Source organism: Centroberyx affinis, unplaced genomic scaffold (genome assembly GCF_046629955.1).
Source record: "Centroberyx affinis isolate AG114_WGS23_722 - 3 ecotype Tasmania unplaced genomic scaffold, CSIRO-AGI_Caff_v1 ptg002853l_1, whole genome shotgun sequence".
NCBI classification, from domain to species: domain Eukaryota; kingdom Metazoa; phylum Chordata; class Actinopteri; order Beryciformes; family Berycidae; genus Centroberyx; species Centroberyx affinis.
In genome coordinates, this window is record NW_027280989.1 from 1 (window position 1) to 285,059 (window position 285,059).

The window sequence follows — 285,059 nt, forward strand, 5'->3', positions numbered from 1 at the left end:
CTTTTGTTTATTGCAAATATGCTTTTTCAGATTCAATGAGTCATCTTGCATCCTTCCCCAAATTCATCTTGCAACCCCCTGAGAGGTCCCAGGCCCAAGATTAACAACCACTCTTCTACAGTATATGGCAATAAGGATGGTGAACACTTTATAAGACACAGGTGCTGTGCAATGTAAATTAAATTCAGCCATAAGTATGCCTGCTAATTCACAATTTAAACTGCAGGCATAGTTTTGAAAAAGTGCGGAATGAAGCATGTGATGAAATCATCTTAATTGCGTGTTGAACAGCATCGACTTATATCTTATCACATTTCTCATGAGACAAAACATTATCTCATGAAAACAGGGAAGCAGCATGGATGTGTAAGTTTGGTAGCTATTCACTGATATATCAATGGTGTTATTATGGACTGAACAACAGGGTTCTGCATAATAGAGACATGAGAATATCTGATCAGGCCATGCAAAATAATTTTCATCTAACATCCTATGTTTTTTTACCGCCAGTGAAGCCAAGTAATGTCACTAATAATGTTTGGCAGGGTTGCTTTGTGAACCTGGAGAGTGGCAGAATGTAAGGAGTGCAAATTCACCTTGAGTTCACCCTACAGTCACACCTCACCTCTGTAGCAGCAGAGCGGCCAGGCATTAGCCGCCCATTTGGAGTTGCATTACAGGACAGTTCACATAAAGAGTCAGAGCTCAGAAAAAGTTCCATCCAGAAAAGATCACTCTCTTTAATAGAGATGTGGTTTCATAGTGGGTAACACATGTCCTCGGCCCTGCCCCAGGTGTGAGGTTTCTACTTCCCTCACCAATAGGAACAGAAGAGCAGAAACGTGGGCTTTATGTAATTTTTTTTTTTTTTTTTTTATTGGGCTGCCGCGCTCATACACTTGCATAACATTGGGAGGCCCACATTAGGACTATAATTCTTTGTTTGGAAATCATCCCAACCTTTAGAAGTGAAAAAGTACCTGGCACCACTCCAACAGCTCTCTTCTGAGGAGCAGCGCTGGGACTCAGGGGGGCAGTGAGGGCCGTGGCAGAGTTCGTCCCCCCCCTCACCACACCACCCCACCCCACCCCACCATCACCTCCTTTGAAATAGAAATACGAAGATGCCACTTTAAATGAGTGACTAAGCGAACCCTATACTTAGCCATAGGGTGCACACTGGAGCTGCTCTTACACACGGGCTCAAATGAGGCAGTACATGTGTAATGGCTTTTAAATGTCAACACACATTTACAGTAAAGCCTTCCTGGCGAAAGAGCATGCGCGCAGAGATTAATGTCTGTATAGGGATCATTCAGAATCCTCTTCTTTCACAGGAGGAAACATCCTGGTACTGGAGCGGGAATAGGAGTAAATGATTACAACAATGTGGTTCTGACGAGGTGGGCGATGCTCAAGAGAGAGCTGGGGACAGAAAGACAGAGAGACACAGAGAAAGAGAAAGAGAAAGAGAAAGAGAAAGAGAGAGAGAGAGAGAGAACCTGCCTGGGGGGCATGGTTAGATAAGGCGAGGGGGAGGACAGGTGTCAGAGCTTTGTGTGATTGCTAGAGAAAGTACATGTGGAAGGAACATGAGGGACCTGAGGGACGTGAGGGTCTGTGCTGCTGCTGCTGCTGCTGCTGCTGTGTCCAGAGATTGCCCTAGTGCAGCTCTGTGCTTATTCTGGGATACACGTGACACTCTCTCACTACCCTGCCCCCCCCCCCCCCCCCTCTCTCTCTCTCTCTCTCTCTCTGACACACACACACTTCCTGTCTCTCTATATGTCCTATTCTTGTTCCTGCTCCCTCTCTGCCCTCTCTCACTTTCTCACACACCCTTTCCCTCCTCCTTTTCAATCAGTGCCCCCCCCCCCCCCCCTCCTCTCCATACACACACACACACACACATTCTTGTATCATGCTCCCCACCCACCCCCATCTCTCTCTCACATTATCCCATCTTGCCCACGGAGTACACACGTGCAAACACCAGCATCCTTCCCCTGTGTGATCTTCAGCATGATGGAGTTCAAGAAATACAGCTTGTGCTCTTTTACCATAGTTTTAAACAATAATTCAAAAACGGGTTCATGCAAAGTCCTACATAATAATACATAATTCACAGTGTTTCTTACTTTTTGGTACTTTGGATTTTTGGATTCTTTGGATACACTTTGGATCACTTGTACAGTGTGAATCTTCTGCTGTTATCAAATGTACACAGACACCATGGGGCCCATGAAGAGAATGAATACAAAGCGAACTGCAGTGTGCCGCAGCAGGGTGTTTTCTGTCGCCCATGGAGTATGTGCTTCAGGAAATAGCCATAGACAAAACAAAAAAGGCCGGATGACTCAAACAGCGATTTTGCAATTTGTACTTCCACAGGCATTACCTGAAGCCGATACAGCAATAAGACTATACTTGTCTGATTTTATTTTATGTTTGGAATATGATCTAAAAAACAAACAAACAAACAAACAGGATTTTAGGTGTCTATTTATCTATGTCATAATGTCATTGTTGGAGGACTACACATTGAAAGTGCAACATACTATTTAGAGCTGTTGCAGAAAATGATGCAATTTGATTAATGATCATAATGATTCCAGCATTTATGTTTATTAATACTGAACAACTAAACAACGCTTAACTAATCATGGAATTGAAAATGTTCCTGTCTCATGATAATGTAAATATTTGAGCAAATATGAGTTATTATATTCATAATACACAGCATACCCCATTCATAAACATCTCAAAATTATAAACAAGAGAGAGAAAGAGACAGAGAGAGAGATAAAGAGAAAGGATTATTCTAAAGAGTTTCCAATTCAATTTAGTCTTATTTGTATAAGACTTCACAAACCACTTAATAGGTACTTTTAAAAGAGAGGGTAAGAGTAAGAGGGCACTTTTAAAGATATAAAAGCTGCTGCTGTTGATGTTTTGCGTCCATTAACTGCCCTCAATATGTTAATTGAAAGACTATTTGCTGATATAAAGCACTTTAAACTATTAATCTGGGTATATTTTATTTGCAGTCAGTACTCTACACTGAGTGGCTTATAGTACCATTACACTGTACATGCTCACATGTGCATTGGAAGCAGGACCAAAGGGAAGGACATGCCCACTTGTCATTCATGAAGAGGAATCTTAAATTTGATTTCACCCCATAGTATGTTAAGCCGCAGAACATGGAGGCTCTAAACAGCAAACACTGTACAGGAGGCCACAGGGGATAAACCTAACATTTGGATAAATCCTTCTCTCAAATGTCTCCAGAACTGAACATTTCAAACCTGTTTCTCAACAAATGTCTTCCTTATTTTCATTTCATAAAGGTCACAAACCTATAGGCTGGCTTGTTACAATGTCAGTGTTGCACTGTAAAGCTATAGGGATTTTCCCCAACAGAGATCACATGCCAAAAATGCTCCTCCCATTCACCTTAGTGTGGACACTAGCCTGGCCTGTGAGCTGGGCGTTTAACGTGTGGAAAATTCCAGGTTTTCTGGAGAGGAGCAGTTGCGTGTGTTTACTTCTCCATCTCTCCAGAGACACTAACTAGGTCAAGCACAAATGAATCTGCCAACAGTCAAGACTAGTGGTGACAGAGGGGGGAGGGGGGAATTCTGAGGACTTTGGGTACAAATCTCATAGTCAGGATGAAGCTCCTTTTCCTAATTTTAGCTCAAGTCTCCCCCATGGCCCATTAACTTTCCAAGGAGGTCTGAATTCCAGCAGCATCCAGTGGAGCCCAGCTCAGCAGGATCCTGGTTAAACAGTTTAGTGGTCACACAGCTAATTACGTAGCCACAAACTAAGCCAGTCAAGGACACACAATATTACAGCCATTTATCCGGCACTAAATCTTGCTTTGCTGTAAGCTCCCGAGCTTTTGAATGATATGTTTTTCCGCTCCCATAAAGGTCCGGATCTGTGATTTTCTCTGTTTAAGCATGTGGATCCCATTCTACTTCTCCGTATGATTTCATAGCGAGTTGGACGGAACTCACCCCAGTTAAACCCATCCTCTCTGTGGTATTTTCATTTAGTCAATAAAACGTGACCATCTAGCGAGGTCGTGGGTTATTTTTCCAGAGACTGGTTCTCAATTTCCTCCTTGATAAATAGTCGTTATCTGCGTTCGTGACTGTATTTCCCCTCTGTTAATTGCAGTTCACTACAAAACTGCAAAACACATTTTAACACAAATGAAAAGCAGCCTTGTGTTTTACATTATAGTGTAATTTTGACAATGGACAGCAGCAGTATGTTACATGCTTAATAATGCAACAAAATATTAGTAACAGCAGGTAAAAGCAACCATGTGATTATGTAAGCAAGATGCATGGAGCAGTGGGATCTTAAAGATATTTTGCCTCTGAGCAGTGGAATGACCTTCTCAAACACACGTGCCTAAGCCAGCCAGGTACGGCGAGAATGTGTGAATGCAAAGAGAAATAGTCTCACAACACAGCTAAGCCCAGTGACTGTGACAATCCTCTGGGGGACAGGCTTCAGGCAAATGTTTTAGGCTAATTGAGGGGGTCTGCTTCTCCACAGGGTCAGTAGGTTCAGAGTGTCACAGATGGCTGAGCCCAGGAGCTGAATAGCCTGCATTTCTTAGCAAAGAGAGAGAAGGGGGATGGGCCTTCAGAAGGTCAATGAGTTTGCGTACCTTTTGTGTGTGTGTGTCTTTCCATGTGAACATATGTGTCGGGCCACGTGCATTAGTGTGTTTGTGTGTACATCCCAAAGTTTTAAGAGTAACCAGTTTTAGTCTATATTTTTAAGGGAAAATTTGGATTTGAAAGTTACTTTTGTAACACAAAAATTGACAAATTATTGAAATTGAGATGGCACAATCTCAATTTAAAGGCATTCTTAATTACAGTGGTGGATTTACAGTAAATCCACTGGTTGTAATATGGTGAGAGTACGAGGTTCAACACCCCAAAGAGCAAAATGCAGGAAATACTGTCAGCCCACACTTCTGTGCCGTTGTGCATTTTGACTGTTTCTCTCTGGCATTTGACGCTGAAACACTAAAGTACCAAAGATAAGTGATTATCCACTAAAGTGACCTCTCGTTGTCCTTGGCCTCAGCAGAGCTTTTCTTCTTCAGCAGAGCTCCAGTCCTCTTGTCCATGGAAAAATTTACATTCCTTAAATTACCTCCTTGTACCTACTCAAAAAAAACTCATAGTGCAATTAAGTGAAATCGACTGACCTTTAATCATTAGCCTAACTCAATAGATGTTTCATGTTTGTCAATTTCAATGTGCAATTGCTTGTTATCATCTTCAGAACTTATAATCATGAGTTAATGTCTCTTGATTTGAGTTTGAGAAAAGAACATCTTACCAAGCATTCACTAAACTGATCATATTAATTGGATAAAGTTACAGGACAGAGACTTTTTTCAGTCTAAGGTGAATCATTAGTACATTTCTGATTAAAATGAAAATTGTGATAACCATGATGAAAATTAGTATCCAGTTCAATGCTTACACCCATTAATCTTTTCTCAGTTTTACTTGACATGGCAAATAGTGTCCACCTCTTGCACTTGCATTAGTGCAGAGTCAGCTGCTTGCTTGTTGCCACAATTGTGACACATGGACAACTGACCCTAAAACCTCACTAGTCAAAGAGTAAGTAACACTGGGGTGCAATTCATCAGTTAGTGGATTCAACTAACAACTTGTCAACACGACTAGACACTTACTGATTGAACTTACTGTCTCAAGTTTACTCAGTGGGTTTTACTAGATTAGAGCAACTCATGATTTTTGATCCAACTTTTTTATATTTTGCAGTGTATACCCTTGAGCATGTGACTTTGTTTTTGTCATTGGCCCACAAATATAGAATCTTGCAATACAATAGGATAACACAGAAATAGGGCGAAAGTGGGTCCCCATTCATTCTCTTGAGTTTCTATAGGAAGCTTTTGACACGAACAGCTCACAGCTATTCTTACCGCACCTGACCCGACCTTTGGCATTGCCTTTTGAGTAGAATGTAACAAGACACAATGTGAAATGTGAGGTCTGGCCTGACCTCTCCGGGAGTTCATTTTCTAAAACATTCATGGACAGTCAGCTAAAATGTCACGGCTGAACCATATATCAACCAGGAAGTCATTTGAATGAGGTCAGAGTTCGGAAGGTTCACGACGAAATGTGTCAGGTTGCGGCGGCGTACAGTGAGCATGACCAGAATAATGATGCTGCACACAGAGAAGATAATGATGGAGGCTGTCCGATGACATGATCTGGCATAGCGGCCAAGTGGGGCTAAACCTAAGTTATCTAGAACAGCTGATTCCTCAGACCGTCAGCTCTACATGTGCACAGCCGGGGCAGCGGATCTGCACATTAATCATGGTCAGACTGGAGGGTTAAGCACGCGTGCAGGCACCGTTCACATACTGCATGGCGGATCACCATACTGGGACAGAGATTTATGTGGACACTCTCCCAGCTATGTCTGTAATTCTAAAAGCTGGCTTGCTGTCTTAAATACTTAAGCCGGTCAAACAGTGTGCATGCGTCTGGATCATTGTTTCTTGCGTTTTCTGACACCCGGTGGTCTGTCTTGTGCTAAAGCAAGTGGGGTGAATGATCTTCCCCACTTAACACTGAGCACAGATGTTGAAATGTGGCCTGTCCCAGAACATATGAGAGAGGATCAAGTTTTTTAGATATAGCTGCTTTTGCTGCTATATCTGCTTTTTCCCTGTTCACCAAGGTCAGAGACCTAGCCTCACTCAGTTCATAATCCATTAAAATCAAGTAGAAGCTGAGCCAAACATTCATTTTACAAGAGAAATTATTTGTACTTCCTTGAAGGAATTCTCCCATACAATCTGAGTACCACCAACAATACAGTGAATGCCGTCTGAACTCACGATGAAAGCCTGTCATTATAAGTAGGGCTCCCATGTGCCCATGCTGTGACTAACTAGCATGCTTCATTCAGCCTCCCACTCCTATTTGCACATGTCATCTGCTGCTCTGTCCTCTATCCATGCTAACGTCAGAAGAGGCTGGCTGTCCTCCTCCATCCCCTGCAGAGTGCGACCAGTTGGATAGGCAGTCTGGTCCAAGTATCCAGCCTCTCTGTGGAAGCTCTGACTGACAGCAGAAACAGAGGGCCCTCATACTGCCTGTCTAATTACCAGGCCACATGGGAGCCATGCAAACAGCACAGGGTGTACAATATCAGCTCTGTGCCTGCTTCACATCCTGCATGGCGTAAACATTGATTGATTTTGTCCTTGCCTGAAGCCAGGCCAAGGAGCATTGTCAGTGTCCATCCAACCTCTTCGCTTTTCTTCCCCTTAGTGCTCCAGTTACTCCCTCACATGCGCTCTGGCCGAAGCTCAGCCTTTATGGATGCTCTGACAGACGGAAACAGAAATAGCTCCACAAATAGACCCATCCTCCAGCCCACAGGGGAGCAGTAGCCCCACTTCTGTGCGCTCTTGCCTCCTATTTCGTGTGTGCCTCGGGCCAAAACAAGTTAGCTAAGAACCACAGGGAAATCAAATTTGGAATTATTAGATCATACCCAAAGTATCCAGGGAGAAAGAGAAATGCGTGCATAAATACGTATTGTTATGAAAATAGGTTGGTCTGGAGCTTTCTGCAGTCTGTCAATAACAGAGTACAATCTAGAGCAGTTCAGTGTGAAATTGCAGGACAAAATAACAGTGAAACTAGGCAGCTGCATTTACTTCACATGAAACTTCTTAACAAAGTTGTAATAACCTGTAGGTCTGCTTCAGTCTGTAGTGCTCCAAGCCTATGAGAGACTGGCTGAATATAGACAATGGAGAGATAAAAGGAGCCTTCTATCTCTATCTGCAGGGTGCCACTAGTGTGGCGATTGGATTACTCAAGCTCACGACCTTCTGTCTGTCAGTCAGTTGCATGTTACATGATGCTCTGCAGGCGATGAGAAGGCAGTGGCACTCAACCTGGGGGTCGGGACCCCCCAGGGGGTTGCAAAATAATTTGGGGAGGTCAGGAGATGATTTATGGGATAGGAAAAAAACATTTTTGCTACACAAATTTGTTCTATTTGTGATTTTTCTCTTTTGCTTTTTGCTTGTAAAATAGTTTTCAACCTCTAGGCCAAATGAAACAACCTGAAAAGAGAAAATAATTCTGTGGTTGAACTGTTCACCGCTGTGCATATGCAGCCTGTGGCGGGAGGTTGCAAGTAGGCATTGTTTAATTTAAGCGGTCACAAGCCAAAAAGGTTGATAACCTCTGCTCTAAGGCTGTGTGGTACAGAAGTCTGGAGAGAGGCAGTAGTGTGCTGAACTAGCACAATGCCAGTGTAAGATGGAAGAAAACATTAGAATCCATTAGAATCCAATTGGGCGAAAAAGATTCATGATTGAAATTAAGTATGCACGTTTCAGTCTTTCACTCGTTCCAAATTTAACTTTAGGATAGAATGTACAAAGGCTCAATCTGAGGAAGTATTACTGGAGTTTCCTGTGCAAAAAAAAGTCTACATATAAAGTCAGGGTGACATCTTGATGCGTTTTCACAGAGTGTGAAAGTGGGAGGTGAGAGACTGCCAACGAGTGAGTCAAACCTCCGTCTGTGTTGCCCATGGAAGTATTATATTATGTTGCCCCTTCTGCTCCATTTTTTGGCTGCCATGTTGTAGCAGACAGACATCGTCTCTGCGCTGGATGCCACCGCTGCCCCGTCCTTGAGCCGGCCTTCCACTGACCCCTGCATCTTTCCCCTCCCTCTTTCTCCTACACCGCTATGTGAGCTGTTTCATTTCAACACCTTATATTCAATATCTGTATCATGGTTATGGTTATGGTCCAGGAAAATACATGCCACAGCTGCTGGATAAACAATTCTTAGCCAATTCTTGGTTTAGTTACGATTGCCACCAATTTCGCTCCAGATTTAGGGTCTTTGAAAGTAAAGTATGGCTGGAAAGGTATTGATTTTAATTTCAATATTATTGTCATTTCCAAGTTTGTACACTACCAGTCAGAAGTTTGGACACACCTGATTGAATGTACTATGTTTTTCATTATCTTAAAGCCATTTTGATCTAAAGGCTTATGCTTAAATGTTTGAAATTTGTTTCTTAGACAAATATAAACAGTGAAGTTGATGCCTATGTATGAATTTCTTTACAAAGCCTTTGCCTTTCCATCAAGGCAAAGGGTGGCTACTTTAAAGAATCTAAAATATAAGATAGTTTTGATTTGTTTAACACCTTTTTAGTCACTGCATAATACCATTTGTGTTATTTCATAGTTTTGATGTCTTTACTATTATTCTTAATGTGAAAAATAGTAAAAATAAAGAAAAATGTGTGTGTCCAAACTTTTGACTGGTAGTGTATATCTTAGATTTGAATTATTGTGAATACAGGGATTACAGCTGTCTACACATTGCTACCACAGACTACAACTCTGTAAATAATTCACAGCTACGGCCTCTGCTACGGGGCTCACTCCAGAGTGCTATCCAAGGAGCTTGGCCTCAGGCAAGGAGCCTATGAGTTACTCCAGTGGGAAATATGGTGAATAAAGTATACTAAGACAAGAAAGGGGCTTCAAAGCACTGCTACATTATTAAAACGGTCTCTCCATCTGCAGACTGGGCCCTGAGGACACACTCACACCTACCTGAGCAGGTGTAAGGTATGGCACATATAAGCAGTGAAGAACAAAGATGCAACACGCACAGCACTGGAATGTCAATTCAAATGAGACTTGGGAGGCGGTTTTTATAATGAAAGTCTGATAAAGAGCTCTGAACAGGCTTTTCAGAGTAGACACATCGCTTGCATGCGTATTTACTCAAGATAATAGAGGGGGGAATTGTGCGTCTATACAAAGGATGTTGACACATGTTCCCACTGTCTAGACTGTATTAAACATCACATTGTAGAATGTACAATCTGGAAGAGAGGGTTTTAGGTAACAGCCTGCCCCAGACTCTTATGACATAAAGCTAAGGGTTGTGAAAAGTAGCACAGTTATTGATGTGTTAGTTAGTCCCTGAAGCCAACTGGCTCCGCATCTGATATCACACTGAGGCTCAGATGTCCTCTGTAGTGAATAAGATGGAGATCAACGGAGCCCCTCCCTGCCTTGGGCCCTGATCCATACATGGAGACACACACACACACACACACACACTCAATCACAGACTTGCAGACACAAAGTACAAAGTAAAAAAGAAAAGAAAAAAAAAAGCCAACCCCTCCCCCATTCCTTTTCCCTCCTTCCGCTCAAACCTCTAACACCCCCCCCACACACACACACACACAAGCACACCCCGACCCATGGCTGAGTAATCAGTGGGTGGATACTGATATACTGGAAATGCCTCCCATGGCCGGCCTTATAAGGCTGTCAGGAAACTGCTGATTTCAGGTTTCAGGGCTCGAATGGCTGCCCCCTTCCCATATACCTCCGCGGCTTCAGCTTCCCCTCCCTCTATTACCACCAACATCCTGCCTTTATCATCTCATATTTCACATGGGGGAAAGGCCCGTGCTGCCAGCTCCACAAAGACTTTCTGGCAGCATAAATCCTTGAGATAATGCATCTGATTCTTTCTCTGCTCCCATTCAATGAATATCCACATATTATTTGTAGAAACAACGCTCTCTGCTCTGCTAATGGCAGGATGCAGACTAGCGCTTTTTCCCCATCAAAAACCAAATGTTTCCCACAGTGTGTATAGCATTTGTAGTGGTATTTTATCACATTTATTGATTTAGGGTCAATCCTAACAACACTGACTCTGAGTGGCACTGAGTTGATTAATGAGACAAAATTTTTCTGAATCTGTTGAAAACCGCATCTCATTGAATGGGATCATTTCCACCAGCTTAACATTCCAGTCCTGTCTAAAGTATGGCTTTTAGAAGTCATTTGGAGAAAGTTGAGGAACCAAAATAAACAGTGCAATTGCATGGCAAAGGAATCAAGAGAGCAAACTTTCCATAATGGATTCATAGAATTACAAAATAGACCATCTTACTTATCTGGAAGGCTGCACATCAATGGTCTTGACTGAATTTTGAACTGTTGCTTTCAGTATAATTCTGCTAGTAGTGAGGCAGCTTGTTTACTATAACCTATTATAAAGTACAAATTGAAATAGACAAACAACAAAAGGACAAACAAAGGATACAAGCATATTATTCAAATCTAGTCTCCTTATCTTTTCACTTTTTGTGATTCATAAAAATATAATCTATACATGCGTCTTCCTTACTAAATACACAATGCCACATTGCTGGTCTCACATAGTCCACATCTCTGTGTGGCACCACTTGAAGAGAGCAGAGCAGCTAATTAAAATGATTACAGTTAATCGTTTCCTTTGGTTGGAAATTTTTAATGAAATTTGTTATTCTAATGGGGCAGGGGAAACAAATTGAATCAATCCCTTGGAATGAGCCTTTTGTATTATTTTCTGTCAGGACTACAAAATTTAAATCAAATCATTTTGATCAGTGGTGTCCAATCATGTGCCATGGAGGACCGGGAGTATGCAGATTTCCTTCCAACCCATCATGACAAAAGGGGATTTCACTAATTGCTTCCTCCTCTCTTGTTGAAAGTGTGCTAATCAGTGAAATCAGCTGCTGTAGTGTTTGGTTGGAAGGGAAATCTGCAGACCCTGAAGCTGATCCAATTTCTACTTAAAAGGCTCTTACAAGCTTTCTCCCATAAGACACACCACTTCCACAGTCCTGTACCTGTTTTAGGTGGATTATTTGACTGAAGCTTTGTGGAAAGCATATCAGCAAACAACCAGATGCGAAATCTAAACAACAATGTGTCCCCAATGGAAGAGTAACATTGGGAACTAAAAAGGAAAAGCTGGCAATACAACATCCACTAATGTTCCAACTGAAACACCATTCAGGGAATGCCAGCTTCTGGGGCAAACAAAGCTGCTGTTTGCTTTTTTAGCTGCAACCAGCAGGTAGTATAAATATAATATATATCATTGTCGGCCGGTTCCAACATTTAAAAAAAACTTTTCTGTGCATGTGCCATTGAGGGACAGAGGTATGAGTATTAGCCTGACTGCCGTATCACTTTGAGTTTAGCTAGGTTGGTAAAGCATATGTATGCCAAAAAGATAATCTTTGCACAACTGAATGTATGTGTCAGAACTAAGGGTGCGTCGGAGGGGAAAGATAAAATCAAAATCAGTGATACCTGACGAAGGTCACTTGACCAGAACTTTGTGTCTTGAAATAAAACCCTTGTAAGTGAAGACGTGTGCGGGAATCTACAGATTTTGAAAGCTATGCCCAAGGGTGGAAGTAACTCATTTAACTAACATTTACTCACGTAACTGTTGAGTAGCATTTTTGTGTAATTGTACTTTGAGTATTTGTTAAAGTCAGTAATTTTACTTTTACTGAAGTATATTTTTTATCATCTAACAAACTTCTCTTTTCTAAAAAGTAACTCTTACTTTTACTGTTAGTATGTTAAATTAGCTGCTTTTTTACTTTTACTTACGTAGATTTTACCACCAGTACTTTTAGTTCTACTAAAATATCAGCAAAGTCACAGTACTTCTACATGGGTAGGATATTCTAGTAGTCTTTCCACCACTGAGTGAGTCAATTTAGCGCCAAACTGGTCACAGTTTATCACGAATTACATGCTTGTTTTAGAAACAGCCAGGATAACATATCCTGTCTTCTAGGTAGTGAAGATGAAATGGTTAATCTTGATAACAGCTATAACTAGTAATCTGTTGGCATAAAATTCCACACAGGCGCTTTTGAACATGAACTTTTTAGCAGACTGTTCTCATAAAGAAAGTCTAATTGCAAAGCGTGGTCTGTTTGAAGACGCAGTTAGCCCCAACCCCCAAAGCCACACGTTGTGTCTCTCCCACCCCTGGCTGGGTTCCTTTAACCAGTTTTAGCTCCCTCACACTCCCTTGTGGAGCCAGGCACACATGTGGGGGTCCTCATTTGATCTTGGTGGTTTATATTACACTGCAGACTGAACTGAACACTATCATAATAAAGTGAACAGTCCTTTGAACAGCGAAATAAAACCAACTAAGGCCAAGAATACAGAAATGAAACCAACCAACACAAGAACACAACTCTACTGAATCTTCCACTAGAAATCCATGAAAAAAGGACATTCATGCTAATAGAAATGTGGAAGGCCTGAATAACAGATACTAACAGATCTTTAGTGTGTATATTAGGGTTCTGGGCAATCATTCAATTTTTGAATCACACACACAGAAAGATAGTTGTTCAGCTCACAATGTGACTTCCTCCCACAGTTTAATGGAATGAGATTCCACATGGTATTCGCTCCTCCTTCCAGACACAAACTGCCTATTTGTCCATCGTTACAAATCATTACATTTTAACAAATTGTACGAGAGTGCAGGCTGGGCTGGGATACCTTATTCACAATTAAGAAGGGATTGAAAGAGCTGCGGAGTCAGACAATACATTGTCTACTGTTAACAGTATCAGCAAGTACGACAGTATTAGCAAGGTGACAGGTTTCAGCAGCCTCAGAGTGGAAAGCTCACAGCAAAGTTCAGTGCTTTTAAGGACAAACATCTGGGCAACAGGTCTTTCCAGACTGTCGTCTTTTGAAATCATACAGCTATAAAAAAAAAAAGATAAATTAAATAAATTATATATGTGCCCCATGGGGAAACTACAGAGGAGTGATGCTTTGATACAGTCACGCTGTTACATGTCTATGGCTCATTCCTGTTATTGTGCTGGAGTGCTGCAGGCGGGCGGATGTGCCTCAGGAGTCTCCCCACCTGGAACTCATAACTCCAAACGATCTCTCCTGGCAAGCACAGTACTATTGAGGCCAAATTCTAATCTAGATGGTGAATAATATGTTATTTGTTGTCTGGCCTCTAAACAGTGAGCCCCTGTATCAGTGCTATAACACAGCTATATTTATCTAGTTGTTGGTTTGGGGCTGTTTGTTGGAAAACAACCCAACGTTCACATTATTATTAAGAGTACATGCTATGCTATCATCACCCTCCCGTGGGGGCTCTCTTGCATCACCATGATATGTGGTATTCACACTTCTTAGTTCAACTGCCAGAGTGTTACATCAGTGTAGCTATGGAGAAGATGCAAGATCAGTGGTAAAGGTCATGGCAAGAAATAAACTTCAGGCATTTTAAATGTGTCAGCAGCTGCCATGGAGGCCATCCATCCACAGAGAGCCAAAATGGGAAAAATGGATCTTGTAAATATTGTGAGTCTATCTGATTTTACATAGATGTTTATATTTCTGAAATGCACCTGATTTGACATCATTGGAAAGATAAACTTCTAATTGCATTTGAATATAATTGCATGCTTGTTCAATGAATACCCAGCCAATGGGACTCTTGAAATTGATCCTCACAGACAATATACCCACTCTAACAACATTTCTCAGCTCATTCTGCCCTCTGGAAATATCACAGCTGAAAAAATTAGAGCTGTCAAATAATTCCAAGACCATGTTGGCCAAAGAGTAATACCACCAAACAATCAACATGTTAGGGAGTGTTAGGGGCCTTCAAGAATGATTTCAAATATAAATTCTGACCATTTTTGTCATTAAATATCACAAATCAAATCATGTTGAATAAATTAGTGTTGGGATACAACCTATTCCTTGTCTAAGTAGCCTACAGTGTTATTAAATACAATTTAAATTGCTTGCCAAAGGCAAGAAACATTTCATGGTGATGCTGATAACAAATGCCTCTACTTTATATGCAGGAAATATCGCTCTTTGCAACCACTGGTGCTATAATTCTGCAATACTGGATCAATATAAAACTGTTAATGGCTCTTTTTGGCTCTGCAGGGGTTCTGCACAGAATCATATTTATATGTATCAATTTGTTTTTGAGTTGGTGCATTATAGCGCCATGTGAAAAGTGATTTTTATGGCACTTTAAAAAAAAAAAACACTTGTTAGGCAACTGTTAAACACCTTCTTAGAATATCAGTCTTTAATAGTTTCACAGATCATACAAATTTAAACAATGTAACAGCTCTTATTTCCATTGGGTCATCATTATAAAATAGTAGCCTAACCCTTCTTGAGCAAGAAAAGGAAACAGTTGTGTAATTTTGCAACATAACCTTCAGAACAGTGTCTGAAAAGCATGTCCTTCTGAGAACAGGAGTGGCGAAAAAAAAAGAAGCTATTTTTTCATTAAGTTGACCTTCTGTAAGAAAATATGGCCACGCTTCAGAGACGCAGTCACAGGACAGGGAGCGCCCCACCGCAGTAGCAGCAGCCTACAATAAATTTGTCACATGGATTTTACAGACAGACACACTTGCCTAATCAACCTACTTTCATGTGTCTCACAGTCTTATATAACATGCTTCCAATCACAGCTCAGGCGGACTGCCACTTTGCCCTCGGAGAACCCTTCCTATAACGCTGAGATGGCTTACAGTGACAGAGAATAAACACACAGTTGAACCTCACTTCTCTTATAGTCTGGGCAATTGTGTTTTGTAGGTGTGCATGGCTCCTCTGGAGGAGGTGTGTGTGTGTGTGTGTGTGTGTGTGTGTGTGTGTGTGTGTGTGTATGTGTGTGTGTGTAGTTGTTGTTTTAATCACAGAATCAATGCAACCATTTCAATAAAATGTATTGTTTGAAACATATTGATAAGGCCATCTGTCTTGATAAGACTTAATTGCAATGAATGTGCATGGCATTCTATCTGATTAGGACAACATGGAATATAAATATAGACGAAGCAACATATAAAAAGAGTCTATGTATCAAAAAGTGTTTGTAAAAACAGTTCTATTAAATTAAATACAAAAGCGAAACCAATCCAGGCAATCCAGTGGTCCTGAAATATTTAGTTCAGAAGGTGAAGCGCTGAGCTGGCCCTGTAGTGCTCCTCCTTGTGGTCCCTTGTTGAATTGTGGTCCATGAGAGAGGACAGACATCAGGAGAACTGCAGGACCTTCTGCAGGGTCCTCCTGAGCTGCAGCCTCTCATCAGGCATGCTGTCTGGGATCATCCCGGCGCTCCTCTCTGCGCTCAGCCGAACGGCCGGCCTCCTCTCCCTGACCAGTTGCAGCCCCGCCTGGGTGACGTTCCGGCAGAAGTCCACCTGGAGCTCCACCAGGCTGCCGCCGTGGGCTGCCACAGCCTCCAGGACACAGTCGGTGATGCGGACGCAGTTCTCCAGCCGGAGGCAGTGCAGCCTCCTGCAGCCCTGCAGCACGGCCGTCACATCCTGGTCAGTGATGTGGGCACAGCCAGAGAGAGTCAGGGAGAGCAGGTTGGGGCACCTGTGAGAGAGACAGCAGTCAGTCAGGTTTGAACATCAACTGTGGCGACAGGTTTAGACACACGTGAGGGAGTACAAGGAGTCCTGTTCTGCGTCATCTTTACTCATCGTGCCTTAGGGCATACAGTAGAGTAACAAGGGATTAGTTTGTTTGGAGAAGGACTTGTCTAAAGTAAGCAATGCTGTTTGGCGTGTGTGCTGATTTTAAGATGAATACACTTCAAGTCCTTTGAATGGAATCAGATAACAGAAGACACCGTATAGATCGGGGCCTGATCCGAGCCATATGTCAACAGGCTGTAAACAACACCATTGAGAGGCAGCAACCTGATCTGTCTGACAATAGAGCAGTTTAATGCCTAAACCAAGCTATCTTTTCTTTATGCACTGTCCCAGTGGGAATATATGTTTCTGTCCTCCAAAAATCGAGCTTTTGTGAAAAAACTGTGTCTGTGCTACAGGACAATTGCAGGATGTCTGACTGGAAATTGGAACACGGCATACAATGACAGTTTTTCATGCTTAATTTTTACCAATATCTGAAATGAGACTGAGTTGTTGCAGTAAATGGTGTTTATGTTGCCTCCCAGTATCAGGAGAGCGCTGCAGCCTACTGGCAGGCCCACAGCACAGAGCTGGCAGACAGACACACTGATGGCAGTGGCTCGGGGATGTCATTCACGTTCACTGATGCAGATTACATAAAGACTTACATAATCTTACCACTTTACCACATGTGAGGCAAACACATTCCAGTTGCCTGTGAGTGTTGTGGGTACTGTCCCAATAACCTCTGTACATGGCATAGCACAGTGAATACACGTGCCCCACTGCATTGTTGCATGGGGCCAATGCGGGGCTTTATCAGCGGATGTGATTGCACGGTATTGACATTAACAGAAAGGGGGGTTTTGGAATGACGGGAGCTCAAAGCCGGTGGCATTTAGAGAGATTCAGTCGCTCTGTGTTGACTGCAGTTAGTTATAACGCAGGAGAGACGTGTATCAGAGCAGTGAATGGAGGTAAACACGACGGGAATAAAAACTTCATCAGCCCTCGTTACATAATCCGCCCTGCTCTCATGGTACCTCCCCTGCCTTTGTGCAGATGTTTTTTTTGTTTTTTTTTTGCGAAAGCATAACTGTCTACACAACAGACTGTCTCTCATGCTTTAATCACTCCTCCTCCCCAAATTCCTCTCTCTCTCTCTCTTTCTCTCTCTCTCTCACTTTCTCTCTCTATCATACACACACACACGTTAACTAATATTTTACTCTTTAAGACATAATTTGCAAGTGCCTCATTGCACCTCCTGTGGTGCCACACTCACCCTACTGATTCCTTTGTTTGTGTGTTCTGATGTAAAACAGTTTTCACTTGACACAAGGACTGCACCTATATTGTTTTCCCAGCTTTCAAGACTGTATGTATGCACATTTTTTCAAAGCAATAAAAGTATTTTTTGAGTTTTTTTAAGTTGTTAGCTATCAGTATATAAGATATTCTCTGGCAGTATCAGTGTGTGGCAAAGGCACCTCGGACTTTGGGAATCATCAAACTAATCCTACTAGAGACTAATACTAGAATCCCACCACCACCGTTGTCAATCACATCTACAGTATGTGCACTCAGTTTCAAACTGATCCGGAGGGAGAGACGAGGGAAGAAGAGGTAGGTATCTGTGTTTTTGTTAGTGTATTATCTTGTATTGTATAATCTTGCCCTGTGGCAGGTTTATTCCACTGATGCCTTTTTTGGTTTTGTGCCTTCTTTGCATGGGAATATGTGAATTATAGTTTAATCTCTTGGGAATGCAAGATGAAATACAGCAAATCATGATGTGGGCTTTGCGAAGGCATCTGTTTTCTAGTCTACTATTATAAAAAAAAAAAAGTGAAGAAAAACAAGTTACATCATCCAGTGTGTCTTCAAGGTACTTAAAATAATCAGTCTCATCTTTGACCATGGTATATCTGTGAACAGCTTGTATTTTTTTCAATCATATGCTGCAAAATGTCAACAGCATTTCCCCTTCTCATTTATGTTTGAGGCATTTCTTGTGATATGGTTTACACTAAAACAAACTACAGGGAGGGCAGTTTAGTTTGAGCTGAAGACAGCTCACTGCAAAGGCCACAGCAGAACTCCACACCACCTTTTAAAGCTGTAATCATCTCTCTAATGACTTGTTTGGTTTCCTAACAGTTATTTTGCCTGGTCAAGTCGTCCAGTGAACTCCAGAGGGAACTAAGACATACATTTAGTGTTCAAATCCTCTGGCCTCTTCAGTTGAAGGGTTTGTTTTGGAAACACTAAATCGATTTTGGAAATCTTTTACTATCTAAATTCAGCAGTGAATATTTCAAAAACACAGCTGCCCTTATGCTTGAAGTGTAAATACTTTGTAAGCAAAGTTCATGACTCATAAACAGTAACACATAATGTGTTTGCTTTCATGCCAGCACTCATATTGTAAGAGAAGATAGAAGCTTTTCAACTACAGGAATATGTGTCATTTTCACCTCATGCCAAGGCTTATTGTTTCACCCACTGTACCCTCCACCCACAAAACATTGCGCTTTGAGTACATGTCATTTTATGTTGTAAAATTCTGCCACTGTGACTCACTTGCAAAATCTAAATAACTGAGTCCTTGATGCCCAAAATTGATGCTCTGTAGTCAACTGGCATTAGAATAGCATTAAATTGGAAACTACATGAAATTACACCATGTAAAGAGACCCAAAGACATTGTGTTTTATAGTTTTTCCGTTAGAGAGAGAGAGAGAGAGAAAAAAAACGGATCTGAGCTTGGCGTCAGAGTGTGTGTGGAGCCTTATCCAGGAAGAGGCAGGCAGAGGCAGACGCACATGTTCATTCCTCTGACAGCAACAAAGAGCCAATTGTAGGCTCCACCTGCCTGTGTAAATCTCCAGTCTGCAGCAGACTGGGAGGGTCTGCGGCCAAATCACTCTTTATCTCCCCCACAGCCTCTCTCCTCCTCCTCCCACTTTGTCACGTGCCCTTGTTTTCTTTTCCTTTAACAATTTTGGAGGGTTTATCAGTACGGCATTTCATGGCGGCTCGAGGGGATGAGATAGGGAACTCAGACAAAGTCGGCGGTTCTAGTTTTGACTGGTCTTATAGCTGTGGCTTGTGTCTCAAGTTTCACAATACAGGAAATCCTCACAAGGTTACACACTGAGCTCTTTGCAAATGAGCCAGCCCCTTTCCCCTCCTCTTGTCCCAGACAGCTGTGGTGGCCAGGCTCCCTCGCGTCAACGGTTATTACTGGCTGCCTTGAAGAAATTGTCCAGAGACCTCATTATGCCTCTCAAGGCTGATTCTTCTGTGCAGCCGGCTATGCAGAAGGCCAAAAGTCAATAGAATTGGCAAGTTCTACGTTTCAGTATCCTATCAAATTCAACTGTCGCATAATTCACTTAGCTAAATATTATCTGACATCTGACCATAGTTATATAGTATTAGTTAATAGATCTATCATAGCTTTATGCCTTACAGCTGTGTCATTTTTCTGTCTCTGTAGCCAATCTGGATAGACTGTCTCTAATGAGAACACAGTGGAAAGCAATGCAGGATGTTAAATGAATGTGTTCTTATCTGCCCTTTCCCTGTGCTATCACAGTGACATGTTAGTCCAAGAGCAGCTGATTGATTGAGGTAAACACTATTTTCCCTCAACATTATCTCCCCTTAGAGGCAGGTGATGTTGACACACTGGCGTTTGTTTGAAACCATTTTAGGTTAGAGCAGGTTTGTGTCTCCTAGTGCTTACAGCTGAACATAATGGATTTTTAGTAAGTCGTATGCTACTGAATGACAACAGCTTTGTGTCCTGTGGTGGGTCTGAATGACAAAGTGCCTGGCAGACCAAGTCACTGGAGTTTCTTCTTTCATATATGGTTATGCAAATCACAAAACTGAAACTAAGGCTCCGGTGAATTCCCTACTACATTCTAGCACAATGTTGTGACAAGCAGCTATGTCTAATGTTTGTATTTCATCATTGATTGTTAAGATTAGTAATCTTCAGCAGAATCCCAGTACAATTCAAATTACATGTGGCAGAGCAGGGGAAAATCACACAAACACTCACATATGGCAGACATGGGCCAGGAAAGTGCTGACCAGACTTTCGTGTTTACTGCAGATGTCCCTCTGAAACGAGGTCTTCAGCCAGTCCTCGATGTTGCACACTTGCTGGACCCTGCTGGAGTACCAGCAGATTGTCAAGAAGCGCAGTGAGGGTCCCAGCACAAAGTTGTCCCATCTTAGCTGGCATGGGGAGCTGAAGTGGAGCAGCGACCAGAGGCAGGGATCCAGGAAGACCTCGCGGAGCCGCTGACAGGTCAGAGACAGACTCCTCCGGCTGTCCTTGTCCAAGAAGGAGAAGAGGTGGAGCAGACACTCGCGGTTGAGCTGGGTGAGATGCATGGTGAGCCGTCCGAGAGAGAGAGAAAGAAAGGCCTCGTCCCCGGGGCAGTGAAAGGCCCGCTGACACACAGCAACAATGAGCCTGCAGTCCGTATTGTGTGGCCTAGATACATGATGCCTCCTTAGGCGCACGCTGGAGGCCTGCACATATAAGGCCGTGGAGTGAAGGCTATTTTGGGAAGACAACTGCCGGTGCAGTCAAAGATGGAAATGTGTGAGCCATACACTCCCTTTCCATCTGTCATATGGCTCTCAACAGGCGGCAAGCAGCCCGCTGGACTGAGCCAGATGTTTACACTGTCCTGGCCTAATTCTCAAACAGAAATGTATCCGAGGCCTTACATATACAACTTTAATGACCCATTTTAGGACCAGAACTTTCCTCCATTCTATCTGCTACTCACTTAAGATAATAAATTAATTACGAAACCTATTCCAATTACACAACTTAAACCTAACACGCCCTCCATGTGAATGAAAGTGACAGCCGCAATAGTGTTGCATAGCTTTTGCCTGAAGGAACACAGTGAACTATGACTCAGTGCATGTGCGTTTGAAATTGCACATGTGCAGCGCTGAGAGGACATACTGAGACGACAGGAATGAACAGGAGAATGCCGCTGTATCCATTTCATCAGTCCACTCTACACAAAGTGTACCCATCACCAGCCATTTCCTGTTCTACTTAATATCACCAGTCTATTAAACCCACAGGACATTGGGAAATGCCACTGTAGGGAAGGTGGTTACAGCCTGTATCGTGACTCACTGCGAGTCATGATGAGCTCTCATCTAAAGCATTACAAACACCAGGCAACGTGAGCTCATTAGCAGCTGCGACCTAAACTCCAAAAGGAAAGATTAAAAAAAAAAAAAAAAGGCTACTTGTGCCTTTAATGGGGACAGAGTAGCGAGCCCACAGACAGCCACCTGTGAGAGGGCTAGGAAGAGCAGCTGTTCCTTTTTAACATACAGGAGTGCTTGTTCCTGCCTAAGCGAGAAGGCTGACTGGCTGGCACGTGTCCTGAGGGGAGCTCCTATGTGTGTTTGTGTGGGCGGAGATGTTCGCTAGAGGGAAAAGAAAAACAACACAAAGCCTTGCTGAAACATTTGCGCTCGCTCCTCTGAGGTTGTTGGACATATCAAAGGCTCTTTTCTATTACAAGCCATAATAAGAGGGTTGGATAATTACACAGGGCATATCAGCAGAATGTAGAATGGTGAGTGTGTATCCAGCTTACGTAATCACATGACACCCTAGGTGCAAGAACATTTCCTCACTTATAGAGTCAGGAAATTTAAAGCCCTGTCTACATACTTTTGATGTCAGTATTTTTTTCTTTGTAAGTGCCTCAAAGAACATTACGAAACAGTATAAAAACACAGCTAGCTGCAGAGAGAAGTTCAGTTTATAAAGACATTTTTTGGATCTAGTAGTCCTGCTGCACTTTAACTATGTCCTTCCCTTTGTCCTTAAAAGGTTTCATCTCATCTTACTTCCGGCAAATTAAAATCCTACTAAAATACGAATCAATTGTGCAACAGTTTCCAAAGTGCCAGTGTTTTTCAACTACACTTCATGACTATGTATCCTACTGACGGAATAAAAGAAACGGAGTCACTAATAAACTTCATCTGTATCTCTTTATTTGAGGGTGGATTTTGCCTTATTATGAGACCTATGGGCCCTATTCATTTCAACTCAAGTACTTCAATAACGGGTGCTTCTGCCATTTAAAACATCACTAAAATAATCATTAGAACCTGCTAAATGAACAAGATTTCAACTGCTTAAAAAGACTATTGTAGAATGTAATAAATTGTCTATGTCCTGCCCCAACTGCTACAGGTTCTCTGGGTGTGGTGCGGCAGATGGAAGGTTGGGCTCAATGAAAGAGGGGGCCACAGTTTTGGGTTTGAGCAGTGGATGGGTTAGGGTTTCAAATTTGCTTAACTGCAAAATATCATAAACATTTGAAGAAAAGGTTGTTTCTCCCACCTAATTTGTCATTTTCACACCTGCCTGATACATGTTTGAAAAAGACAAGGTGTTTCTTTAGGTCTATTTTTCCAGCCCAATTCAGATTAACTTAAGATGTTACAGTGAAGACTAGCAAGCCAATACAGACAAATATAATAAAACAAAATTTCAGAATGATCATTTTTGTTCACATTGGTTCTGGTCAAGAGGTTATAACAACTTTCAGCAGTTGTCAATCAATAAATCTGTTGCATTCTAATGCCTACAATCTCCCCTACTAATTGGAAAAGAGTACTACTAGAGGTTGTTTAGAGGTGGTAAATATAAAAGTCAACTAGGAACTTTATAAACAATAGACAATCAAAAATATTATCACAATGACACAAAGTGTCTTGACACAATGTGAATCTCTTCAGTCTAGACTTAACATTGGACCAACTGAGGTTTTCCAAGGCTAAAGCTTTCTTCATTATTTTAAACGATCACCTTTGGAATCTATTACATTAGGAGAAGTCTACCTCAATCGAGGAATGTGACATCAAGGAAACAAATGCAACAAATTCATACTAAACAAAAAAAATCAAGCAGCAAGTTATACACGACGCTGTCATACACAAAACGTCATAAAAACAAAATACTTGCACATACATCAAATGTGAAATGAACTAGTTAAAATCAAGCACTGTGAGAAATGTGATTCAGGTGAGGCAGAAGTGGAGTGAGGAGCTGGTCTGAGGCTGTGACAGTCTCAAGGCATCATTGTGCAGCAGCTTGTATAGCTGGGCTAGCATTCTCTGCGGCAGCCCGGTCCGAGGCACCCTGATCTGAGGTATCCCTATCTGTTTGGACTTTCTGTGGAGCCATCTCCTCCAAGTCAGCTTCATCCAACGCAGCCACGTCGTCACCCACCTTTTCCAGTGCAGCCTCATCTGGGGCTACCGTGCTCAGAGTGCCCATGTGAGAGGCTGGCACGTCCGGCAAAGCCCTGTCTGTAGCTACCGTATCCACCGCAACCTTGTCCTGAGCAACTATTTCTCGGGTAGCCCTGTCCGCGGCTGCCGTGTCCAGAGCCTCCCTGTCTGTGGCTGTCTTGTCAGGCCTTGCCACATAGAAGAGGATGTAGGCCTTGGCCTTCCTCACTGTGTCCTCGTTCGTCAGAGTCACCGTGCTGTCGTTGAAGTGGTACCAGCGGCCCTCGTGGCTGCCATATGCCGTATAATGCCCTGATCCAACCCTGCGAACACAGACGGATATATCACATTATGCTGCCTGGCTTCATGCAACACGTCGCTCGCAGCAATGCAAGTGAGAGGAACACGTTTAGCTTGACAACGCTGTGGCAGCGCAATATCACCACTTAGTGGCCACAGGGAGAATAGCAGCAGATTAATGGATAACAGCTCTTCTTAGCATGTTTAAACACATTTTCAGTACCTTTCAGTCTGATGCCTTTCAATATCTAGCGGCTACACAAGGTTTTAATATGCAGCTGTCCACAAGGCTTTCCTACAAAACTGGATCCAAATTATTGAGCAGAGATTGGGTGAGATTTACTCATTATGCCTTTGTGATTGACAGCCAACTGTAGTAGGCAGAGCTGGCAGGCAGATGACAATTTAGAGATTCATCACCAAGTTTTGTTTTGGCAATGTAGGTGACCAGCTGTTCATTTTGTTACCATGGTGACAGAAACTGTTCTCGCCTGCTCCAGAGCACATGAACATGTGTCAGCTAGAACAAACTCATGGAGTGAGCGACAGATTGACCTAAAACAAGGCTGAGATAAGCAATATGCTGCTGTAAGAGATTGTAAAACCACTAAATCATCGTTCATCAATGATTATACAAATCGTAAATTCTAATTTAAGATGTGATACTTTATCACAAAAACCAGGCATGAATATCAAGTATTATTCATGGCTCAGGTGATAAAACAGCACTTTCTAGTCCATTTGAATGCTTAAACCATGGGATACTTCTTGGGTAAGCAAATTCCTTAATTAAGTGAATATTTCCTGTCATTCTCCACTATAAACATTCAAATACACCCATACACATTAATGCCCGAAAGATGCTCCAACAGTTACCTACTCACCCAGATCCATGATGCACTACCACAGCAACAAGGTCATACAGGCAGCTCCCTGGTAAGGAATTCTCTGGCTGTAAACACAAAACAGCAGGATGACAATTCCTCCTCTGGAGTCAGCACTATTACTGCCAAAATCACAGTCTTTCAAACTGTCTGACCATGCATGAGCCTGTAACTAATCAAGTGTCAGATTAAGTATAAAACTAAACAAGAATCAAACTAAACAAGTCGGGGTGTGTCGCAGCCGCGGGACATGTAGACGTCCTCAGGCCTGGACTCTCGTCCCTCATGTGAAATCCGGTGCAGATCGGACAACGTACGCTCAAGTTCACACAACTTCCTGTCGCCAGTAGGCGGCGCTATGGCTATAACCGAATATCGGCACGTAGACGCGTTCAGGCCGGGACTCTCATCCGACATGTGAAGTTTGGGCCAGATTTGACCACGTAGAGTGGTGTTACAACCCACTTCCTGTTTGGTGTCGCCAGTAGGTGGCGCAATGACTATAACTGAATATCGGCATGTAGATGTCCTCAGGCCTGGACTCTATTCAAACGTGTGAAGTTTGGGCCAGATTTGACCATGTAGAGTCACGTTACAACCCACTTCCTGTTTTGTGTCACCAGTAGGTGGCGCAAAACCTATGTGTCGTAATTGCTGTGTAGATGTCCTCAGGCCTGGACTCTTGTCCAACATGTGAAATCTGGTGCAGATCGGACGACGTAAACTCAAGTTATCGCAGCTTCCTGTTTCACGGCGAAACATCGAAATGCGCCGCGCCGCCATGGCAACGCCGTGCGACGAACGCTCCCGATCTTCACCACTGAGCGTCATCAAGGTCCTATGGCTTTTCTGACCACATTTGAGGTGGATCTGGTCAACCCCCTAGTAGTAGCACACCCCAGTATAAAACATGTCATTTCCTCTCGCCAGTAGGTGGCGCTATGACTATAACCGAATATCGGCACGTAGACGTGTTCAGGCCGGGACTCTCATCCAACGTGTGAAGTTTCGGCCAGATGTGACCATGTACAGTGGCGTTACAACCCACTTCCTGTTTCGTGGCGAAACGCGGAAATTCGCCGCCTCACCACGCCCACGCCGTGTGACGAAAACTCAAGCTTTTGATAACTTTTCATCGTCCAGGTCTTTTATACACGCTGACCGAGTTTGACGCGGATCCGATCATTCGCCTAGGACGAGTTCGTTAAAGTACGACCCCTGCAAACGCCCCAAAACGCCCCAAAATGTAGCAATCAATACAAAATGGCCGACTTCCTGTCGGGTTTAGGCGCATGCTACCTATGGACTTTTTTTTAAGTCTGGACATGATACACGTGCCTACCAAGTTTCGTACGTCTAGGACAAACGTACGGCCGTGAGTATTTTTTTGAAATTTTGTAGGGGGCGCTATCGAGCCGTTTTGCCACACCCATGCGCGGGACCCATAAAATATATAATTTTTCGCCACTTCTGATGCGTGTGCAAAGTTTGGTGAGTTTTTGAGCACGTTTAGCCCCTCAAAAGTCCGATTTTTTTGTCCGAGTAAGAAGAAGAAGAAAAATAATAATAATTAAAACTGCAAGCAGTGATGAGCGGGCCCTCGCCTCCGTGTGCAAGTCGGGGTGTGTCGCAGCCGCGGGACATGTAGACGTCCTCAGGCCTGGACTCTTGTCCCTCATGTGAAATCCGGTGCAGATCGGACAACGTACGCTGAAGTTCACACAACTTCCTGTCGCCAGTAGGCGGCGCTATGGCTGTAACCGAATATCGGCACGTAGACGCGTTCAGGCCGGGACTCTCATCCGACATGTGAAGTTTGGGCCAGATTTGACCACGTAGAGTCGCGTTACAACCCACTTCCTGTTTGGTGTCGCCAGTAGGTGGCGCAATGCCTATGACTCCCAATCGGCCTGTAGATGTCCTCAGGCCTGGACTGTGGACCAGCATGTGAAATCCGGTGCCGATCGGACGACGTAAACTGAAGTTAACGCAGCTTCCTGTTTCTAGGCGAAACATCGAAATTCGCCGCGCCGCCATGGCAACGCCGTTCGACGAACGCTCCCGATCTTCACCACGAGGCGTCATCAAGGTCCTATGGCTTTTCTGACCACATTTGAGGTGGATCTGGTCAACCCGCTAGTAGTAGCACACCCCAGTATCAAACATGTCATTTCCCGTCGCCAGTAGGTGGCGCTATGACTATGACAGAATATCGACACGTAGACGTGTTCAGGCCGGGACTCTCATGCAGCGTGTGAAGTTTGGGCCAGATTGGACCATGTACAGGCCAGTTACAAGCCACTTCCTGTTTCGTGGCGAAACGTGGAAATTCGTCGCCTCACCACGCCCACGCCGTGTGACGAAAACTCAAGCTTTTGATAACTTTTCATCGTCCAGCTCTTTTATACACGCTGACCGAGTTTGACGCGGATCCGATCATTCGCCTAGGACGAGTTCGTTAAAGTACGACCCCTGCAAACGGCCAAAAACGCCCCAAAATGTCGCACTCAATTCAAAATGGCGGACTTGCTGTCGGGTTTAGGTGCATGGTACCTACGGACTTTTTTTTAAGTCTGGACACGATACACGTGCCTACCAAGTGTTGTACATCTAGGACAAACGTACGGCCGTGAGTATTTTTTTGAAATTTTGTAGGTGGCGCTATCGAGCCATTTTGCCACACCCATGCGCGAGACCCATAAAATATATAATTTTTCACCACTTCTGACACGTGTGCAAAGTTTCGCAACTTTCCGAGCACGTTTAGGCCCTCAAAAGTCCGATTTTTTTGTCCGTGTAAGAAAAATAATAATAATAATAATAATTCCTTCAATTTCAATAGGGCTTCGCACGAAGTCGTGCTCGGGCCCTAATTAAAACTGCAAGCAGTGATGAGCGGGCCCTCGCCTCCGTGTGCAAGTCGGGGCGTGTCGCAGCCGCGGGACATGTAGACGTCCTCAGGCCTGGACTCTCGTCCCTCATGTGAAATCCGGTGCAGATCGGACAACGTACGCTCAAGTTCACACAACTTCCTGTCGCCAGTAGGCGGCGCTATGGCTATAACCGAATATCGGTACGTAGACGCGTTCAGGCCGGGACTGTCATCCGACATGTGAAGTTTGGGCCAGATATGACCACGTAGAGTCGCGTTACAACCCACTTCCTGTTTGGTGTCGCCAGTAGGTGGCGCAATGCCTATGACTCCCAATCGGCCTGTAGACGTCCTCAGGCCTGGACTCTTGTCCAGCATGTGAAATCCGGTGCTGATCGGACGACGTAAACTCAAGTTAACGCAGCTTCCTGTTTGACAGCGAAACATGGAAATTTGCCGCGCCGCCATGGCAACGCCGTGCGACGAACGCTCCCGATCTTCACCACGAAGCGTCATCATGGTCCTACGGCTTTTCTGAGCACATTTGAGGTGGATCTGGTTAACCCGCTAGTAGTAGCACACCCCAGTATAAAACATGTCATTTCCTGTCGCCAGTAGGTGGCGCTATGACTATAACCGAATATCGGCACGTAGACGTGTTCAGGCCGGGACTCTCATGCAGCGTGTGAAGTTTGGTCCAGATGTGACCATGTACAGTGGTGTTACAACCCACTTCCTGTTTCGTGGCGAAACGTGGAAATTCGCCGCCTCACCACGCCCACGCCGTGTGACGAAAACGCAAGCTTTTGATAACTTTTCATCGTCCAGCTCTTTTATACACGCTGACCGAGTTTGACGCGGATCCGATCATTCGCCTAGGACGAGTTCGTTAAAGTACGACCCCTGCAAACGGCCAAAAACGCCCCAAAATGTCGCACTCAATTCAAAATGGCGGACTTCCTGTCGGGTTTAGGCGCATGGTACCTATGGACTTTTTTTTAAGTCTGGACACGATACACGTGCCTACCAAGTTTTGTACGTGTAGGACAAACGTACGGCCGTGAGTATTTTTTTGAAATTTTGTAGGGGGCGCTATCGAGCCATTTTGCCACACCCATGCGCGAGACCCATAAAATATCAAATTTTTCGCCACTTCTGATTCGTGTGCAAAGTTGCGCAACTTTTTGAGTACGTTTAGGCCCTCAAAAGTCCGATTTTCATTAGCGACTAAGAAAAAGAATAATAATAATAATAATAATAATAATAATTCCTTCAATTTCAATAGGGCTTCGCACGAAGTCGTGCTCGGGCCCTAATTAAAACTGCAAGCAGTGATGAGCGGGCCCTCGCCTCCGTGTGCAAGTCGGGGCGTGTTGCAGCCGCGGGACGTGTAGACGTCCTCAGGCTTGGACTCTCGTCCCTAATGTGAAATCCGGTGCAGATCGGACAACGTACGCTCAAGTTCACACAACTTCCTGTCGCCAGTAGGCGGCGCGATGGCTATAACCGAATATCGGCACGTAGACGCGTTCAGGCCGGGACTCTCATCCGACATGTAAAGTTTGGGCCAGATTTGACCACGTAGAGTCGCGTTACAACCCACTTCCTGTTTGGTGTCGCCAGTAGGTGGCGCAATGCCTATGACTCCCAATCGGCCTGTAGATGTCCTCAGGCCTGGACTCTGGACCAGCATGTGAAATCCGGTGCTGATCGGACGACGTAAACTCAAGTTAATGCAGCTTCCTGTGTCACGGCGAAGCATCGAAATTCGCCGCGCCGCCATGGCAACGCCGTGCGACGAACGCTCCCGATCTTCATCATGAAGCGTCATCAAGGTCCTACGGCTTTTCTGACCACATTTGAGGTGGATCTGGTCAACCTGCTAGTAGTAGCACACCCCAGTATTAAACATGTCATTTCCTCTCGCCAGTAGGTGGCGCTATGACTATGACCGAATATCAGCACGTAGATGTGTTCAGGCCGGGACTGTCATGCAGCGTGTGAAGTTTGGTCCAGATGTGACCATGTACAGTTGCGTTACAAGCCACTTCCTGTTTCGTGGCGAAACGTGGAAATTCGCCGCCTCACCACGCCCACGCCGTGTGACGAAAACTCAAGCTTTTGATAACTTTTCATCGGCCAGGTCTTTTATACACGCTGACCGAGTTTGACGTGGATCCGATCATTCGCCTAGGACGAGTTCGTTAAAGTACGACCCCTGCAAACGGCCAAAAACGCCCCAAAATGTCGCACTCAATTCAAAATGGCGGACTTCCTGTCGGGTTTAGGCGCATGGTACCTATGGACTTTTTTTTAAGTCTGGACACGATACACATGCCTACCAAGTTTCGTACATCTAGGACAAACGTACGGCCGTGAGTATTTTTTTGAAATTTGTAGGGGGCGCTATCGAGCCGTTTTGCCACACCCATGCGCGAGACCCATAAAATATATAATTTTTCACCAGTTCTGACGCGTGTGCAAAGTTTGGTCCGTTTTCGAGCACGTTTAGCCCCTCAAAAGCCCGATTTATTTGTCCGAGTAAGAAGAAGAAGAAGAAAAATAATAATAATTAAAACTGCAAGCAGTGATGAGCGGGCCCTCGCCTCCGTGTGCAAGTCGGGGCGTGTTGCAGCCGCGGGACATGTAGACGTCCTCAGGCCTGGACTCTCGTCCCTCATGTGAAATCCGGTGCAGATCGGACAACGTACGCTCAAGTTCACACATCTTCCTGTCGCCAGTAGGCGGCGCTATGGCTATAACCGAATATCGGCACGTAGACGCGTTCAGGCCGGGACTCTCGTCCAACATGTGAATTTTGGGCCATATTTGACCACGTACAGTGCAGTTACAACCCACTTCCTGTTTCGTGTCGACAGTAGGTGGCGCTATGACTATAACCGAATATTGACATGTAGATGTGTTCAGGCCTGGACTCTGGTCCAGCATGTGAAATCCGGTGCAGATCGGACGATGTAAACTCAAGTTATCGCAGCTTCCTGTTTCACGGCGAAACATCGAAATTCGCCGCGCCGCCAGGGCAACGCCGTGTGACGAAAACTCAAGCTTTTGATAACTTTTCATCGTCGAGGGCTTTTATACACGCTGACGAAGTTTGACGTGGATCCAATCAACCGCCTAGGAGGAGTTCGTTAAAGTACGACCCCTGCAAATTCACACAGCTTCCTGTCGCCAGTAGGTGGCGCTATGACTATAACCGAATAACGGCACATAGATGTGTTCAGGCCGGGACTCTTATCAAACGTGTGAAGTTTCGGCCAGATGTGACCTGTACAGTGGTGTTACAACCCACTTCCTGTTTTGTGGCGAAACATGGAAATTCGACGCCACGCCACGCCCACGCCGTGTGACGAAAACTCAAGCTTTTGATAACTTTTCATCGTCCAGCTCTTTTATACACACTGACCGAGTTTGACGCGGATCCGATGAACCGCCTAGGAGGAGTTCGTTAAAGTACGACCCCTGCAAACGCCCAAAAACGCCCAAAAATGTCGCAATCAATTCAAAATGGTCGACTTCCTGTCGGGTTTAGGGTATGGCACCAAGAGACTTTTTTTTAAGTCTGGACATGATACATTAGCATACCAAGTTTCGTACGTCTAGCTGAAACCGAAAGGTGGGGGCTTTGGTTTTGAAATATTGTAGGGGGCGCTATCGAGCCATTTTGCCACTCCCATTTCCGAGACCCATAAAATGTCAAATTTTTCACCAGTTCTGACGCGTGTGCAAAGTTCGGTGAGTTTTCGAGCACCTTTAGGCCCTCAAAAATGCCATGAAACAATAAGAATAAATATCATAATAATAATAATAATAATTCCTTCAGTTTCAATAGGGCTTCGCACGAAGTCGTGCTCGGGCCCTAATAATAATAATTCCTTCAGTTTCAATAGGGCTTCGCACGAAGTCGTGCTCGGGCCCTAATAATAATTCCTTCAGTTTCAATAGGGCTTCGCACGAAGTCGTGCTCGGGCCCTAAAAAGAAAAAGAATTAAAACTGCAAGCAGTGATGAGCGGGCCCTCGCCTCCGTGTGCAAGTCGGGGTGTGTTGCAGCCGCGGGACATGTACATGTCCTCAGGCATGGAGTCTTGTCCAGCATGTGAAATCTGGTGCAGATCGGACAATGTACGCTCAAGTTCACACAACTTCCTGTCTCCAGTAGGTGGCGCTATGACTATAACCGAGTATGGGCACGTAGACGCGTTCAGGCCGGGACTGTTATCAAACCTGTGAAGTTTGGGGCAGATTTGACCATGTACAGTGGCGTTACAACCCACTTCCTGTTTCCTCTCGCCAGTAGGTGGCGCAATGACTATAACGGAATATCGGCAGGTAGATGTCGTCAGGCCTGGACACTAGTCAAACGTGTGAAGTTTGGGCCAGATTTGACCACGTACAGCCACATTACAACCCACTTCCTGTTTCATGTCACCAGTAGGTGGCGCAATGCCTATGACTCCTAATCGGCCTGTAGATGTCCTCAGGCCTGGACTCTTGTCCAGCATGTGAAATCTGGTGCAGATCGGACGACGTAAACTCAAGTTAACGCAGCTTCCTGTGTCACGGCGAAACATCGAAATTCGCCGCGTTGCCAGGGCAACGCCGTGTGACGAAAACTCAAGCTTTTGATAACTTTTCATCGTCGAAGGCTTTTATACACGCTGACTAAGTTTGACATGGATCCGATCAACCGCCTAGGAGGAGTTCGTTAAAGTACAACCCCTGCAAATTCACACAGCTTCCTGTCGCCAGTAGGTGGCGCTATGACTATAACCGAATATCGGCACGTAGATGTGTTCAGGCCGGGACTCTCATCAAACGTGTGAAGTTTGGTCCAGATGTGACCATGTACAGGCCAGTTACAAGCCACTTCCTGTTTCGTGGCGAAACGTGGAAATTCGCCGCCTCACCACGCCCACGCCGTGTGACGAAAACTCAAGCTTTTGATAACTTTTCATCGTCGAGGTCTTTTAAACACGCTGACTAAGTTTGACGTGGATCCGATCATTCGCCTAGGAGGAGTTCGTTAAAGTACGACCCCTGCAAACGGCCTGAAACGCCCAAAAATGACACAATCAATTCAAAATGGCGGACTTCCTGTCGGGTTTAGGCGCATGGAACCAACAGACTTTTTTTTAAGTCTGGACATGATACACGTGCCTACCGAGTTTCGTACGTCTAGGACAAACGTACGGCGTGGAGTATTTCGTTGAAATTTTGTAGGGGGCGCTATCGAGCCGTTTTGCCACACCAATGCGCGAGACCCATAAAATATATAATTTTTCGCCACTTCTGACGCGTGTGCAAAGTTTGGTGAGTTTTGGAGCACGTTTAGCCCCTCAAAAGTCCGATTTATTTGGCCGGCGAAAAATAATAATAATAATTAAAACTGCAAGCAGTGATGAGCGGGCCCTCGCCTCCGTGTGCAAGTCGGGGTGTGTTGCAGCCGCGGGACATGTAGACGTCCTCAGGCTTGGACTCTCGTCCCTAATGTGAAATCCGGTGCAGATCGGACAACGTACGCTCAAGTTCACACAACTTCCTGTCGCCAGTAGGCGGCGCTATGGCTATAACCGAATATCGGCACGTAGACGTGTTCAGGCCGGGACTCTCATCCGACATGTGAAGTTTGGGCCAGATTTGACCACGTAGAGTCGCGTTACAACCCACTTCCTGTTTGGTGTCGCCAGTAGGTGGCGCAATGCCTATGACTCCCAATCGGCCTGTAGACGTCCTCAGGCCTGGACTCTGGACCAGCATGTGAAATCCGGTGCCGATCGGACGACGTAAACTCAAGTTAACGCAGCTTCCTGTGTCACGGCGAAGCATCAAAATTCGCCGCGCCGCCATGGCATCGCCGTGCGACGAACGCTCCCGATCTTCATCACGAAGCGTCATCAAGGTCCTACGGCTTTTCTGACCACATTTGAGGTGGCTCTGGTCAACCCGCTCGGAGTAGTACACCACAGTATAAAACATGTCATTTCCTGTCGCCAGTAGGTGGCGCTATGACTATAACTGAATATCGGCACGTAGACGTGTTCAGGCCGGGACTCTCATCAAACGTGTGAAGTTTCGGCCAGATGTGACCATGTACAGTTGCGTTACAAGCCACTTCCTGTTTCGTGGCGAAACGTGGAAATTCGTCGCCTCTCCACGCCCACGCCGTGTGACGAAAACTCAAGCTTTTGATAACTTTTCATCGTCCAGGTCTTTTATACACGCTGACCGAGTTTGACGCGGATCCGATCATTCGCCTAGGACGAGTTCGTTAAAGTACGACCCCTGCAAACGGCCAAAAACGTCCAAAAATGTCAAAATGGCCGACTTCCTGTTGGGTTTAGGCGCATGGTACCAATAGACTTTTTTTTAAGTCTGGACATGATACACGTGCCTACCAAATTTCGTACGTCTAGGGGAAACGTACGGCGAGGTATCGTCTGTAGGGGGCGCTATCGAGCCATTTTGCCACACCCATGCGCGAGACCCATAAAATATATAATTTTTCGCCACTTCTGACGCGTGTGCAAAGTTTCGCAACTTTCCGAGCACGTTTAGGCCCTCAAAAGTCCGATTTTTTTTAGCGAAGGAGAAAAATAATAATAATAATAATAATAATAATAATAATTCCTTCAGTTTCAATAGGGCTTCGCACGAAGTCGTGCTCGGGCCCTAATTAAAACTGCAAGCAGTGATGAGCGGGCCCTCGCCTCCGTGTGCAAGTCGGGGTGTGTCGCAGCCGCGGGACATGTACATGTCCTCAGGCATGGAGTCTTGTCCAGCATGTGAAATCCGGTGCATATCGGACAATGTAAGCTCAAATTCACACAACTTGCTGTCGCCAGTAGGTGGCGCTATGACTATAACCGAATATCGGCACGTAGACTCGTTCAGGCCGGGACCGTTATCAAACCTGTGAAGTTTGGGGCAGATTTGACCATGTACAGTGGCATTACAACCCACTTCCTGTTTCCTCTCGCCAGTAGGTGGCGCAATGACCATAATTGAATATCGGCATGTAGATGTCCTCAGGCCTGGACACTAGTCAAATGTGTGAAGTTTGGGCCAGATTTGACCACGTACAGTCACGTTACAACCCACTTCCTGTTTCATGTCACCAGTAGGTGGCGCAATGCCTATGACTCCTAAGCGGCCTGTAGATGTCCTCAGGCCTGGACTCTGGTCCAGCATGTGAAATCTGGTGCAAATCGGACGATGTACACTCAAGTTATGGCAGCTTCCTGTTTCACGGCGAAACATCGACATTCGCCGCGCCGCCAGGGCAACGCCGTGTGACGAAAACTCAAGCTTTTGATAACTTTTCATCGTCGAGGGCTTTTATACACGCTGACTAAGTTTGACGTGGATCCGATCAACCTCCTAGGAGGAGTTTGTTAAAGTACGACCCCTGCAAATTCACACAGCTTCCTGTCGCCAGTAGGTGGCGCTATGACTATAACCGAATATCGGCATATAGATGTGTTCAGGCCGGGACTCTCATCAAACGTGTGAAGTTTCGGCCAGATGTGACCATGTACAGTGGTGTTACAACCCACTTCCTGTTTCGTGGCGAAACACGGAAATTCGACGCCACGCCACGCCCACGGCGTGTGACGAAAACTCAAGCTTTTGATAACTTTTCATCGTCCAGGTCTTTTATACACGCTGACCGAGTTTGACGCGGATCAGATGAACCGCCTAGGAGGAGTTCGTTAAAGTACGACCCCTGCAAACGCCCAAAAACGCCCAAAAATGTCGCAATCAATTCAAAATGGCCCACTTCCTGTTGGGTTTAGGGCATGGCACCAAGAGACTTTTTTTTAAGTCTGGACATTATACATGAGCATACCAAGTTTCGTACGTCTAGCTGAAACCGAAAGGTGGGGGCTTTTGTTTTGAAATATTGTAGGGGGCGCTATTGAGCCATTTTGCCACTCCCATGTCCGAGACCCATAAAAGACTTCAATTTTCACCAGTTCTGACGCGTTTGCAAAGTTTGGTCCGTTTTCGAGCACCTTTAGCCCCTCAAAAATGCAATCAAACACGCGGAATAAAAATCATAATAATAATAATAATAATAATTCCTTCAGTTTCAATAGGGCTTCGCACGAAGTCGTGCTCGGGCCCTAATAATAATAATTCCTTCAGTTTCAATAGGGCTTCGCACGAAGTCGTGCTCGGGCCCTAATTAAAACTGCAAGCAGTGATGAGCGGGCCCTCGCCTCCGTGTGCAAGTCGGGGCGTGTTGCAGCCGCGGGGCATGTAGACGTCGTCAGGCCTGGACTCTCGTCCCTCATGTGAAATCCGGTGCAGATCGGACAACGTACGCTCAAGTTCACACAACTTCCTGTCGCCAGTAGGCGGCGCTATGGCTATAATCGAATATCGGCACGTAGATGCGTTCAGGCCGGGTCTCTCGTCCAACATGTGAATTTTGGGCCATATTTGACCATGTACAGTCCAGTTACAACCCACTTCCTGTTTTGTGTCGACAGTAGGTGGCGCTATGACTATAATTGAATATCGACATGTAGATGTGTTCAGGCCTGGACTCTCGTCCAGCATGTGAAATCTGGTGCAAATCGGACGATGTACACTCAAGTTATCGCAGCTTCCTGTTTCACGGCGAAACATCGAAATTCGCCGCGCCGCCAGGGCAACGCCGTGTGACGAAAACTCAAGCTTTTGATAACTTTTCATCGTCGAGGGCTTTTATACACGCTGACTAAGTTTGACGCGGATCCGATCAACCGCCTAGGAGGAGTTCGTTAAAGTACGACCCCTGCAAATTCACACAGCTTCCTGTCGCCAGTAGGTGGCGCTATGACTATAACTAAATATTGGCATATAGACGTGTTCAGGCCGGGACTCTCATCCAACGTGTGAAGTTTGGTCCAGATTTGACCATGTACAGGCCAGTTACAAGTCACTTCCTGTTTCGTGGCGAAACACGGAAATTCGACGCCTCACCACGCCCACGCCGTGTGACGAAAACTCAAGGTGTTGATAACTTTTCATCGTTGAGGTCTGCTATACACGCGGACCAAGTTTGACGTGGATCAGATGAACCGCCTAGGAGGAGTTCGTTAAAGTACGACCCCTGCAAACGCCCAAAAACGCCCAAAAATGTCGCAATCAATTCAAAATGGCCGACTTCCTGTCGGGTTTAGGCGCATGGTACCTATGGACTTTTTTTTAAGTCTGGACACGATACACGTGCCTACCAAGTTTCGTACGTCTAGGGGAAACGTACGGCGAGGAGTATTTTTTTGAAATTTTGTAGGGGGCGCTATCGAGCCATTTTGCCACACCCATGCGCGAGACCCATAAAATATATAATTTTTCGCCACTTCTGACGCGTGTGCAAAGTTGCGCAACTTTCCGAGCATGTTTAGGCCCTCAAAAGTCCGATTTTTTTGTCCAAGTAAGGAGAAGAAAAATAATAATTCCTTCAGTTTCAATAGGGCTTCGCACGAGATCGTGCTCGGGCCCTAACAAGCAGTGATGAGCGGGCCCTCGCCTCCGTGTGCAAGTCGGGGCGTGTTGCAGCCGCGGGACATGTAGACGTCCTCAGGCCTGGACTCTTGTCCAGCATGTCAAATCCGGTGCGGATCGGACAATGTACACTCAAGTTCACACAACTTCCTGTCGCCAGTAGGCGGCGCTATGACTATAACCGAATATCGGCACGTAGACGTGTTCAGGCCGGGACTGTCATCCAACGTGTGAAGTTTGGGGCAGATTTGACCACGTACAGTCGCGTTACAACCCACTTCCTGTTTCGTGTCGCCAGTAGGTGGCGCAATGACAATTACTCCCAATCGGCCTGTAGATGTCCTCAGGCCTGGACTCTTGTCCAGCATGTGAAATCTGGTGCAGATCGGACGACGTAAACTCAAGTTAACGCAGCTTCCTGTTTCACGGCGAAACATCGAAATTCGCCGCGCCGCCAGGGCAACGCCGTGTGACGAAAACTCAAGCTTTTGATAACTTTTCATCATCGAGGGCTTTTATACACGCTGACTAAGTTTGACGTGGATCCGATCAACCGCCTAGGAGGAGTTCGTTAAAGTACGACCCCTGCAAATTCACACAGCTTCCTGTCGCCAGTAGGTGGCGCTATGACTATAACTGAATATCGGCACGTAGACGTGTTCAGGCCGGGACTCTCATCAAACGTGTGAAGTTTGGTCCAGATTTGACCATGTACAGGCCAGTTACAAGCCACTTCCTGTTTCGTGGCGAAACACGGAAATTCGACGCCACGCCACGCCCACGCCGTGTGACGAAAACTCAAGCTTTTGATAACTTTTCATCGTCCAGGTCTTTTATACACGCTGACCGAGTTTGACGTGGATCCGATGAACCGCCTAGGAGGAGTTCGTTAAAGTACGACACCTGCAAACGCCCAAAAACGCCCAAAAATGTCACAATCAATTCAAAATGGCCGACTTCCTGTCGGGTTTAGGCGCATGGTACCTATGGACTTTTTTTTAAGTCTGGACACGATACACGTGCCTACCAAGTTTCGTACGTCTGGGGGAAACGTACGGCGAGGAGTATTTTTTTTAAATTTTGTAGGGGGCGCTATCGAGCCATTTTGCCACACCCTTGCGCGAGACCCTTAAAATATATAATTTTTCACCACTTCTGATGGGTGTGCAAAGTTTCGCAACTTTTCGAGCACGTTTAGGCCCTCAAAAGTCCGATTTATTTGGCCTAAGAAAAATAATAATAATTCCTTCAGTTTCAATAGGGCTTCGCACGAGATCGTGCTCGGGCCCTAATTAAAACTGCAAGCAGTGATGAGCGGGCCCTCGCCTCTGTGTGCAAGTCGGGGTGTGCTGCAGCCGCGGGGCATGTAGACGTCCTCAGGCATGGAGTCTTGTCCAGCATGTGAAATCCGGTGCAGATCGGACAATGTACGCTTAAGTTCACACAACTTCCTGTCTCCAGTAGATGGCACTATGACTATAACCGAATATCGGCACGTAGACGTGTTCAGGCCGGGACCGTTATCAAACCTGTGAAGTTTGGGGCAGATTTGACCATGTACAGTGGCGTTACAACCCACTTCCTGTTTCCTCTCGCCAGTAGGTGGCGCAATGACTATAACGGAATATCGGCACGTAGATGTCGTCAGGCCTGGACACTAGTCAAACATGTGAAGTTTGGGCCAGATTTGACCACGTACAGCCACGTTACAACCCACTTCCTGTTTCATGTCACCAGTAGATGGCGCAATGCCTATGACTCCTAATCGGCCTGTAGATGTCCTCAGGCCTGGACTCTGGACCAGCATGTGAAATCTGGTGCAGATCGGACGACGTAAACTCAACTTAACGCAGCTTCCTGTTTCACGGCGAAACATCGAAATTCGCTGCACCGCCAGGGCAAGGCCGTGTGAGGAAAACTCAAGCTTTTGATAACTTTTCATCGTTGAGGGCTTTTATACACGCTGACTAAGTTTGACGTGGATCCGATCAACCGCCTAGGAGGAGTTCGTTAAAGTACGACCCCTGCAAATTCACACAGCTTCCTGTCGCCAGTAGGTGGCGCTATGACTATAACCGAATATCGGCACGTAGACGCGTTCAGGCCGGGACTCTCATCAAACGTGTGAAGTTTCGGCCAGATGTGACCACGTACAGTGGTGTTACAACCCACTTCCTGTTTCGTGGCGAAACGTGGAAATTCGCCGCCTCACCACGCCCACGCCGTGTGACGAAAACTCAAGCTTTTGATAACTTTTCATCGTCCAGGTCTTTTATACACGCTGACCGAGTTTGACGTGGATCCGATCATTCGCCTAGGACGAGTTCGTTAAAGTACGACCCCTGCAAACGGCCAAAAACGCCCCAAAATGTGGCACTCAATTCAAAATGGCGGACTTCCTGTCGGGTTTAGGCGCATGGTACCTACGGACTTTTTTTTAAGTCTGGACACGATACACGTGCCTACCAAGTTTCGTACGTCTAGGACAAACGTACGGCCGTGAGTATTTTTTTGAAATTTTATAGGGGGCGCTATTGAGCCATTTTGCCACACCCATGCGCGAGACCCTTAAAATATATAATTTTTCGCCACTTCTGACGCGTGTGCAAAGTTTGGTCCGTTTTCGAGCACGTTTAGCCCCTGAAAAGTCCGATTTTTTTGTCCGACTAAGAATAAGAAAAATAAAAAAAAAATTAAAACTGCAAGCAGTGATGAGCGGGCCCTCGCCTCCGTGCGCAAGTCGGGGCGTGTTGCAGCTGCGGGACATGTAGATGTCCTTAGGCATGGAGTCTTGTCCAGCATGTGAAATCAGGTGCAGATCGGACAATGCACGCTCAAGTTCACACAACTTCCTGTCGCCAGTAGGTGGCGCTGTGACTATAACCGAATATCGGCACGTAGACGCGTTCAGGCCGGGACCGTTATCGAACCTGTGAAGTTTGGGGCAGATTTGACCATGTACAGCGGCGTTACAACCCACTTCCTGTTTCCTCTCGCCAGTAGGTGGCGCAATGACTATAACCGAATATCGGCATGTAGATGTCGTCAGGCCTGGACACTAGTCAAACGTGTGAAGTTTGGGCCAGATTTGACCATGTACAGTCACGTTACAACCCACTTCCTGTTTCATGTCACCAATAGGTGGCGCTATGAGTATGACTCCCAATCGGCCTGTAGATGTCCTCAGGCCTGGACTCTTGTCCAGCATGTGAAGTCTGGTGCAGATCGGACGACGTACACTCAAGTTATTGCAGCTTCCTGTTTCACGGCGAAACATGGAAATTCGCCGCGCCGCCAGGGCAACGCCGTGTGACGAAAACTCAAGCTTTTGATAACTTTTCATCGTCGAGGGCTTTTATACACGCTGACTAAGTTTGACGTGGATCCGATCAACCGCCTAGGAGGAGTTCGTTAAAGTACGACCCCTGCAAATGCACACAGCTTCCTGTCGCCAGTAGGTGGCGCTATGACTATAACGGAATATCGGCATATAGATGTGTTCAGGCCGGGACTCTCATCAAACGTGTGAAGTTTGGTCCAGATTTGACCATGTACAGGCCAGTTACAAGCCACTTCCTGTTTCGTGGCGAAACACGGAAATTCGACGCCACGCCACGCCCACGCCGTGTGACGAAAACTCAAGCTTTTGATAACTTTTCATCGTCCAGGTCTTTTATACACGCTGACCGAGTTTGACGCGGATCCGATGAACCGCCTAGGACGAGTTCGTTAAAGTACGACCCCTGCAAACGCCCAAAAACGGCCAAAAATGTCGCAATCATTTCAAAATGGCCGACTTCCTGTCGGGTTTAGGCGCATGGTACCTATGGACTTTTTTTTAAGTCTGGACACGATACACGTGCCTACCAAGTTTCGTACGTCTAGGGGAAACGTACGGCCGTGAGTATTTTTTTGAAATTTTGTAGGGGGCGCTATCGAGCCATTTTACCACACCCATGCGCGAGACCCATAAAATATCAAATTTTTCGCCACTTCTGATGCGTGTGCAAAGTTGTGCAACTTTCCGAGCACGTTTAGGCCCTCAAAAGTCCGATTTTCATTAGCGAAGAAGAAAAAGAATAATAATTCCTTCAGTTTCAATAGGGCTTCGCACGAAGTCGTGCTCGGGCCCTAAATAATAATAATTAAAACTGCAAGCAGTGATGAGCGGGCCCTCGCCTCCGTGCGCAAGTCGGGGCGTGTTGCAGCCGCGGGACATGTAGATGTCCTCAGGCCTGGACTCTCGTCCCTCATGTGAAATCCGGTGCAGATCGGACAACGTACGCTCAAGTTCACACAACTTCCTGTCGCCAGTAGGCGGCGCTATGGCTATAACCGAATATCGGCACGTAGACGCGTTCAGGCCGGGACTCTCATTCGACATGTGAAGTTTGGGCCAGATTTGACCACGTAGAGTCGCGTTACAACCCACTTCCTGTTTGGTGTCGCCAGTAGGTGGCGCAATGCCTGTGACTCCCAATCGGCCTGTAGATGTCCTCAGGCCTGGACTCTGGACCAGCATGTGAAATCCGGTGCTGATCGGACGACGTAAACTCAAGTTAACGCAGCTTCCTGTGTCACAGCGAAGCATCGAAATTCGCCGCGCCGCCATGGCAACGCCGTGCGACGAACGCTCCCGATCTTCATCACGAAGCGTCATCAAGGTCCTACGGCTTTTCTGACCACATTTGAGGTGGATCTGGTCAACCCGCTAGTAGTAGCACACCCCAGTATAAAACATGTCATTTCCTCTCGCCAGTAGGTGGCGCTATGACTATAACCGAATATCAGCACGTAGATGTGTTCAGGCCGGGACTCTCATGCAGCGTGTGAAGTTTCGGCCAGATGTGACCATGTACAGTGGTGTTACAAGCCACTTCCTGTTTCGTGGCGAAACGTGGAAATTCAGCGCCACGCCACGCCCACGCCGTGTGACGAAAACTCAAGCTTTTGATAACTTTTCATCGTCCAGGTCTTTTATACACGCTGACCGAGTTTGACGCGGATCCGATGAACCGCCTAGGAGGAGTTCGTTAAAGTACGACCCCTGCAAACGGCCAAAAACGCCCCAAAATGTCGCACTCAATTCAAAATGGCCGACTTCCTGTCGGGTTTAGGTGCATGGTACCTACGGACTTTTTTTTAAGTCTGGACACGATACACGTGCCTACCAAGTTTCGTACGTCTAGGACAAACGTACGGCCGTGAGTATTTTTTTGAAATTTGTAGGGGGCGCTATCGAGCCACTTTGCCACACCCATGCGCGAGACCCTTAAAATATATAATTTTTCACCAGTTCTGACGCGTGTGCAAAGTTTCGCAACTTTTCGAGCACGTTTAGGCCCTCAAAAGTGCGATTTATTTGGCCTAAGAAAAAGAATAATAATTAAAACTGCAAGCAGTGATGAGCGGGCCCTCGCCTCCGTGTGCAAGTCGGGGCGTGTCGCAGCCGCGGGACATGTAGATGTCCTCAGGCCTGGACTCTTGTCCCTCATGTGAAATCCGGTGCAGATCGGACAACGTTCGCTCAAGTTCACACAACTTCCTGTCGCCAGTAGGCGGCGCTATGGCTATAACCGAATATCGGCACGTAGACGCGTTCAGGCCGGGACTCTCATCCGACATGTGAAGTTTGGGCCAGATTTGACCACGTAGAGTGGTGTTACAACCCACTTCCTGTTTGGTGTCGCCAGTAGGTGGCGCAATGCCTATGACTCCCAATCGGCCTGTAGATGTCCTCAGGCCTGGACTCTGGACCAGCATGTGAAATCCGGTGCTGATCGGACGACGTACGCTCAAGTTAACGCAGCTTCCTGTGTCACGGCGAAGCATCGAAATTCGCCGCGCCGCCATGGCAACGCCGTGCGACGAACGCTCCCAATCTTCATCATGAAGCGTCATCAAGGTCCTACGGCTTTTCTGACCACATTTGAGGTGGCTTTGGTCAATCCGCTCGGAGTAGTACACCACAGTATAAAACATGTCATTTCCTGTCGCCAGGAGGTGGCGCTATGACTAGAACTGACTATGGGCATATAGATGTGTTCAGGCCGGGACTCTCATCAAACGTGTGAAGTTTGGTCAAGATTTGACCATGTATAGGTCAGTTACAAGCCACTTCCTGTTTCGTGGCGAAACATGGAAATTCGCCGCCTCACCACGCCCACGCCCTGTGACGAAAACTCAAGCTTTTGATAACTTTTCATCGTCGAGGTCTTTTATACACGCTGACCGAGTTTGACGCGGATCCGATCATTCGCCTAGGACGAGTTCGTTAAAGTACGACCCCTGCAAACGGCCAAAAACGCCCCAAAATGTGGCACTCAATTCAAAATGGCGGACTTCCTGTCGGGTTTAGGTGCATGGTACCTACGGACTTTTTTTTAAGTCTGGACACGATACACGTGCCTACCAAGTTTCGTACGTCTAGGACAAACGTACGGCCGTGAGTATTTTTTTGAAATTTGTAGGGGGCGCTATCGAGCCATTTTGCCACACCCATGCGCGAGACCCATATAATATATAAATTTTCGCCACTTCTGACGCGTGTGCAAAGTTTGGTGAGTTTTCGAGCACGTTTAGGCCCTCAAAAGCCCGATTTTTTTGAGCGAAGAAAAATAATAATAATTAAAACTGCAAGCAGTGATGAGCGGGCCCTCGCCTCCGTGTGCAAGTCGGGGTGTGCTGCGGTCGGGGTGTGTCGCGGCCGCGGCGTCGTTACCGCACACCGACCGGTCGACATGGCCCACACCATGAAAATCCCATTTAAATCCAATGATGATTGTCATGCAAGGCTTACTTCCTGTCGCCAGTAGGTGGCGCAATGTCTGTGACTGAATATTGTCCCGTATATGTGCTCAAGCCTGGACTGTGGTCCAGCATGTGAAATCCGGTGCAGATCGGACAATGTACGCTCAAGTTCACACAACTTCCTGTCGCCAGTAGGTGGCGCTATGACTAACCCACTTCCTGTTTCATGTCGCCAGTAGGTGGCGCAATGCCTATGACTCCCAATCGGCCTGTAGATGTCCTCAGGGCTGTACTCTGGACCAGCATGCGAAATTTGGTGCTGATCGGACGACGTAAACTCAAGTTAACGCAGCTTCCTGTTTCACGGCGAAACATCGAAATTCGCCGCACCACCATGGCAACGCCGTTCGACGAACGCTCCCGATCTTCACCACGAAGCGTCATCAAGGTCCTATGGCTTTTCTGACCACATTTGAGGTGGATCTGGTCAACCCGCTAGTAGTAGCACACCCCAGTATAAAACATGTCATTTCCCGTCGCCAGTAGGTGGCGCTATGACTATGACAGAATATCGGCACGTAGACGCGTTCAGGCCGGGACTCTCATCAAACGTGTGAAGTTTGGTCCAGATATGACCATGTACAGGCCAGTTACAAGCCACTTCCTGTTTCGTGGCGAAACGTGGAAATTCGCCGCCTCACCACGCCCACGCCGTGTGACGAAAACTCAAGCTTTTGATAACTTTTCATCGTCCAGCTCTTTTATACACGCTGACCAAGTTTGACGCGGATCCGATCATTCGCCTAGGACGAGTTCGTTAAAGTACGACCCCTGCAAACGGCCAAAAACGCCCCAAAATGTCGCACTCAATTAAAAATGGCGGACTTCCTGTTGGGTTTAGGCCAGGGCTCCAAGAGACTTTTTTTTAAGTGTGGACATGGTACATGTGCCTACCAAGTTTCGTACGTCTAGGGCAAACAGAAAGGTGGGGGCTTTGGTATTGAAAATTTGTAGGGGGCGCTATCGAGCCATTTTGCCACGCCCATGTCCAAGACCCATAAAATACTTGAATTTTCACCAGTTCTGATGCGTGTGCAAAGTTTTGTCCGTTTTCGAGCACCTTTAGCCCCTCAAAAATGCGATCAAACAATAAGAATAAGAATCATAATAATAATAATAATAATAATTCCTTCAGTTTCAATAGGGCTTCGCACGAAGTCGTGCTCGGGCCCTAATTAAAACTGCAAGCAGTGATGAGCGGGCCCTCGCCTCCGTGTGCAAGTCGGGGCGTGTTGCAGCCGCGGGGCATGTAGACGTCTTCAGGCCTGGACTCTCGTCCAGCATGTGAAATCCGGTGCAGATCGGACAACGTACGCTCAAGTTCACACAACTTCCTGTCGCCAGTAGGTGGCGCTATGACTATGACTCCTAATCGGCCTGTAGATGTCCTCAGACCTGGACTCTGGTCCAGCACGTGAAATCCGGTGCAGATCGGACAATGTACGCTTAAGTTCTCACAACTTCCTGTTGCCAGTAGGTGGCGCTATGACTATAACTGAATATCGGCCTGTAGATGTATTCAGGCCTGGACTCTAGTCAAACGTGTCAAATTTGGGCCAGATGTGAGTACGTACAGTCGCGTTACAACCCACTTCCTGTTTCGTGTCGCCAGTAGGTGGCGCATTGACTATTGCTCCTAATCGGCCTGTAGATGTCCTCAGGCCCGGTCTCTTGTCCAGCATTTGAAATCCGGTGCTGATCGGACGACGTAAACTCAAGGTAACGCAGCTTCCTGTTTCATGGCGAAACATCGAAATTCCACGCCACGCCACGCCCACGCCGTGTGATGAAAACTCAAGCTTTTGATAAATTCTCATCGTCAAACTCTTTTATACACGCTGACCAAGTTTGACGTGAATCCGATCAAATGCCTAGGAGGAGTTCGTTAAAGTACGACCCCTGCAAATTCACACAGCTTCCTGTCGCCAGTAGGTGGCGCTATGACTATAACCGAATATCGGCACGTAGACGCGTTCAGGCCGGGACTCTCATCAAACGTGTGAAGTTTCGGCCAGATGTGACCATGTACAGTGGCGTTACAACCCACTTCCTGTTTCGTGGCGAAACGCGGAAATTCGCCGCCTCACCACGCCCACGCCGTGTGACGAAAACTCAAGCTTTTGATAACTTTTCATCGTCCAGCTCTTTTATACACGCTGACCGAGTTTGACGCGGATCCGATCATTCCCCTAGGACGAGTTCGTTAAAGTACGACCCCTGCAAACGCCCCAAAACGCCCCAAAATGTCGCACTCAATTCAAAATGGCCGACTTCCTGTCGGGTTTAGGCCAGGGCACCAAGAGGCTTTTTTTTAAGTCTGGACATGATGCACGTGCCTACCAAGTTTCGTACGTCTAGGGGAAACAGAAAGGTGGGGGCTTTTGTTTTGAAATTTTGTAGGGGGCGCTATTGAGCCATTTTTCCACACCCATGTCCAAGACCCATAAAATACCAAATTTTTCACCACTTCTGACGCATGTGCAAAGTTGCGCAACTTTTTGAGCACCTTTAGCCCCTCAAAAATGTGAGCAAACACGCGGAATAAAAATCATAATAATAATAATAATTCCTTCAGTTTCAATAGGGCTTCGCACGAAGTCGTGCTCGGGCCCTAATTAAAACTGCAAGCAGTGATGAGCGGGCCCTCGCCTCCGTGTGCAAGTCGGGGCGTGTTGCAGCCGCGGGACATGTAGATGTCCTCAGGCCTGGACTCTCGTCCAGCATGTGAAATCCGGTGCAGATCGGACAACGTACGCTCAAGTTCACACAACTTCCTCTCGCCAGTAGGTGGCGCTATGACTATAACCGAATATCGGCACGTAGATGTGTTCAGGCCGGGACTGTCATCCAACGTGTGAAGTTTCGGCCAGATGTGACCATGTACAGTGGTGTTACAACCCACTTCCTGTTTCGTGGCGAAACACGGAAATTCGACGCCACGCCACGCCCACGCCGTGTGACGAAAACTCAAGCTTTTGATAACTTTTCATCGTCCAGGTCTTTTATACACGCTGACCGAGTTTGACGCGGATCCGATCATTCGCCTAGGACGAGTTCGTTAAAGTACGACCGCTGCAAACGGCCAAAAACGCCCCAAAATGTCACACTCAATTCAAAATGGCGGACTTCCTGTCGGGTTTAGGTGCATGGTACTTATGGACTTTTTTTTAAGTCTGGACACGATACACGTGCCTACCAAGTTTCGTATGTCTAGGACAAACGTACCGCCGTGAGTATTTTTTTTAAATTTGTAGGGGGCGCTATCGAGCCATTTTGCCACACCCATGCGCGAGACCCATAAAATATCAAATTTTTCGCCAGTTCTGACGCGTGTGCAAAGTTTGGTCCGTTTTCGAGCACCTTTAGCCCCTCAAAAATGCAATCAAACACGCGGAATAATAATAATAATAATAATAATAATAATAATAATAATAATAATTCCTTCAGTTTCAATAGGGCTTCGCACGAAGTCGTGCTCGGGCCCTAATAATAATTCCTTCAGTTTCAATAGGGCTTCGCACGAAGTCGTGCTCGGGCCCTAATTAAAACTGCAAGCAGTGATGAGCGGGCCCTCGCCTCTGTGTGCAAGTCGGGGTGTGCCGCAGTCGGGGTGTGCCGCAGCCGCGGCGTCGTTACCGGACACCGACCGGTCGACGTGGCCCACACCATGAAAATTCCATGTAAATCATGTGGCGATTGTCACACAAGGCTTACTTCCTGTCGCCAGTAGGTGGCGCAATGACTGTGGCTCCCAATTGGCTTGTATATGTCCTCAGGCCTGGACTGTTGTCCAGCATGTGAAATCTGGTGCAGATCGGACAATGTACGCTCAAGTTCACACAACTTCCTGTCGCCAGTAGGTGGCGCTATGACTATAACCGAATATCGGAATGTAGATGTGTTCAGGCCAGGACCGTTATCAAACCTGTGAAGTTTGGGGCAGATTTGACCATGTACAGTGGCGTTACAACCCACTTCCTGTTTCCTCTTGCCAGTAGGTGGCGCAATGACTATAACCGAATATCGGAATGTAGATGTGTTCAGGCCAGGACCGTTATCAAACGTGTGAAGTTTGGGCCAGATTTGACCATGTACAGTCACGTTACAGCCCACTTCCTGTTTCATGTCACCAGTAGGTGGCGCAATGCCTATGACTCCTAATTGGCCTGTAGATGTCCTCAGGCCTGGACTCTTGTCCAGCATGTGAAATCTGGTGCAAATCGGACGATGTACACTCAAGTTATGGTAGCTTCCTGTTTAACGGCGAAACATCGAAATTCACCGTGCCGCCAGGGCAACGCCGTGTGACGAAAACTCAAGCTTTTGATAACTTTTCATCGTCGAGGGCTTTTATACACGCTGACTAAGTTTCACGTGGATCCGATCAACCGCCTAGGAGGAGTTCGTTAAAGTACGACCCCTGCAAATTCACACAGCTTCCTGTCGCCAGTAGGTGGCGCTATGACTATAACTGAATATCGGCATATAGATGTGTTCAGGCCGGGACTCTTATCCAACGTGTGAAGTTTGGTCCAGATTTGACCATGTACAGGCCAGTTACAAGTCACTTCCTGTTTCCTGGCGAAACACGGAAATTCAACGCCACGCCACGCCCACGCCGTGTGACGAAAACTCAAGCTTTTGATAACTTTTCATCGTCAAACTCTTTTATACACGCTGACCAAGTTTGACGTGGATCCGATCAACCGCCTAGGAGGAGTTCGTTAAAGTACGACCCCTGCAAACGCCCAAAAACGCCCAAAAATGTCGCAATCAATTCAAAATGGCCGACTTCCTGTTGGTTTTAGGTGCATGGTACCACCAGACTTTTTTTTAAGTCTGGACATGATACACGTGCCTACCAAGTTTCGTAAGTCTAGGACAAACGTACGGCGAGGGATACTCCGTTGAAATTTTGTAGGGGGCGCTATCGAGCCGTTTTGCCACGCCCATGCGCAAGACCCATAAAATATAGAATTTTTCACCACTTCTGACGCGTGTGCAAAGTTTGGTCCGTTTTCGAGCACCTTTAGCCCCTCAAAAGTGCGTTTTTTTTGTCCAGCGAAAAATAATACCAAGAACGAAATACAATAGGGCTTCGCACGAGGTCGTGCTCGGGCCCTAATAATTCCTTCAGTTTCAATAGGGCTTCGCACGAAGTCGTGCTCGGGCCCTAATAATTCCTTCAGTTTCAATAGGGCTTCGCACGAGATCGTGCTCGGGCCCTAATAATTCCTTCAGTTTCAATAGGGCTTCGCACGAAGTCGTGCTCGGGCCCTAACAAGAATCAAATCGGTTCCCCACAAGCTGTGAGGTTCCCGACACCTCGAAGTGTGCAAAAGTCACTTATGTAACAGGAATATAACATGATACCTGAGGTCATCATAAATGGTGCAAGATGTCTGCAAGATTCATCACGATAAATCTAAGACTTTTTAAAGACCATTTTAATGTAACATGAAATGAAATATTAGACCGATTTTGCCACTGGAATGACTGTGAAAATTAAAAAATAAAACCTTATCCTTTCAGTATAAAGGTCTGTGTGACTGGGCTGATTTCTGGATAGAAACCTCTAAGAACTCTAAACGGAATTTTAGACTTACAAGGCTGTACATTTCAGTATGAATTTAGATAAATCATATTCAAGACATTTTAAGGCTTGTTCAGGACCTGCAGACACCATGATAAATTTTGTTAAATATCATCACTACTGTTGCACTGTTCCAGTTCTCAAAAAATAGCATTGCACCTTATTTTGACAATAATTCTATAGCAGAATTTCCCCCCCAAAAAATTCATAAAAATTTCATAAAGCTTTAATGAACATTTATTTAAATGTAGGTGTTTTTCACCTGTAAGGATGCATAAGGGCAATGAGCAGATTACTACAATCAAAATAGCTCTGACAACACATGGGTATGCTTTACACTATGTGGAAAGAGAATGAAAAAAGTCTAACTTATCAGTAACCCAGCGGGGAAAACCAAAACTGGTATTTCAATGTGAGCAAATGATAGTCAAGTCCACCCACACTATTTTTAAGTTTTGCAGTCGGTGATAGACGATTTTAAGTCCCAGTCGAACGGCATTTTGAGAGAAACTTGCTTCTTAAATTTGATGCATTTAGTATAAACCAATGGGATATCAGTTAGGGAGAGAAAAGCAGATTTATTTGATGGGAAGGGTGGAGGGGCAGGATTGTTAAAAAATCTGTGATGGTAGTATCGGTTGGAATTTTTATTTATGCCTACTGGTACACCATGAGGTAAACATAAAAAAATGGCAAATAAAAATCTATTTTTATTTGCCATATTTATTATTTATTGTTAAATAGGTGTATATTATGACATGAAGAATTTGCTAACAAGGTGAAAAAGTCTAACTTTGAGTGAGACATATCCAAAGCATCCATCTGCACATGTTTGCATGTCAGAGGTATGACTTTCAAACTGTCTGGCAGACACATAAAAATGGGAAATGGTTTGCATGAAACATTATGGTTTGAGATTTCAAAGACCTGGGTGATTATGGCTGTTAAAGGCAGCATATTACAGGACTCATAGGCCCTTTTATACAAGCATTAGAACACATGCCAATTCAAACACTGAGTAAAAAGAGTGTGAAAATACATATTACTTTGTGTTCCAGCCTGCAAACTGTCAAGTGTTGCTGATAGACTCAACTATAGTATAATAATAATAATAATAATTTTCCAGAAAATTCTGGAAGTTCTCCCAGTCAAATGCAGTCCAAGATATACAGTGCATGTACAGATGGTAACAAGTTATTATTAAGACTGAAAAGTATGTGCCATGTGTATGTACTAACGTACCAACTTTATAAAAATAAATAAATAAAACTAAGTAAATAAGTGGAGAAAACAGCTTTCCTAAACACAATCTGGCCTGGATACAGCTTTATGTGCCGAGCTACAAAAGATTGAACTAAAAAAAAGTGATAATAGAGTGCAGTGAAATCCTCTTTTTGCTTGTGCCCCCCTTCAGGAAGGCAGAGGACAGTCAGCTAGAGAACAGCGCCCCCTGGAGCTAGAAGACATTCAGACACTTCAGAGAGTGAGAGGATTATTGGCACAAGGGCTTGAACCTTGATCCTCTGGTTGAAGAATGATCTTTCTAACCACTACATTACGTTATATTTCAGGCATTTAGCTGACACTCTAATCCAGAGCGACTTGCATTGAATGCAGGCCACTGCCGTCCAAAACATATGTTCCATGACCGGCAGAAATCAAACGCAGCGCTGCATCGGCTACAGCGATGAGAACGTACTGCATTGGCTGGGAATCAAACCCAGTCTCCCCACATGGCAGGCAGGAGATCTGCAACTGAGCCACTACTGCAGGCATCACCCAATGATACAAATACCTATCAATATTTAATTCAATCCAAGTATTCTGCCAATGCCTGCCAGTTACAGTTTATCATGAATTTAACATTTATGTTTTTTTTTGTTCCTTTACAAACATCAAAAGTAATTTGTGTGTGTAGGACAAGACACTGCAATTTTAAAACTATCATTTAAATTTCCACATTTAGCTTATCTTCGGTCAGGCAGAGGCCATCTGCTGTGGTTGCAGACGAACCAAAAAAAAATGTCCCTCACTGGCTATGAAGCTATCATCGGCTATAATAATGGTAATTTTCTGCATATAAACAGACCTCCTACCATAACATATACATTTCAAATTGTCTCTTTTTCATGCTGTCTGTCTTTGCCCTGCTTGAGTCCAACTCGCAATGTAGTCCTTATCGTTCACCATCATATTTCATGTGCTTGACCATGTCAAATGTCACTCTGCGTACTATCATTCCATGTTGAGAGATCTCTTGCTTAAAAATACACTGTATAAGAAATCAATTCAATTAAGTAAAACTGAGACATTCCTCATCGCAAACTATATTTGTATGACAAAACTTAAAAGCTTTGTAAAAGAATTAAGACTATTCAGTTTAAGAGTGGATACCCTGGCCTGAATGTAAAATATGGCAGTTTTTTTTATAGCATTTGGTTCCCAAGTCAAAATTTTAGCATTGCGGCGAGCAACACACTTTTGCCATTGGGTTTCTTACAACACCGTTTTCAGCTCACCTCCAGTAAGTAGCCCCTCATGTCGAGGCTGCGCAGTGGGAACTCCACATAGGTATCCACCTTATTTCTCAGAAAGGCTGTCCAGTGGAACCTTTTCAGGTGCAGACACAAAACCTACCATTGGAAACAAAACCTCCCATCATACAAAAGAAAAAAAAAAATATTTTTTCTACTATATACTGTATATCTTTAATAAATTAAAAAGTTAAATTTAATGCATTTCCAAATGAGTAAATTGTGTTTAGATTCATAGCAAAATAATGAGAATGATTATTCTCCAACCTTTGGCAGCTTCTGGATCCAGAACTTCTTGGTGGATTTCTGTCGCTTTTTACACTTATGACACAAGTAGAGCTCGGTTTCATCAAGCTCTTCCAGGTCCGTGAAGCTACGCAAGCAGTCTAAAAAGAGACAAACCGCACATAGAATGCTCATGCTGAACACTGGCACACATTTAGAGGGTAACACTGCCAAAAAAAAATCTACCAAGTCATTATCCCAACCACTGGGCAACAGAACCTACCACGTAAGGTGCAAGTAGGTCCAGGCTCCTGGTCCTTACTTCTCTTCTGTCTGAACTGGCTGGGAATGTCCAAAGACAGGTCTAGATGGGAAAAGAAAGGAGATGAATCCTCCTCCTCGGTACCACATCACCCAGTGGGCTCTGTCTAAGAGGAACAGCAGTGCATCTTACCAAGGAATGGGTCAAACTTCCGAGATTCTGTCCCACATATCAGGCAGTTGACTTCATTCTGAAGTATGCCGCCAAATATAGATGTGACAACAGTGGCGGTCCCATTTCTGAAAAGAACCAAAGGTAAACACGGTTTTACAACACAATCAATTAATGTACTCAACCGAAAAAGTTTCAGTTACACCACTCACAAGCAAAAGAATCTTTAAAGAACGCAATATATTCTGTGTGTGTGGTAGTTGTGGACCAGTGAACGCTTACTGACTCGTAACTGGCACACTCACACCATTTCACCAGCCTGACCCAGTAGCAGTCTATTTATTTCCTGATGTTCCCAGCAGGTTTTGCTACTGCTATCCCTGCCACACAAACCACCAAACCAGTCTCAACAGAGCCAGTATTGCAGTCTCAACAAAGAGGCATCACTGCATTTTCCCACCAAACACACTTAGTGAGAAGGCTGCCTATCAAACAAATATGAGCTTCCTTTGCCGAGCCAAACGCACGGAGATCTTATGTAACCACAATGGGGCGGCACTTCATATCGCACCAAGGCTCTGCTACGACACAGTCCAAGAACATACACTGAGATCCCATAGGGTTATTAGAACAGCAAAATGGAAACAGCCACTGGTGTGAGCAATGTCAAGGAGTGGTGACAACATGACTCGTACAATGCTATTGCTAACGTTGTCTAATGTGTTTTTCCCTTCTAAATCATCTGTACACCTTCGCATACGTGTACAGTATAAAGACACTTAAAATACGAAAACGCATACTGACCAAAAAAAAATCATATTGTGATTATTTGACAGAATATTGCAATTGCGATTTTAAGGAATAGTTCACGCAAAAATGAAAATTCTGTCATCATCTCTTCACCCTCATGCCAGTTGAAACACAGGTGAAGTTTGTCCATATAACACACAGGGAGGTTGCCAGCACAACTCCATAGCAGCCTTCTCCAAAACAACTGAAGTCAGTGGGGACCAGTTCTTCAGAGTTCCAAAAAGACCTACAGTATATTTACACCATAATTTACTGCAAATCTTAACTACAGCTGATTGATTTGCAACAAATAATGGTGTATAGATCTTGCCATTCACAGTGTGATTGTTTGGCTGTTTTTGTTTTGGAACTCTAAAGAACAGGTCCCCATTGACTTCAGTTGTTTTGGAGAAGGCTGCTACCAAGTTGTGCTGGCAACCTCCCTGTGTGTTATATGGACTAACAAATTTCACCTGTGTTTCATTTGGCATGAGGGTGAGTAGATGATGACAGAATTTTCATTTTTGGGTGAACTATTCCTTTAAACTGTGATTCATATCATCACAAGTTTTTCCTTGACATAAAATTTTTTAGAACTTAAAAATTGTTTAAAGAAAAGTGATTTTGTAAAAAAAAAAAATAGATGTCATTGTGCAGGATTTACTTTGGTAAGCTTTGAAATTCAGCAATACTGTACAGTATTGGTGAAAACCTTTCATCATACTCAAACTCAGTAAATTTCAAAGCTTACCAAAGGTTACCCAGAGCTCTAAATCACCTTGTTCAGAAATCCATTTTGGACACCCCTCTCTCTTAAGCAATTAATTGCATTAGTTCATATTGCGATTTTGATTTTTTTTTTTGATTAATTGTTCAGCTCTAACGTGCACACACAAACTGGCACAAATAACAGAAACATTAGTAAGGTTAGGGTGTCGTACATGCAGCATTTGCCCCCTGAGGTGGAGAGTCTGACCCCATCCTGAGGTGAGACTGGGTGGGCTGCCCCGTTGCAGCTGCCCTGGAGCTCCCTGTGGAGGTGGTCCAGCAGGTAACGCATGAACTCATGGGCATCCTGCTGCTGGTAGCCCCTGGACACACAAAACACAGGTTTCACAGGTCAGCAAGGGTGAAACAATATGCTCAGCTCAGAGTTAGCTTTGCAGTCAGCTGGGCGGTAGTTACTCAAATGACATCAAATAGAGATGCACTGATGCCGGCGCCGATTCTGAGCATTAAACTTTGAGTCAGCTGATACAGAGTACCGATGTGTTCCATTACGTTTACTGAAAACAATATACTTTGGGGTTATTGGACAAAAATTATGGCACATAATTCACTTTTCAAGCAAGATCTAACATTCCTCTGTGTAAGAAATAGCGAGAAAAGTAATTTTGCTTTGGTTTCCAAGATTTTCAATGTGGATGTTGATTTTAGGATTGGGGAACTTCTTTGATACCACTTCATATTTTAGCCTGGTTTTGGCTTAAAACAGGGAAAAACAGGATTTCAGCTCAATATAATATGGTAATCTAATTCAAAGGAGACAGCATCAAACCACAATTACAGACTCTATACAATGTTGATGTACCTGAAACTTGGCATGATTTTCCATATGGCATAAAATAAGGAGTCCGGACTGAAGGCGGTCTGGCTCCCTTGCCACAGGGAGCATAACGTTTTCCTGAACTCCTCCACCAAAGACCTGTTCAACACAGAGCAACACAATCCACATCAACAGCACATCTCATCATCACAGTCTACTGAGCAAGGGTAAAAAAAAATTACAAAACACTCAGACAAACTGACATTGATGAACCCTCTCACATTTACTAGTATCTAAAAGTCAAACTCAACTTCCCGAGACATTCTTAAAATGCTGCAAAGTGTGCACATCCAACAAGGTCAAAATAAGAGAATAACAGAATTAGAGCAATGAACAGAATAGGAGAGTGCATTGTACTGAAATGATCGATAAGAGAGCATTTTCCCACTGAGCTTCTCATCTTTGTTTGTGCTCCCACTCCACTTTTGACCCCAACTGCACTGAACATTGAATCCCAAGCCTTGGGGATATGTAATCTCCCATACACAGCAGAGCCTCCTGTCATCAGCACACAGGTCAGTTAAAAGTCATTATCTGTGTGAAGTGTAACTGCTCTTCACACTCACTGTGCAAATTGCAGGTAAAGTTTTGTCTTATGTTTGCCTCTTAATTTGAGGAAATCAATCAGGAGTGGATTGGATGCCCATAAAACTATTTCTACTCTCCAGCGTGTCATATATACATAATACATACATTCTCTTCATTTTATGCTTGCTGTAAAGTAGCAATTCATTTCAGACCAATGCACTCAGCCCCATAACTCCTCCCTCCTCCGGAAGAGGACCTTACACACTGGTGTCCCCTTGGCTGCGGGTGTGGTACATCCTCCTTCCTGCCGTCTTACCACTGCGCAGCGCCACCGCAGGCAACTCCTTGAAATAACAGCTGAACTGCTCAATATTGCTGTCAAAGAAAAACACATTTTTTTCTGGTGACATATATGGCAACTGAGAACAAAATGATCAAAACATGTAGTAACAGTAATAATGTAATAATAATAATAATAAAAGTAATAATGACTGCCCTCATGACTATGCTGAAGGTTAGTTGGTGGAGTTAGCTTGTGTTTGCGATGGACGGGTTGAAATTTAAATACACCAATTTCATCTCATTAGGGTGGAGTTAACTGTAAAAGCCTCAGTTGCCCTCTTCTTAATATCCTTAAAATCTGGCCTTTGACTGCCTCTGGTTTCCAAGCAGCCTGCGTAATCCCCCTGGCTTTGCCCCAGACTGTATTACTGAAGGATGACTGGCCATGGGGCCCTCTGTCTGCAAGGCCACAGCTACTGAACCACGACGCAAACCCAGCAGGCCACCCACATACCTCATCGTCAGCGCAGAGCCTTACCTGAGCGACTGCAGAATGGCATTCATGAAGCATGTGTTGCCCAGGTTGCGCAGGCCTGTGGCGCACAGAGCCATCCCATCCTGTCAGAGACAAATGAAAAGCACAACAACATATTCTTAAAAACTCCAAAGGACTACTGAAATAAGATTAAATTATTGACAGTATATATAACTGATGAACTATTCAAAACATGAAATGCATGTTACCAATTGTTACCAACACGTGTATAAAAGCTACAGCTTGTCTGATTACTTGACATAAGTGCTAATGCATCCTTTTATTCTACCTCCTTCGACTGAGAATACTGCCCCGAGTCATGATAGTGTGTGGAAAGACACACAATCATGGACAGTAGGACAGTAAGTCAAGTGCTCCACTCATCAGTATGGACTCCATAAAGACTGCTATTACTTGAAGACACTTTCAGACATGCCCTGCAGGGTGGATTTTGAATTGTAAAAGGAAAATTTGTGGTAGAATGTGAGCATTGGTCCTTTGATTGTACTGAAGGATGTAACTAAAGTGATAGCACTTTTCTTGCTGTTACAATGAAAAAATAATCATGTTTGGGCACACTTACATTGTCTTTTAACATCTTGCTGTTTAGAGATGGACTTTCCTGCAGTTTCCTTTTCCTTTGTCTGTCACCAATCAATGCTGAGCTGTAAGAGGGAAAATTGTTTTATCTGAACACTTTTATCCAGCCTTAGCATGCTGTGAAGAATTTTGTTACTTATAACTCCCAGAGTATGTAGATTTTCTTTGGCAGAGATTATCTTGGCTTTTTAGAATGATTTAGGTCAAGAACTGTGAAACTGTCAAAAAATAATGCTACTTTTGAATGACTGTTATTCACATTTGATATAGCTAATTATGAGAGATTAAAAATCAAAGAAGTAATTATTAAAACAAACACGATATGTGATATTGTTAAAGACTATTGTAAAGTACTTACTTTTCCAAACTCTGAAGATGTTCCCTCACCTTCTGCACCTGCCCAAGTTTGGTGTCATTGACAACAAAGTCATCACATCTGTAACTATAAATCCACATCAAATCAACTTCAAGACATATTTAGCATTTCTTAAAACATAATGAACTTGAGACTTTGACCCCATTTACACCTGGCTTTATAGCCACAGTAATTGTTTAAAAAAGCATCTGCATTTTCTCTCAACGGAGTAGCAAGCCACATTTAAACACAGGTGTGAATGCACCCAAGAGGGACTGATAGTTTGGAAAAATCCCAGTGATTCTTGTGTGTAGTTTACACCTGTGTTCAAATGTGGCGTGTTGCCTTACAGAGACAAAATCTTGAGGCAAAGGGAGAGAAAAACGTAGGATCACTAGCAAAGTAATGGATTTCAGCTAACAAAAAACATTTGGTTCCTATGACCACAGTAGAACAAGCCTCTGACTGTTGCATTTTTATGACTGTACCTTTTGCAGTGCCCCAAGCTGAGTGACAGATCATAGACTGAGATAAGTTAGTTAGGAAAGACACTCACCAAAATATGCTGTAGTTGCTGCAGTCCATGCAGACACAATGATGAGCTTTCTCCTTCTCCTGTTTCTCACCCTTCTTCTGGTTATTGCCATGGACTTGGCTCTCTTCAAAGTGTTTCTTTGCATGTCCATTGACGTATCTGTACAGAAAGAGATTACTTTAAAACACACTACATCTGGATTTTTTTGTAATAGAATTTATAAAAGGTAAAGGGCAAAAGGCCTGAATAATGGTAATAAATGTTATCAAAGAGTTGGGCAGCAGAGTGAGAGACACTGCCCCATAAGTGAGAGGTTGCAGTTTTGATCTCCACAGAAATTTGTCCATCAACTGCCAGAGGTCCTGTCTATGTGTCTTTGAGCAAAACAAGGATGCTTGGATAAGCACATCAGCCAAATACCCAATTTGTAGTTTCTCAAACTCAGGTTTGAGGGCCAGTGCTCAGCAGTCACCTTGTTGGTTATGTATACAGTATACTAATCTCCATCTGACTCAATGTGAAAATGTTTTATCACAATGGCAGCAACTCCTGAACATGCCGCTGGCATTGACTTGCTGTTTCCTGAGTCAAAAGGGCCTCTGTCTCCCAATCCCCAAAATCAAAAAGTTTGAGAAACACTTTAGTGTATTATTTCAATTACTAGCATGGTATGTTTGAGTATAACTTTAGTTACAAACAAAAAACAACAGTCAGTACTTACCTTCCACAATGCACAATCAGACAGGTAAGGCAAACCCATGGACTTTTGTTAGATCTGCAAACTGGACATGAAAGTAGAAGGTAGACATTACCTGCTGTTTCAATCGTGTACTCCATTAACAGTAGACTGTTCATGTTCTAATGAGTTAGGTGTATTATGATCCCTGCGAGCAACAGCCGTGGGTTTGACTTGTAACCATCTAGCAACCCCAGACAACAACAATCAATGTAAATCGCCTGACCTGAAGCTGGGATCCAAAACATGTATTAGATAACAAATATTTTTCACTTTTAAATTAATTTCAGCAAACCCTAGGCAGAGAGCCATTTCTCTCACCGTTGCAGCACCAGGAGGACGGAGTACCATTGGGGAACCTGGAGGAATCGACGGCGAAGCACACGTTTGAGTTCAGATGAGGGCACTCCATCAATTTCTAATTGGTAGCTAAGTTAGCTAGCCAGGACAACAGCATCAACGGTAACACAAAACAAGATCGCTAACAATAGTTAGCTAATTAACCTAAAATAGCTAGCTAGCTGACCAACTACCTAGCACGTTTACCCAACTTAGCTAACGCTAACACGCTAACATAACTTCAAAGTATAGCTGTTTATAGAAAATACAAGTGATAGTATTTCCTCCTTGTCATTTTGTAAAATAGGAGGAAATGCCTGCGCTCACGTTATCTATGCTGTATAAGGAAACAAATAACTGTTGGCGTTAGCTACAAACAAATGGAAATAACTTGAGGAAATGACGTAGCGTCTGCCGGCTTGGCCGTTCTCCAACCAGAGAGCAAAGAAGCAAACATAATGGAGAAAGTCTCCAGCAAGGAGGTTGAACCTCCTTGGGAGGTTGGCGGAGCGATTATTTTCGCCTACTTCCTTGTTCGCTTAACTCCCGCAGACCGCTTCATCTTTGTCTGATAAGTGTCTCTCATTCGGGCCACCATCGTTTTCCTGCGAGATGCTTATTTGATTAGCCAAACAGCGTGTACATTAAATGTCTTATTACGCCATTGGTGTTGTTGTGAGACCCGGGCATGTCTTTTAATTCTTAGAGAAAAACATGTTTGTTAGCAGGTGCTCCTGTGTTACGCATGCGTAGTATGTCGATGCCCCCCTACACCCTTCTTGTGTGTAGGGTTAGGGGGTGGAACTATTGTTGGAACTAGCTGAACTATCTTGATAGTTGAAGGATTATTAATTATTGTGTTAATATCAAGTAATATTAAAGCTAGGCTATGTGATTTTATTAAATGTAATGTTTTGCTTGATATTAATATTGATTATAATAATGTTAAGAAAAATATTAAGCAATCCATCAGCTGTATCGGTGACTAGTAGGAACTGCAACATCGACATAACTTTTCTTCAAGGTAGGTAATTAGAGCAGAAATCCAGCAGAAATTTCTAGTTAAGAAGTATTTGTTTAATCCCAATGTGGAACCATATGTTTTGTTTGTTCCCTATGGTAGTTATGAAGACATTCATACATTTGTCAGGCTGTTTTTGCCAATTTGACACAAAATAGGCCATCTCATTTGTAATGTAGCATATTTCAACCCAGCCAAAAGCAACAGCATTGATTCATTTTGTTATGATTCTATGATGCTGAAAATCGTCATTTGTAGTCGCAATGAATAATCCTTTGAAAAGAAGCATCCAGTTTGTAGTTTCCAGTTCTTTCCACTCTCATCACACGTGGAATTCGATAGCATTAGAATCAGCCAATAACTTATTTATAACTAAGGATACACTACAAATTAGGACACAGAAACTTTCCTTAGGGTCTTGGCAAGCTAGGTGAACCATTCTTGAGTGTATATGACAAAACTGAGCCTCGGATTGGGCTATTTTTCCAATGCAGGTGTTTACTCATGTAGATATGCAGACATTACTAAGGAGATAACTATCAAAGTGGTGACATATTCTAATGCGTAAACACATTAACATGTACACAATAAATAAAATGTAGGTGTAGCCCATACATTTACGCTACATGTTTAATACCTGTGTCTCCATTGTTAGTTTTCTATCACATATGATGTTTGGTCAGACCTTACAAATCTTGAAGGACACAGTCTCTTGCTCTCACCTCTCACTTCATTGCAGCACAACTTGCTGATGTGAAGACTCAAGCACTTCTTATCAATCCAGACCGCTATAGTGAGTGATGAATGTAGGAGTGGATCTCCTCTCTACTGTGGGAAATGAATGCCTCTCACACAGGTGCTGTCCCGTACACAGGGAGACATGATCGAGGTGCAGCCCTTTTCTCCGAGTCGTTACAGTATGATGATGGTATATTCTCTTTCCCATACACTGTGTCCAACTGAGCCAACTGAAAGGAAACTTAAAGTTGTATAACTCCCTACTCTAAAGGATGGAAAGGAGGCAAAGGCAGCTGCCCTCTGACACCAAAGACTCAGTGAAGTGCAGGATGAATTAAGGGAATAAGCACCTTATAGCCTGATGTGTGTATACACTCCCCTTTTTATACACTGTGTCTTGCTTCCCTCCTTCAGGGAACAAGGAGTTACAGTGATAAGCTAACATTTTTGATTATTGGTACATTTAAACTTAGCATTGATGTGCTTTTGTTGGCTTGTCTTTGCAGTGTTGACGAAAGCATAACTGAATACCAACTGCAAAATACAAGAAATCAGTCATTTAAAACTACTGGCTGCATGGCATGTTTTGCTTATCTTTAAAAAAATAATGTGACTAAATAACTACTACTACTAATCATACTGTGTTTTTCCACGGTATTTCCACAGTGATAGCCACATAATGTTTGTGTTGACAAATATATTTAATAAAATCAATGGTGCAAGTTTCACTAACAGTGCAAAACCTCTCATATTCCCTATTATATTCCTTTTATTTCATTGTGTTTATGAGCAGGCTGCAACAGGTACCCAGGTTAGGTCTGGTAGATGTGATTTTTTTTTTGTTTTGTTCGTATGAACACACAGGCATAGAGGCTGTCTTGTATCTTATTCTTATTAAAAGAGATGTTATTACTTATTGTCAAACGCTTCACCTGGCCAGGCCTATTGTTCATATCTTAGACTGAGGACGTAACCTTTAATCCAAATACTGAAAGCTAAACCTTTTCCAGAAAGTCAAACACAGCTTTGGAAACATTCCTTTAATTAGCAAATCAATCCTCTGAACACTGCAAGTACTGTGGCTGTATGTGATAACTGAACATGTGTTTTAAATGCGTTTCAGAGCTCTAAAATAATTGTTTACATTCATGTTGTTTGTAAATATTATACTTATGTAGATAGTATGATTAAATAGATGTAAAATCCTATTTTCCATCAAGCCTATAGACTTACTACATTCAATTAAAGTTAAACTTAGCACCTTCATGGGTTCTCGTAGCACCTTTCTAAGTTTCTTCAAGGGAGCCGTGTTTTAGAGTCTCATATGCAAGGTGAGACCAGGCATGGTTCTTCCTGAAACCCTTCTTGGATGCTTTATTATGGCTTTGAACCCAGGATCTTCCTGTCACATTTGTATTTGACAACAGAGGAAGTTGACCGACAAGTTGACCATTGGATCAGTGATGGTGGTAGACTTAATCAAATCAAATCGACTTAATTAATCAAACCACCTAACTTAGAAAAACCCTTTTGCAACTCAAACAGCACAGAGACAGCTATAACACAAAGCCTTGTGATGATTAGTTTGCTAATCAACACTGTCTCACATCAGAATGCTTTTAGACCACAAGTACTAAAACATATTAAACAATAATCAAAATATTTTAAGGATAATGATACCACCTAAATAATAAAAAAAAAACCTTTTGGAACTCAAACAGCACATTCTCTATAAAACAAGGCGTTTTGATGATTAGTCTGCAAAACATCACACATCAAACATAATACATTTAAATCACAAAAAACAAAGTATGAACATGGTATCACCTCTCGGTCATGAATTTAAAAAAGAATGTGGAAAAAGAACGGAAAAGCTTGCGTTTTGAAACTTTACACCAGAATCTTCAAAACCTAAAACAAAAGATTCACAAATTCTGAGCAGGATGCTGACATTTTCTGTTATACTGTGTCCATCATACCAGTTATTATAGTGGGGACTGAATATATGCACTATATGCATTTACCTAAATTCATGTGTTGGGTTTTAAATTGATACTTACATTCAAAAGACTTCAGATGGTGTTCAACAAATCACTGGGCCAGGTAATGTATAATAATGCAGTTGCATTTTGAAAACTGAAATAATTCTAAGGTTCCTGACATCAAGGTTAAAACAATTTTAGACAATTGCACCTATCTCTGCACACAGCGGATAGTAATTGGTCGACTAAATTCGGCAGACTAAATTAAAGAGCCATCAATTGCCCATCACTGATGGAATCTTATTTAAGCAACAATAATCGTAGTGTTTTGATGAAGTATTTCTTGTTAAGTGTTGACTGATAATCTCTGTCACTAAACGTCATGCTTTCAAATTTATCACAATAACACGTGTTTCATGAAGGAGAGTGTTGCAGAAACCTTCACTGATGAGTCTCTGAAGGTTTAAGGATGCACTTCTGCTCCTATATTGTTTGAGCATGAACATTCTTCTAAATCAATGAATGCTTCTACAAGTGGTATGTGGTAGTTTGTCTTTTTAGGCTACACTGTGACAGATCTGAATAATTTTGAATTACTAAATTAAAATAAAGGACAGCTAAGAAAAACACTTTTGGATCTCATATTTTTTAGTCTCTGATAGTCATCTAGACCAAAGCACATGTAATAGAGATGGACAAACCCTGATACTCTTTTGGATGTTTAGTATCAAGACTAGTGGTGTTACTACACACAGCCCAGCCCATAGAAACCCCAGATGTGGCCACAGAAGTCTCTGTTCAATCTTCTATGCCAGTTCGATCCCCTTATCCTGAAGAGGAGATTCAGCCTGGGCTTCCTTAGTTTTCCTCGGTGCATTTTTTGGTTTATCCCTAGGAAATACAATTAGTAATATAAAAAATTAAATAAACATTATCTAACATATATATATACTCATATTCTTGAGAAATAAAATGAGGAGAAAATTCTTTTGTCCACCAAGACTAAAACGAAGAGAGGAAAAACAAATATTGCCTTACTTTGACTTGACAGTCAAGACGACTACAACTATGATGATGATGGCACCAATGATCCCAAGCAAAACTCCACAGATGATTGCTGTGACGATAAAGAGGACAATATTTTTACAACAGAGAAGGGATTCACATACGTCCACTGAGTAGATTATTCACCACATAATATACATCTATTTGTTATGCAGGGAGTTGGAACCTGTTACAATGTGTCAGAACCAGGTAACAGGCAACAAAGATAAATGTTTGATGAAAGTGAAGATTTATGATGGGCAAAACCAAACATGTTTACTCTAGAACTCAACATTAGAATAGCCTTTAATGCATTGCACATGGCAGAAGGCTCTGTGTAAATAGGTACTGAAAACATGGATCTGTATCAGTGTCATTTTTTATTTGTAATATGTAAAAAGAAAATGCCATATGAAAAAAATACAAAATTAAACTGAAATGCATTCTGACCCGAGTCTGTTTAGCTTGTCATTTCAGCTAAATATGAATTCAATGTGAAACAATGCATTATATACTGTATACACACTGCTTTATGTCTGTCTACTCACCAACTGGAGTGTCTGGCTCATCCTCCTCCGCTTCGTCACGATCGTCTTAGAAACAAAATAATTGATCCGTCCATGTTACAAAACAAGATCACTTGTATTATCTTGCAACAGTGTTGTCATCAACTATTTATGTCAGTTATAAAATTATACAGTATTTTGAAAGAATATATATACGTATGTAGAGATGTGTGCTCACCATGGATACCAGCACATGTAGCGTTGCAGCTTGCTTGGTCAACAAATCTGTTTCCATTTCCACCGCAGCCAGTCCAAAGCAATTTTTTGCATTTGTCATGAACAGAATCATAGTAGTACATCAAATGATTACCACCACATTTACCGATATCCTTACGCAAGTGGCAAGCTTTGGTTTCTGTGAGGGAGAACAAGCAGTACATTAGTATTGGTAGTAAAAACAACAAATGCATTATGTGTAAACGACTCATTTGTTATACTCAGTTGTTATGCTTTTTCACCACTTGGTGGCATATTGCTATTAGGTCTACTTGATGCTGAGAACTGTCCTTACAACAGCCTCTAAAGAAGTAATGACATGTCAAAGTAATTCATGAAAAAAGTAAATTTGAAAGTGATTTGATTCTATTATATAGCTGTTAATGAGACACATTTACTTTTTATGAAATAGCACAGCCACTGATAAAGTAGGCTTTGCAGTCAGATAATGAACATGCTCCTCTCCAGACATAACAGCTCAAGGATCCCTGCCTGAAATTTGGCTGAGATAGACCTCAAGAAACCCAGCATTAGATGACAATCTCTCTCTCTTCCTCTGTCTCTCCCCCCCCCCCCCCCCCCCCCCCCCCCCCCCCCTCTTCCTCTCTCTCTCTCTCTCTCTCTCTAATATCATTATTGTTATTAATATATTGGCTGACTCATGTTTTTCCTTTGATGTGATAACGATCTGATTTTATCTGCGTGTTATTGTTTTTACCTGGACTTGTAGATATAAAGGTGTTTTAGAATTCAAATTCTCTCTCTCTCTCTCTCTTTCTCTTTCTCTCTCTCTCTCTCTCTCTCTCTCTCTCTCTTTCACTTAATAATGAGTTGGGATCAGGGAGGCTTGGTGCTGTAGTGTTTCCTTTCATATTCCTTAAAGGCCATAAAACTCTACCTCAGTAGTCAGTTCATATTCCAAAGTCCTCACTTTACAGCCAGAATGGAGGACAGGTGCCAAACTATTTGGACTAAGTTCATCCTCATTTAAGCAGTCTTTGAAGATACATTGAACATTTTGCATATTCAAAACTGACAGTGTCATGGTTAATAAAGATGAATTAATTAATTAACTTTTTTTCACTTCAGCTGTATAAGGTCATCTCACCATCCATGGGGTAGATGTCCTCTGCCCTGGCAGAGCAATTCCTCATGCACTGTCTTTCATTCTCAAAACGATTGGCATTTCCTCCTGCTCCTTTGTATAGGAAAGGATTGCACTTATCCTCAGTGGCGTCATAATATACAGAGAATGTGAAGGTTGTGCCTTCGCCTTCGTCAAGGGGCAAGTTACAGAATGCTGTTGGATGACAAAGATATAAATAAGTTATTTGCAGAAGGATGAAGGCAATGCTCTGGTCTGCAAACTATTAATTCTGGTCAGAAAGCAGAGGAAAATGTTTGAATTTTAAAGTCAAAGTTGGTTTCAATTACAGAATAAGATGGCAAGATGAACACAGTTAGTACACTATGATTTGGTGCAAATCACCAGGCGCTATCTCTGTTCACATAAGTAATGTTTAACTAACCCCATCACCCGAGATCCACTCCTTCTTTTTATGGCTGCAATAAAATGTGTCATTTATGGTAAATTTTCAGCACTCCCGCCCTTCATAGATTTCACAGCAGGGAAGTAGTTTCAGACTCTCCCTCTAACAGTGAAAGATTACAAACTCTTAAACCAATATACACTTTAGTTTTGGAGGGAATCTAACGGAGAACTCCTGGCTATTCCTGGATTGTCACAATTTGGTGTGTTTCCAGTCATCTACACAGTAGTGAGATGAGATGAAGTTGCAGGCTGACATAGTCTCAAAACAATCAAGCCCAGACAGCAATGATCTCAGTGCTCAGAAGACTGGAATTAAAGAGGAAGGAATTATCGAGTCAGTTTAACACAATCATTACCACTGTGTAAATAGCATTTCCAGGACAGTAGACCTATATATACCATCTTATTTCTTTGGTCAAGCCTACACTGTCTAGAGGCAGTCATTTTCTGCCCCAGGTGCAAGTCACAACATAAAAATAAAGTAAGTGAAAAAGTAAAATACAATAATTACTTCCCTCTCAGAGATGCAGCCTGGATTTGCATAATGGACCAAAACCCCCCAAAAAAATTTTTTTCCACCAAGTCTAACTTAAATAATGGATTCTGCATAAATTGAATGGATTTTGTAAATTTGCCACATAAAAATATGCTGACATCATTCCTATTTATGATTCAGTCTACAGTTTATTAAGTCCACAGTATGTTACAGAAAAAGTGAAGCCTAACTGCCAGTGTAACTGCCGTTTAGCCACGAGTAACAACGACTCATAAAGGACCGAAGGTGAAGCTTTGTCTCACTGCTGTAGTTTCAGTGAAACTGAAATGTTACATACTGTATATGGTTGTTTAAATGAATGAAAGATGGTCAAAATGCTAGAAAACATATGAAAAACAATAGTTTTGTGTTATGCTCAAAACAGCAGTAATACACAAGGCTATACACCTGATCACACCCGACTCATTTTTCAGTAAAGATGAGGCCATGTCTTGATAGCGAAGCGTATTCTGAAAGTTATTATTAACTGACCCATGGCTGTGGTTTTAAATTAACTGTAATTTAAGAAGAAAACTGTTTCACGTACCTGGAACGGCAGAATAGCTGATGCCGACTGTTGCGAAAGCAATCCCCAAAACTAGAAGGTGTTTCATGTTGCTGCTTCTCTTTGTGCTCTCTTTCCTGGAGTGAGCGAGGGTTGTAAACTACAGTGGGAGTGGGTCATCATTGTCATTATTGACCTTTGGACCGATGTTTCACTAAAACGTCTCTCTGGCTAGGTGACACCCTCATTGAAACTTAAGTTTATGGCAGGGAATGACATCTTCCTCTCAGTGTTGATCACATTACTCTATATTGGTTTGATATTCACCAATAGTGTTGGAAAATATTATGATTATCTTGAATCCTATATTTAATATTGCTTTGCTTGATCACCCAGATTGAAGTCTCACTTCAATCTTATTCACTCTAACCCTGGCAGTGAATTGACCAAGGCCTATCAACCTAGCTTGTGCTCTCAAGCCTAATGTGGGGGAGTCACCCCTATTTCAACTTGGTTCTTGTCCTGCAACTAGACACGGTAAATAAGAACCTTTATAAAACTCATTCTACCTCATTCTAATTAGTCAGCTACTTCACTCTTCTTATTTCCAAGCCCCCCTAAAATCTGTTGATTGTTTTACACACAAGTAAGTTTGGTCTGGGAATTAGCACCCAGACTCGGGATGACTTGATCAGACTCAGAGGTTGTAAATGAGATATTCTGCCCCCCTTTTTGTCATGTAAGGCAAAAACCATTTCACTTGAATTATAGGAAAAAGTATTTTGAGTGCTCCGCTGCAAAAAGGACCCAAACTGCCATTTCTAACCCTTCTTATACTGTCCTGACTCTGAATGTTACACACAAAAGTTCACCTCAAACTGTCTTCACACATACAAACCACAAGATTCATGTGCGTCACACTCACACATTACCTTACATTGACCTTTTGTTTTTCAGCTACAAGTGTGTTTCCTCCCACAGCGTGTTCTTTCAGTTCATGTTTATTACAGTTCAGACTAATGTTGATTTTCCCTTATTCTCACTTTGTCAGCTGTATTGAAGAGGGGTATTGCACATGGCAGAAGGCTATGTATAAACTATACAGAAAATATGGATCTGTACCAGGATGTGTCTTTTTTTTTTTGTAATATGTAAAAAAAAAAAATGCAATATGAAAAAAATGCAAAATTAAACTGAAAGGCATTCTAACTCAAGACTGTTTAGCTTGTCATTTCAGCTAAACTGAATTCAATGTGAAACAATGCATTATACAGACACTGCTTTATTGTTTATTGTTTATTGTTTATTAAGAACCCCATTAGCTGATGACAGAGCCACCGCTAGTCTTCCTGGGGTCCATACAACAGGAGGACAAAAAGAAAAACAAAGTCAAATACAAGAGTACAATAATAAAAAGAATATCAGTCAAACACACATACAAATGCACCAACATACAACCAGAAATCAACAATTATTCACCCTTTTATCACCAGAAAATTAATTTTTCAAACTCTTTTTAAAAGACAATTTACCATTTGCAGAGCGTATACATAAACTGGCAGCTTATTCCATTGAGCTACAGCCCTGTATAACACAGTTCTTTTCAAGAAGTTTAATCTCGGTCTATAGGGGCAACTAATAGATTCATACTTACACTTCTTGTATAGTAACCATGTAAATCAACACTGTATTCTAACTGATAATAAAAATTGACAGGATTCCTGGTGATAGTGGCATTTCTAATTAGAAGAAGTAGGCTAGATAATAGCCGCTCCTTTACTGGGAGCCATGAAAGGCTTGAGTGCAACTGGTTTACACTAGTCCATATAGGGCAGCCAAGAGCCAGTCTAGCAGCCCTATTTTGCTCAAGCTGTCATTTTTTAATTTCTCTTTTAGACATCTGAGACCCAAATATCCAAATATCATCTGAGACCCAAATATCATGGTCTTAGATTTCAAAATATTCAGAGCAAGTTTGTTCCTACACACCCAGGCATTCACTCTGGTCAACTCCAAGGACAGGACTTTGTTTAAATCTTGACAACTAGATGCACCATAATACAGGGTAGCATCATCAGCATATAAAGCTATATTTGCATCTTTGATTGCATAAGGAAGATCATTTGTAAAAATAGGAAAAAGGGAGTGGTCCCAGGCAGCTTCCATGGGGAACCCCAGATCCTGCCCATTAAAATAAACTTTTTGAGATCTCATGTGTAAATAACTTTCCATCCATGAAGCTGCAGATGGCATAAACCCGTAGCATTTAAATTTTTCTATCAAAAGTACATGATCAATTAGGTCAAAAGCAGCACTAAAATCTAACATTACTGCTCCAACCAAATTAGAGTTATCCAATTCCTTAAGCCAATCATCTGTCATTTGAACCATGGCTGTACTTGTAGAACAATATTTACATGGTACTCAAATCATTAATTATAATTTTGAATTTGCAGAAACACAAGTTTTTCCAGCACCTTCCTAAGGACCGGGAGTATACTTATAGGCCTGCTGTTAGGGCCATTAAAAATTGATTTGGAATGCTTAGGTATTGGAATGACTTTAGCTTGTTTCCACATTTTGGGACATATCCCACTTATCAAGCATCTATTAAATATATGACAAATTTGAGTAGAAACAACGCTAGCACTAATTTTCAGTAGCCTATTATCAAGTGTATCTAACCCCAAGGATGAATCATCAGGTAGAGATTTCAACAACCTCTCAACATCTTCAACTCTCACATGTTGAAATTCAAATTTACAACTCTTTTCCTTCATAATATCATCCATAATGAATGCACACAAATTTGAGACATCAACAGAGAGCATCTCTTGCCGTAGTGTATTGACCTCACCAGTAAAAAACTCATTGAAATAATTAGAAATATCACATGGCTTAGTTAAAAAAACAACAACAACATCAGCCTCAACAAAGGAGGCACCACCATCTGATTTCGTATCCATGATTTCATTGAAAACCCTCCAAAGTTTTTTCTATAATGTTTGGCAACACATATTCTTTGTCTATAAAAAATCTTCTTTTTGCTCTTATTCAAATTTGTCACTCTATTTCTTAATTTACAATACAATTCTCCATCATTTAAAAGACCAAACTTGTCAGACAATTTCTTAGCATTATCTCTCTCTGTATCTAAAGGATCTCAGGATCATTCAAAGAACAAACAACATACCATTTAACATTATTATGTCTGTCTACCAACCAACTGGAGTGTTTGTCTCATCCTCCTCCTCTTGGTCACCATCATCTTAGAAACAAAATAATTGATCCGTCCATGTTACAAAACAAGATCATTTGTATCATAGATACATTTGTACATTTGCTGTCACTGACTTATTATGTCAGTTATAAAATGATATATTGAAAGAATATATGCAATATGAAAAAATGCAATATACATATACGTATATATATATATACTGTACATAATGTAGAGATGTCTGCTCACCATGGATACCAGCACATGTAGCGTTGCAGCTTTCTTGGTCAAAAAATCTGTTTCCATTCCCAAGGCAGCCAGTCCAAAGGAATTTTTTGCATTTGGCATCAACAGGATCATAGTAGTACCTCAAACACTGACCATTGCATTCTCCACTATTCTTACGAAAGTGGCAAGCTTTGGTTTCTGTGAGGGAGAAAAAGCAGTACATTATTAGTGGTATTAGTTGTATTAGTACTAGCAGTAAAAACAACTAATGCATTATGTGTAATTGTGTGTAAATGACTCATCTTTAGACAGCTACGTATAATGACATGATCAAAACTTTAACCAGCTGTTTGTAAAAGTTGACCTTGAGTGTTTTCTCTCACCAGTGCCGGTTTTAGCCTGCTATATTTAGGTGGGCTGGTAGAAATAATAGGTGGGCAACTTGGGCGGTAGGTAGCCCAGAGGTTAGAGAAGCAGACTAGTAGTCCGAAGGTTGCCCGTTCGAATCCCTGGCCAGAAGGCACAAAAATCTAGCAAAATGACAGCTGGCAGGGTTGTCAGAGTCAAGATCAGATGCAAGCTCCTGCCATTGTGCCCTCAGGCCTCTCCTATATGGAGGACCGTAACTGCCAAAATCAAAAATAAATAAATAAATAAATGACTCAATAAATAAATTAAAATGCCATTAAATGCACCAAAAATAATATTAAAAATAAATGTAGGCATTAATTAATTGATAAAATGTGACATAAATTGATATTTCTGTTTTAATTTGCTTCTGTATATATTTACCTTTGTACCTTTGTTCTATTTATTTAGTTTCACATTTAATTTTCCATTTTATTTATTAATTTTTTCATTTTTAAATGTATTTATTTATTTATGTATTTATTTATGTATTATTTTCCCTTTGAATTTTTCCCCTATTTATTTCCACAAACTTATTTATTTCTGTATTTTCTTTTTACATTTACATTTGTTTATGCATTTCTGCTTCATTATGCAAATGAGGGGGCTGTCATTCAAAGTGTGTCATGGGGTGAACTTTTAGCCTATTGGTTGATCGGCATCAGAGTGCTTAGATCGACTATACATGCCTTGCTCCCACACCGGTGCCCAGGCTAGGAAGGAGAAGTGTTTGGTTTGAAAAGGAGCGGTCTGTTCTGAGTGGGCGGGGATGCCAGGATAATGAGGCGCTGCTCTGATTGGCCGCCTGATTGGCTGGGTGAGGGGGGAGGGTGCTTCGGAAAAACTCCAAAACCAACATGGCAGCTCCTTCTAGAAGAAAACTCTGTGACACAACATGTAAAACAGTACATTTTTGAGGCGGAATCTGTCAACCGAACAAGAGGAGGCAGCTGCCGAAGTTTTACAGACACGGTTACAGCAGGATGTCTCTGACTGGTAGGTTGAAATTTCAGTGTGTTGTTCATACTTTCTCACCGTGAGTGTGTATGTGGTTGTGGCGGCTATGTTGTCTTTCTGGATAGCCATAGCGGACAAATTTTTATCCCATAAAAACGATATCTAACGTTACCTGCCGGAGTGTTTCGCACAGGGTTAGGCAAGTTATGCAAGTATGTAAACACAAATGTGGTATGTTTTGTCCTGCAACTGATACTGTCTAAAGAAAAATGGCATCCACCAGAGAACAAAGTCTTCAGTTTTCCTTTACCCTTTCTTTAATTTCCACAGCATCAGTTAACCGCAGCATCAAGTAGAGTAAAACACATTAGACAAACATTAAAGAAAAAAATAGTAATTTAAAACAAATGTCCTGCATTTCTACACCACCTAACCTCTTGGATTAAGTCAAGAAACAGCAACCCTGTATAATGTTAACCAAAAATGTAAAATTATGTTATATTACTAGATTTCAGCATTGAGGTGCTTATATTCATGATTTTGCATAGGCATACTAACCTAAAAACCTATTATTGGGAATCGCGAGAAAGTTTCAGAGCGACAGACACAGAGCGTCCCCGTAACCATAGCAACTCACTCTCACTACTGCCTGCGTGCGCATGGCGCGAGAGGAGAGGGAGAGACGCAGAAGAGCCACTGACTGAGATTACTCTGAGCAGCATGCATGGGAATAAATTACAATATAACAGATTTGTGTATATTTCTCGCTATTCAGATGGTCTGAATAACTCGCTGCTGCACGGTGCTGCTCTGTCTTGTCTGGCTGTGCGCTGTCAGTGTCCTTTTTTTCGCGTCGCTACGTTATCAGTTATGAATTTGTTTTTCACTGCATGAGAAAATGGACTTGTGAAGGCGCCGGAACGCCGTTCCGGATCGTTCCGGCCCACTTTAACCCCTGTTTGTAAGTAAAATGTTCTTTATATTTCTATGTCAAAAATGCATTCCTGAGAGTGTCCTGGCTGTGTGTCTCCTCCGACATTGCCATTGTCTTGTGGTGTGTGGCAGGTGCACCGTGCGCGCACAAATTGTTGCATATTTTTTAAATCTGTTTATGGGAAATGCGTGCCTCATATGAATTTTAGAGCAAATAAAACAAAACAAACATAAAGTAATCCCTTCAAGTAATCTATTTTTAAAGACAGTAACTGTATTCAGAATACCACCAATTTAAACTGTAACTGTAACGGAATACAGTTACTCATATTTTGTATTTTAAATACGTAACGACGTTACATGTATTCCGTTACTCGCCAACCCTGCGTATGATTTGTTTGATTCATTTTTAGCCTGAAGTTCACCGGTGCCGGTGTTTTGAGGTTGTCTAGTAAGCTCGTCAACACAGTAGGTGTCGGTAGCTTTTCGCTGGCTACTTGGATAGCTGCTGTCATGTTATTCCATGAAGTGTCTTACAATTGCCGTTGTACTGGCTAGCGATAGGAAACAAATCCACACCAGACATAGTTATTACGTTCAAATACATCAAATTGATGTGTGATGTGTGCAAAAGAAGAACTCATCTTCAGGGGATACAAATATAGTCACAACACCGGCAAACATATGGTTATGTCCCATGCTGTCTACCATTTGGACATACAACTGTCTATATCCAGCCGATTACAAGACAAGAGTTGCCAGACTAACGTTAGGTGCAAAGACAGAACATGAAATGTTACATCTCATCAGCCAGTAACTCCCTTCCATTCATTTGGCGTTAGAAGTGAAATGTCCGCGGTGACCAGAGTCCCCGATATACAAAGTACTGTTCGAGTTTTGCCATGTTACAGGTGCAGCTGTCTAGTAAGGAGATGTATCCGCAAAGTGAGCCAGAGTAGCTCCTCTGGCTCACATAACCTTAGCTAACGCTAACGCTAGATTAGCATGCCACTAACGGCACTAGCCCCTAACCTCGATCATAGTAGGTTTGTCCTTTCGGGACCTGGTTAACTAGACGATTGCTAACTGTTGTCGTTCAACAGGCTTCCTCGTATTCACAGGCCCGCATCAAACTCCGCCTCATTGGGACTGGAGCTAAATCGATACCCGATGCTAATCGGACTGAAATACCATAAACTACCGTATCCATTTCTCATTCTCATGCTACGTTAGCGGACACATCTCTCCAGACAAGGCAACTAATTTAGCAACAAAGCACCATGGAGTGTATTAAAAATAAACATCATACTATAAAGCAAGGAATGTCTGTCTGTATGTGTGTCCTTCGCATATCTCGAACCGTTTGTCCAATCTACTTCACACTTGGCAGGTGTATTGCTGGGGACCCAAGGACGTGTAGTGTCGGATTGGACACGCGACACATTCAATATTAATAAACTTTGAATAAACAAGTGAACAGTGCTCTGTGCAGCAGCGGGGCTCAAAGCAAGCGACTGGAAGCGCAGTATCGAGTGTGAAGTTGTTTGGATGAGTGGTTCGAAAACTGCAAGCAGCAATACCGGAGGCCAAGCAATCGGCCTATTCTGAACAGGCATGTTTTGAACGGGCACTGCACTAGTATCGTTAAACACAAAAGTTGGTAAAATATCCAGTGCACTACCAAACTATGACAGACAGAAGTACATTCTAAACAATCCCTGATAGCTGTAGATAAATATTCAACAATCATAACAATATAGCTACATTGGCTTACGTTTTGACGGCACACAGATTTCAGTGTAACACCACCAGTGTTGGGAATAACGCATTACAAAGTTACACATTACTGTAATTCCACTACTTTTAGCAGTAACTAGTAATGTAATTAATTACTTTTTCAAATTAATAATGCAATTACAATTACTGAAATTTAAATGGACTCGTTACTCGTTACTGGATTATCCGGTTTATGATCATCCAACTTTACAGTGGTGCAAGTGAATCAAAAGACTACCAACCTCCCTGGCGACTTTATTTCTCAAAAGCGACTAGCGACAAATCTGGCGACTTTTTCTGACCATGGGAAGCAATGTTAATGTGTTGAATCCCAAAGCATTTGGCAATAAATTGGTATGGCTGATGCCGGTTTTCTCTGCTTGCTTGTCTAATCCAGAGAGGTCTGATGATCACAGCGCGTAGCTCCCTCCCCCTGCTGAAAGCAGCGACTATAGCATAGGGTCCACTTGTAATTGTTACCAGCGTACGCCGAAACTGGCCCGGGTGGGCGGAGTCAGTACTTATATTAAAACGGGCTACGCCGCGGCATGCATAACAAGTGCAGCATTATATATTGATATGCAAATTAACGTATGACATCATCTGGCGACTTCTAGCAACTTTCTGAGCAGCCAATAGCTACTTTCCTTGGAAAAGAGTTGGCAACACTACCGGTCCGATAACTTAGACCACACAGTGTACTAATGCTTGATTTGAAGGCCTGTCGAGGCTACAATAAATACGCCTATCAAAACATATCTATTGTGTTTTCTTGTTCCACTACTTACTTTTCATCATAGTGATAATGGGTACAATGATAGATAAAATTTGACAGTTGTCTTGTCCCACAGCAAAACTAAAATAATATAGCTATGTGTAATAAGAGAATTGAAGCAGACATTTAAAAGTAACGCAAAAGTTTCTTTCCCTAGTAACTAATTACTTTTATTATGCAGTAATTGGTAAAGTAATTCAATTACTTTTTGAGAGAAGTAACTAGTAACTGTAACTACAATATTTACTAATTTTTAGTAACTTGCCCAACACTGAACACCACTTGCTATATTTTTTAATTCTTACAGACAAATACATAAAATTCTGTAACTTACCGCAACAGCAACCCACCCCGAGACCTCTTCACACTTCACCGTCATCCGACGGTGAATTGTTCTTTCACCAACCCCAAAAAACCTTGCAATGTCACCGATAGACAAACCCGCAACCAAAAAACTTTCCAGAGCTTCCGCAGGCAGCATATGAGGAGGGCACCCAACTGTCCCAGCATTATTTGTGTGGTATACAGACATGTTCAGGCGATGAGCCACACCTCTAAATTATTGAAAACAAAAGGGTCAACCTCTGTGTCCATGTATGCAGCTAATTGAAACACACTGTCAGTCAGAGTGTCCACATGAAAGTAAGAAGTAAATAGTCCTGTAGTAGTCCTTAATAAATAAAATGGAAAATTAAATGGGAAAGTAAATAAATAGGGGAATTAAAACAAAGGTAAATAAATACAGAAGGAAATTAAAACAGAAATATCAATTTATGTCACATTTTCTTTCATTTCTTTTCATTGGATGAGTTTAGTTCTCAAATAAAATTAAAACCTAATCCAGTGAGACTTCTCACCATAGCCAATATTTACAAAACTAAAAGGCAGTCTTATTCAAACTCAAACTGAAAAGTGACAAAGAAAACAACTAAATCAACTATCTTCAATGTAACTATACTGTATTAGATAGATAGATAGATAGATAGATAGATAGATAGATAGATAGATAGATAGATAGATAGTCCAACAGGGCAAAATCAGAACAACATTTATAAGACTTTTGTTTTCTCTTTTTTTCACTTAGGTACATCCAACAGCAACCTGAAAATCCATATGTACAGTAGATCAGTCATATATCCATTTCTTTAATTATTTTTATCTATCTATCTATCTATCTATCTATCTATCTATCTATCTATCTATCTTCCTATCTTTCTATCAATCCATCTATCCATCTATCCATCCATCCATCCATCCATCTACAACATCAGTCTCCTGTTTCACTTGGCAAAAATTCTCACATGATGCTGAAGACACACCAATTACCAGGGCTGTTACATACAATTTATGCAACTCAGGAAAAGCTTCCTTATACTCCTGCAGGTGTTTACACACAGTGGACAGGTCTGTTTCATTTGGACATTTCTTGACCAACATTGGTTTTGCAACAAGAATTTCATTTTTCAGAGTCAGACTCACATCGTCTGCCGCAGTGCCAGCAAGCACATGCAGAGGGCGCAACAAGGTGGAATCTAGAAATGCACTAAATTTGGGTGCAAGACTGGATATGGCTGTCATTAGGTCTACATTCTTCTTGGAAAATCTGTTTTCCATTTCTGAAATGGCCCTGTCAAGGATGTTGAGCAGGGATCTTTTCAGAGACTGACAGGGGGTGATGGTGGGATCATCAGAATCTGTATGACCCACAGTTGAGAGCACAACACTTTCACCAAGGTGTTTACTCAATGTTCTCCTTCTCTTTGGAGGATGTGAATCATCCCCAGCACGTGCCTGAGAAAGCTCCGTCCAGCAATCATCTTTACGGATGTCTTTTAAAGGACCACTTTGTCGACTTTCAACCTTATCTCTATCTATCCGAATTAGGGATACAGTGTGAACAACAACAATGTTCTCTGTGTCTTTGGGGCGCAGCTTCAGAATCTGTTGTTCTGTCGAAAAAAAGATGATAATCATAATAACCATCGTAACAATAATAATAAAATAATAAAGTCAAAGTTTTTTTTTTTTCTTCCCTCCTCCCCTTCCCCTATATTCTGTTTCCTTTTTTTGTTTTTTCCCCCTTTTCTCCCTCCTCCCTTTATGTGTGTATGTATGTAGGTTTAGGTGAGAGTGTAGGTGTAGATTTCGATACAGATGCAAACGTGTTATGGTTGGTAGTCAGGCAAGAAGAGTAATGGAATCAGGATTGTAGGAAATTAATGAAAGATGACCAGGTGGAGTGTGGATCTCTTGTAGTGCTTTTGATGGTGATGGATACATTTTCCATAGAGATGTAATCTATAAGTACATTTTTCCAATGTGTAATATATATGGTGTTCCTTGATTTCCAGTTCATGAGGATAGTTTTCTTGGCGATACTCCTAGTAAGCAAAGGGAGGGGATAGTGGGATGTGGCAGCCCAGGAAGAGGGATAAAGATTTAGTGATGTCTTTCCAAAATTGTTTAATTGGTGTGCAGTGCCAGGTGCCGTGAACAGCTGTCGAGGTTATTTTGTGTGCAATGTGAACAGGTTTCTGATGCAAATCCCATTTTAAACATTTTTTGCCCAGTGAGGTGAATTCTGTGGAGTACCTTATACTGTATGAGTTGTAGGTTGGCATTTTTAGTCATGAAATAGATGTTTTTGCAGATTTGGTTCCAGAAGTCGGCATCAGGAGTGATGGATAGGTCTCGTTCCCATTTTATTGATGGTATGGATAGCGTTTTGTCAGATTGTGATATTATTCTATATATTTTCGAGAGGAGTTTTTTTGAGGAAGGGATGTTAATTAGCTCTGAAGTTGAAGGGGGGAGATCCAGGTTAATGGTCATAATGTTAAGTTTTGTTTGGATGGATGATTTAAGTTGCAGATATTCCAAAAATTGTTTATTCCCGATGCCGTACTTCTGGACCAAGTGGGAGAATGAGACCAGGGTGTTATTATGAAAGATATGTTGAAGCTGTGTGATGCCTTTTTCAATCCATGTGTGGAAGTTAAGTGATTTCTTGTTAATTGTAAAGTCAGGGTTATTCCAGATGGGAGTAAATTTGGATGGTGCAAAGGTGGTATTTGTGATTTTGTGGAATTTCCACCAGGCTGTCAGAGCTGCTGCTATTGTTAATGTTTTGAAACAAGGATGGTGTTTGATTGTCTGGCTAAGGAATGGTAGGTCTGAAATCGGAATGTCTTTACAAACTGTGTGTTCTATATCTAACCATGTGTTTTCTGATGTGTTAGGGTGAATCCATTTGAATATATATTGAAGCTGATTTGCCAGAGAGTAATGGTAAAAATTCAGAGCTTCAAAGCCTCCTTGTGCTTTTGGTTTTTGTAAAGTGGTCAATTTAATTCTCGGTGTCTTGTTTACCCAGTAGAATTTGGAAATGATTGAGTCTAGAGATTTGAACCAGGTGACGGTGGGTTGAGTTGGCATCATTGAAAATAGATAATTTATTTTAGGAAGTATTGTCATTTTAATGGTGGATATTCTGCCCATAATGGATAATGGTAGGTTCTTCCAGCGCTGGAGGTCTAACTTGGAGGCTAACTTGCTATTACAATGACCACTGTGTTTTGTGTTTACAATAGCTGCTAACATTACACTATATGATCAGTACTAGTAGCTTCCTGATGAATAACCACATTCTTTCCTGTCTTTGCTCTCAGCAGACAATATCGTCTGGCTGCTTATCGTTTCTTTGTTGAGTGGGTGCTACAAGGGGAGAGACTTGGCAAAGGGAACCGCATCGTATTTTCTGCCTGTGTCGTACATCGCGTCAGAGCTAAATATCCTTCCCCCAATGGTCAGTACAGAGGGCATGCTGAAGTGGACGATGCTACGGACGAGCTTTGACCATGTGATATGCAAGTCTTTGTGGAATAATGCTGCTAAACTTCGATGCTGCTAACAATGGACACTTTTACCTAAGCTTGCTGGGACTGATCTGGACTTTGTCTTGTCAAAGTATGATGTATAATGTGCTAAACATTTATTTGAAAATCAAATAACACGTTGTAACGTGTTGGTTTGAATAAAGTTGTTTTCTATATATATACAAACTTGAATTGTTTATGTCGTTTTTTCTGGTGTTCTAGTCGAACAGTGAAGTAACATTATTTCAGACGCCTTTACTTTTTGTACACAGCTGAAACGCCCACCTCCATTGAAGTGAATTGAATTGAGAGAGAGAGAGAGAGCAGCGGTGGTCGAGCGAGCTAGAGAGTGAATGAAGAGAGGGAGCGGTGGTAGTGAGAAAGCCGGTGAATCAGAGAAATATGATATAATAATAATATTTTCAATAATATTCAATAATATTTTCAATAAAATAATAAATATTTTCTGATTGCTTCACAGCGGTTACGTTCTAAAGCACAAATAAACACGCCCACACCCCGGCACACCTCCGCACAACCCTGTGGGAAGTGCCGCAACGCCTGATTTGGTATGAATACGGCCACACTCTGTGCAGCGGACGGGTCTGCTTTAGAGCTCTGGGGGGGTGGGCAGTGGGTGACTTTGGAGGCAGGCTGTAGGCTGCCCACCCGATCAGAAGTTAGAAATGGTACTGGTATTTTCTTTGCTATTTTTCCATTGGCTGAACAAAACAAAATTTTTTTTTTACTTTTGATTGGGTGGGCAAGACGCACGTTTGGGTGGGCTGAGCCCACCCCTGCCCATAACTAACGCCACCGGCCTTGTCTCTCACACGCTCTTCTGTGTCTTGAGTTGTTATGCTTTTTCACCACTTGGTGGCATATTGCTATTAGGCCTACTTGATGCTGAGAACTGTCCTTACAACAGCCTCTAATGCAGTAATGACATGTCAAAGTACTTCAGGAAAAAAGTACATTTGAAAGTCATTTGATTCTATTACATAGTTGTTAATGAGACACATTTACTTTTTATGAAATAGCACAGCCACTGATAAAGTAGGCTTTGCGGTCAGATAATGGACATGCTCCTCTCCAGACATAACAACGCTAGAATCCCTGCCTGAAATTTGGCTGAGATAGACCTCAAGAAACCCAGCATTAGATGACAATCTCTCTCTCTCTCTTCCTCTCTCTCTCTCTCTCTCTCTCTCTCTCTCTCTCTTTCTCTCTCTCTCTCTTCCTCTCTCTCTCTCTCACTCTTTCACTTAATGAGTTGGGATCAGGGAGGCTTGGTGCTGTAGTGTTTCCTTTCATATTCCTTAAAGGCCATAAAACTCTACCTCAGTAGTCAGTTCATATTCCAATGTCCTCACTTTACAGCCAGAATGGAGGACAGGTGCCAAACTATTTGGTCTAATGCATCCTCATTTAAACAGCCTTTGAAGATACATTGGACATTTTGCACATTCAAAGCTGACAGTGTCATGGTTAATAAAGATGAATCAATACATTAATCTTTTTTTCACTTCAGCTGTATAAGGTCATCTCACCATCCATGGGGTAGACGTCCTCTGCCCTGGCAGAGCAATTCCTCATGCACTGTCTTTCATCCTCAAAACGATTGGCATTTCCTCCTGCTCCTTTGTATATGAAAGGTTTGCACTTATCCTCAGTGGCGTCATAATATACAGAGAATATGAAGCTTGTGCCTTCGCCTTCGTCAAGGGGCAAATTACAGAATGCTGTTGGATGACAAAGATATAAATAAGTTATTTGCTGAAGGATCAAGGCAATGCTCTGGTCTGCAAACGATTAATTCTGGTCAGAAAGCAGAGGAAAATGTTTTAATTTAAAAGTCAAAGGAGGCTAGATTTCCACTGTTGTGTACTATTGGTTTCAATTACAGAATAAGATGGCAAGATGAACACATACTACACTATGATTTGGTGCAAATCACCAGGCGCTATCTCTGTTCGCATAAGTAATGTTTAACTAACCCCATTATATAATACATATATACATATATACATATATTTATACTGTACATAATATAGAGATGTGTGCTCACCATGGATACCAGCACATGTAGCGTCACAGCTTGCATGGTCAACAAATCTGTTTCCATTCCCACTGCAGCCAGTCCAAAGGAATTTTTTGCATTTTGCATTAACAGGATCATAGTAGTACCTCAAATAGTGACCATGGCATTCTCCACTATTCTGATGAAAGTGGCAAGCTTTGGTTTCTGTGAGGGAGGAAAAGCAGTACATTATTAGTGGTATTAGTTGTATTAGTACTAGCAGTAAAAACAACTAATGCATTATGTGTAATGGTGTGTAAACAACTCATCTTCAGACAGCTACATATAATGACATGATCAAAACTTTATCCAGCTGTTTGTAAAAGTTGACCTTGAGTGTTTTCTCTCACACGTTCTTCTGTGTCTTGAGTTGTTATGCTTTTTCACCACTTGGTGGCATATTGCTATTAGGCCTACTTGATGCTGAGAACTGTCCTTACAACAGCCTCTAAAGAAGTAATGACATGTCAAAGTAATTCAGAAAAAAAATACATTTGAAAGTGATTTGAGTCTAACTACTACATAGTTGTTAATGAGACATTTACTTTTTATAAAATAGCACAGCCCCTGATAAAGTAGGCTTTGCAGTCAGATAATGAACATGCTCCTCTCCAGACATAACGCAAGGATCCCTGCCTGAAATTTGGCTGAGGTAGACCTCATGAAACCCAGCATTAGATGACAACCTCTCACTCTCTCTCTTCCTCTGTCTCCCCCTCGGTCTTTTTCTCTCTCCCTCTCTCTCTGTGTGTCTCTCTCTCTCTCTCTCTTTCACTTAATAATGAGTTGGGATCAGGGAGGCTTGGTGCTGTAGTGTTTCTTTTCATATTCCTTAAGGCCATAAAACTCTACCTCAGTAGTCAGTTCATATTCCAAAGTCCTCACTTTACAGCCAGAATGGAGGACAGGTGCCAAACTCTTTGGACTAAGTTCATCCTCATTTAAGCAGTCTTTGAAGATACATTGAACATTTTGCATATTCAAAGCTGACAGTGTCATGGTTAATAAAGATGAATCAATACATTAATCTTTTTTTCACTTCAGCTGTATAAGGTCATCTCACCATCCATGGGGTAGACGTCCTCTGCCCTGGCAGAGCAATTCCTCATGCACTGTCTTTCATCCTCAAAACGATTGGCATTTCCTCCTGCTCCTTTGTATATGAAAGGCTTGCACTTATCCTCAGTGGCGTCATAATATACAGAGAATATGAAGCTTGTGCCTTCGCCTTCGTCAAGGGGCAAATTACAGAATGCTGTTGGATGACAAAGATATAAATAAGTTATTTGCTGAAGGATGAAGGCAATGCTCTGGTCTGCAAACGATTAATTCTGGTCAGAAAGCAGAGGAAAATGTTTGAATTTAACAGTCAAAGTAGGCTAGATTTCCACTGTTGTGTACTATTGGTTTCAATTACAGAATAAGATGGCAAGATGAACACATACTACACTATGATTTGGTGCAAATCACCAGGCGCTATCTCTGTTCGCATAAGTAATGTTTAACTAACCCCATTATATAATACATATATACATATATACATATATTTATACTGTACATAATATAGAGATGTGTGCTCACCATGGATACCAGCACATGTAGCGTCACAGCTTGCATGGTCAACAAATCTGTTTCCATTCCCACTGCAGCCAGTCCAAAGGAATTTTTTGCATTTTGCATTAACAGGATCATAGTAGTACCTCAAATAGTGACCATGGCATTCTCCACTATTCTGATGAAAGTGGCAAGCTTTGGTTTCTGTGAGGGAGGAAAAGCAGTACATTATTAGTGGTATTAGTTGTATTAGTACTAGCAGTAAAAACAACTAATGCATTATGTGTAATTGTGTGTAAACAACTCATCTTCAGACAGCTACGTATAATGACATGATCAAAACTTTATCCAGCTGTTTGTAAAAGTTGACCTTGAGTGTTTTCTCTCACACGCTCTTCTGTGTCTTGAGTTGTTATGCTTTTTCACCACTTGGTGGCATATTGCTATTAGGCCTACTTGATGCTGAGAACTGTCCTTACAACAGCCTCTAAAGAAGTAATGACATGTCAAAGTAATTCATAAAAAAAAGTAAATTTGAAAGTGATTTGAGTCTAACTACTACATAGTTGTTAATGAGACATTTACTTTTTATAAAATAGCACAGCCACTGATAAAGTAGGCTTTGCAGTCAGATAATGAACATGCTCCTCTCCAGATGTAACAACACAAGGATCCCTGCCTGAAATTTGGCTGAGATAGACCTCAAGAAACCCAGCATTAGAATCTCTCTCTTCCTCTGCCCCCCCCCCCCCCCCCCTTCACTTAATAATGAGTTGGGATCAGGGAGGCTTGGTGCTGTAATGTTTCTTTTCATATTCCTTAAGGCCATAAAACTCTACCTCAGTAGTCAGTTCATATTCCAAAGTCCTCACTTTACAGCCAGAATGGAGGACAGGTGCCAAACTATTTGGACTAAATGCATCCTCATTTAAGGAGTCTTTGAAGATACATTGGACATTTTGCATATTCAAAGCTGACAGTGTCATGGTTAATAAAGATGAATCAATATATTAATCTTTTTTTCACTTCAGCTGTATAAGGTCATCTCACCATCCATGGGGTAGACGTCCTCTGCCCTGGCAGAACAATTCCTCACACACTGTCTTTCATTCTCAAAACGATTGGCATTTCCTCCTGCTCCTTTGTATATGAAAGGTTTGCACTTATCCTCAGTGGCGTCATAATATACAGAGAATGTGAAGGTTGTGCCTTCGCCTTCGTCAAGGGGCAAATTACAGAATGCTGTTGGATGACAAAGATATAAATAAGTTATTTGCAGAAGGATGAAGGCAATGCTCTGGTCTGCAAACTATTAATTCTGGTCAGAAAGCAGAGGAAAATGTTTTAATTTAAAAGTCAAAGTAGGCTAGATTTCCACTGTCATGTACTATTGGTTTCAATTACCGAATAAGATGGCAAGATGAACACAGTTACGATTTGGTGCAAATCACCAGGCACTATCTCTGTTCACATAAGTAATGTTTAGCTAACCCAATCACCAGAGATCTACTCCTTCTTTTCATTGCTGCAATAAAATGTGTCATTTATGGTCAATTTTCAGTATTCCCGCCCTTCATAGATTTCACAGCAGGGAAGTAGTTTCAAACACTTCACTAACAAGAATACAAACGTTTAAACCAATATATATATACTTTCGTTTTAGAGGGAATATAACAGAATCTAACTCCTGGCTATTCCTGGATTGCCACAATTTGGTGTGTTTCCAGCCATCTACACAGTAGTGAGGTGAGATGAAGTTGCAGGCTGACATAGTCTCAAAACAATCAGGCTCAAACAGCACAGTGGCATGTCCAGGACATTTTGACTGGGGTGGCCAAGATGGGGCACAGAGCTAGTGTGGGGTGGCCATGGCATAGCGAGCCTTAATGAAGTTCAATGCATTGCATTGCTTCAACCTATGCTCAGATAAATCAAAAATGAATTCCAAAACTCATGTTAGTATCCATTGTAATGTTTGTACTCAAGGCCAGGTTGTTGTTTTTACATTTGTATATTTATGAATGTAATATACTATATATAATACTTGACTATATGTAATATACTATATATATTTACATAATACAGCACTAAATTAAACTAAAGGTGCCATGCTGACCACCCACAACAACTAAAGTTGATTACAGCCTAGAACAGTATCAATATGCAGCTATCATTCTATTCTGTTTTCTATTCCATGTACATTAGGTTTTCTATTTCCACCCATCACAGTCTCTGGGAAGCAATGGTTTAAACATGTCTATTTTCTATCAAGGATAGGCTACACCTTTTTAAAGAGCCATTTCCCTGTAGTGGAGTAAAGCCCTCATCTCTTTACAAGTTAGTTAGATTAAGGTAGCAACATCCATCTGTTTTTAACATGAGGTATACTGTATAATCATTAGAAAAAATGATAAATGTCAAACTAATGATTCATGTGACTGTTTATTAAACAAAATATATAAGGCCATTACAATATGAACATAAATTACATTCATGAACATAATGATAATAATAAGATTAACCTTAACAAGGTTAGTGCTTTAAGATACTCATACAGTCACATAGCCCATAATTTAAAATTGTAAACAAACAATTGGAACATAAACCAAACCCTAACTTCAAAGAAAGTATGTAGCCTAATGTAAAGTAATATATGTTCTGTGAACTTTTAAACTCTCATGAAGTACAATAGAGGTATCTTAACTCAACTGTATGTGGCAATGCTGCCTGCAAGCTCTTGCTTTCATCTTACACTAGGATTAATGACTGCACCTTTTAATCTTTATGAGCCTTTATGAGCAAAAGTGGACCATCCTTTTTAAATGAAATCATATGTCAGAGTACATGGCAACTTCAGGTAGAGACATCTGGAAGTAGCAGAACTTGACATATGATGGTCAGGTGGAGCTGCAGACACTGCTGGATCACGCTCATCACAACTAACCTCCTCTTCTGGGTGTGTGGCTGGTCAGCCCTGGGTGAAGTATCTGAAGACACAGATCAAATCTGTCACGGAGACATCAGTAGGCTGGACTCAAATATTTTGCTTTGTGTTATGCTATGCTTTGTTGTGCTGTTTTGAATAGGGGAAAACAGGTTGGTGATCTGCTATATGTTTGTCTACTCACCAACTGGAGTGTCTGGCTCGTCCTCCTCCTCTTCGTCACCATCGTCTTAGAAACAAAATAATTGATCCATGTTACAAAACAAGATCATTTGTATCATAGATACATTTGTACATTTGCTGTGACTGACTTATTATGTCAGTTGATATAATGATATATTGAAAGAATATATGCAATATGAAAAAATGCAATATACATATACACAAAATCTGTTACTGAGACATCAGTAGGCTGGACTCAAATCTTTTGCTTTGTGTTATGCTTTGTTGTGCTGTTTTGAATAGGGGAAAACAGGTTAGTGATCTATCCCTTCTTATTAACATTAAATATGAGAGTACATGGCAAATTCAAACATGTTCATGGAGGACACATCTGGAACTGCCAGAACTTGACCTACCATGCTGTGCAGGTGGAGCTGACTGCTCTTCATCACTACTACTGTGCCTAATCCTAGGCTGCTGACTTGACTGGGCTTCTCTCTCACTGCTGGCAGTGGCCGTGGCTGGCTCTGAATCTTTTTTTTTTCTTTTTAACGAAGAAGCTCTGTATATCTCGGCTTCTTTTCATTCTGACTATTCTCTTAATATCTTAATATCCCTGACGGAAATGTAATGCAATTCCTTTAATCGATCAATTCACTATAAAGCAATAGTTATAGCTAGCTAGCTATAATGCCCAGGAGGATCATTGTCATAATGGGTTAGAATAGGCTAGCTCTATTGAACACACACACATCTGCAAAAAGCTTTTAGACACCCTCAGTCTTCAATTAAGAAAACACTTTCATATTTCATGGCAGTGTCCAGATAACGGTAGCAAACAAAATACAACTGCTGGTTGGTTTGCAGTCCGGCTAGCAAGCTAGTACCGTGTAGGTCGCCGACATTTAGCTGGCTGCTAAGTGCTAGATAAAGTTTTCACTAGTGTTGTAGTACTCGAGATCGGTCTTGGTCTTGAGACCAGTCTTAAGACCACATTTTGAAGGTCTAGGTCTCGTCTTGGAATCGACTGCATTTTTACTCGGTCTTGACTCCACGGAGCCCCTAATGTCCTGAAAGCTGATATTTTTTTTATCTTGTGCGCACAAGTTAATTATCTTGTGGGAACAAGTTATTAACTTGTGCGCACAAGATATAAAAATATCACCTTGTGAACAAGATAATTAACTTGTGCGTACAAGGTGATATTAATAATATATAATATAATATAAAAATATAATAATCTCAGAATTCTGACTTTATTCTCAGAATTCTAACTTTAAAGTCAGATAACTAATAACTGTGCTGCAATGTACGGAAGAGGATTAGGGCCACGTGAAAAATGTATTTGAGTTTGAGTTTAAAGTCAGAATTCTGACTTTAATCTCAGAATTTGGACTTTATTCTCAGAATTCGGACTTTAAACTCAGAACTCAAATTTTTCACGTGGCCCTAATCCTCTTCCGTACATTGCAGCATGGTTATCAGTTAAATTATAATTTCACTAAAGTTACTTAAATTCCACAAGGTAATAACGTTACCTTCCGTTAAAGTCTGCAGAGCAGCAGAAGGCGTGTTATCAGGTTAGCTGTTTATACCGTTACTAACACAGGCGAGCAAATTGTGGAATTTTAAGTGACACTTTTGTGTGCACAGTGCTCTGGCAGATTGAGTAGGGGAGAGCGGGGCAAGTTGTCACATTGGTAAGTTGTCTCAGTGGCTTCATTTCTGGACCTAAATATTTTACAGCCAAAAGTCCAATTGATTAAAATGTTCACTAATGTTTATGAGGTTAACTGTTGTTGATTACAACAATCTAAGTCAAAATACTATAACATAAAAACAATTTGTAGCCTATACATGAAAGTAAATAATGAAAATCTTAGTGTTTTTCTTCTCATTTCAGGAATCACAATAATTATACATTGTGACACATAAAAGCAAGGGTCAGTTATAACCTGATAATAATTTTGAATGTTTTAGTGAAGGGTGTTTTATTTTAGCAGAGAAATGGTGTAAATGTTGAGCCATCACTATAATTACAATCATGGTCTTGAAAATGGACTCGCATTCTCTCTCGTCTGGTCTCAGTCTTGACTCGGTCTCGCCCATCTTGACTCGGACTTGATTCACTCTAGTCTTGGTCTTGACTCGGTCTCAGTTTAGGTGGTCTCGACTACAACACTAGTTTTCACACATTCAGATGGAAAGTCGACATAAAAAGCTAAACATGAAATGACCATACCTCTTATTCTGGTTTCACCTTCAATCGATTAGATGTCAGCTTTTGGCCATGATTCATCGTCACCGGAGTCCGGGGTCCTGAGGGCCAGCAGGTACAGCTGCAACTTGTGTGTCTCAGTCAGGTTCCAGTACTTTAATTTTCAGCGTTTTAGACCTGCTTTTTTCTGGCTCATGGTCAAAGGTACGCTGACTAGGGATCAGCTCTCACTGCCCCAGTTCTGGCATTACTGTTGTTGGAAATGGCAAACTGGCCCTATATCAGCTGATCAGCTGTCATCATTGATTGACCAGCGCTTGTCCCGATTTATTGAGTTGATGAACTTTACCAACAACCTATCAGATCTGGCCACTGAGATTTCAGGGTTGGCCGTGGCCACCCCAGGCCACCCCCTAAAATCGCCATTGAGACAGCAATGATCTCAGTGCTCAGAAGACTGGAATTATAGAGGAAGGAATTATCGAGTCAGTTTAACACAATCATTACCACTGTGTAAATAGCATTTCCAGGACAGTAGACCTATATATACCATCTTATTTCTTTGGTCAAGCCTACACTGTCTAGAGGCAGTCATTTTCTGCCTCAGGTGCAAGTCACAACATGAAAATAAAGTAAGTGAAAAAGTAAAATACAATAATTACTTCCCTCTCAGAGATGCAGCCTGGATTTGCATAATGGACCAAAACCAAGTCTAACTTAAATAATGGATTCTTTATAAATTGAATGGATTTTGTAAATCTGCCACATAAAAATATGCTGACATCATTCCTATTTATGATTCAGTCTACAGTTTATTAAGTCCACAGTATGTTACAGAAAAAGTGAAGCCTAACTGCCAGTGTAACTGCCGTTTAGCCACGAGTAACGACGACTCATAAAGGACCGAAGGTGAAGCTTTGTCTCACTGCTGTAGTTTCAGTGAAACTGAAATGTTACATACTGTATATGGTTGTTTAAATGAGTGAAAGATGGTCAAAATGCTAGAAAACATATGAAAAACAATAGTTTTGTGTTATGCTCAAAACAGCAGTAATACACAAGGCTATACACCTGATCACACCTGACTCATTTTTCAGTAAAGATGAGGCCATGTCTTGATAGCGAAGTGTATTCTGAAAGTTATTATTAACTGACCCATGGCTGTGGTTTTAAATTAACTGTAATTTAAGAAGAAAACTGTTTCACATACCTGGAATGGCAGAATAGCTGATGCTGACTGATGCGAAAGCAATCCCCAAAACTAGAAGGTGTTTCATGTTGCTGCTTCTCTTTGTGCTCTCTTTCCTGGAGTGAGCGAGGGTTGTAAACTACAGTGGGAGTCGGTCATCATTGTCATTATTGACCTTTGGACCGATGTTTCACTAAAACGTCTCTCTGGCTAGGTGACACCCTCATTGAAACTAAAGTTTATGGCAGGGAATGACATCTTCCTCTCAGTGTTGGCGGCAACAGTAGTAGTCATTGATCACATTACTCTATATTAGTTCGATATTCACCAATAGTGTGGGAAAATATTGTGATTATTTGAATCCTACATGTAGCCTAATAGCCATCCAAGGAAGTGTCATTTGTGGGTTCAGCAGTTTTTTATGGCATATATTAGTCTATGTATTCATTACCACTAAGTATAGTTTTGAAAGGGAACATTCAGGGAACATTCAGGGCCCCAGCTGCACATAATCCCAGCTACACAGCAGCACAGATACACAGCTAGACTGAGGCACAGGTCAGCATATTGCAGAACTGGTTTCTGTGCCACTTCATGAAGCACATTGAGACCTGATGCAACAAAATGTTAATTACCTGAAGCGATTTAAATGACTGCAACTGTAGCTTAACCTTTTTTGCAGAGGGCTTGATTAAAGAACAGTTTCAGAAAGTTCAAATCCCCTGTCATGGAGTAGGTAACCTCATGGAGTTCATATGGGAAGCTATCTGCCATGTCAGCTTTCCATTTGCACAGCATGAGAGATTCATCTTTTAATATGTGATAATCCTCATCACGAGGCAAGGTAAAAAAAAAAAAAATCCTAAAAATTTACAAGTTATGTCTTCATCCTGCAAGGAGTAGAAAGCAAGATGACAGACAGACAGACAGACAGATAGATAGATAGATAGATAGATAGATGGTTTATACAGTTTCCCTGCACAGTATCTATAGTGTCTCCGGGCGCACTTGAGGACACGGCCATCGGGAGGTTGGCGTGGCGTCACCCTCAGAAGCCCTCCAGCTCTCCGGTACCGGTACTTGCTCGGTGCTCACTGCTCAACATTTCCCGTATCCTGCAGCGGCAGGTTTGAGGCTGCGCCCTAAAATGAGTAACTTCGCATGGATGCGGTCGACGCTGTTGAGCTGTCACTCTCCGGTGACCAGATGACTGTGGAGGCTGGTTTTGTTATTGCTCTGACGTCAGTGCGAGCTACAATGGAGCTGGCAACATTTCTATAAAAGCCGGTTGGCAGGCTGGTGCTCCGCTCCAAGCTCCTGCTCTCCACTCATTTACAGTATTACACAGAGAGCTGAAGGGACCAAGATGCAGAGTTTCACACCCACAGTTTTCCTCCAAGTGACTTTCTTCGCCGTCTTGCATGGTAAGAACATAAGAACATTCTTACTGGAGGAGGAAGAAAGTATTTGGATGGACTTAAGATTGTAGCCTACTTGTAGATCAGTGGCAAGTGCTCAGTAAGTGCTCAAAGTGAGAAGTGACTCTTGGAGACAACGAGTATTAAATAGATGGTAGGCTAATACATCTAAGCGTGGAAAAATAGATTTTTGAACGTCGTGAAGAAGAAGAAGAAGAAGAAGAAGAAGAAAGTAGGATTAAATTGACAATAGGCTATTTGTTTAGCAGTTGGTCCAGAGCAGAGAGGATGCTTCGTGGCAGGTGTTTCATCCAGCTCCATCCACCCACAGTCTATTTCTGACACTGAAAAAGACTGAGAGAGGAGAGGGTGACACGAGACATGACCACTTGGCACTGAGATTACTGCTGATGACTGTTCAAATTAAATTGTTGCCACTTTGTCTTTTTTTTTTTTTTTCATATAGAAAGCAATTGTCCTGTATCCCTTTTGCAAAGTTGATAGTTTAATAATATGAGGTGGAAGTAGATGAAGATGATCATTGCTTAAGTGTAACATAAAATCTTGATCTTTCCCCTTTGGGACATCTTTCAAAAGTGTGAAAATGAACTGTTATGAGCTGAATTTATACTCCATAAAGTCGTCTTTTAAAAAAAAAAAAAAAAATTTGCTCAATGTTGATATGTTATGATAGTGTGGTATGAAAGTATATACTGTATGTGTGGGGTAGTTGTTAGTGTTATGTATGTATGAATATAAGGAACAGGAGCTGGGTCTTTAACCAAAGTCAAATTCCTTGTATGTGTTCTGATTCTAAAGCCTGGTTCAAATTGTATTTTGGGGACAAACAGATTTTTCTTGTATCTCTTTCAGGCGCCAAATGGACATACAATGGTAAGTCTGATAATATATTTTTGTTATTATTTTCTTATGGCTGACACAAATGGGTTTTTTTTTCATCTATTTTCTCCCCATGGCTGCATGTGTAATCCCAGTCAATATGCATTTATTTGGCTGACCTGTCCCAATAGTATTCTACCCTTAACCCAGCATTAACTAATTGAGTGTTAAATTTCATTTTGATGTAGCCTAATCCTCTAATAGGCCATAACTGAGTCAGAGTCTATTTTTTTCTTGTGCAAAATCATAACATGTTTCCCTCCCGTAGCAACGCTTTATACTAGCATACAGCATGGCAAATATGATAACAGTTTCAAATACAATGCTTCTGGATCAAAAGGAAACCATTACGTGACCTTTCTTTGACTCCTGATGCAAACCAGTACTGAAAACCCTTCTGTCACATCTCTTTTTCACTGCACTGCAACGAACTCTGCAATTACCACATTTCATAAGTGGCTGGCTGCCTTTGGCTCAAGCCTTCAGGTCCATGTGAAGCAGCTTCTTGAACCATGACTATCTCTTACATAAACTCAGCTCACAGAGTGACCTTGTTGTCAATGTGTCACTGCTTTTCAATAGTCTGTTGCATTCAGGGACTGAATGTTAAACCAACAAGTAGGCAGGTGGATGAAATCATTTTTCTGCATTTTTCTTAATGAAGTATCTGCATTTTTCTTAATGAAGTATTTAAACAAATATTAATCTTAATTTTGACTACCAAATGCACTGGACTAAATGATTATTTTTAAGATGAGTTTATAGCCTACGCATTCTTTTGTGCAAGCACATCTGGTGTGAATAAGAAAGATTTTCTTTTTTGAGGATGATCTCATGTTTCTGCACAGTAATTTATGGTCAAATGGTTATAGTTAGAGCAAATGATACTTGCTTAATTTAGAGCACTGAGAAAAGATGATTCACCATGTTATTAATATTATTATAGCCATAGCTTGGCATTAATGAGAGCAAATACCTTTGATTCTATTTGTAAAGCTGTTGGTCCCCTACCCCATGGGTATTCAGAAAAAAAAAGAAAACAAGAAAAAAATGTAGGAAAAAAAAAATGCAATTTCTGAGTCAATACTGGGAATATCATAACAGTTTGGCTATATGAAATATCTTGGTGATTCACCCAGCGCTGATTACTTTGCTTGGCCAAAAGCGTGTACAAAAAAGATAGGATTAAGATAGGTATTAACAAAAGAAACCATTATCCACACTACTTCCAAAATGGATACGTCAAAAAATGCATAACTTGTATTACACTTAAATAAAACAAATAACCATCAACTGTTGTTGTTTTAATTCGAACAAACTAACTAGCAGCCAAAGTGGAAGAGTTTGTGATGACCTCTGTAAAAAGAGATGTTCAAAATAAATAAATAAATAAATAAATAAACCTCAGGCTTATTCCTAAGTGCAGCGTGGTGGATTTCATCCTCAGTTACAGTCAAACCCTGGAGAAGCCTTGTCACAGTAGTCAGTAGTCTGGAGGCTGGTAGCGCTTTCTGTTGATGGGGGCATCGCTGAGTCATGTGGTGCATCTTCACCTCAACACTTCAACCTCTGGCTGGGTGGTGGAGCAGGGAATCTTAAAACCTGGGGTTACATAAATGATGATGATGATGATGACTGTTGTAGTTTTCTCACCCTACTCCATTATTCTGGTTTTGTTTTTATTTACTCTGACCAGTGATATCATGCAGTTCAAGGCTTTCCTCTAAAGCCCTATAGAAATCTTAAGGAATTGTTCCAATTTACATAACAGAAGGCCAAGATTTTAAATAATTACAAGCAGTCATGTTCTGCTAAGGAACACTGGAGGGTCACCACAGGCCACTAATGTGATTATGAGAGGGCAAGCCGGCTCTAATTAAAACAGCAAATGAACTGGACACTGAGTAATTATAGCCATAAGAGTAACTTTCTTTCTTATTATAGCAATACTTTGCCTTGCCTGAACTTTGAGTTTTCCCTCAAACAAGTATTCAGTGATTTCACAGATTTCTCTTGATGCCTTTTGGCATGTCATGTAGCATCAATTCACATTTCTCTGAGTGACAGTTGTTGGGGTCAGGCTTCACGCTGCATCATTCATGTTTAATGACGGTCATCTGGCATATGTTGAATGGCAAACTCTCTAAATGAATTCTGAATGGATAATGAATGGGTGTAAAAATGTGACAGTGATGTTGGCGCTGCTACATTCTGGGCCTTGCACCACGTTGTGTGTTCAGCTACCAGTGAGTTTTGTCACTGTTTTGAAAGAGTCATTCATAGTAAATTATGAATGAATTTTATACTGAGCATCACAGTCAAAAAGCTCAGCGTGGAGCCTTAATCTTCGGTGAACAAACTGAATGAAAATATCACAGGAATCAAGAATTTCTCAATTTTTTTTTCTTCAACATCAATTTGTGATTAACATTTCTCTCTCTCATGTGTCTCAATCTCTGTGTTATTTCCAAGGCCAGTGTGCTTCCAGTGCTTCCTCACACACACTCTTGAGAGACACCCTCAGCTAAGGTCACATAGTAAACTGCATGACTTGAACTGCAAGAGTGGCCATTTTTGGTGTTCTGTGCTTTACAGTAACCTCTCATTTGGAAAGAGACAGCATTCTCACTGCGTTCTCCCAGCTAACAACAGCCTGGTTCTCACTCTCATTGCCTTCAATAGGGCCAAGAGCGAGCAGGGAATAAGCCACAGGCCGCTCCCACGCCGCTCTCTGCGTAGATAATAGTACTTCACTTTGATTACAGATAAAATGTTCAGTAGGCCAGGACAAGCCCTGGCACTGTTTGAAGTCATCCTCTCTTGCACTTCACACTGGGGCATGCTGAGCTTGTTTGCCCTTTAAGATTGAACACTTTAACATTTGAAAAGCCATGTAATGTATGCCAACCACTGTGGTCCTTATTTGAAAAAAAAAAAATCAGGGTTTAAAGTGATGCCATTATCTTTTCATTGGAGAAACACACTTTTTTGAAGGTTTACAATAAGTGGTGGAAAAAGCATTCATGGACTGCATGTTAAAGCCAGTAAGTAGGCAGGTGGATGAAATCCTTTAAGTAAACGTAGCAACCTTTCAGAGTGTTAAATTAAAGTATTTTAATGTTGTAGGTCTGACTACTCCATATACTGTTTACTGGAGTTTAAAGTCTATTTTATGAGCTTATTGTATGTTCTGCATGTAAAACCTTATTCTTGAAAATAACTAGTAACCACAGCTGTAAATGTAGTGGAATAAAAAGTACAATATTTACCTCTGGAATATAGTGTGAGTATAGTATAGTTTTTTATATAGAGTAAAAGTATAAAGTCTCACAAAATGGAAATACTCAAGTACAGTGCCAGTACCCCAAAAACTACAGTACTTGAGTAATGTACTTTCCACCTCTGCTTACAATGTAATAGTACTGTATATAGTAACAATTACATTTTGGCTGCAACAAGTACAGTCTTGTCCAGTAGGTGTTTTATTGCTAATGATTATATTGATGCTGTTGCAGGACCGGAGGGACAGCACCACTGGCATAAGAATTATCCTTATTGCGGTGGGGCTTTCCAGTCTCCAATAGACATCAAGCCAGACCTGCTAAGGTTCGACCCTACTTTACATCCAATTGAGGTTCAAAACTACAACCTGTCAGCCAATGAGCAGCTTACTCTTGGAAACAATGGGCATTCTGGTGAGTATAAATCATCATTGTTAACCATGAAATGCATGATAATGTAGAATAGGTATATCAAGCTGTTTTTTGTTATTTATTTTAAACTCAACCCATCACAATTAGCAAAACTATTTAACAAAGATAACAAAGATTTAACAAAGATAGAGTTAATGTTACTGTACGATGAGCCATCTTGAAACTAAAGAGATGTACTTTTCCATGCATTCATTAGAAATTGTCCCAGATAAATGTGGAATATTGTCTTCTTGCCTTAAAGAGCTAATTTCTTGGCAAACTTTAAAGAAAATGATAGGAGGATCTTCTTTCTATAGCAACCACGGCAATTTCCCATAATCACTCTCTTATTATCTTAGCTGTCCTTTCACCCAAAGAAAGCGCTCCACGTTTAGTCTGGGAAAATATGAGTGGAGATTAGTCATCTGGCCTACTGGGTCTGGTGCATCATAACAAAAGAAACCAGCATCAGTTTTATTTCCTACAATTATGTTCGCTATCTATTCATAACACTCTCTTAAATTGAATTGCTGGATCTCAATATAGCATTCAGAAAGTAGACAACAATACTCATGTGCCACAGAGACACAAATTATTTTGATTACTTGAGCAGATGATTGTGATTATTCCACAAAATTACAGTTTTTTGTTGTATGATTCCGCTTTGTTTGAAGAGAAGATATACAGTTTCAGTCAAGGAGAAGTGGGGTAAGCTGTGGCACTGAACAGCAAGCTGCAGAACTGGTCAGATTAGTTTCTTACATGTTTCTTGAAGCATGATGTAGAAAATTGTTACATCTTAGAAATTACAATGACAGCATCTACTACACATGTAATGTCTGCTCTGTGTTGGCCACAACATTACAATGGCTGTTATGTCGGCATAAATAAATTGGTACCCAGCAGCCACTGCTTCACCACCTGCCATCAAGTGGTAGGATGCAAAGACCAGACAAATGCTTATGTGTGCATGCCTGATGGGCTACAATGCCACTAGCTAAGAGCATCATCGGCATGACGTGTGTCTGAAATATGCTGACAGAGGTCTTCCACTTTTAAGTATCCATTCGTCACACAGTGGCTAAATGATAAACATCCGGACAGTGGCAGGTGACTGCGTCACTCCACCGACTCTCAAACACAGTTACAAAGAGAGGAACTCTGACTACACAGAGCCATGTTGGATTCTGCAGTTTAGGTCTTGGACAGTTCAAGATGATGTTGATGTTACTGGTACTTAACATTCATATATTATATTACAATATTTTCTATAGATATTGTCTTTTTTGATTAGATACTGTATGTACAGTAAATTGATGTCAGCATGCTTATTCCTGACCACAATTCCATTTGGTTATTATGCAGGTCAAAGTGGAACCAAACAGAAATTAGTATATATGCAAATCAATTACAAATCACAAAATGTATTAAATAAGTGATTAACTGAAGTAACCCCCTGCCCTGCTCTGCTATGTGTGTGTCTTTTTGTCCACAGTGCAACTATCACTGCCCTCCAAGATGCACATCTCCAGCCTGCCTCATCGCTACACTGCCGCTCAGCTCCACTTCCACTGGGGCTCCTCCAGCAAGCCCACCGGCTCTGAACATGTGGTGAACAGCAAGCAGTATGCAGCAGAGGTAAACAGAGCAAAGAGCACTTCTGTCTCTATTGATGCTTCTATTGTTTGGGCCTGTGTGCAAAAAGTAAATTAAGTTATGAAGTTATCATTGTTTGAGGGCAGCTTAGTCCAAGGCTTGAATACGTCTTTCACTGGTCTTAGCATCATGCGACAGCATCTCTGAGTCCAGACAAATGATTTAATACTGTATGACTTAGACGTGTGACATTTGACTGGCAGAGGAGCCAGTGCCGCTGACACCCTTCAAGGCTTGCAGACGCTGCTGCTCAAGCTGAAGAAAGTCTTAAGAGCTGCCTATCTGCATATTCCTGTCCCAGTTCCTCAGCACTGTGGCAGACATGCAGTTTGTAGCATCCACCCTTGAGACAGTTTCAGAAGCAGCTTATTGTGCATCTTTATCATATAATTGACTTTAATGTATAATTGAATGCTTGTATAAAAAGAAACCATGCTTTATTCTAATTAAAGAGGCTTACATCATTGTAACATTAAACAAGCAGTTGTGAGGCAGGCCACTGTAAGAAAGACATGATAAACTGCATGTGTTTTGTTTAATGTTTATGACTTTTAAGTCTAGCCAGCCAATGAGATTAGAAAGAGCTCACTGTTGTGCTCACTAGTCTTTTTTAAATGACTGCATCAAATTGCCAAATTGCAGTGTACACAATAAATAGAAATGAGACATTCTGTGCGAGATTAGTAGGCCTAACTTCAGATCAAAATATACAGTATGTAACGTTTGTAACGTTTGTAAATTTGCACATTTTGTCACATAGCAAATACCAGAAGGTGAAGATAGTTCTAATTAGAACCGTCGTCCTCTACCATTTATCATCTTCTGGTACACATACCAAATGGCAATGACATAATTTCAGTCAACCTCAGTACGATGCTAGCCCCTCTTATTTCTCCAGGGTTTTAGGGGATTAGAGTACTAGACTATTATGTGCTTTGGTTTTCAACCACCTCTGGAAAGTGTCTGTCTGCGGCATTTAATGTCAAGTCCAGTAAGCAGTTTTTGCACATTAGGAAGAGTCAAGCAGTTTGCTCTAGTTTCTTTTCTTTTTTTTTGATACTTGGAAGTAGGATAGAAAATACAGATCTGACTGCAGAGTTTAGAAGGAACATTCGACTATATAACAGACAAAAAATAGGTGACTTTTTATGTCATTTGGCATTAGCTTGAAAGACTGTGGGTAGAAGCTGAAATGCAAGTTACAACCTGTGTCCTTTTATTGGACCATTCCCCTGCTGCAACAGAACCACATTTAAGGTGCTGTGGTTTGACCTGAGTTTGTGAGCGGACACATCGAGAGCATGCATCTTTTCAAGTGTCTCCAGACTCCAGAACCACAGTCTCTTACTTTAACTTGGTGACGTGTTGTTTTGGAAGGATGCAATGATGGAAAATTGAACATTTCCCAGAAATAGAGGAATTTTCCCCCTTTTTTCCCAGGACAGACTATAGTCCATAAATACAGTTCCAACATATTTTGCTTGCATGACTCGCATGCTTTTGTAGTACACAGAAAACAGAATACATGAAAAAACGGACTACTCCTGTGCTGTAATAGGCCACACACTGTAATACATCTCCACTGTTTCTTGTATGCTTTTCTTGTAATACAGATGTCCCGCCAGTATGCCATCAGCTGAACATTACAAGCTATTTCCAATCCAATTAATACCTATGTGGAAAAACGGTCTGTGTTTAGTGACTATAGTTTGAAAAAAAAAAAAAAATGACACACTAGTCTTTTTTTTTTTTTTCAAACAGTCTGTCCTTCTAAAATGATGTAACTCAAGTGTCAGATGATGTTAGTTGCTCCCGCATTCCCCTCAACATTTCATTGTGTTTACAGAAAGAAACTTCAAACATGTTAAACAAAAGATAGAGATCGAGCAGAAGACAGACGGGTCAACATATTTTGCAATAAGGCTTTGACTGATTAGATATATCTTTATGGAGCACAGGATCTTGACTTGTTTCTCTTTACTTTCACAGATGCATGTTGTGCACTACAATTCAGACAAATACCCCAACCTTTCCACAGCTATCGACAAATCTGACGGCCTGGCTGTGCTGGGTGTGCTGATTGAGGTGAGGCACTGTGGAGAGGCTCTGTGGATGGGAAAGATGACCTGTTAATGTGAGCAGACTCTTCTAACTATTCTTCTCATACAGGTTGGGGAGTTCAATCCAGCCTTCGAACAGTTTCTGAAATTCATCAATGGCATCAAATACAGGGGTGAGTTTAAAGTGATATTTCACTTTAGCAGGAGATTTTATCACACTATATATATATTAAATTCTTTTGTCTGACACTTCGTCCACTTGCATTCATTTTGACAACCTAGTCCTAAAGCTAGACTTGTAACACATAAACAAACTGTGACAACAAGAGCTCTGGTATCATCATTTTTTCTGTGTCCAGGGTCCTAATTTCCAAGCTTTTCATTAGCTCTTTAACATAGAGTTTACGGCCAGTTACATTGGTGTTTAATGGTGAAATTAACTGTGTTGCGCATCTCAACTGGCAGATCAGAGAGTGCAGATTCCAGGTTTCAACATGAGAGCGCTGCTGCCTGCACGCTTGGATGAGTATTACCGCTACGATGGCTCACTGACGACTCCTCCATGCTATCCTAGTGTGCTGTGGACAGTGTTCAGGAATCATGTCACAATTTCTCGCAAACAGGTGCTTCATCACTGTTAACCTCTCCAAGTAGGTTCGCAATCACACTAAAATAGACCTGTAGGCCTTTAGTTCGGACTTAAAGCAATATTCCACTTAGTTTCAACACGGGGGTTATTTGGCACTTGACCGCCATGAAAACCAGAATATAAACTACTCACCAAGATCGGACGCAGCTGGGATGAGTTTGTAGCGTTTGGATTTTTACTTCCTTCCTTACTTATTTTTACCTGAAAACTTACATTTAACATGTTAGTGAACAGATTCAACAACAGATCCTGCTATTGTGACTTTCAATTGACTTTGGGGCCAACGTTTTAGAACATAATTTCCAATGTAAGTTTTCAGGCTGTTTCTGTGGCCTCATTCAAATGAATTGGAAGTAAAAATGCGAACGCTACAAACTCGTCCCAGCTGTGTCTGATCTTGATGAGTAGTTTATATTCTGGTTTTCATGGCGGTCAAGTGCCAAATAACCCCCATGTTAAAACTAAGTGGAACATTGCTTTGACATCAATGTTCCAGACATTTTCATATTGGCTGCAGAGTTTAACCTTAATATCAACCTAATTTAATACTCAAATTAGTCTGCAAATGAAATGATCATGGCCTTTAGGGTATGGAAAATCTCTATATCTAACATGTATTGTTTTGTTGTGTCTCCCCAGTTTCTGGCCTTAGCAACTTCCATCTACTCCTCCCATGCCCAGGAGTCAGCCCCTGTGCCTATGAATGGCAACTACAGGAAACCACAGCTCACTGACAACCGAGTAGTCCTGGTATCTTTTAAGGAGGGTAAGTATGGTCTTCAAAATGGGCTTTCGTTATTGCATGAGGGCAAAGTTCACGATAAGTGTTTAAACGGCATAGCCACTGCGCTGCTTTAAAAATGGCTTGAGGACTGGTTTGAGTGAAGTGTGGGTGTTTTTTCTCTTCTGAGAGGTACGAGGCTGTCAAGCTGGCTTTTGCTCGTATGGTATCACCTGCTTGTGGTTAAGCTGTTACCTTGATGCTATTCATAATCGTCTTTAAAGTTGATTGAGAGGAATGAGCTTCTTGGAAAATAGGTCATCCTTCAAGTCACTACAAATTAACCATTCCTTTTACATAATGAGACACTCCACAACCCATAAATCTGTCTTCAAAGACATACTTTTAGTGGCGGTTTACCGCACCGCATGGAGCTAAATACCATACAGTGCGGTATGATAAGAATCTGCATGTTTACCTCATTTTCAGAACTTCTCTCTTAGGCTGTGCTTTTCTAATGGCAGATCTGTTTTGACATGGCAGTGTGGCATCCCCTGTTGTTCGTTTTCATAGCGGCACTCAGCAGAGGATGGCTTGTGCTTTCAGTTAATCACTACAGGCAACGCTGGTGCATGCTGAGCCTGTAGGCCAAAGTCGTTCCAAGGGATATCCTTGAGTTGGTTTGTTTAACAAGTTATGATTGGCTCTGTGTCTGATGCAGGCAGAGGACTGCAAGGTACTCTTACAGTCACTTCTCCACTCATGAGGAAGCAAATCATTCAGCAGCTGCTGGTTGGAGACCTAGCGGACCTGGCTGATGAAGGGCTCTACCAGCTCCTACCAAGTGGCTCAGAGAATCCCCATGCTGGCAAGAAGTGGAAAGACCTCAAGAATGAGTACAGCGGGACTCTGGCCAACCCCAAACAACAACGGCTGAAACCCTCGCTGTGGAAGAAGAGCCAGACCAACCGCTCTGTGGGAAAGTCAGGGCTGACCGAGGGCACGTTGTGCTACGTCTCAATGGAGCAAAGAGTTATTCACCAGCTCAAACAGTCCCACACTGAGAGCCAGCTGGTTCAGGCTCTTAGAGACGTAGTTTTCCCCGAGCTCAACCTCAGGAGCTACCTGGACTGTAAGTCGGACCTAGCCCTCCCCACCATCAGACATATCCTCCGCGGACGGCCGACCGATGAGGCTTTTGAGTTGGATCGCTCTCTGACCAAAGCCTCCATGACTCAGAAGAAGATTTCCACAGCAATGAAGCAAAGCACGCCTCCGACTAAGTACGGAGGTCTCTCCCCTGCCACTGTACCCAGGAAACCCCAGACCCAGGGTCATCCACATCCTTGGCTTATGCCAATGGAGTGGGAAGACTAGCGAGATTCTGGACAAGATACTGTAGATAGTTGAGACTCAGCTTATGTCACTTTCCCTAGCAGACATCAGTTGTGTGTCCCAGAATTAAAGACTAATTTTTCAACACATTATAGCCACAAGTTCTCCTAACCACTAAACTGTCATCTCCTGATGACTTCTTCACAAAAGTATTTAATATTAAATTATTCTTTCTAGTATGTGCACATAATAATTATATAATCTTTGCTAGAAAAAGATTGTAGTTTTACTTTATTTACTGTAGCTACTGTTACCTTATAATAAGCACTCTGGCTGAATAATTTGAAGAGGTATGGTCATCACCAATGACTTTGCTTAGTATAGTAAAATATGATGGATAGATACTATGCAAATTAGAATTCCAAAAGCATTATGCACATTTGTGTCAGGGAGATTCTTTTTGTCAAAATGCTGAATGAGGCTACTATCTCACAATGGATATTTGTTCTCCTTGGAGAGTTTTGCCCAGCTGAAAACTGCTTTCCTATAAACTTACCATGATGCCTATGACAAAGGCAGAATTCTTTTAAGCATTAGCATCTTGTGCCTGGAAATTTATATGCGTAGCGCTACATGTAACACACACAAAGACAAGAGACTGCCTGGCAAGGAAATATTTAGAGTTTTATTTGGAAAGCTTAGGCCTATAGTATGGTAATTGTAGTCCTATGCTGTAGCAATTGTGGTTATTGTCTTGCACAGTGGAGAAAGACAGCTAAACCAGAAGAATTTGTGAGAGCTTAAGCATTTAAACATCCCTGGTGCTGTTTCAATTTGTGCTGCTTTTCTAAATGGCATTTGAAATAAGTCAGGAAACTGCTAGACATGGCACTGTTTTGAATAAAAGCATTATACATGAAGCATACATGGCAGATTTTTTTCAATCCTCGATCTATACCTTTTACTCTGAACTTGTATAATCATTATTATTATTAATTCAATAATTTCCTTTCCCCATTTAATCCTTTTCATGGTCACAGTGGGCTGGAGCCTATCCCAGCATGCATTGGGAAACACCCTGGACAGGTTGCCAGTCCATCACAGGACTAAAACAAATAGACAGACACTCACTCGTTCATTCAAGTATTATCTAAGTATAAGTAATTATTATATGTGTAGAAGCAGTGGGGTGTTGAGCTTGAAGTTTTGAAAATAAAGGGGAGGATTTTGATGGTTAACTTCTAAAAAAGCATCAGGTGAAGAGCTTGGAGGTGCTTGGTGGTGATGTGCCGGCAAGAGGTGGTGAATACCAGGAACATAATTGAAAATGACAGTAACCTGCTCCATAATTGTAAGGAACCGTGGAGCATGAAGCTCCAATTATCTAGACAAAAGGTAATTAATAGGTGGATAAGGCATTTGGCATCAGAAATGATGAAGAAAAGACAAATGAAAACAATGTTCTTGAGGTGAAAGGAGGGCGGTTGAAGACATGGTGCTGATGGGGAGTAATCCCAAGTTTGGAGCATGAAGGGAGGCAGCTACCAATACTGCATCATCAGATTTGTTTCACACTACAGAGGACAAATTCTGGTTTGGTAGGGATGATGGGAGCTTTGGACTGTGGCTTTTATATGGCCATAAGGGAGCAGATACAGATCAGAAGGGAGCAAAGGACCAAGCCTTGGGGGAAACCAAAGGCAGCAGTTGATGTGGTGGATATGATCCTGTTTATGGTTTCCACTTGGTGAAAATTGGCTTTGAAAGTTGGACTCTGGGGTAAATAGATGAAAATACTCATGTAATGAGAGACACCAACCATCAGGAGGTTATTTATCACACCAGCTGGCACGTGCTCTGTGCCGTGTTGTTTCTTAAACCTAAGCTGAAAACGGTGCAGGAGTGAGAAGGAGCAATTTGAGGAGGAAGTGGAGGTTTGTTTGGGTGTCTGGAGGTATGGAGTTAGTTAGGACTTCGTGACAAGCGGTGATGTACTGGTAAATAAAACACAGGAAAAGCAGTGACCTTCAGCTGGTGATCATCATAAGGAAACAACGACAATTATACGCAAAAAGTACTATATTTTAAGATTGTTTTTTTCTGGAAAGTCTGTCTCCCTGTCACTTACATCAGTTTGATACTATATTGCATGATGTGTACTACAAATGTGTGTCATGAAGATCTATTTCAGCCTAACAAGGTGGGTAAACTCCATTAAAAGGTGGGTGGTGAACTGAGTTGAGGTGGGTTTTCCCTTCTCTACATCACTGGTGAAAAGTGTTTTTTTGAGAACAGGTGTGATGGTTTCTGTGTAATAGTAAACATGAGCAGGTCCAGGGATGACTGGACAACTCTCTCTGTGAGGAGGCAGTTTGGGATGAGGATGCTGTTTGGATTCATACAGGGAGCAGAAACTGCACCACCAAATACAGCTGTGTAACCATTCATACAATATTGGTTCTAACTTCATGATGAGAGTGTTAACTGTGAAATCAGACAGCTGGTGTTATTTAAAGAACTGTCTGTCGTAAAGAAGACCTTGCAGTTATTAACGGCAATTTATTTTTTTGTCTTTTTTTTTGCCTGTGATGATCCTTTTCCTTTTCACTCTTCCTCCTATGATGGAACCTCTATGACTTTCATTTTCACTTTGCTTTTCCTCTCTTTTTCTTCTTTACTTAGCTGACCAATCTTGGATGAACCTTGGTATGTTGCTTTTGAGTATTTTGTACATTTACAGTTTACCTGTTGTTGCATGTTGTCCTCTCCATGACAGCTTCATCTCATATTTATCCAGCATCATGTGACTCTCACTTTCTGCATAGTAGTCTGTAGGCTACTAACACTTTGTTTACCTTTGTGGGGTTTTAACAAGTTAAAATGACCTTTTCTTGACTCAGAAAACTAGATTGTAAATGTAAAGGAAAAGAAAAATAGGTACAATGTCTAAAATCATTGGCCTCAAAATATCAAGCCTATCAATTAGCAAACTAAACTATCAATGGATACATTTGTATATCTAATGGAGTATGTTGGTAAATATTTTAGAATATAAAATGAGTTCAGATATTAGTGTAAAACGTTCACACTGGGAAGACCCAGCAAGTATTTCTAAAACCACTGAAATATTTTAAACATGTGGCTTAACATTTGGACTCTTTCTGGGTTTGTGTCAGTGTTTTGTTGATTGTTCTTCTCTCTAATCAACTGACATAATTGTTCCCACACTCAAAATTTGACACCACACACGCACACTCACACACACACACACACAACCACACACACACAGTCTTACTTATGTCACTTTTGGGGTATTTACATAGACTTACATTCATTTCCTGGAGACTTACCCTAACCATAACCATAACCACTACCTGCCTAAACCTAACCCTTACCCTAACCTTAACCTAACCCTAACCTTAACCACTGACCCAAAAATCAGCTTTTTACCAATTGGGGACACGGCTTTTGTCCCCAATTGCACAAGCCGTCCCCAATCAACTGGTCTTAAGTTTGGTGTGTGTGTCCTGAAAGTGACTTAAGTCATACCCACACACACACACACACACACACACACACACACACACATACACACACACATGCAGACAGGCATATGTACATGCACTACACTATAACTTTATATATTATGCTTCTATTGCTCCCATGCTTTGCAGGTGTACTGGTTTCCATAGTGGCGGCCTCTGCACTGGGACTTGTTCTCATTGTCTCTTTAATATGCTGTCTATTAAAGCAAAAAAGGTAGGTAAAGGGAAAAAACAACACAAGTCCACATTGTGCTTGTTGAATCACACTGTGCCCATAATATTGAAATGATTGTTAAAATAAGTAGAATTGTTAAAAAAAAAAATAAACAAAACCTCACAGCTGATAAACCAGATGGATTTCATCATCAAGACTTAAGTTAAAAGTTAAATGACTGAAACCTACCATTTGTAAACTTTGGTTATTATTTTGTAGCTATGTGTGGGGATTTCCCAGAAGTGAAGTCATTGAAGTTTAGAGGGCAACACTGATGAAGCCATATGTTTCAGTGGCAGCGCGAACTGAGAGCTGTCCATGATGTATTTTGGGGGGCAAGATATATATAAAGTGGACAATTGCAGAGGGTATTTCAAGAAAATGTCCAGACTTAAGTGAACCATAAATCTGACGTTCAGACTGTTGGAAAAAGAATGATGAAGTTTATGGGGATGCTGTCCTCATTAGTTGGGCTTGGTGGGAGTGTACAGTCACTCGTCCCACTCTCAGTCGCACTAGACAGTGTGACATCGTTTAAATCAAAAGCACATCTTGTGTAATTGTGGTTTTCTATAAAAGAGCAGCTCTATTTTCTGTGGTTTGGATTGTTGTGTGACTAACACAGATTTTATATAGTATACAGTTGAGAATAGATTTAGAGAATTTACTTTTTGAGGGAACAAACTTTCAAGGACGGTGTAATAGATAATGATCATAATCATAATTTTGTTTGTGTATTTTCAAACAAAGTAACAGTGCGTTAGCCTTTTTAAACCAAAGCAATGTAAATCAGCAGGCATGAACTATTGATGAAAAGGGATGACTGATCATGCTGGGCTCCATTCAGGCCTGCTAAGCAGCTCAGCTCAGAAATCAATCAAGAAAATTATGCACAACATACATAACACATGCTATATGGTGGACACTTTTATCCAAACTACACAGCTACATTTTTGTACAGTTTTTAGTATGGGTGGCAGTAGGAATCAAACACATAAAGGAATCTCCAGTGGTAGTTCTATGCTCTACCAACTAAATTACTTCTAAATTCAACTGGAAGCCAATGTGGAGAGGATGAAAATGTATGTACAGTATATAATCTCCATGTATAGTGTGTTGGTATGTGTAGTTATGATTCTAAAGGTCTAACTATAGTTAGAATGCCTTAACTAAAATAGTTAAGGCAAGATAAAAGAAAGACATGACTGACATTCTCTAAATGGGGAAAATAATAATTTTAAAAAATCTAATAGTTATTTAAAAAAAAAAAAAGTAAAAAAAAAAACAGTTTAACAAATGATCAAAGAGGCCTTTTAAAATATTTTTCATGGAACAAAAAAAAACAACACCCACATTTCCACCAGTAGGTTTTACATTTTCAGGTTACAAAATGACCAAAGGCCCAATCTCAGATTTACTGTCATTAAGTTTAAGACATTTTCAGACATCCAACATTCAGTTTCTGCCATACAATGTTTAGGAATGCAAAGGCTTCATAAATGGCTGCATTCAACAAATAAATGCAGCTAAATGTCATCTGATGAAAAGAAAAATAATGTCTATGAGATACAATCTATGAATAAGAGGGAGCATATAAACAGAGACCACAGCCACAAGGGTCAGACCTGGATGCGCTCCACTGGTAAAATGTGCTGAAGCTCTCTTCTTAACAGAGAGCGCCCACTGAGGACATCACTTCCCCTCTCATGTCCTCATGGTAATGATGCACAAACCACTTTCAGAGGTGAGAGGCTGAGCTGCTGTCTCATCTTCTCTTCTTCCCAACCTCCTAAACAATGATATTTTATCAAGTTTTTTTTTTTTGAAAATTATATCAAATATTATATGCTACAATTTCAGGGAGAAGACTTCATTTCAGATTGAAAATTGTAAGAATAACTGAAAGAATTAAATTATGAATGCATATGCAAACATTTTACTCCTTAGATCTGGTGCCAACCAGGACAAGAGTAAAGGTGTTGGATACAGCATTGGGGAGAGAGACGAGTATGGCTCAAGAGTATAGCTCATCATGCTGCACCTCGTTTCAAAGGAACTCCAACAGGAGAGAGACTGTATAATGAACCTTCAACACCCTACTGAGACCAGTGTCTTTAGGCATCACTCATCCTGTATTTGTGTTTCTGAACTTGTCATATACTGTAGGTCAGTTTGGACATCTATGGAGGCATAGGGATTAACTAGATCACAAGATAAAGTTTGCATGCAGCTCTGATGTTTTGGGAAGCCGGCTATTTTTCTCCGGCCACAATACGGTTGGACTTCCTTTTCATTTTGCTGTTGTGGCAGGCAGAACATGCTAGGCCTCCCTGTTGGATGTTGAAAAGGGTGTTTTCATGCTGTGTGACTATTTCCTTTGAGCAAGAGGAGCAGCTATCCTCTCTTAAGTCCCCCTCATTTATCTGACATGGTGTGTTGAGTTTCACATGGACAGCAGCTCCACGCAGAAGCTTCTAGGCATGCACAGTAGGCCAAAGCTGAGCTGGTGAGACGCTCAGGTCAAGTCTGACCGTGGCATCTGTTCCCTCAGGCTGTCCAGACATGGTGGAAAGCACAACCGCAGTCCAAACAATAGGGGGATAGGAGTCGACAGACATCCACTGATGGTAGGGTGGCCTGAGAGGGATGGGCTATACCACAACTTTGCCAACCCTGTACTTAGAGCTGCTCTATGGATTTTATAATAAAAGGGCGCTTAGCTCCATTCAAACACAGAACCACACAGTTCCTTCCCTGTGAATAATGCTGAGAAAAAGGCTTTTGTTTCTCCGGGCTGCACGTGGGCTGACCCCTAACCCCTCGGCCACTCTGATCACAAGACTAACTCCCCAGCACTCCTGTCAGCCGCTCAGATAGACTCTAGCCTATACAGTCGACCACAGGACCGCTGTGCAGTGAACATATCATCTCATCCTCATGGGGTTCACCATGAGGATGGACATTAATAACTATTTCTTCTGTTGTCGATGTATTCATACAGACTTCTTGGATCACATTTTGATGTTACTTGATTCATTTTACATGTGATTGCATGCACATGGTGTAGCAGAGGATAACACCTTTAAGATCTCGCTTATAGACACTCTAAAGTGATTAAACCGGCTATCTAGCAAAATGAGGAAATGCCAATGTTGTTTTTTTTTATGAGAGCAGAACTGGTCAGGAGAAGTACAGGCTGAGTGTTTCCCTACAATTAATTTGTGGCTGTAGCTCTCAGTATTCCTCCACAAAGAGTTATGTACCGTATCCCCCAACATTAAGACCAGTTTGCCTGCTCATTGCTGCTTGTGGCCTCAATTTACTGCTAATATCACATTGCCATATGTAGTGTCACAATAAAAAAAAACAAAATCCCAGTAGGCATGTGTTACAATATGATGGCCTTGAGAACTGTATTTGTGTGGACTGACTTTTTGCTTTGTAAATACAGTTATTTGTGAGATTGTAGACCCATTGTACTGTTTCTCAAACGTCACTTTGTGTAAAATGACTGTAAATAACTGCTTTCATGCAGAATCGAACATTAAAGTACTGAGGTGTTATAAAAATAATCTCTGTTTTGATTGCATTTTTTTTCTAATTCTAAGAGCATCTGTGAAAAGTAAACACTTCTAAATGGCTTCACCTTTTTGTCCAGCACATAACAGAATTGCTTAACAGCCCAGTTGGAATAACTGGTAGTCATACTTTAGCAGACCTTTTGGTTATCACAGCTTCTTCTCTTTATTGAACAATAATAATAAATATAATAAAAGGAATGTATCACCTATTGTTACATTGTTACATTTTCAGTCCTACCCATTGAACAGCATCTTCTCTCTTCTCTTCTCTGCTGGGGATGGTTGCCATTTAGCAACACTGACATCTAGCGGCCATTTTCTGTAAGTACAATAATAGTAAGTTCTGCTTCCGGGTCTCTCTGCAGGGTCGTGTAGGTTTGAGTGTCCCCGGTATAAAAACAAGTCTTGCAGACCGCCAGGTGTTGTTTGTCAGGTGTAGCGTTGAGTTGTCATGTATCACCAGCCCGTGCTGAAGAACAGGCGGACTCTTCTGGAGAGAGCAGAGAAATTCATATCAGATATTTATTTTACAGACTGCAATCTCAGAGGACGGTAAGGCTTCTGTCATTCACAAAACTAGATGGTGATGCAGGCCTTGAAAAGATGTATTTCTGGTGCAGTCCGCCTGTTTAAGTTACTATATAATACTGTATCACGCTTGAACATCATGCTGTTCACATAGATTCTCTGTAGAGTTGAGAGTTGGACACCAATCTGCTATCAAGGAAGTGTGAATGAAAACCCCAACAAAAATCACTGTAACATTCCTATAGGGAGTTGTAGTGTCTCTATGGGTAGATAATGGTATATTTTATCTCCTGTGGTATCACTATATTCTATTCCTATAGGGATTTATAGGTTTATTTGTGTAGTATCCTTCTAAAATTGATTATAGGATAGTTCTTTTTCATAAGGGCTAAGAGACTGTTCATATCACACTCATGAGCAGATGAGTATTTGCTCATCTGCTCATATAGTTTATTTGCAGACACTTTGTGACTTGGACATTGGTCTGCTCTGAGTGTAGGCAGTGTGAGTGGTACTTTGCAGTGTGAAGACAGTTTTTGGGTGATTATTTCTTGCAGACTGTATGGAGACTCTTATCCACTTGAATCCGTCACCTCATTCCTGTCCTCTAAACGGATCCCATTCGCCGAGGCTGCCGAGCAGAACTTTGCGCCTTATAAAGTCGGGGATACCTTTGGACCGACGTAAGTAATAACATCATATTTTATAGCCCTCTCTTTGAAAAAACATTCCCTCAGATCTGGCCAATAACCTAACTAAGGGCTTGTTGCTTATTCAGATGGTGGACTTCCTGGTTCAAAGTGACCCTGGAAATCCCTGAGTCCTGGAAAGGGAAGGAAGTTCATCTTCTGTGGGAGAGCGATGGGGAAGCAATGGTTTGGCGAGACGAACAGCCGGTGCAGGTAACATCTGCTGACATGGCCTTAGTTTCAGCTCCTACTGCGTCATGCTAACTTTTTCCCCCCCTCATGCTAGATTGAAATCACTTGCATTCTATGCTGCTGCGAAGTGTTTTCCATCTCTAGATTTCACCTGGATGTATAAAATATTCACTTGTAGGGGCTGACTAAAGAGGGTGAAAAGACCAGTTACATCCTGACCGACTGTCTGAAAGATGAGGAGCCACATAGGTCAGTCAACTATGAGCATGAGTACTTTGTTGCTATGCTGTAACCATCTTAGCTTATCAAACTTTTGGCCCAGCTTGCAACTGCTCAAATATGCATTTCATATTGTCCCTTGGTCTTCAGTGTCACCCTTTATGTGGAGCTGGCCTGTAATGGACTTTTTGGAGCTGGTCAAGGGTCCATGATTGCAGCCCCAGATCCTAGCAGGAAGTATTCTGTGCAGAAGGCTGAGCTGGTGGTGTTCAACCGGGACGTAAGGGAGCTGCTGACTGATTTCGAGATGCTGATTGACATTGTAAAGGTACACTCATAAGAGAATGATTTATGTTGATACATTATTTTACTGTGCAAATGGAAAGCTGCTAAAGGCGAACGTTCAGCTTATGTTAATTCTATCTTCCTTCTTCACAGCAACTGGGAGAGGAAGAGCAGCGAGGCTATCAGGCTCTCTTCACTGTTAATGAGATGGTGAACCTCTGTGACCCAGCCAATCCCAGCTCTTTTCCCAAAGCGCGCAGTCTGGCACACAAGTTCTTCAGCCAGCGGAATGGACAAAGCCAGCACATCGTCCACGCCATGGGCCACTGCCACATAGACTCAGGTCTCAGGTTTATCATTGAAATGGGAAACCAACAGACAGTGCACATACAGTCTTGTGATATTCCCATGTTTGACAAATGAGTAAATAATTCTGATCCTGTATCTCCAGCCTGGCTGTGGCCCTATGAAGAGACCATTCGCAAATGTGGTCGAAGCTGGGTGACAGTGATCCGTCTGATGGAGAAGAACCCAGAGTTTGTGTTCACTTGCTCTCAGGTAATTCCCCACAAATACAGTTCATCTGATCAGTGTAGGTTATTATTTTTATTTCTGCAGATCAGAAGAGTCCAGTTAAGATTTGACCCCTTTGGTCTTTGTGCAGGCCCAACAGTTCCAGTGGGTAAAAAGCTGGTACCCAGGACTTTTCTCCCAGATTCAGCATTACGTCAAGAAGGGCCAGTTCATACCAGTTGGAGGCACATGGGTGGAAATGGCAAGCATGATCTGTCTTATTTCTTGTACCTCATGATTTGAGGTACATATTTTGCCCTATAATGGGCCTGTTGCCATACAATCCTTTTTAGAAACATGTGATGTGCCAATTTTGTGCACGTTAAGATGAACTAACTTAATGTTTGCCTATCAGGATGGAAATCTGCCTTCAGGTGAGTCCATGGTCAGGCAGTTTCTGGAAGGCCAGCGCTTCTTTCACAAAGAGTTCGGAATCTATTGCAAAGAGGTAGGGATTCATAAAACACTAGACCTCCCTAATGTGCTTTGACTTCCATATGGTATGTCTGCTACATTTGTAGCAACTTTGTTTTTATGAATGTATTGTGTAAGGATCTTTTCTCTGTGCTCATTAGTTCTGGCTGCCAGATACCTTTGGCTACTCTGCCCAACTTCCTCAAATAATGCAGGGCAGTGGTATTTCCCAATTCCTGACACAAAAACTCAGCTGGAACCTGGTGAACACATTCCCTGTAAGTAACTGCCCCCACACCAGCCACAGTAGATCTACGTAAAAGTAACAATTTTGATTTTCTATTGACTATTTCTCTTTTCTGAAGCACAACAGAGAGAGTCTGCACACTGTTTAATGCTTTGGGAGCTTTTGTACAGTGTGCAGACTCTCTGTTGTGCTTCATTATTTGGATTTCATCCAGCACCTGTTTTTTGAGGATTGAGATGTGCTTGTTTTTGTTCTTTTCACTCCTGAAGCACAACACATTTTTCTGGGAGGGTCTGGACGGCTCCCAGGTCCTAACTCATTTCCCGCCTGGAAATTCATACGAGATGAAGGGCAAGGTTGAAGATGTGAGTTTGCTTTCTAATACGCAATATTATTATGTAAAGGATTACGTAAATGTAAAGTCTGCGAGGGAATCGTTTACGACGCTCCCATTCCTCTGGCTTTTTCCTCTGCCCCCAGCTGGTCAACACTGTGAAGAACAACAAAGACAAAGGCAGAGCCAATCACAGTGCAGCTTTGTTTGGTTTCGGTGATGGCGGCGGTGGACCCACACAGCTGATGCTTGACAGACTTCAGAGAGTCCAGGACACAGATGGACTTCCCAAGTCAGTTCCTGTCTCACAGTTTGAATCAGCAACCATCAGTAAAACTGACCGTGCCCAATCTAAACATAAAAACTATACCGGAAAGACTTCCCTGCAATAAATTAGTCAAGACTGTTATTTTTACTTTGTCCTACACAGTGTGATTCTCCTATGACGCACGTTTCAAACAAGCATAGTAGCACGTATGTTGTAGATTACTCTGCATTTGGTAAATACAAGAGGATATGAGTGATGTCTAGACAGTCATTGTGGCATTGTTTTATTACGCCACTTATTACAATCATATTGAAGTCATACAGTCAAACTGAAGGACGTCATTGGTCACTTCCCTTCCATCTTTGTCCATGTTTCCTAGGGTCCAGATGTCTGTTCCTGACAGGCTTTTCTCTCAGCTTCACACTGACTCAGCTTTGCTGTGTACCTGGACTGGAGAGCTCTTCCTAGAGCTGCACAACGGCACGTACACCACACAGGCACAGGTGGGCTTCAGTTCTCTAAATATAAGATAAGATTAAACTGATCCCTGTGCTGAAATTAGGCCTTTGCAGCAGAACAAAATGTATAATAGGATTCAGCAGGAAAATGAAAAAAAAGAATATAAGCACACACAGAGAATATAAACTAGGCAATAAATACAGTAGAAAAGATAGGAATAGTACAAATAATAAGACAATAACAGCAATAAAACAATGTAAACAATTGTAGGGTTATGTAAACATATACTGCTGCCAATTTCAACACAAATAAACACTTACTGCTCAGATAAATGGGTTTCATTTGAATTTTTCATTTGAATTTTTCAGTGGCCTAAGTACTGTAAATATAAATTAGTATAAACACACATGACAGGAAAAATCTCATATATGTTGACTCATGCAGACATATGTCCACAGAAAAAACAGTGCAGAAAATAGATATGAAATATGCGCAGTATATATAGAGATATAGTTATATATAGATATATATAAAAATATGAGTATAACCACTCACCCATAATCACTCAAACTGAATGATGAAGAACTTTTGATGCCAGAAGTAGAAGTTGACTGTTAAAACGAAAATGTGTGTACTTGTTTCTGTTAAAACTATGTTCACATTTGGTCTGTTTGCAGATAAAGCGTGGGAACCGCGAGTGTGAGGCACTGCTTCATGACATTGAGATAGCCTGCAGCCTGGCACTGTGGCAGGACAAGTCCTTTCAGTATCCTGTGAAACAGCTGCAGGAGCTCTGGAGGTACCCACTAATCAACTTAGATAAGATACAGGAGGGATGGATGGTCTTTGTGTTGCAGTTGGAGGTTTATTTGTTTTTTCCCTTGCAGGCTGCTTCTTCTGAACCAGTTCCATGATGTGATCCCTGGGAGCTGTATAGAGATGGTTGTGGAGGATGCACTCCGGTATTATGAAGGTACGTTATGAAGAAAGATTTGTATTCACTACAGCAGCTGTCCATTAAATCACAGCCATATTGAGGGGTTCAAAATAAAAGCGTATCACTCTGTGTCTTAGACATCCGCAGTGCTGGTGGCAGGCTGCTGCATGATGCCTGTAAAGCTGTGTGGTCCAAGGGGCAGAAGGGCGATGCCACTGCTGTCTTCAATTCCCTGCCGTGGGAGCGCAATGAAGTCATCCAGCTCCAAGATGGCGCTGGTCAACCTGGTCTAGGTATATTAGACATTTACATTAGTGATTTGCTTTGTTGTCTTCCGAAGTACATCTCAATGTCTGATGTTCTGTATCTGTGGTGTTTCAGCTCTGGTGAGAGTTCCCAGCATTGGATTGGCTACTGTCAAAGACACACAGCCTGTGACTCCAGTCTCTGTCACTGTTCAGGTACGCTGCATGAAGAGGGCATTCTACATTATTACATTACATCATGTCAATTAGCAGACCCTTTTGTCCAAAGCGATTTACAATAAGTACATTTTATCAACAATAGTCAAAACGACCGTATATCACAGTCTTCATCAGCAAAGCCTTCAATAGGAATATAAGTAGCATTCGTAGAATCAGAGAGGTTTTCCTTTTGTTTGTTTTTTTATTAAGAGTAGAAGGGGAAGAAGATTGTTACATGATAGGCTAATTCTACTATAATTAGTTGTAGTGTAAAGCTCTAGTATAATTTCATTGGACTGACCGAGGCTTTGTCTACGGAAGAGGATTAGGGCCACATGTGAAAAATGTATTTGAGTTCTGAGTTTAAAGTCAGAATTCTGAGAATAAAAATTGAGTTTAAAGTCAGAATTCTGACTTTATTCTCAGAATTCTGACTTTAAAGTCAGAATGATGTAAGGACACATGGCATCCAGAATGTTGAGATTAAAGTCAGAATTCTGAGTTTTTTCTCAGAATTCTGACTTTAATCTCAGAATTCTGACTTTAATCTCAGAATTCTGACATTCTGGATGCCATGTGTCCTTACATCATTCTGACTTTAAAGTCAGAATTCTGAGATTAAAGTCAGAACTCAAATACATTTTTCACATGTGGCCCTAATCCTCTTCCGTACTTTGTCTAACATTACAGGCCGACGGTACTGTCCTCATGGAGAATGGGATTTTACGAACTATCATAAACAAGGATGGCAGATTGGCATCGCTGTATCTGGTCGACACAAGCAGGTAGGACCACATGAAGAAACACCTGTGCATTGTGTGCTACAGCATTATCAGCACTGAATTAACATGTGTCTCGCCACTCTGTTGGTTTCAGAGAAGCCATCTCTGATGGCTGCCATGGAAACCAGTTTGTCATGTTTGATGATGTCCCGCTGTACTGGGATGCTTGGGATGTAATGGACTACCATCTTCAGACAAGGTGTCAGTCATTACTGTTGCATCCATCTTGTGGCAAATATTTAACTTTATCTCCTTGAAATCCATTGCAGTATTTTTAGCCGATTTAGATAGGAATACCATGAACTCAGCCTGACGTTCTGACCCCATAGGAAGCCAGTGCTGGAGGTGGTGCAGCCTGTTCAGGTGGTGTCGTCAGGTGGGCTGCGGGGCAGCGTCAGCTTCACACTCAGGATCAGTGGCAAGAGCACCATCACACAGGAGATTGTGGTAGATGCCATGTGTCCTTACATCAAGTTCAACACACAGGTACACTATATTGCTGTTATTGTTTCTACATCTTGATTTATTTGCCACAAATGGTTTACAGAACAAAGGACATAAATACAGATAAAAAACAAGAAACAGACATTTGAAGTCCAAATGTTGCGATAAATATTGAGATTTTTCGAATTCCAGGTGGAGTGGGCCGAGTCACATAAGTTCCTCAAGGTGGAATTCCCAGTGCAAGTGCGCAGCCCCAACGCTACGTTTGAGATCCAGTTCGGCCACCTGCAGAGACCCACACACAGGAATACCTCCTGGGACTGGGCCAGATTTGAGGTATGGCACATTGTAATCCACTGTATATATGTATGTACGTATGTATCTACTGACCTTGCTACACAATGACTTTCCTGAGGTTAATCCACTTTCCTGACTTTTTGGTCAGTGACACCTTGTTTGATGTTTTGGCCCTGTACACTGAATACTTGTCATCACCCAACCAATGTCAGTCGTACTGTTATAACAAAACACCACACGTATTGCTGTCCAAATACCTGTACAGCTCACTGCACACACATACTGTGTATCTTTTTTGCCATTTTTCATCATGTTGTTTTAATTCTCAGGTTTGGGGTCACAAATGGGCCGACTTGTCAGAGCACAACTTTGGAGTTGCACTGCTGAATGACTGCAAATACGGCTATTCAGTTCACAGGAACACCATGACATTATCTCTGTAAGCTTTCCCAATGTCCATGCACAACACCACCACAAATAATAATACAATCCGATAACACTGAATAATATAAATAATCCTAACAGTAGATGTCTCTGTCTCAGACTTAGAGCACCCAAGGCCCCAGATGCCAATGCTGACATGGGAACTCATCATTTCACCTATGCAATCATGCCACACACAGGTGGGTTTGAATTGTCTTTTTGACTTTCCAAAATATCAAACTGTATTTTCTGAGAACTTGTGGAACTTTGTGCAGCATAAACAGTGAAACCAAGATTCAACATGTAATAGCATTGTTTGTGTGTGCTGTAATGCAGGATCCTTCCAAGATGCGTCTGTCATCCAGTCCGCATACAACCTCAACTTCCCTCTGAGGCTAATCCAGTGCTGCCCTGACACCGTGCCATGGAGTGCCTTTACTGTCAGCACCGCAGCAGTTATCCTAGAGACAGTCAAACAGGTATCCCATCAAACGCTCAGCCTGAACTCACTCAACTTAATCCGCTCAGCCCATTAATGAGGCTTTAACCCCTATCGTCGTCGTTTTACCATCACAGGCCGAGGACAGGAAGGGTGCACTTGTTGTCCGCCTGTATGAGTCACACGGGAGCAGCGTGACCACAACTCTCTGCACCACCCTCCCAGTCCGAGAAGCGTGGCAGTAAGTATATATTTAGACTTTATACCAGTAACTATGGATTGACATCTTTATGTTGCATTGCGTGCTGAGAATAAAACTTGTTTTTTTCCGCCTCCCAGTTGTGATCTTCTGGAGCGGCCAGACTCGACTCAGCCAGCTCAAATTACATCCGATGGAATTACTTTAAACTTCAGTCCCTTTCAAATTGTGTCGCTCCTCCTCTTCCTGTAATCAGTATACATCTTGCCAAGTCTCAGGGTAATCACATTCAGAATACTGATTACATGTATATTGTCTGGATCAAATTAAATGGAGTACAATTCAGTTCAAGAATTCACACATTATTATGGTCAATCCAATAAATATTTCAACATGAACTGGGCTAAGACTAAAAGCTAGTTAACCCTAGACTATATTTTGTATTGTTCTACCAAATGTACAGCAGTGTATCCTGGAGCTGCTCTTTTGATAATTAATGGGGAGACTTGCAATGTAGATTCAAGTGTTTTTTTTAACTTTTGCATCTATATGACCTTTATATTTTACTACTGCCAGAAGGTCCATTATACCTGATGTTTTCAAATAAAACATGACACTTTGCCATAATTATATGTACTACTTATAGCTGACAAGTTGAATGAGTGTGATGTAATGTTATTAGTTGACCTGCTTTTTATCAGTCCAATGAACAGTTCCAGATCTTTTGTAAAAACATTTTATTTGTTTTTTAAAAAATAGTTAATTGTATAAAAGCATAAAATGGTCCCATACAGTAGTGTCAATCCCTTTGTCATGAGCTTGTGTCTATTTGCTGCTCAGTCTGGTCACTCTCCCACTCCGCCTCTGTGGAACTGCAGCAGAAAGGACTCATTACACATCTACAAATTAATTACAGTACACACACACACACACACACCTGAATCTGAAAAATGCTGTTTTTGGACATTTTCTACCAAGAAAGAAAGGCTAAGAACGTGGCCCCATCAAGAAAAAAAAAATACATATGCTTCCACTTAAGTATTTGGCTAATTTGATTTCCGGTGAAATTGTAAATGTCATGCGATCAGATTCTCACCTGCGGCTGCCTCTGCAGTACTGCCCTTCCTCCCACGTGTAGTCGGTCTTTTGTTATCCTCAGGTGTGTTCACTTCCCGGCCTTTTTGTTCAGACTTCCGTCTCTTGGATCCCGTCTCCTTCTGAAGTCCGTCCTTTTCTTTCTTTGGCTTTTTTGTCACTGTTTCCCGTCTGACCATCTTTTCCTTTGTCGTGCTTTCAGGGCGACTCCTGGCCACCTAATGAAATCAAATCATCGGGCGTTAACTGTCTGTAGAGTTTATCATGAGTAAAGGGAGAAAAGTGCTGGTTTATACCTTTTTCTTGCCGGTGTAATCATGATCACCCTCTTTCTTTGCTCTCTTTTTTGCCTTGGGTGATTTTGAATCTATGGGGTGAGAAGACACCAGACATTTGTTCAGTCTGATGCATTATAATATTCTCAGATACATTTCAGCAGAAGTGAGCTAGGTTTAATTTATCCAAAGTTTTCCATACCTTTAGGAGCCATGGGGCCTGGATCTCCCTGAAATGAGAACAGTAGTTACTGGTACCAATGACGCATAAAACCTACCAGAGAAAAAAGGGCTTATATTTTTTCCACAACTCACTCTGAACCATATTGTTCTGCCGTTGTGGTCCCTGACGGATTTCATTCCATCCACATAGTAACACTGCAGCCAAGCCTCAAAGTCGGAGTAGTCAGCCTTCTCAGGGTCGTAGCCCTTTCCGCCTTAAGGTTGAAAGGAACCACAAAATTGAATGCGTCAGAAACAAATATGCATTTTATGGGAAACAAAACCGTATCTGCCCTAAATTTCAGGAGAAACAAAACTACCAGTGTCATCATGTTTGCGTTGTGGAATTTATAAATAGACAAGACAGCAAACACACAGTGGCCTACCTAGGTTCACCACCTCCAGAGGAACTGTGTGACACAATCTTAGAAGGTCAGCAGTCTCCACTTTCTCTTTCTTCTTTGTAGTTCTGTCTAAGATCTTTTACAAACAAAACAGAGCGCGTTAGAAAATGAAAAGTGAAGGGAGTGAGCATTTTATGATGTGTGAACTGTGTCCTTTGTTCTTTCACCTTTGTGTCTGAGCTCTCCTCTTTCACTGGCTTCTCATTCTCACATAAATCTTCAGACTCAAGGCCTTCCAACACGGTCCTTGCCTGCACAAATGGTGGGATGTTCAACCTGAAATGAAAGAGACTTTGTCTGATAAGAAAAGGCTCTTGTGTTCTCAAAATGCGCCTGAATCATTGTGACTCCCACAGGATGTAAGAATTAATGAAAGTGGAAGAAAGAAACAAAGCCATTCATTTCGGAAACAGTTCTTGTAACTTGTGAGGTCTTATTGTTTTTGGTTCATAATCTAGACAATGCAACACTTTTAGTCACTCCGCCTTTTCAACCAGAGCCTCACGAGAATGAAACTCTGTGCCAGTAGATATCAGGGATCATAACACACACTAGTCTTTTTCAAGTCAGTTCAGATCTTGGCTCATTAATGATCAAAATATACCAACACTAAATTAGGGTTGCTCTGCCATTTTGCCAATCTATCACCTTTCACCTACTCATTATGCGCTGTTTGTTTACTGATGCGCTTCTGAAGCTTTAATAAATCGTTGATGTTGCACATGTAAGATGCTTCCAATCCTTCTACTTTGCCAATCTATCACTGTCTTTTAACTTGTGTCCATGTTTTTGCTAACTGCTTGTGTTCATAGTATTCTGTCACATCACCACGCGGCCATCTTGGTAGGAAAATAACAGGTGATTGTAATAAATTAACGAGTGATTACAATCAAATGACAAACACAGCCAATGAGCTGTGTGTGTTGTAAAGCGACAGATTGGTAGGAAATGCATGTGACATCATGGGAATACTATGAATATACTGCTTGTATCTTGCTAATCAAGGTCTGTGTGCTTTGTAAATGTTGTCCTGCGTCTTTGTCAGTACTGTTCATCATGGACTTTGTGCTCGCTCTGTTTGAGCCTGCCTTTATGTATTTTTAACATCTGCTTAAATGTTGTCCTGTCGCCAGTGGTCTCCTATACTCATCAGTTTTGTGTATAAGCTGATAGGTTTAGCCCTGTGTATGCATGTCTGTGTTTGTTTGTGCTTTTAATTCTAGGCAGCCACTGATGACTTCTGGCCTGGGACTGCAGACGGAAACTAGCCTTTTGGGCCAACTGTGGCACATCTGCAGAAATATTTACTAATGTGCACTATCCCTGTCAAATAAACAGATTAAAATAAATAATACCAATATAATAATATACAAAATTATTCCTGAGGGTTGTGTATGTTTACCAAAATCACCTGAAAAGAATTTCAGCTCTCAGGTAGTTCCCGATGCCATTGAAGTACTTCTGATTCAGCAGAACTTCACAGATGGGCCGGTCGAAGGCGCGATCGGACAGGTGAGACAAGACTTTCTCTCTGCAAAATGACAAACTGGTCAGTGCAACAATCACATGGGTAAACCTTTTGGTTGAGCAAGTGACTGAAGTAACACAATCGTTGCACCAATCATTACTCCCTAACCTGAAGCTCTGGTAGTCAAACATGATGCAGGGCCCTCTGTCAGGCTGCCAGGTCCCGCCGGGCTGCCAGCTGCCGAACCTGCGTGCGTCCACGAAGCTCAGCACTCTGCACGGCGTCTCAGCAGAATAGAAACGCAGATGGGCATGCTTGGGCAGCTCATCCTGTGTGGTGAAGCGGAAAAAGCCTGACATCCCAAAGCGGAAAACAATGTCCATGGGCTGGTCTGCCTGCCCTGCCGTGACTCGCCGTTTTTTCTCATCATCGCGCTTCATGGGCGTCAGTGTGAGCTTCACTTCCTTCCCTCTGGAGGCAGCCGTGATGCGGTAGGCCTCGCAGGTGAAGGGCACATCAGGACTCTTGCTGACCTCCGACTTTCTGACTGCTCCTGTGAACACTACGCCGGCACACATCCTGTTCACAAAAAGACTGGCCAGGTGGAGCTCTGGCCCTTCAGGCATTTTGTCTTAACAGATGAGTCCGTGCTGCAACTGCAGAGAACACAGAGCTGTAAAAGTTGAACAAAGATTATATCACTCAAAGTATCAGTTCAAGCACCAATGCACAGCTTCAGACTGAAAGAATAAAAACACATGCCTGCTTCTTGAGTAACATGTTAATTTTCACTGTTTTGTTTTATTTTTTGCAAAAGCCAGCTTCTTAGAAAACACAATTTCCTAGGCAATGATTCACTCAGGGTGCATTATTAGCTAATTTTCCTCAAACTTAAGTTTTGAAGCATTATGTTTCTGCATTACACCATAGGGAAATAAGCAACATCAGTAAGAACACTGATTACTCTCAGGCCTGAAATGGTAAAGGCTGACGCTTTAATGTAGTTGCGTACTAGAATAAGTGAGTTGCAAAGGTAATCAGTTCAGGCAACTTACCCAGACAAGGAAATGGACCAGATACTTGCTAAATAAGGAGATAATGATACAGCGTTAAATTGTAGATAACTTGTCACGTTGCTCTCTGCAAGGCTGTTACAAAGAGGAAATGGCATGAACCAGAGGGCTTTAACAGCATGCAAGTGTGAGTGTTACCAAACGAGTTGTGTAACATCAGCGTGCGCGTGAAGCGACTAGTACTCATTCATTCGCAAATGTCGCGAGACAAACGCCAAGCTTTTGACTCTCATTACTTGAAAATAGATGTTTGCGCTGAGTAGATGTTACATTTTCTGTAATAATTCATAGAAAAACGGACTGATTAACCGTGGCTTTTTCAGCAACTGCACTGTAGAGAACGCAAGCAGCAGATAGGAACGAGCAAACACAACCAAATGCATGATGGGATTTGTAGGCATTGCGAAAATTGTAGGCAAAGAAGAAAGGATCTCAGTATTTTAAAATTGATTTATTTTTAGCATATGACGTTGGTAAAAATGAAAGCCTATCAACATAATTCAACTTAAAATGTGTGAAATAATATATTTTACAATATTTTACAAAAATGGACCATTCAACATTTTTGCTTCAGTTCTGTTACTTTGTGTGACAAATCACGAAGTCCAGAATAGAAGTCATAACCATGAATTAATATTAGTTTGGTAGCCATTTCAGAGGAAAATCAATCAAAAAGAGATGGGTACTGCCATTCACTCATGGCCATCCTTAAAGATTAACAGTACATACAAAAAAACTATACTATTCATGATGTCAGTATGGCACTTCTGGCAGTCTGTCAGCTTCACTGGTTGTGTCCATCAAACGCTGCTGTTTATCAGACATCATCAAGGACCGAATGTCTAACTCTAGATAGCTGAAGTTCATGTTTCATTGTAGTGCATTCATCATAGCCTGGGCTTGTTTTAGCTCTGTAGAAATACACAGAGAAAAGAATGATCAGAAACGTAAAATTGGTTAGAAAAAAATAACTTAAGAGAAAAGGATTGTTATTCGACAGCATGCAGAACTAACCTGTGAGCAAAACTCTGAACTTGTCAGCAGAAACAGAGACGACTGTAGTCTCTGTGGAGCCTGACTCTGCTCCTTGTGCCTGCAGTTTAAGCTGAATCGTTGGTTCATTGACCTCCCTCAGCTCACTGGAGCTAAGAGTGTAATCTACTCGCCAGGACACAGCCTCCAGGCGCCCCACTGAAACACATTATGCAGTATAATTGACACCTAACCCTTACATACTGTCTGCACACCTCACAGAGGACATCACTCATCATCTGTTATTTTTGTCTTCCTCCATGAAATGACATGGCAAATGGGAATACTTACATCTCAGGCTTGTCTCTCTTAGCTTGTCTTGCAGTGTGGAGTGCTTGTCCTCATATGATTTACACAGCCCTGTTGTATGTTCTAAAAGAATAGGTGCATGTCATTAATAACCACACAGTAGGTGATTAGGAGTTATATCTAATAATCAAACTGGATCATCTATACAACATAATTTTAGAGAATATACAGTCTCAAGCTGGCAGAAAGTCAACTGTGAGTGTTTTATATATGTCAATTCACTGTTCTCATAATGTGTTCCTTGCATATTGTCCACTTTGATTTCTATGTCCCACCTGGGCACGACAGCAAACTAGCTCTAACAAAGTATTGTGAGTGGTTGAAGAAATACACTCTAGGGTTGTGTTTTTCAGCCTTTATGCCACTTTGACAAATGGCTGAGCCTGGCCTTTCTCCTGGCACCGGCACAGTGATAAACCCAATTAACTGACCTTTAGGGAGACCAAGTTGCTGCAGTTCGCTCGACAGGGATTCACTGTCAACGTCGTGCTTTGCTGCGCTGGAGAAAATGAAGCTCAGTACTGCAACACTAGCTTTGATGTCTCCACTCTCTGCAAGATGGATTGACAACATTAAAGAAAGTTATGGAACACAAAGATGCATTGGTAGCATGACAGTGTTTAGTGATGATACTGTAGGTTTGCGTGTAAAGCAATTAAACAAGTCAGTTTCAAATGTGGTAGCATTGGTGAGCATTGGTGACTTACCAAACTTTGCATCTGCAGTAAGTTTTGCAACTTTGTCATACTGAAAGAGACAAGACAGCACTGATCAATGTGAATGCAGTGTGTATATTAATGATACTTAACTATTTGCAACTCTCACTTGCAACACTTACATCAATGCCCTCCCCAAGCAAATCTTTCAGCACTTGAGCACAGAGGAGTTTCATCTTGACACTTGACTGTTATGTTAGTAAGGAGAAGGGAAATGTTAGTTTTTCATCCAATCAACTGTAATTGAAATTGAGGAAAGTAGCTGTTATCATTAATGTTTAACGTCTATACGTCAACGTTACTACTCACAATTTTCGCCAGTGTGCTGATTTCGGCAAGTACCCAGTCTGGGCAGTCCAGATCCCCACAGAAACGGAACCGCTAAGACAGACAAGACATAATTTAAGTGGTGTGTGCTGTACAACAGCCTGAGTACTGTAACGCTAGCATTAACGTTATTCATCACTGGACATTGCTAGCTTAGTCCGCTAGCTAGAGGCAGAATGAATACCTCTATCAAGTGATGAGGTAAATTAACACTTAATTTACATTACGCGGCTGAAATGTCTACTGTATCAAATTTACTCTGAATAAGCTAAATAATCAGATTAATAAATTAATGTGTTGTTTACCATAGCTGTGACTTGTCAGCTGAGCAGTGGCAGAAGGGAGTGCGGAAGTTGGTAGCTTATATAGAACCTCCTTGCTTATTAGCCTTTTTGTGTGCGATTTCTAAACGGCTGCTCCGTGGTGGCTCAAACCTTCATCATTCCTTCTGGGTCTTAGTATCATGTAGAAGGTGCCATCAAAGTCACAATAAAACCTTTCGTTTTCCAAAAAAACCCCGCAGCTTTCGGGAGCTGGGAGCTAAAGCCAACGCTATCTCGCTGATGACGTTGAATCTACGCTGCTGCACGCACAGTTCACGTATCCCTTCAGAATAAAAGCCCCTCGGCAATATACCAAAACCTGCGAGAGGGAAGGAATGTGCACGACACTTTGCGGAGTAAGAAGTCGTAGCCTATGTGTCGTTTGGAAACCGCACACTTATGAAGGAGTTGGCGGGTCGTTTTTTGTATAGACGTGTTTGGGCGCTTGTAATGGCACGTGCAATTCAGCGTCCCTTTTGGACCATGTGGAAAAGGGGACTGGGGCGTCTTAATACACCATATACATTTGACAAAAATTAGTAGAACACAGAAAAAGCAACCGCAGAAAATGAATGTATATTTCTTGATTTGCTCATAGAAACTGAACAGGCTTTCGCACTTGTACCGCACTGTGGGCGTGGTCTTACCGCGTCATTGCCATTCTTATCAACAGTGCGTCCCCCGCATCCCGCAGACAGGCTTGGAAGTCCACAGAGATTCTATGGACATTTGCCGTCATGGCAACACTTATGGAACTGGCGTTAGCACAACATGCTCATTAGCAAAAAAAAACAGCAAAATGTTTCTTTTAATTTATCTTTGGCTTGCTTGGGATTTTCAATTAGTGCTTAGTCTTGGATTGAGAGACATACCACATCTTGGATTGAAAGATATACCTAGACTTATCCTGAGCCAAGGTAAGATTTTGGCTTGTCATTTCTCTATTCATCTAACGTTAACCTATCTTGCAATGGGTTGTAAGTTATTTAAAAATCATCAGTGAATCAAATAACTAATATGTGAGCAAACATAGCAAAGGTAATCTAGCAAAGAGCAATAAGACTATTACAGTGTTAAAATCCTCTGCTTAAATCCTCCTGAGTCCTCTGAGATCCAGTTCACGCTAAATGACCCAGGAGAATCAGAATCTAATATTCTCTATATAACACTACTTTCCAAAGTAAATTACCAGCTCACACTGACAATACAGTAGATCTGCAATATTTGCTGTTCACACACACTACACTTATTGCCACCGTTCAGTTTATCCTTGACTATCATCATGTTTTAGACTTTTATGCGTCTGGAAATATGTCACTGTCCCATTTACTACTTTGCTATTCACTTCACTTCATCTTGTAACCTTGGTGACTGTTGGTACTGATAGCCTGACCCTTCCTTTTTCCAGACATCATCAGTGGTCGACTAGAATACGCTGTCCATCAGAACCACACAGTCTTCTTTCATCCTGAGGACTCTAATGAACTGTATGTTGGAGGGACTGACTTTGTGATAAAAGTTGATGTGGATAACAATCGCATTATAGAGGTAGGTCTTTTGGGAGAACTGTGTTAGATTTTGAACACCTGTTTTTATTCTCTTTATATTATTTATGTTATCAACTGCAGTGCTTTGTCATGCACTTGATATTCCTTTTAGTATACCTCTTAGCTTGGGGTTATTGATGTGCTTTTGGCTTGATTTTTGTGTGGTTCATGTGTCTGCCAATGCAGTTTGTAATTCAGCCGCTCTGACAATAAGTAGCTGTACTGTAGCAGATGGCGGTCACACTATTGTGTTAAATACAATGAGTTGTCTGGGGTAAAGCTACTGTGGCAGTGGCACTTAAATACCCACTGACAGGCACAGTCTTTCAATGCCAGCTGATGACTTTCATGTCTGGAACTGCTGATGAACAACTGGTGAACAAAAGACACACACAGACGATGGAGACACATAATATACTAGAGTTTCCATATTTTAATATTCCAGAAAATTAGCAGAAGTCATCCATTTTCATCAGTAATAAATTCCAAATGTTTCTATTTAGAAATAATGAGTAAAGGCCCCCTGAGCTGCATCTGGATTGTTTTCCAAGAAGTTATGGACAAACTTTACCCTCTTGCTTCTGACAACATGACAGTCGTGGATTTTCACTAACACAAATCAGGCTGTGCTAGAGACAGCTAAAGCTATTTGAGCAGAATACATTATCTTGATTGACCAAAGAATTTTGTTGAAAACCTGAAAAATGTTTTTCTGCTTCTTCATTTTGATCCAACTATTTCAAAAATGTCATGCAATGCCCAAAAACTCTGGGGTTTTGGGCAGAGATGAAGTGCAACATTCCACGTTGGTTAGCAAATAATATGGACTCTAGAAGATATTCACTCTTTTATTCCAAATTGCTAATTTAAAACTATCCATCAGATTATCCTGATTTGGGTGAAAACTGTAAATGTGGTTGATTTCTTCAATTATGTCTTCTGCAGGAGTTCCCACTGAAAACAACGGGCAGTCAGGAGTGCCTAGAGGTTGGTGAATGGAAAATGATAATGTGTGTGATTAGAAACGACCGGTCCGCAAGTTTGCTCATTAATGGGATTTCTAAATGACAAACTATAGAAGCAGGATAACAGAATCTGTGTTGCAGGGCCCCTGTGAAAATGTCATCACTGCCATTGAGAAGTTCCAGGACAGCGTGTTTGTCTGTGGAACAAACAGACACAAGCCACAGTGTTGGAAGCTGGTGAGTTTTCCCAAATGTCTTGCACACATTATCAAATATGTGTTACACTTAATGTGACATCTGTCTTACATATGACTGCCATTTTCCTCCACACTGACTTGTGGTGGCATATTCATCATACTGGCAGTAACAGCTAAGGGCTCATTACAGCATGTGGTTGTTTAGTCGCGTAACTGTGGTCTGATTAAACTGCACTAGCTGCAGCTTGGGTGTTGAAGTTTTTTGAGACTGTGGTTGTGCTTTTTCTTTTCTACCATCAAATACTGTATGTCTAGACTCTCTCTGTCACAGTATGCTTCCCGTATGATTCATTATTGTTTTCCTCATCAAACCTTTCATGTTTTCCCTTTGATCTTCAGTGTAATAAGTGTTTACTGTTCATTCTATAGTATTCTCAGGTGAACAATCAATCACGTGAGATAGTGGAGAGTTACGAAGGGATTGGCATATCTCCGCATGTTTACACACAGAACTCACTGTCTCTCACAGTAGGTATGTAAAATATAGCTGCTCGCATAACCACAGACTATGTTGTCTAGTTTTTAAAAAAAATGTATTCAGGGTTGTGCTGGCACACTTATGTAACCAAATCAAGTCATGTAGCAGAGCCAGCAAGCCAGTGCATTTTCACAGAAATATGCTAAATAATTGAACATCTGTGCTTCTTTTCATGTGATGTCTCTCTGTTCTCTCTATTTTTAGAGGGGGACTTATATGCAGCTGCCCCTTTGGATAGTGTTGGAAATTCATTACAATTCAGGAGGAAAGTCGGCAGTAGAACCAGTGTCTGGATGTACGACAAGTGGGTTTCAGGTCAGTAAACCTCACTGGAGTTTGTTAATGAAGAATGCATATTGCTGTTTAAATGGCCTGCACATGATGCACACGGTCTGTATTATTGGATCCGTATCTGGGCAGTTTGTCTTGAAGCTGTCTCACCCTTCTTCCAGACTGTTATGTCTGTGCCACAGTACAGATTGATTGCCCAATTTGGCTTTTTTTCCCATGCCAAGGTTGCTGCGTCACGTATCGTTTGCAGACACCATGCTGTACTGTAAATAGAGGAACAGTTTGTAAACATCTCCCTCTCCCCCCCCTGCTCTTCCCACAGAGCCCACATTCATCTCTGCATCCTGGGTGAGGCGGAAGGAAGACCCCGATAATGAGAAGATCTACGTCTTTTTTCGCGAGAAGAACTCTGACAACAGTCCTGAGGCCGAGCCTTGGATTTCCCGTGTGGCCAGAGTTTGCAAGGTAAATACTGAAACTGGAGTGGAATCATTGACGTCAGGAGGAAGTTCTCACCTTACTGGAGTGTGAAATCCCCTAACAAAAGATTTGTCTCCTTAGGTCAGCTTAAGTAGTCTGGCTAATAGTCCAAATCTTGTTAAAGTAACGTGGAAGGTCAGTTCTTCTCATATGAAGTAGGTAAATCATATAAAAAAAAAGAGCATTTGTAGTTATTAAGAAGTTAATGTGAAATGTCAACATTTCATACATTTGTGTGTAAAAGGCCATAAATTTTCATTGTATTAAACAGGCAATCCTTTTTAAATTTAACACAAATCTGTTTTTTTTAATGAAATAGAAAAAAATCTGAAAGCCATGAAATATACCATTCAATAGATCTTGAACTAATATAGGATTTGGTAGTATACTATTATCCTGAGGGTGTTACACAGGTATGAAAAAAGGAAAAATCCAACGAAAGAAGAATGTACTTCACAGCTCAAAAAAATCTTTTGATTAAAAACATTACAATCTACTTAGTATTTATTTAATTTCACATTTAGGACACGTACAAATATACATCAGGTCAGTGAAATGCAATAGTGCAGCTTTGCATGATATTTTCACACACCATTACTTTTCATTCCTGCTGTCCACTTGACAAAACTGAAACTGAGGCCGGTTTTCCTGCTGTCAGCGGAGTCAGTGTCTGTCTGATGTGTCCTCTGTGCGTGTTTCTCCTATTGTAACATTTCCTGGATTTACAAGACAAGGGAAGTCAAGAGATGAGTTGTCATCCTTTTTCTGTCAAACTGGTGTTAAATATAACCTCCTACAACAGTCTTTGAGGTCAGCCATCATTCATCTGTGCTTTTATGTCTTGTAGACAGTAGACTTTATTATTTACTGCATGTGTTTTTGATATGCTCATACTGAGGGTTCAGTTTGTCATCATGGGTTAAAATAACATGACTACCTAGTTGGAAATGAATTATTTATTAGCTTGTGCTGAAAAATAAAAGGAGACGGGAAATGAAGCAGGTACATTGATATCCTCAGGTGATGTGAACCTAATACCAGGCTGCAAGGTAACATGCAACTCTAGCATTTATCCAGGCCAAGTTCAATTTAGCTGCTCAGCCTTGCAGTGTGGTTCCACTCCTACCACCTGTACTAACAGAGCAGACCTCCCATAGTCCTTTGAACAGCTACCATAGCAAATTACCTATTTATTTAGTTGAAATAACATTTCTTCCGAAAGGCGTTTTAACAGACTTGCTATGTTTGTTATTTGACATCATCTGGTAATAATACTCCGAGCCGTCTGTGCATACCAAGAGAAGTGGTTAAAAGTGGTTAGATGTTTTGTTCCATATTTCACATCCGATGTAATGTTGATCCTATCCAATTGCTCAGATTTGTTGACTGTCAGTTTGTATGAGAAGTGGAAGATTGACCTTTCACAGCTTTCTCAAGTTTCATTTATTAATATCACTGTGCAGGTGGATGAGGGCGGGTCAAAAAGGTTCTTCCAGAACATATGGACGTCTTTCCTCAAGGCCCGGCTTGTGTGTGGGTTTCCTGAGGAGTCGCTCTATTTTAACCGTCTTCAAGACATCTATGTGCTGCACGCTGAGGACTGGCATGACACCAGAGTCTACGCTCTTTTCACAAGCAGCTGGTTAGACACTTTTGTCAGCAGCCAAACATCAACATGAGCAACACACTTACAGAGTTTACTTTACATTCCACTTGGCAGTTTCAAAGAAATTATGTAGTCAGTGGCTAAAGCTCTTGCCTCTGGAAACACAAGTACCACTGGTCTAGGATTAGGTTCCACCAGTTTACTGTAAACTTAATGCCCATATTGCCTTAGTAAATAACAAACAAATGCCAAAGGGAGTGGATTGGCCACTTGGCCAATCTGAATTGGTAAAAAAAACTTCCTGAGGAAGTAGTTCAACTTGTGAACATTCAATTTTCCCCCTTATCCATGGGTCCAGTTTTTCGTGCTTCATACCAGGTAGCCTGCATTCCTAGCTGAAGTAATAAAGAGATAATAACTAATAAACAGAGATAAACACTGTAGTTGTGATGGCAGTTATGGAAAATGCTGTGCTGACCTGTTATCTCACTCCTCTTCTAGGAACTCCACAGCAGTTTGCGTCTATTCTATTGCAAAGATTGATGAAATATTTGAGAATTCAACCTTCAAGGGCTACAATAAAGACATTCCCAACCCGAGGCCAGGAACTGTAAGGATTTTTTACTTTGTTGTTGTATATCTTTACATAGCATCTGACAAAGAACTTCCTCTTTGGGTTTTTATTTTAATACTTACCGTACTTTAGTTCAGCGAGATTTATTGTGGAGAATCTGTATCACATGTGACAGAGTTAGAAGGGTGGTCCAAAATAACAACTGGAAAAGAATTGTAAATATGGGTGGAAACGTGGAAAATGTGTCTCTGCTTGATGAGAACATCTGTATCCCAGCGACTGCATAAAACCCATCAATTTTGGCTCAGTGTTTCCATCTCTACTCTGACATACTGTGGTTTTCTACACAATGTTTATTCAAGGTCAGTCCATAGTTGAGGAACTTAAGGGGTACAAAAAGGTAGAATGTGTGTAAAAATATTTCTCTTCACAGAGGCTTAGGCTTTATTCCTGCTGACAAATGTTGCAGTCATTACAAGTTCTTCAGCTCTTCCTTTAAGGAGCTGGACTGCAGATCATCATGCTGCTCTGTTGCCATGTCTTGTTGAAAGCATTGCCTTTCACAGATTCAGCTTTTATGGCTTGAGGAAACATTTGTAGTTTGTTTTTATACAACTTAAAGATCTTTCGGCTTTGTATACCAGTACTGAAAGAGTAGGCTAATAGTATACAGTTTATGTTCCCACTTTAGTGTTAAACTGTAATATTTACATTCCTGCACTGTTTGAGTAACTGGATACCTACAGTACCTTTTGAGTGAAAACCATTCTGTGTTCATGTGTCTTCCAGTGTATGAAAAACAGCAGAAGTGTGCCATTGGCCACTGTGAACATAGTGAAGGACCACCCAGAAATGAGTGAGTGGGCCCGCTCAGTTCACCATCTCGCTCCATTCTATGTAAGCAACAGCAACTACACCAAGATCGCTGTGGACAGAGTGCAGGCTGCAGACCAGCACATGTACAACATCCTGCTCCTCGCTACTGGTATGTTATGGTTAGGGAAATTACAAACCCGCCACAATGTGCTATTTTGGTCTGAAAGCCCATTGTTGTTGATGTTTTTTTGCACATTTCCCTGTTAATTTGGCTTGTAAACATCTATTGTCTATAATCACCACTAAACAATGGGTGCTAAAAATATTTAGCCCATCAGTTCTATCAAACAAAAAACATTTTGGCTCTCAGATGCAACCTTGATTTGCTCTTTGTGTACTCTTCTAACAGACTCTGGAATGATCCATAAAGTCTTGGAGGCTGGCTCTGACCCTTTCATCATCTCTGAGACTCAACTCTCCAACAGTTCAGCCATACAATCAATGACTCTTGACTCCAAAAAGGTACTGCTCATCCAAAGTCATTGCCATTTATAAAGGTTATACACTGAACACTGAAGCATCATCAGTGGTGTTTTGTCAGCTACTGCTTAGAAGTAAAAAAACATGTAAAAAATAGTGACGTTTTGACGTGAAATCATAGTAAGTACTTGAATTGTGATTGTTAAATTTGATCTTTTTTTATTTTCCTTCCTCCTCTTGTGGTCAGAGAAAGTTAATAGTGGGTTTCTCGGAGCAAATCTCCAGCGTGGACCTCCAGAGGTGTCAAGATTATAACAAGTCCTGTGCAGACTGTGTTCTGGCCCGTGACCCGTACTGTGCCTGGACCCAGTTTGGATGCACCCCGACTGTCCCGTAAGTTACACAGTGTCTGTTTGGACTGTGTTCATACAAAGAAGGATATGTGCCTTTTAAAAATTCTATCCATAGGCTGTTCACTAAATCTATCACAGGTTCTGTAGCTCCTATGAATTTATGCTGTTGTTCACTTTTACCTTTAGAGTATCACCTACCTGCCTAACTGACTGATTAACAAAGAAATGTTGAGTAACTCAGTAAACTCCAAAGCTTTTCCAAATTAAAGCAGATCACTGGGGCTGTTTGTAGCATCAAAAGTCATCCTTTTCTTATCATTAGCATGTGACACAGTGATAAATCTGAAACCTTACTTGTGGGTTTTAAAAACTGTTGTTTTTGTTCACAGAGGGGGCATTCAAAATATCATTGGAGGACAAACAACTGTGTGCCCTAGAGCAGTAGAAGGTAAATTATGATGACCCTATAGTGTATCAGCATATTCATATTACACACAAGCAAAACATTCAGATCACTTTGTCACATCTCCATTTCATTCTCTTCTTTCCCCCTAGAACCAAAGAAACTGAACAGGACCAAACGGGAGACCCATTCAGCCTCACCTGTGGACTTGAGGACAGTTCACTCTGTCCCCCTGGAAGTCCCTTTCTATCTGTCCTGTCCTATAGACTCTTACCACGCCGTCTACACATGGGTCCACCGAGGCCAGAGCAAGCCTTGTCTGCAAATGCAGTCCAACTGTCTGCACCTGATCCCTGCCATGGCAGAGGAGAGCTATGGGGACTACAAGTGTGTATCCAAGGAGAGAGACTACACCAAAGTGCTGAAAGAATATCATCTCACTAAGCAAACTATCCTGGATACAAACAGAGACATTAACAGGAACGTCGACATTGACAGCAGTCACAATGCAGCAGTGTGTCTGATGCAGATGGTGTGGGTCAGGAGTGTAGCTGCTGTAGCTATTGTGTTGGGGCTTTTCAAATAGAATCTGACCGAAACCTGAATCGAAACCATGGCGCTTTCCATTCCTTTCTCGCTGTAAAGTGTCTCTGTTGCATTTCACCTCATTAACTGCATTACTCCTGAGGGCCTGAGGCAAAACAAAAGTTTGAGGGAAACCAAAAGTCACGTTTTTCAGGCCCTTTGTCCTTGCAAGTGCTATTCAGGAACAGGACATGGGCAGCAGCAGAGGAAGTCCACTCTGAGATCAGAGAAGCCTGCAGCTCAAGCAGTTCAGTCAGGAACACTCTTGTTATGAAGTTCAAACCATTAATTGTAGGAATGGTTATACAGTTGTATTTGGCGGGACAGGTTCTGCTGTCTAAGCTGCTCCCCGTACGAATCCAAGCAGCATGCTAAAGATTCAGCAGGGAGAGAAAATCAAACCCCCCCAGGGATATACAGAACAGAACCCAGCTGACACTTATCATCGAGATATGGAATAAACATAATTTCAAAGAGACAAGCCTACAGAAACATGTCATCGCAAGTGTAGTTGATTAATAAGGACCAAGAACAGGAGGAGGAGGCTGGGGCAGTGGAGCGAGAGAGCAGTACAGCCAGTCAGCAGCAGCGTGAGGCAGAAAGGAAGCGCAGGGAGGAAGGAGGAACTGACCGCTTAACTAGACAGCCTCGTTTGATTGGTCTTCATTTGGATCAGCTGACGATTAGCTGATGTGGCGCTTGTGACTTTACGTGTCCTGCCTGACTTCCTTTAGAGACAAGGAGAGAAAGTTAGAATTATTAATCATCGCAAAAAGAGCTTTTACCAACAAGGCCGGTCTGTATTTGAGTCCTCAAACCAGGTCAAAACTGTGAGATTGTGAATGAGATCGCTTCCGGACAGAGAACCACCAACATATAGTAAGTAAGTTTGAGAGTTTTGAGTTTGAGTGTTTTGAAGTTATACAGCATGAATATAGTATGTTGAAGCCAGCTCTTGGTCATTTGGAAACTGGGGGTGTTTGGTCCATAGAGGTTAGGAGAGTGTGGACCCACCCCAGTCTCCAAATGACATAGATGGTATCAGAGTGTTTAGGGAAGGGTGCAGTAAAAAAACAAGGAAGGAGTGAACACTTATGTAATTTCCATGTTCTGTTATACCTGGCCTAGTGCCATAACAGTCAGTACCCAGAAAGGAGTTTGGAAAACGTGCAAATGAAAAATGTTTTGCTGCAAAGTAGACAACATTTCAGTGTAACAAATCACATAAACATGTTTGATCATGTTGACCCAAATGAAGGAAATTGAAGTCAACAAAACACATCTGCAATAACAATATTTCTCAGGAATGATGCTTGCCGATGGTTAGTAAAGATGAAAAATGCTGACTTTGTGTTTAAATTTGAAATGTGTGCACACTTTTGCCCTGCAAGCCTTGAAGTAGCCTGTTTTTGTGAGTGATAGAGTTTACTACAGTTAACTGTCAAAAGTTAATCTCTGCTGGCTATACAATATCTTATTTAATAATAATAATAACTTTATTTGTATAGCACTTTTCTAAAAACAATGTTAACAAAGTGCTTTACATGCAATAAAATCCAATAGCAGCAATAAAAGAAAATAGGCATAAAAGGTAATATATGAGGTAGACAGGTACAACTAAAAACACACAAACAAACAGAGATACAATTAAAAACAGATCGAACTTTACATAAAAGTGTGTGCCGAAAAGAAATTATAAAAAAATAGGAATAACAGGTAATACAAGAGATAAACAGGTGCAACTAAAAATAAACAAACAAACAGAGATACACCATCAATGCGCCGGCTGCACCCCCCGACCAGTTCAATGCCACCCCAGCGAACAGAAGCACCGGCCTCCCCCAGGAAACACAAAGACCCCTCAGTGACTCCAAACTCCCGAACGGCAGTGCATAGGGAGTGAATCACATAAAAGCCTGTTTATACAAGTGTGTTTTTAGAAGGGATTTAAAAGATGCAACTGATTTAGCTAGCCTAATTTCCTCAGGCAGGTCATTCCAAAGTCTAGGCGCCCTAACAGAGAAAGCGCAGTCACCTTTGGTCTTGAGCCTAAACTGTGGAACAACCAAAAGGGCCTTGCCTGAGGATCGAAGGCAGTATTCCGGCTCATAAAGAGTTAAAAGGTCAGCTAGGGGCTAGACCTTTCTGTGCTTTAAATGTAATCAGTAAAATCTTAAAATCAATTCTAAATCTTACTGGTAGCCAGTGCAGATGTGCTAAGACTGGGGTAATATGGTCTCTACGTTTAGTGCCAGTTAAAATTCCAGCTGCAGCGTTTTGAACGAGCGTTGTGAGATAGATTTTTGACTGAGGCAGGTATAGAAAGGGTTGCAATAGTCTAGACGAGATGAAATAAAATCATGAATTACCTTCTCCAAGTCAGCATGAGATAAAAATGACTTGATTTTTGATACATTTTTTAAGTTGAAGGAAGCAAGACTGCACAACTCTCTTTACCTGCTCCTCGAAAGTCAGTTCACTGTCAAAAATCACTCCTAAGTTTCTGGGGGTTAACTGGTCTAATGGCGGCTTTGTGGTTTGACCTAAAATACCCCTAAATATTAACCTAAATATTTATTTGCATTAAACAAGCACTGAGCTTTTCAAACGTTTTAAAAACTACTAAATTAAAGATATTTATATGATGATCTTGTATTGTTGGTACGATCCTATCTTATTTAATCAACTTGTGTAAAGTCCTGAGGTTTCACTGTTAATCACCTGTTTTTTCTTACTCAAGTATTTATTTTCCAAACTGGAAATGTATTTTGATATTCCTACAGTATGATTTGTTATCTATTGCATATACGTATATTTTTGCTTGACCAATGCTTTACCAAATTGAAAGAGATTTTCGAAGGCAGAGATGAATTAAACAGTTCTTTTATTGATACACTGACTCAACGCTCTTCATGATCTCTCTTTACACCAACTACAGTAAGTGACAACATCTTATTCTGGAGAAAACTTCAGAGTACAGGAATCAAATTTGCCGTAGCTTCAGTATCAGTTGGGTGGAAATATTGGATTCTTGGGAGATTTTCAATACAGGACAACTTTCCTTCAGATGAACTAGTTGTGATTTTGAAGCTCCAAGTAATTCCTGAATATTCAATTTACACCACTAATGTGAAAGCACTGGCATCTGAACAACACAGCAGAATCTGAGCCCCTTTCTTCAGATATTGAACACTACTAAACTCAGCAACCTGTCACAAAATGCAGTGGTGCATCATGGTCTGTGTTAGTGAAGTATAAGTCCACCATCTAGCTTTGTTAGCTCTCACATGTCTGTGGCAAAAACATCCTGTTGCTATGTCTGTCGTTTGTTTATTTCGAGTTGGGTCGTTTTTAGTGGTACTTCATTGACCAAACCTTAAGGGCAGTGGAAAAAAGCAGCAAAATACAACATTACAATGATTTATCTAAGAAGTGCAACATGTCCACCCACCCATACCCCACCCAACACCACACATCCTTCCTTTTTTTTTTTTTTTATTTTTTTTTATTGCAGATAGAAAACAGACTTTGCTTGTGCAACACTATGGCTCCATTACAGTAAAGGGCGAGTAGATTCTGCATGCTGTTTTAAACAGTCTGTGCCCGTCCCGTCAGTCTCCCAGCAGGGTCATGACCGCCGGAGGCCCTCCCACATGTCTTGTCCTCAGGTCACTTTAATGCAGATCATGGTGTCTCAGCCTTAAGCCGGAGCTGACACGACACAGCACCCGACGACTCGCTTCCTACCTCTAAGTGACCTGATTCTGTGGTCTGCCAAGAAGGTTAATAGCAGCCTACAGTTCAGATGGTGATTAAAAAAAAAGTGGATGATGATTCTATGTGTGGTTAGCCTGTGTGTATCTTCCATGACTCATTTGCCCCCGTCACCCTGCTTAGTCATGTTGGAGTTACATTACATCAAAGCCCTGGCTGCTCGGCAAGTGAAATGAGTGTTGAAGGATAAAACCAAAAACGTGTTAACTGGTCTCATGGCGGCTTTGTGGTTTAACCTAAAATACCCCCGTCCATTATGCTCGGCAATATCAATAGCTTTTTCTTCAGGCCTAATTTAAGAAGCGCTTTTGGTGTTTCAGGAACCCGACCTCCTCACTATCAACAGCACCGAGGGCCAAGTCTGGACGGCGCCACTGTGAGTCAGCTTACATGCAGTTTAGTCTCCGCTGTCTGATACGGTGACCATGAGCTTCTTACCGCCCCACTGGGCTCAGATACCGGCGCATCAGACCTTGAGCCCCGAAGGTTTTTAGATAGGAGTCTGCAGCACTAACTTTAGCATTGCTTTTCCTGTTATGTTTCTTTGAAAGGAAAGATCATTGGAAGGAAGCCAAAATAAAATGTGCTATTAAAAAAACAAAAAAACTCAAACCATTATTATATTATGAAACTATTAGTATATGGGTTCTTGGCTGGGGTCACATTTCCCTCTGGATTGAAAAAAAACCCTACTCTAATCTCTATGTAGTTATTTTTTGTTATGTTTAAATCAAATATTTAGAATAGTAAACCAAAAATATCAAAGTCTATATGATACATTGGCACCTTATTTAATGTAGCACAACAACACAACACAGGATTTTTTTTAATTTTTTTTTTATAATTTGTCTACAAGCCTGTGTCAAAACAGTTACAGACTATGTCTGTAATTACAGTCTCTGGACAGCAGGGGTCACTCTCATCTAAGAGGACTTCTAAGATTTTCTACTTTTAAAGCGCTTAGCCTACATGAATCAGGAATCATCCCTTTAAAAACAAATAGCCTACGTGAAGACGGAGACAGAGAGAGAGAGAGAGAGAGAGAGACGCTCAGCAGGCCTACCAGAGGATGGCAGTATTTGAATAGAAAATCAAGCATTATGAAATACAAGTCTATCTCAAAGCACCCCGGTTCTAACACTAATATTAATATTATAAGACAAATACCAATTCTAATCCATATGTCCATCCATAACAAGAATGATTACTGATGTTCATTGGAAAGATATAAAGCCTATTGTGATTCATTAAATGACTGAATAATTAACGGTAGGCCTATATATATATATTTATTACAGACAACCAGGGAAACAAAAACAAAAAAAATCAAATTAATTGTGCGTCTTGTTAAGAATAACACATTTGCCGTCCTTTGTTCATCACGGTTCAATCTTCAGCTGTTTCCCTCAGCTGTCTCTGCCACTTGTAGCTATAACATATTCTTATAGGCTAAGCCACCAAATTAATTAATTCGGTGTCTTTGGTGTAAAGCAGTATATTCAGATTCACACAATCCTGATGTGTTGTAATCAAATGTCGAGACTCGGGATGACGCTGCATTGAACTGAAACCTGATATCCGAAATGTTAAGCCTATGGCTCAAGGATTTGGAGATTTTCTCTCGTTGACTTCTATTTAATTCAGCCTTTAATTTCTTTCATTTTGGATCAAATGCAAATAATGAAGCACTGCTGGACACTGTGCCCGACTGCCTGTCTGGCCTGACTGATGCTACTCAGACATCTAAACTTAAAATCTGTTTCACCGCGTTTGAAAACTCTCGGCTGAGTCCCTTCGGCATTAAAGACAATGGGCTACCAGACCGAATGAGGTCAAAGATTAGGCTTGGGTCGACGGAGTAATAAATTAAACATCAGATTCTAAATTATGAATTGTCTTTGAGGGTGGAGGACCCGGAGCTTCTGTATCTTTAATACTGAGGAGCGAGATGGGAGAGGCTGCGCGTTCACAATCCCCCCCTCTTGCTCCGCGGCTGCGGGAGCGCGCAGCGGATCTCACACTCGCTGGAGAGGAAAAGCGCCGTCGGACTGCTCAGCATCTCACCGGGAGAAAAATGTTCCCTCCACCGCCCATCATCAGTGCCGCCGCGGTCTCCAAAAGTCATGTAAAAGGATCCACAACATACGAGGACACTAGTTTTTTCGACCATTAAACTTGTTTTAGAAGATTTTGAACTCCAAGAGTGATTTATACCGGAATTGGAAGTTAACATTGGACAGGTAAGACGATGCAGTAGGTAGTTAATTAAGCAGTTACTATGAAAAACAGACCTCAAAGACCATCCAGATCAGATTTAGGGGGGGGGGGGGAACAGCCTATAGGTCAGTTGCAACTCTGAAGAATCTACAAAAGGGGATCTTGTCATGAGTGCCGACTTGCACTGAAATTTGTATATGGGAATATCACAAAACCCTCGCTGAAGTGAAATGTTTTTGATTACCAGCAAAGTCAACGAATTCAGCACCACGGACAGCGTCGCTGTGTTTTTCATAACGCGCTCAGAGCAGGAGAGACCACCTGGCCCTGAATTTACTATAAATGCTGACATATGGGTGCACATGTAATATAAAGAGCATAGTCGTCCAAAAATCCTAAAAACTTTCTAAACTAAACGTTGTTTTTGTGCCGTGCTTTGGACGAAACGGCCAGTGAAAAAGAGGAAAACTTTGCGAATATGGCAGTGAAAATGAGAATCTGATGTCTCCAATCAACAATGCCAGCAGCAGCAGCAGTAGTATTGACCCACCGTTTTTAATTTTTCTGTTTTATTTTAATGCAGTGTTGCATTGTGTTGTACACCCATGCTACCTAGTCCTACTTTCTACTCAAACTGCCAGAAATATGAAGTGCATCAAGGTGTCACATTACATTACTGCTGGTGTATTCACCATGTTGGTCGTTATTTAAACCCCTTGATTGAGTATATGGCCATAACAACTTAGCTAACATCTGGTAATTGAATTCTTGCAGGTGCTGAAAATGGCGACAAGGCTCCTGCAGCTCCTTGCCTTGTGGACGACTGTGATTGGCATTGTCCAGTGCTGCCCAGAGTCCTGCAGCTGCCTGGACAAATATGCCCATCAGTTTGCTGACTGTGCTTACAAAGACCTGCTACTGGTACCTGTGGGTCTGCCCTCCAATGTCACCACCCTAAGTCTTTCTGCCAATAAGATCAAATTGCTGAAAAGTAAAAGCTTCATCAATGTCACTCAGGTGACCTCTCTCTGGCTGGCCCACAATGAGATAGTCACCATAGAGACGGACACCTTGGCCCCGCTGATCCAGCTCCGCAACCTGGACATCAGCTACAACAAAATTGTTAATTTTCCATGGGAGGACCTGCAAAACCTCACAGCCCTGCAGCTTCTGAAAATGAATAACAATGAAATGGTTAACCTTCCCAAGGATGCCTTCTCCACTCTCAAAGAACTGAGGTCACTGCGCATCAACAACAATAAGTTCACCACCATTGTGCAGGGAACGTTCAGCGCCCTCTCCTCCATGTCCCACCTCCAGATCTTTAACAACCCCTTCACCTGCTCCTGTAGCCTGGAGTGGCTGAGGGATTGGATCGCAACGACCAAGATTTCTGTCCCCGAGCAGAACTCCATTTCATGTGAAGCTCCTGAACACCTGAAAGGTACAATGGTTACAAAGATTCCCAAACTGGACTGTAAGGCCCCTGTTGTCACTATCACCTACCAGCCCAACATTGAGAACACAGAGCTCTATGAGGGCTTCATGGTTATCTTAAACTGTGAGACCAAAGGGAGCCCAAAACCAGAAGTCACCTGGGAGGTGAACGCAGGAAATCAACAGTTTCAGTTCACCTTGCCTTCCACTGGTGAGATAAATGATTTGCCCATCAATGATAAAACAACCAACAATCAATTCCTCCTTTTTCAAAACGGCACCCTCATTATTCCTCGTATGAGTAAAAAGGAAGATGGAAATTATAGCTGCTCTGCAGTTAATGATTTAGGTAAGGCAGAGAGCAGTGTTAAAGTGGCGCTGGCAGGCACCCAAAAACATGCCACCAACTCAATGCTCGATACAGTGGGCAAGATCCGTCCATCTGTCAACAAACCTGTAGGGCCTAAGACCTCCAACAACAATGTGATCAACAGGCCCAAGTCTGAAGGAACATCCAAGAGCATTTCACCTGGTTCGTCAGTCAAACCCGATGCCACAAAGCAGGCTGGCGATGTTTCAGAGGACCCGCCATTTGCGAGCAAGTGTGGCGTAAGTGATGGCAATGAATACATCTCCAACCATGCCTTCAACCTGAGCCTGGATGACCTCAAGCAATATACATTTGATTTCGGTGTCATTGCATTGGAAGTGTCAGAGACGGAGGCCAAAGTACAGCTCAATCCACTTCAGCTTCCCAGCAGCAAGTCTAACCTTCACCTCAGTCACACTCAAAACCTGGAAACAGTGGACAAAGAGCTTTTCAGTCTATACCAGTCCGCAACCAAAAAAGCCCCTCTGGACATGCTATACCTTTGTGTAAATACTGGCAATGGACACTCTATGGTTCAGTGGTCCAAGATAGAGGAGGGGGTTAATGCCTATCGCTTCCATGGTTTACTGCCTGGCACCAATTACACACTCTGTCTCACCTATGGGGGGCAGGACTGCCAGGTTCAAGTTGTCTTCACAACCAGGAAGAAAATCCCCTCTCTCCTGATCATCGTGGTTGTCAGCACTTTCCTTCTGGCTCTGGCCACCGTTCCCTTGCTGGGGGCCACTTGCTGCCATTTGTTATACAAGTATCAAGGAAAGACCTACAAGCTGATTATGAAGGCTCAGAATCCGGATCAGATGGAGAAACAAATGGCTGGAGATTTTGATCCCAGGGCGTCTTTTGTGGAATCAGAGAAAACCTTCAACCCCAGTGAGTTAGGTGAGGGAGAGGGAGAGGGGGAGGGGGAGGCCGACGGAGAAGACGCAGACGGAGAGGGAGAGGCTGAGGGCAGCGTGGCCACAGAGTCCATCCCCGGATCTTCATCCAAAACCAACCAGGAGGAATTTGAAGTGGGCTCGGAGTACAGTGACAGGTTACCGCTGGGAGCCGAGGCAGTCAACATCTCTGAGGAAATCAACGGCAACTACAAGCAGCCGAGTCGCTGAGCGCCCTTTGATTCCAGCGAGTATATTGTAAAATATTTACTTTAAAGTAGCCTACATTTAAGCAGGTAACTCACCTATCATTACCACACGTGAAAATGATGGCCCCTGAAAAAAGGTGGATCGTTTATTTTACCTCAGAAAGTACTCCGTCAATCACTGGGATTGTGAAATGATTCATGTGACATTAGTAGTCTGTTTCAACATTAAAACAAGAAACCACTCCTCAAAATGCGTTTACAATGCAAGCACAAATTTCTACAATTTATCAGACCTCAAAACTGACAGTAAAGCATCGAAATGTCCCCTTTACGCAGGACGTATAGGCACGGGCGTCAACTGGGCATGTGGCGAGATATGGACACTCGCCACATAAGTGAATCCAAAATTGATGCTGTAGTTTTTAATCATCATATTGGAGAGCAAAGATCAAGCAAAAAAAAAAAAAAAAACTGCCAGAAATGTATCTGGAAGCCATATCTAACAAACAAAACAAAAAAATCACACCAGGGACCAATGCTCTAAGCTGTGTGCGTCTGTGCAAGATAGTTGGTGAGCGGCGTCTATAAATCTTTCACACTGACCAAACAACATCTTCTCAGGAATCAGTGATCCACCTCCACTTGTCGCTATAAGCGGGCGTGGAAGTTTTTGTGGAAATGAAATTAGACGCGCAGGTTTAGTGAGTCGTGCTGGACAGCGCCCACAGCGATGCCCTGCTGCCTATTGTCCTGTGAGACCAAAAGGGAAATTCACTTTAACTGCTGTAAAGGCGTGTGCTGTGCTTGGCGGGGAATCCCAGGTTATTTACCAACACATGTTGTTAAATGTAATGTAGGGCTTTAAGATGTGTGACTTTAACCTCTTACTTAACGGGTGCTTGCTATACTATCGCTTTTTACAATGGTTCTTAAACGTGTCCATGGCATGTCACACGTATTTCCTTGTGTGGTTTTTATTAGTGTAGTCTATAGGACTTTAGATATTACTGTCAATCTGTGATGTAAGCCATGTGGATTGAAATTATTCTCTTTTTTACCGAGGTAAATACGTTTCTATGAAGTAGCCATATCAACAAAAGGACGCAGGTGAGCGTCCGGCGGCTTCACTGTCTTGTAATTTTATGCATAGTGAGTTTTTGTGAACTGTTGTAAAAAAAAAAAAAAAATCCCGTGATCTTTCAAGATTTTTTTTATATAATTTTATGTAAGTGGCATTAATAAAACATCTGAAACCATTTTCTGTATTTCTCTTTGACCACCGGTCACATATTAATTATCACATATTAAGAAAAATACGCGCCGGCTGTTGAAAAAATTATTTAAAAGAAAAATAAATGTATCATAAAAAAAACCCTTAAAAATTGAAATTCACTACGTTTGAAATAGCACTCTTTTTTTTCTTTTTTCTTTTTTTATTATTTTTGAAATATTGTCCATAATGGGTAGTCCTACTTCTTTCCTTTTGTTTATTATATATTCTGATAAAAGATGAGGAAAAAAATGAATACGCTCTTTTTATTACTTTGTTATTGATAAACGGTAGGACGATTTCGTAGCTTGTTTACGGGCAAGGTAAAAAACAACAAAAACCTCAAGACGACGGACGCTACGTCTGAAAGCTTTGATCAACACAAAGCCTCCTTTTGTCTTCATGTTCTTTTCGATCAAATCCAATTAATTTCGCTCAAACCAACAGAGCTAACATTATGCATTAAGAGACCAAAATGAACCAGAATGAGGAAGGATAATTTATATTTCGTTTCAGTTTTATTTTCACAGTAATCACAAAGAAAAATTAAGGTATTCATATTTAACTTAAAGCAGGCACTTTTTAAATGTAATGCAGAAACAAAAGATGTGATGGTGGTGGATAACAAAATTAAGAAACCAGAACACTCAAGGATCTTGAAGAGTTTGAGAGTAAAAATTTCCACAACTACAAAATAAAAAGAAACTGCCTTTATGCCCAAAAACACATCAAAGTGTTTTTGGACGTGAAGGCCTACAGCTGAAACAGGTCGACGATACAAACATTTCCATGTGTCTGGTATTTGGATAAGATGGGTGTTAATTACACTGAACAAGTGTAAAATTGAACAAATTGAAAATTATTTACTCTATGAAAACTGTTCATTCTGTAAATTCATAAATAGTCACACATTCTAACCTTATATAAATACACTCTTCCAAACAATGTGTCCTTTCAGCACATCCATGTGTCTGGTTTGGGAGACCACAGATATGTTTAACTCTTTAACCTTATACGTTAATAACATCATATTGGCAAAACATATGTTATTAACATGCAGTATATTGTGTTGAAAAGTAACACAAATGTTTGTTGTCTCAAAACACACACACACAAATGTGTTGAAAATGACACATCCTATAGGAGTGTGGTTAGACAGCAGTTCAGTGCCACACAGCTTTCCTGCCAGACTCGAGACTCTGGCCCTCACACACAAAACAACAAACAGTGAAACATGGACAGAACGAACTGGATACAGAATCTCCAGACAAACAGAAAATGCTTAGTGAATAGCTCCACCTGACGCACTGAGCTATAAGTGCACTTATTTCAGAGTTAGGTGCAGGCACATCTATGCATGGACAAATAACACTATATAATTTGCCCAAAAACCAAGAGAGACTTTGCAGCCAATCCTCAACGGGGGTCACATTCACTCTCAGTTGCCGTCAGCAGCCTCTGCCTCCTTGGTTCCTGCCTTCTTGTTGCTGCCGTCCTTGGCGGTGCGGTTGAGGCTCCCGTTCAGAAAGCTCTCTGCAGTCTGACGCTGGAAGTGCTTCCTGGTGCCCACCAGGGAGGGGTTGTTGACCAGGGTGTAGAGGAGCTGCCAGTGCCCGCGAGCCCTTTTGGCACTGGACACTTTGTGCTGTTTCTTCTCCTGTTGGACCAGCTGGATCCCTGAGAACATTCAGACACCACATTAGCACCAAGGCTATGTCCGCGCTGCTAGCAGACACAGCTACACACCAGTCCTTCTCACAGGCCTAGACAGCCTTTCCTAATCTAAATTGGAATGGGAAAAGAGTCTTTTGAAATGCACTGTTTGGAGGATAGCCACCCAGGACCAGCTAGATACTACAGAAAGAGTAATAATAGAAGTAATCATATTCTAATCCTCTGAGCATGGTTGGAGCATATTGAGCTTGCCATTAACACATTGAAAGCTTAAGCCCCTTGGGCTGCATGAATATGAAACAGGCAATTAGAGTAGCTCATCTGTGTAATCAGCTACTCAAGAATTAATCTTTGTAAAACAATAGATTATTACTGATAATGCATTGTTCTCTGGATGCAAACAAGCAACATCGCCACCATTCATTTGTAATAGGACCCAGCCAGGCCCAGATACCACAGAGTTGGACGACAATGGATGAATCCTGATGCATTTGCCTGCTAATTGCTCACTATAATGTGCATCCTCTAGTGACCACATGTAGCATATTATCACTCACCTCCTATTTGAATACATAATATCACTGTCACTGCTAATGATCAACCACCAGCCTCGAATTACCTGTTAATATTTTTGGATAAAATACACAAAGAATAAATATGTGTGATGGTGAACTACAGAGCTGTCTCTTTGTCTCTACACTGTCAGAGGCTGAGAGCTCAGGCGAGCGTGGGCACACCATAAGGATGACCGATTAGTTTATGACAGATCTGATGGAGACCAGCACCAGGACTGTAAATTATTCCACATTGAGACTCAATTTGCTCTTGACATATTAAATCAGAACCGCTAATCTTTCATTCCTCCTGTACGTGCAAGACAGTGTTATGATCCAATTATGTTTTAGAGTGACCTGCCAGAGTCTGCGCCTGAATTCTAAATATCTCTGGAGAAATTAAACATGCCACACTCCTTTTATTGTGGAGCTGAGTCTGAATCTTTAAATGTATAAACATGTTGAAGAGAAACACACGGCAGCTGTTTTGTGGACTACCAAGTCTGACTGCGCTTGCAAAATGGTGCAGTGTGAATTGCACCATAAGTATTCTGTATCATATAATAAATGAACAATGAGCATGTAGTCTCTCATGGTATCGCGTTTTGTGCTACAGACCTTCCTCGGCATCCCGCGCCCTCTGTGCAGCATTTCCCTCCTGACCCACAGACTGGAGCAGCATCCCACAGAAGGCCTTCATCACAGGGTGAGACTGGCTCACCTCAATCTTCAGATAATGAGCATAGCAGCGGTAGGCTGCAGAAAGACAGAGGGAGGGGTGTCACTCTGACTGGGCAAAAGCAATAAACACATAGGATTGCACCCCGGGTTGGCTCTGAGGCAATCACACATAATGGCCATACAATCACAGTTTTTTTACCCGCCCGCTTTTCCTCACAACAGATGTCTCATGTCTGCAGCCATTTCTGAGATCGGTGCGCAATTAGATTCCCTTGCGTTGCACAGAATACAGATATCATACGAGCTGCACTGAGCTTCTAGCATGGCAAAGTGGAGAGGATACGCATTTCTGGCCTCTAAGTGGGATCACTAGAAGTGCATTTGCTCATGGGAAAATTGGTTCTCTTTATCTTATACTGTGGAAGCATCAAGCACAAGAGTGGAAAAAAGCCCGCTGGCAACTACAAAGGTAAAAGACTTTGCATGTTGTTAATACTAATGAATATGTTAACATTGTGTGTCTGAAATTCAGCAGTGTACTCTCCATAGCACAGCAGGACTTGAAGAAAATATGTAAAATATAATAAAGCAATGAAATCTAAGAGATGGAATTAGCAAGCACTGCCTTGTTGATTTTATTGTTCATTGAATGCAAGTATAATGCACCAAGCACTTTATTTTTCATGTGTATCCGCACTATTTTTAAGGGGAGAGAGCCAGGGCACAAGCTTTGCATTGAAACATGCTGTATTTCTTTTAATGCACAGGGCAGCTGACTTGAACTCGGGGGTCGGCATAATGGCCACTGACCGTATGGCTGCACTGATCATCATCTGTGCATCATCGGTAGAGAATGTCTGGCTCACCTGGGTCAAACGCCTCCACATTGCGGTTAAGAAGACTGATATCCATGCGTCCCAAATGGACAATGTTGAACAGGGCTGTGATGACCAGGCGCCACAGTCCCAGCAGTACCCCAATCAAAACATTGACTGGAAACAGCAGGTAGGTCAGCAGGAACAGACTACCCCTGTAAAATAGATTAGATTGTATTAACCATACAGTACTATGCTGCAGGTCTAATGCAGTAAAAAGCTTACAAAACGGCAAATAACTGAATACATACACAATACATGGCAATAAATACAGTGAATCAGTGTGCGAAATGTAGTTCTACCTGTTGTCAAGGTCTCGTGTGCCTGCCGTTTTTTTGATAAAGCAAAACCTGGCGGTAATATGTTGAATCAACACAGCCAAGAGAAGCATCAACCAGAAGGGCCTGAAAGGACAAATCAACAATCATACATCTCCTGTAGTGATACGAGGAAGACAGATGGCAAATACCATTTCATGACTGACAGGACAATATGGAGGACAGAGATATTACTGTACAGCATACATGGAGCATGCCGTCGCTGCCGAGTGAAAACCTTGTATCTCTCAAATGTCCACTTTTCAGAAACTAAGAAAAACAGCCTTACTTTCAGATCGACCACAATGCATTTTTGAGTTTATCCAGTGGGTTTTGAAAAGGCTTCATAAGGCCAAGGGGTTGCAGAATTTTCTCAGCCAAAAGAAGTCATCCAATTGAAGTTAAAACACAAAAAATCACCTGAATTCGAGTTACAAGGTTTTCACATGACAACAGCGATGTTATGGCAGGGAATGATGTCTTAGTCAAACAGCCCATGGACAGAGGTAGAGTGTAATGTGTGAGATGAGATGTGAGGACTCTCACCACATGCTCCACAGGATTTTAAAGAGTATCAGATTCTCTCCATGCAAGACAGGCATGATAATGAGGAAGACAGCAATCAGAAGGCAGAGGAAGAACACCATGGTTTGGATGATCATGCCTGGAGGGGAGAAATCAGAGCTTCAGGGCTACAGCAGGCACCTTGTCTAGCATGTTGCTTTATAGACTGACAACAGCTTTAGACTACACACCCACTCTACTCTCATGTAATGGTGAAAGGAAATTGTGATCCAGCTATCTCAAGAGCACGACTTGAAAGACATCCATTAGTGAACCGCATCTATAGCCACACTGCACATCATACTATAAAGCGAGGAATCTCTGTCTGTATGTGTGTCCTTCGCATATCTCGAGAACCGTTCGTCCGATCTACTTCACACTTGGCGGGTGTATTGCTGGGGACCCAAGGACGTGCAGTGTCGGATTGGACACACGACACGTTCAATATTAATAAACTTTGAATAAACAAGCAAACAGCGCTCTGTGCAGCAGCGGGGCTCAAAGCAAGCGACTGATAGCCTACACCTATCTTGAACGGGCACTGCACTAGTTTATTCTAATGGAGAGCCCACTTGATGCTCTAAAATTTCATTTGGACACATAAGGGAAGTGAAATTAGATTTCCTAGCAACAAAGGTAAAGTTAGAGTAGAATATATCTTCAAAATTAAATACTACTTCTACAGAAGCAGTATTAATAACATCTTATATCTCTTATACAAACTATTTTGCCACTTTATAAAATTTGATGGCAAACACTTCCCTCTATTCTAACAGATGGAATAGCATTTCATTGTTTCAAACTCAATGTTGTGATAATCAAAGGCTTAACAACAGTTTGTAAGAAAGACAACAAAATGTTTTCGGAAATCAAAACTCCTCTCTTTGCCTATTGCCATTATCTCCCATCAAACCCAGAGGGCATGTGCAGCTATACCAAAGCAGAGGTGGGCTGCGGTGAAGCTGGTGTATCCCATCCAGCAGACCAGCGCCGGACGGGACGGCCTGATGCTTCTCTGGCAGTTGTACACATTATAGATATCTCCTCTGTACAGCCCCTTCAGGTTTGACCTATGGAAGGAAAAACACAATCCAGACATTAAGACAATGGAGCCCTATGCAATATATAAACCAATTCATTATTAGATGCACAAATTACATAGGAAATTAAAGAGGTAATTTAGCATGGGATACAGTTGAATTGCAATTCGATATTCGACTCGGAAACTAATTTCTTTTAATACGGCATAATTTACGGTAATAGCGAAGTATTTCATTTCTTATCTTAATAGCCGTTTTCAATTCTGCCAGCAGAGTGAATGCTATTCTGTCTGGATGATTAGTACTCCATTATGTTATAATAACTCCAGTGTCAACCATTACTGTATAATGAAGGAACCAGAATGTGCGGCACGTTTGTGGTGCAGACAACAAACTTTGGGCTGCACTGTTTTGTTCTCAAACTTACCGATGCAGAACCATGGACCTCATGAGCATAGCCAGGTTGACCAAGCAGGACAGGGTCATCGCACAGATATAGCACACTGCCAAAACACACACAGCACATGACACCCAGGTTGTTTATTGTGGCAGGGTCTCATTCATAGACACTCAGCACTTTCTGACATCACTTCTGCTGATACAGAGTTAGTCCTATGTGAAAAACATGCAGCGAATAAGATATTGCACAGCATAGCTATTCCAGCTTGTATTTGGTGTGTTATAGTGTGATTTAAGAAGTATGAGCAACTAAGCCAGCATAAGAGGAGGACCACGTTAACTCTAAGTGTTACTGTGAATTGCCTGCAGCCACATTGTCTCACTTAGACTCCAATATGATATAACCAAAGAAACACATTATGAATCCTACTCTATTCAGTAAGTGGTTATAATGCGTTCTGCATATTTCATATCACTAAATGGCAGCATGAATCTCTGCATCCGCTCACCTTCTACACACCACATGTAATAGACCACTATCCTGACCACTTCTGCTTTGTCTGGAGACAGATTTATCCTGAAGCCAGAGAGCATGTAGGCGATCTCTTCATTGACTCCCATGCGGGCGGTCTGGAGAGTTGGCACCACTGCCAAGACCAGCAGCAGCGACATCTAAGGAAGAGGAAGTTTATTCAACAAAACAAGAAAACAACCTCTTACCTCAGCATGGTGCTACAATGGGTTTGGGAGCATAAAACTGCTTTTAAGGGGTGCACATAATACATTCAATAGGTACTTAACACAGTGTATACATGAATAAACAATTCACTTTCGTGACTGCTTCACTACATGTTTATGTATTATGTTATAGTTTGACATAATATTGGATTACATAATACATAACATGGATTAAGTCTACAGTAATAGATTAGGTAATTACCTGGTATAGGGAAATGAATGACACTACGCCAGATACCGCCAACTTCAGTGGAAAACGGAAAACTGATAAAACAAAAAACAACAAAAGTGTTATAAAACTTAAGAGGAGACAAACAACACACCAAGACATGACCAGACACAAAACAAGACACAGATGTCATATTTACCATCCTCTGGTGTATAAATGTATGACTTGACAGCATCAATTATCCTTTGAGTGATTTTGGGTTTCTCTGTGCTCGATGTACTGAGGAGAAAGGTGCACAGAGTTAAAATCATTTGTTTTACCTCACACTGACATTGGAAATCATCATTCCAATTGAGCCATTCTACAGAAGGCAATTCAGCTTTACCATTCTCCTTATCTTTGAATACATCAAATTATAGACAATTTGTTTCCATGTATACTCATGCAATATCTGTGAAATCAGATCCAGATAAAGCCGAAGCTGGAGGAAATACTTTCTTCCCTGGCACTCATTCACCATGATGACCTCAGGAAAACTATTTTCAATGACCTTTGCATCTCCCATGGGTAATTTGCATTGATCATCTGCAGTGTGTGAGGAGCCATTTACAAGCCTTTGTCCAGTGCCAGGACAGTAACCCAGGCCCTCTAGACCGTCTCCCTGCTCACTCTGCCACCCTACCGCTGAACATTTTATTGTAATGACTATACCTTACTCCCTCTCTCCATTAGGATTTCCCCAGATAAAATCAGCTTCCTCTTTCCAGTGGAATAAAGAGTGGAAGCAAAGTGGATGTTTTATATTTGCATGATATTCACACCATCAATTGAGGCCATCTGTTGAATATATCTGGCAGGAACAGAGGATACTTTCCAGACTGGGAAGCCCCTACTCCCACTGATGTGATGTACTAGAAATGCCCTCTTCCTGTAACTTAGTGATGAAGCTACACTGCAAAGATATTCATCCACAGAACAAGTTTCATTACGTAAGTTCATTTTGGAAATAGAACTCCCTCATCAGTTGCATTAACACTCAGAAATTGTGATGATAGAAGGCACAGACCAAGTTGTTTTGTATTTCTCAACATTACACTACATTATAACTTCTGCAAACCAGAGAGAAGCCAAACACATTATTATGTAACACAACACAATATTATATGTTAATGTCACTGAAATCTGCATACTGATTTGACATTAAACGCCCAATACAAATGGATTACTCTGTGATCACTGTTTAAGTTGAACAATGATTTTTTTTTTTCAGCGTAAAGTTTTTCATTTAATCATAGGATTATGCAAACTCTGTAAATCCGCACTGCAAAACTATGATAACTTGGTAGCACTGAGTCGGAGGTGTGGCAGCTCATCCTCACCTGACTTTGGTGGGCTTCTTCTTCTTGAGGATTCTCTTTACATAGTCTCTATAGTAGCTGCTGTTTAAATCCTAAAATCAAAAGAATAGCAAGAATAGCACACCGTGTGAGAGACAGTTGAAAGGAAAACAAAAATAGCAAATAGGCTTAACATATTTCAAAATTTAACATCATTAGCAAAAAGTCTGAAAGCTGTATAAATTGATTTGATTTTTGGGGGTGACAGATGGCATCTCAGTCTGAGCCTTCAAATTCCAAGATTCTCGACCTCCTCTGGAAACGAAGGGCAGGTTATAGATCCCAGCATGGCTTTCTGGGTACAACGGCACATTTTATCTTTGCAAACTAATACCAATATAACTGAACAATGCAAAAATAAAAGTGTTAAGTATGTAACGCACATATCTTTACAGATTTGTGGCATCAGGTGCAGTGGTGTGGGGTGCAGGAGGGGCGGATGAGTCAAACCCCAGGCAATCGCCTCACCCCGGCTTTGTCACAACCATGCAGAGATTAGCATCAAATAAACACAGCATTGTGTCTCCCGAGTGAGAAAACAACGCAACCTTTTCATAATCTGATCAAGAACATAACGTAAACCAATTACGTCAAATCTACTTAAAATGATTAGGCCACCGGCACGCTGCGTTGGACTCCACATTTCCCTCTGCCTACTTTGTATGAGCACGATAAGCCCCTTGATTAGAGAGTGGCTTATGATGGTTTTTCACGTGCACAGAATCAGAAGAAATGTGCTTCTTAGCGAGTTTTTTTCTCCTTTTTATAGTTTAGGCTTACTTGAACTTACACAAGAAAGCAACACACACAGTTCTATCCATTTTATTAAGCAAGCAGGTCGCATAATTAGTGCCAGGCCTGTACAACTGGACTATGTTTATTCTCAGACCAATCTTGAGAATGACTGTCAGAGGAATTGCTCTCGGATCAAAAACTTACCTCAGTAGCATTGTTTTTTTCAGTGCCCTTTAAGCCCTTGAATAGGAGAAGGGGATACTGGAAACTAAGGAATGCCAAACAAGCTATTTGGGGCAGGCTGGAGAAAAGAGAGTAGTGCTTGTGGATCTGCAAAGAAAAAAGAATCTAAATCAGCAAGTGACTTGTTGTTGGAGTTAGTCACACACTAGAAATGCATCTTAAAACTAGTGTGTTGTGATGGGGTCCCATCTGGCCATATTTTCCCCAGACTGAAATAGTATGATATAGTGCTTGGGAGACAATGCAGAAATATTTTCAATCTTCATGCTTAGTTATACACCAAGTATACGGTGACTCATTATTTTCTTTTTCTTTCATTTGACTCCAGTAAAAAGATGGAATAATCCCTTACCCCTGGGTTTAAGTCAGTAAAATGTAAATTAAATGCACTTGTATATAAAAAGCCAATAAAGGCCTTTCAGATTTTCTGTTTAGTGAACTTTATTTGCTAGATTATCATCATTGGGTGTTTTTTGTTCTATAGCCCTGAAATGTAGCTAAAAACATACTGAGATTTTGCATCAAAACATTGATATAATCTGTTGGAGGAAAGCATCACAATATCATTGATGGATTTCTCTCCTGCATGAGTTGAGCCACAGCTCATGCCACATTGTTGCATCTCCTCACTCGGGGATCCCAAAATGCATATTGATTCATATTATTAAATGGTGTATACCAGAATATAAGCTTTTGCCTTTATGGTGATTATTAAGAGAACAAAGAGCTCAAACTATGCAGATCAGCTCCATGCTGTCTGCAGCTTTTGGTGTGTGCCAACTCACTGATGGGATAAGCAGTGTGGCCACGGCATTATTATTAGGAGATGACTGTTACACAATGTGAAGCTTGGGTGTCTCTCTTTTACTGACAAAGACTAAAATGATTAACTGTGACAAAGCCTCTTGATTAAGAGCAACAAACACTGGAACCAATTGTTTTGACTCCTGGCTATTCATCGCCCAGAATATCCACACAATATGGCATCTGCACAAAATCTAGGGACAGCTAAGCAGGAGGGGGTGAGGACTAAAGCTCAAACCATGTATCCATGAATCCAACTTACACTCATCTATTCAAATCACATCTCCCACTATAATACAGACAAGCTTTGTTCTGTTACCAATGGCTTTCCAGACTAGAACAAATCAGCAGTTGTCTTTGCAATAAACCCCTAAAGCTTGGACAGATGAGACACTACAGAGAACACAACACATTTAAGAAATACTGGGACAATCAGAGAAATATCAGCTATATCTAACTCTGTATCTGTTACAGATGCATGCACTGGAAAGCACTGGGGTATTCAGTGGGATGTTTGCTTACCTGAGGTGTTTTGGGGCAGTCGATTTTCTGCCAGACCAGAACACCGAAGTGTGTCCATGACAACAGGCTACCAAGTACATAGCCAACTTTGTTATGTAAGGTGCCACATGCCAGGAGAGGGTAGTATAGAGCGGGGTAATAGAACAGGGCCAGAATCATCCAGTTCTCTGCAAATACAACAAAGGAAAGTGTGAAGACCCAAAACATCAAAAGAATACCATGGAGAGATCCAATATCAAATGGTTGGACAAGTGCTGCTTAGCGTCTGTCCATTCATGATTTACTGTACCACGTGACTGTCCAAACAAGACTGTTACTCTGACAACTAATTCCACTTTTTTCCACACTAAAAGACAACTTGTTTTCTCAAAATAGCTTGTGACTGACTTTAGATCATGCAGTGTCGAATAGCCACTATATTTCCTACTCTGCTGAACCTTGTACTGTTTAGGGATTGTGTAGAGTAGCAGGGGACTGACTCCTTAAATTCTTATGTAATTTAATTTCAGAAAAAAAGATTATAAAAAAAGCTTCTTGCAAAGCTTACCATCCAACCCCTAAGTCGAAAATAATAGAGAAACATGGAAACAAAATAATCCAATTACATAACATAAGTATTTTACAAATAGACAATGTCTATTTGTGGAGGCACATCAATCAGTGTTTAGTGTGTGGATCCTATCTACTCCCATCAACCAAGCCTTACTTTTGGACACATGTCCTAACCCTTGTTCAAAAGGGGGGCAGTGAATCACTTTCATACAATGCATTTTGAAGAGAAGAGTCTCAGAAAATGACCAATGCCTCCCAAACTAGGAAAGACACTACAGACACAAGGCTTCAAAACAACTATATCATAAAATCAAAATATAGTTACTGTTTACATTGTCAAAACTAACTACCAAAGTGTGAGCTAAAAGCAAAAATACAAGCTAAAGGGAAAAAATTGAGGCAAAACACTGCATCTATTGAAGATTTCCCAGCCCGGGACAAATTGACTGCGGCAAGAGTGATGTTAGTGGCTTCCTCACGTTTGTTCCCTAAGTCGGTGGAGAAGGGGAGGGGGTTTGGCGAGATCACCAGGCCACACAGTTTGCAGAAGAGCACTCCAAACACAGCTACTGCCAGGCCCTTGTGCTGGGTATGGTCCAGGAAGTTGACCGGACTGTGGAATCAAGCAGCAGGTATTTAGAGCCCCCATGTTACCAGCTCCACATCTGACAGAAACTGTTATTCAGCACAAATGATCACACTAAAGAGGAAGCAGCTATTTAATCACATATTTAAACCCGAGATCAAACAGGGCCTCACCTGAGCAAACCTGGGAGTCCTTTCTGTCCATCTCCCAGCTTCGTGCGCCTGGCTAAAATTGCGAGGATCAGCATGACAACAAGCTGGAAGAGGAGACAGCTCAGTTAGCCCCATCTGCCCCCTCCTGACCCACAACAGTGTGCCCTGTGCAGCTATGAACCCTGGTTTGGACTATAAACAAGGGGAGTCCATGCCACAAAAGGCCAAACCCTAGTCTCTCATTAGTGCTCCCCATAGATCTGATCTGAATGAATCTCCATTAGTCAGGATCACTGGCCAGTGTGAGTTCAGTGACCTTACATGACACATTTAGGAAACACAAAGGCTGGAAAAACGGCCTTGCTATGATTTGGGCAAACAAGGACTAATTACTAGGAGTCTTTTTAAACAGACATCAAAGGTTGAGAAGGTAAAGTCCCAGTAAAACCACTATTTAAGCATTTGACATCTTAACAAATTAAGATTATGTGTAACACATAGTGTAATGTTAATGATAGTGGATCAAATATTGGCTGAGTAGCACATGGTTGACTACTATGCCTCAGAGGGCCAATTTGCTCAGAAATAGATCTTCTGCACTCAACGATTACACATTTATTTTCTACATTACTTTAATTGCATGACTTAATTAAAACAGAGCTGAGTGTGGCAGCCATGCACTGCAAAAGCCTATCAATGGAAAGGAAAGCATGATATCTGGGTGTATCATAAAACATGCTTTTCTTCTGACACCTAGGTGTGATATCATACACCCAATGAATGAATGACAGTGAATGACAGGATGGTGTGAACTGGTGTCACATTAATCCAACAGGAGAGGGGACTTACAGATATTGCAGTGATGCATATATGGTAGAGCCTGTCATCAGCAGTGGGGTCACATGGAGGGATTATTCTGAAAGAAAGGGGGAAAAAATCACACAGCAAAACAATCAATCTGTTAGAGTCTTATAACTCGAGGCACTTGAGTCATACCTATACATCACTAAACCTCTCACACGTCGGTGTCAAGACCATTTGTGGCTGGGAGCTTGTGTGGCCCGCTGAAATCGCATAGCAGAGATTTGCATTTAAACGGATTGCTATCAGCGTGACACAGGAAAACAACAAATGTCTATGTTCACGTTCCCGTACACTTGAGGAGCAGGAATGCTTGCTCATGGGGTAGTAATTACAAGTGTGAAGTAAATATTCAGAGAAGCCCACAGATATTGTATGACATACTCCAACTATTCCAGGGTGGGACACTTGTACCGTGGTGCCTCATTACAAAAAAACACTACATATATGGCTTGCGGGCATGGAGTTGGCAGCTTCCTGGATGGATGTCATTACATTTTTCAAAAGCGTCTCTTACCTGTCCAAACAACGTGAGAATTTGTAACTTGGCACTCAGGGAGCATACCCTGGCACCAAACCAGACCATTTGTAAATTTAAGGCACTGTCAAAATTCACGTTTCCAGAGAGCCATAATCTCAGACCTTTACAACAGGAGCCAAATAATATCAAACTAACCTGCTAAGCTTGTTTGCAAGTTAGAGCAGTGGTCGGTCCACACAGTGAAAAAACCTTTTCCTCAGACCACAACTCACCACAGCCTGTTAATTTACATGACAGCCAGAGGGTTTATTAGCTAAACATGCAGCCGGTGATAAATGGACACTTGTTCTTCTTGTTCATCTTCCTTTTGTTATACTGTCCACCTGAACCCCTTATTTAAGCTCTCAATGTTTTATCTATTAGTCACTCTGTAACAATGAAAATGGGATAGTAATTTTTTTATACAGAGAAGCAACAAAAAGAACTAACTGGAAATACTGCATGTTTCCTGTTGCATTGTGGGATGGGTCAGGAGCACAGAATGATGTTATCCAAGGGACTGATATGTAATCTGAAATGGCTCACTGGCCTGTTTTGACTCTCTGTTTTGAGTCCAACCTTGTTTGGCACTACTTACTACATCTGATCTTCTATTGACTGAGACATTTGAGGAGTTTTCATTCTGACACATAAAAGCATTTCAGCTGTGGATTAGTTTGAATTGTGTGCACATACTTGTTTCATACTTTTCATACTCAACATTTCAGTTTTCCAAAACAACAGTCATTCCCAAAACATTAAGATAAAACAGGCTCTACTGTAGTATGACAAATGAACTGAAACCGATGCTAGGAGTGAACAGAACCAACAGTATGCACTGGCAAAAGATTGTACCAGTGTGCCAAGTGTCACCTAATACCTCTGTGAGACCATTATCTCACTGCAAAATTGTTCAGACGTAACAGAAGGTTGAACAACCACTGTTACACGTTAAAATAAACCATATACAGATTCAGCACATTATTTACCTGGTCGTGTTTCTTTACATAAACAACAGTATTTTTTAGAATTTTACAGATCTGTTGAAAACTTTTCGGACTGAACTAAGTGGATGTCATTTAGGAAGTTCAGAAGGGAGGGAGAGAGAGAGAGAGGGGGGGAGAGAGAGAGAGGGAGAGAGAGAGAGCAGCAAGTATAACAACCTAAAAGCACTGCCTTTTAATCCCACCAAAGGAACACTATAAGATATATACTTACTCAGGTTGGGCTTTGGGTGGCAAAGGATCTAGGACTGGGTACTCATAGTCCTGTAGAGCATCCTCATCCATTGTGCTGTCTCTTTTTCAAACAGATCCAATGTCTTATAAAAAGGGGCTAGAGCACTGTTCACCGTCCTGCCAATCTCTGGCGAGGTGCCGCTGTGATCCCCTCGCCTGAAGAGGAAAAAGTGTCTCCCAAGTTGGGCTGTGCTGCTGCAGCTGAGTCCTGGTTCCCCTGTGTTTGGTCTCCTCTCTCTCTCTCTCACTCGGTTACCCTCCTTCTCAGCCTGTGTTCAGGTGCCCTGGTCCCACTGTGGAGCTGAGAGTAATGTGACAGTTCCTGGCTGCAGCGTGCCGCCTCCACACTTCAGGCCCTTTTTCAGATGAGGGTTACCACCACACTGGGAGACTGGGGAGAGAGAGAGAGGAAGAGAGTGAGTGAGAGAGAGGGGGAGTGTGTGAAAGGAGGCAGAAATGTTCAGATCTGGGCAGCCAATCTGTAAGGCCACCTGCAGCTTACTGGGATTATATCTACTTCCGGGGTTGTGTTATTGGACCTGTGGCTGGTGGTGAGACGGGTGAGGAGTGCCGACTTACAAAACTCAAGCTAGGGCTGTGTGGGTAGCTGGAAGAGATGAGGCTCTCCTATCAGAGTAGAATTCCATCTGAGATAACAGGGAAATTCAACAGTTGTTCCCTTCAGTCATGTTGCAATTATCTTTGTGAAAGGTTACCAGCAGTAAATCAGTCCGAGTAAATGTGTCCACTGTCCGGCAACACAACCTGGAACCAAACACAGCGAGGCGGGAGGAAACGCACATGTGCAACACAGCCGGACTATACCTATCCTCACCACATAACTCTGCACCTTCATCTTGATAAGGGTCAGGGAAGGGTTCATTCACCCCAGTACTTTGTCTTCAGCAGATAAAGCAATTAAGATAAAGGTTTTCCAAGGGCAGATGCATCTAGATATATTTTTTAAAACCTGGTACCTGCATCTTAATTCTGGCCTGTTGGTGTCCAGTTAGTTTTACATCTTGTTTAGACTCAAACTACTTCAAGATGAAAGCTGAGATTACATCAGCATGGTGTCCCAAACTGCTGTCTTTGTTAAAGTTGAACCACTATATTGTACAGGGATGGCATGGGAAAACAATGACAGCAACAGAAAACAATTACTTCTGAACAATTACTAAATCAGAAAGCAGTGTTGATCAGAAATGGACAAGTAATTTCCAAATAGTCACAACAGTTGTCCTGTCAAGCTATTAATAAAGTTCCTACAGTTGTATTGGGGGAAAGGACGGTTGCTATATTTTCAATTGGGTACACAAGATATGAATGACATGGATTTAACAATGGGTAGATTCACACTGAGGCATAATATTAAACTCAAGGCAATTAATGAATGTGACAACAGTTTTTGAGAGAGAAAATCTAGACATTCACAAGAAGCCCCCAATTAAAGGGAAACACAGACAGGCCAAGGTCAAGGGTCAGGCCAACACCCCAGCTCCAATTAGATTATTTTGGCAACAAGTTGAGTAAAACCAAATGCACTTATATTTCTGTCTGAATAGTCTTTTTGCACTACTACAAGCTGAGCACGGCAAAAAGGATCTACACTAGGGTGGAAGGTAGTGCAGCCTGTGCAACACAGAGACTTGTTTCTGCCTTCAGCTTCAGTGTGCTGAGACTAAGGCCGTTTTGCAATCCTACCTCCATGTCAGCGTACACTCATTATGCTGGGATTACAGTCACACAATGTTAAAAAGGAAACAAAAATAAATTCCTAACACTCCTGAGAAAACATGGTTTCCCGAGGATAGCAAGCCACCAAATCAAATGCACTCCCAAAGAAGAAGTGGCCCAGCAAATAAAGGGGTCAATGAACAAAGAATGCTTTGAACAGTTATAATTACATCAGAGAGATGGAAGTTTGATTGTGCCAGACAGTTCACTTGTATCAGGTTTAGCTATGGTTGTTAGTTAGATGAGTTGTCTCAAAAGCTCTTTGATAGGAAGTATATCAAGCATGAGCCTTGTCAAAACAAACATAATTGGATTACTGATGGACCTACTTTTCTAATCCATTTTTAACAATCTAAACACTAACATCATCAACAATGAATTGGAAAGCCAACCATCCACACAATAATTAAATGTGAATCGTGTGCACAAGGACAGACAAATTTCCTCTTTAGCTAACACATACCAGTGCAAAAAAGATAATTGATACAACCCTTCACCAACACAAAAGGCTTACATGAGTAGAATAAAAATGCTACTTATTTCCATATTTTGCATGTATTTACTTTGTTGCCTTAAAATGGTTTTGATTTCCCCTGAAGCCAGCTGAATACAATTCAACACAGTGGGATCAAGTGTTCCTGTGGACCAGCACTCTTCATTAGAAACACTTTGTCCGTGTAGGAAAGACTGATGCTCTTCCTAATGACTTTCATATCCACCATCATAACTCAGGGACATGGGGAGCCCAATAGTTTCCACGCTGTTATATCAAATTGATACAATAACTGAGCAGAAATTCATCTTTTGTATGAGACACTTGTGGCATTAATCATCTGGATGTCCGGATTAAACACACCCATCTGACACTTTCTTTCTTTTCTTTTTTTTTTTTAAACCTCTTCCATTGTTTAAGACAATGGATTTTGGGCAGGGAAGTAAACAGATTATTACTGTAGGCTACTAGAAAGCTTTAGCCAACATAAAATAAAAAGCAAGTGTAAACTGTCGTGATATCCAGACAAATTCCCACAACTGAGCATGCTCCCGATTTTCTATGAAAGGCGCTCTTGGTTGAGATATTCCTGGATTGGATTTCATAGAGACATCATGTAGCCTACAAATTTCATCCCTTTGAAGTGGAGCTTGATCTTTTTCTCTTCTGGCGACAACAATGAAGCTTTCAGCCAGTGAACCCCAACATGTAACTCAGTCACCTGTCTGTGCCCCTGCTCTCTATGTGTTGGACTTCAGGAATGGTATCTAAAGTAGCCCTATTTTTTCCACTTCTAGCTAGGCTACTATGCCGATTTACAGCATTATTTGGTAGAAGTGTAGTCGCACGTGCAACTACAACGAGGCTCATTTACCCCCCCAGCCTACAAGGGCAACGTTTTATCCTGGACTGGCACGGTTACTTTATTAGAGAAGATATTTTTTGTTAAGAATACTGGCACGGTTATTTATATCAGTGAAATATAGGCTATAGCTAACACGTTTTAAAACGTGTAGATAAAGCTACTTACCGACCGCCTGCACGTGTGCAGTATCGCTAGGTAGGCGTGGATGATCAATTAATGTCAATGTAGGCCTACTGTCGACTAGGCTACATTTTGGAAAAGCGCAAAAAATATGACTACTATAGTTTTTAAATTGGCTGCACGGTTTAATATGATTTGAGTAGTTGTTGGCATTTAAAAGTTAATTTCCCCTATACAATTACAGCGTTGTTGACCAGAAACATACACTAGCCTATAAAATCCGTTGAATTTCCCGTGACAGCAGAAATGTATAGATATCCTACCTTCTATAAGCCTCTTCAGCTGTCTTTCTCTTGGTTTAACTTTAAATAATTGCCCCTTGATCTTACGTGGTAATTCTGTCATGCATGGTGAACACCCACTTTGGAAAGGGTCAATAATTACATAAACAAAACAAAAATCTCATGAACAACTTTCCTTAGGTATTATCTGACCTGAACACCTCATGCAGTATGGTGGGGACTTTGAACTGCCTCTATCTTCTTATTCAGCAGCATATCATAAAACTGCTGCTGCATGCAAATTGAGAAAAGTAGTTGTGAAACACTGAGGGAACATGGCAATGAAGACAAGCTCAAGTCAGTGGCCATAGTGTGCAAATTTTGCAATATTTTGATTTATAAAATAACAAACAAATGTTATTACAAAAATGAATAATATTTTTTTTAAATCCCTCATCCCAAGGTAGAATTAAATCAAAATCCATATGTGTTTTCTATATATTGATGACCTTTGACAGCCTGAGAAGTTTTGTTGACATTTCCTGGGAAAGAGGGATTGGCCCTGCGGTAGCTCCAGCAACATAACAAACCCAGTGTGGCAGAAAACCTAAGCCTAACACCTGAAGTCATATTATCAGCCCTTTCTGATACATTTCACATCACAAATTCGACAACGGTTTTTGTGATGATGCAGAGGAGTCCCATCAGGGTGGAGGAGAAGGAGCTTGACTTTGAGTTTGAGGTGGTGAATGTGCAGTTCACCCAGCTGGGACAGTATGTTCTGGCCCTCACTGTGGAGAATCCTCTGCTGCTCGACTCCGCAGAAGGTGTGCAGCTCCGCCTCAGTGATGGAGACATCCTTCGGACCAATTCTGGATGCACTGATGCCATTGAGCAGACCGGCCTGGAAGAGGTCTGCACCTGCAAGAAAAATAGATTTGTCTTCACTTTACCCAAAGGTACAGCAGATTCTTCAATGTGGTACACTTGTTATTGCAGTGTGAGTTGATCTGATCATGTTTTGTTCTGTGTCTCTCATGGCCAGGTTTTTGTAAGAATGACAAGAACCATGATGTTCGCCTAAAGGTCGAGGTTGTGAGGGGGGATCGTACCAAAGCCGGTGAAGGTTTCTTTGCCATCTACCCGCGCACCGACGCCCCTCGTATCAACTTGTTTGCAGGTCGGGGCGAAGATCTCTATCAATACAGTGGCATTATGGCCTTGCTGCGAGCGCACGACGACTACCTCTCCATGCACTGCGGTCGGCTGGTGTACGCCGTGTCCTTCCATGAAGCCAGACCCTACTTGAAGAACATGAGCAGTTCCTCTCACATGCTCCCCCTTTCTGGAGGCGACCCTGTGGTGACCCCGGAGGGAGAGGACAGCAGTGTCCCGGAGCCTCAGGAGTTTTCCACACCAAGAAGCACTGAAGCTACTAGCCAAATCCCATCCCCTCAATCCCAGCCCCACACAAAACTGGAGCAGGTATGATCTTTATCATCATGCTGTATCCAAAAACCCACGACTAAAATTTGCTTGTTATTCTTACGGTTTTGGAGTCATTAGATCAGGATTGTGTGCATGAAGACGCAGTTCCCAAATGTAGACTAGCCAAGACTCTTATTCATCATTCAAATTATAGTTTCTGGAGCTCAGAAAGAAAGAGCTCAGACAATGAATAGGTAACCGACATCCAGGTTGATTTTCTGAGGATGTAAGTACATTTACTTGTTCAGAACTGATCACACTATAAAATAAAGCTCATTTGGGTTCAAAAGCTCAAACACTCATTGTCAATGGCAGTGGAACCAGAGAGTCTTTTTGACCTTACAGATTACACACTAGATACTTGATTCTAGCCTTGGGAGAGACCTGTTTATGTTCACAAATATTGATGGGACAGTCCAAGTTCATAGGAATAACATTTTAGGGTGGATTTCTTTAGGTGGCTCTCTGGTGAGGTAGCCCCATAATTGCTAAAGATATGGCGATTAGTTTGAATTCAAGAAAATGTTCTTACTCTTCCCTTGTCTAGCGTGCTGCTGCTGACACAAGGATGGAGAGCTCAAGTGAAAGCCTCTCCACTCCACCGGGTGAAGGATCCTCAAGTCCAGACCTGTACTGCCGGACACCAGGCCAAGATAACCTCCTGTCTTCTGAAATCCTTCTTACCCACACAACTCCTGAGCCGCTTCCATACAAGCAAGTGAGTGAATCCTCTACTGACTGGTTGCTGGAAGTACGTTTATTTTGCCAAAGTAGCACATTGACTCTGAGACAAAATAATCAAACCAATAGGCAAATCACACCATCATAAGTATTAACTTAGTAAGTATTAACAAGCTGACTCCAGCTGTTTTCAACCACTGTAGTGTTTGGTTTTGAAATATATGGGACTGAGTTAGTGATCTGTTAACTCTTTTGCATTCATACAAAAGCAAGATAACAACAGTGCCAAAAAGATATGAAAAGGATTTCCACCTGTTGTTTTAATCATTTTGATTCTCAAATAGATATATTTGAATTAAACTCCCAAACCGTCATAGCAGGGGACATAACACAATACTTATACTGGGCATTTCCCAGTTTTCCCACCTCAGTCTGGTTTCAGTGCAACATCAATTAATCATGCCTCAGATGAATAAAGCGAAATTAAATTGAATCTGTCTTGGAAATTCCGAATTGTCTATTCACACCTTTTAAACGTAATTTTCCTGCTGCATTGTTCACATGTACATTCAAATTGAGTATTATTACCATAATTTTAAATCCTGCCACCTGAAGGCCTCCTGGGTCTTGGGACTAATTGCTGGGGTTATTTTTTCTGTGTCAGTCTGCTGCAGTGGCTCTGTCATAATCAATGAGCCTTGTAACACTCAATTAGAACATAATTGGATTTGTGTGTGTGTTTGTGGTGGAAAAACATGTACGTTGGAGCTGACATGAAAGAACTGCTTATCTCTGTCGACAGCTGTAATGAAGCTATATTGGACTGGCCAATTGTAAATTTCATAAAAATTCAGTCAATGTATTCATATTCCCACACACCTCTCCCACTTTACCCCCAGATGCCTCACACTTTGCTTGATAAACACAGCTTGGATTTATATTGGAAAATTAAATTAATAATTCACACTCTGGCGCAGAGACCAGACTAAATAATAATAGTCCATATGTATTTTTCACACTGTTGTATACAGTGTGATCGATGTTAAATAATATGACAAGAAGGACAGTTGACTTTCTTAATGGTAAAATGGCACAGAAAATCACAATCATGCTGTTATTTTAATGCAGGCCATTAATGAGATTTAATATTGTCTGAAAAGCTGTTCCAAAACACTTTCCAATAATATAATGGATCTTAATAATCTAGTATTGTGGTAGACCGGCGTTCAAATAGCTCTTCTGACATCAAAAGTTGAAGGGATCCTCAAAATGGCCACTGGAAAAAAAAAAAATCAATTTCAGTCATACAGATCATTTCTGTTGTGATTTACCTCTGTTATTCCGGTAGGCTAGGTGTCAAAGATTTATTTCCCCAGTTATGAGCACTGAGAGTGGGATGTTATAGCTAAGGAGCCTGTGACATGTACAAATCTTCCTGATGGTTATTAAAGTGGCGATGATCACCTTGCTGCAGACGCGCGGCTGTACGGCACTCAGCCCGTCACGTTCCTGCTGCGACTGCCTGACAAGCGCTCTGAATTTATGGCGGGGAGACAGGGTCGCGTCTGAGCCGCTGTATAATGGACTGCTTTATATAAATGCCAGAACCGTTCGCCTGGAGAACACTGTCAACGGCAAATAACACCGCACATCCTTAAGCATTTTATTTGATGTTAGTATCTGTTTATCTCTAATGGCAGTTTTCCCTTTCTTATTTTAAAAATGTTACCGAGGCTACTAGTTTCCATGACTATAGCCATGTAGCATTTCCACTTAGGTCATGTTATAGGAGCTAAGCCTGTGAGATAAAAAGATGAAGCACACACCCGTTCTTTGAAAATAAACACAGCAACGATTGATTCTGTAATTGATAACAGGTATTTATCACTCTTTCAGAATTTGTTTGTGTGTGTGTGTGTGTGTGTGTGTGTGTGTGTGTGTGTGTTTTGGTTGGAATGTTTTACATGTCAGTGTGATAGATTATGTCCTTGCCATGGCCTCTGTTCTGTCATCAAGTGTGTGTGTGTGTGTGTGTGTCGGGGAGATGTGGGTGTTGTTTGGGTGGTTTGTGTGTAGCAGCATAAATTGAAAGGCTTTTGTGTGTGTGTGTGTGTCCATGTGCTGATAGAGGTCATGCTGTGCAACCAAATTGTTGGTTTGTTGTTGAATTTCACACTTTATCGTCTTATTTTATGACCTATACAATTTCAGAGTACAAAGTTCTATCATATTGATATGTTTTCATAACCTTTTGGTTTTTCCTGTAATCAGTAGTGTGGTTTCTAGTATTGTTTGTTTTTCTGAAAGGAAAAGGAGATCGACTAAACCTGAGTTCTAAAAACACAGCAAACGTCTCATATCAATAAAAGACAATGAATAATAACAGTTATTCACATACACAGAATTCCTACCAGAAGCCGTGCTATGAATATGGATTTCCCCATTTGAGCAATCTGTGCTGTCTAACGCTGTTGGGGGATTTGCATTTCTCGAGCCTCAGAGTTTTTAATTGTGAAATGAAATCTCACCCCAGCATGCCTAACATAATTGCTATCAAAATGAGAGATTTGCCAAAATGTCCCATAAGTGCTAATTGAGGGCAGAAAATAATGATTAGCTTCTAATTCCTTCTATTTAAATCTCTGTGGACATTTTGTGTGTATGTCTATTATTTCAGAGACAAATAAAATGTAATAAAATGCTTGCAAATCTTTTTTTTTTTTTTTAGGTTTTTTATTCATTTCTATACATATTTAAATTAATTCCAGTGCCTTAGCCTAAACAGAAATTAGGTCTGTGTCTGACTTCAGAGGACCTTGGTTGCTCTAGTCACTACTGGGTTAGAAAGTATAAATGTTGCATGTAATATTGGATAAGATAGTGCCAATATAATCTATTTTTAAAGGTATATGTTTTTATTGTTTGAATCAAAGTGAATGTGACTTATTCTTGGGATCTGTAAGTGCAATATCTGGTTATTTTGCATGTCTTTCATCAGAGCATTGTTTTTGCCACAGAGCCTGAGTTTGACCGAGCTTCACAGAGAGGCCATCTCCCAGTTTGTATCTGTTAGATTTTTCTGATGAATAATGTATTCATAGTCTGAAGCTCCAGACGCGTCTCACTGTGTGTTCAGAGCTGCTTGGGTTTCACACATCTCTGCAGGAATGAACGTGAAAGCTGAATCAAGAGCCTGTCTCGGTTATCGACAGCTGTGGGGAATATCCTCTTGTGCACAAAGAGAGAAAAACTGTGGACTTTTGTTGTGTCCTCATTAATTAAGATAATTCCCTGGATACATGCTTTGCTTACGAGGCACTATATGAACACATTTCCACCTTGGCTACTGTATGAACACCCATTTATCCGAGTTATTACTGGCCACACAGGTGGGACGCTGGCTGATTCTTTGGTCACCATCTTTTAGTGTTTCCATTCTGAAGGTGATATTTGTTTATATTCCCTTCCTCTAATGGATGTCATGAATTTGAGTCAATAAGAGCAAATAGAGTGTAAATTCCTCTTGAGAATGTTAATATCACGAAAGCAGTAGTATTTATCAGTCAGGCCACAAACAAATTGGAGTTGTTTCCATCTTGCATCCGCTCTGGTGAAACTGCAGAGGTATTTTTTTTATATTTGAAAGTAAAGTAGAGGCAGTCTTTTGTTATTATTTTTATTACAACTGCATTCCAACTGGGTTGCAATCTGACACTACTGTTATAGCTGAATTGGATCAATATTAAGGATCACATTGCTGCCACCTGGGACAAATGTAATCAGATCTGTCTTTCATAACAAAAGTTATTGTAGCCTAGGAAAGATGGTTTTATATCATCATAGGTATTGGTTTCTACCTGGGCTCCTGTCAACTGAAGGATTTTGACCCGCAGTCATAAAATGTTCCCATTATGAACCAACGTTTTCTAAGAACAGAGATAAACACTTGGTTACTTCTTCACAGGTCAATCCAATTATCGCACCAGAGATAATGGAATATGACGCTGTTTATGTAAATAACCTTTATTACAATTTGATCCAACAACAGATAACACTGCTGCGTATGTTTATGGCCTCCTATTGATGTCACATGTGACCTGGGTTGTAAACAGTTACTGAAGAAAGTAGAGAAGGTTTAGATTATATATTGATAATTTTTTTATGTATTGTGCAGACTTTCTCCTTTGTGCTTAAAGAGTATCCCAAAACAGTCAAACTGCCCCTGTCAATGAGGGTAAATGGATTATAGTGGTTCCTTTGAAGGCAGGGAAACGGTCAGCATGATGATTTGTAAAAGTCAGCTCAGTACAAATGACCAGACTGTGTATCTGGGTGTTCTCCGACGCTGATGGTGAATCCCGTTGACACTGTAGTGCCGTCCCACCGTGTGGATCCCCTGCTAAGATCACTCATGCCAGACTCCATTAGCAAAAGGCTGCTCTCCACATGTCACTGCACGAACAAAGACACACGTATCCATCTGACACTAAAGGTGGAATGCTAACAGCCATAAATTAGGTGTTGGTAAACATGGTCTGACATAGGAAAAAGCTTGTGTAACTTATAAATGACCATGTTGTGAAATACTTAAATAGGACTTTTATGTTATAAGCTGTTGTCCGCCGTCCCCTGTGCTGTATTTACAGGCACTCGGCTGAGGCATTGGACATGAAATCAGTGTTTAATGAAATGACAATGAGCATAATCCGAACTGATGTGGCTCAGAGTAAGGATCCCGTGATAAAAGAGAGTTGTGATTCTTTCAGACGGGAGCCGATTGTAACGCCGGCATTTGTGTCACCTCCTGCTCCTTTGCTTGTATTTGCTGTTTCTCCAAGGAAACATGTTCTCCAATTTGGTGTAGGTGACAATACATGAGGTTATTTATGCAGCTGAACAGTGAAAACAAGATTGTGCTATTGAATTGTGGATATAGGCGACAACGTTGCTGCCACATTGTGCAGAGTTCAGTCACCCATTTAGCAACACTGTTTTTATGTATAATTGACACTTCTTCTGAAAACATCTGCCAAGTATTAGGTTACTGCATTTGTGATTGTCATTATGACTCCCTTGATGTATTTTGTCATTGGTTTTGATATTCCCCGGCTCACAGTGACATCATGGTATTGATTCCTCAGATGACTCTTCCATGGAAAACTGAGTCATGTTTCCCGGAGAGGATCCACACTACGCCAGTAAGGAACCCCCCTGTGGGCATGGCAGGGGCAGGGCAGTATGCATCGAGTCATTCCTAATTTTTCCACTTTATTCAAAGCCTGGCTCTGAAAGGCTGCATCAAAGTTGCCTTCTGACACACCTCTTCAGCGCAACTCATTGTTCACCAACCAATGTCGCAGTATTTTCCTCAGTAGGCTGCTCACATTCTGATTAGATCATAAAAACGCCTCTTTGAGCTCAAGGAGTCACACAGCCCTCTTTCATGTGACCTAGCCCTTAATTAGTGCTGTAACAGATTGTCATTTGCATGTGCGGGCCCCACTGAGTACATGGGAGGTGGCGTGCATATGGGGGGGAAGGATAGTGGCACTTCAGGGAAGGTTTGCTTAACAGACCCTAAAGGCACATGCAATTAAGAAGTGTTGTTATCGTAGCTAATTATAATAGTGGATACAGTTATTGTGTTTTTGGTGCCTAATGTGCATTCAAAATGATAATGTGTGTCTTTTTTGCTATGTGATTAATTGTCCTCTGCTCCATGATATTATAATATGAGTCCAGTAACGTGGGAATTTTTACACTTGATGAACCTCCCATGTTTGAAGATTAGATGTTAGTCTTTCATTATGACTCTATTAGGAACAGTAGAAAATCATACAAAGAAACCTCAGCTTATCATTTGAATTTTCTCATTGAAGTCCATTCTCTGGCAAACATTTCTTAAAAGTTATTTTAATTTCCATATCACAATATCTCTAAATTATTTTGCAGTATGTCTTTGTGTATTTGCATTATTTAAGAGATCATGGAAATAGTTTGGATTTCCCCCTATGTGCCATGAGAATGGCATTTGATATGTACAATAGATAAGGGAAGCTCTGCAGAGAGTCATTATTTTTCAAAGTGTACCCTGAGTAACGCCTGACAGAGGATCCCCCTTAGACCGACTGGGAATTTCTGCCTCTGGAGAATTGAGCTGCACAGCGCTGCGAGACTCCTCCTTTTATTTAGCAGGGAGCAACATTCAGGAGTTACATGCCTTTGGCTGTTTGCTTTAGTTTAAAGTAAAAACCTTGTCTGCCACATGCAGAAACGGTGCTTTGTTCTAACATTGATATAACATCTATTCTGTCTTATCATGTTGTGATTTTATATTCATACCGATTTGTGAAATGTTTGCACCGTGCTTTAGTGTTTCATTTAAAAGAACTTGCGAAGATTTTGCGAAAGGAGGCTCAGTTGAACACCAGACTGTTGAGATTGCAACATATCCTACCTTATATCCTCCCTTATTTCCTATAGAGCTGTGAATTACAGTTTCAAAGGGAAAAAAGTGATGAGGACAGACCTTACAGATCAAATGAAGCAGGGTAAATATTAATTACAACAAGTAATTGCCCATTTGACAGATGTAATATATAACAACATCATAGCCAGGACAGAAAACTGAACTCTTGACTGGTCTGGAATCCTTCTCTCTACTTTTGTTCAGCGAATGTTCTTTTACTTTTAATTATTCAACATGTCTTAAATCTTTAATTTGTCAGAACCCATATCACTTTCCTTAACAGAAGATTGAACCTGTTCTGGTATGATATTTTTTATTTGCCTGTGGTTTCAATATTTATGTCTCTTTAGACATCCATGGTGCTAACCATTGCTAACAATCTTTTCTCTGTACTTGCATTTGTATTTGCCAGTCCCAATCTGTGTCATTTGTCAGGGTCGTTGTCAGCTCTACACATGCTACTTGGCTGTGTTTTAATATCACACATCATCACTCATGCTGTTATTAAGGCTCTCACCATTTATAATGCAAATATATCAGTGCAGATACAAATCACTGCAGACACTGACCAGAGCTCTCATGCTCTATTATCTGCTGTTTTTATTTTGTTTATATATTTAACAGGTTTATTCCTTCACATATCTTATAAATCATATATTCCTGTGATAAAACACACAGAAAATGGAGGGAAAACGTTGCTTTTCCCGCACTCCATATTGATCGTTCCCCTATATGAAATGTCTAGTTGATTGACAGGTAGAATCCCTGAAAGCCTCTGTTGACATGTTATTGCTCTGGGTCATAGGCAAGCAAACCGAAGTAAGCCTCTGCTCTCCCCCATATTCCCTACTCTTCACCCTTCCTCCCTGTTTTTTTTTTACTGTCCACTATCTTTCTGTCTCCTTATAAAATTTCTTGCTCAGCACTGAATTATTGACTAGTCTGGAGTCCTGTGAGACTGAGCTAGTGGTGGGTTGTTGTCCATCTTCAGCAGCACAGAGCTTTTTTTCCTCAATCCCCCAACCAAAAAGAAAACATGCCTGGGCTTATCGTGTTCAGAGTCAGAGAAAATGGTGAGGATGGCATTTCACTGCCTGTCATCTAACGAGGGCGACAGGCAGTGCTATACTGATGGGCAGAAAATAGCTCATATTTATGAATTTGACAGCTTTAGGTGATCTAAACACTGTAGAAAATAAACTATATGTGAAGAAATGTGTTCATATAAAATTATGTTAAATGTTTTGAATGATGTTTTAATTTCCTCTTTTTGGTGAGATCGTTTGAGACAGATTTTATCCTTAACATTTCACCTGTATGTTAAAAAAAAACAGTGTAAACAATACTGGATCATTTTTATCTGTGGTTCAAGAATGTATTGATTGGCTTGTTTGCCTTTTAACATTCACACTCTGTCAAGGTCAGTCAGTTTGCTGAAGGAAATAGATTTTTGAGATTATCAGCTCTTAGTTCTGCCAGACAAATATTGAAAAAAAGTTTTTGGAGGACTAATAGTAGAGGTAATAGTATTGTCTGCCCACCATGGCCCTTATTAATGTGGAAGACACTTGCCCATAATTTGTAAATACTAATAGCCGGGTGCTGTTGTTAATTAATGAAAATGTGTCGTAAAATAATGAGTACATGGACTGAGTCTCATCAATTTGTCTCCATTCGACTGTCAAGGCTTTACTGCCATGAAAACATTATTATAGCAAATGCAAATGTCATCCAGTGTAATTTATATTTTCACCTCATTTAGACATCGTCCTCTGTTGCATGCAACTAATTTTGAATAGTCTGTGCAGCCAGTGTGATGTCATCAGACAGTCTTGCTTTATCATTTGTACCTGAACATAATCGTTTAACTAGAAGCAGTGCACTGAATATTTGTATATGCTTTTATCCTAACAGCTGATGGGAGCTTGTGGGGAGCGGCCTGAACAGAGTTGGTTTTCATCATAACCATGTGCTGGGAAGGCAGAGACTGTGCCTGGAAACCGCAGGTTGTGTAGGGGAATGTCGATTCATGTGGCGCTGGAGGAGACCTTGTGCTGAAGATGGATGCTGCTTCATTGTCCTGAAATAATTATTCCAGTGACAAGTGTGGCGTCGCCCCCGAGCTTTGAACAATATCGAGTGGCTCAAGGTTGCCATCTGATGTGACTTTCGGTTGGCTTGTAGAGAATGCCTTGAAACCCCACTATGAAAAGCTATTGCGTGTACAACAGTGTGTGTTGTGAGATTACCTGTTGCTTAGGAACCAGTGTGACTTGATGCACTAGAGGAGGCTTTGCCAAGGTCGTTACAAAGACAAATTCTTCCACAATCCTGAGGTTAAGTGTGATCTAAATTATTGCTATTTTCTATTTCTACATATTTGCTTGATGGACTCTAGCTATAGGAACTGTAGGAATTAAGAGGGGAACCTAAACTCCTCCCATCCCACCTTCCTCTCATCCTGCTGTGTAGTTCATATTTTGACCATTTTGAAAAGACTCATCATATTTTGAATTTGCATTATAGCACAACCTAATTTCTGTGTTCTGCACCCTTCAGGAAATGATCAGTTTCTTGTTTAAATAATAGGAACATGGCTGTGAATGATAATGCCATAATCAGTGTGTCTGGTGTTACTCATTCGCTCCTTAGCATTAAAGAAACATTGACATAGCGTGCTGTTTTTGTCGTTCCCTCTAATTTGCACATTTGAAAACCCTCCAACAGAATGTGTGAAAACATCTTTTTCAGGTCATTGAGGATCCAAGGGATGGAAAGGCGTTGGTAGATGACATCCATGTGTCCCGTCCTGGAACAGAGGTTGTCATCATCACCCTGCATGGCGCTTGTGACCTTCCCCCACTGAATGACGGAGAGGTTCCACAGCCATTTGCAATAGTGTGAGTCACACATTTCTTACACTTTGAAGGACAAAACAACCCAGATAAATAACAAGGTACCGCTATCAAAAGAGTGATTATCATAAGGTTGCTCCATTGACAGTGAACTGGAGATTGCTTTGTGTTCTCAATAGATTGTGTGTTTTTCCATCCAGAGAGGCTTTAACTAATTTTAAAGATTGTAAAATGTAGAAATATCCCCGGAAAATCATCCATGGTAGTAGAATCTTCAAGCTGGTCTTTTTTTTTATTTTACTGTTTATAACAGTGTTTTGAATTTGCTATACAAATAAAGATGATTATTTTTAGTAGTAGTAGTAGTAGGAGGAGTCACAGTGAGTGTGATTTCTTCCACAATTTCTCTCTGTATCACTCAATCAAGAGTGTCTTGATTGGAGAGATACTTAATCACAAATCTTGACTCAAGTGTCCTAGCAGTGAAGTTTCTTTTAGGATGGATTTTCCCAATTTGGCCGCATCCATAAGTCTATTGATTGGAAAAATAATGCATGTTGACATCCCATATATCAATACCTAAATAAAAAAAAACAATTATAGTAGAGAATGAAAACATTTTAAGAAAACGATCAATCCTTGAGGGGAACATCTGCCAGAGTTAAAGATGATTACTGGATATTTTACCTCAAACTGAACTTACTTTATCCACAACAGGTTTGTGTAAACAATGAAATTATGAAAAATCTGGATTTAAAAAAAATCAAAATATCTTAGCTGTTTTATCACATCATCTTTGAGAATAAAAATGTGTTAAAGTTTACTTAGAATTGAGTTCTAATTGTATTAATATATAGAAGTTATAATTAATTGCATTGACTCTTTAATACATTGTATGCTATTATTTACTGTTGGGCTGCCTTGGCAATGTGCCAACAGTATGTTATGTATATGGAAAAGCACTTTTACAATGATAGATTTTTAAGTGAGAGAGAAAAATGGATGTAATTCAAGTAAAATGGCAGTGTTTACCAGAGGAGGTCCTAAATTTACCGGTACTTTAACTCCCAATGACCACATGTAATTGAGTGTGTAGGCAGAGGAAGGTAATCCTCTGATAATTTATCTCTCCCACTGAAATGAAAGGGGATCCTGCAAGTCACCATTTGGGCCGTCATGTGGAACAACATAGGCTTTGCCAGAGAAAGACAGGGTGCTAATATTTCTCTGGCTTTGGCTCTGATCTTTTGGCCAAATAATGAGATCCCTTTCAATAATAAATACAGTTGTTCAGTGTGACGTTGTGGGGAAATGAGACAAAGAACTGAAAAATACAGACACACTGGGCTAGAATGAGAGAAATGAGAAGTGTTTGCGTGTGTGTGTGTCTGTGTCGGGTGGGGGGGGGCTTTGCGGGCAGTGGCTGTCAAAAGTATCTAATCAATTTCTGATTATTGCACACAGTCAAGAAAAAAATGTGTCCTTGATTAGTGAATACCAGTCTAGGACTATAAAGCCTTGGACACCGTCCCACCCTCTCTCCCTGATTAGCACTCCCACTGTGCAGAAAAGCGCTGGTCGAATGAAGACGGCAGACACAGTCGCCATCAGTGGGGGCAGCAGCATCAGAGGAACAGCAGCACTTCAAATGGAATGCGAGGGGTTTTCAAGGCATACAGTCATAAATTTTTCATCTGCAACTGGCTTTGAGGCAGGAGAGGGGGCAGGCCAGCCAGGCTCCAATTGAAGGCTTCTAACAACAAACCAGGGCTTTCAGAGACAAAAGGTAGACAGGGGGAAGGGCACTTGAAATGAGAACAACAAAAATCCTTTATTTACAATATTTGAACAAAGAGCTCTGTCTCATGCAGAAGTCAATGTTCGGCTGCTTTAGCCGGGCAAATCTACCAGCAGAGCAGCAGAAAATCACAACAGCAATCAAAAGGATAATGGCAGGGCAACAATGGTGAATATGCCTCAAATGATGGCTGCCGCAACAAAAACATGAATAGATTTGAAATTAATAGAATAAATTAGAAAAACAGGCAATTTCTCTTGCAGTCGTTTTTTTTCTGACTAAATTGTTGTGCGTTTATGGTATACACACTTGGGGAAAAATATTGATCAAAGGTGCCACATGAAGGATTTTCTCCAAGGGGTATATTGCAATTGATTTATCAAGTGCATATCAAAATAAAATTAGTTATTATATAGCCTTTCACATAGCAGTTTGCTTTTTATTCATTAATTTAAATGACTGAAGAAACTCAAAATATTATCTTTCTTTGTGTCTAAAGTGACAGCCTTATACTAGCACTCGGGTGTCTTTCTGAAATGAACCTTTAGATTTAAACAGCTTCTTAAAGCTTATAACAGTGCGACTGTGTTTTATTGTCAATTATGTAAGAATATACAAGGAGGGACTGTACGGGAAATGCAGACAAATATGTATTTTTAGCCCTGTGTCTTTGGTAGCTGGTAGCTTATTAGTATGCTGTAAATATTGCATGGGCGCTTTCAAGGCCCTGCTGTTCAAAGATGGCCCTCTATCTCTTCCAAAATTCAGAAATAAAAGTGTATGTGTACAACTACGCTTCATCCAAATCTTCTTACAGCTAGGCCTCTGCATCCCATGTTACAGGCGACTCTTTATCTATGAGGTAAATCCGAAATATGAACCTGACTGTGGTAAAAGCATCCTGGGCTTGAAACACTGCCCCTCATCCCATAAGCACACGGTGGGAGCGCTGCAGAATGGCTGCAAATTTAATGACTGATTTCCCGGCACTGCTGAATCCTCTGGGTGCAGAGTCTGCCTGGATGCTAATGCAGGCTGACATCTCCATCCTTGTTTAAACAACCCATGTTATCCTGGATGGGCTGCTGCAAAGGGAAATTAAAGGCACCTTAAGAAGATCCATCTGAACAGTCCTGCTCTACTTTTTACGTGCACTAGCATTTTAACCTTTCCTGAATTGATCCTGAAAAAAAATGTATACAGGCAGTTTGTGAAGTCAGATAACAGCACTATGCTTTTTTAAACAAGTAAATAAGAAAGATATTCATTTGTTCATTGTCAATTTTATATATGTTCACATTTATATATGTTAAAGTATGTTAAACATCAAACAGAACTGAATCTAGATTGATGCTCCATTCAAAATTTTATCCTAATATTTTTTCACAGTTTTCTCAAGTGAGAGCAGTGTCAAACCCAAGGGAAATTCTCAGAAACTAATTTCCACATGCATTCATAAAGTGGATCCTAAGAGGCCCATATACTTTACTTCGGAGGATTTACAATGGACTGTCATATTAGTTTAGAAACTGTGAAGCCCCTCTGAATCATACACATACATGGAACCACACTCTGCTGCAGCTATGCCGCTGCTTCACTGCAGCAGCCAGATGATGTGCAATGTCCCATCTGTCCCTACCTGTTAAATCTTGCCAGTTTGAAGAGAAATTATGTGTGGGGAAGAGTTTCATCTACAGTATATAGTGGCAGCTAATTGTAAATCTTACATCTCTCTGGAGATACTGCGGTGAGTAGAGATGAGAGAGATGAGTAGTGATGTTTACCTCACTGCTGCCAATGTAGCTTCCAGTTAGACTGTGCTCCAAGGGTTTGGGGTTGAGTCCAGGTCAGTTTGGGTTCATTCTAATATATTTTGAGTTGAAGTTGAATTAAACTATGTTTCATATAACATAATTGAAGGGGTAGAATGGTGTTACACTAGGAGAGCATGTGAAGTTCTATATTTCTTCCCAGCATAATTTCAAATCCATTTTAGAGGAATCATGTTTATTAACTTCTCCTGGCTATTTTGGGTCAAAGTCCCTTAATCCCAGCCTGTGAGCCAATTCAAATGACTGTGAGATAGGTAAGAGATGGTGGAAATATGTTTGTTATATGTTGCTCAGAGTGGGCTAGGGGTGGGCTGCGATGAGGCGGGGGTGTGTGCAGCAGATCCAGCAGTGGCATCCGGATAAAGCTATGCATTTGTTCATGAGATTAAGGGCCGCTCGGTGTCACAAGGGCAGTCAGGCCTCAAACTCTATGACTGGAAGCAGGTGGCACGTTTCATACGTCCCCGCTAAGAGGGATTAGGCCTCTGAAGGGGAGAGCGGGAGAGGGTGCATATTTGATTAGATTGTTCAAAGGTTTGTGAGGATGGAGGGACTGTTCATGTGATTAGCCAGGCATTTTGAGCTGGATTCCTGATTTCTGCGCGTTTTATAACATCTTGCGAAAGGCAACATTGTTATTTCTAGGGAGAGGCCACCCTTCTGGGATATCAGAAAGCTGGTCAAACTCTGTGTGTGTGTGTGTGTAAACAGTATGAAAAATCATCTGTGTGAAAAATCACTAGTCTCCCTTAACCAGAAACAAGCAAAATTAGTCTCCCCATGATGTCATAAGAATTCACACTTCCACAGAAAAACAAAGAAAAAAAACATTGGAAGATGTGATTGTGACGGGAATAATTTTCGTGGATAACAGTATGGCCAATTTTACTCTAGTTCAGAATTGATAGTTCAGCACTAAAACTCATTTGAATGTAATTTACAACAATAGGAATCCACAAATATTTCAGTTATGTAGTTTGCAGCTTTGGGAGAGAGCTGTTCAGAAATACTGATTGGTATGATTATCGTAAAAAGAAATCCTATAAGGGATATCTCCATAATATTCTATATGTTCACATTATGCATCTACAGGAAGAGTGGAGTGGAAGAGTCCTGTGGGTGGCGGAGTCGGGGGGCGACCCGCTGCACCCTCCAGCCCACACACTGCCCCTCCTGGGAGGAGAGACTCTCCATTGAGCTGCAGGAGCTGCAGGCCCATGGGGAGGGTGAGCTGCCAGAGAGTAACACCACCAAATAGGATAAAGTTATTGGGTAATGTTGCGTGGGCCCGGCCTCAGATTGTACATTACAAAGAACAAAGTGCACAGCCAAGAGAACAACGAAAAATGATCTGTCTGGGTTAAGTTTCACTAGCTTGGTATGACTCATTTCGTAATAAAGCTGATGGGATGATTTGTGGCAAATGCCTTCTGATATGGATTTTAAATAGTATGCGGCATATGTGGTAAAAGCCTGAAGAGGTTTTAGGCAATGCTACTGTAACTGACACTCAAGGATTGGTCAGTCTTTTAACTTTAGGTTCAGTCTGGGGCAGAGGAAGCAGGGAAGTCGTGAAGATGGCCTAAACGTAGGTCCAAGATTGCCTAAACCTGTTCTAAATGCAGATCTCTGGAGCATGACATTGTGAGCATCTCAGCATCTTGTATGAAAGGTGTTGCCATCCCATGTTGGAAGAGTGGAGACATAACCGAGGCTATAAAAGAAAAGAATATGGCTGCTTGAGATCATTGGCTGATGTGCAGTCACTTCATTTTAAAATCATGAAGCTCTTACAAGAACTAAGCTTTTAAAATAATGAGCTAACTGGATTCTCAGGTATACATTTAATCTGCTTGAAATGTATTGCTTTTAGGTGTAAATGAAGGATAATTTCTAAAACCACAGTCATATTGCGTTTTTTTGGTTTTTTTTATGTCTCTCGATCATTTGCAAAACAGCTATGAAATTTGGGATGCTTCATAAAATCCTGTTATTGCATGTACAAATTCAGTTGACCTTCTAACTTTTGACTGAACACCAACCTCAAGGGAGGAAAAATGTATCGCTCTGCTCTGAAGTCTTTCTGCCACTGAGGACGAACATCCATTTTTTTTCAGGGGGGAAATAGGGTTCATGCTTCTGTGAGACTGTTGCACTTGACTGTCCTCTATCTGAATGCTAATACAACACGGGATGTTTTCCTCTGTGGTTTATGGGAAAGATCGGCGGCAAAAAGAATATCTCGGTGAAATTGCTTTGCCTTGATCTGCTCATCAGCCCAGTGAAAGACTTCAATGTTGATGATAATTGTCGAGCATGGGCCTGCTTTTTCATGGAGCATGGTTTCTGCCTGTTAAGTGACGGAATAATTACACACAAGGCTAAATAGCGCACTCAAAGAGCGTAGGGAGTGATTGCAATAGATGTGGAGGGAATACTGATGGTCCAGAGAGAGGCGATGCAATGTTTCAGAAGCCTCCTCCCTTTGTTCGCGTCCCTGCTTTATTTGCCTACGGCTGCCTCCTCCCCTTTGCGGCGAAGCAAGCTCATTGGAGGACAGCAAAGTCACGAGTTGACGATCAGGTCCTCAGCATAAAGGATTCTAACTGTTGCTAAGGTATTTTGAATGGTTAGTTGACCATTGCTGGAGTTCACTGGCTATCCGTCTTCACCTGTTTAATGCTAGGAGATTGCATGGAATGTGCTGAAAGTGTAAAATCTCAGGATTACTCAGTTTCTCATCAGTGGGCCAGACAGTCTATACTATCACTTGCTGTCTGGGGTGTTGATCGCTTCAGGCTGCATTTGTTATTGAGATTTGACCCGCAACATGTTGGATTCCTTTATGTTGAACCTCTTTTAAATCCTCTGCCAAGAGAAATTTGGCAAATGCTGAGCTGCTGTCTACAGATAGGCCTACTTTAAATAGAGCAGGAAAAAAAGCTAAGGTTCATCCTCAGTTCAGAGCTTATGTAGAGGCGAAGCTATTTTGACACTGCAGACTGAGCACATCGTTGAAAGCAGCAGTTAGAGGAGCTTCCTTTAGACCCAGTTATCTCTGCATGTATTCACTTAGATATGCATTTAGTTATTTTTTCTGTCTGTGAACTGCTTTATTTCTAAGGGCATTGCTTTTATGAGGATTCTTGTGAAATCAAAACTGATGGGATTGATTTCTGACTATTCATTCCACTTCTTTTATTATTATTTTTTGGGTTGTAGAAGAAACATTGGTGAAATATGTCTAAAATGTAACATGATAGGTCCTACTCCTGATCATGGTGTGAACTGAATGCACTGGTTATATGAATCATCAATGAGTCATTCTCTGTCTGCAGTGGTCGTCCTTAATGTGGCCGACGGTCGGACTAAAGAACTTCTGGCTCACTACCGCCTGCCTGTAGCACACCTGCAGCCCTTCCACCACTACCACCTGGAGCTGGTGCAGGTGAGCTCACCCATCCACACACACAAAGAAACACTCACTCTGGATAGCAAACTGCTGCAGAATAACATGATGTGCATGTCAGTTCACTTACTGTACTGCACTGAAGATGCTAATGTTTGTTTCAGCACCTTTCCACTCCCCCATCTGTCGGCTGATTGGCATGGCAGATTCTCATGCTCCATCGGCGTTCCTCCTGTCCTTCAGTTGAACTAAAATAAGCTCAGGCGAATGCCGCCAGCAGTCAGCTCTTGTCTCCTGCTACCTCTCTGGTCTACTACCCTCTTCTTGATACCCGAGTTTAAATTTAGGTTCACCTCAGACCACACACCATCATTATGTCTGACTATGGAGAGAAGATGAGAGCCGCTGGCCCTGTCTGTGATTCTGGGGGAGCTCATCATCTGGGCTGTGTGGAGCAGCATGAGGCTCGGCTGCCTGGGACTGTTGGTATTGAGCAGGGAGGACTGCCCCGGGCACAATCCATCAAAAAGGAGCTGTTTGCACTGTGGGAATAGACATGAATAATCCATGCTTTCTTTACCCTTTCCCGTGTAACTCTGCGTATCCCATTACATTCACTGTTCATTCACTCATTCACTTCTCTTCAAATATCCATCTGCAGTATTTGTATTTATCAGTTTTTTTTTACTTAATAATGCTTATATAGGATCTGGGCTATATCTACGAATCCATATGTAGGAAAAGTACACTGCATTTACCAAGAAACAAAGCTGATATATTGTGTACATTGTGTCACACATGTCCCAAAACTGCAGAAAATGTTCCACTCTTTCCTTTGGTTTGAGACTAAAATTATGTAGATTTAAGAATAGTAGGGATAAAGCCTCTTTTTCTAATGAATAAAACCTCAATCTTCCTAAGTATAGTGTACTGGCATATAATAAGTCAGTTCTGTACTTAGAGTAAATAGGGTGGGGTAGGATTTCAAATCAAAACAGAATTTAATATTTAAAACGCTACACATCAAAGTAAGTCAAGGGGAATCATCACCCAAGGCGAAGGAAAGTAATCATATCTATTATAGGTGTAATGTCCCTTCAAACATTAGACGTCTGAGGTACATTTTTATGCCTGTTTTGTGTGGCCAGTGGTTATTTTACAACTTCTGCTCTTTTGTTCCTCTGGTATATTTAGTATTTTGTATGTACTGTCTGTACATTTAAATTTGTGTACAGTTGCACTAAATGTTTAAACTCAGAATGGCGTAATTACATATACTACAAACAATGTGTAGCCTACATCAGTGATGTCCTGTAGTGTGAGATTGTCCTTGTCAGTGTCTAATCTGAGTCTGCTGCTCGGTATATTAGTTTACACTAGATGGGCCCTATTTTCCCCTCTATACACCACTCCAAACAACAGTTGTGAATATTGTCAGTAATACTAACTATATATTGCCCATTCAAGGTCAGTATCATTGTTCTTTCATTTCTGGTTCTTGGGACTAAAATGCAGGGTCAGTTAAAGCAGCGAGTTGGAGGACTGGTGGACTGCGTTAGGGTTAAATCTGCTGGAAGTTGACTGAATACGGTGTGTAAAGAGCAGATTTTATGGATGAATCGGGCATTGGGGGCTTGCTAGTTTGCCATTTTTTTATGGTGGTCATAAACATTGATCTGTGCAGTGTTGTTAATGGAAGACCCTCTCGAGAGCTCTGAGCCGTAATCACTGTTTGTGAAGTCCTGTGGTTCTTGTCTTTAACTCTCCAAAGACAGATGCTAGCATTACTAACCATCAACACTTTTTCTTACCGGATGAATTATGCAGTGAATGCTGCTGAGGACATTGAATTCTACAGTATGTGCATATAGCTCAATGGACTACTGCCCCACTGTGGCAGTCACATTGCATGTGTTTGCTGTGACCAACTGCCACATTGTGTGTGCTTCCTTCCCTCTATTCTGCAGGCTCACCGCTCTGCTCCATCTGGGGCGTGTCTCTATGTTTCTGTGATCAAGAAGGTCAGCATCCTTCCTCGCCAGCCTCACTTCTCCTTCACTGGGTTCGAGGTAAGGCCACTCTGCCCAGGCCAATATTACTAGTTTATTGTATTTTTATTATCATAGTAGAGTTTGGTAAATGGGTTAAATCCCTTAGATTACTCAGTATGACATGACTGGGGGTTTATGGACTCTGTATTCAAGCAGTTATGATGAGGAAAATCATTTTGCTTTAATTAGATCTTAGCATATAAGATAAGATATCCAATCTCTATTTGCCTTTTCCAGAGCGCTGTGCCAGTTAGATGAAAAAGATGCTAACTTAATCAAGCAAAGTGAGAATTTGATATCAACTGAATCTTCCCATTGATCTCCTGCCTACCAGGAGGTATTGAATAGCATATGAGTTTAAATGCCTGCACGTGCTACTGCATAACTTAAACTGACTGGCAGAGATGTGCCATGTTTACAGATTGGACTATGTGAGGGATCTCTCTTGTGCGCATGCATACTCTCTCCCTCTCTCTTCCCGTTCCTGTTCAATAAATCATTCCTGCTTTTAGGTGCTCCTGCAGACTATGGAAACACCCCTGAAGGAGCCTGTAGGTTCTCTGCTCACTGTGGCCCGTATTGTCCCTAACTACCACTCATACAGGTCAGTCAGGAAGAATATTCCCCTCCCTTTTTCTGCCTGTATGAACAGTAAAATCAATATGCTCTGGCTGTATTGTGCAGCTGGTGCACGAGGCCAGGCGCTTCTCACAGAGAGGGCAAATGCACACCAGCATGGGCACATCCTGTTACACACTAATGCACCTCAGGGTCCTGACATCAATTAAGAGAAACAATGGACAATTGTCCTGCGCATCACATGCTAAAAACAGAGTGCTAAAAGCTTGAACATGTGAAGGAAATGTGGGTATGGCACGACTGTTTGTGTGGTGAAACGAGCTGCCATTACTGATTAGGCTCTGACATTTTGTCACCAAGGGCTACACTTAAATGGTTTTGGATTAATTTGCCATCATCTCTTAACCTCGCTGTCTCATAAAGGAAAGGAGGTCTCTTGAGCAATAATCATGCTTAATTTAATTGTTTTAAGTACAGATACTAGATGTTTGTCTTGTTATAGGTTAATAATTGCACAGTTCCGTTTTATCCCACATTTCTCATGTTTTTTCTCATGATCATGTTTTTTTTGTTTTTTTTCTGTTTGGTATATTGTGTTTTTTTCTGGTGTATATATTATGATGGACGTATTGGTTTGTGACCAGTAGTCCTGTCAGTAGAGTCTTGGATAAAGTGTATAGTCCTGAGGAAAGCCTCTGGGGTGAGAAAATGTTGTGCAGACTGGGTTATGTGTATGAGTCTGGCCTGTCTGGATACAGGTGGGGTCCGCCTGTCTCCATCTCCACAGCACGCTCTCCTTCTCCTGCGCTTACCGGGCTTCTAATAATAGTGAAGCTGTTGCCAAGGTGCAAATGGCGCAACTCAATGTTTTATTTATTTTGTTCACTCAAATGGATTTCCTAGCTCGGTGTCAGAACCGTAATCTCCGGGAAGCATGGCGGTCGACACCCACATCATGTTTTCATTTATGCCTTTTGTGAGCGGGAGTAACCATTACAAATTCTCATTATTCTAGAAATCGGGCCAGCACATCCCTATTTCCGTGGTAGTTATGTTTCCATCAATCAATTTAATATAAATGGCTTATTCAGAATAGTGACAACCGAACATTTTCTCAGGATGGTATTTTCTGTTGAAAATATTTTTTTTTTCCTCAGTAGAATTTCTCAGTTCATAATAAAGTAATTAATGAAATATTTTTTTTATGAAACATGTTTGTTATTGCTTTGTTTTTCATGCATGTCATTTGTTTTATAAAGGGATGCCATGCTGCTTTCCATCCCCCGAGCAGCGGGAATAGCTGTGACCACAATATACTTTCCACACCCTTCTGAGTCCGCCTTCCACCCTCCACACCTCACTGCACAGGGCCGACCTCAGGTACGCTTGTCACTCTCCTTTTGGCCAATTTAATTTGGGTGTCCCCCTGAACTACTTCCAGACAGACGGCAGGATAATGTGTCCAAAACTCCAGATCAAAACCAAAAGCCCTGTGTTTGTGTTGATGGCTGTAGTCGGTAACTGAGCGAGGGTGGGCAGGGCATGGCTTCGTCCCAGAGTCGTGGCGGGGAGCCTGAGTCTGGCAAACCGGCATGTATTCCTCTCCTCTCTCTCTAAGCTCTGTTGTCGCTCCCTATCACCGTCTGTCACGCCACAGCGCGCCGTGACCACACACTCTCCTCTCATGCATCTTTCCATCCTGGCCACAGTGGCACAGCCCTCCCTCCCAGGCGCAGCACCTCAAAAGGGGAAACGTGTCATCCCTCTCTCCTCATGCGGTGCTAAAAAGGCCCCACCCCCCCGAGGGACCTCCACTCTGCCTCTGCTGATCGATCTCCTGAACCCTCGCCTTCATTTATCTACCTATCCATCCATCTTCCTGTCTTTATGCCTCTCCATTTATCTTGTGTCTTTCTGGCCTGTCTGTATATCTACCGATCACTGAGTATGTCTCAATATCTTTTGATACCAGTCAATGTGCTGTGTACCTCTCTGCTCAGAATATTAATAATGAATATTAGTGGTATTAATATGGATCCAAAAAAGCTAGACATCCTGTACCCAGCATGTAATCATTACATACACTGAGCGGAAACCCTCCCACTGATGTAAATCTCACTCGCTTTTCTCATGTACTCCGCCTGTTTGAATTTTGCCTTCCCTTGCAGTTCCAGCTATTCCTTAGATTGCTTTTTTGCTCTGCATCCAACCCCCACATGAGGTGTATTGATCGTTCCAATGCACTAATTATCCTGCTTGGCCTTGGATGTCTCTATGGACCGCAGTCAGCCTTTGATCAACATGTCCGGATGTCTCGCATTACCATTCAAAAAGGAGAGAAACTGTTTTGATTACAGATTTAAGTGTAATGTTTGGCTTTGACCACTGAACTATACAGTTATGTATGACAATGTCTATTTAGCTGCGGCAAACAGATCACTTTCTGTGCCGTATATAATGTGCTCTCGGCTTGGCTGATGCGTGTGTGGGTGTGCATGTATGAGTGCAGTATTTACATATGCATGCATGCGTGTGTGATTATTCTGTGTGTGTGTGTGTGTGTGTGCACGCGCATGTGGGCAAAAGTACAGGTCGGTACATCCTGCTCTCCCACCATCTGTGCTCAGGCAGGCATCAGGCCACTTTACACACTCACTCTCTCCCTACAGCCATTCCCATGCAGCTCTGCAGCTAAAATGTCTCCAGCTTCAAGTGACAAGCCTGTGTGACATGTCTGTAATTATAAGTGTAAGAGCAGATCTGTCATAGCTAGCTACTGTGTATAGCCATTCATAGACAAATGGTAAATAACTAGAATTGTGTTTTTTGGTGAATAAGTTTTTGTTGATGTCAATCAAACATTCACAGCTATTACAAAAGATAAGGATTGGATCAAAATTAAAAGGGGGGCAACATATCAGCATGAGTGATTAACACCTATTAATTAGTAATTAACAATTTGCAGAGGTATACGGAAGAAGGCAAAGCTCTACAAGGGTTAAATAGATACATTACAGAGAATAGTGCATTATTATTGAGGCCAAAATGGATTTAATTACTTTGTGGTAAGTTAATTATTTGAAGTTAATACTTTGCGCTTAGCTTCTTTAGTTTTCTGTCCAAGCCATTGTATGCTTAACCTTCTTCCATCAGGTGGGTGCTTTCTGGTACCGCAGTGAGACAAATCAAAGACAAAATACCATTGTACCAGCTGACCTCTGCCTGCACTCTGTACTTTAATACTGTTAATCTGGTAACATGTCCTGTCTCGTTTTATGTGATATGTGTACTCTTTGTCTTGTTTTCAATTATTTGTACCTTATATTGCGTTCTTTGAATTGCTCCATGTGGGATAAATAACGTTGTATTGAACTGAATTGAATTGAATTAATTGTAAATGTGTGTGATGGAATGAATATTTGCTTTACAAATTACGGTGCATGTCTGAGCACCAAAGGGAAGATGCTGATGTGTGTGCCAACTCACAGAGGAATCCCTGACCTTACATCAAAGTATGTGTGTATTGGCACTGCTTTACAATTCAAGATAAATCGGAATGTACTGTATTTCCATCATTAGAATTTCAGTTAGGTCTGTAATCGCCACGCATAATGGTAGTGGATTGGGAATCAATAAGGAGCTCTGGAGCCGATGTCACCAGTGACCTTTGTGTGCGCTCAGAGAAGCCTCAGCCAACGACATTTTGAGCCCAGCGGTCCCCACGGATAAGCACTCATCTGGAGGGGGGGCGGGGGGTGTAAATGACACTCCTGGCAATCTTTGCTTCCTTCTAAACAATGTTCAGCCTGGCAGAACATTTGGATGCACTGAAGCAGTCTGCAGTGTATGTTCAGCATGAGCCGCGCCTATACATAGTAGTATGGAGTCAGAAAATACTGTAAGGGGGTTAGAGACAGGTTACAAGAAGAAACAGACATTGCAGACATAAATAATTCAGTTGCATGGTAAAGAATGCAGACCAGCTCTATAAACCCTAATGAGCGGAAACATCTGTCTGCCTGGGGCATATTCTGACCCTCCTCACCCTCCCCAGACCAGTCCATTGGGCAGCTTACAGCTCTCTGTCCGACCCCCCTCTCCCTGGCACTGCCTCTGTTCTCCTCACCTGCAGGTGCCGTCCTTCTTTGCTTAAGCCCTGGCTTCCAGGGAGTAAGGCTTAGTCGTGCTCAATATATGAGGAAGCACACCCCAGCGTCAATACCATCTGCCAGCTCCCCTCAGGACACCAGCCAGGTGCTGGGCACGCTCTCACCCCAGCTATGCCACAACAGCACTGCCTGCTGGGATCAGCCTCACTGTGCCAACTGTTGATCATCATGTCCTCTCATTCCAGCCCAGAGATTCTCTCATTAAGCCATGCTAAATACTGATTCAGAGTAGTCTAAAGATACATTCTGCTTTAATTTTTGATGAATCTCGATCTTTTCCTGAAGCTAAAATGAGTCTTTGTTGTGTGTTGTTGTGCTCCTCCCCTGCGTTCGCTGCAGGTCTCCCAGGTTGGTTCCCCTGAGGAGCAGCCTGTGTGGAACCACAGCTTTCTGTTTCTGGAGCGAGACTGTGCCACCATGTTTACTGGAGCTGCTGCTCTGGTGCTGGAGTACTACTCTGCAACCACTGGTAAGGAGGGGGAACAAAGTCAAACATGTACAGAGAGAGAATGTGAAACTAAACTATTACTAAATCAAGAATGTTTACACACTTTTTAATGTGCCCTGAATCCTTCCAGCAGTGTAAAGTGTTGCTACTGTGTTGTCGGTGTGTTAGTGGTGAATGCAGTTAACTGGCACATCCGCAGCCCCCTGGGTTTCTCCGCTTTGCCCCTACACCAGGAGCTCTACAGGAAGCTGATGTCAGAGACGGGGCAGATGGGGATGAAGGTGGAGAAGCTCCCCCTAAGGGTGAGTGAGGAGATGAAGGAGATTAATTGCTTTGATGCCTTACTTGGTAATATTAACTTTTTACAGCTTCTTTATCTAGGTGGTACACATTGTGCTATTTAACATAGCTTGAGATTTATTGTCAGGTGTTTGTTTTGTTTTTGTTTTTTTTCCTTTACTGTTATTCAATCGATATAATCGATATCGATATATAAATTCGATAAAATGGAACGTGTTGATGTGGATTGTGCAATATCCTTTGGTGATCATATTAATGTGTCTGTGGCTGTCACAGGGCAGCACCCTTCAGACCACCACAGACACTTCTCCAGCTGTCAGCTTAGCACTACGTCTCCTTTGTTCAGAGGTGAGAGTACTGTCACAACCACTCAAAACACTGTGATATCACTTTACCTCACTAGTGATTTTTTTGTCCTACCAGAAATCCACATGTGTGTGATGTAGTGGCCAGTACACACCAGAACTCCAGCCTGTAATCACTAAGGCAAAAAGCCTCCACTTTTAAAACAAAAAACAATACCATTAGTATTTGTTTTATTATCTTGTATCTTAATATTTTCATGCAATTTACGTCTACGGCTGAAAAGCAGATTTGGTTTTTCAAAGATTCATCTATAACATATAACAGAACTCTGTAAGGTCTCTCATGCGAGTACAGAAGGGTCTGCTGTGTCCAAAAATCCCTTTTCTCCTCAACATTAGTTCACATAAGATATTGAGCCAGGGTTCCACAGGCCTCACCGCTCAGCTCAGATACTAAAAAATATGTGCAGCCGGTGTGCCACTTGCCTGGAGAGGGTACTAAACCAAGTTTATTGTGCTTTAATAATTGTTATACAACATTATTATCTTAATGCATCTTCCTTTATGGGATCTGAGCAAGAGAGTGCCATTTACTAGCTCTCAAGAGCAGACTGGATCTGATCTGTCTCCATCCATGTGCCTGGTCTGCCTCTCTCCTGCTGTTTGGCTCCTTTATGATGCCTGATTCATTGGCAAGCTGTAGCCATATGATATTAATAGATCTCTATACATCCAGGATGGCTCTCTTGTGTATCATGCACTTCATGCTTAGAAGTATTACCTTCCCGGACAATGATTTTCAAAGAAGTATTCTGCAGACTCTGAAGTCAACATTATATTGACAAATGACTGAGGCTGTGTTCCACTATTTGGCAGTTCCTTTATACTGTGTTATTAGGCTAGAGAAAATGGAGAACTGTCGACAATTTAAACTTGGCCTCGTGCTCAAGGTCACGATGTATAGCTGTATACAGGGAGCATTTATTCATACATAATGTATACAATGTAGCATCCCTCACTAATTAGCACTAACAGGAAAGGATGCCCCCTGATTTCCCCCCGATTGTAGTCTCATTTGCATAGAGATAATGGGGCACAAGAGAGTGTAAAGCCCAACGTCTGTCCTCCCCTAAGGGAGGAGAGGTGTGACTGAGTTCTGGGTGCACGAGTGATAATTGTTAGAGAGCTGTTATTCTGAGGCTCAGACCACGAACTGGAGGGTGTGAAATGAACAAAGAGACTGGAGGTAACAAACAAATGCATCGGCGTGAACTTGGTATTGACTTTCAAAGGAAAGAAAAAGCTCTATTGTATTTGGCTGGATTTAAAAAAAAAAGTATGCATGTCATTTAGTATGTGTCCAGAGCACCGTTTAAAAAAAGAAAAAAATTAAATTTGGTAGATGATTTTTTTTCCCACTATTCTATGAGGGACACAGTGGATAGATGTAATGTGTGCTTTTAGAAGAATGTAATAATTACACAAGATAAATGGCATTTCTGATGAGAACAGATTGAGATCAAACACCAGTGATTTATCTCTGTGTATTAATGCAAAGGGCTTTGATGGAGGACAGTTGTGTTACCTAGAACTGGGAATCGTAAAAAGAGGGCTGAATAATGGTGCCGATTTGGGGGTGGGGGTTGAGGTTTGAGGGAGTGGTGATACATTATTCACGGGGGGGCCTTAAGTGCCAAATTAATTTGTTTTTTCTTTCCAGTTGGACGGCAGAATAAATGGGCGCTGTCAGTCGTGCAGTAAAGTGCTGTGCATTCATTTAGACAAGTGTTATTGCTGCAGTGGAGCAATACGGTTTTAGTGAAGCAGGCCAGCCTGGTGGGTGGAAGCTGTGTAATTATCTCTGGTTCCTATGATGGCAATGATTGCTAAAGGAGCCAAGGGGTCCCACAGCACAGCAGGTGTGACTGTCAGGCTGCAGGTTGGTGGGCCTGTCTTTGGATGTGCCTGTCCCTGCATGTGGGGACACATCAGCAGTCGGAGTGGCTGTGCCTATGCAGAACGAGTGCCTCAGTCTGTTTTTGTGTTCATCCATAATGACACCAGCACACTGATATATAGGTATTCGTACAAATCAGCAGCATTTAATTAAAAGGAAATAACTTGAGATTGATTTATCGTGCTATGGTTAATTCAGTCATGAAACCAGAAGTCTCCCAAGGGGCCAGACACCATACATCACACCACACACACCACGTCCCATCCAAACACTTTCAGCCTCATATCTGGCCAGCATTAACTACATCAATAAAAGCATTGGAAGAATGCACTGTTTCTATGACAGTACCACTAACTCGTCTGGATATTAGACACAGCCTACATGATGATATTCATTAATCTGTTTTTTTTTCCTATTCTATTTAGATCAGCTATTCATTAATGCCATGTTTCATATCTCATAATGATCTTTGTAATATTTCAAACAGATCGATGTTGACAGATATGGCATGGCACTGTGTAAAGCAGGCCAAACAGGTGTTTCCATTTTTTCCTGCTTTAAAATTCCACCATCGCTTCCAAGCAATTCTGACAACCCACAAATGCAGAAACACAGACATCTGCTGTGTTTCAAAGGAACTGAAGAGCGGGGCATGAATACTAATGTCGCCAGACCATATTTATCTCTCTGACATTAAAAGGAAGTAAATGCTCTGTTTATTCTCTGTGATGCAGAGGAAACTTTGAGAAATACAGGCCTTTTCGGTGGTGTGAGTCAGATAGTGGATATGACAGATGTTTGCCAAGAGATATGGGCTTATATTGATGCTCAGACACGGCTAGGAGGACTAACACAGATATTCCAGCTGCCGTTTTTTTACCAGACTGAATTCCTGTATCAAGAGAATTTGTACTGCACTAGCTCAAATACTTTGTACTGATAGAAGCATAGTGAAGTTTTACAGAAAACTAGTTGTAGCCACTAAACATATACACATACACAAATACACATGGAATACACACAAGCACATAATAAGGGGTCTCGTCGTCTACAGTTAGCAAGTCCCTGCAATGAAAATCCAAACAAAGGTGATTTTTTTTTTAATATGTTGCCTAGCTTCAGTCTTTGATCTGTTAGAGAGTCAGAAGAGGAGCTGTTCCTCTTTAGACTGTGGTGTGGCGTGTGCAGTGTTTGGGATGAACACTCGCTTGGCTGACTAATGAGGTGGATTCAGTAGGGGCACGGGGTGCGTTCAACGTCTTTGTTAGACAGGCCTGCAGCCCCCTTCTTTGCAGCTCACTCCCATGGGAGGCCTCACAGACTGGCTAATTGAATCAAGTACACATGGTGCCTCCCCCTTCACAGCTCGGCCCCTCCCCGTACGAGAGGAGTGAAGCTAGGAGGAGAGCTCGGGCTTTGATGCTTTTGTTCTCCTCAGCACCACGGACAGCACCAGGGGGCTTCGCTGCAACCAGTTGCCTGCTGTTGGATGGAGAGGCGGACCATCGCTGCAGCACTCTGAGAGCCCCTATCTCTGCAGCTGTTGTCACTAGAGTCCTGTGCTGAGGGTGCAGACTGGTTTGCCAGACTCTGCAACAATATAGATTGCTAGTCTTTGCTTTGGAAAGAACGAGCTGGCCCAACCTGAGAGAGCAAAAGGTTCAATAATCCATTTAATCTGTATTTGATAGAACACAAAGTAACATCTCCGCAGCATTGTTTATGTGTCAGCGGGCAGGTGGCCCAGACAAGCAGAACAAACAAATCCTAAGAAGACAAAGACAGGACCGTGTGACCGTGCATAGCTTAGTGCCTCCTATGCTGCCCGTCTCATTACGTCAGTGACTGTCTCTCTTCTTCCTCAAGCACGCCCAGACACAGAGAGCATGTCCTCGCCGCTCATGGCAGTCCAGAACCCTTATTTCAGAGAAATAGATCAGACTTCTGCACGCTTATTAGATTGCCTCCAGATGCCAGGTTAATGAAGGATCCATCTGTGAGCCAACATCCACATTACAAGATGCAGAGCGGAGTCAGCCCGTCTCTGAGACACAGCCTCATCCTCCTGGCTGAGCTGATTTTTATGACCGTCATGTAGAGTGGGTTTATTCACATGAACATGTCTCTTCTGCTTTAGATGAACTCTTAAACTTTGATCTGGTTCCCTCATTTTAAAGGACATCAAATTCAGGATAGAATAATGATGTGGGTTTGGATTTGTGGTAGACAATTTAGAAAAACAACTTGTGATTTCTGTGTCATATTACAGTCACTCGAAGCACTAGTTATATACCAGGTGAAAACATGGTAAGAATAGTAAGTTGGCAAGTAATTACAGCTGTAACTAAGTAGGTAAATACTTTCCCTCTACAGTTCTATGCGTCTTTAAACTTGGCCTGCTGCTTATATAAATGCTCAATACCCATTCCTTGAATTGATGGGTAAAAGAGGTGTTTCTAAGAAAGTGTAGCATAATTCCCTAAAAATTATACTGTTATACTCAGGCTGTTATCATGCTAAACCTGTGACAAACCTGTGCAAAATTAAGGGTTTTCTTTCATTATAATATATAAATCAATGTTGTAAAATTTAACTATTAATAAGACTAAGTATTTTTACTACACCCTTTACAGGCAGGGTGAAATTGCAGTTAGGTCCACTTGTAACTCAATCATTAAGTCATGCCCGGAAAGCACTGCTGCAATGAACTGAGGTCAGATATGTCTAAGAGGCTAAAATGTAATTGTGGGGAACAGCTGGATTAGTCCAGGCGATGTATATCCGCTCCTAATGATATTAGATAGGAGTCTGGAGACTCCCTTCCAGCGCACCACTCCCATTTTGATGAGGAAGGGTGGGCTGAGATGGTTTTAACCTCAGTTGATGCAGGCTCTGCCTCCCAGGCTGTAACTCATGCCAAATGTGTAAATTAACTCAAGATAACGCTACGAGCCTTTCATTTCATGGTTATCAAGATTACATGACCGCCTCTTTTCCTCTTTGCTGTAAACTAATCTGAGACCACAATTTCTTACTCATGTTTGTAGTGCGATCTCCAGAAGTTGCATCATTATTGATGACTCTGATAGCATCAGTGCCAGTAGTAATGCATTGTGTGGTGTTGTTATAGCGTCCAGAATCTGTGTTGACTGCAGTGAACACCACCCAGTTGCCGTCTCTGGACCCAGAGACCCTGGAGGAGACAGAGTGGACCCCCATGGCTAAACCACCTCTCCCCCTTCAGACGGACCAGGAGGAGGGATCCTTCACTCCCATCGTCCCTCCCAGCCAAGAGCGCCACGCCCCGCTCCTGCTCTCTGTGAGTCCCACTGCTACAGTGTTAATGCTATCCATTTTCTTAAGCTGTGTACATTTCATCTGATGAACATGAAAGATTGAAAGATACACCAGCTCTGTTCGTCATATAGAACACTTTAAAGATAACAGAAGTAATTGTAAAATAAATGTATTATACTGTTATCATTATCAAAAACACTAGAATGCAAGAGAATGCATTCCCCTGTTTTACAGTGCTTTATTGCTGTTAGAGTTAAAGGCACATTGATTGTAAATCTACATGGGCTTTCAAAAGTCTTTTGATTGAGACTGATCAATACCTACTCTGAGTACAAATTTCAAATTCATCAGGCCTCCTTATATAGTATTGATTTTGTGCAATGGCTGCCCTGAAAAGAATCTGATTACTTTTTTTTCCATCAGTCAGAACAAACAGAAGCCTGGCAACCGCAGTCAGGTAGATCTGCTGTGCGTTATTATTTCCACTTCGCCTTTTGTATATGACTGAACAAGTTATAAATGCAAAGGTTGGAGAAAAAGAGAGGAATAGGACATGAAGCATTGCTCTAACTGATTAATCAACCCTGTGTACTGTACACTCTTATAATACTCTTATAATATGCTTCATTTAAGATAATATACTTATCTTAAATGATTCTCACCTTTACTCTGGCTAACCTTGCACACAATAATCAGTCAGAATTAAATTTCAATATCAAATTTGTCATACAAGATAGACTGTGAAACTGGTGTCTATTGTCCAACCTGTCCAAAACCACTGAGTACGTTAAGCTGTGCAAGTTCCACGACGCATAATCAGCAGTGCAATTATTTCAATATTAACGGTAAGGTAAGCATGTGTGAAATCCTTTATGTATTTTTTATTGGCAGGCTGCGGTGCTCCCTGCAGGCGGGACCCAGGGTTCAGATGTAGCATAATGTATGCAGTCCTACTCCAGCAGAGCTGCAATGTACAGTAATTTCCGAGCCCCCTGCCGCCGGGCACTGTTGTGGTTTGAGAGTATTGCAGACAGAGGGAGGGGAAGAGCGAAACAGGTCCTGAATAGTAATAGCTATACAGACACTTTCCACAGATTGCAGCTGTGCAGTTTAGACACAGCAGTGTGAGCATCCCATTACAGAAGCTGTCTCTCAGCACTTCTCGCACACAGGGGTTAGTGTCGGTCACTCAGCTGACGTGGGCTGGAACAGGGCCACAGTGACATCTAGTGGCTTTAGTGGCTGTGATCGTTTGGGTATTGCCAGTGTTAGGTGTGGTGTGGAATATGATCCCCTCTTTTATTTTTTTAGTTACACAATATAGTGATTTCATTGACGCTCACAAATACCTCAGCTGGTAAATTATTTATCTTTAGAAAATTAAAAAGCAGGTTTTCACTGATGTTGCTTATACAAAGCGCACAAATATTGTAAGAAAACAAAGAAGTGATAGAATGAACACTTGGTTTGCAAAGCTCTGGCGTGATGCTGCTTATCTTCCCTACTTGATGTCAGAACAGCTCTTCTTATGCATAAGACATGCTTCTCATGAATATCTCTCCAACCTTGACAGTCTGGCTCGGCTCTCTTCTCATGTTTATCTCCCATGTTGTTGTGATCTTCCATCTCTGCTTTGTATCTGCGTTGGCATGCAGACACAAAGCTTTTTTTTTTTTTTCTTGTTATTTCATTTGTTCCAGAAGTTGAAGACAGATAATGTAATCAACAAGGCCAATAGGCATTTGAAGGCCTTGGAACTGTCCGGTATAGAGAAGTCTTGAATGGCAGTGGAGGCAAAGCCAATGCGATGCAAGCTGGCCTTGAGAGACAAAAGCAGGAAGGCAGGCTATGGAGCATGTGTGGGTGGATCATGAATGTGGGCGGTTCAGTCTGACTCTAAACACAAGAGCTGAGAGCTTTAGAGACCTTGAACACTCAGGGTTATCAGGAGCCAAGGCTCTGAGGGCTGTTATGTGGAAGGGCCCCAGGCGTGTGTTTATTATTACCGAGGTTCGTTTGAGCCAAAAACGGCACACCGAAAACATTTTAATCAGTGTTACTAATGCATAATCTGACACCAAACTATTAGAAAGAGCTTTTTACATAGTTAATTGTGAATTTTTCCGTTTGACTTACCTCAAAGTCTCCACAGGGAACGGCATTGACAAAACCCTGTGTACAACTCTCCATGATTCTACTTTTAAAAGACAGCGGACTCATTAAGACGGCTCTTATCGGGCTTATTTACTGCCAATTCCACTGTTGTGTTTACCTCGTCCTCCTGTGGTTCTCAGATAAGGGCGGAGTGGGGCGGCAGGGAGCTCCTTGGCTCCTGTCTGGTGTGCAGGTTGGGCTGGGCTGCGCCGATTGAAGTGCCGCGCAGGGGCCTGTATCTGCACTCTGCAGCCGGAGGAGACCGTGTAGAACAGATTTAAAGCTATTCTCGCTATTCCCGCCTCACCGTCAGCTAAATGTGTAACCCCCGCGCTCCCCTCCGAATACAGATGTGCTGCTTTACAATGAAGCTGTCCCAACAGTGCCAGCTATTGTCTAGCTGTCTTGTATCCGCTCGGCTCTGGCTAATGGCCCATCATCCATCTATGCAGGACTGTCTATCAAGATGCCCCAGTGAATAGCCCCGCGTGGTCATTTAAGATCGAGGTATTGTCCTACATAAAGAAGGGTTGACGGGTTAACTACTTTATTCTGTATTCTTATCTGATTGTAGAAATGTAAATGTTCTACCCAGAGTGCACAATATCCCATCCGCCTCCCATGCCTTTGCCCCCCTTGGTCGATATGAAGCTAATGTAAGTCTTTAACCCTCCAATGGACCCCTGGCTAATGCCATTAATTCCACTCTACACATGATTAATGGTCTTTTCCAAGGTTGCATAGAAACTATGACTGATGAATGCACACCCAACAGCAATCCAAATAGCCGTCTTCTCCGTACTAATGTACACACTGGAATGGGAACAATTTATCTGGTCATCATTTGGTCCATTGACCCTGTCTTTTATGGCAATTGCTCTATTGACCTGTTTCTCTCGCACTGCCTTACCTACAAACCAGAGAGAGTCGAGATGCAGGTCAGTGGCTTTCAGACACAAAGTGCTCTTCATAGCTTCAGTCATTGTCAAGGCATCCATCCCATGATAGGGATTGGGATGGAGATGCTGCCCCACTCTGAGCAGTATAATCACATCAGCTGAGAGTCTGACCTCAGACCTGTGTTTTGGGGGAAGGGGTGGGTGGTTTGGTGTTGACATCATTGCATCCCCCGTCTGCCCTCTGATTTAAATCCAATCCCGGTGACAGTCCTGCCAAAATAGGAATGATGTATTACTCCGTAGGCACACCTACCACCCGCTCATCAATCTTCACGCCCTTTTCACAGCCGCAGACACGGTGTGGCGTGTCTTCAATTGCACACATACATGTTCGATTCATCTGGATTTCTTTATCTTCAGTGGGCGATCGTCACATTTGCTATCTGCAGAATACATAACATGGTACATTATTACTTCGTCTCATGATTTTCAACTGGAAGTCCCACTGGCTATAGAATGATTTTGCAAAATCTATTGAAAAGTTTTGTTTTTGTAGTTTGTTCCAGCTAATGTTACACTATTTGAGTTTCACACGTATCTCCGCGTCTTTCACTCTTGGGGGCCCCTTTTGGCTACAAGCAACATTAGCGTTTTCATGTTTCTTTGAGCCATTCAACAGCAAGCTGGCTTCTGTAAATGTCAACTGGTGTGTTAGTCATTAAGCTTGAGTTGTGTAGCATTTTGGAAAGGTCATGTCAAGCCGGTGGGGAAAGGCAGTCACCGATATTGCTGTGCTGTGGCTGACTGAGGCCTGCATGCCAGCCTGCTGTTTGCTAGGCTTTGGGACTTGATTCAGATTGCTTCACTGTCCCTCAGGCTCCAGTCAGACTTCCCATGCACTAGTGCTGTGGGGACTAAATACTGTTTGATTAGGATCAGGATCTCCCCTCGGTACACATAGGATATAAACATTAGACAGGCTATAGTCTTCAACATGTGAAATATCATACCAAGATCCTTCATGATAGGAATGGATTTAAAAATATGTTTTGAGACACTTAAGTTTCTTCCCACAGACCGTCCATTTTTGTTTCCCTTTACAAATTCTCAACTACCACGCTCTTCCCAACTACAAACTAAAATTATATTACAATCTAAACTTGTTGAATCAATGTGTTAAAATTAAAGTTTCAATTTTGAAATAATCCTCCAGACCTCAAAGATGCCTTGGAGAATCTCTTGCTAATATTATGTTTAGCTAATCTTTAGATATAGGATATGATATGGAACAGTTAGGGTTTAGATTAGAAGACTGCAGGTAAGGGGCAGCTGCACTTTATTTCACATTGAAGACTTTGATATTGATCAGTTTTGACTGGCTTGGGTGATGGAGCCCAGACATTAGGTGCTGCCACATCATTAGAATTAATGGAAGCCTTTTATCCTATACATTCAGAGGTATTATTGTAAATAATATCAGTAAGTGTCATGGAAATATTCAAAAAAATAAAACAAATCAATACTACTCGGTAAATACCATTATTGCTTTGTTTATGTAGGTGGTTTGAAATCTGGAGGTCATAATTTAGGGACCTTTTTATTTCACCCCCACATCATTGTTTCCGCCCTGAGAATGTATGGAGCTCTTGGCGGTCACCTACACAATTTATTATGCTTTGGGCCGACCCTGCTTTTATGTGCATGGCCTGTTTGTTTATAGAGCGACGGTCTCACTGCAGCATACCCGTAATTGAGAGAAGTTGATTTACTGATAATCCTTGGCTTTGCTCTTACTGTGTGCCTCATAGGGAGTGGCATTGGCTGTCAGCCTCACATGTCCTTGAGTCAAGGCTGCATGTTGCCCTTGACACACACCTCTCTCTCTCTCTCTCTCTCTCTCTCTCTCTCTCTCTCTCTTTCCTTCCCTCTCTCTCTCTCTTTTTCTCTCTCTCTCTCCCTCCTCTCTAATGCCATATTTAAAAAAAACCCTATACCCACAGTCCTACAGCAGCTCACTGCAGATGCCTTTTTATTTTGCTGACAGGGCGCAGATATGATTACGTACGGACCAATAGGCCATTTTTCTCATGGGAGTCCAGTAATTAAATTTTTCAGGTGCCACACAACACATTTCAGTCAAACAATTGGTTGAAATGCGATTTTGTGTAATTTGATGTTATTGCAGGTGATTTGATGTAACCTAAATGCAGATCAATCATTACCAATTTGACACAGTTTTTCTCGGTCATAATTTGACACAAGATTAAATTAAGGCCTTTTGTGTGTAAATTGTGTGACAGGATTATGCAGATCAAGTTGGTTTTAAAGCAACTGTTAGTATGACAAACATTTTGCGGTCACCGTCATGTATATGAATATCATTCAGGCAAAGATTTGAATTCTGTCTTATGGTTTGGAGGTTTGGAAATATTCAAATATGACAATTTCATCCTACCATATCTTGTAGTTGTGTAATATTTTCAATGCCTGTATTGGTCATAAATGTTAATGAGCAAGCTCTCAGTAATGTTTCCTGTGTATCCTGTGGGTGTAACCATCCATCTCCATCTCTATTCTCATTTCCATCTCTTACCATCTCTATTCATACAACTAAGTGAATACAGAATCTAAGATTATGAATGTTCAGAACTGTAGAATAATTGCAAAACTAAAGGGAGAAATGCATTCTTGGTAACACTTTAGATTAGGGAACACATATTGACTATTAATAAGTAACTTATTAACATGCATATTAGTGTATTAGTGTATTGGTTAATTATTAGTCATAACAAACCACTTATTAGCACCTTATTCTGCACCAAGTATAGCCCATTAACTATGGGTTTTCCCTCAACAGCGTCCTAATTAGTCTTACAGCAGTCAGTAAGGAAGTTGTTGCACATGAATTGGGCTTTTAGTATGCTTTGCTCAGTATGGGGCTTATAAGGTGCTAGTATCACATATTATTGAGAGAAATGATTAAACTATTGAGGGAAAACCCATAGTTAACACCTAATATGTGTTCCCTAATCTAAAGTGTTACCGTCTTCTTGTTGCAGAAAAGTAGAACTATGTATGTATTGCTTTTCTCTTCTAATCCCTGGAAGCACGTCTTTGTTTCTTAATGAAGACACTCACAGCAACAGCACAGACATAAAAGAAGAACCGACCAGCCTGGACTGCTGTGCTGAATTCCAGCGGTGAATGAGAGACCAGCTGAGTAAACCATGTCGTCCTCTTTTCTCTGTTTTTTTTTTTTTCTGCCTCAGATACCTTCAGTTCCCTCCCTCCCCAACACCCCTTTTACCTCTGTCTCCATTAGCACACTATTATTTCCGCCTGGCTTGAAGTAGATGGCAGAATGGGAAAGAAAGAGGAGGATGGTGATTTTAAAGAAAAAGGGGAGTGGGGGAGGAAGCTGGGAACAGAAGCAGAGGTCAAATGCAGGGAGAGAGAGAGAGAGAGGAGAAAGAGTGAAAGGCTGGGTCAGACGAAGGGATGGAAACAAAAGGGATAGAAAAGGTAGGGGGAAAGGTAGAATGTGTGGAGGGAGCGGAGGTAGAGAAAGCCCCTGGGAGCTGCCTTGTTCTGGCAGGCTAATTGAAGCTCTGTGTGGCAGCGGACTCAGAGCTGTCACTCCACTGAAGAGCCCATTTGCTGCATTTTGCAGAGCTGTGCGCAGAATTCAGATGGCCATTTTACAGAGGTCCCCAACCACCGGCTAACCCGGTGTCACCGGGACCCTGCTCTCCTCCTCATCCCCTTTCCCCTTTCTCCTCACAGATCATATGTACAGGGTCGTAAACATCCTCAACACCAGCAGTGACTGCTAAGAGCAACATGTGATTAATTTTGTTATGGGTGTTTGTGTGAATTTGTCAGACAATCTCATACATTATAATGCGATATTAGACTCCGTGGGATGTGTTTGCACTTGTACAGGTTTTCCCTTGTCGGAATAGAGGAGATTATGCCTTCTACCAGAGCACATAGCTGCAAGGATCCAGTGAATTATTTATCATGAATTAAAGCAGTCAGTTATGAAAATATTTGTATCTAAAATACCAAACAGACTAGGATTTTTATATGCAAAGCCGCAGAGATATCCATGCACAAGGTTTGGATGTGTATTAGCAGAAGATAGGAATGTTATCCTTGAATACTATGAATCTTTAATTGCTAGTGTATTTTGGGTGAGACTAGGTAACTATGATTTGGCACTATCCAATTTCAAGATGCCCATACTTGAATAGAGAGTTTCATTAAAAAATATGATTTGGTTGGGTAGGTTTTTTTTTTTGTTTTGTTTCATTTGGTGGTTTGAGGGTTTTTTGCCTGTCAAGTCAATCTGTGTCCAACAACAAAACATTGCCTGAGAAAGAGAAGCACAATTTGCTTAATGCACTGCATTACTGTCAGGTATGAGGCCATTTCCTTACAATTTGCATCTCATTTTGCGTCTGTTCGTCAGAACAGTCTTTTTTTAAACAGTTGTTGCAAAGGTCAAGTGTAAAGGAAGAATTTTGTTGTGAATGGTGTCACCAAAGAACAGTTTTAGATCATTGCTGAGTCTAGTCTCGCTCTCTCTCCACCTCCCAGCCCCCACCTCTATCATTTAGTTGAGTTTCTCAGTCAGATCCTGTGCCATTAATGATTGTCTATGATGGTCTTGAGCACTAATGAGCTAGGCAGATCCATTGCCAAGCAGTAGTTATTGATCCTTGATCCCTCTTGTAGGATTTACATAGATTTGAATGGGTTATATACTGTATATCTGTATATATACTCTGTGGCTGAAATGTCAGCCCTCTATTTTGTGTTTTTAAATATTTAGTTACAACTCAACTCCTGTTGCTGAATTGCAATATTTCTTGTACATAGTATTAATGATTTGACATCAGACCCTCGCAGAGCTGAGTGAAGCTGGCAATAAACGCTCAGTGAGAACCACAGGTGCTGCACAGCACGTCACTTAGACATCATTAGCCAGTCCCCATCAATCTGCTTATTGAGGCCAAGACAGTATTCTTCTGGGGGCTGCTATTCACTGAGCATGGACCTCCCTTTGATTCCATTGATTTTTACATGCTGCTTCCAGGCATAAAGATAAGGTTTGAATTGCTTTCATAATGCTAAAACATAAAAGAGGCATTTAGAGATGCCAGATTCAAATAGTTTGTGCGTTATTGTTTTGCTTTCATTTCTCTTGAATTTGAAAGGCCACGTGAAACATGAAACTATGTTCTCCTGTTCCTGTACATAACAGGAATACTTCTCATTGGCCTGAAAAGTTGCTAGGGCTTGTGTTGTGGTTACAGGATAATTGTTCTGACTTGATGCTGGAGCTCTAACTTTCACATCCACCATCAGTCATGTGTTCATTCTTCTGATAAGGACTCTGAGATTTTCTATTTGATGAAGGCCTCGAAAAAGACAAAGTCACTGTGCAACCCTGCAACTATTAAGGTAGGCTCTGTGACAGCATGGAAACACAGGAGCAGTATTTGTGTTGGAGGGAGAGGCAGTGGGCAGCTGTACAGATAAAGACTCTATGTCCTTTCATGTGATCACTGTGAGTTTATGCTACCTGGCAACCATTATCATCCATGGTGTACATTGTGCATGCAGTGGGAATGAGAGGCTCATACACAGAACTTTAGGGCTATTGACAGAGAGCTCTCTTGCTATAGAGTGGCCGCTGTAGCCCATAGTTATTTTATGCATAGTGATGTAACAGCCTCTTAATTCAGGAGATGAAGAGGTATTACAGGCCATACACAAGCACAGTGAGTATTGAGAGGTTACAGCTACTCCACTTGTTGGAAAAAGCTTTTGTTTTCCGGGGAAACATGACTGGTAGCTTGAATATTACAGCTGTGATTTAGTCCACCCAGATTGTGACTGGAGATTGTTAAGTGACAGCATATGCTTTGTAAATATTCCTAGACTGTGTTTATTCTTGTGTCTTTAGAAGTGATGTTTGTATGTGATCTAGTATGTGGTTTTTCACTATGGATACTGTCGAGAGCTGTTGTTATTTCTGGGACAGTTTCTGACTCAGTATGGAGATGGATTTCTTAACTGAGCACAATATTTCCTCAACAGCTCCAGAAGGACGGATACAGCCTCCCATCCCACGATGCCCTGGCTCAGATCCTACCAGATTACCAGAACCTCTTCAGCACAACCAAGACCGAGCTGCACAGCACAGTCCAGCAGGAACAGGACGGACCGGCTGAGACGGCAGAAGCTGCACAGAGCAACAAAACCAAAAACATAAACCAAACATATCAAGTACACCATCCACACAAACGGTAAGGCCACATTATACATGTGTGAGATTTATTATGTATGACAACCATTGATTAAATATTTCTGGGAACAGTCTTTATTTTAGCAAGAGTAAAACAAATATTTTTACAATTTATCCTTTTTCCTTTTTTCTTTCAAATGCTGATGATGGTCAAATGTGTTTTTCCTGCTTCAGACCCCCTCTCCCTGACTTTAAGGATGATCCCCACATGGCGGAGATCGCTGACCTCCAAACAAAGGTGAGTGTACATGATCGATATGTGAACTCTTCAAAGTGAATTAATCCCTACTTGCCACTGTCCTGTTTACTTCTCCAGATGTCTCCTTATTATGAGAGAATGAGGGATACATGCATTAGGCCACAACTCTCAAAGTGGAGTAAGGGCCCCAAGGGGTTTCCAGGGGGCTGCAGAGGGTAAAGTTGAGCAATAATTTAACATCACTACTATTGATGTACATCAATAGATACACATACAAAATTTGATATTTTTTCTGAGAATCAGTCCTGGGTCAAATAGTTTTTAATAATGATCATTCTTAGCATTCTCTTAGCATTGACTGCATCACGACAATTCAGATATTATGTTCATAACAGAAAAATACTATATTAGTTTTATATATACATTCCATTTATTGTCTTAACTTTCTTTTACTCACATTGCATTTATGCAGCAATAGTGCTAAGGAAAGGCCAGTGCGATGGGACATTGTGCAGATGCGTGTGTTATTATAATGCCCAGTATGAAACACATCATTGTGTCTGGTCTGACTGAGATGGTCTCATCTTCACAAAACAGACAGACAGCTCCTCAGCTCCACCACTGTGACACCTGGGAGAGAAAATGGCGGCTAGTAGAACAGATTCATATTTCTCTCAGACCGATTGCACTCAAGGAGTGATGTGTTGATGAGGTTGATACTTGTGTTATCGGGAAAGGTCCGGAGGGTATTATTTATGCATACCTTGACATTTTCTCTTGTTTTGCGTGAGCTTTCCTGCATAATTTCCTTTACTACTAATTTGAATTCATGGTTTAGTTCTGGGATTGGCCTGACATCGAGAGGTGATAGATTATGTTTATCCATGAAGATAACGTTATATCTTATTTCATGTAGATTTCTCTATGCGTATGATAAATCATTTGTTTGAAAGGCAGAGATCTCAGTCCTAATTGGACAATTTTATAGTGACACTGCACACTTTTATATACTACAGCAATTATGATAACGACTTAAAAACAAATGTCACACAAAGTGCCTCTGCATGCACTCACACATGCACACTTCAATCCAGCTGTCTTCCTGTGTGTTGGCTGCCATCTGATTGTGATGCAGTTGTCCTAGAGCGACAGTAAGTATGACAGCAAGGCCACTTCAATCTCTTAAAAGCATGGAGAGGGGAGGGCCACCCCCAGTATTCATAGGCAGAGACAGGGACTCCCCTTTTATTTGAGGCAGATGATGCGGCATTCCAGACTCATCATAGGGAGCCCTCCTTCCCATCATGCCTGTGGGGCCCCCAGCAGAGCCACCATCTCCATTCTCATCTACAGTCATGATTGTCACCTTGTCCCTGCCCTTTCAATTAGATGCTCAATTTCACCCCCGGTGTCCCACGGGAGCCACAACCACACCATCCTAGATTGGAATCTCCTAATCGTCGACCCCCCCCCACCCCCCACCCACCCACATGCAGCCGGACCCCGCTCTCGGTCTCCATTCATTTCTTTTTACACGCTCTGACCCCACTGATAGAGAGGAGCATGTGACAGAGCAGAGAACAATGCACCTGCATGCTGCTAGACAACACGCACATGCCTTGAACAGAGAAATGCCATAATAGGAGAGCTCTACAACAATGGGCCCAGCTTTAATTGCTTTCCAGCAGAAGCTAAAGCTAATGTGGTATTGCTTATTCTTAGGAAGGGACTGTCTTTACTAAGGGAGTAAAAGGGCAACAAAATAACAAGGATGTGAATGGTGTTTTGAAAACTGTATTTGTGGAAAGAAATAAGAGGAAGTGTACAAGAAATCAGTTTTTGGGGTTTCTGATTTTAGGAAAGCTCAAGGTTGTTTTTTGTTTTCTGTCTAGCTCCTCAGAAGTTAAATGCTGTGAGAGTTTTTGCTGCACAGTTCTGTAAATGGCCTTTCACAGCAGGACGCTCCATGCATGCACCATTAGGGTTTATCCCAAATCCCTGGATAAAGCTCCTGTGACAAAAGCCCTTGACAGGATGGGGTGTTATTGTCCCTTGGATCTGAGGAGCTGGAGTCATGATTACATTGTACCCCAACCTTAGATAATCGATTACAGGAACATCGAGCAGTATGGCATGAAAGTCTTGGCTGTTTGGGGTTTTTGTGATGTCCCAATAGTCGTCCCTCGTGTTATGTGCTTCAGGGAAACCAAAAGAAACCAGTGTTTGTTATTCATTGAGACATTTAGTCTCATGACAAACTGACATGTATTGCTGCTAAGATGTTTTTTAATCCTGTTTGGTGCAGAGAGTCTTCCTGAGCGATCCTGTTGAGTATATCCTGTAAAACTCTGTTAACAGATGGGGTTGAGGAGACATCTAGTGGTGGCGATCACATATAACTATTAGGCATCAAGTCTGTCCTGCCAGTCTACAGGGAAAATTTTGTGACACCTGTGTGAGATTGGTCCTATTCACAGTATTCCCATAATGTCACATGCATTTCCTACCAATATGGTGCTTTACAATAATCACCTGTTACTTTATTATAATCACCTGATAGTTTCCGACCAAGATGGCCGTGTGGTGATGTAACAGAATACTATGAATACTGAAATTTGTATTTTTGATTGAAAGATGTATGTGAGGTAAAGACTGACAGGCAAAAAACTGCCAGTCATAGCCTTTGACGATTTGTTTACAGGTCAAAACAATACTTTTCAGTGAGATTTCAGCTTTTGTAAGGACTCAATCCTTAATGACGTAATCCTTCAGCCTTGAGGTTTTGCAGTGGGAGAGCAATGTTTTTTGTTTTTGTCTGGTTCATTGAGTCAGTCAGTCATCCATGCATTTACAAAACTCTAATCATCGTCTCTAGTCATACCCCTTCTCCACTGATCCAGTTTGACTATGACCAGTGTTGGGGGCCCTGGTTATAAAGATAGAGTCAAGTATTCTGTGCAGTGGTCGCTCCAGGGGCAATTTTAGGAGGGATAAATAATGATTGTATCCCCCTTGTTAGCAAACAATAACTCATTAACTTGAACAAATCTCCCACTGATCAGCACTATATGCAACCAATGTGAGACTGGTCATCTGTCTCCACCATCAGGAGGTGGAGAACTACCGTTCAGCCATGCACAAGATGGCAGAGGACATCATTGGCCTGAGGACACAGGTGGTGACTCTGGAAGCAGAAAACAGCCAGCTCCGCAGTGATCTGTCGCTGCACCAGGACCTTGGCCGAGATCTGCTGGATGACACCGACATCGACGTCATGACCAAGGCTGAGATTGCTGACCGGATAGGTACAGCTTGAGCCCACAGCAGATTACTGCCTCTCCTAATCCATGATTACTCAACCATATATTAACCATTCATTAACAGCCCTCTCTTAGAATGAGCCTGAATCAAATTCACTTATTCCAAAAATAGTGATAATTTACATTCTTTTTGCTCAGATGTAATGGATATGGATGGATTAATAAAAAAAACAGTCAGCTCAAATGTGGAGCAATGTGCTAATTCGGTTATTGATTAATGTAACAAAGTTTGCTACCCATCCAGCAGTTGTTGTCCATGTTGTGGTGTGGATGTGAGTGTATTTCATTGCCAGAGGAAGCAGTGAAGTGTAAGGTGGTTCACTGTGTGCTAGAGCTAATCCTTGTGGGTGTCTATTCCCCAGCAGACTGTGCCATGCCGCGATAAGGCAGCTCATTTAGGCCACGGACCCTGATAAGCTATGTGGGTAGTGCATCCCTTATCTCCTGAAGGACAGTTGGTGACCCTCAGTAAAAGGATGTTCCAAAAAGCCTTTCTGTTGGCATCAAAGCAGAGGGAACAGATTTAATTCCCTCCTAATGGGAAATCCATTCTGTTTCATAAGCTTTGTCGATGGCTGTTTTGTTCATTGTTCAGATGTGCAAGACTCAGACGTGACGCGAGTTAGTTACTCTAAATGTGTGAAGTCATTGAAACTGTTCATAGAGCTTCATACTTCATAGACCTAACAAACCCTCACTTTCAGCTAAGATATATATGACTCTATAGACTTCTTTCCAAAGTTAATACAAGTAAATCATATTTGAATGTTGCCAAAAAATACACATTCCTATACCTATAAATGTGTCTGTATAAACCTATTTAACAGAAACAAGTGTATCATTATCCATATTGATTCTGCTGTTTAAGTTTTTGTCCTCTTGCTCTGTTGAAGCCCACCTGAAGCACAAGCTGGCCAGTGAGACCACTAAGGCTGCTTCACAAAGAGACCGGATCCAGCAGCTGCAGAATGAGCTGATCAGGGTCAGAAGCAAGCCAACACACATTACACATACTGTATGCAGAGGTGGAAAGTAACTAACTACATTTACTAAAGTAATGTACTTAAGTACAATTTGTCTGAGTATTTCCATTTTGTGAGACTTTATACTTTTACTCCAGTACATTCCAGAGGGAAATATTGTACCTTCTACTCCACTATATTTATCTGACGGCTGTAGTTACTATTTACTTTGCAGAATAAGGTTTTACATGCAAAACATACAATAAGCTCTCAAATATGTTGCATTGTTAGAGTTTAAACTGCCCAACATTATATGGAGAAGTTCGACCTACAACGTTATACTTCTTACAGTTTAATGCATCAATAATTTAACAGTCTGAAAGGGACCATTCTTCAGAATGAGTATTTTTACTTTTGATACTTAACTAGATTTTACGGCTAATACTTCTGTCCTTTTACTGAAGTAAACATTTGAATGCATAACTTTTACTTTTAATAAAGTATTTTTCCATTATGGTATTGCTACTTTTACTTTTAGGATTGAGTACTTTTTCCATCACTGCACATAAGCAATTCACACAATTCATGTCAATGCATATGTATTATTTATACTCTGATATAATATACTGAAGCTATTTCCATGCTGTCTTCTGTTCATGTGTGTCGTGCAGAAGAACGACAGTGAGAAGAAGCTTCTAAAGCTTCAGAGAGCCCACCAGCAGCAGCAGGAGGATCTGCAGCGCCACCAAAGTCGTGTCGCAAAGATGGCCGGTCTGGAGGCCACAGTGAAGCAGCAGGAGAAGGTGAACGATCAGCAACACTGTCCACTGTGCTGTTATCACTATGCCTGTCTGATTTCACAACAGGGAATATTTCTTTCTATACTTAACAGCTTATATATGTTAATAAAATACACTTGTGCTATCTCATTTGTCAGGTCATTGAGAAAATGGAGAAAGCACTAGATAACAAACTGACAGAGAGAAATAAACAGAACGGTGAGAAAAAGCTGGTGGTGAAAAAGCAGCGAGGTGAGAGGACTTAGTGAGGTCAGAGAATATTACATTATAACATTTTATTCACAAACATTGACAGAGGCCGGGACGTCAGCTGTCTTCATGCTGTGTGCAGGTGAGACTGACGGCAGAAAGGAACAGATGGAGTCGGCCCTGGCAGCGGAGAACGCTCGACTCCGAGGAGAGCTGGAGAAGACTCGCCAGCAGCCTGCGCCCATCATCATACAGCAGTTAGCACAGGTACTCAAACATGAAAAGAAGGCCTTTTTATAGTCTGTTCTGCTTTTATGTCACCATTTTATTCTCCTGTTTTTCAGTCGGTTTAGGATCCTTGCTTCATCTTTTTTTTTGTTGCTTTTATACTGTTTTGCCTTGTTTCATGTTTTTTATGCTGTTTTTGCCTCTTTTATGTTGCTTTTATTCTGTTTTTGCCTTTTATTGTTCCATCTTATTGTTGTTATTTTACTTTTTCTCTTTTAGTAGTTATTATTGTCTTTGGACCTTCTTTTATTTTGACTATAAAGCACTTTGTAACTGTGTTTGGAAAAGTGCTATAGAAATAAAGCTTATTATTATATTATTATTATTACAACTCAAACAATAAATTGACAACAACACAGATATTACCAAGCCATTTCTCAGCCAGTATGATGTGGATATGGTGTAAAAATGGCTTCAAGGGCTGAGGATGCTTCATAGGCTACAGTTCAAATTTGAGTTGGTTGATTGAAGATGAAAATTGTGCTGCTTGTGAACAGGCAGACAGAGGGATATATTGTCAATTAATGTTGTACTACCCAAGTCCATTTTTGACACAGAGACATCCTGATTGGTGGTCTGAAATTGCTATGTGTGATTTCCCTCTCAGACACAAGAGACAGTACCAGACATGGAGAGACTGAGTTTGCTGAGTAAACTGGAGAAAGCTGAGGCAAGAATAGAAACACTGGAGACTCAGGTAGAAATACAAAGAAACTGGATACTCTTGTACTCTTATGATACACATGTACCTTTCAGGGACAAAGGTAAAGTCATTGATAAATTACATTCATGCTTGTGTGTGCTTTGTGTTTGTTGCATGTACTACAGCTGGAGGAGAGCTCTAAACTATGGGGGAGGCAGAAACAGGAAATGTTGACTAAACTAAGTGAGCACAGGCATGGCTTTGCTCGGACATCCACCACAATCCTTCACAATGTTCCTCTGGTCAGTAGGGTGCGGCTTGCTAATGTTCGACATAACAAATAAAACCTCTGCTACATGTAATTACTTTGTAAAGGTAGTAAACTATTTGACGTAGTGATTTTTTTTCCCCCAATGCCTTCTGCCTCTTACAGGTAGCATCTGATTCCCTATATGAGCAAAGCAGGAAGCAGAAGCCTGTAAAATGACCTGCAGCCATTGAACTGATGATCCAGATCAAATGGCACACACAGACATTTCTCTTTCATAATAAAAATTTGATATTTTGATCTAAGTATTTTTAGATATAATATATTTTCATAACAAGATGCATTTTGTTCACTCTTTTATTAATTAGTTGTTTATATGGATACATTACTTATCTGTATTTTAGAAAATGCTTTTGCCATATACACATGGAATAACAGGTCTGTACATTCAATACTTTTCAATAAACAGTACACACATGGACTACACATTTCCATGCAGTTACTGAGGTCATTTGTTAATGCACATTTTTGACATTTCTTTTTCCTAATGAAGTTTACATGGGAGTTTTCCTTGTCCTCAGTGAGGATCTAAGGTTGGAGGGAGTCGTTTTCATTTATTGTTTTTATAATGGGGGCGTCGTGAAGCCCTTTGACAGTGTAACTGTGATTAAGGACCATACAAATATACTTGACTTGACACGCACCACCATTTTCTCTTAAACATTCTGTCACCGACTGCTTTGTAGAGGCTTCACAGTCAGTACAATAGGCTTCTCCGGTAACAGAATTAGCTCAAAGGTGCTCTGCACTTCCACCTGCCGCTGTTTCTCCACTCTGAAGTTCTCTAGCATCTGCAATGGCAAAAGACAATGTACAAACATAGTTAAGATTCTGTGTAAATGTGCCACAAAAATATATTGGAACTGCTCTTTCTTCCCTGTATATCTCACATGGATAAGGAAGAGTTGCATCTCCGTCTCAGCTATTCTGCGTCCTAGACACTGGCGCGGGCCAAAGCCAAAGCCCAGGCTCCTGAAGTAGTGGCTCTCTGTCCTCAGCCAGCGGGACGGCTGATACTGCTCTGGACGAAGGAACACCTTGGGGTCTCTGCCCATTGCATACAGCCCTAATTGGACCAAAGTCTGACCGCGCACACACACACAGAAACAAGGTGAGCAGTATCCCACCACTGTGCCTATTACTATTTATGCCAGAAAGATTCTATAACAATGCTCAAAAAACATGATTTGCTCAAGTATATCCTTAATACGCCTCTTACCCCAGATGGTATGTGGTAGTTTTGAATAATGATGTCTTCAGTTATGTATCTTTGCAAGCTCACTGCAACCGGATGTAACCTGAGGGATGGAAGTAAAAAATATATATTTAGGGAGACTAACTTTAGGGAGACTAAGTTAATGCCAGTAAATGGCACAACTGCAAACATGACAAAAGGTCATTATCACCACAATGATTTGTTAGTGAAAGTATTAGTAAAGATGTGAAAGAGGCAAAATGTGAAATTGTTTCCTATTCTATTATGGAATTTGCACTTCTGATAAAAACATGAGTGAGGGAATAGTATTAACTCACCATTTACTAACATATTCAAACATTTTAGAAAAATGCCAGCTATAGTCCATCTTATTTCAGATACTGTGTCAATGTCAATCCAGGAGTCCGTCCTCTTAATGTACCTAATCCATTGCCTGCCATCATCTCTGCTGTATCATTAGCATCATATCTCCTGTGCTGCAGTCTTCTCACCTCAGTGTTTCCTTCAGAGCTCCTTTGACCAAAGGGACCCGCCGTAGCATCTCCTGTATGTCTCCCTGGGTTTCGGCCCGGGCTGCAGCCACCTCGGCCCTCAGCTCCTCCTGGAGGTTGGGGTGTCTGGCCAGTTCATACAACGTCCACAGCAGAGTTATGGAGGTCTGAAATACACACAGAGAGATAATCACAACAGAATCTATATTAAAGTCAAGTTTATTTGTGTAGCCCTTAGTCACGGTTACGGTCTCAAAGGGCTTACAGGCAAGTATCATGTCTGTCATACTGGAAATATTTTTTTTCTTTATTACATGTGCTCAGACTTTTTTTTTATGTGTTTTGTACCGTATCTACTCCTCCAGCCATCAGCTCAGTGACGCTGGCCTTGATGTCTTCGATGGACAGCTTGTCCAGCATGAGCAGGCTAGCCAGGACTCCTGGGTATTTATTGGAAGTGCCTGTCTCTTGACGCAACCGCCTGTAGATGTTCTGGATGCAGCGGTCCGCTGGTGAGCCACAGGACCATAAAATAAACATGAAATTGCACCATAATAGCGGGAAATGTGATATTCAAATGACTGATATGAAATCTTTGCTGAGTGTTCTGCTGATGCATCTTGAAAACATCCTGACTTATTGGTTTGAAAGCTAATCATTGTTATAAAATATTCATCTTAATTGTTCTGACTCGTGCAGTCCTACCTTGGCTGAAGATGCCATCCCAAGCTTCCACATGGTCCCGCCACACCTTCGCTCCGACCCGCCTCAGCAGGCCCGGGGGGATGTACAGCATGGGTGAGGTAGTCTTGAACATGACGGTGATGCAGTCAATGAAATGTTGAGCATCAGGGTCAATGTAGTCCAGCATCAATCCCAGACGCTCACCATATAGCACTGAGCTCACCGCTGTGTAGGACAGAGCAAAGACAAATCAGCAAAAAAACCACATCTGCCTATACCGTGAGAGAAAGATGAAATAAATTATACTCTAAAATACAGGTGTGATGAAGGCCAATCTTACATTCCAGTGCATATTTAAAGAGTTCGTGAGAAAGGTCAGTGGTCCATTTGTTCTGGCCACTTCGCTCTATCTTTTTATGAACTCTGGCCACAAAATCCTGCCCCACTTCGTCCAGCAGCGGCACAAAGTTCCCCAGCACCTTTGGGGAGATCACCTCCTTGTTGAGAATCACTCTGTTTGATCTCCAGTCTTCTCCATCCCTGTTGGAAGATGGGATGTTGACTTTGTAAACTACACAGGCTGCGCACTTATTAAACTACTAGGTTCCAACAAAGCATCTCAAAACAATGGTCAGGAAAAATGTATACAGGTAGAATAGGGTAATCAAGGCACATACTTGAGTAAAACTCCATATTTGTGGTTCCTGTAGTCCCTGTATGATGTCCATGGTTCAACTTTAAGCCTTTTAGGATAATAGCCCTCCGCTTTGAACAGGATAGCTGCATCCTCGGGATTGATGATATTCACACTTTCATAATAACCTATTTTCTCTCTGTTGTACAGAGAGAGAGAAACAAAGAGGACGTGCTACATTAGCTATTTGTATTCAGAAAATTTGACCTTGTAGGTTCTTAGCCAAAGGCACATTTTTCAGGGAAGAAAAAAATATTTATATTTAGACTAGAGAAGATAGATATTTACCTGTCAAAATCAAACGAGTTACATAATGGAAGGTCAGTTTGTCTACTGCAGGCATTTTTAATTATTTTATTCACTTAATTATTTTATTCACTTAACATAGGCAGTAGACCATTAACGTTAGTTGCAAATACAGCTATTGTATCCTCATCTTTAAGCCTTATGCAAACTGCCTCGCTTTCCGTACCTGTAAATGGGTCCAAAAGTGTTGAAGTTGTTCGCCATGATGCGGTGAAGATTCCTGAAGCCATCCAGCTTCCAGAAATTGTACAAGTTGGCCACCCCATTCTTCCACAGCCCAGGAATCTCATTGAAAGGCCTTACAACGCTGGTGCTTTCTGGGTACGACTGTCTGACCGCTGGCATGCTGCTGCTGTAGCGCACACCAGATGTTGTCAGCTCTCCTCTCCAGGACAGGGGCAGTGTCACAGGGCTGCACCACACTCTACACCTGGCCATCCCAGTGACAAAAATGCTCCCTCTGCTCTACCTATGGCAGCTGCTCTGTCTCTCCCAGGGACATCTGGTGCAATAGAGGGAGGCTGGTCTAAATAGTCAGCCCCCCTCGCTGTCCTGATCAAGGCTCTTCAGTTACACTTACAGCCTAATAGAATAAACCCACAATGTATCTGTGTAACCGTTTCAGTTGTTGAATATTTTATTTAATATACCATGGTATATTACATTCACCTCTCAGGAAAAAGTGTGTGGTCAGAGATAGTTTGACTTTGTACTGTCTGAGTAGTTGTATCTGTCTGATCATTTCTCTAAAGCTAGGTTGTGGTTCTAAGACCTTGAGAAAGTTTGTTGTCTTTGTAAACAAGCATTTGCTTTGATTTGTGAAGGAAGACAAGGCCATAACAGAAAATCAGTGTATAATCAGTGTAATTGGTGCATACATGAAAAAGAATGTGCTGTGAGCATTTTCAGTTAAAATTAAAGATAAATAAATATTAAGTTACAAAGGTTACTACAAACAGCTATTTCCTAGTTAACTTTATGAGTTCCCCCAGCCTCATGGCAGTTTGCAGGTCTCCTTGGACTATCAGTCTGCCGCTGGTGTAAGCAGCGAATGGTTGTAGCCTGCCCTCGAACATGGCCATTAGGTCGCTGTCACTCATGCTCAGTGTGACATCTGGCTCCTGGCATGGGGACCCTGCACCAGCTGCACCACTACCTACAGTACACACACACACACACACACACACACACACATTGCCATTTACATCTCAGCATTCTTAAACAGATTTAGCAGAACTTTCATTTAATTCCTGAATTTATCTCAATGAAAATTCTGTTATCACCATTGTATCCCCTGTTCATTATGAAGCATTACCTTGGGTCAGGTCCACATAGTAACTCTGATGTTGTCCATCTTCTGAGCTGATGTGAAACTGGAAGCTGGCCCCCACCTGGCTGACCAAAGTTTCGGACAGCAGCGACTTGATGACCCCGAGCAGCTCTTCCACAGAACCCGGCCTGGTCACCACAGCCTGAGGCGCACTGCTAAGCTCGTCTGTAAACGTCACACTGTCTTCTAAGGACACACAAGGCACAGACACATTACACGACATTACAATTGTGGGTACATACAGCATAAAATAAGTTTGAGTGTGTTGCAATACCTTGCTGAGGCTGTGAAACTCCACTGTGACTGAGGAAGTGCATAGCCAGCTGCTGAATGGGGCCAGCGAAGCCTTCCAGTCCAGGTACAGAGGGAGGCATGATGACTTGTCCAGAGGGGTTTCCCTCCGGGGCTTTGAGCAGAGCGCCCAAGGTGAGCTCGACCCGGTCCACCTCCAGCCCCCAGGGCCGAGTCATCTCATTGATGTCCATCTGTAGAGAGGAAGAAGGGAAGTTGGTTTGAACTGATAGTTTGAAAAGTCAGCAGCCAGTTGATAAGGCAATAAAAAGTCGATCTACTGTTGTCTCACCCCGAGATATTCTCCCAGTTTGACTCTCTCAGTCTGGATCTCCCTGACAGTCTTCTTGCCCAGGCTGTGGGTCATAGCGTTCTGTGCCGTAAGCCTGGTGGAGGCGTTGAGGTCCTGGATGGACACCACTGACATGACCGGGTTCCAGATCCTGAACTGGATGTCTGCTCCCACTGACAACACACCGCCATCCCGCGTAGACACCTAACAAGGTAACATTTTACAAGACATTTACATTTATTTAGACCTACTCCTGGTACTGGTGAAAATACTGATAACTTAAGATTTGTCACAATTTACAGAAAGGAGGCTCTTGGGTATTGTCTAATAGATTCAAATTCATCTGAAAATACATATGACTAGTCTAGATATGAAGACATCACCTCTTTCTTTATTCCTAAAGCAGGTATCAGCTGTGTTCACTGTGTAAGATTGATTTCAAAGTTCAAATGCTGACTGCTCACAAGGAGGGTCTTTGCACCATTAAGTGACCCAAACTTGACTCCTTGACTCTAACATTCAAAACATATTCACACTACTCATTTTTGCTATATCAGTCAAGGATTTGCATTAAAATATGAAAATTATGAGGGCAAAGATTTTACCACATTTAGAGTGATCCGCGTATTAGACGTTGTTCCCAATGCTCGAGAGTGTACACAAGTTAAACAAGGAGGATTCAAGAAGGGAGACAGAAGACGAGATAGAAGACACACTCAACACACAGAAATGGAAAAGTAAAAGTTTGATATACTTAATGTAGAGCACTTGCTGTTGGTATTTATACGTTCTGGAATAAATTCCCAACAATATGAACTAACAACTCTTATTAACGGTTATTCACAAACATTATACATAAAACGTGTGCTGCCACACAGTATACTGGCTGTTCCCAGTGTCCGTTTACTCTCTGGTTTCAAAACTGAACAGTGCACCAACAGTGCCACCTGTAGGAGTAAAACACACTCACATAACATAGATAAGAAGCCTTACACATTCAATTGGCCCTGAACACGAGGAATGGTCCAAAATATTGATTTAACTGCCTGTGGCTGGTGAGCAGCAAAGACTCCTCGACTCACATGTGTAAGAATCACATATTCAAAATGTTACACTGATGACATAAGAGTTTCTCATCTGTGCTTGCTGTAGCTTATGTAAAGAAAAGGTATACAGTCTTCCTCAGATCAAGAAGAAGAAAATGAAGAACAAAGCACTTTAATCTGTGGTTTTTAGGAACATAACTTCATTTCCTGATTTAGTTTAGTTTAGCCAAGTGGTTTGTGCTAACAACTTGTCAGAGAATCTGAGAGAAGCTATCAAGTATGATTTTTTTTTTTAAAGAAACAAAGCTAATTCCACATGACTGTACTTCGCTAAACACACTTTCCTCCCAGCTGGCTACAATTAAATGTTTTTCTTGCTCCACTTTTGTCAATGTTTCAGTGTTTGAGGATTTGAAAGAGTTGTCCATCATAACAACTGACTGTATGGTTTTTCTATTATTTTTTTTATTAGCTTCTGTACTTTGTTCTGCTAGTGTACTGTACATTGCTGCTGTGACACCCAAATTTCCCCTAGGGGATCAATAAAGTGCATCTTATCTTATCCTTTGTACAGTGGTGTACCTGGCAAGGAGGGATGTTGAAGGCTCGGGTGCGCAGGTCTACTCTCTGCCACTGGTCGATGAGGGGCAGCACGAGGATGACGCCCGGGCCCTTTGGAGGACAAACCCGACCCAGACGAAACACAACTATCCTCTGGTAGTTAGGAACCACCTACAGACAAGATCAGTCAGAGTTTATTATGATTAGTCTTAATAGGTGAGTGGCGATTGTTAACAGATACAGAGATCATTTCAACTTACTTTGAGCACAAACCATCCTGATATAGGAAAGGTTATGAACGTGCAGATGTAGACCAGGAAAATGACAATCAGGTTGCAAATCCAGGACAGCCATCCTTGGGAGGCATCTGTAAGAAAGGGAACAAAAATTTGTCACAATATGTATGCTGCTGTAGTCAAATTTACATGATACAGTCACTCACTAAATATGACTAACGACATCCATCGTTCATTTTGAATAGTCAACTTGAAATGTCCTCTCCCCTAGAGTTGACAGTGAAACTGGTAAGGGAAAACAGACTTGTTTTTATTATTTGGGTCTGGTTTGGTTATTAACTCGATACCACTGTTATAGTCATTAAGCTAACTGTTCTCCGTTAGCCCGTAGTGACTTCTTTTAAAACCTCCTGCTATAGTTAGTGTTACCTACCAGTGAAGTCGTTCTCGGTGATTTTGGGGATGTAGTCAAATGAATGGCCTTTGTGGTAGTTGGCTTGCTGTACATTAAAGCTCTCTGTGGCCACAAACTGCCCAGGACCTCTTGGTGAGGAGTCTCTCTGAGGAAGGGGCTTGTACTGGTGGTAGCTAACGTTAGACGTCTTGCCAAACATTGTCATGTGCAATTACGTTTATTTATTAAAAAAAGAACGTCATGATTAATAGCGTATCTTATAGCTTCTGTGACAAACTGTCAGCAAAAACTGCATCGTCGAATTAAGTCGTCAAACTTGGTAAGGTTACTAAAAACCAAACCGCTTTAGCTGAAATCTGTTTGTTGATTGAGCTTCTTCCGTGTTTTCTTCCTCCTCTTCTTCTTGGTGTTTACTGTCGGCGGTTGGCACTCAACCTTAAATTTGCGCATTACCGCCACCTAGTACCCGGACTGTCGACCATACATTTTATATTCCTGGATCCACATAACATGGGTTTTTGACTACAGATGATCAAGGTTTTGTCTCTGTGACCCCGATTTCAGAAGATTTCTGTTGTCTCTCTTTTAGGAGAAGTAAACCTCTGATCAGGATAGCTATTCTCCTACATTCTGTCCTAGTGCTGACTTATAGTGGATGAAATAATAGTGAAATAAAACTATTTCTTATTTTGCTGGGGACCCAGTGGACCACACAGACCCAAGTTTGGGAACCAGTGTTCTAGTCTATGAAGTTCTTTGAGAAGTGTTTGGTGACTCTTAAAATTAATCTTCACACCTTTACCGTCTAGTAAACAACTCAAGTAAATTAAAATTATGGCCAGAGATGAATAGACATGTCATATAAAACAGATATTTATGCACTTATTTAATACAAATACATTAATTCAAAATACACATTTTTATTTTTAAATAATAAAACAAAATGTTATTTCTTACTACTCAAAAGTGATTTATTCAGTTTAGGAGAAGCAGCATTTTTAACAAAATTCTAATACTTACAAAGTCAATAGTGTCATCATCACTGAACAAAAACAATATGTTTATTTCATTAGAATGGTATCAGCTTTAATTATTCTGCATCTGAGAGAAATCATAAGTAAAGTTTATACAGCGAGACATCGTGTTGCTTGACAGCCAGCTTCATTTTGCTCTCCTCGAGGCTTGTCTAGTTTTTGAACATGTCACACAGTAGCTTCTCCATGGGTGTGCTGCCAATGGTCCTGTGGAAGAACAGCTGCTCTATTTTCTGAGAGCTCACAAAGTGGAGCGATGGCAGCAACAGTAACAGCCTCCCGAACCTTGAGGGACAAGAACAAAGAAGAGTGAGAGTGAGTTCATGTTTCTGTACTGCTGTTTAAAAAGACAAACACAGTGCTTTTTCAGATATATCAGATGTTCTTCTGTTTGAAACCCATTGTATTATGTCAGAGAAACAGTTACAGAAGGTTGGAGCAGGCGTACCTGGCACTCTGGCCGGGGTAAATTGAATGGATGTGTTGACCCAGCAACACCTGCGACTGGTCCTGCAGATTCTCCACCTGCTCTGGGTCTTTGAGACCACGCGTCTCTGCTCCGGGGGAATCAAACAGCAGACATTAGTTACAATGGCCACTCACCAAAAAACACCCATCGTCGGGAAGAATAAAAGAATACCTTACCTGGCTTGAAGAGTACGATGGCCTTCAGGCAGGCAAACTCAGTAGGGTCAACAGCCAGGGCCTTGAAGCGATTGAAGACCTCCTCCAGCATGCGCAGGTCGGCTGAGGGTAGGCTGGCCTTGGACTGCTGTGTGGGGGAAAGATCTGGCAGAGACAGAAGAGGGAAGCTTTCCAAGGGCAGCGACCACTGGATGGCACACAGGAGGAACATCTCATTCCAAGCTTCCTCCAGCAGAATCACCTGTAGATGAAACAGGAATACATGTATCAGTCTCACCCGCGATCCTAAGCTCCTTATAAATTTCCAGTACAGGTCAATTTGTTCAGTTGAAGCACAGGTAAGGTATAGATATTGGAAATGTGATGTAAATCCATCCACAAATGTCGATGAGTCCCACCTGGTCTCGAAATGGCAGGTGAGAAAAAACTGGCAGGTTCTTCGCCCACTTGACCGACATGAAGAGGAGGCGAGCCGATGTCTCATACACACTCTCCGGACAGGTGGAGTCGTATGGGGACGAGCGGCTGTCAGAGGGGGTCCTGTCCCTCTCTGGCTCGTTAGTCGTCACATCGATATTCTCATCCACTGCAAACAAAAGAGAAAGAGAGTCAGACAAATGATGAAGACTTTATGGTTGGAACGTGTTGGCTCTAAGTCATGACAATGAAGGCATTTTAAATTTCTTTAAAAAACTTTTCTCCTCCTCTCCTTTCTCCTCCTTACTGGATTTAGAAAGCCTTGGAGATTGTGGATACAGCTCAAGAATTTACTTTTTCTCACTGGAGGTTTTCAATCTTAGAGCTAGTATCTCAGTTTTCTATAAGTATATATAAGTGTTTAAAGTGTATATAAGTGTAATAATATGTTCAGATAAGACAATAGACAATTCTAAACTTCTGTGGTTGTACTTTGACGTAAACTCCAACTCTCAGTAACCTAAGTATGCTAAAGCAAACCATAAAATGCATTTGCAAAATGAGTTAGTCCATGTCTGATTGGACACATGTTGTGCTTATACTGTATATGCATGCAATCCTCAGCTGATATCCTTCAGATGATCTCACCGTCCTCAGGCTCCAACTTGGCGCAGGTCTCTGCAGTCAGCAGGCTGACCATGAAGCGGTGGTTGTTCTTGGGGCTGCTGCAGCGCTGTGTGGGGGCAGGAGGGGTGATGGAGGAACTGACCAGCGCTCTGCTGATGACCGATGAGTAGGCGGCAGACGAGGCGGGCTCCCGTGTGGTGGCCAGGTGCTCCTTTTCAGGGTCCACATTTATAGAGTCTAGACTGACCTGGGCTGTGCTTCGAGGCTGCCGCTCATTCTGCACAGCTGTGAAGGGACAGGTATATAACATGTTCTGGAGATAGTCAAGGCTTTACAGGGTTTGCTTTATGACAGAAGCATGTCCAGTCTATGCACAGATGACTTATTTTAATTTAGAGCTTCTTTTACTCACCATCTTTGTTCATGCCAGCTTGGAGGCATCTCTTCAGTCGACAAGCTTGGCACTGGTTGCGATGAGCCTTGTCAACAGGACACATGCCAGTTCCAGCCTGACACCTATGAGATTGACATAAACAATATTCTCATTGAACACTATTAGAACGTTGAAATACATAGAATTACTTATTATACAAGCTGTATTTCACCCTGTAGTCCTGAGTACTGCCCTACTAGGATCAACTAGTCTATTGTGTTTGAAGACCAGTCTGAAAATCACTCTGCCTCCTCCTCACCTGTAGATGAGTCTTCGTCTCACACTGCGCTTGAAGAAGCCACTGCAGCCGTTACAGGCATAGATGCCATAGTGTTTACCGCTGCTTGAGTCAGCACACACTTTACAAAGCAGGCTTTGGCCAAATGCTTTCCCTAGAGCTGGAGATTTAGATGCAGAGAACAGACAGCATGAGTGAACACTTAACATTATGGACATGATCAGTTGTGCAATGTAATGTAATAATCTGCTTTACAGCAAGATATTTTAGATTTTTGGATTTTTGTTCTTTAATTGAGAAAGTCTATTTAAAGTCTAATTTATAATTGCTGGCTCACCTGCTTCAGTTCCATCTGCGGTGTGTTGTATTGAGTCCTTAGAGTTGTCAGAAGGGAAGGTGTTGATTCTGGACATGTGGTCCTCCATTTTCAGATGTACGCTATCTGAATGTCTTAATAAATTATTTTTATACAAATGAGGGATTATTCCCGGAATTATTTCCTCTTCTGTATAAAGCTGTCCTCTTTGCTGTCGTCTGGTTCGATCAAAGCAATCTTTCATGAGAAGTCTTGACACTTTGCAACGTCCCTCAAAAGAAAAGGATATAGAATTTCATTTCACCAAGGCTGATAGTTCTGATGTAACTTCTGCAGAGATCCTCAGAGAATAAGTCCTGGAGTGCCTGGAGTTGTAGGTCCTGTGCTGGTAGTTTCTGATGTAACGGGGGGTCAGCAGAGTTACAGAAGTAGTTTGCCGCCTCTACTTCTTTCTTCCTCTCTGTCAGAATGAGTGTGTGAGCTTGTGTCGTCTGGGGGCTCTCCGAAGGAAGACAAGAAGATTAGCAGCAGGCGCTGTGTAAGCAAATGCTGATTTGTCATCCTCTTAATCTTTACTGTCCATAAGGGTGAATCAATCAGTCACACCACTTAGAGGGATAACCATACTCAACAAATGTGAACATTGGAAAGGAAAAGGAAGGATTCATGCAGCACCCTTTTCCTCTAGCCCACACTGCTATCAAATTCATCTATGATGCATGCTCTGCAATTAGGATGCTGCTGCTGACTGGTGATGTCACCAGCCAACTCTTACCTGATCAACTGTAATCTGCATTGTTTTCTCTATTATTCCATGTTCGCTTTCTGCCAACCATTTCTTTCTTAAAGCTAAGACAGATTTCCTACTTTGACCAACTCCATTCTTCTCTCCATATGTCTCATGTCACTGTGAGACATGTAAATCTAGAATGGCCCCAGATGCACAAATGGGTAGCGCATTATCATCTAATGTTTTCTAATTGCTAATTTTCCATTGTTGTCATGTTTTGTAATATACATTTGTTGCACAGATGTACATGCCAAAAGACAGTGTTAGATATATACTCTTATAAAGTACTTGGATCACCTTCCTGTTTGCAGAGCAAGTTTTATAGCCTAGTTAAGGCATTCCCTCTGTGCCATTTTGGTCCTGCCAATGACACTTAACATCAGCACTCTTGCCATGTGGCCTCGGGAGAATACAGACACCCCAAATCAGCAAAGTAGCTTATACAACCATGAAACGTGGTCTCCCTCTCTGAGGGGGATCATGGAAGGGGTTGATGAGAAGAAAAACAATTAGCTCTGAGATTGAAAGAGCAGCAACGAGTTGACCCTTAAGTCCATTCCTCTGCCATATGGTGGCTGCTCTCTGGATCCCCAGTCTGCCTAATTAGTGACCCATGCACAATTTACCAGTAATGAGCGGCCTGAAGTCAGTGATCTGCTCTTTTCCATGATGTGTGGCTTTATCGTAAGCTATTAGATAGTGCAGGATCACAAAGAAAAGCTGGAAGTAGCAACGCCAATACTTGCTATTCTCTGTACAAATCTCTCTAACCATGGCTGAAGTCATTAATAGGAGTAATTGCAATGAGAGAGCACCAGAATTTTCTCCAACTACAATAACATCTACTCTGTTCAGTCATTTTTTGACAGAGCCCCAAAGTAACACTAAGTCACTAGAGATACTGAAGTGACTGTCTGGCTTGTCCACAGACTGATTTCTTTCATGTCTAAAATCCTTATTAAGTCACTCTTGATTTTAGGAGGGCCACTTTGTATTGAAAACAGAGCTCTTCTGTTGGCCTAAACTGGTGTATAAAAGGATTACAGACTCTGAGCAGTCTAGGGGGGTCGTCATGGCTGGCAGACGGAGCCATTTGAACTCGGAACTCGTTGTCTGAATCAGTTGTATAATCTGGGGAGGGGGACAATGTAGGTTTTTCTCAAGAAGTAAGTGCCAGAGTAAATATATTACTAAAAACTACAACAATATATTTGACTGTACATTTTGGGTTGATTCAGGTGTTTTACCTTACTAGATGGGAAATAACTTCTCTACACATAAGTTTTATTGCACATATTACAAAAGTAAATTAACCAAACCAGCCTCACAATACTTAAAATGAAAATGTCTTCAGTCCAGTAAAGCAGTATGGAAGCGAACTTAGTGGTGGGTTGACAACATGGGGCACCATACTGCAATTACAGATTGGGCCTTTAAGTTCAATGTACTCAGTTTTGGTAACCTGTTGGATTCAAATAGCAGGGTAAAGGGGGTACCATTGAATTTTAACTTTGAAATATGATTTTGTCTTGCTATGTTCAGTCTGTTTTTGTAAGCATTTGTGACTGACTTCCAGAAATGACAGAAAGTTGTGCTGCATACTGATGTACACTTCCATAGCGAATGAATAGGAGAAAATTGAAAGTAATTCTGTGGAGAACCCAATATGATTTTCTAATAATAAGTGTACATTGTCTGATTTGGGACTGATAGATCTACTATAATTATGCTTGATGCCATTTAATATCAAAGCTCATAAAGCATTGCATGACACTATAGTCAGTTCCTCATTCATTATGAATGGAGCAACTCCGGCCTGTAAATTATTATATTATAGATTACAATCTGGGTTCTCTCATTTCTAACTTTGGGAGAAGCTAATTGAAATGTCCTGGGCCAACAGAAAAACATATGTGAATTCTACATTTGAGAGCTATATCTCTAATTGTATGTGAGCATCTGCATTCAATACTACTCAATTTGAGTTTTCAAGTGGATTTAATCTAATTTTCACACATTTAGAGCTATGTATCAATGAAGCATAACCTACCTGTCTCACTTTGAACATTAGTTGTATTCATTTACAATCAAAACATCAGATACCTACTCATTCTTCTTGTCACAGATTTAAATGCATCTGTTGTTGTTGCCGATCTAGGAACTTAAGCCTATTCTAGTGTTGCACTCATTGTCAGTCACATTGGATGAGCCTAAAATGCTTCATTACACTGATCTAAGCAATGCTGAATGTTGCAATCTGGAGTCCCAATTCTGCAATATTACATAATACAGATTTTCCTGCTAGGGCCTAAAGGACAGGAACCACATGGATTACCTTACCTGCACATCAGGGGGAAGCAGATCATCTACACAAGTCTCCACACAAGTAAACAGTAGGGCACATACTAAGTCTAAGTCTTTACATGTACAGCACATGCTTATAGGTCATCCTTGTGACTACTTGTTGGTTAGATGTTTCAGACCATGGATTTTTTAAATCTGATGGTTTGTGGTATGTGATGATACCTTGAAACCTGAATATATCATAAGCCAAATCTAGATGTGTGAATGAGTTACTCATATATAAAGGGGAATTACCAAAGCTTTCCATTACAGTGAAGATGAAATATGAAATAAGTTCTCCCTGCCTCTCCGTCTTTACCTAGATCTCTGACAGTCCAGCTGCTGGTACTGATGAGATGCTGCTGCCATCAGCACAATGCTGCCTGGAAGGGATAACTGTCACATTTCTGTACTCCTGAGCACTGTGATGGAGCTCAGTAGCCCTCTGATTGTTTTGCAGATCCAGGCAATCTTTAGCAGCCACCTGGCATGAGCCAACTGGATGATTAAGATGGACTAAGGTATTTAGAAATATTTCTGATGACAGCAGCCCTGTAGCCCAGACACACGTCACTATTAAAACCCTAACTCAGTTGCATGGCAGATCAGACAGATCAGCTGTTCATCAGTTAAAGAGTACCTTTATTTTTTACAAATACTATACCTGAAGAGAATCTTAAATATGTCTTTCACTGTAGTCATTTGATTTTGGGGCTATTATACACTGTATAATACACATTGGTAGCACAATTTATGATTACAACTCTGTACAAGGTGTATTTTCTGCTTGCCCTTGAGTGGATGCCCTTGAACGCTAGTTCACAAATCTATGCATCAGCCTAAGCAGCTTTATATATAATCTCCTTGAATGTCAGCTATTGTCAAAGAGTGAGATTAACTTTTTAAGTGGTTGGTGGCCTCTTTGTACGCAGGTAGCAGGTGCCTCAAGTTGCAAGGGCGTAAAATAATGACATAATTGATGGTGTATTATTTTTATGTGAGCAATCATAGCCAGAAAAGTGATAGGCCCTCATTTATGAAACTGTTCTTGAGTTCATCATAGATTCTGCTACATGATACTATGATAAAACAATGGACATATATTTGGCATAAATAGAAGAAAAATGGTGACAAAATCGAACAAAATAAATGTAGCTAATTGAAACATCAAAACAGATTTTTATAGATCACAATTTTACTTTTTTTTTTAACTGTGTTTATTATTAGGAATTTGACAGTAGATATACTTGCAAAGATAAATTCACAAAATTCCATTTTTGCATTTTTTAGAACAATCCCATCCACCCTTAAGCCCCCACCTCAATTCCACATATTGTGCACCCTAATTAAAAAAAAAAGCCTTTTTGTTTAAGCCCAAAATGTGTACTTAGGAATTTTGCCTAAATAAAGCCAGTATAATCTATTCATAATGCTATTCCAGCCCAGGTATAATGGCAAAGAGCTTCTGTTGCACTGCACTGTCTGTCCAGCTGATTCCAATTATCTTTGTTCTTCCCAGCAACTACACAGGATGGTAAACCAAGGTTGTGTTGTTAAGCTCCGCTAGTTCCGTTCGGAACCGCAAAGCCCTCTACAGTCCTCCCAATTCAGATTGGGAACAGAGTGGGAACAGGATTGAGGTGTCAGCACTATGGGCACCAGGGATTGCCCCGCCCTGCCATCTGCTGCCACCGCTATAATCCACACAATGTGAAAATCAATTGTCTCAGTCCATATCAAAGACATGTCAGCTCAATTCAACAAGTAAATTAAACATTAGGGAGACTTATCGTAAAGTCCATGTTACTGCTGACAAAGTAACTGAGAAGCTTATTGGGAGTATGTCTCCTACATGGCCAACCCATACTCTTTGGCATGGACGAAACTGAGCATTCAAATGTAAATTAACATTGGAATTATTAACTTGAGTTACAAATGACTTCTCTAAAAGTGAATGGGTATTGATTTTTTTTGGTAATGTTCTAAATGAATATTAAATGATATCAGTTGGGCTGTCAGGTGCAATTATCCCAGCAGTTAGAACTAACTGTTGATGCAATTGCATCTATGCATCATATTCAGTGGTCTATACACAGAGAGGGCCAGCACTAGTCTTAGTCTGTTCATGGGTGAGTTTTTCCACAATGAAAGTATCTCAGTAATGGGTGCTTAGAAGAAAAGGTTCAGGATCACTGTGTCTGCTTGCACACATATTATTGTGACATTTCAGTGCAAGACTAAATAAAGCATATTGGTAATCATAGTGTTAAAAAAAAATGTATATACACAATAAAAATCTGCATCCTTTATTTTGCAGTCAACATTATTCCACGTACAGTTTAACAGTGAATTACATTGCAGCACTTTGACTTTCTGTAACATATTTCTATATTGTGACTGCTAAATATTCAAAAAGTAAAATGAAAAGAGCATCACTCAAATAACCATTACATAATAATGTGAATGTCTCAATCTTCAACCGGAAAATCCCTGAGGAAACATTTTTCAGTGCACACTTACTTTAACACAAGGTTTATTAAAGATTTTACCCCGATTAAGGCAGCTATTAACTTAACTACTTCAAAGAATATGCAAACAATAACTTGTAGTATTTATCCACCCAACAAATTCAAACACCCTGGTACTCATGCCTGCAGTGGCCAACAAAGAGAGGCTCAGCCTGGATGCCACGCCTTGGAGAGAAAGGGAAAGGGGGAAAAACATGAATATCTAATGAAGCAGGTATATAAATAAGACTAGAAACTGGAACAGCCCATGGTATCAACAAAAAATGAGTCTTTTGTTAGAAAAGTGCAAGCGCTGTACTGTTTAAAGGTCCTGGATAGAAAAATCTACCTCAGCAGCTTGCAACGAAAGTCCCGCAAGCGAGGGAATGCCTGGTCCACACTGGAGGTCTGCTTCTCATCACTCCAAAGTCTCTCTGCTGCAGCACTTGCCCTCGGCCTGGGATTTTGGGCACAACCAGAGAGTATGTTGGATAAAATCATGCTTTAAGTTGCTACTGCAATTACTGTATGTTGACTGCTGTTGTGCTTTTGTGTTTGTCATGCTCTCATACCAAAGACGTGGAGAGAGATTGGTGGCGTCAACATATTCCCCCCACATACAGACCTCACCCCCAATCACCAGCTTCTTCTGCTCCTCCGTACCTGTGAAGGGACAATCAAAACTTTGACTTAACACAATGTAGAATTTCAACACAATGTGGTTAATTATTGTACTTAAGCATAAGATTCAAGATTCAATAATTTATTGCCATATCAACCTTACAGTTGATTTGGAATTTGTTTCGGTGCGCTCAACAACAGCAAAACATATAATCACACAGTACACACAAGAAATGTCCACAGAAAAACACACTGCTACAATTATAATACAATAAATACAATTAGTGCAACTATATGGCCCATGCCCTTAAAGTGACAAATTAAAGTGCATGTGCTTGTTTATACAGCCAGTGAAACATTTAGGATGCCGATTGCTACAGGGTAAGTGCTATTATGGAAGCGAGATGTTCTGATCTTAATACTGCTGAGTCTTTTACCCGAAGGGAGATGATTGGGTTTGCCGGGTGTGAGGAGTCCTTTAAGATTTTAAAACCTTTCCGCTGAATGTGGATGTGGTATAGTTCAGAAATGGTGGGGAGTTCACAGCCAATTATTTTTGAAGCTGTGCGCACGACTCTGTCCAGCAGTTTTTTCTCATGGGCTGTAGAATTGCCATGAAATGCCTGAGATACCATACAGTTATTGTAGTCAGATTCTTTCCTCAGCTTTATCACACCACCACTCCAAGTCAACACTCAAATACCTGAGTATCTTTACCTAATATTTTCAGCAAGTGAATGTTTAAATGGATCAAGACTCTTTTCCGGCATAGCAACCTGTGTTCATGGTTTTCAAAACATGCATCCTACATGATCTATGTGTGAACAGCAATCGGCAACTCCCACCACCAGGCAAGCACCACCACCTGCAGGTAACTAGGCCAGTCTATATAATACTAATATAATATACTGTATTGCTTGGCCTTGAACACACCAGAGAAGTTCTGTGGCTGCACAGTGTAGTGGGTCAGTCCTGGCCGTAGGCAATGTGGTTGATATACCAAGGAGCAGCCAACAGGACCCTGTTCCCGGCTTTGGTGATCCTGCTGAGCTCCGCCTTATAATCAGCAGGGAGGCCCTTCCAGATGTGCAGCACTGTGTCCTTGGGAATCTGAGCAGGGTGACAAACATGTTGTCTAGCCCTTCTGCACTTGTTTTGTGTTTGCCACAGTCAGTCACTGTCTGCCTGCTGTATTGCTTTAGCTGCTTACATTCAGTGGTTTGGTTTAAAGAAAAAAATCAACACTTTCACAAAATGCTTTTATCAGCTTTTATCAGTACAAGCTTGCACTGAGATAACATTTGATTCATACCTCTCCCATGATATGAACCATCTGAACCCCTGGTGCATTTTTGAAATTGTTTCTCCCGGTGCCAGAGCGCACACTGCCCTATACAGACTGTTCATAAATTAAGAGCTCTGTCAAAATACCCATTCTTCAGAGTATCACAGTCTTAGAACATGTAGTGCACACTGTAGAGCGCTCTGACCAAGAAAAGTTAAGAAGAATATTTTAAGCTTGCTACCAAACTATCTGCCACTAGATATGTGACGATCATTCTTCTTCGGGGCAAAGAAATCATACACTTAATGGTGTGAAAACTAGTCAAATAGATGTAGGCCCAGGTTTTAAAACAATCCTTATAGTTGTTTCTCACTGCAGTATGGTGTCTCTCACAATTTTGTCAGCTTTTTCATCTTAAGGGGCCAGACACTTAAATGCCCACTGCAGATATACACTCTTGACAAGGTATTATTGATAAGTTGTAGCAGAAATATTGATGTGGGGAGGCAGGTTCAATAGCCTGCATATAGTGGAAAGACCCTTTTTGGTTATAGCTCCACAGGAGATCAGTGTTAGCGATGCCCATTTAGAAATTCTATCTGAGTCTCTCAATGTGAAAAGGGAACTGACAACTAAAAGGGCAGGGGAAAACGCCACAGGCTAATATGTTAGGAAATAGCTGACTGGGAGGGAGGGAGTGGGAGGGGCACAGGTGTGTGAGATTTATATATAGCCTTGATATTTGTCTGGGAGGAGCTTTGCAAATGGCTGCAGAGTGCAAGCTAAGGACAGATTTGGGCACACTCATCTTTCCGTGTTTTGGGGGAGGAGTTAGCGGGTTACCCATGATGCCACACCTAATCTGTAAGACGGCACTGTGGGCTTTAACACCCTTCGAGCTAATCACACAGCAAACACCAATACCTCTCTGTGTCTCTGTAACAAGTATTTATGAAAGTCTTTACTGCCACCCAGTGGTATGAGGGTAATCAGAACAGTCTGTAACAGTCAAAAGGGATTGGCCATTCATAGCCTATATTCCAGAGGAAATCAAGTTTCATCTCCATCTCTATCTCTATGATTATTAGAGACAAACAACACAGCAGTTAGTACTGAATACACTGCAACTATCCACTGCACACGGTTCTGCTCTGACCCTTGAAGGCGAGGGGCCACACAGTGTAGTAGCGGGCCCAGTCATGTGTGGGTCCTGGCTTGTCCAGATACCAGGGAGAGGCCAGAATCACTTTGAACCCTGCTTTAGTCACCCTGCGCACCTCACACAGGTAACAGCCGTCTCTCCACACCTCCACCACTGACAGAGAGTTACGCTGCAACACAATCCTCTAGTCCATCAGACATATATTTACTCTAAAGACAGAGATAGCTAGATCGTTCATGTACAGTAGGAAGTTTAACTAATCAGAAATGGTGGTCATTCAAAGACTGAAGTGTTTGGGTGACTGAAATTCTGTTAAAGATTATGTGCATTTAAATTTACTTTCAAACATTTAGTTAGTCTAATTTGCAGTTGAAATACTTTGAATCACAATGATATTTCAACAATCCTGCACATTTTATCATTGTCACCTATTTTGTTACAGCTGTGGGGCAGCGTAGATAAATTCACATCGATGAGGCTCTACTGTGATACATAAATATAGTTTGGATTATGTTTCAGTGGCAGGTGTAATTTGTTGTGTACTTACTCGTTCATGGTAGTCAAAAACATCTTGCCACACTATGGCTGTCTTGTTGAGAGCTGAAGTTATGTTCACAATTCTGGAAATACAGACAATTACCTTTGTAGGATTAATGTGTATGTCCCACTTTGATGCTCTGACAAAATTTGATACACATATACATAGCACCACAACCTGAGTCTGTTCCTATAGTTGCTACCTACTTCTCCATGTAGTATGATTCCAGTTTGGTGTAATCGTTTCCAAATCCCATCCTCTGCATAAATGTCCGGACGTCAGGGTTGGACTTCCTATGGGAAACAAACAGTGCTGTGGAGTAATTTCACTTCATGTAATTAAACTAGTAGTTTAACTACATTCTGCAGTAGCTTGGAGGTAGTTTTTGTTTGGATAGTGTTACTAGTAGTTAATTATTGTCATTTTGAGGCGTAGTTAAGTACTGTAATGACCAACTAGTTTGGGCTGGAAAAGAAAAGAAGGGAATTGTTTTTTTCATCCTTTTCTAATTAATTATTTTTTATGACTACCTCTGATGCCCCCCCGGCCTTTTATTTTTTCCTTTCATCCTGACAGCTGAAAAGCAATGCACAGACCCAAGAACCCAAGCTTGGTTGTTTGGTTCGGGTTTAGATCCACACTGTAGTTTCTGACACTAATATGTCAAAGTGAAAAAAGTAGGAGTGATGAACATTACATACAAAATAAAGTTAACATTCCTTGCACTTCCTCCTAACCCTAACCTTAACCCTGTAACAAACCCAGATTCCCTAACACTGGAAACAAATAATCATAACCCAAAATGGAAGGGCTTAGTTTAAGGCATTAAAAGACATCAGGTATTAATTTATTGATCGATCAAACTTTGGCCTACCAGCAGCTGAAGTTAACCTCATCTCCTCCTAAGTGAATATAGGAATCAGGGAACACAGCTGACACTTCCTTAAATAGTGTGGCCATGAACTGGTAGCTGGAGGCTCTGGCTGGATTAACAGGACCAAAGGAACCTGAAGGGGCTCCTGCTCTGTAGCAGGGAGTCAGCAGGTCAGACTGACCTGGGGAACAGAAGGGCAATTAAAAGTTTACTTTAGTTAAACAATTTTTGTTATGTGTTTAGTTTAAACACATTTCTTGTATTGTCTGTTAAGAGCAGAAACTTGCTATATACACATACACACTTGCTAAATGAGAAACTGCTGATGACAATCAATGATGCTAATGACAAGCATAAGACCACAAGGAAGTGTCTTCTGGATGACAGGTAGTCAAGCTCAGGCTTCAGTAAATGCCTATGTCCATTTACAATCTTGTATGACAGGTTTAACATGCAGTACTCCTGTTGTACCACACCAGGAATAATGCCAAGTGTGTGTTGAAGATCTATTGCATATGGAGAAACCAAGACAATCCTTATACAATTATATTTTTGCAGAAAATGTGGCTCATATTGTCTTTGAGTTTTACCTTTTCCCCAGGACTGGGTGTGGCCGGGTGAGTCAAACTCGGGAAGGACTCTGATTCCTCGTAGCCTGGCATGTGAGATCACCCTTCTCACATCTGACTGTGTGTAGATGTGAGTCATCGGGTGGAAAGCCCCCTGAATCAGAGCCAGGAGCCTTTGTTAAGGGCGGATACAATTTTTCAGTATTTCCTTACCTCATGAATCCACATTTTTAGTATGCCCAGTTAAAAATCTAGGATATTATAAACCAACCAAATATCATCTTATTAAATATAGACAAAGAAAATCTTTGTGCAGTAAATCATTAAGAATGGGCAGGGTTATGTGTTAAACAGCACTTAATGTGGCTTATTCCTCGTTTTATACTCAGCTGTGCCCATCCACTCGTCTCACCTTACTGCTGAGGCCTGGAAAGGTGCGGCTCTGGTACGGGAAGGAGGGGTCATCAACAATGTGCCAGTGAAACACATTGAACTTACTGTAGGCCATCGCATCCTAACAAGAAACATACAGTATCTATTAATAACAGAAACAGAAATAAGATCATATTATACCCCTTTCATTCCTTATGGTGTCATATATAGACCTATTTGTATTATTTATGTACAGTACATATTGTTTTTGTATTCTTTTATGTAATGACAAATGATGTATTGATTCATTTCCTACTCTTTGTTTGTTACTTTGTTTGCATAGGTTATGTATTGTGTGTGTGTGTGTGTGTGTGTTGTCTGTCTGTCTGTCTGTCTGTTCATGTGTGTGCAAGTGTATATGTGGATGTGTTTGTATATGTATGACATATGTATGTGAATGTATATGGAGTAGTTTTTACTACAAGCCCTTAAGGGTTTTTATACCACCTGTACACTGTATACTATTTGTTCATATTTTCTCTTTTCCAAATTGCACAAATAAACAAATAAATTACGGGATTATTACCAGGGTCTTCAGAATGACCTGCACTGGTAAATAGTGACGTGAAGTGTCCAACAAAATCCCCCTGAACTGGAACCGGGGGAAGTCCTCTATCTCAGTCTTGTTTACAAAAAACTAGAAAAAGAAATAAAACAGAAAAAAAATTATTTATCCGTTCCCATATACAAAGCTAAATACCATGATAAAAATCATATATTCAAGAAGTGTTGGTTTCAGAGGCTTTGTGAGTTTGTGCATAAACTCATCACTTGAAAAAATGTGATGACTTACTGTGCCAAAGTCATCTTGATACACCAGCTGACTGAACGTTTCTAGACCTGTGCTTAATCAGAGGATATCTGGTTGATAATTAGCATTCATTTTAACCCACGCAGATTTAAAGGTTGGATTCATGAGGTAAGTTATTAAATATACAGCATCATGAATGTAGAAATACAATGCAGTGGTTACTTGCTTAACAGGCCTTAACTGAGCCATGCAATCCTTCCCGTCATATTCATAAATGCTCCACATAAATGTATTTATTATAATTACCTCTTAGAGCCCCCCACACAGTCTCTGCATTCAGGGTTGCATGCCCTGCAGAGACACTCAGCTTGTCTAGAACACAAGTAGCAGCAGATTAGACAATGCAACAGGCCCTAGGGGTTGGGATGGGTGTTGCCAGTGACCTCAAAGAAGTGGCTCTGCATCGCCTCCCTGAGGTTGTTCTGGTAGGTGGGTGTCAGTACTTACATCTCTCAGAAGAGTCCTCATTTGGGTAGCCCTGACAGTCTCCTTGGTCCACACTAACGTCCAAAGAAAATGATTTTGCCTCATTGGATGGCGGAACACCATTTTCTGTTGGTCACAAAAGTTAAAATTTAACACTGTAATTAGTTGCTGGATGCATGTTTTGTAGCACAGCGTAAACAGCCTGTACATTGGCATTTTGACAAAGTTATGACCAAAACTGCCAATTCTTTCATATTTAAAAACACTAACATGAACCTGGAACTCTAGTCCATTGTATGTTTTGGGAGCAGGTAGGCCTAGACTGGCTGACTGATGATCCATCAGGCAACTGCTGCCTTTACAAAGCCCATTGATCTACTTTAAAAGCCAACATGACAAACAGAAAGGGCAGAACAAAACCACAGGGAGCGCTTTGCTCTACAGTGTTGTGTTCTCACACAAATGAGGTAAAGGTGCAATCTTAAATATTTGCATCACCGGCCTCATTCACTCCTGGTGCCCACTAGTTATCAAGAGGCCAGGAAAAAGAAATCAGACCCTAAGACCTCGTCTTTATGTAGCTATACAACAGTAATCCAGATGAGTGGGTAGATGAGTGCTATACAAATATGTGAGTGTGCGGGCTACTTCCTTCAACCCAGTGATTTGCTTATCTGCGCGCGTGACGTACATTTTTGGTAAGCCTTTTTGGCAAGAGCGCAAACACTTTCACTTTACTTGCTAGACAAATATTACAGCCAAACTATAACATTTATAGAAATATTATAAGGACACCACAGGACATTTAAAAAAAAAAAATCAAGCAGGATAAAATAATAGTGAGTCAAGGCACATCTAAGAGGGCTAGGCAGAAGGTCAGAGGTCCCATGTTCTCAGAAAGATATCCCCCTTATTTTTTTTTAAAGTATAAGTGCGCTGTTCCAGTAGTAATGTTTAATTCAGATTTTTTTTTTTTAACAAATTAAACCCTTTTCCCCGAGTTCTATTTCTCTGTACTGTAAGAATGATGAAAATGAATAAATAAATCATTGAAAAAAAAAATCAAGTGGCCTACTGTAAAGTCACTAGAATTTCACTATTTAGCGCCACAGACACACGGTAAGTCCCTGTAGGAATATTAGCCTTGAGTATATTTTTGTTGGGGCACATATATTTTAGATAGCCTAGTGCATTCAACTAAGGTATAAAATCTTACATCCATTTCCAGCTACGTACTCCTGACTTTATGACCTACCTGAAACGTAGTCTGGAAAAATGAGAGAAAAATATCTCTTGAACGCATCATCCAGCACGGAGCAGCCCTGTTGCGTGGCGGAGTACCTTCCATAGTGAAAGCTGAAGTCCTGCGGGTTCAGTGAATATCGCTCCGTTGAGGTGGTTATAGTCTGCGGTAATGGCCATACTCCCTCCACTGTCTGTAGGCCTAACTGCAGAATCATTAAAGACAGGATTTGAAATCGCGTACGACAGTAACGCCTAGCATTAACTTTAGACATGACTTCTATTCCACTAGTCCTTGTTTGTTACTCAAAGCACTTCCAGTCAGGTGCTTCAAAACATTCAGTCACATGACTTTGTGGGGCACAAGGTGTGGTGGTATGTCGGTTTGTCAAAAAGGTAGCCTAAAATAATATAGGCCTAGCCTAGCAACATGCGGTTTGGAAGAAAAAGAACTAGGCAAATACATTTAAAGGGGATAGTAAATATCACAGCAAAACATATATAATATCCTATAGGGGTCATAGAATTATACAGGCCTAGAAACTGTGGGAGATTAAAAAAAATATATGCTTACCATAAAATATAATAAGGTCACTATAGATTTACCATTGAGTAACACACTACAAGTCCATATAGGAACACTACAGGAATATAGTGATTTTCGTTAGTGCATGGAGCAGATTACTGAGTTATAAAATAGGATACAATTTTATAATAAAGCCTTAGAATGGAATAGTACAAACAAACTCGGTCTTGTACAGTAACATTCGTTATTATTATTTTTTTTATCGTTTAGATTTTTTTAAACGTTGGCCTTCCTTTTCGTGAAAGGGAAGTTGGAAGTGTAACGTTACGAACGTAGCCGCAGGTGATTGATTATAGCGGCTGACGTCTCATATTTTGTTTTCTATTTGTATATTTTTTTTAAATAGGTTCGGGGACACAGTGTACAAAATAAGGACAAACTTTGTGGTATAAGGTATAAATACCATTATTGTTTAAAACATTTTATTTTACAGTCCATCTGACGTAAGATCGTCGTCAGTTGGTGACGCTGTGTCTCTTTGTTGGCTTAGCAGCGGCGACGTTTTGTTGTTATTTTCGCTGCAGCTGAAAAATAGGCTCGGATAATTTTGGTTTTTGTATTGTTCCGCAATCAACATTTCACACACTCTAGACCTTTAGGTGTGCTTGTCACAAGTTGATAACCACCCTAGGAATGGACTCAGACGAGGGTTATAACTATGAATTCGACGACGAAGAGGAGGAATGCAGCGAAGACAGCGCCGAAGAGGAACCCGAGGACGACACCCTGGAGCTCGGAGAGGTGGAGTTGGTCGATCCCGTGGTGGCCGGTGGGGAGCGAGACGAGTGCGGTGAGACTGGTGGAAGTGGCCACGGCCCAGGCCAAGAAGAGGAGGACTACCGCTTCGAAGTTTTGACTGCCGAGCAGATCCTACAGCATATGGTGGAGTGTATCAGGGAGGTCAATGAGGTCATCCAGGTAGGTATTTTAGTATGTCAGCGACAGGAAAGACCGGGGTCCGGGCTTGGGAGAAGCATAAACAGGCCATTAACGTTAGCTTAGCCGCGTAGGAGTAGTTTACTTGCTGGAAGTTTACAGTTTCACAATTAAACGGTGATACAATTAACCTACGATTAAATGTCGATGTTTTTCGGGCTGTCTTTTCCTATTTGTTTGTGGCTCTGAAATATGAAGATATGAACACATTTAGATGTGCACGTAAAATATGGAACAGTTTTCAAACCGATTCCATTCCAGGAAGTAGTCGGATCCCTATTGAGAAGTTGGCAGCTAACCTACGTTTGCTAAGCTAACGTTAACGTTAGCTTGCAAGGTTAGCCAGCTTGCTAACTAGCAAACTAACGTTAGCACCTTTAGACGGAAAGCAGAGTCACGTCAAATAACGTCGTTAGCTATATAGCCAGTTAGTTGCCAACCATTTTATAGACGCCAGTTTGATTATGTAAATTGAGTTAAAGCAATTGTGCAGTTATTGTAACGTTAATTTTATTTTCATGATGGAAGGAAGGCTTGGTCATCGAGTTGGTTAGCATGTCACAAGCTAGGTTAGCTAACGTTAACAAGCTAGCTATGATGACTTAAAAGTTTCTTGACTTGAACCAGATGAAGACGTTTTAATCTGGCTCCAGCTATACATTTCAGTTCACACGCAGTGGAGCCCTTCTTCGCCTCCGCGCAGGCCTCCATTTCCCTCCACATACCTTGTACTTAAATGGTCCAGAATGAAATGGAAAGTGGGCTTTATCCTATCCCATTTAGATCGTGCAAGAAACGCATTCAATTTTTAAGATGGCCACATTACTCTTTTGATAAGTGTCATCGCCAGACTTTAGTTAAGCCTAGAAACATTTCAGAAGTATAATATTAGCACTATGGTTACACTGGTATGAAGACAGTAGGAATAACAGGCATGGAGCTTTCTTCTAAAAAATAGTATTCAGGCCTACTTCATTTTCAGGTTTTTGCAACGCCAAAGAATAACCGTTCACAGTAAATCTACACAGCTGAGTTCTGAACAAGAGTTATTCAAGGAGCTCTTGAGTACAGGAGAGGTGGGCAGACTTGAATGCACTATTCTAGTAAACCACTTTTAATGCTATGCCTTCAGCTGTTGAGAGCAGTCGGTTTTTCCTGGCTTGCGAAGAGACTTGGGAGGTAAAGTTACCAGTGGCTGATGTTTTTTGCATGATGGGGATTTGGAAGATTCTGAGATCACACAGCAAACTTGACAGTCAAAACACGCAGGGGCATTGTTCACATGGGAAATGTGGATCTCTAGGCAAGGAAAGACACTACAAGTTTACAAGCCACATGCAAAGAAAAGATGTATGCCTACAAAATATTTTGCATGACCAGATTTTCCTTTAGGTAGCCAGAAAGGACATCAAGAAGGGTAAAATGAGAAGGAAAAAAAGTTGTGTATATATATATATGCTAGGAGAACCTTGATACAGCCTAATGACATTATGCTTGTTGGTGACCTATTTGGATTTGCCATAACATCACTGACATGGCAATGCTGTACAGAGTGGTGCTTTTTTATGGATCTGTAACATTATGTAAACAAGTCTTATGATCGACATCTCTGTTAAATTTGCAAAAACAAATCGTCAGTCAACTTTAGACAAATGGCCTATTCTGTTTGCCAAATGCGACTTAAGGGGCACAGACACAGCTTAGACTAAGCCAGCAGTAGGCCTGATCAGAAATAGCTTATATAGAACATTAACGCGAAATGGCTTTCATGAATATGGTTAAATTTGGTTTTGTTACTTTTGGATAGCGGAATCTTTTACATGGATGGGTCTGAAGTTTCCTCTGAAAACCTAAAATGGGCTTGATACCCATGAGTATTATTTTTCCTATGGAGAACAAATTGCAGAAAATTGTAGACAACATTGGAAAATATTATTAAGTCTATTCATAAAATTGAAACTGTTCCTGGTGCTGTCTAAAATTGAAAAAGCTGAATTTGAAATTTGGCTTAGAGTTCAGAGGCGTCAACTCTTAATCAGTTAGGCTTGTTGCCTAGTCAGACATTAGGATCTCGGTTGACCAAGACACTAACATTTCGTAATATTCCAAAATCTATGTGTTCTTTCATAAATATCTACTTATTGATTGCATTAATTTGTGAGAAGCAATTTTATAGATTTGAAGGAAAAATGGATTACTCTGCAAAATCCTATCAGGCATATCGGTCCATTAAATATTATTTAGAAGAGAAAATCCTTAAAATAATTTTCTTGGGTCAGATAAATTACACTTCTAGACTGTTCTGCATTTTCACTCTTTGGTCGCAGTTGTTGCTCAGAATTACTGCCTGCTTTCTGACTGCAATAGCCCATTGTCCCCCACTGCCATTGAGCAGCGACCTAACACTATAACTTTCCAAGTAAAGGCATATACTGTTGCATATTTAAATCGGCATCTAAACTATATTGGCCAATCTTTTTATTACAAACTAGGATGAATGGGTATGAACACATGCACTCACAAACAATTGTCCATGCCTGTGAACGCCAAATCAAGCCCTCCTCGCTTAAAAGGCCTTTTTAGGCTAGGGATCGTTTTAGACCTAACTCCATGTCCCTGCTGTCACCCTGCGGTGTCTAGTTTTGGCCTTTTGGTTAGGAAGATAATCATTGTTTGAAAATCAACATGTCAGCTGGTTAAACTTCATTTAACTAAGGAAGGAATGATTGTTTTGGACAATTAGGCCTGGTTCTAGACAAGGCATAAATTAAGCCTGGAGTAAGTATTAATCTAGAATACTTGATCATGCCTCAAAAAGTGTATTTCTAAAACATTGTAAATGCTGATTACGTTTGGATGGTGAAGTACACAACTTGGATAATCAAGGTCTATTCAGACTTGGGTGTGGAAAGTTTCCTTAAACCCTTGAAATGGACTTTGACATACATGTGGTTTGTGTTGTTTGAATGTACTTAAAGTGAGATAACACAAGCCAATCACAGACAATATCAGATGGCATATGGAAATATAGGAAATTAATTGAAATTTTAAAATTGAAATAAATGGATTCTGTACAAAAACTGTAGCCTGTGAAAACCTTTAATCTTTAAAGATTGAAGTCATGGTGTGCATTTTACACTTGTTGGTATTAAGTGATTATGACTGCCCATAGTCCATTTTCCTACACTGTCATTGATCAACAGCATTTATCAGAAGGTAGGTAAGATTGAGGGAAAACAGGAAGACAATTGCACGTAGCCCCCCTCTCCCCTCCCTCTGCTACCCACCAAACTAGTGGCAATTGGCACACAGCTGATTGACAACCAGAAGCCCTCCTGCTCTACAGTTTCCTCAATAGCCACTCAATTTTCTTTGAAAGCAAATAACAGAGCAATGGCACTATCAATATTGCAGAGATTCTGACATGTTATCTTACCTAAATGTTCACCTAAGATGGCGATTTGTTTTAGGTGAATTCAAACAAAACGTCAACTTATAAAACCTACCTACAGAGTTAAAGCCTCTGTAAGTAAGATTTCCACCTGCCCCATTGGAGGTTTAATTTAAGACATTATGTAGTCTTGGAGTAGCTCTAACCTTGCTCTTTTGCAATCTGAATAATTTAACCCACAACAGTTAAATATAGGACTGTTCTTTTAGCAATGTAAAATATTTGATTTGAGTTAGTCCAACTCAAATTGCTACTTTAGTCCGGGACTAGGCCTAATCCATAGATTGGAAACCAGAGTTTTGCAGTTTGCATTCTGCTGTTACACAAATTATATTACAACTTAGAAAAGGAGTAGAATCACCAGAAAAACAGCCTCTCCAGCCTTGTTGTTGCTTGTGTGTAGTTTACCTGAAACACTGGGGAAAGCCCCCCTGTGTGGAAATATCACTTAATGTGCTTTTTCTCTCAATATTAATATTTTAGAGTTAAAATTTCAAGTTGTCAGTGGTGAATGTAAACTTCAGGTTGATATCTGAACAACTGTTTTTTTTCTTTCCTCTAGAATCCTGCAACAATAACACGCATTCTTCTCAGTCACTTCAACTGGGATAAAGAGAAGCTCATGGAAAGGCATGTATCTCTGCAGTATACTCTTTGTTTGTAGCAACAGGTATATTAGGTATATTAGTCCTTTGGCAAAGCACATGCATTGATTTTTCAGCTCTCATGGTGATTTATTTTTTATCTCAATTTATACAGGTATTTTGATGGTAATCTGGACAAGCTTTTCTCTGAGTGTCACGTCATCAACCCCAGTAAGAAATCTCGGACCCGTCCTCCAATCAACACAAGATCATCTGCACAGGACATGCCATGTCAGATCTGCTATCTAAACTACCCCAACTCTGTGAGTTCCATAAACTGGATGGATCTACATTTCACACATCAGCAGACTGTTGCACCAGCTGAACGTGCATTGTGCATTTTAAGTTGACGTGTAAAATATACACTAAACATTTTGTTGAATGTAGTTAGTTTGACACTGAAGCTGTATCTTTGTTCAGTCATCTTTTCATGCTGTTAATTACAGGCCAGTCAGGTATGGATTGCAGCATACATGCAACTGACACATGGCAAGCCAGATGATTGAGTGGAGTGGGAGTGTTTATGTTCATTTGAACATTACTCAGATTCTCACCTCCCACAGTCTCATTTGAGGGCTGGTTGCAGACACGCAACCACTGAAAAATATTTGCAGCTGCTCAACTTTAAGTTTAGTTCTAAACTCCTATGTGGTTGACTGCTGGAGACAGAATTGTAGGTGGGCATAAATATGGGATAGCAGTGAACTTATTACTTATATTTGCTGTACCTCTGAATTGCAGTTTAGGCTTGGGCATTTTTGACTGGACAATCTCATACTGTGTATATTTTTAGGGCCATCAGGAATGCTGGACATTTGCTGTCACCAATAAGTTGGATGACTGTTAGTAATCAATAGTCTCTATTGTGCTATATTCTCTATGGTCAATTAGGCTGAGGCTGAATCCGAGTTGCTCTTTGTTTCATATCCTTATAGTTATTTCAGTGTACACTTTTGTCAGTGGATAAATGGCTGGTGTAAATTTAATGACCACTTACAGTTTTACTATGCTAATATGAGAGCAACTAGAAAGTTTTGCTAATTGTAGATGTTTCACAGATCTCCATTAATCTTGTAAGCTGTGAAAGTCTGGCAAATGTCTTTGAAGGAAGTTGAACACCCACAGGCTTACCTAATGTATTTATGGTAAATCAGATTGTTTTTTCCCCACTATCATTGAAATAGTACTGGCTCCTCATCAAGTTGTCTGATCTTTTTTCATAGAAAATGCTTATCTTTTATTCCAGCTTTGCGTTCTAGTCACAATATGCTCATTCGTTTTGTGAATAGCCTAGTTGAATGTGGTGCAAGTTTGGGGTAGAGCATTTGAGGATCTATTTAGGTCTAGGTCTTATGGCTTTATGTGTCTAGTATGTTATATTAAGTTGTTTCCCCAAGTCAAAAAGAGAAAACAGACTAATTCAGTCAGCAGCCAGATAATACGGTGTGCTACAAATTCCAAAAACCATCAAAGGATTGTTTTAATTGGCCTGTTGAAACAAAAATTGCTCTGTCAATTATTAACTGTGGCTCATTCACCGAGTTTATTTTGACTCTGGTTGGTCTCTAACACAGATGGTATGCCTTGACTTGCCTGGTTACCGGAGGCTCAAATACTTGGTGTAGTGTCTCGTTTGAAATCGGACTGAATATTTCTTCTTCTTCGTCAGTACTTCACAGGCCTGGAATGTGGACACAAGTTCTGCATGCAGTGCTGGGGAGATTACCTGACCACCAAAATCATAGAGGAAGGAATGGGACAGGTATTTACTAAGACATGTCTTCAGCATTCCTCTGCAGGTCAGTCACAGATTAATGTTAGTCTTGTAATAGCTGTCTGACTAATTATTTGCCTTCTGTGGTGTCTTTTCAGACCATTTCTTGTCCCGCTCATAGTTGTGACATTTTGGTTGATGACAACACAGTCATGTGAGTATCTGTTTACACTTGTATCTGTTTTGATGTGTTGTTGCCTGTTGGTCAGCAATGATCAGAATTCGTAGATGTGACAAGGCAATTTTGGTAATGAAAAAGAGCAACTAAACAAAAGTGACTTCTAGTGTTTTTACTTGTGTCATGTTCACTCACAATAGAATGTACTGAGACAGAAGAAGGTCACTTAGATACATTAAACCATTTGACAAGGGCTCTTTTTATTTTCACATATCCGTAATTTAATCAGGTAGTTTCATTGAGATCAAGATCTTTTTCAAGAGGTCTTTAAAAGAAAAAATGAAAAAGAAAATGCACTCGATACAGTCAGCAATGTTGCAGTCAGCAACATAGAGGGACATGCATTATAAAAAGCAATTGCAAACAGGGAAAATGTGATATATCATTGTTTTAGAACCAATGAGGGGGATAAGAATGTTCCCCATTAATTTCAATGCTTGTCAGACCTGCTTGCTGTATTTACACCTGCCATCTGTAATATGTTTAACAGGAGTATCAGTTTTAAATGGCGGATTTGGCATTATTATGACACTTTACAAATAAAAATATAGTTATTGGTATAGGATTTTGAAGTGAGGCCTTGGCACTATATTTCATCCTAGATGTTGCACAGCCTGTAGTGTTTGGAAACAAGCCCCCATACTGAAAACATGTTTACTAATCTCTTTCCCCAGCTGTAAGGCTGACAGTAATTGTCTTAACCTACATCTTGATCTCACCAGCTAGCAAGATGGTTGCTAATGTGTTGTTAGTTTAGCAGGCACTGTGCAACAAACACTAAACCATAAGCCTCCCACCACACCAGAAATTGTGTAAACAAATGCTGGGGATCAAGATTTTATTTCAAGCAAATTTAAAACCCATGTATTTGGCACCTTTTTGTTCCCTCTTGTCAGTCACCTACGCTCTTTCTTTTGTAGTTATTACACAATTAGAAATGGCTGTTGTCAATATAGAGTCTACTTACAGCTTTACTGCATTGGCATTAGAGCCACCACAGAAAATTACATTAGCTTCTGTAGTTGACTGTCTGGAAGGTATACACTGAATATGCAGGGGAGAAACAATTGCCAAAACCACACATTCTATGTAATGAAGGCTGATAAGTATTTGTTTTGACTTTCCCTATAGGCGCCTCATAACAGATTCAAAAGTGAAGTTGAAGTACCAGCATTTAATTACGAATAGTTTTGTAGAGGTAAGTTTGTTGAATTTTATTTCCCCATGAGTCTGTTGAAATAGAAAATGAAACATTAAATCATGTTCAGGTGTTAGCTTATCCTGCATACACAATTTTGTAAAAAACATTGGACCACTAGACTACTTACATGAACGTATGCCCTTCATGAAGCTATGTGTTGTAATTCCATCTCTAATCACTCCTTTTAAGTGCAATCGACTGTTAAAGTGGTGCCCTGCACCGGACTGCCATCACGTTGTCAAAGTCCAGTACCCAGACGCCAAGCCCGTGAGGTGCAAGTGTGGCCGTCAGTTCTGGTAAGGGAACTTCTTAAACAACCTCATGGCTGCGTATCAGACTGCAGATGACAGACCTCTCCGCAAAAGTATCCTGGCACTTCTGTTATGCTTTGGAAAACAAAAGAGTTTGCGTGCGAGCCAAGCCCAGGCTTCCTATGCCAAGCCTATGCCACGGTAGAACTGCCACCCACCATCTCCTTATGAGATGCTGCTAAAGCAGGCATCTCTGGGATCCTGGTTTACTGTTGCCAGTTCATACCTAATCCCTGCATCGAGAACTTGGAAAAGACATACACAGATTCCCAATGCATGCTGGGGGAACACACGCACACACACACACACACACCAGTGAATAAGCAGGATGGAATATGGGAAAGTGAATGAATGAATAACACAGATTACTTGGAGTCATCTCGACATTCACCGTGTAATTCTGTGGAGTGATAAGTTTAACAGGTTGCACTGTATATAGCTTGTTCTTGGTGTGTTTTCAGAACATGGGCATATTAAAGCTGCTCCTCTGTTGTAGTTGCAGGTAATGAAAATGGAGAATGCATTTTCAAAATGGCTTGTGCATCTGAGAGCATTCTCTGTCAGTTTTCATTATGTTTTCGAGTTGTCTGTACGTACGTGCGTCCGTCCCATTCTCGTGTACACGATATCTTAGGAACACCTTGAGGGAATTTCTTCAAGTTTGGCACAAACGTCCACTTGGACTCAAGGATGAACTGATTAGATTTTGGTGGTCAAAGGTCAAGTTCACTGACCTCACAAAAGACATTTTTGGCCATAACTCAAGAATTCATGTGCTAATTATGACAAAATTTCACACAAATGTCTAATAGAACAAAATGATGAAGTGATAACATTTTATATCCAAAAGTTCAAAGGTCAACTTCACTGTGACATCATAATGTTTTGCTTACCACTGTAGCTGAGAAAACGATCTTGGGTCATTCTACAAAAACGGTGGAAGTGCTGTGACTTACTTTTGCAGACACCAAAATCCTTTAAGTTTGAACTAATAATCACATTAATTATATATGTTCAATAAATAAAGACTTTCCTTGCAATGATAAAACAAAGTTTATTGGCGGAGGCATACAACCGCGAGACGGTTATTTCTAGTTTTAAAGCAGTCCTGGTAGGTATTAGAGATTCTGTGAATTTGGTTTTTAACTTTTTGTGCCTCTTGCTGTTGCAGCTTCAACTGTGGAGAGAACTGGCATGATCCTGTCAAGTGTAAGGTATGGTACTGCGGAATGCATTTAAAGTATCTTGCCAGAAAATGCTTGTGAATAAAGTACAGTTTTTAAGCAGCCCCAATGGATTATTTCATTACCTTACAAAAAAGTTAACCTCTCCGCTATTTTTCCAGAATTTTGAGTGAAATAGTTGTGTTTAGATAGCATGCATTGTTTGAACAAGGAGCAAGAAAGCAGACTGCCACCCTCCCACTCACTTTGCTAGAGGACTCTCATGAGACCTGCCTTGTTATTGCAGAAGCAGCTCTGGCAGCAACAAAGCATGCCTATAAGCCCCTGTGTAAAACTGAGACACTGACACACTTGAATGTTAATACACAATTAAAAAGGGCTAAAAGTGGCTATTTCTTACTCTTGTTTTAATTTGTTTTGTAGTGGCTGAGGAAGTGGATTAAGAAATGTGATGATGACAGTGAAACTTCAAACTGGATTGCAGCAAATACTAAGGTACGGAAGTAGTTTATTAGCATAGTCCAGGGTTTACTTCCCCCACTTGCCCGGTCAGTAGGGCCATATTCGGTTGGCCCCAAAGAAATTTCCATTGTTTGTGATCAAAAAATGTAATTTGTTTTTAACATTTATTAATTTTAATGCTTCTCACTACATCTGACTTCAGCATTTGTTTTGTCACCTACCGTATAAGTATCTCATATCCAGGGCCACAACATGAGTCATACAGTTTAAAAAAACAAAAAGGGCAAATGGAAATAAAAAACGGGATTGTACTGTCACTTGCAAAGATGCTCCTAAATTTGATGACACATTGGCATGCTAATAATTTGGGATGAATGTGGGCACCTTAGAGCCATCATTATTGTTGGACCATGCATCGTCCCTCCCCTTTTAACTTTTACTTTTGTGTTTTCTTGCTTTGTTTCGTTTAAATTGCTCTGTGCTTTTACTGTTTTTTGTTTTTTTTTACATTTTGTTTTTGTCTTATCCTTTGTAAAGCAATTTTTAACTGTGCTTTGAGAAGTGATATACAAATTTTGCCTCTGCCTCCCTCAACAGGAGTGTCCAAAATGCCATGTGACCATCGAGAAAGATGGTGGCTGCAATCACATGGTTTGTCGGAACCAGAACTGCAAAGCTGAGTTCTGTTGGGTCTGCCTGGGTCCATGGGAACCCCATGGCTCAGCCTGGTAAGTGATGGTGGCTAATACTTTAACTTTAACCAAATTTAGCTGCGTCGTGCCCAGTGTGGAGTACAGTGGCTTCCATATTGTAGCTGTAACAGTAGTATTAACTAGGGTGATGTGGACCCAGGTAATATGTTTTTTCAATGTCACAATATTGAAGAGTTTATTTTTGATGTTTACAAGGTATGCGTGTTATGGGATGTGTAATGAAAATCTCCTGTCAAAGTGAAGTAGCAAGTTAAATCTTGCTAATAAGATTTCTAATTTAGAAATGTTCCAGAGTAGTTAAATGTAGTATTAGCTCACTTGGAACATTACATAAATTTAGCCTACAAATGAAAATATATTAATCTGTCAAAATCAAATATCACTTCATCTATCCTGTACTAGGCTACAGCATGTGTGTCCTTGTCACAGACATGAAATGCAAAGTGTCATTTGTGACATTTCATATCTCAGATACTCATTTGACATCTGTCAGACATTCTTGATTTGTTTTACACGAGGAGGCATGAAAACTGTTCATATTTTCAAGCAATAGTGAAGCTTGTTAATTATACAACAGGTAGTTCCGACCAAGCAATCTGATTGGTCAACTAGACATTTAGAACGTGATCAAATTAGCATGACAGCACACCTAGCCGTGCTCATCACTAAAAATATTACTCCGCCATATATTATTATACAATATATTTAAATATAACTGTTAAGTCTTGATGTTACTAGACACTCTGGCATCCTCCATCAGCTGTGCTGGTGAGTCGGTGACACGGCGCTACTAGCTTAAAAATATATGTGAAGTTCGCGGACGTAGTAGCTAAATCTGTCCATGGAAAAATTATTTTTTCAGCAGATATCTTAGTTACAACAAGATTGAGCTAGCAAGGCAGTTTTGTGTTTATATGTGTGGTATTTATTCAGTTTGGGTAATCCCACGATCTCTAGAAAGCATTAGCTCAAGTTGGCTGGCTGACTCAACAGGGACTAGAAATCATCTCTGTTGCTAGGTCGTTACTAAGAGTAGTAAACTAGGTTTCATTACATAGGAGTCAACTGATGTGACTGATTGTTTTCCAGTTATTAGTCAGACCCCATGTATTTCCAGGGAAACGGAGATAACACTAGCAAAAAGTTTTTTATTTTGAGAGCGAATTGCCCCACAATATGAATACATTTTGATTGTATCTTTTATTTTGTTGGTAACTGTTGTATAATCGCAATATTACACTTGAGGGTGAGCTTTACCGTCATTATTGGCACGACAGTGATGTGGTCAGGACTGAGGCGCTTGCGCCGAGGTCCGTAAGCATGGTTGAAATTATTGCTTAATTACACTGCTTAAAAATGATATGCTCCTGGAAAATATTGTTCTGTGTCAATGGTTTTTTCTTGGTTGTGACTTTTTAGGTACAACTGCAATCGCTACAATGAAGATGACGCCAAGGCAGCCAGAGATGCTCAAGAGGTAATACTTGATAGTCAAAATGATACCATGACATTTTTTAATTTTCCCTAAAATGGCACTTTTTGGGAAACGACGAATGCAAGTTTGTTTTCACACTGTGTCTGTTGAAAGGAAAAATGAAATCAAATTCAGTATGTCCGTTTTCCCACTGTTTGTTATATTCACATGCTTCAGCATTGTAGGCAACACGCCTGTTGTCACTTGCAATAACGTTTTGCTGCTGTCAGTGTAGACCATGTGCTGATGAGTGTCCTGTGGAGGGCAGCACCATTTCCATTGTAATTAAAGCCAATTTCATGCTCTCCGCAGCGCTCCAGGGCAGCCTTGCAGAGGTACCTCTTCTACTGCAACCGCTACATGAACCACATGCAGAGCCTGCGCTTTGAGCACAAGCTCTATGCTCAGGTCAAGCAGAAGATGGAGGAGATGCAGCAGCACAACATGTCCTGGATTGAGGTGCAGTTTCTGAAGAAGGCCGTGGATGTGCTGTGCCAGTGCCGCTCCACCCTCATGTTCACCTATGTCTTTGCCTTCTACCTCAAGAAGAACAACCAGTCCATTATATTTGAGGTACTATAAAATGTAAATTGTTGTCTTGAACATCATGAGCGAGAGCTAATGGTGCATGATATGAGTAACTGAAGCTTGTTAACCATTAACATAATCATCTGTACAGTAGTCAAAGTGTTATAAAATGTTCCCCATTTATGGGGAATGGAGATCGATTAATTCACCATCATTTAATGGTTAACTAACAGCTAATTGACTAGTTACGTTCCAACATTGCTTATTAATAGTAAATAATAGGCCTATTGTAGCGTGTAGAGTTGAAAATATCGAATTTAGAATTTAGTAAAGGTATGGAAATATGAAACTTTGATCAAGATATCAAATTACACTCGTAGGGGCACCACCTTCATAGATGAGGAAAAACAGACCTTTACTTGGCTATACTAATCAGTCATCAATCTGAGGATCATGAGATCTTTTCAGTTCAGGGATTACTTTTCTCTGCAGAGAAGGAAATACAGAACAACCAACTTTATAGTGAATGAATACATTTATTAACTACCTACTAGACAAACAAACAAACCATGTAATACATGAAACGGGTGAAATATGTGACAGATGGTAAACCAGAATAAAACACTAAACTACAGGTTGGATAATGAAATGACAATGAAATAAAATGAGAGTGAAATGAAAATGGACTGAGGAGGAAAGAAAAATTGGAATGAAAATGAAATGAGAATTAGGGATAATTATTGGCAACAGTAAATAGTGTTATGTCAATTTAGATCAATAAACCGGAGGAATGAGGCGGGTCGCTCTAAGGGATCAATCAGACTATACTAACTTTCCTGATTGGATTAAGTGATAATTTTAGTAAAGCTTCTGCATCAACTCAGCAGAAAGACATGGAAAATGTTTCAGCCTACTTTCCGGGTCCATCAGGAGGTTTCGACCGTGTCGAAGCTGGTTTCCCGAAGATCAGCGAGTCTGGTAAGCTCGGCAATAGTCGGGTCGCCTGGCAACGGCAAACAATGGAGTTGGAGCGGGTCTTTTGAAAAAGACGCTCTTTCAGGTGGATGTCCTTGCGACTGGCTTTCCGCTGTCGACCAGACTCCAGGCAGGATGGAGCAGGAGGCTTCGGCATGCTGGTCGGTTGTCAGCTGAGAGTGTTGACTGGAGCTACTGGCTTCTCTAACTTTTACTAATTTACTTTTACTAATTAATGGATTAACAACGCGTTCTTAAAATAACTTTATAACAGTCTTCGTGGTTCTGGTGATGATATCTATTAAAAAGTGAGGCTCAACTTCATAGTATAAATGGCTTGTAAAAAGGCAGGATCACATTAGTGACAGAGTAGCTACAAGGCAGCGAGATCTGAATCTCCGCTCGTCCTAAGTCTTGGCTTGTTGGTCTTGGAGTTGGTGTCGGCGTTCGTGGCCTCCGGCATAGAGCTCGGGGCGTGAAGCGCACAAGGTGACAAAGTACTCACAGTTTTATAGTTTTTCCAAATTCCAAGGCGGGGTTTTGCAGTGTAAAAAGATACTTTGCGCAGTTTTGGAGATTCCGCCTACATTTCTTTGTTCTGGAGACAGGCAACGCCTGTGATAAGACAGAGAGACACATGAGGATACCTACTAAGGATAAGGATAACTACTTTAGTAACTAGCCTATGTAATGATAAAGTTTTAGAATAACGCGTTTGGATTTTACATACTCAACCAATTACTGTTGTCGATCGGTGAACATTATGAAACCTGTAAACAAACACTTATGGATTGCATAAAACCATTACATGAAACATGATTAGACAATACAACTTTCACTGTTCAAACTTTGCTGTGAACTGAGTTGTTTTAGCAGAATAGCCTAGATACATACTTTATAATCTTAATATTTAAATCACGAATACATAGTAGCTTTGGTGGTTGATATAGGGAAACAATGAAATAGAACATAATTATCGATGTGGGGGCCAAGAATAGGTAAATATAATCAGACCTTAGGTAGCAGTGTGGTACCACTGGAATAACTGGGTCCAACTATTGGGAAGATAATTAAAACACTTAAGCATATATGATTAACCAATTTATTATAAAATTCACACTATTCTTAAAACTCATTGGAGACATTAGGAAATACAAAGTAGAGAAGAGGACTAAACCAAGAATGAAAAGAATTTATGGATTTACGACTTTTATGGCTCTATCCAGAAAGGTGGGGGTTTCTTACAGAACTAAAAAGAGAAGGGAGAAAGCAATTCCTGATCCTTTTGGTAACATGATACAAAACACATTACATTTAATTATCTAATGTGACTAATTGTCCAACATCAATTCAATAGAACTCAGTCTTCTGGTCCAGATAAAAAGAAATCTTATTTTAATTTGTGAGTTTGTGTGTGTGAGGGAGATCCTGGTCTGCAGTCTGATGTGGTTTGTAGATAAAACTTGTAAATTTCAGAAGAGTTGTCTGATTGGTGGAGGAGATCCCCCCTTAGTCTTGGTCAGCGTCAAGGTGACACTTTTGTAGCTTTAAAGGTGAAGGGTCATTTTTGTTCTGGGAAAGAATGTTACTCAAGGGTCCATTTTGAGCTGTGGAGACCTGGTTCTGCTACATATAGAGTAAATGATTTAATCACTAATAAATGACAATTGTTAACTAATTAACTTAAATGCTGGATTTCATTAACCTTAGTGATCCTTGGGCTAAGGGCTGTCCGGCCACCAAATTTCAGCCAAATCCATTTGTAAGTTTTTGAGATGTCTTGCTAACAGACAGACGAATGAAAACATAACCTCCTTCCAAGTTTGTTGGCCAAGGTAACAACTTTTCAGTGGTGTATTAGAAGAAGAGTTTACTAATCATATTTCCTCAGGCAGGTTGCACCAAAGTTTAGGGCGCCTGATCACAAATGGCCAATCAAGTCTTTTTAATCTAGACTGTGACACAGAATAACATGGTCTGTCTTATTCTTGTGTGTTATCAGAACAACCAGGCAGACCTGGAAAATGCCACTGAGGTGCTGTCTGGCTACCTAGAGCGGGACATCTCCCAGGACTCCCTGCAGGACATCAAGCAGAAAGTACAAGATAAGTACAGGTGGGTTAAGGAAGCACCGCCAACACTGTCTGCCTCCGTTCAGTCAGTGTGTTCTTGGTCTCTAACGAGCTTCTCTTGTGTGTGTGTAGATACTGTGAGAGCAGGCGAAGAGTGCTGCTACAGCACGTGCATGAAGGCTATGAGAAGGACCTGTGGGAGTACATTGAGGATTGAGGACACGTCCCCATGCAACGGACTCTTGAGTATCTTGACAAACTAGAGCGCTGATGCAATTTAACAGGGCAGCACGGGCCTTCTGCCGCCTCTCCTTTGGCAAACCAACCACTTTTGCATCATTTTTCCTGGATTTGTTTAACAAAATCTTCAAAGTAAATTATATTTAAATAAAAAGGTAGAGTAATAAAGATTAAGTGTACTACAGTATTGTTAGCAACAGAGTGGAGTCTGAGAAAGCAGAAAATCCATCTAAAACAAATACATCCTCTTGGCTTGTATTGTAACACCTCCCCTGAACTATCTTATTTTCCTGTTTTTTTTTTTTTTGTTTTTTGACTTTTTTTATTATTTTTTTTTGCATTAGTGTGAAAATGTTTTCAACACAGCTTTAATTGTCCTGGCCATGTCTGCTATATGTGGTGAGATCCTTGTCTGGGTGGCTGAATGTTGATAGGCTGATTTCAAAGGGGCAAAGACATTTCGGGGGGAAAAAGAAGAAAAAAACATCAAAAAGAACAAAAAAGCAAGTCTGTATTTTTCAATTTGTAAATAATCCATATGCATGGAAGTTAAAGAGCAAGAGTGGCACGTGTTTGCATAATTTTTAAATTTAGAAATATTTATTCTTTACCAATATTCAAAAAGGTGTACATTTGCTGTGTAGGTTGAGTCTCTCTACCCCCCCGCAATGGAGTGTGGGAGTTTGGAGGTCTTTGGCATTAAGGCAAAACCCCCATATCATCCTCCATCTCTACAGAGCGGTGCACAAGTTACACCTTATCAGTAACTCTAAATGGGGACTGATAGAAAGGGTTAATCTTACTTGCCAAGTGATGAGATATCGGACTCAGTAAAAGTGCACAGCAGGTTTAGAAAACCAAGAGGAAAAAAAACTAAAATTTATAGGTGAGGTGGAATGCACCGGCCCTGTCTCCCTCTATGCTAACCTTTTTGCTGTACCCTCTCTTAGTTGTTTTTAGAGATGTTTAACATTTAAGAACATTACTAATTATTTACAAGAGCCAAACTGAGTGACATTCACTCATTTGTTTTTTGTTTTTTCTCTTTCCCGACGTGGCTTGAGGTAGCCCTCTTTAAGCTCAGCTTGCACCTTGGGGATTGAATGAGGGTAATAGAATGTACTGACAGCACAGCTTTCTAGTGCTGGTAATTGGGCTGGATCACTGTCAAACAGGGTCAGGCATTTGCATCAGACGAGCAGGGAATACTTGGATGGCATGGGGCTGATGATGGCCATGCTTCTTTGAAGAGATCTCTTACCTTGCAGTCTGAACATTGCTTTAAACCAAGCTACATAGATGGACTTGCGCGAGCCTTAGACAGATGAGGAATATAGGGCAAACTTCTGAGGGTTGTAGGACTGTTTTATAACGCTGTTATGCTTTTGCATTCAAGACTGTGTTTTCGCACATAGGTTGAGGATTTGACATTGAAATGTCAGTGCCCCTCCAGGTATTGCATTGTTCTGTGTGGTGGTTGCTCTGGTTGTCAAGCTCTCTGCTTGTAAATGCTCGCATATGTCTCTGCACTATAGCAGTCTTCACAAGATTGACTGGAGGGGACATGAATATACAGCTACTGGTGCAAGTCAGAAGATGACACCAAAGTGTCAGCCATCATAAAAACACATCCTTTGCCCCAGTTTCAGATCTTTGGGGAATTCTCTCCCAAATGCTTCTTATGTGTTCAACAAACTATTATTTTATCCTAGCAAAATTATAAACTGTATTGTTTATTTGAATAAATGTCATGAGAAATCTCATTATTGGGAGTACTGTGTGAGTCATTAGAATAGGCTTGGTCTCAATCATATGAATTACCCAAATGTCCATGATGCATTTCTGCGCTATGTATTTTGCAATGTAGTGTATTCTACAAACCTTGACAGAGAGCTGTGGTTGTCTTCCAGACTAGGGTGAAATGAATGGATTTGGTAACTTATGAAAAAAAAATTGTTTTTAGGCAAACATGTTAGCTTTTTGCACCAGTTTTACTTGCAGATTGTTAATATAAGGATACCAAGTGGTTGTTTGTATGATGTCACTTTTGAATTCATTTTGTGTTTCTCAAGTCACAAACCAGTGATAACACAAGTTGAATGGATGATGGCAAAGATGGGTAATTGTCTCTAAGCTGTCTTGCAGGTACTGAACACACCAGCTATTGCTGTGATCATTAGGCTAATATGCTCTCCAGGGCTCACTGTTTTCATTGTGTCTGCTAGTAGTTCATGAACATTTCAAGATAACATTCAAAGTAACAGAAGCAGCTACTTTCATTTAATTGAGACATCCAAAAACTTTTAATACTTTTCTACATATATCTTTTCTTTATGCTATCAAAGGTGTTTTATTTCCTATTTACATAGTGTAAAAATGTGGGAAAAATTAGTTGTCTGTTTTGGAGAAAATATTAAAGTGCAAAATGTTGCAAACATCCTTCTGGCATGGGTGATTGTTTCATAATGCACACAGTATACATATCTGCTGTTGCAGCAGCCATTTATATTCCAAACTGTCCTGAATACCAGAATCATGTGTGTAACCTGTACAAGCTAAACTGTCCCCTGGAGATTCGGTTTCCAACTGGATGGAGCTTTTTCAGAGATAATGGTGACCCACAAGGACATTAGAGGGAATGTGTAACTCGAGCAAAAAATTAGCCACACGATGGGGACAAAGACCATGTGATTGTGATTGGTAGTTTTAGACACACAGAAACTGATTTCCTGAACTTGATAAAATTGATTGCCAGTTTTTAAGAAACTCACTTGGCACTTAATGTGGTGTTGTTTTTTTATCAGTTATGGCATGAAGCCCACCCTGATGTTAATTAAAAAATATCCAGCAGGTAATTTTGTCAATTAGCAAAACGTTAATGTAATTAAAAGTGTCAGAGGAGACTGAAGCTGGGGTGACTAAAGGGCCAAAGTAGTTTTTGACTGCAGGAGAACCAAACCACAGTGCAATATATATTTATTATAGTTAAATTTGTTTTTATGCTGTACATTGTGAGAATGTGTGGCTAGTTAAGGTAGCCTGTTCATGATAAAAAATTTGAGTGAAATCATTAAGTGAGGTCTCTGTGTGCATACATACGAATCTCATCAGTCCAAAATATAATTGGTTAGTGTGTATAAGCACTAAATCTGCACACACCTTTAGATGCCTCCTCTCATTGATGAATGATGAACTGTCGATGAATGACTATTTTGTGAAATGTATTCCTAACATTAGTTCAACAAATTCCCTTCTAACTCGGCTATATATGGTTAAAAGAATAAACCATGTTATGCTCACCCTGACACATAGCAATTCAAGAATCACATAAAAAGATTGTTCCCCTTAAATCAGAGCTATCTACAGCATGAAGAGAAGCAAATTGTCAAAGCATTACAAACATTTATTCAAGATGGACAAGAAAATGTGAGCATATGCCAAGGAGACAATGTTGTTTTGACACTTCAAACTGCAAAAGAATATATATAAAAAAACAAAAATCATACAAAATATTTAAATTAAAGTAAAATTTGAGGTGGAAACTTAAGGATTCACAGTGATGGAAATACCCTGATATGGGAGCGTCTCAGCAAGAGACCTTTTCAGCAGCTTAGTTCAGAGGTATAGTAATGCCACTCTGGCTTCAGTTATACACATTCAAATACCAGCCACAATAATCAGGTGAAAATCATTTTTTGCTGCAAAGATATACAAAACTGGTACTGTTATCGTAAATCCTACATACAGTATATACATGTGACTGGTAAATGGCAAAAGGGTGAAAGGATTTCTGAATATTTAAGATTTCTGTGGCAATGCAGACCAACCTAGTCATTTCATATGCTTGCTACTGGCAAAAAGATGCAAATACATTGAAAAAATAAAATCAAAAACTATCCATCAGTCACTAACTTCACACATAACTGCTGTTTTTTTATTTTTTTATACCAAAAACAGGGACAATGATCACTGAAGAATCTGTATATAGACTTAGGTTAATAGTTCTTTAAGATACATTAGTGTGGAAAAACGAATGGGTCCTTATTCAAATTTAAAAATGAAGTACAATAAAGTTGTCTTGTGACACACTTTTCTGATGTCATAACCACACCCTCATTTGTAAAGAGCTTTCACAATTTTAAATCATTGAAGGAATGTGTCAAAGGTGATGATAATGAAACCTTAAAAAAATAAATTAATCACAATTTCCAACATGCAACGAATGCTAGCAGTCCCGTACAGTCCCTCCGCAAAATTTATACCCTATAGCTCCCAAGTGACAAAGGATGCATAGCTGACCTCGTTACAAAAAAATATCCTGTCCAACTTCATTCCTGAGGAAGTTGGGCAAATGTTTGTAGCTGGAATGAAAATCAGCCTGTCGGTGACAAACAACAAAAGTCAGTAGGAAACACACAATGGAAAGAACCAATACAAAATGGTCATTTCAATCAATCAGATGACCAGCAAAAGGCAGTAGGAAACACACAGTGGAAAGAACCAATACAAACTCGCCATTTCAATCAATCAGAGGACCAAAAACAAACAACAGCAATGTGTTCGTGGCAAACTAGTCCTCGATTTTGAGCCAGCCTTTTTTATAGTCTATCAGCAGCTCCAGGTAGTACTTCCACTCTGGCTCGCTGTCATACCTGACCTCAAATATAGTCTTCAGAGGGTTGGGGTGAGCCTCATGGATACGCACCACCTCTCCTCTGTACCACACCTCGGACTTGTCATCCTCCTCATACAGATGGCGGATCCTCTTTCCCACTAGGTCTGGGTAGTAGAACTTCATGGCCCGTTGCGCCCTCTGGACAGCTGAACGCAGGACCCAACGTCTCCTGTGCTCAGCACTGTGGCAGGCAGATAAGTAGGGACAGTATTTGATCTTCATGAGGGATCTGTGCCGTCTTTTGGAAGAGCTGGTAAGGGGTCGTAGGGCATGAGAGAAGCCTCCGGTTCTCTGCCACCTGTGGGTAACTTTAGATGTCATCCTCCTGTGGAGGTCCCTCTCGCTGCTCCTCTCTCCGGTCTCTTCTCCCTCCCCATCCTCAGCCTGTGAGAGGGAAGGATCAGAAATTGTCCCCAAGTCAGAGACTGCTTGGTAGCGGGCCTTTCTCCTGTTTAGGCCTTCGCTAAACAGTACCCTCCTCAGTTTGAGAATCACGCCTGAACAATTCTTGGATCTAACCTGAGATTTGGTTAAAGGTTGAAGTGGAATGGAGGCTCCCTCAGTTTCTGTGTCACTGGGAGGTGAGGAGAGCTCATCTGGGGTCAAAGGACATGTCCATGAGTCCTCAGACTCCTCCTTTTGAGGAATGAGTGAAGAATCTTCCTCCACAGCCATACGGTCACTTCCTCCATTCTCAGTCCCTTTAGATGGGTGGCCGCAGTCTTTTTCAGCAAGTGTGTTCACAACGCCTCCATTTCCGGCCTTCTCTGTGTATTCCACTTCTTCCTCATCTGACAAAGTGTTCTCCAAAAACAAACGCCTTGAACTGCTCTTTACCCTGCCTTTTGTTCCATTCTTGATTAAATGTGTTTTGGTCTGCTTGTCCTTCAGAGGTCTCTGTGGGTCTGAACCAGAGGCTGCTGAGGCAGAGATGGCTGAAAATATAGGACTCCTGGAGTTGCCAGTCTCTTCACAACCTTCATCTGTCTCTCTCTTAGCAGACTCATCCATCTCTAATCCTGCAACAAAGGGAATGTAGCAATTAGGACAGGTCAACATAATTTCAAAAATGTCAGATACACAAAAATTAGGTTGCAGACAAGAGGATGGTGATCTTGAATTAAAAAGTTTATAGATTTTCTTTAGTGATCAGTGAATCAGTAGTTTCAAGTGAGGAGCACAAGTCAAAGAGGGATGGTGAGGATTTGTGAGAAAGTTAAGAGTTAAACATGAAGAATAGACAGATTCAGTTGTTTCCACATAGACGATTTCCTAAACAAAGAGCAAGCTAGCAACCACAAAGTCCATGGCCGCCTAACTCTACCAGACTAAAAGTTGACAAATCAATACTTCCATAAGCCTTATTCAGAACACAAGTACACAAAGAGAAAGTGTTCTATTAAAATCAATAGACATGGTGATTGGACGGCATGACCCTCTCACCGTGAAACACCCTTTAAACAGAGATAGAAAAGATTGTTCTGGGAGTAGGCACCAGGGCTGGGAAAAAGTCAGCTGCTACAGGGGATGCTATCAGTCAGGGATAAAACAGCAGTGAGGAAAGAACAAGGGAGAAGTTCAGATACCAAGTCAAGTGTCCCAAACCATGTGAACTGTAACAACATCAGCAGCCAGCGGAAATAACAATTCGATTAGCCCAATTCTGTTAGCAGATTTTTGTTAGAATAAAAAAACTGATGATGAAAAAGGCCACCAAGTAAAAAATACTATAAACAGATAAACAGAGGGGCATCATAATCATCATCTGAAAACATGGGCTTATCACCAAGCCAAAGGGCACAGACTGAGCCAGTATGCACTGCTTGACCCCCTCTGTGCACCCCAGTAGGCTGTCATTTCCTTCCTCCGGAATTTGGTAACATGATCCAACAGCCTGCCTCAAACTCTTTGGAGTTGGGCAAGCTATCTAGTTGAATCATGAAGGAGAGGTTAATTTTTCTACGGATAAGCACCCCTCTCCCCCAACAGCAAGTATAATGTACTCATGCTAAGAGCAACTTATAGTGATTAGTTGTGATTGAATGTTACTTGATTGTTGATCATAAAAAGCAAAGAATAGTGAAGCCGAGGGACAATATAACAAAAGACAAATATACCTGGACTCTCTTTTGGACATCAGGTGAGGTAGATTCTGTAAAAAATGGATTAAAATGGATTTGAAATAGAATATTTATTGCCTTGATCTACTCTAAACAAAAGGGCCAAGAATGCAAAAATATGACGATTATTAAACTAGTTGAGGGATAACCATGATGTGGTTAACAGCAACAACATGATACCCTATAATAATCCTGTTCACATTGTAAGATACAGAAGAATCAGTATGTTATACAGTGTACAAAAAGGGGGATTTCCAGAAATCTGAATGAAAAGGCAGGAAATACTACTGCTTTGGGAGTCATGTTGTGTGGATCACATGGTCAAATGCAATAAATCATACTGGCGTTGGCTTGAGATCTTGGAAGTATCATCTTTAAAATTCTTTATCCAAGTTTGTGTCTCTCTAAGCAATGAGAATTCTCCCTGTGTTTGTCTTTTCATCTGAACAGTATCATGTGGTTCCTTTCTTAGCTAGCTAAACATTCTAGTGAGTCATGTGGTCTACCATAAATAACACAGTAAGGAGAAGTGACACCATCAAGTGCCTTTTTTCTTTCTTTTTTCTTTTTTAAACAGACTGGAGACTACTTACCAGACTCTTAACTAACATTAAACTATATGACACCAAGTATTGTTTGTTTTGTTTACATATCAAAGCTACAAATAAAAAACAAAACAAAACACATAATCACTATCAAAACATACAGTAGTATCTAGTGATTGATTCATGGCTTTTTACTGGTGATTGACTTGACATGTTATTGCCATAAGAGATCATATGTCATCTTTTTTATAGCAGTACAAGGAAGGAAAAAGAAGGAAAGTACAAGGAATGATAAATTGCAATATATCACTGTAATGAGTTGCAATCTTAGTGTTTTGAAGAATTGCATTGAAGAATTGCAATAGTTTCTGGACATTGAACTGTATATTGCTTAAAGATCATCAACTTTATTTGTGTGTGTATGCACAATCTTGCACATGCTTCAGCGTGTTGCCAACCTCCCTCAAATGAATGTCCATTGTCCATTTGCTTCCTTTTTCCTTCATGAACATTTGTTCATTCCAGTATTGCTTGGATAAGCAATTGTGTGTTCAGCATTGCCCAATGTAGTGTGGTTATAACACAACTGTTGCTTACTCCAACACATTTAACTTGTCAAGTCTGGTTTCACAATACCAAAAAGGAGAAGAACATGCCAACCAGCTAACCCAGAGCAACATTCACAGAACTGTACTGGGGACTAGGATAAGGTGTTGGTAAACAAAATGTCTTAAATACTTGATTACCCATTTTCTTCTTTACCAGGAAAACATATAGTAGAAATGTACCCGAGTAATTCCAAAGTGAACATACACTCACCCAGACGCTTGCAGACACAGGCATGATAGAAGAGGTTGACCACATCAGCGTAGATGTCAGGCAGGCGTTTGAGGGACAGGAGTCTCCTGAGCTTGGAGGAGCAGGCCCGTTTGTGGAGCTGGGTGATGATCTTCTCTTCAGAGAGTGTGGTGGGCCGCAGTTCCACTCGGTGCTCCTGTAGGACCTGGTCAATGAAGCCGCCCTGGACCTGAGGGAACAGCAGCTCCTTCACCACCAGCATGGGGATGAACACTGCCCCCGTCCGCATAACATGTGGAAACGGACAGTGTTTCTGGGCGATGTACTCCTTCAACCTCTCGAGAACCTTATGGAGTGCCGACTTTATCTCTTCACTAAGCCACATCTCCCTGGCTTTTACCCCCAACAAACTGGATACCTTCTGGATTTTGGCTGAAGGGGACGGAGGTTCAGTCAGCTCCAGAGACAGCCAGGTCCTGAGCTCTTGCTCTGGAGAGACTGACACAGAGCTGGACACTATCTTGCAAAGGGAGTGGTGCAGTTCGAAGAAGCGCTGGCGGACTGGTTTTTGGAGCTCAGGTTTGGGTGTGACTTCGGCTACGGGTTGAACAGGCGGCGTCTCTGGGGTCAGAACAGGGGTAGCACACAGAGTATCGGGGAGGACAATTTTGTAGGTGGACAGTTTTAGACAATGTGGAGGGATGTTTTGGAAGTTCAGTTTGCTCTCAGGTGGTTGAGGTGGAGTAATGGATTTGGGGTGAGGGATGACCATTTGTTCACGTGGCGGATGGGTGTCACCCTGATGAGAAGATCCTGCGCTCATTTCTGCTGTCAGCTCACTTTGTTTGGAATCATCTGAGGTCTCGTCTTTAACTGCTAACAGGGGTTTACTTTCAAGTTCATCAGGGTCACATTTCTTAATCACCAACATGGGCTCGTTGTCAAATGAATCTGTCTCCTCAACCTCTTCCTTGACGGTTGTCTCCTTGCAGTCATCCTGATTCATTTTACAAAGACTAACAGGAGTTTCTACAGAGCTGTCTGTGTCTGGTGGATCTACCTTTTCTACCTTGATGTTTTTGTGTTCAAGGATTTCTACAACAGGCTTCTCTGTTGGAGTATCTGTACAGATTTCTTTGGGGACTAAGCAGACAACAGGCTGCTGTCCATCTCTGTTTGGCCCTTTCTCTTGGATGCATGGCTCAGGTTTGATTGCACAGGGCTCTGAAGACTGGCCAGTTCTCTGAGGTGCTTTGCCTGAACGTAACAGTCCAGAGGCCTCCAAGTATGCTTTGTAAGGGGCCAAGCTGAAGACATTGTCAATTATTGGCATAGGAGGAGAGTCAGTTGTATCCTCTACTCTTACATTCTCCGTTTTCATCTTTTGTCGTTTCTTAATTAGGTCCATTTCACATAAATCTCTATTCTCTTCTTTTATTTTGATGGATGGAGATGTGTAGCCAATAGGTGTGTGTGAAATACTTCTCTTCAGGCTCCCTTTACAAACAGTGGTGCCTAAACTGGATGCAGAGGCATGGTGCACTTTTCTAGTTGGAACAGCTTTGTGGATCTGATCCCCATTGTGAGTCGGTGACTGGGACAGCCAAGCTCCTGGGGAATCAGCAAGGCCTTGCGGCTGTTTTGTGCATGTGACTAGGGCTTTATAGTGGGAGTAGTCCAGGGGTCGGTCCATATTCAAGCTGGCTGGAGAAGGACTGGGTCGGTCTATGTGCAGGCTGGTGAGTGGGGAAAAAACTCTGTTCATTTGTATGCTGGCTGGTGAGACAGTGGGTCGGGCCATGGGCCCATCGACATGTAGGCTGGATGAGGAAGCGGTTAGGCCATTTGGGTGCATGCTAGGTGGTGCATGTTGCCTTTTTATGGAGGGTCTCATTTGGGTTGCATTCAAATTAATTCTAGGAACTGCATAACATGGGTAGTCAAAAGCCCGCATAAAGGAATGATTTGGCAAGGTTTCAGTGCTAACCATAGGAATTTCACCATGAACAGACTGGGAGACAAGGTAATGTTCCCGGGGGTTAGAGACTGTGAGTTTAGGAATAACAGGAATAACATCTTCCCTATGCTTTCCCCCTGTATCTCTACACACTGCCCTGCTTTCTACCTCCAAATTTGCTTGGGGGTAGTAAAACATAGGGTGCTGTGGTAGCTGGCCATATTTGGACATGGGAGAACGGTCCTGATAAACTTCTGAGGTCATATGCTCATATGTGGGAGGATGGGAAGAGTACAGGCTAGGATAGCCTTTGGGGGAAGTATGTAAACGCTGGCTCTGCTCACTTAAAGGGCCAAGCAGCGTGTGAGTTGGGGTACAGGGGTAACTGCTATAGTTTGGCTCCATATAGGCAGGTAAAGTCCTCACTCTACTTGGGCTCAAGCTGTGGTATTTCTCCACAGTCATGTCCTTGAGTGGCAGTCGTTCTGCATTGGGCTCAAACTGCAGACCTCTCTGTTGCAGCAATGTCTCTTGTGCCTTCCTCTGGATGGGTGATCTATGACTGTAGTGAGCACCAGGGTGTATCCACTCACTCTCATAGACACTGTTTGGCATCCTCTGAGACCCATGCTCCACACTGTATCGATGTCCTAACATACAACCCAATTCATTACAGCAGGGGTTATGTCCATAAATTGGTTTAGGAATCGCTAAATAAACAGAGTTTTCAGATGGAGGAGATGAATTCACACCTCCAGCTGTTTGTTTTCTAACAGCCACTGGCGTAGCAGGTGCGGGACTGCTGATTCCAGGACTCCTAGTGTAATATGTAAAGCCCTGCTTGCCTGGGGTGTGACGCACAGAAGGCGAATGAGAATGGCCTTCCTCAGCAGAGAATGTCTTGCTGTCTGGCCTGTAAATTATGTGGTTTTGTCCCTCCATGCCAGGGAGGTGACTCACAGGACTTCTGCCATCCAGCAAAGAGGTCTTTGAGTTACTCCAAGAGGGAGCAAATCCCGGTCCATCTTTCCCTCTAGGGTCATAGGTAAAGTAGGCCCCACTGTACTGAAGAGTCTGCTTACTGAGGAAACCAGACATATTTCCTGGCTTTGACAGTCCCGTAGATGATATGGTCCCCTCAAATAATGGCATCTTGCTTTGTGACACCGGGTCAATGAGGCTTGGCACTGAATGGCTGCTCATCATGTGGTAACTTTGAATGATGATCCAATAATATTGCTCCAGCCCTAAGAAAATAAAAACAACTATTAGATAGACTACAATTAGATATTGCCATTCAATTTAAAACACATATGTAAGAAATAGACTAGTTAAAGAGATCCATGTCCTTAGTCCATCTCCACTTCAGACTGCAGACAGACAGCAGCATACATAGCAGAAATCAGCAAGTAACAGACCAAGAGAGGCATGCTTTCTAAAGGGGATCGTCATTAGACTGGCTTGAGGCTCCTTCCTAACCTTGAGGAATCCTGTGGTTTATCACATGTGTGTCACATACATCCTTATCAACCTATAAACATCGGTTGAAGCGTTAAGTGAAATGAAAGAAATGGCAAACAAGTCACACACTGAGGAATGTTTGAGGAAGATTTATAACCTAAGGATAGTTAGTAAATAAAAAAGACTTAAGAATGAATACAGGGAATTTCTTATACTCCCACAGTATGATAGCTTGTCACTGTAAACAAACCAATTCTCATAGTGTGGCTACAGTATTGATGTAATATCCATGTGTGATTTAAAGTGGTTTACCCTTGAAACCCATGTCTGCAAATATGAAACTTATGAAATGACTGAAATACCCAAACATATTCTAAACTTGAGTGTCTTAGTTGATGTGTTGCTATAAGGTTTTACTATGACTCATTTCTCACTGCAGGGACATTGGGATATAAATGATGTGTGTTCTTTCATCATTACTGAGCATCTAATCTGAGCATCTAATCTGAAAAATCACCAGATTTCACATTTGTCTTTCCTTTGGCCTAACACTGCAGCTCAGTGTATTTTTCCATTCTGTAATATATTATCAACCTACAGTGGTGGCAATAGCATAGGTCCCTTTCATGCACTCCTTGAATGTGATATAGTCATTCCAGCTGAAAAAAGAACAAACTGATTTTTCTAAACATTTTTGTCCCCTATTCACTACGCTGGCCCAGTTCCCTCTCCTTTTTTTCTGCCCCTGGAGCTGTGCATCAGGTGACGCTTTCTGTGAGTGTGTTAAATCCCCTTGAGCTTATCAGTAGGATCAATAAACAAATTTGTGACAGCAATTGCTGGTTTTATAATGATTCATTATAGAGGAGAGTACAAGTATAATTATACTCCTCGTCCCTGTCTTCAAGGACATTTCTACCCACGGTCATGCTGACATGTCAAGCTGACAAACGGGAGTCTTTCTTGATTTTCCCAAAAAACTGACTGCAAAATGTCTCTAGTGTCTGTAGAGGATACAGAGTTTAGAGACGGATGTAATGGGGGTCAATGAACACATACAGCAACTATTCAAAGTGTTCTATTTGTATTATAAGGGTAAATAAGTGCATAACAAAGTGGGGATGGAGTGAAGCAAACATCCAAGTCCCCTGCAACCCACATGGGCCTCCTTGAGACCAAAGCCAGTCTAAGTGAAGACAGCCCCAACGCTCACAGATGTTATCAGAGCATCCTGTTGACACCTTTTGGAAGGTAGCCTACAGAGGGACGGTTTATCTTCTCTGCATACCTAGTGAGAGGAGAGTCTGCGGTTTACGTGCATGGAGGAAACTAAGCAGAGCTGCTGTCAACTGATTGAAACCCACATTTTGAATGTGAGTGAGTGTGTGTGTGTGTGTGTGTGTGTGTGTGTGTGTGTGTGTGTGAGTGTGTGCCTGGAGTGTATGGTGGTGGAGAGGTGTCTCAACCGTCCAAACAGACAGGCGGACTCTCAAGCCACGTGTAGAGACAGAATATTTAACATTTACCTCTGAGAGGCATGTGAATGTGAGAATGTTCCACCCCTCCAACCCCCATTTAACCGGGCAGGTCCTGTTCTCAAGACAAGAAATCCATACTGTTGTTTTGTTTTGTTTTGTTTTGTTTTGAATTTAATCTAAAAATGATCAAAATGTCATCCTTCCATATCAAGTTAAAATAAACACGAGCCAGATAACGTTCTGTGAAGGCAACATGAACTCGGCAAAAAAAAAAAAAAGTTTCTTAGCGTGCACAACGTCATAGCCAAGCAGAATCTTAGAAACGCATTTGCAAATAAGTTGGTAACACCGAACAGATGGACTATAGACCTGCTTGCATGAATACCCTCCTCGAAGTAATAGTACGCAAATAATATGGAAATAATGCACATGCAAGAGCTCGGCCAGCCGATCACGATACAAGTAATTTCCATATCTGACACTGAGGCGTTGTATCCCACGGTACAACACAAACCACACTGTGGATAGAAAATATACCGCTTTCTTGCATTATTTACAGGAAATTGTGTCACATTTTTACATGCTGTAGCTGACATTCACTCACGTGTCTTCGCCAAGTCAAACACAACAATTTGTTGAGATGCATATTCTATCCTTAAATTATAGTCGTTTGAAGATTGAGCAACAAAAAAGTTTTCTTACCTCGCTAATGTAATCACAATATATAATTTCCACAAAGACTCCATGAAACACAACTTTAAAGTAAAAACAAAAAAAGGTGGAAATTGTTAACCGCGGGCTTGATAGTGACGATCAGGACGGATGAGCCAAAACCCACGTCTACACCGAAAGGAGGCTCTGCCAAATGTTTTCAGTGGTTGGCCCGAAGTCCATTGTGGCTCCAGAGAAGTTAACAAACTGCAGAGACAAGAGGGAGGAGGATGGTCTTTGATCAATAGGCGGAGTCACACCCTGCATGTATCCATGCAGGGTTTTCTACATTTTTTGATGTTCCCCACCGACTCTTGCTGCAGTGTTCAGTTTTGGCCCAGTTTCCGGGGGCCACCAGGGTCCCAGAGGGGCTCCGAGGGGCCCCAAGAAAATCAGCGTCAGCTTTTTTAATTCACTCTTTGGAAGATAGCACAATAAGAAAATGACTCCTTTAGTCAGAGGTTTCACTCTCCCCACATTTGTCATCTCATCACCTGCAGTATAAATAGTTATTTTAATTCTAGTAAGTAGGAATCAAATCACATCTAATAACATAGACATTTTCAGATGATGTTCCTTTAGAACAAATCTTGACCTCAGTGATCTAATGCATTCATGTCTATTTGGGGGTCCTTCACTTCAAAAAAAAAAAGTTTGAGAACTCCTGGCCTAGTGGACAGTAGACATAACCCACTATATTTTTTGTAAGTGAAAACTATAGAAATAATATGTTGACTACTAAGACCATGTACTCATGCATGGGTTCACTCACTACAACGATTCACTGGTGACATGTATGACCAGGAATTTATGTTTTTCTTAGGCGTGCAATAAAAACAATAAAAACCCTGTTTAGCAGAGAGGGATAGTGCAGTATCCGGGTATTGTGAGATTAAGAAAAATAATATTATATGCATAGTGTAAAGTCTGCTCTCTGTATATATTAGATTAATATATACAGAGAGCATACTGCTGAGAACGGCAGGCTCTATGATATGACAGTACAGAATCCCCTTTTGTTAAACCTTATCCTAATGTAGTTAATGGTTGACTATGGTTGGTGACCAAAGTTAAAATGAGGTCAGTCATTACCACAGTTGGACTGTATTTTACTTCTTGTTAGACATTGGTCAACATTATGTTTTTTTCATTGTGTTTGCCAAATGTTATTGCCTTGACATACATAAGCTTACAGCATGATTGCTTTACAATGTAATATTCCAATTAAATATTGATAATCCTCACACTTTGTGCAATTAATCAACTACAGCAGCAGTGTGCCATCACTGAAATAAGATTATGGAAAGATATAGAAAACAATGAACCTCAAGTGTAAATTCTTCAACTCTGAGTTAATTTCTTGTTGTACTTGCATCATGCTCGTCCCTCTTCATCTGCTAGTGGAGTCTAATTTGTGTATCCAGTGGGATTGCCACAGTTTAGTCTAGACAAGTTGGTGGTTTCCATCAGTACCTGTGGCCTCACAGGTAAAGGGACGCTCGCTGAGGGATGTGACTGGGGGGCGAGGGAGGGGGCTTTTCCCCACAGACCGCTCTCCTGTCTCCTCCATTTCCAGTTACCATGGCATCACACCTTAAGGCTAACCAACACAAGGCATCAAGAGGCTAACAGTGTGCCATACGGTTACAGCAGCATCCTCCATTCTTAAGACAGGGACAGCAAAATGACACATTAAACATGTATCATGCCCAGTTGTCCAAATGCTTCTGTCTACATGTGATAGCCAAACAGACACACAGACAGCTTGTGTCAATTTTGTAAGACAGAAAGCAGTAACCGGCGGCACAGAGCTCTGTCAGAAATCCTTAATCACAGTGAATCCCTTCTGTAGGTCTCTTATTGGTAGCCATGCAGTAAATGAACCATGCAGAATAAACAAATTATTTGATTTTATTTTAATTTAAAGTGACATGCTGTCTCTTCTACTTCCTGATGAACAAACATTTACTGGCAGTGTGCACATGTAGATGCCAGGATCAGATTGCTACAGATCATTTCCCTCAGTGAAACTTCCTTCTGTTAGCTATCTAATAAATATATAACATAAAGAATATACATTTGTATTAATCCATAGCCAACATCTAGCAGAAATTTGTATTATTTCCTAAAGTAAAGGAGCTTGTCTTCCCATGGATTTATCAATAGGGAAAGCATGTAATTCAAAGCATTCATACACTGGCTGGAAAGAGGGAATGATTATTTCATGGTGTAAACAAGAAAGTAATAAATCCATCATAATTGAGGAAAGGGCACCGGGCCAAGTTAAAGTCAAAGTGTAAGCCATGCTTATTGTGTTGTTGTGGATCTAAGCCTCACCCTGTTGTAAGCATTACTGTTATGTGAACAGTTTCCTTGTTCTTGACAAGTTATTCCCTCAAGTTTTTATTTGAACCAGACAGTCCTAAAGGTTGGTTTTCTGTCATTTTTGAGACCAATTCACTCTCTCTCCTTCTCCCACACCCCTGGAATGCAAAACCACATGAAAAAGGACAGAATTGCAGATAATTGTATTTGTGTGTAATATACCCAAGAGGTAAACATAAGTTCTTTAATAAAGACAGTATAAGACAAATGCTTCAATATAGTAATTCCAGCTTATTCCCGAGTGAACCAATGAGGTGTTTACCACTTTTAAATGAGTGAGAGGTAATCAGGTGAGTTCTGGTGACACAGGGAGCAGAGCAGGTGATCTCTCAGGATGCAGTTTCTGATGAAACACTGTGGAGCGTTCCCATGGGCCAGAAACTGGCAGGATGAGCCCAGAGACTGCTCTAGTTACATCAGACAAACGAGGCGCACGCGCACACATACATACACACATACAGACATATTGACACAGAGAGAGAGAGATTATATAGATTTAATGGAATATTTATTCTCTCACGTACATTACAGTATATACATAATGCACAGTGTAACTTGATGACAAGGTTGTTGATTTTAAATACTGATTCAGTAGTCAATATTTATATTTCAACAGCAAATAAATCACCACAGCTGTACACAAAGGAAGTGATGACTCATAAGGCTAGATGTTCACTCTTTTTGGTGTGGAAGTCCAGTTTAGTTCAATGATTGTCATGAACAAGTGTGGAAGAAAATTCAACATATGTATTAACAGCTGAACTGGGTTACCTCAGGGAATGTAAGGTTTCATGATGTATGGTCACCTCACTGTAACCCTTGTGCCATAACTTACTATGCCAGAGGTCTTGTTGTCAGAGTGGCTCCTGGATGTCTCTGAGATGTCTATGGAAGCTCTAACGTAAGACATAACGTGTTGCTTCTACTCTACTTTGGTGACCTGTTCTAATGTCAGCACATTCTGTAGGTCCTTGGAAGATACATAAAGGACTGGTTCAATCTCTTTCTCTTCGAAGAAGTGTATGTAGCCTCCTGCTGTATGCATCTCTTCCTCTCATGAGACTCCTTTTAATAAATATATATTCAAGTAAGACGAACCTCTGACTCCGGAACATTTCTTCAACAAGGAAATCAGTGAATAACCATCACCCTACTTCCGCCATGCCTTAAACTGAGAATGGGATGTTAATGGGGTAATTCCCCATCATTTAATTCAATGACAAAATTTAAATTGGCAATTAAAAAGTAACGAGTCATCCAAGACAGTGAAGCATGATGGGCGGTGTGGTGATGGCTTTGGGCTATTTTGGTTACTCATACTCTAACCTCTGATCCAGTTACTGAGCCAGCATTGTATTCCACACAGTGTCAGACACCTGTAGAAGTAATAGCCTGTTGTATCATTTGTCTTGTTAATCATGTATCATTTGTATCATCATGTATCTTGTGTCATTTGCCTTGCCCCGAATTTCCCCTCGGGGATCAATAAAGTGCATCTTATCTTATCTTAAGTCATTCCTTATCTATATTAGCACTTGTGGGATTGTCTACCAAAAATCAACTTGAGATTCACAGACTTCTCCTGCACGTTTGCCTGGTACTGCACGTAACACAACAAAGTGGTTTAAGAGAGACGAGAGTATGATAATATTGTGAGAGAAAATATCATTTGGGAGACTGTTGAATAAGTTCAGGAAGTAAACACCTTGGTGTTTACTTCCTGAACTTGAAAAGTATATTTTGTCTTGACCAGTGTACTTTTTATAATTTCACATTGCCCCTGAATACAGGCTATCTGAAGTTTTGATGACCTGACCAAAGTTGTGAGGACATGGTGCTTACTCCCATGTGGTTCACCTGCAGATCGCCCACTCCTCCACAGCCCTGTCAAGGCCATGTTCACTCCCCTTAACTGTCTGGCTGATGTAATATTCCTCTATCTTCATAACAGAAGCAAACATCAGCCAATAGCTGCAGGACAAGTTACAGCTCAGGACGGGATGCTTTTTGTATGAGCCAAACACAAGGCACCATGCACTTGCAACCTCAACAGTAACAATGCCCCTGGGTATTTGCAAATCAAATAACCCCTCCTTCCTTGGTTTCCATATGGTATAAGCAGAGATAAACCAAGCCAGATAAAAATGATTTGACTGGATCTAGCTACCTTGACAACAAAAAAAACAAAAGCATCAAAATGTTTACCGAAAACCTGAATGCGTATGCTGATTGTTAAGAACATGACAAAGCTTGTTCATTGCATTTTAATGATCAAATTCACAGTAACAGCGCTGATTTAGATAAGAGCTTTTGTCATTGCAATGCTTCTACAATCTTTTTTTTTTTTTTTTAAATCTGTATGTGGAGTGTTTTGCAATTTTACTCTTCTGCAAAGCTAATGTTATCAACTGTTTTAGTCTCTGGATAAGAATATTAGAGTAATTTATATCTTGACCTCACAAGAACTAGTTAATGTGTCCTGCTGTGTCGTGTCACTTATCCAACATAAACCTGTTGTAAAGGACGTACACTTCCAAGATTGCTGCCAACAAGGTTCACTTCTTCTTTAATCTTGTACTGCCTGCTTTTACCCCCGCCATGATACAAACCACACTGTGTTTCAGTTTTGACATTCTCGTGTCCATTTCCTCTCGACGGTGGACGAGACACATTCCAGACTGGCACTTTCTACTTCGTTAGGAGATGGGGGGTCAGTGAGATAAACATGTCTAACACTGATGTGAACCATGGGTTTCATCACTTTTGACCCTTGATACTCAGAGTCATGGGAAAAAGCACTAAATAAAGTGCATCTACCTCACCTTGGCATCTCTTTAAAGACATGTTAGGCCCCAGTGTTTAAAAGGCAATCCCTTTGGGAAAACAAAGGGATTGCATGAGCTTCTTTGCACAAACAAAAGAAGTGTATATGTTTATTGAGTGTAAATAAGATACTACGGAGCGCAGTAGTACCTTATGTTCATTGAATGTGAGGCATCCATACCTTAGCTGACAACTTTATTACCATGTTATGTGTTGCTGCAATCTGTCAAAGTCCCTTCTGGGGAAAAGAATTTCCGCTGCTTAGTCTCCCATAATTAACCCCTTAGACACCATGACCGCTCCTACAGATTTATAACGGCTTCCACAGACTACAGAATGAGTGGAATCCCAAAAACTGTGCCAATACATTTAGATTAACCCTCATGCAATCTCATAATGAAAAACAAAACACCACATTTCAACCTTTATTTAACAAGGCATGTCCTATTAAGAACAAAAATCTCTTTTACAAGAGTGACTGGGCCAAGAAGGCAGCAGCACATTTACTAACAAGACCAATCCAACCTTTAATAAAATAAACAATTGATATATATTATGTAAAACATTTATTAACAAGCACAGAATTTGTAATAAGCTGCTCAATAAAACCAAAAGTCTAATACAGCTTATTGGTCACTTAAAACAATATATCCTGCTCCCATCACATCAATTGTTAGCTCTTAGGGAGGGAGGATGATTAATGACATCACCAAGCAATAGGAAACTTTCTCCTGAGTCTGACGAGCCATCACTGATGTCAGTGTGACTTTGGGATAAGTAGATATAGATGATAAAAAACAGCCAATCAGGAAAGGGGGGGCACCAACATCATCATTATATGACATCACCAACCAATAGGAAACTCTCTCTTGAGTCCAATGAGCCATCATACATCCCAATGTAGTTCCATAAACAATAGATGATCAAAAACATCCCATGTCAATCAACAGCCAATCATGAAAGGGGGTGGGGCTTAAATAACATAAATTGATAAAAAACTATCTCCTGAGTCATCACTTATATCAGTGTGACTGATCGGATCAATAGATATAGATGATGAAAAGCATCACAAATTTTGTTCTAATTTCTGGGACGGACCAACGGACGATGAAAAAATAGCCAATTGAGGAAGAGGGAGGGGCTTAAATTACATCACTAATTGATAGTGTAATCGAAACTCTTCTCTGAGTGCGATGAGGTATCACTCATGTCAGTGTAGCTTCGGGATTAATAGATAGAGTTGATCAAAAAACAGCCAATCAGCAAAGGGGGTGGGGCTTAAATGACATCACCAATCGATGTGACACTCTCTCAAGTCCAGCGAGCCATCACTCATCTCAATGCAGCTTTGGGATTGCTCTCCTGAGTCCGACGAGCTGTCAATCATGTAAATGCGACTTTGGGATCAACAGATATAGACGATCACAAATCTCAATGCGACTTCAGGATCAATACAGCCAATCATGAAAGGGGGAGGGGCTTAAATCGATGGGAAACTCTCTCCGGGGTTGGACAAACCATCACTCATGTCAGTGCGAGTTGGGGATAAATAGATATAGATGACTACACCAGAAAAAAAATATATATATTTGGGACAGAACGATGGGACTTCTTTCAACAGCTGTTTCAGTCACATTTTTGATACATAATTAACACAAATAATTGCTTCAAGGCACGGAATAAACAATCTTTGTCACATATTTTATTACCTATTGCTCTTTGGGACGGACTGAATATACGATGAGACGATCACGTGTGCTGAGATGACTCATCATATTTCTGGAGATGCTGTTTGACAACATTAACGATAGTTGATACCTCTGCCATCGCCCCTTTACCTGCAACAGACAAACACAAACACCTTCTGTATAGGGAGACATAAAGTATCAATCAGTGGCCTATAAACACTGATTTGCAGAATCAGCCTCCTGATGCTTGGTTACAGTGACTCAGCAGGTGAGGTGAATGGCTTGATGCTAACCACACTACACTGATCTGATCAGAAATCACTGCGTTGATTGATTAGGATGCATTGCATATGAGCATTGTCCATAGCATTGCATAGAATCATATTTATCATATAGGTTTTATAATTAGGAATTCCTATATTTTTATTTTTAATTCATATATTACCTATAATTCCTATATTAATCTTGTACCTTATTTTATTCAATTTTTGATATAGTATTGATTTTGATTGGTTAGTTTATTAAAGTGTCATACACACAAGGTGTCTAGCCCGTTATTAATACAAATAATTACTTTGGGGTATGGAATAGACAATCTGCATCACATATTTATTACCTTTGGAGCGAACTGAATATACGATGAGTTCACATGCGCTGAGACGACTCATCAGGTTTCTGAAGATACATGTTTACAGCTGCTGGGTATCATTTTGTAACATTATCTTAGAGTTAGAAAATGAAAGAATGCACAGCCTGCTGACATCTTTGAAGAGCCACTGAAAAATGTCAGACTTTTTTCCCCCTCATGCAGAAGCACAAATGAACTTGGTGTCCAGTATTTTAGTAATGTAGCTCCGACTGTTACCTTGAGCATGTGAAGGATTGTATTTTCCCCTGCAATTTGTCTGCTTACCAGCCAATAAAATTCACTTGTTTTTCAGGACTTTTCAAAACTCCAGTTGGTCTGTCTTCTCCTTACTTAATCCCATCGTTACTTAGAGTGCTTGATCAGCCAATCCTGTCCTATAGATGGATGTCAACAGAAAAAAGTCCCTAAAGCTACTGTAATTCTTGTCCAAAGCGCATTTCACTTTGCTGCTACTGGCAACTAGAATGGCCTAGAAAAGACAGTGGAACAGGTTGGTTTTATCTCAGAATCTGCCTTCAAGGACTCTCATTACATTCTCTCATTACGCCTAACGCCTGATTATCTCTGAAACCTATTTTCTTACCACACAACAACTACCGCTAAACTAAAATCATTACTAAAGCCTCTGTGCTCTAATGTGTGCTTGTTATCTGTGTGGCTTGTTGTCATATGACGTTTGCCAATGTCATATTGTTTGTTTTACCAGTTTAGACTCACTCTTGTGGTTTTTGACTTGATGACTGCTACGCTATTTATAACCTGCCATTGGACCATTAATGTTATATCATATGCACTGTGGTGCAACATGCTGCCTGTCCACTCTCTTCTTATACCATCTGATCTATTTGTCACCTCATCTATTCTGTGTTGTGTCATTGTCTTTCTCTCGGTTGTGTCTGTTTAGCTCTTCTTCTTTTTATTTAATTTATTTTAATACCAATTACTGCCTTTAAAGAGGCTTTTTGTGTCTTGTGAGACCATCATTGAAAGTATGAATTTGTTCATCTAAAATTAAGTTCAATTAATGAACTCTTAACACTACAGCTGCCAACAGGTCATTTCTTACTTTTTGTGTTTTCAAATATATTTTACTTTATTATGATAAAACCCACTGGCTACAGTCTATGACTTTTCCTAAAATGGGTGTTGTTCAGCATTTCACAAGGCAAAAATTCTTTAAGTGAAAAAAAAATTAGGCATTTATTTATTAGCATTTTAAAATAATGATTAACCCTGTAAATCTTTTTCTTTCAACTTATCTATCAAGACACTAATTAGTAAAAAAAATCCTATGTATTTTTTGGCCTTTGTTTTTTTTTTTATAGATAAGAGCCGGTACATATTTTTAAGCCACCCTGCAAATTTTGTTACTATAGAATGATTATTCAAGTTTTTTTTTTACATTACACATAAAAGATGCTGCTTCTTTTAGACATGTCCACATGAAATAAATACATAACTATTGTGATAGTTCACATTTCTGTGTGAAATCAATGTAATAAAATATGGGGGAAAATAAAAGGAAAACTGACTTATTGGCAGTTTAAGGGGGTGAATGAATCTCGGCTTGTCTGGTATCAATACACACCTTCATCTCCACACACGAGCTTCTTGGAAATGCAGGGGATCTCCACATATCCAAACTCTTTGAGGCTGGCCACCTGCCGGGCGGTGATGGGGTGCTGCCACATGGCTGTGTTCATGGCAGGGCAGAAGAGGAGAGGCCGACTGGTATCCCAGGCTCGTACCACACATGTCTGCCAATGACAAATAATAATCAACCTGAGAATCTTTTTTGAGAATTCAGTTAAATAGACAAATAGGAAAAAAGCCTGCACTCTAATAAGTCCTCATATATGTTTTTGTACTTCAGGTGCACATATGGACTGACGGTCTAGGTCTGAAACGTTTTTTATCAGTGTGTGATTTCCTACGTCTCATACCTGAGAATTCAGATAAGAAATGATCCATGTGTAATATAACAATTTATTATTTATTGTTTAATTGGATTACGATTAGCTTCCCCCTATGTGGTTGCTAGTCTTCCTGGGGTCCATGAACACAAATACACACTGACAACATAGAACGAGCAAAGACAATTATTATATACATGTATGAAATTATAATTTGTGGGAAATCTATGGGCAGAAATATGTGTCACTAGAAACTGAAATTGAATTATTTATATTTGAATTTGAATTGCTCAACGAGTTCTGTGAATCTGCACTCGATTGTTCTTCCTCAACGACCAAGATGTGTGTCTCAGTAAACTGAAACTGAATTGCAAGAACTGAATTTGAATTAGGAGAACTGAATTTGAATTGTGAGAACTGAATACAGTTTCAGAGCAAATTAATTCAATTTCATAATATTACATTCAGTTTCGAGTTTATTGGAATTCAGTTTCAAACTAATAAATTCAATTTCAAATTATGCTATTCAGATTCAGTTTTTCAATGCAATTATTCAGGTTAAACAATACAAATTCAAATTATGTGATTCAAATTCATTTTTTTTAATGCAATTATTCAAGTTGAGCGATCCAAATTCAAATATAAATAATTCAATTTCAGTTTCTAGTGACACATATTTCTGCCCATAGTAATGTGACTATTCACATCCAACCTAATAATTTTATGGTCTCACCAGCAGATTGTCACAAATGCCATTAGAAATCTTTCCAAGAGTGTTGGCATCTAACGGGGCGATGACGAACAGGTCTGCCCAGCGCCGCAGCTCAATGTGCAGCACCGGGTCAGAGCGCTGCGTCCACAGCTACAACAGAGACCAGACAAACAACAAGTGAGACATTCACTTCCTTGCCGGAATGCATGATACCTTAGACTCTCCATTAACAATGGCTTATTAATACATTTGAGAAGTGCATCATTACCTCCCACTCATCCTTGTCATTATAGATTTTCACCGCAACCTCAGCAGGGTTATAGAAGTGCTTGGCATGCTCAGTGGTGACGACTCTGACATCCACCTAGAGCACAAGGGGAGACAGTCACTGGATTTAAAAATTATTTTTTTTAGCACATTTTAGCACATTTTGGTGGTTGAATATGAAAGATGGTATCAGAGCTAGAGATCTCTTTCAGCCAACAAACTGCTTATGGCCAGGGTAGAAGTCTAGTATATATCTGATATGATTTTTTTTTTCCGCCCTCACAGGAAACAGGAAAGACTGTCTTAGGGCTACAAGAGAGTAGGACAGATACTAGCACATGGTAGCAGATATGGGCGAATGTTCAGTTCTATTTCTGCTTGACCTTTCTGCTGCCTAGGACACTGCTGATCACAACATGATGTTGATCATGATATCAGTTTATCGTCTTAGAGATTTTGAGGGGATTACACTACTTTTAATTTGGTTCATATCTTATCTACCAGAGAGAGAGTTCTCTGTTTCCTGCAGCAGTTGTGTATCATGCTCAGCCAAATTTAGCTGTGCAGTACCTCAAGGTTTCATCACAAGTCCTACATGGTTATTCATTTACAAGGGTGGAAGTAACATTACATTTACTCATGTTACTACAATTGAGTAGCTTTTTTGAGTATTTGTATAAGTCAGTAATTTTACTTTTACTTAATTATGTTTTTACTTAAGTATTGTACTTAGCTACATTTTAAATCACATCCATTAGAGTATAATTTTGTTGGCTTTCCATAGCACAATCGTAAATTGGCCAAATGTGGAGCCATTGGCAGTGAACAGTCAATCAACAAAGAAGAGAAGAGTAACCAGGCTTTGCAAGCTTTTTTGTGCACTTTATAAATAATTTTGTAAATAATCTAGTTTGAACTCTGTCCTCTCTGCCTTTTAGAATCGCATGGGAAAAATCACATCTAAAATGTTCCATTTTCTAAAAAGTAACTCAGTAACTTTTACTCAGAATACATTTTAAATTAGGTACTTTTTACTTTTACTTAAGTAGGATTTCAACACTATAGTACTTTCAATTCTACTCAAGTAAAATATCAGCAAAGTAACAGTACTTCTACTTGAGTAGGAAATTTGAGTGCTCTTTCCACCACTGTTCATTAATATATTCTCACTTGGTCACATAATTCACTGACAAAATATTTCTGTATATGAGGTGAGGTGTCAGCTGTCTCTGACTATGAGTTACGTCAGAAAATGGGGATCCTAATAAAGATATCATAATAATAAATAATTTTAAATATATATATATATATATATTTTAATTGCTATGCTGATAAAGCACAACTGTATTTCCCTGTAAAATTCAGTGGTAAAAGTAGTCTTGATACTCTTGCCTTATGTTAGATGTCACAAAACATTTTCCACCTTAATGATGATAAATCTAAAGTTGTCTTGTCACGTTGGGCCTCCAAATGCCTCTTTTTTTTTTTTTTTTTTTTTTACTTCTTTGGCTTCAAATTGATAGCCTACTTAGGGGTTTGCCAAAACTGTTGAATAGACTTTCAAGACTGTAGTGTTATTATTAGCTGTGTTAATTTTACATTCATATACATCTTGTGCTAATTCTGTTCTGCTGAAGAGACTGTGGGAAATTTTGATTCACCTGAACTTGTTAAATGAATGAATACTCAGTATAAAATCCAACATGAGAATGTGTTAGTATCAATGATACGCATAAGTATCCATGATAAGTATATATTCATTTATTAAAAGTCATTATTTTTTTATCAACATAGTAGCACTGCAGGAAATAATGGTGTCTCCGAATGAAGAAAGTGGTTTGCCCAATGCAGACATGAGAGGTCATGTTGACACCATTATTTATGTTCAAAGCATATCTGTAAGGTCAACAATTGAGGGAGTAGACATCATTAATTTTGGTGAAACGGTAGAAAGATCCCGAGACAGGTAAACAATGGTGTGTCGGCAAGGAAGAAAGTTTGGGGGAAGATCAGAAGGAGTGACTTTCCAACTCAGGGTGGGAATGGCATGAAAGAAGATGCATTGAAGAGCTAAGGCAGTTGCTCCATGGACCAGCTCGGTTTACGTGTACTCTGTGTGATTTTGCAGTAAACCTATATCATACTGAACTCTATTGAATCTGTTTGATTATTTGATTACTGAGAAATACGAAGTGTGGTGGAATACCTGAAGACATCTGGCCCAACTGAAGGTTTTTCTCCCACAAGACCCAATGGAACCAGCACTACCAGTCCTCCCTTCATTAGCCTATACTTGATCATTTTGTTAGTATGATTGTTTTGTCCATTTATTCTACTGCATTGTGTAATTTTTTATAAGAAAAGTATTAATAATAATAATCGTTGTTGTTTCTGTTGTTTTATGTATTCCTGCTTAAAAACCGCATCATCTCCATCTAGCGGTTAGATTATACCGTTTATACCGGATTATACGTGGTCTATCAGTAGAGTACTATGTAACAGAGTATGATGGCACGGGACATACGTAACATTAGTTAAATGCAGATTGTAAAAAATAAGCACATCTCTATAGAGCAGTGGTCCTCAAATCCGGACATCTAGGTAGTTTTCAGTCTAGCTGTCAAACCAGGGACTAATTTACACCTAGGACGGCAGGTTAACTACCTGGAAGTAGCACTACTAGTAGTAACAATACTCTGGACCCCGAGGACCGGGTGTGAGGACCGCTGCTACAGAGGAGAGCAGCTCACCCCGGGTAGTTCAAGAAGTTGGGAGACCAAAAGAGGCAGCTTCAGCGCTGCGACGCTTCCTGACACGCCAACAAGGACACGAAATGTGCCACAAGAATTCAGCAAGTCAAATTTTGGACAAGCAGCACGACAGTCTGTCTGCATGTTAGCACATCACCGACAACCACAAGAATATATCCGTGTGTGCTTCCGCAAATTACTTCCCCTTCGCCGCTTCCGTAAACACTGACGGCCAGCCAATCAGATAGGAGGAGACCAACTGCTCTGTCTCATGCACGAGCACGTTGTTGCACTGACAGATGGCGAGCGAGCGCGTTCGCAGAATATTCTGGCTATCTATTGTAGCCTCCTGACCGACTAGCATGTAATTTGGGGACTTTCATTCATTCTCGACTATTATTAATCTGATATCAAGCTGCATTAAACGCCACAATATGACGCTCACACCGCTCGTGTACTGGGCCCAACGCCACGAGGACATTTACCTGCGAGTGGAGCTGATAGACGCACAGGTGAGCTAAATAGTCTGTTGTTCACAAATTGTCTGCGCCCACCTTTCATTATAAAATTGCGTAGGGTAATATTTACCCAACTTAAAGTATTCGAGTGGGTATTAAATGGTGCAAGGGCTTTAGGTTTTTGGAAATACCACGTGACTGCACAATTTGCATATTGGCGATATAGATCCTACAAAGTGGTAGCAGAGACTTTTTTATATTCTCTGGTGATGGCTGTTCTTTAAAGAGCCTAGAGCCAAGGCCTACCATACCACTACCTGTTAGGTTTGAACCCACTAATCCAATTGTGGTGGGGGTTTCTGAAATAAAGAGACTTGAGAAACAAGACAGAGAGTTTCCTTTCTGGTTTATTCGTACGACACACCTGCAAGCGGCACAGACAACCTTCAACAAAGTTTCAGGCTGAATGAGCAACTTCCTCTTCTCTCAGTTGCCTTTTATACATTTCCTACCCCTACTACATCTTCAGAAACAACCAACTCTATTCATATGAAGAGTTCAAAACACGGTCAAACATACAATAAGATAAATAGATCATAAGTATGAAATATGATCTGTCGCAGGAATACATACATCATAAATGACAGGACATACGACAGAACAAGGTTTGCTTGTTACATATGGGTGTAATCAGATAAAAGACCCTTTTGACTAAATTAAAAGCCCCCTTTGAACTGACATCTGGGCCTGGGTCTGGGCATCTGGCCTAGTAGGCCAGAGTCAGCAAAAGGACAAATTTCTTCTGTCATCCTCTTTAATTATAATTATGCTTTGGCTGCATTTTTTCCATCACACCAATATTCAGTTAGGCATTGCTATGCTGATGAGTATCGTCTTACTATCTGTCACACAGGATCAGTCAGTCAGGTATGCATTATTGAAATGAAATAATGTGATATGCTGTCCAGCACAAAGCACTTAAACGCATCTGGGGTCTTCCTCACCAAGGTTTACTTTCACAGTGACAGGGACTAGATCTAAATGTGGGCGGGGATTGTGTGGAACGGTCCACTTCCCGGACTAGGTGGACGGACTATAGATAATTATTCTGATTGGCAATACACTGGCAAGATTTTTTTCTCGTTTGGATGATGCTCATCCTAACTTTAATGTTGTTAAAGTGTTCGTAACTATTAGTCTTTTGGGTTATATTTTTTCAGTCCTTGTTTGATGGTAATGTGGACAGGAGCTAGGCCACTACATCAGTTTTTATTCTATAGGAGGAAATTCAACTAATCTATCTGCTTCCTCTTGCAGAATATAGATGTCAGTGTACATGAAAACGTCCTTCACTTCAGAGGTGAGATCCAGTATTTCTGTAGCACTTGTACTGATGCACATTTGACTCTGAGGGAAAAAAGGGAATTTAAAAGAATGAAGCTAATGATTCATGAACGTTTGTACTTCTGTCTGCCTGCAGCCCAGGGCCGTGGCGCAAAAGGAGAAAATGAATATGCGTTCAGTCTGGAGTTTCATTTGCCGGTGAAGCCACAGGTATGCAGCTGTCTTTAATTGGTTTGTCAAGTTGAGAACAGACATCTACTGTTCCTGTTTGTCACCCTCATGTTGATGAACCTGTGTGCCCAGGTGAGCCATAAGTCCACTCAGCGGCAGGTGAATATCACAGTGAGGAAAGAGCAGCGCGGCTGGTGGGACAGACTGACCTTACAGGAGCGCAAGCCAGTCTTCCTGGCTCCTGACTTCGACCGCTGGCTGGACGAGTCAGATGCTGAGATGGAGATTCGTGAAAAGGTGAGATGAAGGCTGTTTCACCTCAGTGCAACATTTTTACTTTTTAGCTTTTTACACCTTTGTGTGACTTCAAGAACACTTAACCAGTTTTGCTGCCCCAGGTATCTGTATTGTTGCCACTCACTTTTATTATATAAACCTAAGTTGTCCAAAAAGTTATACTAATAACACACATACACAATGGTGTATTTTTCTGTGCTCTTTGTTATTAAGAGGTAATTTTGCTTGTTTGCAATTATTAATATTGAGCCTTTTAAAAAGAACGCTAATGTTGAAGGAAATCATGAATTCATATGCAAGTATGCATGTTCAAAATGGCCAATGAAAGTAAAACATTAGTTACGGTTTATTGTTTATTGTAGATCCCCATTAGTCGACGCACAAGCGACAGACTAGTCTTCCTGGGGTCCATTTAAAATGTCAATACAAGACAGAGGTGACACTAAGATAGTTAAAAAAAAGTTTGAATAGAAGGTGCTGAGAGATTGAAAGAAAATACTAATCAAGAGACGCGACGAAAAATGCAGAACCTGTATAAATATGTTGTCTTTTTTCTTCTCAAAGGAGGAGAGAAAGAACAGGCTGAAGGCTTCAAGGAGTCAAGAGGATGGTGAGTACAAATGATGACATTGTAAAAAAAAAAAAAAAAAAAAAAGGCTGTTTTATCAAGCGGTTTCATCTTGTATTCCAGTTTAAAACACACATTTTTCCTATTTTATTTGAAACAGTGCCAGTGTAATTAACATACTGCTCCAGCCAGTTATTCAGCTCACAGAAAATGTGACATGCTTGAGGGCAAATTCCAGAAATTTCAAAAACAGAGATATGGTTTCCAAGAATTCTTCAAAGCAGTGAAGGCACTGTTTATTTTTAACCCTTTATACATCTAGGAAAAGTCAACTGAGCATGTTGGCTCTTTTTCAGCAGCTCGACAGCAGCTTTTCATTTACTTTACCCACCCACGTTTTTCTCAGCTGGTCTGGAAATTCAAACTAAACTAAACTTCTGGTCACAAACTTGCTTCTCTAACCTCTAAGATACCGCCGCCCCAAGATTTCTTGATGCTAGTGACAATACTTGCCAGTGAAGGAAGATAATGGCACTGACCTAATTCTTTATCAAAAAAATATTTAAAAAAATGTATGGGTTGTCTATTTTGTAAGAAATACACTGACTGGCAAATAAGCTGTTTAATCAACATATTTTTTTGTGTGATTAGAAGATTGATAGTAGTTTCACTGTGTTTTTTATTAGATGATGCAAAACTAGCTTCTGTCCACTAAACATACTTTACCTAATGAGGTAGAAGTATTGGCAGGTACTTTAGAGAACTATATAAATCCTCAACACACAGAGATGAAACTGTGACCAAATATTAGTAACTAGTAACTTGTTCTTAGTTTATTTGCCAAAAAATAGCATATTCTTAATACATGAAAACACTTCAATTGGAAATTTTTGCTGTGGACTAACTTGCAAGCAATTTGTGTGTGCCAGCTGCTTCAATGTTTTCTTTCTTTCTCTTTTGGTCTCCTTTCAGGTTTCATCAGTCTGCAGACTGTGTTTTTGTTCACCTATAACCTGGTCCAGTTCCTCGGCTTCTCCTGGATCTTTTCCAACATGACTGTGCGGCTCTTTATCTTTGGCCAAGGTGAGGAGGCATGGCAGTGCTGTTGCTTAGCATGTTTTGTATTCAATATATCTTTCTTTCATGGATTTCATTTAGTAATGCAAAAACTTCTGAAGACCCATTAAAATACAACACTTTTCTCATTTCAGATTCTCTCTATGACACATTTCACACCATATCGGACGTTATGTTCTTCTGCCAGATATTGGCAGCAGTTGAGGTCCTCAACGCTGCGTTTGGAGTCGTCAGGACAGGTGTTGTTCCAACTCTTATACAGGTACTGGATGTTCATTTGAGTCTTGTCGTATGCGGTCACACCTGCGTTGAACACCTACTATCCTTATCGCCCATGTACTGCCAGTAAATGTCATAATTACCAATTCATTACATCTAGGTGTTACTGTGACTTGTGTTCCTTTATCTCCAGGTGGTTGGAAGGAATTTTATCCTCTTCATCATTTTTGGTAGCTTGGAGGAAATGCACAACAAGCCAGTCGTGTTCTTCGTTTTCTATCTGTGGAGCGCCATTGAGATTTTTAGGTGAGTATGCATCTGCATGCTATTGCTCATGGTGAACACTTGAGTTGGATGATTTAGTAAGGATTAAAGATTGTCCTTTTAGTGGGCATGTCTGAGTCTCAGCACGGTCTCCTGTGTTTCAGTGCAATTTGAAGAATTTCACTGAAAGGACAAGTGAACATAAAGTTCTCCTGCTGAATTGTAGTCTTGTTTTGTATCCTGTTACCTTTAATTGGATTGTAGCCAATAGCTCCTAACATTGGAATCAGTCAACAGTGTGAATGTGAGGCTATTGTGTTTACAGAGTGTGGCTCTTCTCTGAGATTCTATTGTTTCCCTCAGGTATCCATTTTACATGCTGGGCTGTTTCGATATGGAGTGGAAAGCCCTCACGTGGCTGAGGTACACGATCTGGATCCCGCTGTACCCGCTAGGCGTTCTAGCTGAAGGTGAGCTTACGTTTGCTCCTCTGCGTGAAAGATAATTTTTCAAATACCGGTATTAAAAATCCTCCCCCTTGTCTCCCGATCCCGTACAGCTGTTGCAGTGATACAATCCATCGCTATCTTTGATAAGACTAAACTCTTCAGCATTCTCTGCCTAAAGCCATTGGCACCTCCATCAGCTTCTCTCATGTCCTGCACATCTATCTCGTTCTCATGTTTCTGGGTGAGTCTCCACACACACAAACTCCAATCATATAAGTTTCTCAACAAGTGCTACGTTCTAATGGCAGTGTTGTCTTTTTTTCAGGACTATGTATCAACTTCCGCCATCTCTACAAGCAAAGGAAGAGGCGTTTCCGTACCAAGAAGAGGAAAGCAAACTGAGACTCGACATCAACAAAACTCCTCGACACCTCTGCTGCCTGCTTACTGCTGGGACTGTGAATAAAATGAAAGTATTCTCATCTGCCATGCTCCACTCAAATGAGTTCTAGGTCTAATTATGAAGAAGTCCTTTTACTTTTCCACAGCCTGTCCGCTCATTAAAATGACTTAATTCATGGTCGTTGTGAACATCCTACATAAACAATGCAAGTGATCTGCTGCCAGATTTCTCTAATCTTTGGGTTCATATACTGTAGATTAACAGTTGTAAACCATAGAATTTGATAAAGCTTATAATTTTGTTTCTTTTTCTTTTAACCTTGATGGTTGATTTTTTTAATACTGTAGCATCATTTGCTGAATGGATTTCAACAAGCATCGAGGAAGAAAACCTGTTAGTATTATTTAATGTATTGATTGGTGTAAGAATGAAGCAAGCAACAATATTCTGTGAAATGTTCTTATTTCTTATTGTTTCAGATTTGTGAAATGTCACACAAATATCAGGGAAAATGATACAGGTGACTGCTGGAATAAAGAAAACATTGACAAAAAGTGTTTTGGGTGCCACTCCAGATGTTTACTTCGACTGGGACGGCACATCGTCTACATTAGTTTCATGTTCATCAAACCGTTCATGGACCACTAACGAATTGGGGCAGTGTCGTCCTATAAGAGGTCAATCCAGTCAGCATAGAAATGCTTCACCCTAACTTGAAAGTGATCACTCAGACTGGGTTTGTGGCACTTAACTTCCCCTATAATGTAGGACAATTTATCCAACTTGCTTTAAATACAATTTGTATCCCTTATTTACTCTGGTGTTCCTTTATTTTGACAGTCACCTGTATTTTTAATACCAATATTACCAACATTACCAGTCAATCCCCAACCTTCCTGTAAAAGTGGCAGTGGTTTGACACTGAATAAAAATGAAATTTCAACTTGTCAATTTGTGAAAAAGATTCTATTTAAGAACACTGATATAAAAAAAATATGTACACACCAGCATTTAACAAAACGTGGCCCCTCCGTCACTAAGCAGGTTTTGCCCTGCTTAGGCAGCATCACTGAGGACTGATCAGTCTGTGAGTCATTTGAAACACTTATTAGTTCTGTAAGCAGTGGCCCTTTTGATGACTTCTTTAAATAACCTTCAGCACACACCGGCTGCTGCCTTCATGACGGTGTAGCTGCACGTGGGCGACACACACACACACACACAGCCTTGTTGACCTTTGACACCTTTGAGGGGGCAATCGAGCAGCGAGTCCACACAGATTGCTGTACTTTAGTCTATTCTTCAGCTGTGGCTCAGCTTGAGAAGTCGGTGTGCATGGGAGCAATGTTGTGATCAAACGCAGCATACTGGGAGTCGCCAGTGCTAGCCAGTTTGAGCTGCTGTGCAGCATGGGACAGCTGGAAGGCAGCATCTGGGTGGGCCGAGTCCGGGAGCAAGGTGCACTCTCTCTCCAGCAGGTCGGCCACTCCCTTCAGCAGCTCCCAGAACCCGAAAGCCAAGGCAGCCTTCCGCAGGCGGTTCAGCTCCTG

General features: G+C 41.4%; 20 protein-coding genes across 28 annotated transcripts in view; 7 read left to right on the top strand and 13 right to left on the bottom strand.

The window, feature by feature from the left end:
* Positions 1-16,014: 16,014 nt before the first annotated feature.
* fbxl22 (F-box and leucine-rich repeat protein 22) lies at positions 16,015-20,817 on the bottom strand. Its single transcript, XM_071536241.1, has 2 exons — positions 20,480-20,817; positions 16,015-16,363 (listed from the first exon to the last, which is right to left on the bottom strand). Exons 1-2 carry the CDS (start codon positions 20,815-20,817, stop codon positions 16,015-16,017), a joined length of 687 nt encoding a protein of 228 aa, XP_071392342.1.
* Positions 20,818-22,452: 1,635 nt separating this feature from the next.
* Positions 22,453-59,570, bottom strand: usp3 (ubiquitin specific peptidase 3). 3 transcript variants are annotated; one of them, XM_071536274.1, is made up of 15 exons: positions 59,162-59,570; positions 58,826-58,886; positions 58,126-58,263; positions 57,573-57,656; positions 57,198-57,279; positions 56,618-56,697; positions 56,059-56,172; positions 55,255-55,368; positions 54,605-54,754; positions 52,896-53,002; positions 52,725-52,805; positions 52,484-52,602; positions 52,202-52,315; positions 24,894-24,961; positions 22,453-24,032 (listed from the first exon to the last, which is right to left on the bottom strand). In XM_071536274.1, the coding sequence occupies exons 1-15, from the start codon at positions 59,250-59,252 to the stop codon at positions 23,555-23,557; spliced, it is 1,881 nt and encodes a 626-aa protein (XP_071392375.1). In that variant the 5' UTR covers positions 59,253-59,570; the 3' UTR covers positions 22,453-23,554. The 3 variants fall into 3 exon arrangements, with proteins under 3 accessions (XP_071392375.1, XP_071392377.1, XP_071392378.1); XM_071536276.1 differs by having other exon boundaries at positions 57,192-57,279; XM_071536277.1 differs by lacking the exon at positions 58,126-58,263 and having other exon boundaries at positions 57,192-57,279.
* A 4,384-nt stretch (positions 59,571-63,954) lies between these two features.
* LOC139658213 (actinia tenebrosa protease inhibitors) lies at positions 63,955-86,314 on the bottom strand. The gene is made up of 10 exons (XM_071536285.1): positions 86,273-86,314; positions 86,089-86,131; positions 84,195-84,386; positions 82,654-82,845; positions 81,061-81,252; positions 70,808-70,984; positions 65,855-66,046; positions 64,709-64,885; positions 64,513-64,557; positions 63,955-64,037 (listed from the first exon to the last, which is right to left on the bottom strand). The coding sequence occupies exons 1-10, from the start codon at positions 86,312-86,314 to the stop codon at positions 63,955-63,957; spliced, it is 1,335 nt and encodes a 444-aa protein (XP_071392386.1).
* Positions 86,315-90,990: 4,676 nt separating this feature from the next.
* On the top strand, positions 90,991-102,991 carry ca12 (carbonic anhydrase XII). 2 transcript variants are annotated; one of them, XM_071536270.1, is made up of 9 exons: positions 90,991-91,081; positions 91,949-91,969; positions 95,491-95,670; positions 97,163-97,305; positions 99,313-99,408; positions 99,493-99,556; positions 99,849-100,006; positions 100,672-100,802; positions 101,479-102,991. In XM_071536270.1, the coding sequence occupies exons 1-9, from the start codon at positions 91,024-91,026 to the stop codon at positions 102,128-102,130; spliced, it is 1,503 nt and encodes a 500-aa protein (XP_071392371.1). In that variant the 5' UTR covers positions 90,991-91,023; the 3' UTR covers positions 102,131-102,991. The 2 variants fall into 2 exon arrangements, with proteins under 2 accessions (XP_071392371.1, XP_071392370.1); XM_071536269.1 differs by having other exon boundaries at positions 100,672-100,798; positions 101,475-102,991.
* Positions 102,992-104,663: 1,672 nt separating this feature from the next.
* Positions 104,664-118,352, top strand: man2c1 (mannosidase, alpha, class 2C, member 1). Of its 2 annotated transcripts, XM_071536268.1 has the most exons (27): positions 104,664-104,673; positions 109,875-109,980; positions 110,514-110,639; positions 110,735-110,858; positions 111,016-111,086; positions 111,207-111,384; positions 111,495-111,684; positions 111,793-111,899; positions 112,006-112,116; positions 112,270-112,362; positions 112,490-112,606; positions 112,845-112,940; positions 113,056-113,201; positions 113,557-113,680; positions 114,314-114,435; positions 114,524-114,609; positions 114,711-114,866; positions 114,955-115,034; positions 115,728-115,822; positions 115,914-116,018; positions 116,149-116,305; positions 116,456-116,599; positions 116,890-116,999; positions 117,104-117,183; positions 117,320-117,462; positions 117,560-117,663; positions 117,762-118,352. In XM_071536268.1, exons 2-27 carry the CDS (start codon positions 109,880-109,882, stop codon positions 117,871-117,873), a joined length of 3,078 nt encoding a protein of 1,025 aa, XP_071392369.1. In that variant the 5' UTR covers positions 104,664-104,673; positions 109,875-109,879; the 3' UTR covers positions 117,874-118,352. The 2 variants fall into 2 exon arrangements, with proteins under 2 accessions (XP_071392369.1, XP_071392368.1); XM_071536267.1 differs by lacking the exon at positions 104,664-104,673 and having other exon boundaries at positions 109,829-109,980.
* Positions 118,353-118,363: 11 nt separating this feature from the next.
* Positions 118,364-122,427, bottom strand: neil1 (nei-like DNA glycosylase 1). Its single transcript, XM_071536271.1, has 10 exons — positions 122,141-122,427; positions 121,254-121,758; positions 121,029-121,148; positions 119,785-119,893; positions 119,600-119,693; positions 119,307-119,428; positions 119,194-119,221; positions 119,013-119,083; positions 118,718-118,934; positions 118,364-118,493 (listed from the first exon to the last, which is right to left on the bottom strand). The coding sequence occupies exons 2-10, from the start codon at positions 121,709-121,711 to the stop codon at positions 118,447-118,449; spliced, it is 1,266 nt and encodes a 421-aa protein (XP_071392372.1). The 5' UTR covers positions 121,712-121,758; positions 122,141-122,427; the 3' UTR covers positions 118,364-118,446.
* Positions 122,428-122,599: 172 nt separating this feature from the next.
* Positions 122,600-125,106, bottom strand: commd4 (COMM domain containing 4). The gene is made up of 8 exons (XM_071536291.1): positions 124,848-125,106; positions 124,525-124,596; positions 124,338-124,403; positions 124,207-124,246; positions 123,931-124,050; positions 123,482-123,562; positions 123,173-123,349; positions 122,600-123,069 (listed from the first exon to the last, which is right to left on the bottom strand). The coding sequence occupies exons 1-8, from the start codon at positions 124,848-124,850 to the stop codon at positions 123,029-123,031; spliced, it is 600 nt and encodes a 199-aa protein (XP_071392392.1). The 5' UTR covers positions 124,851-125,106; the 3' UTR covers positions 122,600-123,028.
* Positions 125,107-125,584: 478 nt separating this feature from the next.
* On the top strand, positions 125,585-135,046 carry sema7a (semaphorin 7A (JohnMiltonHagen blood group)). The gene is made up of 14 exons (XM_071536273.1): positions 125,585-125,782; positions 126,274-126,413; positions 127,358-127,399; positions 127,519-127,614; positions 128,004-128,106; positions 128,317-128,427; positions 128,726-128,868; positions 130,347-130,525; positions 130,991-131,099; positions 131,853-132,048; positions 132,289-132,401; positions 132,607-132,752; positions 133,102-133,160; positions 133,268-135,046. Exons 1-14 carry the CDS (start codon positions 125,587-125,589, stop codon positions 133,699-133,701), a joined length of 2,067 nt encoding a protein of 688 aa, XP_071392374.1. The 5' UTR covers positions 125,585-125,586; the 3' UTR covers positions 133,702-135,046.
* On the top strand, positions 134,512-143,836 carry islr2 (immunoglobulin superfamily containing leucine-rich repeat 2). Its single transcript, XM_071536272.1, has 2 exons — positions 134,512-134,579; positions 140,466-143,836. Exon 2 carries the CDS (start codon positions 140,475-140,477, stop codon positions 142,626-142,628), a length of 2,154 nt encoding a protein of 717 aa, XP_071392373.1. The 5' UTR covers positions 134,512-134,579; positions 140,466-140,474; the 3' UTR covers positions 142,629-143,836.
* A 1,478-nt stretch (positions 143,837-145,314) lies between these two features.
* stra6 (signaling receptor and transporter of retinol STRA6) lies at positions 145,315-158,548 on the bottom strand. Its single transcript, XM_071536302.1, has 17 exons — positions 158,478-158,548; positions 156,728-156,794; positions 155,900-155,982; positions 155,620-155,753; positions 154,589-154,755; positions 153,224-153,349; positions 152,267-152,337; positions 151,087-151,166; positions 150,921-150,982; positions 150,490-150,652; positions 150,009-150,084; positions 149,478-149,611; positions 148,524-148,641; positions 147,963-148,064; positions 147,652-147,815; positions 146,723-146,860; positions 145,315-145,553 (listed from the first exon to the last, which is right to left on the bottom strand). The coding sequence occupies exons 1-17, from the start codon at positions 158,546-158,548 to the stop codon at positions 145,315-145,317; spliced, it is 1,995 nt and encodes a 664-aa protein (XP_071392403.1).
* A 38,169-nt stretch (positions 158,549-196,717) lies between these two features.
* On the top strand, positions 196,718-209,952 carry ccdc33 (coiled-coil domain containing 33). Its single transcript, XM_071536303.1, has 11 exons — positions 196,718-196,723; positions 202,790-202,998; positions 203,172-203,235; positions 206,306-206,501; positions 207,410-207,498; positions 208,150-208,281; positions 208,416-208,509; positions 208,610-208,734; positions 209,363-209,452; positions 209,584-209,700; positions 209,832-209,952. The coding sequence occupies exons 1-11, from the start codon at positions 196,718-196,720 to the stop codon at positions 209,883-209,885; spliced, it is 1,176 nt and encodes a 391-aa protein (XP_071392404.1). The 3' UTR covers positions 209,886-209,952.
* Positions 209,953-210,106: 154 nt separating this feature from the next.
* cyp11a1.2 (cytochrome P450 family 11 subfamily A member 1, tandem duplicate 2) lies at positions 210,107-213,555 on the bottom strand. Its single transcript, XM_071536266.1, has 9 exons — positions 213,284-213,555; positions 212,795-212,950; positions 212,458-212,657; positions 212,139-212,342; positions 211,782-211,942; positions 211,434-211,600; positions 210,946-211,024; positions 210,617-210,808; positions 210,107-210,517 (listed from the first exon to the last, which is right to left on the bottom strand). Exons 1-9 carry the CDS (start codon positions 213,553-213,555, stop codon positions 210,395-210,397), a joined length of 1,554 nt encoding a protein of 517 aa, XP_071392367.1. The 3' UTR covers positions 210,107-210,394.
* A 106-nt stretch (positions 213,556-213,661) lies between these two features.
* stoml1 (stomatin (EPB72)-like 1) lies at positions 213,662-217,672 on the bottom strand. The gene is made up of 7 exons (XM_071536292.1): positions 217,307-217,672; positions 216,898-217,004; positions 216,659-216,808; positions 215,031-215,234; positions 214,722-214,932; positions 214,433-214,633; positions 213,662-214,273 (listed from the first exon to the last, which is right to left on the bottom strand). Exons 1-7 carry the CDS (start codon positions 217,491-217,493, stop codon positions 214,077-214,079), a joined length of 1,257 nt encoding a protein of 418 aa, XP_071392393.1. The 5' UTR covers positions 217,494-217,672; the 3' UTR covers positions 213,662-214,076.
* An 802-nt stretch (positions 217,673-218,474) lies between these two features.
* LOC139658230 (photoreceptor-specific nuclear receptor-like) lies at positions 218,475-222,562 on the bottom strand. The gene is made up of 9 exons (XM_071536304.1): positions 222,415-222,562; positions 221,016-221,124; positions 220,704-220,883; positions 220,424-220,527; positions 220,033-220,296; positions 219,366-219,553; positions 218,968-219,208; positions 218,771-218,876; positions 218,475-218,607 (listed from the first exon to the last, which is right to left on the bottom strand). The coding sequence occupies exons 1-9, from the start codon at positions 222,560-222,562 to the stop codon at positions 218,475-218,477; spliced, it is 1,473 nt and encodes a 490-aa protein (XP_071392405.1).
* Positions 222,563-226,465: 3,903 nt separating this feature from the next.
* On the bottom strand, positions 226,466-234,894 carry hexa (hexosaminidase A (alpha polypeptide)). 2 transcript variants are annotated; one of them, XM_071536283.1, is made up of 14 exons: positions 234,612-234,894; positions 233,378-233,482; positions 233,177-233,242; positions 232,913-232,959; positions 232,646-232,756; positions 232,100-232,201; positions 231,709-231,841; positions 231,119-231,299; positions 230,451-230,537; positions 230,254-230,326; positions 229,701-229,875; positions 227,211-227,301; positions 226,988-227,095; positions 226,466-226,824 (listed from the first exon to the last, which is right to left on the bottom strand). In XM_071536283.1, the coding sequence occupies exons 1-14, from the start codon at positions 234,871-234,873 to the stop codon at positions 226,761-226,763; spliced, it is 1,605 nt and encodes a 534-aa protein (XP_071392384.1). In that variant the 5' UTR covers positions 234,874-234,894; the 3' UTR covers positions 226,466-226,760. The 2 variants fall into 2 exon arrangements, 1 of the variants encoding a protein (XP_071392384.1); XR_011696203.1 differs by lacking the exon at positions 229,701-229,875 and adding an exon at positions 228,193-228,369 and having other exon boundaries at positions 226,790-226,824; positions 226,988-227,301.
* A 795-nt stretch (positions 234,895-235,689) lies between these two features.
* On the top strand, positions 235,690-253,090 carry arih1 (ariadne ubiquitin-conjugating enzyme E2 binding protein homolog 1 (Drosophila)). The gene is made up of 14 exons (XM_071536296.1): positions 235,690-236,102; positions 240,134-240,201; positions 240,331-240,478; positions 241,885-241,977; positions 242,088-242,143; positions 243,299-243,365; positions 243,558-243,664; positions 244,851-244,893; positions 245,287-245,358; positions 245,923-246,053; positions 247,458-247,515; positions 247,825-248,085; positions 251,018-251,130; positions 251,220-253,090. Exons 1-14 carry the CDS (start codon positions 235,818-235,820, stop codon positions 251,302-251,304), a joined length of 1,587 nt encoding a protein of 528 aa, XP_071392397.1. The 5' UTR covers positions 235,690-235,817; the 3' UTR covers positions 251,305-253,090.
* A 1,369-nt stretch (positions 253,091-254,459) lies between these two features.
* On the bottom strand, positions 254,460-265,200 carry cunh15orf39 (chromosome unknown C15orf39 homolog). The gene is made up of 3 exons (XM_071536288.1): positions 265,064-265,200; positions 259,487-262,669; positions 254,460-257,021 (listed from the first exon to the last, which is right to left on the bottom strand). The coding sequence occupies exons 2-3, from the start codon at positions 262,626-262,628 to the stop codon at positions 255,898-255,900; spliced, it is 4,266 nt and encodes a 1,421-aa protein (XP_071392389.1). The 5' UTR covers positions 262,629-262,669; positions 265,064-265,200; the 3' UTR covers positions 254,460-255,897.
* Positions 265,201-270,727: 5,527 nt separating this feature from the next.
* ppcdc (phosphopantothenoylcysteine decarboxylase) lies at positions 270,728-278,412 on the bottom strand. 4 transcript variants are annotated; one of them, XM_071536247.1, is made up of 5 exons: positions 278,260-278,412; positions 275,511-275,606; positions 275,264-275,392; positions 274,206-274,374; positions 270,728-272,118 (listed from the first exon to the last, which is right to left on the bottom strand). In XM_071536247.1, the coding sequence occupies exons 1-5, from the start codon at positions 278,401-278,403 to the stop codon at positions 272,030-272,032; spliced, it is 627 nt and encodes a 208-aa protein (XP_071392348.1). In that variant the 5' UTR covers positions 278,404-278,412; the 3' UTR covers positions 270,728-272,029. The 4 variants fall into 4 exon arrangements, with proteins under 4 accessions (XP_071392348.1, XP_071392349.1, XP_071392350.1 ...); XM_071536248.1 differs by lacking the exon at positions 275,511-275,606; XM_071536249.1 differs by lacking the exon at positions 275,264-275,392.
* Positions 278,413-278,565: 153 nt separating this feature from the next.
* hacd3 (3-hydroxyacyl-CoA dehydratase 3) lies at positions 278,566-284,452 on the top strand. The gene is given in 12 exon segments (XM_071536246.1): positions 278,566-278,771; positions 280,035-280,077; positions 280,198-280,271; positions 280,365-280,529; positions 281,094-281,139; positions 282,070-282,180; positions 282,309-282,436; positions 282,587-282,699; positions 283,021-283,127; positions 283,217-283,267; positions 283,270-283,347; positions 283,432-284,452. Coding segments are annotated over 12 exon segments (1,071 nt in total). The 5' UTR covers positions 278,566-278,693; the 3' UTR covers positions 283,509-284,452.
* Positions 284,453-284,592: 140 nt separating this feature from the next.
* ints14 (integrator complex subunit 14) overlaps positions 284,593-285,059 on the bottom strand; it is a 4,662-nt gene continuing 4,195 nt past the window's right edge. Inside the window, exon 12 of the mRNA XM_071536245.1 lies at positions 284,593-285,056. Coding sequence (XP_071392346.1) covers positions 284,823-285,056 — 234 coding nt within the window. The 3' untranslated portion in view covers positions 284,593-284,822. The remainder of the gene's footprint in view (positions 285,057-285,059) is intronic.

What these genes read in the sequence shown, in the direction of transcription:
- fbxl22 (XM_071536241.1), bottom strand. Translation starts at nt 20,817, where the DNA reads ATGCATCTCACCCAGCTCAACCGCGAGTGTCTGCTCCACCTCTTCTCC. An exon ending in CTGGCCCATGTCTGCCATAT is followed by an intron (nt 16,364 to 20,479) that starts GTGAGTGTTTGT and finishes TCTCTCTCACAG; the next exon opens with GTGCCCCAACCTGCTCTCCC.
- usp3 (XM_071536276.1), bottom strand. Translation starts at nt 59,252, where the DNA reads ATGGAGTGCCCTCATCTGAACTCAAACGTGTGCTTCGCCGTCGATTCC. An exon ending in AGCAACTACAGCATATTTTG is followed by an intron (nt 57,657 to 58,125) that starts GTGAGTGTCTTT and finishes GTGGATTTATAG; the next exon opens with TTACAGATGTGATGACTTTG. An exon ending in GTAGTGCATCATGGATCTGG is followed by an intron (nt 24,033 to 24,893) that starts GTGAGTAGGTAA and finishes CTGTGTTCGCAG; the next exon opens with GGTTGGATCAGGGCATTATA.
- LOC139658213 (XM_071536285.1), bottom strand. Translation starts at nt 86,314, where the DNA reads ATGGTGACGAAGAGGAGGAGGACGAGCCAGACACTCCAGTTG. An exon ending in GGACGTCTACCCCATGGATG is followed by an intron (nt 70,985 to 81,060) that starts GTGAGATGACCT and finishes TCTCCCTCACAG; the next exon opens with AAACCAAAGCTTGCCACTTT. An exon ending in GGACATCTACCCCATGGATG is followed by an intron (nt 64,886 to 65,854) that starts GTGAGATGACCT and finishes TCTCCCTCACAG; the next exon opens with AAACCAAAGCTTGCCACTTG.
- ca12 (XM_071536270.1), top strand. Translation starts at nt 91,024, where the DNA reads ATGCAGAGTTTCACACCCACAGTTTTCCTCCAAGTGACTTTCTTCGCC. An exon ending in CGCCAAATGGACATACAATG is followed by an intron (nt 91,970 to 95,490) that starts GTAAGTCTGATA and finishes ATGCTGTTGCAG; the next exon opens with GACCGGAGGGACAGCACCAC. An exon ending in TGCTGGGTGTGCTGATTGAG is followed by an intron (nt 99,409 to 99,492) that starts GTGAGGCACTGT and finishes CTTCTCATACAG; the next exon opens with GTTGGGGAGTTCAATCCAGC.
- man2c1 (XM_071536268.1), top strand. Translation starts at nt 109,880, where the DNA reads ATGTATCACCAGCCCGTGCTGAAGAACAGGCGGACTCTTCTGGAGAGA. An exon ending in CCACTGCCACATAGACTCAG is followed by an intron (nt 111,685 to 111,792) that starts GTCTCAGGTTTA and finishes CTGTATCTCCAG; the next exon opens with CCTGGCTGTGGCCCTATGAA. An exon ending in CGCTGGTCAACCTGGTCTAG is followed by an intron (nt 114,867 to 114,954) that starts GTATATTAGACA and finishes GTGGTGTTTCAG; the next exon opens with CTCTGGTGAGAGTTCCCAGC.
- neil1 (XM_071536271.1), bottom strand. Translation starts at nt 121,711, where the DNA reads ATGCCTGAAGGGCCAGAGCTCCACCTGGCCAGTCTTTTTGTGAACAGG. An exon ending in AGGAGAGCTCAGACACAAAG is followed by an intron (nt 119,694 to 119,784) that starts GTGAAAGAACAA and finishes TGTTTGTAAAAG; the next exon opens with ATCTTAGACAGAACTACAAA. An exon ending in TCTGGAGGTGGTGAACCTAG is followed by an intron (nt 119,429 to 119,599) that starts GTAGGCCACTGT and finishes TTCAACCTTAAG; the next exon opens with GCGGAAAGGGCTACGACCCT.
- commd4 (XM_071536291.1), bottom strand. An exon ending in TCAGCACACTGGCGAAAATT is followed by an intron (nt 124,404 to 124,524) that starts GTGAGTAGTAAC and finishes CTAACATAACAG; the next exon opens with TCAAGTGTCAAGATGAAACT. An exon ending in GCAACTTGGTCTCCCTAAAG is followed by an intron (nt 123,563 to 123,930) that starts GTCAGTTAATTG and finishes CTATTCTTTTAG; the next exon opens with AACATACAACAGGGCTGTGT.
- sema7a (XM_071536273.1), top strand. Translation starts at nt 125,587, where the DNA reads ATGGACATTTGCCGTCATGGCAACACTTATGGAACTGGCGTTAGCACA. An exon ending in ATAACAATCGCATTATAGAG is followed by an intron (nt 126,414 to 127,357) that starts GTAGGTCTTTTG and finishes TGTCTTCTGCAG; the next exon opens with GAGTTCCCACTGAAAACAAC. An exon ending in AGCCACAGTGTTGGAAGCTG is followed by an intron (nt 127,615 to 128,003) that starts GTGAGTTTTCCC and finishes TTCATTCTATAG; the next exon opens with TATTCTCAGGTGAACAATCA.
- islr2 (XM_071536272.1), top strand. Translation starts at nt 140,475, where the DNA reads ATGGCGACAAGGCTCCTGCAGCTCCTTGCCTTGTGGACGACTGTGATT.
- stra6 (XM_071536302.1), bottom strand. Translation starts at nt 158,548, where the DNA reads ATGGATGAGGATGCTCTACAGGACTATGAGTACCCAGTCCTAGATCCT. An exon ending in AAGAAGCCCACCAAAGTCAG is followed by an intron (nt 151,167 to 152,266) that starts GTGAGGATGAGC and finishes CTTTCTCCTCAG; the next exon opens with TACATCGAGCACAGAGAAAC. An exon ending in ACACGAGACCTTGACAACAG is followed by an intron (nt 147,816 to 147,962) that starts GTAGAACTACAT and finishes TCTATTTTACAG; the next exon opens with GGGTAGTCTGTTCCTGCTGA.
- ccdc33 (XM_071536303.1), top strand. An exon ending in TGAGATTGCTGACCGGATAG is followed by an intron (nt 206,502 to 207,409) that starts GTACAGCTTGAG and finishes GCTCTGTTGAAG; the next exon opens with CCCACCTGAAGCACAAGCTG. An exon ending in TCATACAGCAGTTAGCACAG is followed by an intron (nt 208,735 to 209,362) that starts GTACTCAAACAT and finishes TTTCCCTCTCAG; the next exon opens with ACACAAGAGACAGTACCAGA.
- cyp11a1.2 (XM_071536266.1), bottom strand. Translation starts at nt 213,555, where the DNA reads ATGGCCAGGTGTAGAGTGTGGTGCAGCCCTGTGACACTGCCCCTGTCC. An exon ending in CTTTAAATATGCACTGGAAT is followed by an intron (nt 212,343 to 212,457) that starts GTAAGATTGGCC and finishes TGTCCTACACAG; the next exon opens with CGGTGAGCTCAGTGCTATAT. An exon ending in TGCAACTCTTCCTTATCCAT is followed by an intron (nt 210,518 to 210,616) that starts GTGAGATATACA and finishes TTGCCATTGCAG; the next exon opens with ATGCTAGAGAACTTCAGAGT.
- stoml1 (XM_071536292.1), bottom strand. Translation starts at nt 217,493, where the DNA reads ATGACAATGTTTGGCAAGACGTCTAACGTTAGCTACCACCAGTACAAG. An exon ending in CAGGATGGTTTGTGCTCAAA is followed by an intron (nt 216,809 to 216,897) that starts GTAAGTTGAAAT and finishes TCTTGTCTGTAG; the next exon opens with GTGGTTCCTAACTACCAGAG. An exon ending in CTATGTGGACCTGACCCAAG is followed by an intron (nt 214,274 to 214,432) that starts GTAATGCTTCAT and finishes TGTGTACTGTAG; the next exon opens with GTAGTGGTGCAGCTGGTGCA.
- LOC139658230 (XM_071536304.1), bottom strand. Translation starts at nt 222,562, where the DNA reads ATGGTTAGAGAGATTTGTACAGAGAATAGCAAGTATTGGCGTTGCTAC. An exon ending in AGCTGGCATGAACAAAGATG is followed by an intron (nt 220,297 to 220,423) that starts GTGAGTAAAAGA and finishes GTCCCTTCACAG; the next exon opens with CTGTGCAGAATGAGCGGCAG. An exon ending in CATCGTACTCTTCAAGCCAG is followed by an intron (nt 218,877 to 218,967) that starts GTAAGGTATTCT and finishes CCCCCGGAGCAG; the next exon opens with AGACGCGTGGTCTCAAAGAC.
- hexa (XM_071536283.1), bottom strand. Translation starts at nt 234,873, where the DNA reads ATGTCTAAAGTTAATGCTAGGCGTTACTGTCGTACGCGATTTCAAATC. An exon ending in TTTTTGACTACCATGAACGA is followed by an intron (nt 229,876 to 230,253) that starts GTAAGTACACAA and finishes ATTGTGTTGCAG; the next exon opens with CGTAACTCTCTGTCAGTGGT. An exon ending in TTTCGTTGCAAGCTGCTGAG is followed by an intron (nt 226,825 to 226,987) that starts GTAGATTTTTCT and finishes TTTCTCTCCAAG; the next exon opens with GCGTGGCATCCAGGCTGAGC.
- arih1 (XM_071536296.1), top strand. Translation starts at nt 235,818, where the DNA reads ATGGACTCAGACGAGGGTTATAACTATGAATTCGACGACGAAGAGGAG. An exon ending in TTACGAATAGTTTTGTAGAG is followed by an intron (nt 243,366 to 243,557) that starts GTAAGTTTGTTG and finishes ACTCCTTTTAAG; the next exon opens with TGCAATCGACTGTTAAAGTG. An exon ending in ATGATCCTGTCAAGTGTAAG is followed by an intron (nt 244,894 to 245,286) that starts GTATGGTACTGC and finishes TTTGTTTTGTAG; the next exon opens with TGGCTGAGGAAGTGGATTAA.
- cunh15orf39 (XM_071536288.1), bottom strand. Translation starts at nt 262,628, where the DNA reads ATGATGAGCAGCCATTCAGTGCCAAGCCTCATTGACCCGGTGTCACAA. An exon ending in CTGTGTCTGCAAGCGTCTGG is followed by an intron (nt 257,022 to 259,486) that starts GTGAGTGTATGT and finishes CCTTTGTTGCAG; the next exon opens with GATTAGAGATGGATGAGTCT.
- ppcdc (XM_071536247.1), bottom strand. Translation starts at nt 278,403, where the DNA reads ATGCAGACAGACTGTCGTGCTGCTTGTCCAAAATTTGACTTGCTGAAT. An exon ending in AACTTCTTGAACTACCCGGG is followed by an intron (nt 275,607 to 278,259) that starts GTGAGCTGCTCT and finishes CTTGTGCTCTAG; the next exon opens with GTGGATGTCAGAGTCGTCAC. An exon ending in GCTCGTGTGTGGAGATGAAG is followed by an intron (nt 272,119 to 274,205) that starts GTGTGTATTGAT and finishes TGTCTGTTGCAG; the next exon opens with GTAAAGGGGCGATGGCAGAG.